The following is a 281,923-nucleotide window of genomic DNA, read 5'->3' as shown; positions in this document are numbered from 1 at the left end:
GGACCTCACAACCCATCACCCTGCAGAGCCGGCCCCCAGACTATGACAGCAGGACCTCAGGAACAAGACGCGCCCCCAGCCCTGTGGTCTCGCCCACAGAGATGAGCAAGGAGATCCTGCCCTCCCCGCTCTCGCTCTCAGCCGCTGCCGTGTCCCCTTCTCCTACCCTCTCCGAGGTCTTCAGCCTCCCGAGCCAGCCCCCGTCTGGGGACCTGTTCGGCCTAACGCCCACGGGGCGCAGCAGATCGCCGTCACCCTCGGTCCTTCAACAGCCCATCTCAAGCAAGCCTTTCACAACCAAGCCCGTCCACCTGTGGACTAAGCCCGATGTGGCGGACTGGCTGGAGAGCCTGAACCTAGGCGAGCACAAAGAGACCTTCATGGACAACGAGATCGATGGCAGCCACTTGCCAAACCTCCAGAAGGAAGATCTGATCGACCTCGGGGTGACTCGAGTCGGGCACAGGATGAACATAGAAAGGGCTCTGAAACAGCTGCTGGACAGATAAGGGCGGCTGCTCCTGACTTAGACTCCTTGTTATAAGTAGAGATGGGCCTATGCTGACAGTCTGGACGGCCACGCAAGTCTGTGAACACCAACCCACTCCGCGGGCTTGCCTCCTGGTACCCAAAGAAATGCTGGGCGTGTCTGTGACGCGGCCGGGCACAGGCCTTGCAGCCCCCTGGCTCTCTCTGTGGGTTTCTTGGGCTGTTTCTGTCCAACAGGGGACACGGGGAGGGGTTTTTTCTAACTTGGAAGGAGATTCACAGCTTGCAGGTGACCTCACTCTGCCAGGTCGGCTCTGCACAGGGCCTGGGATTGCAGGCAGACGCCAGTGTGCTCCAGATACCTCCTGAGACCTCCCAGCTCTGCTCTCCCGGCAGCACACGGCCCGTCTTCGGTCGGTGGCACTCAGTGCTCACTCGCTCCTTTCTTTCCTGCACTTTGCTGCGGTGAGATGGCCCAGATGTGTCTGTCCAGTGCCCTGCTTGGGCCTGAAAGGTAGAAACTTTTCTTGTAGCTCCTTCCCCGCCCCCTGCGACACGCGGCCACGGTTCCCTGGCCCCAAGGGTCTTGCCAGTGGCGGGAGTTTGAACAGGATCGTGCTCAGCTTTGCTTTCTTTATTTCTGCAAATCTATTAGCATAATTCCAAAGTGGCCACACAGATGTCACCTGGAGTTAGTCAAAGCACAAAGTCACGATTCTGAGGAGGAAGGGAGACCAAGCCATGGGAACCAGTGGTGCGCAGCCGCCTGGGTCCCACACCTCCATGGGGTGAGAGCAGCTATCCAGCAGGAGTGCCGTCCCCAGGCTGGGAGAAGGGGTTCTCTGCCTTTCAGATTTATTTTTCATTGAAAGTGTGTCGAGTTCTGCCAGGAGCAGAGCCGGTGAGCATCACTCTGATGGGAAGAACGGGTACAGGTGCATGTTGGCCGTGTGCTGGGAGCCGGGCTCCTTGCAGGGCTGGGCAGGGCATGGCCACCTCAGTGCAGAGCCCAGCCATGGGTGAGCCAGTGTCTGCTTAGATGGCCTCTTTGCTCTTGGAGGCCAGGGAGGACGGTACTTCAGGCTTTCCCCGCTTTCCCTCTGTCCAGGAACCCCACCAGCTTGTCTTAATAGTACCACAGGTTTTTATAAGAACTCCGAGGGTAGGGCAGGGCCCAGGGTGAGAGCAGAAGGTGGGCTGCAAGGTAAGGGTGCAGAGCAGATAAACGGAGGGAGAGCGGGGAGGTCCCTGGGCTGCCAGCCTCCCCCTGCCAGGCTTTGAGCCCCCTTCTCTCTCCTGGAGCTCCTCCCCCCGTGATAATACCTCTGACTGCCCAGGAGGTCACCGGGCAGGCTTCCGGCTCGCTCTCCCACTTTTGGGAGAAACTCGAAGGTTTTGGGCTTTTCTTATGATTTCAGAACTAGCCTGGCCCATCTCTAATTATAAACACGCTTTTGTTTCCTTTTTTCTTCACACTCACAATCAAGTGTCTCATTAGGTCTGGAACAGCTCTAGGACGAACACGTAACATTTAGCGATTTAAAATCTTTCTCTACTGCAAGTTTAATAGTTGTACAGATAGTTTATAAGCACAATATTTTAGGAAAACAGAAGTGGCTGGTCTCCCGGGCAGCCTTCGTGCTCAAAAGCTAAAGAGAATCAACTTTTGTGACTTGATGACACTATTTCTTTGTGGTAATCATCAGAGGACGGCCTTGTAATCAACCTGATTTGGATGCATCTGAACCAGCTGAGCTGTTATATTTCCTACCTTTGCTAGAACTTCATCATCGAAGGACAGTTAATCTCTTCAAACATGGTTACAATTCACAATGCAGCAGTTTCTCAGAACACGCACACGCGCGCACACGTGCACACATGCGCACACAACACACACTTTTCCAGCCACAAGCCCTGAATCAGAAACTGGGTTAGGGACCCTTCTCTGCTCCAAACCTCCTGCAGGTTCACCTCTGACCCAACCCAACCTGAAATCAGTGGAACATTAAGGCCCTTCAGTTCCATGTATTTCCTGTTTTCCATCTAGAGAAATGTCAACAAAAGGCACACAAGGCAGCCTGCCGAGGTTGCGCAGATCAGAAGCGTAGAGATGGTGGTCTGGCCGTCCTGTCTTCCATTTGGTGACACGGTCCTGCCAGCTCACGCTTTCCTTTCCTTTGCCATTTGCAACCACCTGTGCTTGGTGCCATGGGAAACGCTGACAGGGTGGGAGGGGAGGGAACCGCCGGTAGACTGGATCCCTACCCTGTGGCTGGCTGTAGGTTCACTGAACTCAGGAGGCCAAGCAGCAAGGGTGGGCCACACTCCCCCTCTTAACGACACATCGCGCCACGTGCGGCTCACCAGAAGCAAGACTGAGAGTAAAGAGCCTAGGGAACCACTTATTTTCACACTGTCCCACTATAGCCAAGTCACAGGGCCCGTCAGCACCTGCACTGACCAACGAGAGGCCCTATTGCCAAAATGCCCCCACTTGGTGATTCTGCTCCCAAAAGCAATAGCCCCTCGTTCCCCACTGTCCCCCTGCGGGACCACCAGGACCAGGCCCTACTCCTCGCCCTCCCTCACAGTGGAACAATGTCAAACTGCTCACAGGACCATGTGAATACTATCCAGGTTTTAAGATCAACTTTTGTTATATACTGTAATTTAAATAAATTGCATTTACACACCTAGTTTCTGTAATGTTGTGTACACAAACCAAAACCTCTCGAGATGTAAATTGGACCCTCCTCCAGGGTGTCTGCACACTTTCAGTTTATACACATACTATAAAAATGACTCGTGTGACTGCTGATTTGCCGAATTCTACATATCAAAGAGTAAATTATTTGTGGTACTTTAGTTAATAAAATGGTGATTTTTCTGAGTTATGAGCATCGCCCAGGTGACCTGGCGATGGCTTTTTTTGTGTGGGCCACAAATACCAATTTTTTTCCCATTGACCAATTTTTTTTTGTTTTTTAGAAACGAATCTGTTTCACACTACAGTTTGTATAATGTGTTCGCATTCTCTATGTTACTGTTACTTTTGTGCTTTTTTTTTTAGACTTTATTAAAAACAAAACAAAACAAAAAAAAACAAGCTCCTGTCATTTGCACTCTCTCCCAACCCTTAAATCTCTTGTATGGCAACCAAATTACTGTAAAAAATAAACATACTATTGCACTAAGGTCGTGGTCCTGATTGCAAACAGCGGGGACTGGCTCAAACACCGGCTGCCAAGCTCGCAACCTAATGCAGGTTATTCGGACACTGTAGCCACCTGACCTCTGAAACTGACCAGAGCGACTCTCCTCTCAGTGGGCTAGTCACCTGGGTTCCACTCCCTCACAGGGTCCTCGGCACGCAGATGGAAACGTGTGTTTCAGAACCGTGTAGGTGTCGACGTAGACTCCTGTGGGCACTGCCGTCACAGGGCTGAGGAGCCTTCCTTCTGTGCTGGACGGAAGCAGGGGTGTCGGGGGTGAGCCAGGTTTGCATCTCCTGGAGTAGAGGTGCCCCACACCCACAGCCTGCCTGCCTTGCTGTCAGAGGCCTGCAGAACAGGCAGCCACTCCGGCTGCCATAGAGCCGGCGACGTTTTGGTTAGCAAGCACGCACGAAGGCTTGGGGCAAAGAACTGAGCCGGGAAGACATGGGCTGCCCCTTCCGCTGCCAGGGAGAGTATTTCATAAACAGTGAACCTCTTCTTCAGCCTCATCAGTGAAAACCTGTCTTGGGTCCTGAAACTTTCTTCTATTTCGGCACATTCTCCAGTTTCTTTGTTCATGAAAAGTCCCATTCCATGTACCTGTCGGGGTCACCCTCCCATAGTCCTCCTGCCTCGGTGGTTTTCCCCAGAGCTTCACCACCACCCCCAACTTCAAAACGGTTTCCCTCCAGACCTCACCTAGATAAATGTACCTGTTTGTCTTATTAAGAAAAACATTATTGGAAGACTTTCTTGTACTTGGAGGCATTTTAATCACCAGTGAACTGGAATGTCTTTCCATATTTGTAGAAATCCACGTACACACACACGTGGGTGACAGTTCCAAGTGGCTGGGTGACCACAGCAGCTGCATGAACACAGGACTGCCCATGCTTGGCCGGGAACCAGGTAGTTTGCAAACTTGTTTCTGGGACTCCAGCAAATCTGATCACTTCCATTTCCAATCCAGGCTGTACTGGTGGTTCTGTTCCTTTACCATTCCTGTAACACGTTTCCACACGCCGCGTCTCTACCGTTTTATGTTTAAAATCACAGCAGTCACTGTCCGCTGCTTCTACTCGGGAAACTGTGTCGCTGGCAACTCTGAAACTTTCATACGAGCCTTCAAATAAACACAGAAACAAAAAAAACAAAAACGGAAAAAAAGTGTGTGCCTTGGGTGTTTTGAACCTGACCTGCATAAAACCATATTGTATCCAATGCTGTATATTTCATGGAAGGGTAAATATATCTGCAATGTACTGATGTAGCAGATACGATAGTCATGTGCCTTCTTTTCTGGACTGAGAAGCCCACTGCGATGCACAGCGTGAGGCCGAAAGCGACGTGAGAAATTAAATGTCGAGAGGACCTAGCCTTTTTCATCCTAAGACTGTGGGCCACACAGTCACTTAAGTTAAAAAATAAAAAGAACATTGAAATAAGACTGTGTTATCAATTAATTAAGAGTGCTCTCTACTATATTATCTTCAGTATTTTGATTTAGTTAAAATACAGATCCTGTTTGGGAATTTCCACGGAAAAGAGAAAGGTCAGCCTGGCAGGAGTCGGGGCTTTCAGGCCCACGTCCCCACCGCTGTGTTGCCCCCCAGTGGTCCTTGCTGGCAATGCTGACTGAGCTGGCAGTATTGATCATTTCCACATTTTGTTAAAAACAAAACGTTTGCTTTGAGTGATTGAGGCCACTCATCCCAGAAGAACTATTTCCAGTTTCCCTAAGTTAAAGGAGTGGCGACACAGAGTCTGTTTTTCCTGTAAGAAAAAACAAGTTAAGAAGTCCCATCAGTCCAATTCTCATCTGGGGTCGGGGAAGCCAGGGCCCGGGAATCCCAGGTTGTCTGTCTCCAGGCCATCACGCTCCATTTACTGAGCACTGGGTGGTGAGCTTCCCGAGCAGCCCTTGGCATCTCAGATGCATCCGGAGTGTAGCGAGCGTGTCAAGACAGCAGCTCTGCCCATGGGACTAGGACGGTCACAGCAACAGTGAATCTAGGGCAACTCAGCAGGTCTGCAGGCCCCCTCCCCCCCATCCTCCTAGGACACCTCAGCAAGCAGGCCGTGGCGTTTCCAGAGGCAGGGCAGATGCCATGTGCTGCTTACCCGCGTGTCTTTGGGCTCTTCTGCCAAACGGTGTGAAGGGAGCGAGGAACCGACTTTGCTCATGCTGCTCGGCAGTGCTGCCGGTCCAGTCTGCCGGGCTATGGACCCCTGCGTTTCCGCCAGTCATCTGAGATCAGGGTCCGGGAAGCCGGGGCTCAGGGGTCCCAGGTTGTCACAGAGCAAAGACTTGATATTTGCAACATGCCCCACGGCTCAGAGACGGGACGGGTGGCACCTGCTTAAGGACCACAGAGGCGATGATGCCCTTTACTGCTGAGGCTCAGAGGAACCAGATGCCGGCTCCTGTGACCTGCAGGTGGCTTGAACCCATGGCCCTACAGGCAGAGTCCTCGGCGAGGGGCCAGAGCGGCCTCCCGGGACACTCCCTCCCGCGCACCCGGCCACCCTGAGCCTCCCAACTCAGTTCTCGGTGGCCTCAGGAGCCAGGGCCCAGCCCTGCTGCAGCCGCAGCCTGACCTCGATGCCTGGCGCTTTCTCCCACAGCCTCCAGCCCCCTGCAGTCAACAGGGACCTCCTGGGTACAGAGGCCAGCGAGCGGCCCAGCCGGCTCCGAGGCGCTCGGCTCGGCCCAGGGCCCGCGGCAGAGCAGCTCCCTCCGGGTCGGGGCCGTGCTCTGGACAAGCCGAAAACAAGGCTCCGACTCCAAGCAGGAGCGTCTCCGGGGCGCACGAAGCTCCCCACAGACAGGCCTGGGAACCCGCTGGGGGGACGGGGGACCACGCGGCCGAAGCCGCAGCGCCCAGGCTCGCGGGAGAGCCCAGCCCCAGCCGCCGGGCACACGGGGACCGGCTTTGACCCGGTAGAGCGCGGGGTTCGCGGGGTTCGCGGGGGGGGGGGGGCACAGGCCTCGCCGCTGGCACTCGCCCCGCACCCACCGCCCGCGCTGCCCCTCTGCGCCCGCGCTCCAGCCCGGCTCCCCCGCACCCGGACCGGCACCGGCACCGTCGCCCCGCATCCCCCCTTCTCCGTGGCGCTTACGGGCACCTCGCCCTGGCTGGTTACCTTGCTCACGGGTTATCCCCACCCCCCGGGGTGCGCCTCCCGGGGCTGGGGCTGGAGCTGGGGCTGGGGGCACGTACCTCAGTCCCCGGCTTCTGGAACCAGGCGCCCTCGGGTGCGCGGCGCCCTCGCCGGCTCTGTGGGCCCCCGGGGAGCACCAGGGCCGCTGCCGGGGCTATGAGGGGTCAGAGGTCCGAAAACGGGGCGCGAAGTGCACAGGGTCCAGCCGGGCGTCCGCGGCGCCCACCCTGCCCACCAACGGCCCAGCAGCGCTGGACGGGCTCCCGCGGGGACCCAGCGCCCGCCTCCCAGCACCCCAGCTCCTCGCCTCGCCCGCGCCCGCCCGGCCGCCACTCAGGGTCACGTGCACCCAATGGGCCAATCAAGACCGGCAAAGCCCGCTGGTCACGCGTCCCAAATGGGCCAATTAAGGCTGGCAAAGCCCGCTGGTCACGCGTCCCAAATGGGCCAATCAAGGCGGGCAAAGCCCGCTTGTCACGCGTCCCAAATGGGCCAATCAAGGCTGGCAAAGCCCGCTTGTCACGCGTCCCAAATGGGCCAATTAAGGCTGGCAAAGCCCGCTGGTCACGCGTCCCAAATGGGCCAATCAAAGCTGGCAAAGCCCGCTTGTCACGCGTCCCAAATGGGCCAATCAAGGCTGGCAAAGCCCGCTGGTCACGCGTCCCAAATGGGCCAATCAAGGCTGGCAAAGCCCGCTTGTCACGCGTCCCAAATGGGACAATCAAGGCTGGCAAAACCCGCTGGTCACGCGTCCCAAATGGGCCAATCAAGACCGGCAAAGCCCGCTGGTCACGCGTCCCAAATGGGCCAATTAAGGCTGGCAAAGCCCGCTGGTCACGCGTCCCAAATGGGCCAATCAAGGCTGGCAAAGCCCGCTGGTCACGTGCCCTGTGTGGGCCAATCATGGCTGGTAAAGGAATGCCAGTCCCTGATTGGCCCAGCTGACATGGCTTTTGACCAATCGCCCAGGGCCAGGAGGCGAGCCGTGAACCAGCCCACCTGGGGCTTGGCTCCCCCCGGGCGTGTCGCGGGTTGCGCAGGGGCCGGCGGACGCTGGCGCTTCCCTAGTGCTCTCGCTGCGGGCACTGGGCAGGACGCGCCCGCTTTCCCTTCGGGTGCCCGCGGAGGGTGACTGTCCCCACGGGGCTGTGGGTCTCGGGGCCTCACTGCACATTAGGGGGGCACCGAGCAAGGTACCCAAGGCCCTGCCCCCGGCGTGTTTAGCATCTGGGGCTTCGCGGGGGACACCTCCCCCTTTTCTTTTAATTTTCTTTCTTTTAACGTTTGTATTGATTTCAGAGAACGGGAGGGAAACATCGACGACGAGTCCTTGGTCGGCTGCCTCCTGCACGCCCCAGCCCGGGCCTGTGCCCTGACCGGAGGGAACCTGACCTCCTGGGTCACGGGGCGACGCTCACCCGCTGAGCCACGCCCGGGGGGCGACGCCCGTTTCTGAACGACGGTCTTCTCTGCCGCCCTCTGTGCCCCCCAGGGCGCTGCCACCTGCCTCGGGCTCCCTCCTGTCCCCTTCTGCCCCGAGCCCTCGCCACGCAGCTGCTGCGCACGCTCCACGGAGCCGGGGGCTGACACCCTGGGTGGGGCGACAGCGCCCCCCACATCGGGGGGGGGCACGAAGGGCCGCGGCAGCGCCCCCCACGGGGCTCAGGGAGGGGGGCACGAAGGGCCGCGGCAGCGCCCCCCACGGGGCTCAGGGAGGGGGGCACGAAGGGCGGCGGCTTCGCCCCCCACGGGGCTCAGGGAGGGGGGCACGAAGGGCCGCGGCAGCGCCCAGGACAGCGCCTCGCGCCCGGCCCCGAGGGCGTGGCCTTCAGACCCCCACGCCGCTCCCTGCACACAGGCCTGAGGGCTGTCCACCAGGCCGCGTGGGAAGTAGTGGGGTTCAGGCTCCAGACACTCAGGCCACATCCCAGCTCGGGGGCTCCCTAGCTACCCGCCAGGGCCACTGCCTTGGCGCCGCTGGGAGCACCTGCCCTCCTACCCCCGGGGGCAGGGCCACTCAAATTACTTGTATTCGCAGATAATGGTTTGGCTACAGACCACGGAAGCCCCATCGAAAGCCACTTAAGCCATAGCCGTGTGGCTCCGTGGTTAGAGCCTCAGCTGCAGACTGAAGGGTCCCGGGTTCGGCTCTGGCCAAGAGCATGTACCCCGGTTGCAGGCTCCATCCCCGGAGGCAACCAGTTGGTGTGTCTCTCTTCCGACGTTCACCGTGCCCGAAGGAAAGGAATCCTTCAGCTGCACTGCGACCCCCAAACAGGCTCTGAGAATGGTAAGTCAGAAATGACTTTAAGAACAGCGTTTTCTATTTTGCTTGGAATCTGTGTCCAAAAAACTGGCACCTCTCCTAACGAAAGCACCTCCAAGGAGCACCGGGGGCTGTTCCAAGGGGACCCTTAGCTGCTCAGAGCTGACAGCGGTGTCGGGGAGCTGTGGGAACGGACGGTGCAGCTGCCCCCGCATAGAACAAAAGGACCAAGTGCCAAAGCAAATCAGCAGCACATGGATCAAAAAAAGTTTATTTTGAATGTTTAATTTAAAAAAATCATACCTATGAGGTGAGCTACAGAAAGTCAGACACAACTGCATAGAAACCCGACCAAGCAGTGAAGCGGAGGCTGCAGACATATCCTGGAAAGGAAATTTGCCGATGTCCCAACACCACGCTCTCCAGGCGCCCTGGAGACAGGCTGTGCCCCTGGGCTCTGCGGGGGCCACAGCTCCGCACACCGGGTCCACGGGGCTGCCGTGGGAGTGTCCTGGGTCGGAGCAGCACTCATTCACTTCCTGCTTTTCGCCACGTCAGCCATCAAATTTTACTGTCACTTAAGTTGATACTTTGGCAAACAGAGCTCACTCCCCTTACGGGAAGAGCTCCTGGCAGTTTAGGAGAGAAGGCACCTGCGTCCTGTAGCCAAGTGGCCGTTTCCACACAGCAGACACGTGTCCGAGTGACATGAGCCCAGCACAGGCCTTCGGGCTGGGCGTCCTGTGGGCCTGGAGCTAGAGCCCCAGGGACGGCAGTGTTTAAGGAGCTGGGAGACACTGCATCTCAGGGACAGGCGGGGCTCAGCAGCCCTCTTGGTGTCCAGGGCGTCAGGAGGTGAGGGACGGAGGGCAAGACAGGGAGACGCAAGACAAAAGACCAGGGGCATTACTAAACTCCGGTCCTGTGGGATTTCTCGGGCGACAGGTCCTTCCATCCGATGCTGAAGCTCATGTGCTTTCTAGAATTCCCTCAATTCACAGTGTCCACCAGCCCCTCCCTCCTCCAAACATGGAGACTCGAAAGGGACCCCTTCAGGGACAGTGACTCCTGCCTGACACCCACACAGCAGTGGTCAAAGCGCCGGCGGTGAAGTAGGTCTCATTTGTCCTGGGGTCTCCCGCTGACCGTGGGGCGAGGACAGCATGTACTCAGAGGAACTAAGGGCCCCAAAGTGGCTCCACGTGATAGTCAGTTTGGCAGAAAGGAAAACACCTCGAGTGCATAGAAACGATCCCAAGTCCTCCCAGGAACACGATTACAGTATATTAGCAATTTCTGCGGCATAAACTCTCAACAGCATCAGCAGAGTATTAAATATAAAGCAACATGGAGCCTCCCTCCCCCCGAGCCCCACGCAGGGCGTGGTGGCAGCCGGCCACGGTGGCGCCTACTGCCGCAGCTCCACGTAGTTGGCCGGGAAGAGCCCGTACCTGCCCTTGCACAGCCCGCGCCACCAGCCATCATCGATCATCTCGATGTTGGTGATGATGTCGTCAGGGTCGAAGGAGATTTCGTCATCGCCAGCTAGGGAAAGGCACAGAGAGGACAGTGAGAGGACGGTTCCCTGCTTGGCCGGAGGAAGCAGCCCAGTGGCCACTGGCCTGGAGGGTGGAGGGTGCCTTCCTGAGGGGCTGGGTCCTTGGTTTGGGGAAATTTGCACTGGGGTCATTAGGGGATATTGGGCACCCAGGTTACTACAATTTCAGACCTCAAATGCTCAGAGAAATACAGGGTAACAGATGTGTGCGTGTGTGTCTAGATGGAGAGGTGGAATTTCTGTAATTAAAGTTATTTCAAAGTAAGTTATTTTTTAAGGATTATACTATTTTTTAAGGATTGTACAAAAGTCAGATTTCTGAGATGAGTGCGCCAGCCAGGAGTGTAGCCGGGACCCGCCCCGCCCATGTGCCCCTTTCCTCACCAGCCTGGTAGTCATACAGGGCGATGGCCGTGATCCCCAGGTCGTTCTCATATTCATCATAGGTGTTTTCCTCTAAAAACAAACCGAGACAAGATCTGAGAGGACTAAATGGTCCCAGACATTCTCACCTTTTTTTTTTTTTAAGTATCTTTATTGATTTCAGAGAGAGGAAAGGAAAGGGAGTGAGATAGAAACATCAATGCTGAGAGTGTCACTGATCGACTGCCTCCTACACGCCCCTGACTGGGGATGGAGCCCGCAACCCGGGCATGTGCCCTGACTGGGAATCGAACCCCTATCGCCTGGATCCTGGGTCGATGCTCAACCGCTGAGCCACGCTCAGCTGGGAAACATTCTCACTTCTGAGGCTCGTGAAGGTGGGGAACTAGCCAGGCAGGAGACTCGCCACAGCACTGAGCACCCCCCGGGAAGGCAGACTGTGGGGCGCCAGGTGCCTCCAGCAGCAGATGGACCCCAGCATTGAAGGAGCAAAGCCCCCGACTCCCAACTCCCAACTCCAACACCACCAGGTACATATAATTTCCTTGCCAGCTTTGAGTAGAACTGTTCAATTTTAACATCCGGCCCTTTCACAAGGGCTGCATCGTGACAGGTAAGTGGAAGGGGAGACTAGGATCCCGGGCCTCATGTCACTCTCAGGGAGAAGGTGAGCACCTTGCTGACACCACTGTCTGCTACCCAAGGGAGTGACTGGACCTGTGATCAACCTGCACTCACAGACCAAAGGAAACGTCATCTTAAAATGAGACTGGTCTTAGTGTTCGTCCAGCTGAAGCATCTATGAGGATTTCAAAGCGTATGAATCACCTCTGCAGACCAGGGGGTTCACTGGCTTGAGCTGGGCTCTGGAAGACGCCCTGAGCTGCTACTTTAAGGGGATAGCAACAGAAGCCCCTCCTCCCTGCCCAGTGCCCCCAGCACAAGTGGAAAGCTTCCAGGAACTCTCCGGAAGGCTGCGCCAAGCCCCCAGGGGTCTAGAGCCCATGCTGGCAGGAGATGCAGGCGCTGCGGGCACAGGCAAGGGGCAAGCCTGTCATTGGGAAATGGAGACAACCTTCCCAGAGGAACAGAGGCAGAGTGAAACAAAAGAGGGCCCCTCCCCAGCCTAGCAGGCGCCCCCGTACCTCCTGGGTAGTGGCCCGGGGCCTCTGCGGGTTCGTAGACTGCCTCGGGGGCGTAGGCCAGGCCCTGCTGGCTGCCTGCCTCCCGGTAGTCGGTGGCCTCCCTGCTGTACACAGGCTCGGGCTCACTCACGGGGCCTCTGCAGCTCGGCTCAGCCTTGAATGAAGCTGCATCCTGGGGAGAGTCAATGGGACATCTCACGACCTGTCACTGACCTGGGTAACTGACACCTCACTGTCCCCAAGGCACTGAAAGAACAGGCAAGGGCCTGAGGGGCGGGACCTGCTGACACTCAACCTGGGGCCAATCATAGAGGGTGCTGTGGAGACCGGATGCACCTCCTCCTGAGTGACCCCCACACCCAGCGCCCAAGTCCTGCAGTAACTGAGACCACGGCCTGTCGGGAACTGATACCAGGTCACAGCCAGTCTTGCCTGGGCAGGTGTGTCAGTTCCTTTGCAGGTCTAGGACCTCCGGGGCCGCCAGGCCCTCAAGCCCGAGAGCAGCTTCACAATGTCACCCAGCCTGCGGCCCCGGGGCTGTCCTACCAACCCTCAGCGCGGTCAGGGAGGGACCAACGAGTCAGGAGCAAGTATAGGTCTTGGGGGAAATCCACACTGTGGTTCACACGAGTGCGACTCCTGAGCTCCGAGGGCAGTTCTCAACTGCTCAGTATCCGCAGTGGCTATGCGGATGGAGGATGGGGTTCAGGGCATGACCGGGGCGAAGAACTCCTAGGGACCCCACTGTGGGTGAGAGCGCCCGAGGCAGGTGGCTGTCCCTCAGAGACCAGGAGAGCATGTCCCTGGGATGTGCAGTGGGCCACAAGGCACCAGTGACAGGACTGAGGAGACAGGGCATTCAGGGGGGGCAGAGGGAGCGGAAACTGGAGGCCAGCGCAGCGAGGCGCGGAGGCCAGCAGGGAGCGTGGCCAGAGTTGGAGCAGTGGGGGGCAGGTAAGACAAACACAATCACATGACCAGGTGGCGTCAGGAGACCTCACTGGGGGACAGTGGGCCGGGTGAGGCGGGGACCCTGTCCACTGTGGCACCGAGCTGGGACGGGTGTCCCTGGGGAGTCAGACTCACCTGCAAACTGAATGATACACTAACCTCATAGATGGGGCTGGAAGGCTGCCTCTCCTGCACCGGCTGCGGAGTGGGGGACACTGGCGGGCTCTGCCTCTGGGCTCGGGCTTGCTCCTGCAACGGAAGCAGCAGTGGTCAGATGCTGCCAGGCCACGGGGTGACCCACAGGATTCTGGAAGCTCACACCGGAGCCTGACGCAGGCCTACTGCCAGAGGGAAGGTTTTAGGAGCAAGTCTGTGGTGAGCCCCGCGGTGGGGCGAGCACGCTCCAGAGGCCCTGAGGCCGCAGCTCCCGCCACCACACGACCCTGGCTTGTGTAAGGTGCGATCAGGAGGCGACAGGACTGTACCTCGTAGCTCCGAGCCTCGCCCACACTCAGGGCAGGTGACTCAGATGGTGAGAGGTGGGACTCTGGGCCGATGCTACAATGAACTGAGATTTTTGGGACTTTAAAATGGAGTGAATGTATTATGCATGTAATGGACGTGAATCTTTGGGGGCCAGATGGTGGACTGTGGTGGACAGAACAACAGCCTCTCAAAGACACTGACATCCAATCCCAGGTCCTGTGACTACGGTGTCACATGGCAAAAGTGTCACACGCAGACGTGGGGACGGTCTGAGGCGGGAGGCGTGTCACCCATCACAGGGCGATACAGGGGGAGGCAGGTGGTGACAGGCAGGCTAGGACACCCAACGAGAAAGCCAAGGCTGGCAGGGCCACGAGCAGAGTGTGGCGCCTCAGGAGGCTGGGAACGCCTGGGGAACAGGCTGTGCCCTGCCGCCCCAGCAGCAGCCGACTCCTGTCAGAGCCGTAACACGACAGAGGTGTATCGCTTCAGGTCACTGTGCGCGGTCATCGGACGCAGCAGCACTGGGCCAGTGCTGACGGCAGCAACGCTGATTCTTCTCCAGATCAGAGTTGAGGAGACGGGTTCGAGAGCAGGTGGGTGGCCCGCCTGGGGACACGCGCCAGGGAGCGTCCTTTACCAGGCTCCTCTCGTGGGCTGTGGTGGGGCTGCCCCACAAAGACACCCATCCCTGCGGCTGGGTCAGGCCTGCGCTAGCAGGACAGTCACAGACTCTTCACGTGGAACCGTAAGGGTCCACGACCTAGGGCAGGAGAGTGTTTTTTGTGTCGGGTTTTTTTGTTGTTGTTTTTTTTTTTTTTTTTTCACAATGAGAAAACCACAGCTTATCTCACGTGCAGGGACCTTAGTCCGACACTGCATTTCGCTCGCACAGACGTTTGCAGGTTCGGACATGCTCAGGGGCCTGAGAAGAGGCCCGCGTCTTGGACAGTGCGTGTAGATAAAGCCACCGTCTGCCCGGGCTCCCGACAGAGCACGGGAGGGGGACGACGTTCTCTGGAAGGGGCTGTGCCTGGGCGGGCCCCGCATGGGCCCAGGAGGCTCCTAGTTCACACCTGAATCCTCTCTGAGGGCCTACGGCGGCAGCTCTCCCGTCCCCGGGGTGCAGAGACCCCTCCGGAGCAGGGCCGGGAGCCCCGCCATGAGCGCCTGTGCGCGAGTCCCCGGGAAGCCCGGGCGTGCGGCCGGAGCTCCCGCACAGCCGCGCCACGTGCGGGCGGCGGACCGAGAACCAGGCCCGGAAGGGCAGGGAGGCGGGCGGGCGGGGCTGCACACAGGACACTCCGGGGAGGGGTTTGGGGACCGCGGCCCTACTCACGTCCAGCTGCCGGCGAGCCTCCTCCTGCTCCCGCCTCTCCTTGGCCATCCGCTGCGCCCTCTCGGCCTCCGCCCGCCGCCTGTCCTCCTGTTCCTTCTCCTTTGCCAGGTTTTCGAAGTTGGCTCTGATGTTGCTGGTCTTGGTGTTGGCTACGGCGGGGAGGGGAGGAGAGATTTCCCTCTGCCCTCAGACGCCACCAGCGCCCAGGACGGACAAAGCCCCGTGCAGGTTGACCGATCCCGCGGACACCAGGCAGCCCTGAACCGACTGACAAGGGAGCCGGCCCCCAGCTGCCGGCGTCCGGCCCCCCTCCCACGAACCAGCCTGCAGAGACGGGAACCACGAGCCTTGCACTTGGCATATTTTATATTCCACACATCACTGTGTCCCAACCACACGCTCCAGAGGGAAAACCCAATTCCCCAAGGCGTGCCCCCGAGCACCCATCTTCTCCTTTGCGGGTTGACAAGGGGAGGGTGTACACACGGCTGCCCACGGGAGGCTGGGGCCTCAAGGAGACACGTCTGCGACTCTGGGCTGCAAGCTGGGCTCCCTGACTTGCACAACTTTGGGATGGGTGTTTCCCCAAACACACACACCACCTCTCAAGTCAAGAAAAACAGCCCCAGGACTTGCTGTGGACGGGAAAATTCAGGTTTCAAGCAAAACCTGATGCAGAAAGGTCGTACCCACTCCTGCGAGCGTGACAATGTCCCAGTGTTATTTAGCACCCACGGTAACACTGGTGATGGTGTCACTGAGTGCAGTGTATAGCGAAACGAGGCTCAATATCTGGAGGTCAGCATAGCGCCGAGACCCAGAGTTTTCCAAATGACAATACGTGTTACAAATCGTCCCAAGCAGGAGACACCCTTGGGACACCACAAGGGCCCCGCCTGGGGCCATCGGAAGACCACCCGAAGGGCTCTGCACAGGCTCTGGGAGGCCCTTCCAAGGGTGTGGAGAGCCCATACCCTCCTCCAGCAACAGGCCGAGTGCAGACGCAGCTGCAAATAGGTGAGTGTCCCCGGTGAGGAGGCTCACAGGACGCAAGCCAACGCCACCTCCGGCTCCTCTCGTTTTGTAGTGATTTTTGCATAAACAGCATTACCAATATGAGATGGTTTTACCATTTTTAAATCAAGCAAACTTTAAATTCTTCTGTTTAAATTCAGAGCCAGCGCCTGGCCTGCGTGGCTCAGCAGTTGAGCATTGACCTGGATCTAGGAGATCAAGTTTCGATTCCCGGTCAGGGCGCTTGCCTGGGTTGTGGGCTCGATCCCCGGGGCGGGGGGGGCGTGCAGGAAGCAGCCGATCACTGACTCTCTCTCACCACTGACATTTCTCTCTCTCTCCCTCCCTCTCTCTTCCTCTCTCTGAAGTCAATAAAGATACATTTAAAAATTAACTAAATAAATAAACTCAAGCCCAGCAAAGATCTAGCCATCACGCACGTACACAGAAGCTCTCTGGGACCCTTGACTCCTACGCTCACCCAAGGGTGCTGAGAGCACGGGGCCTGAGAACTGCTGGCCATAGGCGGCCACAGTCAACACCACGGGGTGCTCTGCTTCCTGGTTTTAATTTACCACTTTACACCACGTGCAATGTTTCCCCAACTACACGGTGCTCTTTAGGGTGCAGCCCCTGGGACTGAACTGTCGCCCCACAGACCCTGGACAGCAGGCGGCCTTCCACACAGCAGTTACCTCCGAGAACAGACCGTGTGACCTGGTCCTGGGCCTCACTTGAGCAGAGGAGAGCAAATCCAGTCACTTGTGGCAGGGGTATCCTAGCCAAGGCTCAACGGCTCTCTGGTTCACTGCCTGGCTGGGGCTGCAGGACTGGCCACCCCCACCCTCCAGAACCTGGTCCCAGAGGGGAGGAGGCCTCTGTGGAACTGCCATTCGCCCAGCTCCACTTGGGAAAGCACCCCCCAAGCTGGCCCACTGCTAGGGAGCTGCCTTGGGCTGAGTCTGAAAGGTGCCCTGACGTCCATGCAGTATCCATCAGGGGGAATCAAATCTTCCCGGGGGCCATGCAGGACAGCGGTCACCCATGCTCCACCTGCTCCCACCCAGGTTCTCCCAACTGTGCCCTCCCCTCAGCATCCCCATGGGACACCACGGCGCTGGCTCACCTGCTTCAACAGGGATCGTCTTCTGGTAGGTGGAGGGCACCTTGGCAACATCCTCAAAGGTGGAGGCATTCTACCGAGACAGGACCGGGAAGTCAGAGGGCACGCTTCCCTCACACCGTGCAGCATGCACCCTGCGCCCACGCTGAAGAAAGCCCACCCCGGACCTTCCAAAGGACCAGCCAGGGAGCCCATGGGCTTCATATCTGCCTCTCTGTCTGCGAATTAACCGAGGTGTGGAAAAAGTCCGAGATACGCGTGCAGGTGATCACAAACGTCAGAGTCAGAACAAGAAATCCACCTCTGTGGGGGGTGAACAGGCGGGGGCCCCGCCGATCTCCAGGACCTGGACTACTCTGCAGGTGCTATGATGGGGACACACACACCTTCCAGACCCACCAAGTGGATGACACCAAGACCCGGGCAGTCACCACACCTCCCCTAAGCCTCAGGCTCCCAACTGCACACCAGGGACAGGGGGTGGGGGGAGAGGGAGGAGGCACAGGGAGAGAGACAACCTCGCTTGCAGGATTAACGAGGCTACACCACACAAGACAGCCCACACACTTCCTGCCACAGCATCACAGGGAGGCGGTTCTGTTCCCGCCACTGACAGAAACCAGTCACAGCCACGTGGGGCCCTTCACCTCCTGCCTGAGGCCCCCACTCTGTCTTGGCCAAGGCCACCTCCCAGGAACCACACGTTCCTCACACCGCCCAGGTCTCCCGTCCTACACCTCGCCAGGATGTTTTGGTCTCTTCCATCTGCAAAGACTCACTCCTTCGGCCCTGATCACCCAGACTACTCCAGGAAGTGGGCCAGAGCTGGCCGGCTCCGTGGCTCCCCGCCCCACATGGTCTGGGACCCTGTCAGCCAGCCTCTCCCATGAACTTCCCCTCAAGACCTCAAAAAATGTCCTCACCAGGACTGCAAGGGCCACACACCGTGTGCCCAGACGGGATGCCACCAGCAGCACTGCCAGGCCAAGGTGACCCACCCTCCTTCAAATGCAGCCCTTGGACCAGCACTGCCAGACCCTGTAGGCAATTCCGACTCCTCGCACCAGCCCACCTGCTGTGGCTCTGGGTCCCTGGCCACTCCGCAGGCCCCTGGAGGCCCAGCCCACCCCTAGTCCAGCTGCAGCCTCTCACCTACCTGCCCCACCCACGGTGGACTCACCTTATCGGCCCTGCCCCGACCAAGTGCTCAGCAGAGGCCGCCCCTTCACCTGGATGGTCCTACGCTTCCTCTTCACCCCACCAGGCCCACAGGCTTCACCACCCACCCTGCCCAAGTCCAGGCTTCCCTCCCAGGCCACCTTCCCCGGCCCAGCATCACTGCACCTCGCAAACCACAGAGCCACCTTCTACCTGGGGCCACAGCCTCGAGCTCCGCGCCCCCACCCACGTCCACACTGCAGCAGGGCCTTCTCAATGGGGTCCACCCAAGGCTCAAACTTCACAAAATGAATGGAAGGCCTGCAGGGCCCCGGGGATGGGTCCTACCAGCTCCTCACACCCACCACCTCGGCAGCGCCACCCTAAAGCCCCCCAGCTCCTCAGCATCGCACTGTCCTGTCCATCAGCTTCTTACCAGCAGGGTGACGACACCCCGCCGACTGAAACATCTGCCCTTCTGAAAACACAAGCCCGGCGCCCACCTGAGACCACGCCCGGGAGAGCGTCGACTCCAAGCACTCTGTGAGCCCCGAACCTGCCGGCAGAAGCGCTAGGCCCCGGGCTAGAAGCTCACCTTGTCCATGCGGTCCTTCTGCACCCCGTACTTCCCGCCGAATCCTCTGGAGTAGTCTGAAAGGTGCACAACACAAACTCTCAGGGCAAGGACAGGACGGGCGATGGCAGGGACGCGACAGGCCCAGAAACAGCTGGAAAACGCACCCGCGGGAAGAGGGGCGAGAAGCACCACAATGCGCCTTCCGCATACCACTCAGACGTGGGAGAGGAGAGGTGGGCATGCTCCCCAGGGCTCCGAGGGACAGTGGCCCAGGGGACGCGCCGGCCCGGCAATGAGCCCTCCGCCTGCCCGCCCTGTCCCCCAGCCCCACCGCTCTGCGAGCCTGGGAAAGGCTCAGCCGCAGGCTTCCTCTTGCTTTTTGAAAGGAAGTCCAAGGGCCAATTCTACCAGGGAAACACTATGTGACAGTCACACCATCCTGCGGTACTGACGCCACATGGAGCCACGGCCATCACCACGTGGTCGTGGGACCAGCCTGAGCGCGTCCGCCTGCCCTCCCCGTGTCACGTCTCTCCACGGTGCGGACAGCCCGGGGCGGCCTGCAACTCGGCCACGCGTCTCCTACAAGTCCAGGCTCTGAAACACAGGTCCCCATTCTGACGGCAATTAAGTGACCGCTTGAAGGGAAGGTGCGTCCGCCACTTGGACGACCAGGCTACACACCCAGAAACGTCCTGTCTCCTGCAGCCCTGTGTGCCCCCCGCTGGGCTCTATGAGAGGTCACAGAGGTGGTGCCATCCAAACACGAAACAGAAATGCCTCCCGCTCGGAACCAAACACACCACAGAAAAAACAATGAAACCGCCCGGAACGGGCCTGCACCAGGCCCTCGCTGCCGCGGACCAGACCCGCGGCTCCGTGGCCCGGAGGCAGTAAGGCGGCCTCCTCGATGGCCTCGGAGTCACGGTCAACAGCGAGACCTGCTGCAGGAGGCACTGGGAGATCAGGCAGCCCACTCGAAATCGGCCACGATATGGGGCTGGAATGACCACATTTCACACCAAAAAAATCCCAGAGGTGGTGGGGAGACGTGAATGGGAAAGAAGGGTGCCAGTTACTATCGATCCTGCATAAAACCCCATCGACAATGCCCAGGCGCCCCGACAAGTGACCCGTCACTCGGGGGCTGGGCCGGGAAGTCTGTGCTGGGCGTGGCTGCACTGCAGGGGCAGGAAGGGTGGGGTGTGGGCACGAGCACTGTGTCCTGCTGGGACTCGGGCTGGACCAGTCTCTAGGAGCAAGGGCAGGAATCTGACCCACGGCTGAGACGGCAGCTCTGCAGAGCACAGGGACCACAGAGCCAACCCCCGGGGTCCCTGTCACAGGTGGGCTCGTGAGGTTAATGGACGAACTTAACATCTGAACACTTCTGCCCAGATCTGAAATCGGGCTGGGAGCCGTGTTTGAAACAATCCATTAAGCTAGTCTACGCTGCGAGGTCTTTCTAGGGTCCTGCCCATGCAGAGAACACGCCTCTAGTTGTGCAGACAGTCTCGTCGCACACAGCCTCACACGGAATGTCACCAGCCCCACTCCCGGCTGCTGGGACGTCTGGGCGACACCGTGCCCCCAGGGACAGGTTTCGTTCTGATCAGAAAACACTCTGGGTAAAGAGTGTGTCCCTTCACAGGCTGCAGCACACGTATCACCAAGAGCTCACGGCCGGGGCACTCAGGGCCCTCTGGCTGCATGGAGAGCAGAACACAGCGCCCCAGCGACACTTCGGCAATGACCGTGTGGGACTGAAGGTCAACAGTGTGGGACAGAAGGTCAGCCACTTCAGTGGCCGAAGTCTTCTCAAAACTGGGGGAGGCAGACAACCCCAAACATCAAAGACCACCCCACTGCTGCAGAAACAGCACGAACATGCTGGGCACGGCGCGGCTCAGGTTCCTCGGCACAGCAGGGCAGGCACGGCAGGAGCCTGCGGAGGAGACCAGCCAAGCCCGGGCCCCGAGCCCGAGCGGGAGAGCACGGTACCTTTCTGGGAGTCGTGCAGCTCTGGCTTCTCCTGGTGGTCCCAGCCCAGCGCACACTTGTCCTGTCTGTCGGTCTGCACTCCAAACTTCCCTCCAAAGCCCTTCACGTAGTCTACAGGCACAACAGAAGGCCATGAGCTCGGGGCAGGGAGAGAGCATGTGTCCAGTGCACCGAACACAAACACCCGCCTGAGCCCGCCCTCCGCTCCCAGGGCCGTGGCCAAACTCTGGGTGACACAGAGGACCTCCTGTAGGAGTCGGGAAAACAACCTCACCTGTGACCTCTGTCTTGTAAATAAACAGACAGGGGCCACATGGGACACTCCTAGGCTTTGACACTGCCACGGCGTCACCATTTACACACACAGATGTGCCACATGACCGTCACCACACGCAACACCCCGGGAGTCAGAGCCTGCGGAGCGGACACGTGACTTCTATGCGGCAGCTGTGTGGACGCGCTGCTGTGAAGCTCAGTGTCTAACTGGGGGCGTCTCCTCTGAGGCTGCTGGCAGGCTGTGGGCCAGGTCTCAGGCCAGGTGACGGCTCGTCTCCACCCAGCCGAGCCCTGTCGCGCCAGTGCTGCTGGGGGCAGTGAGGTAAAGCTGGGGCACCTTTCTGGGACTCGTGCTTCTCGGTTTTGCCTTGATACTCGAAGCCGACGGCGCTTTTGTCCACCTTGTCTTTGTCAATGCCGTACTTGCCCCCGAAGCCTCTGGAGTAATCTAGAAACAAGAAAGTGCTGTTTGCTCACCAGCAATGACACCAAGGAGCACGCGTGGGGCTCAGCAGCCTCAGCAGACTTTACCACTCAATTAAACAGAAGTCGCTCAGGCTCACTGAACAATCAGGGAGCAACATGGGAGGTACTTCAGCTCCTACTTATGTGAGATACAAACAGGAGCAGCAGCGACACAGCAGGTTAACACCTGGGGCATCTCTCCTTCCTCCCTAAAGAGGGCATGAAACGACCGCTCAGTACAAAGCCCGAGATGGGACAGGCCACAGCGGCAGGCTCTGAAGGCTCGTGTTTCACCAACCAAGCGGGCAGGTGTGCGGGTGCGTCACCGAACAGGACACACTCAGAGCGCCTTCCTGCGAGCTCCCAGGTCAGTCTACTCAGAGCCACGTCACGAAACGGTTACTGCTACACAGAGCACGCTGCACCGCGGACGCACGAATGGGGCAGAGCACCAGGGTCAAATCCCTTCTGAGGGCTGGGGGCTGCCTCAGAGCCTGAGGCTCGCCCCAGCACGCTGGCCTGTGCTCCCCCACCTCCCGGAGGCAACAGTTACTGTTCTAGGGTCACAGGAGAAGTCTGGGCGGCACTGACCGGGACCTAACTGCACATCCTGGCCCGCAGTGCACACCCTGGGCCAAGGAGCACGGGTTCCAGGAGCGACGGTGCAGAGCGCAGGCAGTGGCTGCAACCCAGGGCTGAGGAACGGGCAGGTGGCAGGTGGGCGGACAGAGCACAGTGACCCGCAACAAACTGGAGGCTGGGTGGCACCTCAGGCCAGCTGGCCCGCTGGGTCCTGGACAAATGCTTGCTGGTGGGTTTCCCACGAATGGTTTTGTTTTTCTTTTAAAAAATAGGAGTGATTAGTTTTTAAATGCTGGAAATTATTTTAAAAATGTGAACGTGCAGGACAAGGACTCGAATGCTGAGCACGACCCAGCCAGCAGGAGCCCTGTGGGGACACGAGTCCTTCAGTCCCCACAAAACAGCCCCCAGGCACAGTTTGTAACTGACCGTCGACTGGCCTCAGGGGGAAGGGAACCAGCATGGTCCTCGGGACAGGCTGGCACAGCTACCACCGTTCTAGAGTCAGGGTCCCCCGACCAGCAGTTCCATTCCAAGGAACTTGTTCTTTGAGTACAGAACACGGGATGTAAGATGCAGGCGTGAAAACAGCCACTGCAGGCAATTCACAGCATCAAAGAACTGGAGAGAACCTGAGTTCTACACTCAAGAGGGGGCAGGTCAAACAGAAGATGGAACCATCCAACAGACGACTAAGCCATCGGTAAAAACAGGGTGAACCTGCTCCGCTGACCTGGAAGGAAAACGAGCTCACACTTAAGTCAAAACCTAGTGAGCACGGTGCCCCCGAGGGGGACCAGGAGGACACTCCCTGGTGTGCCTGTCCGAGTGCATGAGACGCAGGCAGAGCACCCCTCCACCACGCAGCATGGACGCACCTTTCTGGGATTCATGTTTCTCTGTCTTGCCCTGGTAGTCGAAGCCCACGGCGCTCTTGTCCACACGGTCTGCCTGCACACCGTACTTGCCACCGAAGCCACTCGAGTAGTCTGGGGAGAGAGGAGCCCGATGGCAGGAACACCATCACTGCAGTTCCACTAGGTTGGGGTCCAGCTCACAGGAGGCCACCCACTGTTCCACGAGTGACGCCAGGCCCCTCAACTGTGTGCACAGAAAGCTACGCAGGGGCCCCCGCCCCACACGTCCATGCCGGGCTGAACGGCTGGAGTGTTCACACTGGAAAGTCCCTGGTCACTCGATCACACACAGGAGGCAGGAGGAGCAAAAACCCCTCAAGAGCTCTGGAGAAGCAACATGCTTGTGTTTTAAAGAAAGGCTGAGGGGAGCAGGGCTAATACAGACGAGCCAGTGCCAGGCCGGGCATGGCACAGCAGCTGAGCATCGACCTGGGATCCAGAAGACTGCAGTTCGATTCCCAGTCAGGGCACAGGCCCGGGTTGTGGGCTTGATCCCCAGTCAGGGGCATGCGGGAGGCAGGTGATCACTGACTCACCATTGATGTTTCTCTCTCCCTCTCCCTTCCTCTCTGAAAACAATAAAGACATATTAAAAAAAAAAAGAGCCAGCACCGTGCTTAAGGCCTGTGTGCACAGCAACACCACTGGGGACAGGACAGGAGAGCTCTGTTCTCCAGCCCTGGGCGGGGGAGCCAGCATTTTGCCCACAAAGTCAGACAGTGACCTTCTGGGGGGCCACGCTACTCAGACGCAAGGCGTCATGGGAGCCGCACAGTGGCAGCAGGTGTCAGGGCCCCATGTGCTGCGCGGTGGGACCGCAGGGTCACACGATGCCGCGTGACCATCCCATGAAAGACGCTCCCCAGGAAGGGGCCTCAGGCGGCGAGTGCGCCTCTGCCTCACCTTTCTGGGAGGCATGCTTCTCAGTCTTCCCCTGGTACTCAAAGCCCACAGCCGACTGCAGGGAGAGAAAGGAAAATGCACTTTTAAATGCCTCCCAATGGTTACTGTGAATCCACAAGACCTAAAAAATTTTAAAATGCGAACACCACAGCTTCTGACCCATCACTCCCAAAGCCACACGCAGGCCCAGTTAACGCCCAGAGCACCGACGTTTTCCATCTGCACCCCACACAACACTCCAAGCCCGGCGAGCCACCGAGGCCAAGCTGCACCTCGGCGGCCTGTCCTCCCCAGGGCCACTGTTGTGAAGGAGTTCATGGGTTTCAGCCCCTCAGGGCCCCTCGAGAAGACCCTCCCGGGGCACACACTCCCCTTGCATTAACACTGACCACAGGAACAGACACTGGGGGTGTCCCCATGCACAGCCCCAAGAGACAGGCACTAGCTCCCTGTCTCAGACCACAACAACGGGCAGCCAGGCGAGGGTGTGGACCGATATCCCGCTCCAACACCCAGGCCCGCAGCGCAGCATCTAGACCCGAGCACAGCGCCAGGAATGACCTCCCAGTACCCTGTGGGCTCTGAATGCCACCTGTCACAAGTGAAATCCAGGCAGGGAGGGACAGAAACGGTCTCACTGGCACATTCCCGGACAAATCTAAGGTGCCCGGGTGCAGCCAGCCAGTCACCTCAGAACCACAGGGATGAGAGCCCCGCAGTCCCAGAGCCAGAGGCACCTCACGTAACCCCAAGGGGTGCAGAGGACACCACGTGGGTGTTGGCAGCGAGTGCTGATCTAGGGAGAGTTGTCCCCTCGCCCTCCCCCAGCCCTGCTTCCCACGACACACTCACCTGGTCAACTCTGTCCACCTGGACACCGAACTTGCCTCCAAAGCCCCGGACGGAGTCGACCTGCGAGCAGTGCTTGGAAAGCTTCGACTGATACTCGTGGCCGACGGCCGACTGCAACAGGAGCAGGAACGGTCTTAGACACCACCCATCGCCACGAGGGACCCTCCCCCGGGGGAGGTCTGAGCAGGACAGCCCCCGTCGCCGTGTGGGTGTTCCTGCCACGCGAGCCGACGGCCGGCCATGCGCTGCGGCAGAGGGGCTGCGGCCTGTGCGCCGCACTGGACTAATCCCCGGGGGTGAGAGTACCCCCCGAGCCGTCCGGGGACCCGTCACATCAGCCAGACGGTGGCTCTGGGCACCCGACAAGACGCTCATGCAAAGCTGTCACGGTGCCAGGCCAGGCACAGGGGAGGACTAGTCTCAGCCCCTGGGCTCTGTGGGAAGGACAGGACAGTGTGGCAGCAGCAGTGGCAGAGAGGAGCGAGGGGACAGGCAGCCCAGGCTCCTGGGTCGGGCTCACAGGGAAGCTTCTTGGGAGGGAGGCCAGAGTGGAGGCGCAAGGGGGCGGCATCGCCCAGCAGCAGGGGCCGCAGTGGCAGCGATGTGGCTGTCACCAAGCTCTTCCCCAACACGTCCTTTTTCCAACCCAGACCCGGGGACCCCACTTCTACTGAAGTTCTCTTTGCTCTAAGCCCCCCGATCCCGTGAGCACAGGCCCTGTGGGGCGGGAAAGGCTCCTGCCTCCTTGGTTCTCTCACTGCCCTCAGCACACGGGGGTTTTGCCCGCTGGCGCCAAGAAAGCCCCCAGACGCTATTTTGGTATATGTGCTCCCCAAGCAAGCACACGCCAGACCCTATTTTAGGACTGAGATGACTCTGCTCCCCACTGTCCCGGCCTCAGCACCGAGACGTCTCCAAGAGTGACAGCCACACGGTCCAAAGTCCCTGTCTCTTTCCTGCAGCTCACTCCTCATCCGACCCCAGCTTCGGCTAATTCTGGACATGGTTTGGGGAGCCCACAGGCGCCCCACACATCCGCTCTGTGGTGACAGTGCAGAGCACTGTGACACAGCTCAGAGGCTGAACCCGAGCCGCACACGAGGGACAGGCGTGGAATTTCAGAGCAGAACCCGACACCGGCATCCTCCTGCCACAGATGGGAGGCAGCCTCTGCAGGTCAGCCCAGCTCGCGCTGCTCAGGCCGGGGCCGCCTCCACCGGGAGCAGCAGAGCGTAAGGAGCTGCCCACTGGGGGAGGACCCCCGACAGCCCCCTCTGCCCTCTCTCCGCAGGGACGCCAGCCTCCCGAGCTGCCTGCGCCCTGTGCTGCCCACGCGAAGCATTCAGCCAACTCTGCCACCACCGTGAGCTGGCACTCGCCTGGCCCCGGTTCACACACAGGGCGTGCTCTCCCCTCCGCCGGGCGGGCAGGGACATCAGGCCACAGGCCGGGCCACCCTGGAAGGTCACCGAGTGCACGAAGGGTGTCGGTGTGCCTGTTGGCTGCATTTTCACCATGAACAGGGCCCCAGGTCTTGTTCGGGTCTCCACCCCATCCCTGTGTGGTACGATTTAAGGGGCACTGACCAGCGCCTGCAGCCCAGGTGCCTCTGGACCACTGTCCTGGTCCCAGAGCTGGGCTCCTGCAGCTCACCCACTCCAGCACCTCAGACACGAGAGCGTCCCAGCAGCGGGAGCACCTTGTGAGCAAGTCGGGTGACGCAGACTCTCAGCAAATCTCCTCCCCAACCGCTCGACTCAAAACTTAACCTGACGAACGGGTCTGAGTGACAGCTCTGCCACCCAGGTGAGATCAGAGCAGGCCAGGAACCCGGCACGCAGCCGCCGACCACTTACTTTGTCCATCCTGTCCTGCTCCACGCCAAACTTCCCTCCATAGCCGTGCGAGGCTTTGGGTCCTGTCTCCAGTTCCTTCTCCTTGAGGCTCTGGTGCTCCTGGTACACGTGCTCCCTCAGCTTGTGGATGCTTCAGGGGAGGGCAAAGCAGGGCAGGGCCATCAGACAGTGTGCACGCTCCCCCTAGGACGCACGGGACAGGACCCACCGACCCGGGGCCTCCCACCCTGCCCTCACGGTGCTCTCCTCGCGGTCCTGCCAGCGGGCCCAGGTGCGTGGCCACTTTAGGGAACCAGATCTGCACCCACACGGGTGTCCCTCACACCCCCGAAGGCAGCTCCCCTGAATGTGAACTCTCCTTATTTATTTCACATGGAGAAAAGCCTCTCAGCTTTACTAGGTAACTGGGTCAGGAAACCTAGCTCTGTGGGTCGCCCGGGCAGAGGAGGGAGCACAGTCGGGGCCCTTTCCCCAGGTATCCTGGGACACGGCTCGGAGCCCAGAGACACAACACACTCAGGTGGCCTCTCTTTGCCTGAAGTAATGCAGCTCTTTATATGCTCAAAGGTGCAACGGAAGACTTTCAGAGCGTACAGTCTAAGGGCCACTGTTTACTGAGACGCCAGGCACAGAGAAACAGATGGTCAGATGTGATCAAAAGCCACCCGCCAGGAAGCCCCTGCAGCTGTCCCTGTCGGGAGACCCCCGAGGGGCCCGAAGCTACCTCCCATAGGGCCTTTCTGCCCTGGGGACGCCAGGCCCACACCTCCAATACCTGGACAACCCCACAAGAGTGACTAAAACACGGCAGCTTAAACACAACTCAGGCCCTCAGCAGCAGGGGGAGGAAGTTATGGCTCCTAAAACCCTGGAGGGACCCAGGGCACCAACGGCTGTCCTGCTGCCCCACGCGGACTCTCTGAGATCCAGCAACCCAACCCGTCCTCCCCAACCTGCTTCCACGCCATGGGGAGCAGAAACGAGACAGGAACGGGTGACTCAGCCAATTCCGGAGTTGGCCTAACCGCACAGCCAAGGGCCCAGCACTGTGCCAGCCCCGAGCAGCCCCCAGGCCCAGTGCCTCTCACCACCCCAGCCCCTGAACACCCCAAAGCAGCTTCCGTGCTGCATGCGAAGTGCACAGCGAGGCTGGGATGACCCTGTGTCTGAGGCCGGACCGCCCACGCGGGTGACTCACTGGGTCCACCTCAGGCCAGAGCAGCCTCCTCATGCTGCAAGGGCCTCAGGGCCAACTGAGACGGCTCTCCCTCCACCGACTCAAGCAGGTCTCTGGGCAAGAGACGGTGCCCTCGGCGAGGGAAGGGGGCGTGCACACTGAACCTGGCGCAGCCACAATGGCGGTCTGGTGCTTTTTTTTTTAACCTTCACCCAAGGATATTTTCTCCACTGCTTTTCAGAGAGTGGGGAGGGGAGAGAAACATCGATGTGGGAGAGAAACATCCATCGGCTGCCTCCACCATGCACCCCGACCGGGGATCGAGCCTGCGACTGACGTACGTGCCCATGGCCAGGACCCTTCAGTTCAAGGGCCAACACTCCAACCACCGAGCCAAACCGGCCAGTCTGGTGCCTTTTACAAGTCCCTTCTACCTGCACCTCCTGAGGTGGCCGTTCAAGCCAGTGCCACGTCAGGAACAGGGACACACTGCTTGGTTCTCCTGAGCTTTGCATGAGAACTCGATGCTTCAGCTCACAGTCCTCAGTGGACAATGATAAAGTAATAAAATTTGTGAAAATGAAGGCGGCGTGCCAGGTCTCAGATGGTAGAAATACACGTCCCGGGTCAGAAACTTGCTCTCGTACCAGGGGCTCAGGCAAGTGTGAGCCCTGAGAGAAGCCACAGCAATGGACGGGGAGGCTCGAGCTGTGAGTGCGTATATGCACACACACACGTGTGCACACGCACAGCATGCACACAGGCACACACACGTCTCACACCCGTCTACTCTAGAATCATCGGGTCACAGGAGAAAACAAACCAGTCCAAGCACAGGTGGGTATCGCGGTCAACCAGGCAGGGGACTCCTTTTTGTCCCTCAGACCTCACTTCCCACCGAGGTTAAGAAAACTCTTACTTGCCCGGCCGGCGTGGCCCAGCGGCTGAGCATCGACCCAGAATCCAGGAGATCGCGGTTCCAGGCCCGGGCTGCGGGCTCCATCCCCAGTGAGGAGTGTGCAGGAGGCAGCCGATCAATGACAACTCTCATCACTGACGTTTCTCTCTCCCTCTCCCTTCCTCTCTCTGAAATCAATAAAGACGTATTTAAAAAAAAGAAAAGCAAGCTCTTACTTGATGTGCTCCTGGTGCCCAGACCCCTGCACGGTTTTGGCGCCCCATCTCTGCTCTTTCTCACTCACGTCGTTCTGAAAAAAACAACAAATGGCAAGTAAATCCCAAGGCCTGGGCTGTAAAACAGACTGACCGGGAACCACCCAAACAGAAACCTTGGGAAGTCACGTTCAGGAAAACGGACGTCAAGGTGGCCCGCGGGTGACTCACAACGAAATCGGGGTCGGTTTCCCAGTCGTCGGCGCCCCCGTCGTCCTGGGCGATGGACACGGCGTGGCCTGCCGAAGCCTTCCACATCTGCGGGGCAGCGCAGGGTCAGGGGGTGGGGGTCAGGGAGGCCACGCACACCCTCCGCCCAGAACTGCCACAGCCCTGAGACACCCGGAGGGCTGGGGCCAGGTGACCAGAGCTGCCCTGTCATCCCTGAGCCTGAATGACAGGGTGGAAACATTGTGACACAGGAGGACGCAACAGTGTAGCTCTCACGCTTGTCTGGGCACCAGGAATATACCAGGAATACCCTGGCTTCAGCCCCAGTGAGAAAACTGTCTGGAAAACCAGTCACCTGCCCACTTCCCTTCACGAGAAATCCAGCTCTGTCCCACTGTGTGTCGTGTTGTGACAGCTCGAGCCGCCCCACTGTGAATATACTGAATGTCACAGGGGTGAAATATCATATTACAGGCATCTTATCACAATTTAAAAAGAGAAAGCACCCGGTTTGATTTCAAGTATTACTGGAAAAGTAGCCGTGAATTTTTCTTTTTTTGTTTTGTTTGTTAATCCTCACATGAGGATATTTTTTCCATTGCTTTTCAGAGAGAGGGTGGAAGGGAGGAAGGAGGGTGGCAGAAGAGAGGGAGAGAGAAACATCGATGTGAGAGAGATACATCGATTGGCTGCCTCCCGACCGGGGCCGGGGATGGAGCCTGCAACCCACGTACGCGCCCTTGGCCAGGAAATCGAACCTGCAACCCTTCCCTTTGCAGGCCGACGCTCTAACCACTGAGCAGCACCGGCCAGGGGAGCAGTGAGTTTCTTAACACAGACTCCACAGGCCAGTGAGCACGTCAGGCGGGAAGTTATCAGAGGACTGCTCTGCCGTCTGTCTCCGAAATACATGCTGACGGTTCCTCTGCCAGGCAGCCTGTCCTTCCCCACGCGTGAACTCTAAGGTTTCATCTTGTTCGGAGAGCAGTGACACAGCTCCCCCTGAACAGAGCGATTCTGTCCGTAACCACACACGTATGCGAGAAGGGACTCATTTTCCGCAAAGGCTCTGATAAACCTCATGCAGGCCAGGCAGCGGCAGGCGAGCCGGTTTAAGTCAATCACCAGGAGCCCCACGGGGTGTCTGAAAGGAGGGCGTCCAGCTCAGACTCCAAGTGGCCCCTGGCGGGGGCTTCTGTGCTGAATGAAGGCAGGACAAAACCCCTCACAGCCTGACAACCTACTCCCACCCCACCTGCTCCAATGGGTCTCCGGTCCGAATTCAAGGTGGTACTGAGCGAGAATCAGGGCACCACTCTCAGATTTCCAGATGCGATTCCTGCCGCCGGCACTGGGCAGGGAGTCACCTGGGCAGGGAACCGGCAGCTGATGGTAGGGCAGGACCAACTAAGCCCTGTCTAGGCCGCTCTGCCTAGGTGTCCCAAAGCTCGAGACTCTCCCAGGTGTGACCAGCTACTGACAGCATTTTAGAGCAAACAGACTAAAACCTCTGCTTGGGAGGCACCCCACTGAGCCCACTGACAGAGGAAACAGCAGCTGCCCGAGTTCGATGATCTGCCTGCAGTGTCTGTCTCCCCAGGTCACCTCAGCCCTCCCCACAGGGGCCTGGATGGGGGCTGTCCACCTGCGGGGCGTCAGCTCCTCTACATAGTTCCAACTATTAAGGACAAGGTCGGACCAAAAGACCAGAGTCTCTGAGGAGGCCACGTCCCTGAGGCAAAGGTGAAAGCCGGTGACTCTGTCTCCTGTGTTTTCACTTATCAGGAAAACAGGAGCAGAGCCCAACCTTCACTGAGCTAGCTGGAAGCCAGACTCACTGTGGCAGGCGAGCAGGTCCCTGGCGGCCATTCCTCGTGGCCCCTCGCACCTCCCACGGAGCAGGGACAAGAGGCTGGACCGCTTCCTGTTCCTCCCCTCAAGGGTCTCTGCAACCCCCCCTTCAAAACCACAGGCCATACTTGGAACTTGACTTTACTTTTCTTAAATATATATATACATATATGTATACTTATATATATATATATGTTGTTGTTTTTTTAATTGATTTTAGAGAGAGGACGGGAAAGGCAGAGAGAGAGAGAAACACCAATGATGAGAGAGTCATTGGTCAGCTGTCTCCTGCACACCCCCGATTGGGGATCGAGCCCGCAACCCGGGCATGTGCCCTGACCAGGAACTGAACCTCGATCTCCTGGTTCATGGGTCAACTCTCAACCACTGAGCCACACTGGCCGACTTGACTTTATTTTTTAAACGAGGAAATTCGTGAATATGACTGTCCGACCTCTGCGAACCCAGTGGTAAAGCACCAGCACCCCCCCCTGTTCTCAAGATGGGGCTACCTGCCCGCCCAGGAGACAGGGCTTACTCGCCCACTCGGGACCGGCAGTACCCGCGCACAACATACACACCTTTCTTTCCGGTGGGAGATGGGTGGCTGCTCACAGAACTCTGTTTAAAAGGCAGTGATCCAACGAGGAATCCCCGGGCATCTGGAAACAAGTCCGTCTGTGACAAGATTACAGGGTAAAAGCTCAGAAGGGCCTCAGCTGACAGCCGCTCCGGGTAAACAGCTCCAAAACTCTCCCAGCGAAGGAATCTACACAGAAATCTCACAGCAGGGTGCGAAGGTTTGAATTTTACTAATAACCAAAGAGCTCGAGGCTTCTCAGACGCACTGAGAAGCTCCCAGAACTGTGTAGCTGTGTGTGTTCTTTGGGCAAACCGACAAGACCACCCCCTTGCCAGCACATGGCCTGTCTGCTATAACCCGGGAGGTTTCCATGTTCCCTTCACTCAAATGTATGGCATTGCTAAAAATAAAAAAAAAAAAACTATCCCTGCAAGCTTACAGAATACTAACGTGAAAAACTCCCTGCAGGGATCATGCGTGGCCAGGAGAAACCCAGCAGCATGACAGCTCCAGGGACGTAAGAGTGGGGTGTCTCGGGGCACAGAGAACTGGCTGCATTTCCAACATGCGGATCTGGTTACTGCGCAGAGATCAAGGCTCCGACTCCCCGGGGCCACTCTCCCCGCCTCTCCCACAAGCTAACGCACGGCCCTGGCTGGGCACCGCACTGCTGGGCCGTGCAGAGCAGGTAGAGCTCCCAGCTCCCAGCTCCCAGAACGAGCCGTCACAGGCAGCTTGTCATGAACCGGCCACTACTGGCCATCCCCACACTCAACTTCCTGCCCAGTTCCTGACCCACGACTCGCTCCTCCTCCCCCCACCCCCCAGTCCCTTCTGGAAACCCGGACTTGTGTGGGCTGCTCTGTGTGTCCTGGGCACAGCCGTGACTACTGTCACCAGCCAGCACCTACACTCGCCAGGAGCCACCAGTGACAGGCTCAGTTCTACAATAATTTATTGCCCTCTCGGTATTTTAAATTTAAAAATAAAAATCTCAAAAATAACTGAAAAATGAAAACCTTGCGTACTTTTTGGATCCAAAGACAACGCCTCCGGACCCCTACCTCACACTAACTGCAAAAATTCGCTCAAAAGTGTATCAAAGGCCTAAATGTCTGAGCTAAAACTATTAAACCCTTACAAGAAAACAAAGGCACAGATTTTCATAGCCTTGAATTTGACGAACAGGGGACACCGAAAGCACGAGCGAGCAGAGGAAAAGTAAACTGGACGCAACGTAAAACTCAGTGCGTCAAAGGACAGCGTCCAGGAAGTGAAGGCAACCAGCAGAACGGGAGAACCTACTTCCAAGTCAGTATCCAGGAGACATCCAGAACTCTTACCCCGCAATCAATAAAAAGGAGACTCAAACGCATTTAAAAACGACTAAACAGACACTGCGCTAAAGACATGCAAATGGCTAATAAGCTCCTGAAAAGATAGTATCCTTAGCCATGGGGAGATGCAAATCAAAACCACCGGAGCCACCACTGCGCACCTAACATTGGGGCGCAGGCAGAGCGAGTCTGGAAAGGGTGTGCACAAGTCAGAGCCCCCAGACTGCTGCTGGGAACGTAAAATAAATAACAGGTTGGCAGTTCCTCAAGGTTAACCCTGGGTGGACACCCAAGAGGAGTGAAAACTGACGTCCACACAAACACACGCACAGGGATGCTCAAGGCAGCAGTGTTCACAACAGGCCCGAGTGGAAACAACCCGCATGGCCGGGTTATGTAACAGACACATAACACGTGCTCCATCCACACGATGGAGTATTATTTGGCAATAAAAAGCAGCAAAGTCCCAACACACGCTACAACGTGGGTGACTTGAAAACATGCCACGCGTGAGAAGCCAGACACAAAAGGCCACATGTTACACAGCCCCATTTCTATGAAATGTCCAGAACTGGGAAATCATATAGAGACAGAAAGCAGATTGGCCTCATACTGGGAGGAAATAGGGGGAGGAGGAGCGTTACAGGGTTTCTTTTTTTAAAAAATATGTTTTTATTGATTTTAGAGAGAGGAAGGGAGAGGGAGAGATAGAAACATCGATGTGAGAGAAAAACATTGATGGGTTGCCTCCTATATGGGGCCTGACTGGGGGACCAACCCCACAACCTGGGCATGTGCCCTGACCAGGAATTGAACCAGTGACCTTTCTGTGCACAGGGCAATGTCCAACCAACTGAGCCACACTGGCCAGGGCCAGGGTTTCCTTTTGAGGTGATGAAATTAACCTAAAATTCACTGTGGTGATGATTATACCACTCTGTGAAAAGACTAAAAACTACTGAATTGTACTCTTCAAATGGGTGTAAAATTACATGGTATGTAAATTATATCTGGATAAAGTTGTTACCAAAAAGCACTGTTCAAATAGAAGGTAACACCTCCACCCACTATTAACACACAAATAGTAAACCCTCCTTGCAAATGTCACAGGTACAAATTAAGGGTGAAATAACCGCAAGGGTGAAGTAACCTCACAGGGTCATATAAACAGGGGAAAAGACCTCTACAGAGGAATGCTCTAAACGCAGAATTAGCTTTCCATTAACCTCACTATCGCCAGAGGAGCAGAAAATCTGAGAACCAGCATGCATTTGACCAGCCAGACAGCCCAGGGCCATTCCCTGCACCCCAGTCACTCAGGGGACACCCTCCCCTCCTGCCTGCCTTGGGCATATTTACTGTTTACTAAAAGCACCTGCCTGGGCCCTGACAAGACAGAAAGACAGGCCTCCACAGACAGCCCGGCTGCCCCAGGACATTGGGTCCCGCTCTGCACCGAAGGCCGACCTAGCACTCGGGACTCACTCAACCACTTTCTGAGCAAGTACCCAAGGCTGCGAGTAAAGGTCTGAATCTCAATTACGTCCATTCAGAAGTAATTTAAAGATAAGTCCACCGAAATCCTTCAACTGAAAGCCGGCTGTGGTGGGGTGTAACCTCCAGTTCCTGGGGAATCAACTTCCAAAGCCAAGTCCGAGGCCCCGGCTCTCCGGCCTGTTGGGGCGCCGCCGGCAGGGCCCCTCCTCGCTCCCGGCGGACCTGGGAGCAGTTTCCTAACCGGGGAGAGCGAAACGGGGCCGGGCCGGGCCGGGCCGTCGCCGCGCGGCGCCCGGAGGTGACTCACCGCGGTCGGCCGGGGAATGCGGGCGGGGAGGCGGGGCCCTCCCCGGCCCGGGCGGCGGGCGGCTGGGGTCGGCGGTCAGCACCCGGACGGCTGACCCCTGGCAAGGCACCGGGGACCCCCGAGCCGGGGCGCGTCCCCGGGAAGCATCTCCCCCAGGGCCCGGCACGGCCGCGGCGGGCTCCGGGCGCGTTCCCGGGGCCTCACCTGAGACCCTCCCCGGGCACCGAGCGCCCCTGGGACCCTCGGGCGATGGAAACAAACCACGGGGAGCCCCCGAAGCACCTTCCCGGCGACGCCGGCGCACGGCTGCCCGGCTGCTCCAGATTCGGAGCCGCCCGTCGCCGCGTCTCCACTGACCTGGTTCCAAACCTGCCCGGTCGGCGCCCCTCCCGGGGCGACCCGCCCCGCCACCGGGCCTGCCTCGGCCTCCCGGCCCCCCTAGGCCCGGGCCCGGCCCTGCCCCGACCCTCCCCGGAGGCCCCTTCCTACCTCCACCTCGCCGACCCCTCGGACCCCGGGCCCTCCGCCCCCGCCCCTCGGCCCCGCCCCCGGCCGCAGCCCCGCGCCCGGCCCCCGGCCCCGCCCTCCCCCGGGCCCCGGCCCTTCCCCCGCCCCCGGGACCCTGCCCTCCCCAGGACCCCTGCCCGTCCCCCGGCCCCTCCCCCGGCCCCGCCGCCCGCCCGCCGCCCGGGGAAGCCTGGCCCGCGCTCCCCCCGCGCCCGAAACCGCGAGCGGAAGAGCGGCGAGACCGCGGCGGCCGCAGCTTCCTTCCCGTCGCGGGCCGGCGGCGCCCCGAGAGGAAGCGGCCCGGCCCCGGGCCCCGAGGAAGCCGCGCTCGCTCACCGCCCCGCGCCCCGGCCCGGCCGCTGCTCCCGGCTCCCGGCGCGCCCGCCGCTCCCGGGCTCCCAGCTCCCGCTCCACTTCCGGTTCCGCGGGCGGGGGCGGGGGGCATCCGGGTCCCGGCGAGGCCCCGCCCCTCCCCTCCCGCACGCCCCGCCCCCCGGGTGGGCAGCCGCCCGAGCTGGGCGCCCGGCTCCCCGCAGCCTCCCTGGCCCACGTGGCGCGGGCGAGCTCGTGCGCCGGGTGCGGTCCTGCGGGGCAGCCCGGCGGCGAGCGCCCGGCGCGCAGAGCAGCGCCGCCCGTGCAGACCGCGCGAGCGGGGCCCCGGGTCACCGCGCGCCCGGCCGAGGAAGGCAGGGCCCGTCAGTGTCAGCGCTGGGACCCGCGCCTCACCCACAGGCGACTGTCACCGCCAGTTAGCAGAGAGTACTAGCACCTTCCCATCCGCGCATCTGCCCATCCGTTCACCCCCCACCCATCCCCCACCCCATCTGCCTAGCCCCCACCCATCCCCCACCCCATCTGCCTAGCCCCCACCCATCCCCCACCCCACCCACCCATCCCCCACCCCATCTGCCTATCCATCCACCCATCCCCCACCCCACCTGCCTATCCATCACCCATCCCCCACCACCCTCCATTCATCCGCCAACCCTCCCAGACAGTATAAGCATCCATTCATCCATCCATCCAGCGCATATGTGTCAGCCATAGGAGGTCAGTAGGACAAAAATGGACCTTGCCCTCAGGTGAGTGGAATCACAACATCACGTTTCTACCAGTTAATGATTCCACCACGACTTTGTGTCCCCGGGAGCTGTGAGATAACCCCCAAGGCTGGCCTGGCTTCCTGAGAAACATGAAAGGTGGGGTGAGGGAATGAGGCAGCACCCCAAGGCTTCCAGTCTCACACTGACCCCAAGAAATAGGAAAAGCCCCAAACAAGGCAGGAGACGGGCAAGTGCAGGTTCTAGGGAGAACACTTGGGGACCTGCGTGCTAAGCCCAGACAGACGGACCAGAGAGAAAACACAGGTCGTTCAGGGGGGTAGTTCCTCAGCCCTGGAGGGACAACCAGAAAACAAAAACCTAGGTGACCACAGCAGGGCCCACCCAACAGGGCCCTGAGGGGAGGGGACTGTCAGCCACCAGCTTTGTGTGTCCCCCAACCTGATGAGTGGGGAGGGACACACCACCCAGTAGGCTGAGGAGCCAGTGGGGCTGCCCCTGGGCCCCTTGTCCGCTGCCCACACCCCAGGCCCTGCCCCCCGCCAGCATTCTGGCATTCCATCCAAAACCAACTTCCAGCCCTGCTGTGTGTGTGGGGAGCCCTGCCCGTGCCACCAAGCATGTCCCCTCCCCTCTGCCACATGGGACTGGTGCGTGACTCGGGACTTGCCCTGAGTCATCAGAGAAGCAGGCTTCCTGGTTCCCAGGGGCCGTGAATCTGGCAGGAGGCGGCTCAGGTGCCACCCGGGAACCCAGAGAGCCCGAGAGCAGCAGGAGCAGAGCAGTGCACACATGCACTCCCAGGTCTCCCAGGGCTGCCTCCAGCCAGCCTTCCCTGGACTGTTGACAGGGGTCCACATTTCCATGTTGCTTCAGACCACAGGCCTGTCTCCTGTGTCTCTGGGCCTTTCAAGGCCTGGCTGCCCTTAGGATGGGCAAGACCATCTTAGCCTCCAGAGCAAGGGCAGGACCGCCTGGTCCTCCTCTGGATGACTCCTGACCCTACCCACACCCTGGCTTCTGTCACTAGGTTTCCACACAAAGACACAGCCTGCATTTGTTCACCTAGAGCGAGGGGCGGGTGGGGCGCCACAGGCGCAGCACGGGGGGGGGGGGGGGGGGGGGGGGGGGGGAGGGGTAGGCCACACGCTTGCTGGCAGTGGGAAAGGCTTCAGCACTTTATTGAAAGAAAGCAATAAATAACACTGTGATAAAAAGAGCTCAGAAGTGGGCTGTACACACTTTGTTACATAATCAGAGTTCACAAAGGGTTAGTACAAAAACATGGGCGACAGTGGCTGTACAGGTCGCTTGGGAGCAGAGCGAATGTGAAGACACCGTCGCCGTCCACAGCGGCTGCACAATAAATACCACACGATCGGCACGCAGCCCCAGCGGCTGTGCAATGGCCATTTAAACAGTGAAAGTGCCCTGGCCACGCAGACCGTCCAAATGGCTGCATGATAAACCCTAAAAACAACATGTTTACAAACAAATGTAAAACGATGATCTGAGTAAGAAAAATAAGGCCTTTATTAGTTGCTCGGCATTATTCTCAGGAGCCCGAGCGTCACCTCTGCACCAAGGTCTCTGCGATGACCTGCGGCCTCCGGGATTGGTCCTCGTGTGGGGGGGTGCCAGCGCCTTCCCACCCTCCGGGGCAGAGCTGGAGGCCGAGAGCTCCCGCCCGCTTTCTCTTGTCCAGCTATGAACTGCCCCAGCTGGGGGCTCTGCGTGGCTCTGAAGACAAGGTCTCCGAGTCCGCAGAGACGAGGCCCCGGGCCCGAGCTGGCGGAGATTCTCATAGTGTTCTGATCGTCCTCTCACAGCCCAAGTGTCAGGAACGCTGACATCTGACCCAGAGACGTTCGTGGGGCAGGAGGAGGCATTTCTTGCTAGAAAAGGGCAGCAAGGTCAGTCGATACCACGCAGCAGCTGCTGGAGAAGGGTCTGCCCATTTCACAATGATTGTTGTGCAGCCGGGCGTTCCGAATGGCCAACGCCCAGTGTCAGGACCACGTCACAGACGCAGGGAAAGCCTCTTCTCTGCCGTGGTTTATTATTAAAAAATTAAACAGTGATAATTACAGTAAATGCATAATTTACAAAAGCCCTACATCGTTCATAGGATTTATACACACGAACATTACAGTACATTCATCTGAGACTAAGACCAGACACAAGAACAGACTTGATTGGCCTGGACACACACGGAAAGGTAAGTAACTGTATAAATGGAGGCAGAAGTTTACATAAATATAAGAAACATTAAATTCTAAAATATTCTCTTCATGGTATCCATGAATTTCTCACTGATTAAAAACTCTGTAATAAAATATCTCGGTCCGTGTCACAGGTCCCGACAGTGGGGATTCCCCTGGGCTCTGGAACTCCGCCTCTGCAGGACTCGGGCGCTGCAGCATCACCTGTAGAAGTAGTGTGGGTACACTGCAACGACACAGAGGAGAGCGCCTGAGACCAGCCGCAGCCACAGGCAAAGGAGCACTGCCCTCCGCGCCCTCCCCCAGGTCCCCCCTCCCCTGCTCCTGCGCTGGAGCTGCTCCGAGAATTTGGATAGAACACCAAGGACTGCACGTATCCGTGAGAGAATTCCTTAACTGGCTTCATTTTGGTAAATGTCTAAAAGTCACCAATTTTAAAAAAAGATGACGAGCCCTGGCCTGTGGCTCAGCTGGTTGAGTGTCCTCCCGGGCACCAAAAGGTCACCAGTTTCGTTCCAGACAGGATTGAGGGCTCAATTCCCAGTAGGAGGCGTGCAGGAGGCAGCTGATGGATGTTTCTCTCTCTCTGTCTCCCTTCCTCTCTCTAAAAGCAAAACATATTTAAAGAAAATAAAAAGATGACGAAACCAATCAGATGTTCCAGCTGAGATGTGACAGCAGAACAGTGCAGAGCAGCACCGTCCATCCAGCCCTCAGAGTGGCGACAAGGGCTGACTCTGGGCCTGTGCCCACCTACCACCCACAAGGCAAGGCTGGGTCCCTCAGGAACTAATCTTGGTGATGGCCATGCAGTTTTGTTTTTAGAACCAGTCTCTGAATTGAAAGGCTATCAGCCCGACCTGGTTTGGCTTAGTGGTTAGAGCACCAGCCCATGGACTGAGAGGTCCTGGGTTCAATTTCAGCCAAGGGTACATACCTCAGTTGCAGGCTCCATCCCCATGCCTGGTTGGGGCACATGCGGGAGGCAACCAGTTGATGTGCCTCTCTCACATTGGTGTTTCTCTCTCTCTCTCTTCCCCTCTCTGAAAAGCAATGGGAAAAAATATCCTCAGATGAGGATTGAAAAAAATAAATAGAAAGGCAATCAGCGAGATCACCATGGCACAGCCTCCTGAAACACTGCTTCAGGGCTTGTCTCACTCAGGAATGTGCATTTATAACCACCAGATGGCACCAAGACTTGGGGACTACACTGGCACCCACACAGGTCAAACTGCAAAGGGACCAGCACCTGGTGCTCCACACGACGGGCAGCAGCCAGCGAAGACCCGAGTTCATGTTCCTACTGTGTCTGCCTCCTGCCTTCCCACCCCAACAAGGACATTAGCAGACACATAACATAAGCCAACGGTCCCAGGTGTAGACAGAGTGGGAGTACACACCGCCCTTAAAGACCGGGATACCCCACCTCCGTGGCCAACTGCAAACACAGCCCCAAAACCACCCCTGTGTGCCGAGGCTCCTGCATCTCCAGGTGTAGGTTCCTCAGTTAACTGAAACGGCTCTCCCGGCCCACAGCCGGGGCACAAGCTGCAGACGACGCTCCTCTCTACTCACCACGGAGGCTTCAGCAGGAGTAAGTCCTGACTGTGGCGGAGTCCAGCCTCTGTGCTCCTGACACGCTGCCTGCTCGCCCGAGGAAGCATGCAAACACAGCGTGCGGTTATGGTTAGTGTGGTCACACGAGGCACAGGCTCACACCTCACACCTGCCACAGCACCCACTCAGTCCAAGGGAGCCTTCCAGAGTGGGGCTCCATGAGCAGGAGAAAGAGAACCTGAGTGTCACTAAGTGCAGTGGCCCTAAGTGTGTCTTTGTCTCCCAAGCAGCCCTGGAGTCTCTGCAAGTTAATTCCTAAACAGAAACAATGCACCTAATACTATAAACCCAATCTCACCACGTACATCCTGCGTATACACAAGTACTTAACATAGGACCACTACTTAACATGGTAACTTTGTTTCTTCTTAAACAGTCTAGATGAACAGAACAACTGGACTTTCCTTTCAGCCCTAAACACTGTACCTATAAGAATGAAGGAGGTGAAACCCCAGCAGTGATTAGCTGCTACCAGCCCACTGAAGGGCAAGGCCAAGTCAAATGCACACCTGGCCTAACGGGAGGAGGGACACTTCCCAGCACGCGCTCATACCTGCCTGTGATGGACAGTCCATTCTCCCCTGGGGGGCCTCACAGGCAGTATAAGGGGCCCCAGGGATGTGGCTTCAGGGGGTGGCTAGAGGAAAATGACTTGTCTAAGAACCTGAACCCCAGCCTGTTTCTATGGGAAACATTGCACACCATGGACTATTTTGGCTAAGAAACACACTGCATGGCCCAGCAGATAAGCCCCAGTTCCTCCTTGCAAATCTGATTAAGAACTTTTCAAAATGTGTATCAGATACGTGCGGTTCCCAACTGCGTATTTTTTGTTTTACACCAGGAATGCACGTTACCAATATCCCGCCATGGTTCTGGGAAGGATGCTAGGACCGCTGGTACTACTGACAAGTTCTAAGAGCCCAGAGACGGCTGCACTTTACCTTACACTCCCTTATATAAAGAGTGATTATATACAATGATTAAAGCAGTCCATTTTACCAGACTTAAGTCTGTTATCATACAGGGTAGAAAGTTACCTTCCACATAAGACACTCCCTATACCTCTTCCTAGAAATAGTTTTAATTCATCTAAACTCTAACCTCAATACTGCTGCCAACCTTTAACAGGGACATGGGAGCTGTGATGAGGGAAATGGAGACAAAGTTGTGAGGAAATAAGACAGCACTCAGACTTTTAATAAGACGGAGGCAATAACGGAAATTATCTGCGCGCTCATTAAAAAAAAAATTCGACGTTTGAAAAAAGTTACCGGCTTTACCCTGATGAGCATGAGCTCTGCCAGAGATGCAGTTTCTGATAAAAATGTTGCCCTATAGCCCTGGCCGGGCAGCTCATTTGGTTGGAGTGTCGTCCAGCACATGGAAAGGTGGCAGTTTCGATCCCTGGTCGGGCACTTATGGGAGGCAACCGATGGCTGTTTCTAACCATCAATGTTTCTCTCTCTCCCCTGCTTTCCTCTCGCTACTACCCTGCAAGTCATCCTCACTAAAAGTGTCCGGTTTAGCAAAGGCTTTATTTACTAATTAATTTTTTCCCACAATCCTTTTATTAAGTTGTAAAAAAGCTGACCTGACTCAGATGTCATGAAAATTATCTCTTGACCAAATCACATGTAAATTTTTTTTAAGATCTAAATGAACTTTTTTTTTGCCTTTTTGTTTTTTAAATTTTATTATTGTTTAAAATATTACAGATGTCCCTTTTTCTCCCCAATGACCCGTTCCACCCCGTTCCTTCCCCCTCCCAAGTCCCTCTCCCCACCACTGTCCATGTCCTTGGGTTGTGCATATATGCACATAAATTCTTTGGTTACTCTCTACCCCTCCACCCACCCACCCTCTTCCGTCCCTCTGACATTCATCAGTCTCATCTATGCTTCCATGTCATTGAATCTATTCTGTTCATCAGTTTATTAAGTTCCTTAGACTCCACGTATAAGCGAGATCATGTGATATTTGCCTTTAGCTGCCTGGCTTATTTCACTCAGCATAATATTCTCCAGGTCCCTCCATGCTGTCCCAAAGGGTACAAGATTCTTCTTCTTTACAGCTGCGTAGTATCCACGGTGTGAATGTCCCACAGCTTTTTATCCACTCATCTACTGATGGGCACTGGGGCTATTTCCAGCAAAGGCTTTATTTATATAAATGTTATTTTCTCTGACTTTTACATAAGCAAGTGCAACAAAATTTCTAAGCCTACTTACGGGGAGGGCTAATAACATGAAAAATAGCAAAACCTACATTGGTGCTTTTTTAAGTCTACTAGGGCCTCCCTAGCAGAAATAAAATGGAGTCGTTTGTACAGGACGTGACTGCAATGACTGTGACACGAAGCCACCTTGTAAGAGCTTTGTGGAAAGTACTTGTCCAGCCCTCACAACAGGCTGATGAGGAAGACCCTGTCACCACGACCACATCACAGATGGGGACACTGAGGTGGAGTCACAGGCCCGATTTAAAACCACGGCAGCGGGGTCAGCTGCCATCCAGGGACAACTGCCCAGGCTCGAGTTCAGCCCCATCCTGTGACATGTAGTGACACGATGGACCCCAGTGGGGACAGAGGAAGAAAGGAAAGGCAGCACCCCAGAGGTGCAAACTGCTGTTTAAATGGACTCAGCCACTTTCCCAGAGTGGGGAGAGGTCCCAGGAGTGAGTGCTGTGGGCTGAGAGCCACTACCTGCCATTACCGATGGCGTTTGGCACTACCTGTTGCACCACATCTTCACGAGCGTGGATGTCCACCTAACGCGCTGAACACGCTCTGAGGACACGGTGCTCAGCTTCACTAGCTGGAAGAATATGCATATTCAACCAGACAAGAACGTAAATTTAAAAATCTCTACTATTGTTAAACTTTTATAAACAGGTGTTAGGATTAATTTTAAAACACTTGAGCCAGGGCATGCACAGTACGGAAGTGCCTCCTAACCTACTGCACAGGCCACTCTCCCCCACGCCCCACGCCCCAGCCAACAGGCGGCCATGCTGCCTGCGAGGGCGGGGCGCCGGGGGCCTCACGTACCATCCAGCTGCATCTTCTTGGGCGGCACAGAGGGCGAGGACAGGGAGGAGGTGACCCGGAAGTTTGCGGGGAGAGTCTCTGCTGACCCGGCAGCTAAGCCACGAACGTCCTTGGGTCTGAACTTTTTCCTCCACGAGGGTGCTCGCCTAAAGGTCTTATCATCCTGGTAGGTCAAAGGACAGAAACAGAATGACTGCAAAACAGAGGACAGAAAAATACAGCAGTTACCAGCCCTTTAAAATGACGGCTGGACTCGCTGCTGCACTTTCGCTCACGTGTCTAAACCCATTCTCGATGACTGTGATTCGTGGACCACGCTGGGGACCTCCGAGTGAGAGGAGGCATGGTGGCGCTCACACAAGGAACCCAACTGGGGAAACATTAGCAGGGTCCTGGCCACCTGGGTGATGTCCTCCTTTCATCACCATGTGTCTTGCAGAAGTCGCGTTCTCACTATATAAGAGAATAGGTTTTTATTTGTCTTAGAAACAGCTGTCAGGCTGTAATTCTGCCTTATGCTGTGATAGAGCCAGCAAGTGCTTCAAACTCAGGTTTCCTTAGGATCCAAAGGAGAGAATACATAACAGTGTGGAAATAAATGAGTCATGTTTTGTACAAGAAGATCTGAACATTTTGTGTTTTTCAAATGTACTTCTGAAGTAACCTCCTAATGCACAGGGCTCTGGGTTGGGGGTAGACAACCAGCCATCCCCAAAACACAACTTATAGACAGACTCCATTCCTAGGCCACAACCAATGTCTTACAAAAACCATTTTTGAGGGTTATCAAAGGTTGAATAACAACTGAAAATATTAGTTTTTTAATAACTTATTTGTTCATAACGTTTTTTGTTTCTTTTAATCCTCTCTCAAGGGTATCTTTTCCATTGCTTCTCGGGGGGGGGGGGGGACGAGACACTGATGTGAGAGAGACATCAACTGGTTTCCTCCTGCATGAGGTACGTGCCCTTGGCCAGAATTGAACCCAGGACCCTTCAATCTGCAGGCCGACACCCTAACCACAGGGCCAAACTGTCCAGGGCTGTTCATAAAGTTTTAAGAACAAACCTTAACTTGTAAAGTAAAAGTACTGCCACATTTAGAAGCCTAAGTGGCCCATACAAGTCTAATAAAATAACTTACATTCAATGCCAACTTAAAGGTCATCAGGCTGAAAACTTACTTCATTGAATCGTCGGTCAGTCCCCATGACCAAAAGGTTGTTGAACTCTCTTTCCAAGACAGAACGAGCCTGAAATCACAAAACAACACCTGACTTCAATCTCATCTGAAGGTGTCAGCAGAGCACAACTGTTTTTTCAACCAAGACTTTTAAAACCTTTGAGAAAACTGTGAGTGCCTTGAGCCACGATCATGTTCCCAGTCAGGGTTTCAACGAGGGGTCCATGGGCAGCTTCTGTGTGGGCTGGCGCAGGCGGGGGAGCAGGCCCACCGGTGAAGGGCAGAGTATCGGCAAAGGACATACAGAGGAGCAAAGAACATCCTGGTCCTCAAATGAACCCACGAGTCAGAAAGGACTAGGTCGGGCAGCTATGCACAGAAACAAAATGAATCTGCCTCCCTCAGGCACGAGGATTACTTCTCTCCATGTGAGAACTGGGCGTATGTGACTCTGACGAACGCAGGGACTGGAGTGAGAGTTTCCCATTACTTTGTTAGTTGCAAGACTCTCAAGCTTGTGACAGAAAACGTAAAGAGGACAACAAGGAAGGAGCCTTGCTGCTCGAACTGCTCCATTACTTAGGTACAGAAGATATCACGAGCGGCCGGGGGACTAGCTAAGTTCTGTCTCCATTCGAGTGACTCGCTGATGTCTCGGTCAGGAGCCGGGGACACCGATGCAGTGAGCCAGAGGGCGGACGTTACCTGGGTATTCTGCGTGGGAATCTGTAACAGGAGGGCCAGCACGTTGAAATCGAAGGTCTCGTCCAAGGCCATGAGTGCCCCGTGCACCCCACTCTCCAGGAGGTTGTTGGCATATTCTTTAAGGCCAATGGACAGGATCCAGCGAATCACACGGTCATTACTCCAAACAAGCACATCTGCAGGGAACAAAAGCAGTAACACACATGACCTCAGGAAGCTGTCTCCATCACACGTCCCCCAGAGCCTGGGACAAGGGGTCCTACGCAGGTTCTGGTCCTTTGGTGCCTGGCCTCAGACCTCAGCTCCCGGACCCAGGAAACACTGCCGAGGGCACAGACAGCCACCAGCTGCATTTAGACGGTGATGTCCTGACCCTTCCCCAGGCTCCAAAAACCTCCCATCAGAACTCCACCTTCAAGTGAGCCCAAGGGAGTGAGACTGCTATGTACATTTAACGTCTGGAGAGTAGAAAACAGTGAGGACCCAGGGATCGGGAACCAAAAGGACAGACAGGAACCTGAGTGCACCAGGTGCCCACATGGCTCACACAGACCCCAGAGTAATCCAAACCCTTTCCTCCCACCGCACTGCTCCCTCCGCCCTGGGAGCAGGACCACCCTGCTCTGTCTGTGGCTCTCAAGTCCTGGGTCTGTGGCCAGAGCAGCATTCCCACTTCAATCAGGCAAGCAGAGAGCGGGCTCTGTCACCCTTCCCGGCTGTGCTGACAGTACTGAGAAGTGACCCGTGTCCTCACAACAGGAAAGTGCTGAGTCGGAGGGAGAGCGCTCCCCTCAGGCACCAACTACAGACTGATGGTGCACAAGAGACCAGCGGGTTCTCTAGCTACAGTGGGGACCTTGAAAGCCCTCCCCCTGCCTCCCACCCTCCTCTGTAAGACGCCAGGCTCTCCCCTTCTCTCAGAGCCTCTCCTGATGGCTTTAAGTAGGAAATCGCCGAGGCTGCAAGCGCACTGGGAAGCAGGAAGGTGATGAATCAATCAGACGTAATGTACTAGCCTTTTACGTCATTCTGGCTTTCTTCTCTTTTCCTTTCCAGTTCTTTTCGGTCATAATTTAACCTTCGCAGGCACATAATTCCACACTGGAAACTGTTTCTATTTGTTAAAAAAAATGATAAAAATTAAAAAAAAGAGAGAGAGAGAAAGAAATGGCAGCAGTCAAAAGTCTCAGCAAGCAGCACAGCCTGGGCAGGCGCACCTGTGGAAGCTGTCCACCATCTTCAGCTGCCCCCGCAGGTCCTTCTTGGTGAGGTGGTCCAGCATGCGCGCATCCACCAGGCACTCCATGAAGTAGCTGCGGTACTGCGGGAGGCCCAGGCTCGGCAGCCACTCGTTGCCAATCCACTCGTGGTTCATGTCCCCGTATGCGAGAGTCTGCTTTCGATAATGGAGTGTAATCAGTTCAGGAAAATCCAGGGAAGAGGTCACGAGAGCAGTTTAAACAATCTCCCAACCGGGTGTCTGGTCTATGACAGACCCGGAAGGGTAAACTGAGGACAGCGTTCTTCTTAACATCAAATTACCTGTCCTTCTTTAACTACCTTTGAACTTGTTAAAAAAACTTATACAAAAGAAATTATACTAATAAATATCTATGGCTCGCTTTGTGTTTATAAATTGAATCCATTTACCAAACCACCACAGAGCTGTAACTGACTACGTACTATCTTTCTGGGATACGTCTTATGTATAACAACATAACACCAAAGAATGGCCACGACTCATGAACAAGTTTGAAGGATCCATCCAACTGCACTCATTAAATATACCTCCAGCGGTTTTAATTTTAACACCTTGTTTTCTAAATTTCCTTAATAAAACATCTGTTAATTTCAAAACCAGTTAAAGTGAATGAAACTAGTTTTGAAAGAAGAGATAAAAGAACTGATAGGACTCAAGGGAGAGACAGACACACACAGGCCCAGTCAGAAGATCCCAGCCTCCTCTCGTAGTTCGTAACTGAACAGGGAGCCAGCCTACTCACACACCTCCTCAGGAAGGATGTGAAGCCTCCACAATGCTACCGCCCCTGACCTAATGGGCATTTCACAGAACACTCCACAGTACAAGTGCACATGGAACGTTCTCCAAGGCAGACAACTCAACATGTAGACAGAAAATGAAGTTATACAAATTATGTTCTCTGACCTCAAGAGAATTAAATTAGAATGCAATAATGAAAAGGTATCTGGAAAACTCCTGGGTGTTTGGAAATCAGCATACTTCTAATACTCCATGTGTCAAAGTCATAAGAGAAATGAGAAAATACGCTGAACTGAATGAGTGAAGACAACAGATTCAAAAACTGTGGGACACAGCTAAAGCAGCACCTTGAGGGAAATTTATAGCATTAGATACTTACAATATAATCAAACAAAGATCAGAAATCAATAATCTAAGATTCTACCTTGAAAACCTTGAAAAAGAACAAATGAAAATACAGAAGAAAGAAGAAGGGGAGAAAATAAGAGAGCAGAAGCCAATGAAACAGAAACCAGAAACTACAATGAATCCAAATCTGGTTCTTCACAACTATCAGTAAAATTGTCTAGCCCTTCCCCAGGGCGACCCAGGAGAAAGAGAAGACATGTCACCAGTATCAAGAGTGAAAGGGGACCAGGTACAGATCCTACAGACACGAAAAGGAATGTAAGGGGAAACTGGGTAACTTTACGCAACTTAGATGGAATGGCAAGTTTCTTGAAAGACAAACTACAAAAGCCACTGAGTAAGAAACTTAAGACTTGTGTCTATGAGAACTCGAATTTGTAGGTACAAACCTTCTCTCACACACAATCTCTGCCCTAAATGGCTTCATGGGTGAATCTATCAAGCAACCATTTATGAAAAAATAGCAATTCTATAGAAACTATTCCAGAAAAGTGAAGAAATGCCAACTCATTCTACAGGGCCAGCACTGTCCTGACAGCAAAACTAAATGTATTACAAAAAAACTACAGACCAATATCCCTCAAAGACACAGATGCAAAACTCCTATGAAACACAGCACGTCAAATCAATAACATATTAAGAGAAGTCAACATGACAAGTAGGGGTTCTCTCAGGAGCTTAAGGCTGGGTCAACATCTGGGGGGGGGAAAAAAATCAGTGAAATTCACCCAATCAATGGACTGAAAAGAAAAACCACAGCATCATCCCAAAAGACACAGAAAGGCATCTGACAAAGCCTACCCTTCATCAAGGAGTCTCAGCATCCTCAGAATGGAGGGACGTGCCTCACTCTGACAACGGCATCTAACAAACACGCAGCACTGACATCCTCTTCAGTGGGGAAAGGCTAACTGCTCCCCCCAGGTCAGGACAGAGTAAGCATGTCTCATGCAGCGCTGTGCTGAGCTCCCAGCCAGTCACAGGCAAGGAAAAGAAATCAAAACATGTGACCGGTGAAGAAAAAGTCTTTACTTGTAGATGCCCCGATTACCACCACAGAAAATGAATCTACAAAACAGCCATCACAGCTAAAGTGAGTTGCAGGATACAAGCTCAATATGCAAAAATGAACTCGGTTTCTAAATACTAGAAACAAACCAGACACTGAGATTTTAAAAGTGTCATTTACAATGTCATCAAACACCACACACACTTTGGAGAGCTCTAATTGAAACGTGCGAGCCTCGTCCAAAGAGGAAAGGCGCACACTGCGTATGAGCATCCACGTCGAGGACACACCCTGGTCACATGCAGACATTCTGCACATTACAGGGTCCCAGGAAACAGCAGCTCTACCTACCACCATGTCCTGTCTTGAAAGTATGGGCTCTAGTCTAATCGATCATTTATACCAACCAAGTTGGGAGGAATGACAAACTCCAAGAAGACCAAATTCTAACAGAAAAAAAAAAAAATTTCACTATTTGCTCTAAACAAGCATGACTGAGAAAAACATCAAACTTCTTTGGGACATCATCACAATACCGTGCGTTTTCAGTCCTTCGAGCCTTGCTCTCAGCTCACAGGTACTTGGCAGCATAAACATCTGGTACTGTTTCTTGTCGCTGACTTGCATTCTTAAATTGATATAGAATGCAAAGAAATCTCTAAACAGAAAGCTCCCTGGAAGCAGAACCCTCCTTATTCCTGTCTACTCACTCTGTACTCGTCACAATTCCACGTAGCCAGCAACATGAGCTCCCTGTAGGCCCAGCTCATCCAGGGAGACCCATGTCTCCTGGACGGCCATCACAGGCTTCTGAGAAATGCCTGCGACAGGCTCTCATGGTCAGAACATGTGGGCGACAAGAGACAGCCACAGCATAGGGTCTGTTTTTCCCAGTTGGTATGGCCACACATTCAGTTCAGATTTGTGAACTACGTAAAACGCAGGGTGCTAGGAGGGGCTGTGGCTGTCCTGTCCACGGCTGCGTTCTGGGAAGCAGCAGTCTCACAGACACACACTGATGCTACCGGGCTGAATGAAGCATCATGGCTCTGACTGCACCCTGATGTGTTCTTCCCCCCGTTCCCAAGGGCATCTCAGACTTCCCTGGCTTCAGTGCAGGCCGCTGTGGAGGGCACTGAATGACTCCCGTGCCTGGCAGCACCTGGCGACCGCCTCACCTTCCTCTCACCTAGAAGCCGAGAGGCCCTCACTCACGCCCAAGACCGAATGCTGGCTAATTCTGGCATCATCTCATGGCTCCTCCTCACTTATCTTCCCATGGCAAAGAGCAAAGGTTCAGCCTGTTTAACCTTGGAGCCTCGGATGCAGGGTCTGCTTCGCAGTGTAAAAGACACTGGCATGTAAGTAATTATGAGATGTCCCCTTTTAATTCACTGATGGTCATCGCTGACCCTGTAAAGAGATACCTGACTGGGTTACATGTTAATGGGGACATTTACCTGGAGAAGCAGCAGAGAAACGCGGGAGGAGAGCTCAGAGAATCATGTTAGAGCTCCTCTCCTCTTTTGTTAAGAAAGGTGATATAACTGGCATGGCCAGCAAGGCTCAGCAGTTGAGCATCGACCTAGGATCCAGGAGATCACAGTTCAATTCCCGGTCAGGGCACATGCCCAGGTTCCAGGCTCGATCCCCAGTAGGGGACATGCAGGAGGCAGTTGATCAATGACTCTCTCATCATGGATGTTTCTCTCCCCCTCCCTCTCCCTTCCTCTCTCTGAAATTAATAAAAATATTTTTTTTAAAAGGTGATGTAACGGTCTTTTCTTTAAGAGAACAAATAGAGGGAAACAGGTGTTTCAACCATCAACTTGTAACCAGGAAAGTTTGAATTTAAAATGGTTTTCAGATCTTCAATTAATCTCGAGACCTGTACACAAGTCCTTCAACAAGCACCTCAGGAAAGACCACCTGTCCACACTGGGCAGCCTCTGCTGTGCTGCTGAAATATATAGCATGTCCCATGGCAATGCTGCGGACTCACAGGCAGGGAAGCCACTGTTTAATAAGGCTGTCAAACAGTCATGACAAAGCTTTTTGGAGCTGAAGAACTGGTGATCTGAAAATTCAGAAGTATGTTAAGCAAGAAAAGGCTGAATTTCCGAGGTTTCCACTAGGAGGAAAGCTTTTGGCTCACCAAGTATCAGGACAGTGCTCAGTAAAACACCAGCAGACTCAGAGGTGAGTCTCTGTACCTACTTGTGTTGGAAATTTATTAGAATACGCTTTTCTTCCCATCAGCAGATCAGATCTTACAGCTCAAGCTACCCCACTAAGGACTGAAATGCATAACCTCAGGAGCTGCTGGATACACAGAATGCAAAGCGACCTATGTCCATGAGCGTGAACCACTCCGGCTCCCTATGAGGAATGCTGAGAAATGTTCAAAATTGTCCATGAGACGTACTCTTTGCACTCCTGAACCCTACACTTTGCTGTGACTGATGCATTCAAATCATTAACAATATTCTGAATAAATTACAATGTTAAAAATGTCAAGAAAAGTAAATTACAAGTTTTCATACTCCAACTCTTTTTGTTGATGTAATACAGTGAAGAATAGATTATAGAGAGTCTCCAACCTGAGCCCAGCTTCCCTCCTCATCCTCCTGGGGTTACGTGGTTAGGGATGCAAGAGAACACACACACTATTAGTACCGGTGAGCTCGGGACAGGCGGGCCACGTGGCAGGCAGTGCAGCGACTCTGAGTGAGAAGTTCAGAAACCACAGGCACCATGCAGAACTCATGCAGGACCCTCACCCCACCTCACATGCAGGGAGCCAGCGTCCAGGCCAGCACACCCCCTAGGAGGGAACTCGGGCCGGACCCTCACAGTGGGCACTAAACCAAGGTCTCCCCCCAAGAGGAAAAGAATTCAATCTATTCTAAATAGAGCCCGTCTACCAGCTTGAGGTTCGTGGGAAAAATCTGTAAGAAGCTAAAACATAAATTCCACCGCACACATTTAACTGAGACCCAGAAGAAATGCTCATGGGAACTATGATGTGGAGTGACACGTCCGATCCCCGCTCTGAACTGGATGCCCGAGGGAGACGGGCTCGGGCGGGACTGACCGTTTGTGGCGTGGCTGTGAGCGTCTCCATCTCTTCGTGCGTTAACCAGACATTTCCTGTGGTCTAGGGTGACCCAGTGACCAAGCACATCCGGGAAAAGGGAAGCAGTGACAAAGGAAAGGTGGCAGACATGTGAGCCACAGGCACTTAAAAGGCAGGTGGGGGCAAAGATCGTTCGTTTTGCCTTCACTTCAGACACCCACACAGAAAATGACAGACATGTTAGCACCAGCCCATGCCCCCTTAAAGAGTAACCACACTTTATTGACACTGTGCTATCAACCGCACAAGAGCAGGCCACGACTTCCAGGTGCACCTGCCATGCTTACCACCTGTGATATGTACGGAGAGAAAACCACCTCGCCCAGGGGGACCAAAGAGGCAGGCAGCAGGGCTGAGTGTGTTCCTGTCACCACTGGCCTGAGAGCAGGCCCTGGGCCCCCACACTCCTCGGGGAGCAGCTGCAGCCTGGTCTCCCCAGGTGTGCAGGCTTCCCTAGGTGAGGTGTGCCCTTCACTGTTCACTCAGAAGCTGCCTCTGTCACGGGTTTATGAAAACACTGGGAAACCACCAGCCCCTTCCTTTCTAGAAAGGCTGCTCTGAGGGGAGCTGCGACAACCCTACCAGGACAAGAGCGTCTGCACAGTAGGTGAGACAAGGTGCTGTGCACCACCACCACCCTTCCCTACGAAACAAACAAAACCCACACACACGCTCCTGACCCTCACGTGCAGAGCAGCTGCGAGTCCAAATCGGGCCCTGGCCGGCCACTCAGACAAGTGTGTCTATGAGGCTCCGAGGGGCTCGAGCAGAGGTCTTCTCTGCAGAGAAGACTCAGAGCAGAGAGGCCGGAGTCAATGACAGAGCCTGCACTGACCTCCTGGTTACCATGCATGTGTACATTAGATGCATTTTTAAATTTCTCAGCCAGGACCCTTCTAAAGGACGTCCGGGTCTCCCGCATGGATGGAAACTGTCTGAGCGGATGGTGCTGGTGCACACCTGCTGGCTACGGCTGCTAAGACCTGGCGCCCATGGCTCCAGCCCCCAGTGGAAAGCACTGGCAGGCCGAGTAAGTCAGTAGAGAAAAACATTGGTTATAATGCAACTGGGGAGGCTAAGCTTTTTTCCCTTCACTTTTCATAACTTTATATTTAAATGTGATCGCTACTTTTCTGCATTTTCCCTACTTCTGTATTGCAGTGCTACTGTAGCCAGTCTGTGGTAAGAGTACTTAACAAAGTATCTTCCAACCACCCAGGCAGATTAAAGCCTTACTGTTTCTGAATCCTAACGTGTTAAATGGGACACTAGGCGTGTTTCCAAGGAACTGGAGGACAATGGACACGTACCGTCCGGGACGTGGGCGGGGCCGAAGGGCTGGTCAGGGACATGATCTCCTGGATGGCCAACCGCAGCTTCAGCCGGTGCAGGGGGTTGCTGATGCCGATCTCCCGCTGGATCTCTGTGTCCGACAGGGCCGACATGATGGCTCCACTCTTCACGTTCGCTCGACATGCGGCCACGTACCAGGCTGGCATCCCCACCCAGAGCTAGGGACAGGAGGCATCAAGGCCGGGTCAGGTCAAGCTCAGAGTAAGGCACGAATCGCACGCTCGCACGTGCAACACCCTCAACCCAGGATGAGAAGCAGCTGTACCTCCAGCCAGACGACCACCGTGGGCCCATCCCATTGTGCGAAAGGCAAACCTTGTCTCCGGGCTTCCTCGAGCAACTCGTGCCTGCAAATGACAAGACACTCAAAGATACAAAGTCCCTATTACACGCACAGGGAAACCACACTAACAGAGCCTGCTCTCTGTAACTTCTCCAAAGCGTGAGCGTGCACATCCCGCCACTCCCTGTAATCTCCTCCAGCGCCCCCTACAGAGAACGCCTGAAGGATGCAGCACTGAGACGCCACCACTTCTATGGAACCATCTCGAGAGTCAAGAACCATCACCAATCTAACAAACCAGCACGGTCTTCCTATCTGAAGCGGGGTGTTCAAGGGAAACACAGCCACACTCCCCTGCCGAGCACGGAGGAGACACGCGCAGGACAAGGAAGCAATAGCTGGTCTGAACAAGGGAGGCAGCCTGGGCAGCCTCACAGACGTTCAGCTCTGACAACAGGGCAAACAGTGCAGGTTCCCGACACTAATGGCGGCTGACGCAGCAAGCACATGACAGACCGGACGGAGGCTGTTTCTAGTCTATGCTGTTTAGCTAACTAGGTGTTTGCAAAACTGTGACACTGGTCACCCTGTGGTTTAGCCCTCAGGCTTCACATCCAGAAAATTTACATCCCAACAGCTTCCATCCGAACACACAGTGAAGACAGGAACCTAGGCACAGACGCAAGACAACTGCCACAGGGCAGCAGCAGGGAAGGGCCCTGGGACCCTGTGAGATTGGAAGTACTCCACAGGCCTGATTTTAAAATCCCCAAACTGTTAAGTCTACCATATTCACATCTTTAAAAATTATTTTGTTGCCCTGGCCAGTGTGGTTCAGTAGGTTGGAGTGTCGGTTCGTGAACCAGGAAGTCATGGGTTGGATTTGTGGTCTGAGCACATACCCAGGTTGCGGGTTCGATCCCCAGTCAGGGTATATACAGGAAGGCAACTGATCAATGTCTCTCTCTCTCTCTCTCTCTTCCTTTCTCTCTACAGAGATCTGTCTACAGATGACAGTTATGTAAGAGAAAACCACACAGGTTCTGCACCTTGTTTTACTCCTGTGTTGTCCATCAGCAAGGCTGCCTAGAAGACACTTTCTTGTTTAACATGAAAAGCCTGGGGGAGAAGATGGGACTGTGTGAGGGAGCAGGTCCATTTACCCCCCGGGCCTGGCCATCCCTGAGTCATTTTCTATCAGCTACTCTCCTGTAACAATTCCTGTGGACACATCACTGAGGCTTTTCCTTCCAGATGCCTATCAGACCTTCGAGATACTTAAACAGCATTAGACTCTTCTTGTGATTGTGAAGTCTACATATAACTGAAGCCCAAAACATTTCACATGAAATTTCAAATTAGCATTCCTGAAGTCAACCCTAGGTTTCCTGGGAATAGTAAGTACTGTCATTATCTGAGAATAATTACACCAGAGAATGTAACAAAGGTCTTAAGAACTCAAGTAGTGTATTTTGAAGAAAGACAAATTTTCCCAATTAAAATAAGCAAAGCTACTCATAAATGAAACAGACACTGAGACCACTGGCACTGCACTCTGCTGGACGCACGACAGTGCTGGGGGGGCCTCGCTGGGTGGAATGAAGCATCGCTGTGCAGAATGAAATGCTACCCTCCGTATCCTAAGGACAAACTCTCCTCAGAGACAGAGGCTACATGTCATGTAAAGACCATGCAAGCCCTGTGGGCTGCATAAGCGCCTCCTGGCAGGCGGACGGGAAAGGACGGCACCGGACAGCACCGTCAGTGCTGAGCCTTGACCCGATGCCCAGCAGGGGCAGGGCCCTCACATGCCAACTCTGAAGAGTTCTGACTAGCTGCTGAATCCCTGGCACTTTGCAGAGACATCATTTTCAAAACAAAGTCACTGCTCACTGTAAACAGGAAGCGAGGGGTAAAACCGTGCTCTAATTCCATAGTTCAGACTGGTGGACACCATCCCAACTTGACCTGTAGTGGTTGTTCTGGTTTATAAAAAGCCTTTCCTACCTCTGATACACTCCTGCATTCCCAGACCTCAGGCCCAGGTGCTGACGACACTGGGCCAAGGCACTGGGGGTGGACAAAGCAGCTGAGCGCTGTGGGAAGTCAGCAAGAAGGTCCAGGAGACCCCAGCTAGGTGGCTGGCCTGGGTGTCCATTGGCTTCCTGGCTCCCCTCCGTCAGGCCAGCCCATGATCTAGAAGAGCAAACCTGGAGCCTGGCCCAGGGCTATCCCCCCTTTCCTCTTGGGAGTGGGTGGGTGGACGTGACTGCTCCCAGACCCTGCTCAGGGGAGAGAATGAGACAGCACACCTGGGCACCAGGCCTGGGGATGCCACAGGCATCTCCACTCCTGCCCTTCTGCCACATGGCTACATGAACACTCATTCTATCTCGCTTGACCCAGGAACTGAGTTTCTTTCACCTGCTGCTGAGAACAGCCCAATGAAGGGAGCCAATTTCATTAATCCCTGATGGACTTGGAAGAAATGGCTACACAGAACCCAGCAACCTACCCACTGACCACGCTCTGAAAATCACCAGAACCACCCATCCCCCCCACCTTACAACCTCAGAACTACATTCAAGAGGCCTGGATCCTTAGAACAGACCCAACCTCAGAACCACACAGACAGGCCTGGATCCTCAGAACAGTCCCAACTTCAGATCTACGGACCTCAGATCTACAGACAACAGGCCTCCATCCTCAGAAACAGTCAATTGTACAAGGACAAGGTCAGTTTTCCAGTAAACAAGAATTAGTGTGGCCACTAGCTGCAGAGCCTAAAAGAGAGAGAACTAACGTGCCGGCCCCTACCTGTCCCAGCGTTTCTCACTTCTAACTCTGTCCTGAAGAATCTGAGCTCTAAGTTCCCATCCTGAGGACCACCACTGGTCCCAATCCCACAGCCCCAAACCCCCATCTAGGAGCAGCCAGGACTCCTTGGCTTTGCCCCAATTTCCCTCCCTACTGTAAGACGGGCACAGTCTGCTGTGCTGTCCCTCTGACGACCTGTGGCCTCACTTACAGGGAGCTGCCTCCGTGGAGTAGAAAGGATAAGCACCGGGACCACCATGGTCAGGGCCACAGTGCGGGAGCTACTGAGCTGGGGCCTGATCTTCTCCCTCGGGGACCACTTCTAGACCCAGTTCTAGGCCTATTTCCCGATGCGTCTTACGTGTAGCTGTGTAGACGTGTGTTTACTAACACCCACATGCTCTATGAGGTGCGCAGCAACTTTGCTGACGCCCCAGAGCTGGTCTGAGCGGGGTGGGTTAAGATTCAGATGCGAGGCCCAGCCTCACTGAACCCCAGCACGTCCCCACTAGACAAATTCCGGAGGGGACTAGGAATCCACGCAGAGTCCTTTTAAAATTTCATGGTTTAGCAAACGCTTCAAGTCAACCCTTAAAAGATAACACGTACACGTAGCTAGATGATACAGTTAACAAATGAATGTTAGGTAAAAATCAGGCACAACCAAAAACTACTCAGTGAGCTGAACAAGTAACAAAGCGCTTACTTCTTCTGAAGTCTGCGATTTTTCTCAGCCTGTCCTCCCAACTTGCCGAGTCCCAGGGCATCTGGAGATGAGTTTTCTGTCTCTGAAGTACCAGCTACGAGGAAGCAGAGTGATCAAGAGAGTGAGAGAAAAATCAACACTGCAAGTGAAGTGTTTTCAGCAACAGGTGGACAGGGTTTGCAGGTAGAGGGAAGAAATGTACAGGCTGCTTCTGATGTCACCGCTTAGACCCACAAGCAGAGTGTCACCATGGCTCTCTGGTTTGTGAGCAGCACGGAGAAAACGTGTGTCCCTGGTCCACACCCCTGGGGACCACCCAGCTAGTACGGCGGACCCCCTCACAGAAGGGCAGGGCACACGGCAGGCACACAGCTGGCAGTCTGCTGGGGACACCGACCTTGCCCCAGTGCCTCCCTGCCCATGTGCCCAGGGCGCGTCTTTTCCTTCTTGCCAAACAAGCGACCGATGGAGGACTTGATGCCCTTCTTCTTGGGGGCTTTGTGGAGAGAGTCCTGGCTGCTGTTGCTGCTGCTAGGGTTGCTCACCGGGCCATCCTGGGAGCCTGTTGAACTTTGGGGACAGAAAATAACCTTTAACAAGTGGCATCACAAAAGACACAGCTCTGTTCACGAGAACTAGAAATCTCCACGTTTTTAATACTCGTTCTCAAACTTCACAAACAGCCTCCTCCAGAACACCCACTTTACAGAACCCACGTGCGCAGGAAACTGGGCTCCCAGTGACCCCGGCAGAGCAGTGTCTGGGAGGCGGAGGGTTGGGAGCCTCCTTTCAGGAAGGCGGAGCTCCACACCCCTGGCCATGGAGAGCACAGCCCACCCCACACCAGGTCCCCTCTCAGTGAGTGAAACTATGGCTGCCCCGACTGCGACTGTCCCCAGCATGGAGTAAGAGTAGCCAACTTTGAAACTGAGTGGCTGGTCCCAAGGGCAGACATGAGGATCAGGAAGGACCACATGGAGACCCCACAGCTCCAAGACACAGGGACACCAAGAGCCACTGACTGCCCCACAGTGAGGTGACCCCCAGAAACAAGCCATGTGTGGGGCAAAAATGCTCCCATAAAGATAGAAAGTTAATTCTCAAAACAGCAGACCTGTAGAGTCTGAAGAAACGCATTTCCTAAAACGGCTGATCTAGTCTAACTCCTCTTTCTGAAGAGCCTCTGCCAAGCAGCCTGCTCCTGCTGCCACACCGCAGCTCCCAGGGCACCCCAGCATCCTAAGAACACCGGGTACATAAACGCAACTGAATTGCCCAGTATTTCTTTAAAACCACTGTTCTTTTTTATCAAGAAAAGATCAATAGCTTTCTTAACACTGAAAAATCACAGACAACCATCTTTCTACAGATGACTGGCTCCGCCCTGCCCCTTCCTGAAAGACAACAGGTTTCTGCAGGTGACTGGCTCCGCCCCGCCACTTCCTTCCTGAAACACAACAGGTTTCTGCAGGTGACTGGCTCCGCCCCACCGCTTCCTTCCTGAAACACAACAGGTTTCTACAGGTGACTGGCTCCGCCCCTTCCTTCCTTCCTGAAACACAACAGGTTTCTACAGGTGACTGGCTCCGCCCCTTCCTTCCTTCCTGAAACACAACAGGTTTCTACAGGTGACTGGCTCCGCCCCGCCCCTTCCTTCCTGAAACACAACAGGTTTCTACAGGTGACTGGCTCCGCCCCACCGCTTCCTTCCTGAAACACAACAGGTTTCTACAGGTGACTGGCTCCGCCCCTTCCTTCCTTCCTGAAACACAACAGGTTTCTGCAGGTGACTGGCTCCGCCCCGCCCCTTCCTTCCTGAAACACAACAGGTTTCTACAGGTGACTGGCTCCGCCCCGCCCCTTCCTTCCTGAAAGACAACGGGTTTCTACAGGTGACTGGCTCCGCCCCGCCCTTTCCTTCCAGACAGACAGACAGCCTGTTTCTACGGTGACTGGCTCTGTCCTGCTCCTTACTTCCTGAGGTCCCTGATGTCCTCGTGGCTGACCGTGTGCAGGGCGCCTTTGTGCAGCCTGTCCAAGCGCAAAGATCTCGGGGAGGGAGGGGGGGACGTTTCACACTTTATTGTTGTCTTGTCATCTCGTACCTCTTCTTGGGAAGCCGGCAACTGAGGGGTGGAGATAAGTAAAATTAATTAACATCAGGCTTGATAAAAAACACACACAATCACACAGGCTTTAGATTACAATCATAAGCTTATCTGAAAATCTATCAACTGTGGTTTCTGCCGAGTACGAGCCTAATGCCGCTTTAAGGGACAGTCTTCTTCACAAGACACGGCCACAGAGCACCGTGCGCAGTCAGGGCCCGGCCCCAGCTGCCTGCACAAGGAGGAGTGTGGGCCTGGCAGGGTGCAGGGGTGCTCCTGTTCCCAAGCCTAAATGCAGCCTGAGGGCCTGCCCTACCTGGGATCCTGGGACACCACGGGGAGTGCCACTGACAAGGTGGCAGAGGCCTGAACCACGTCATCAGGGACTAGGTGGCATTTCCCCTCCCAGTAGGGAACTGCAGGGAACGTGCGGATCTGATACCATTCAACAGAAATGCCAACAAGGGCAGAGTCCTCTCAGGTAAAACTGTCCAGACCTTTTTGTTTTGAGGAAAAAGAAATAGCTTGTACCATGACCCAGTATCATGATTCAAATCACTAGAGTCTATACCAACAGGTAAGAAAGTGAACTGGTGGCTAACCCCACCCCAACATGCATGTCTGGCTCGTGTTTCTCAATGTTAGACTGGGAGTCGTCACTGAAATACCTCATGCATTTGAGAACAGTGTGCTCACTCAGCTTAGGTAAAGTAACCCTAGGGTTTCACTGACAGGTGGTCTCCGCAGTTACAAGTCTTCTCGGTTTGTGGGGAATGGGAATACAGGAAGCAGGGTGGTGGCAACAATGTGGGTAGCAAATGACCCTCAAGGCTCGCTCACACATTTGAGTTCTGTGGCCAGGGCAGGGCTGGGCTTTGCCAGCCGGGCCTGGCACGCATTTATGCGCACAATGAAATCTGAGCAGCCACCACGTGCCTTTTTATTTTTTTAAACGACACTGTGTACTCCCCATAGTGACTCAGTGACAACCAAGCGGATTCGTGGGTGCAGAACCAACCTCAACTCATTCAAGACATAACCGCCAGCAGCAGCTGGACAATTCTGCATCCTTTCCTGATTTCCAGCCATCATCAGACAACAGGTGACAATGGCCAAAATGATCACTGTGAAACTTAGGGGTAGATTTCAAAGGCAGGTTAAACAATGATCTGTGAAAACCCAACAACAAAGAACAGGATGGGGAGTGACCCATGGGGCTAGACTGACTTTGAACTCCATGGAGACCAAAGACTACCTGAGCAAAGGACACCCCTCACCCAAAGCCCAGCTAACAGGACAAGCCCCTCGCAGAGGATGTCCTCAGGCTCACCCCGTCTGGCCTGGCCAGCCCTCTCCCTCTGTGCTCCTATAGGAAAGTGCACCCCAAGCAGGACTAGAGTCTATGTGCCATTTCACTCAACTGCAAGGGGAGGCTCCATGGAGCTGGGCGTCATCTCAGCATACCCCGGGATACTGGGGAGGAAGAGGGCAGTATGAACACACTGTCCAAGTGTGCGCAGCGCTGGGCACTCCACACGCCCCTGGTTGCATCCTCACCACCACCCCAGAGCTGGCCCTCAAAGGAGCCAGTCAGCGAACCCAAGTTCCCACAAGCAGAGCCCAGGATGTCCCACCAGAGAGATCAGCACACTCCTTCCTTTATTGAAAGTCTCACTGGCAAGAAAAATGCAAGCACAAGCCAGCAGGACAGAGGGAGGGTGTGCTCTCCCTGCCACTGGTACAGGCTCATTAACAGTGGCCTGCGGGCAGAGAGGCACAGTCTACAGCTACCCAAAAGTGTGATGTCTGTCACTGTCTTCACTTCACAGGACAGCAAAGCAGGGTACTAACCACTCAGCGACAGAGCTACGACTTCACCCCAAGAGCTCACTAAATCGCCACACTGCTCTGTCAGTTCAAGACCAGACAGGTGTGAGAAGGGGGCACAGATTAGACCCAAGCATGACAGTCACGAGGAAGACACTTTGGTTCCTTCCTCTGATAACAGAAGGCCCAGCTCATAGTCATCTATACAGAGGAGAGGCCCTAACCTCCCTGTTGGGGCCGCTGCAGAAGAGCTAAGAGGCCCTGGAGAAAAGGCAGGCCGGAGGGTAGAGTGGCTAAGTGTCCAGGCTTTGAAACCAGACAGGTCCGTACGCCATTGCTGCCTGACTGTGTGACCCTGGGCACAGTGCATCACCTCTCTAAGCCTCAGTTTCCAAGTCTGTAAAATGGGGTTAACAACAGTAACCTGTATCTCCCAGGGGTGTGTGTGAGGATCGATAACAGCGCGTGGCATACAGTAGGAGCTTACTAAATGCTGTCAGCTCTGATTATTGAAATTGGTTTTTCCCAAACCTAAAATCCATGGCTCTGCTTCAATAACTTGTCCATTATAAACTTGAATGCAGTGACTGGAAGGCAACCCGGTAGAGGAAGGCCAACGCTTATGCTCGTCCATGCTCTGTGAAACCACCAAGGACCTATTTCTAACAGAACAGTCAGCACCCGTGAGGCTCGGTGAATCTCAGCACTTCCGTTAAAACGTCAATATCTGTCACTGCCATCCCTCAGCATTCATTCGTGTACAGCGACAGGTCCTCTTCACAGGGAAACAAGCACATGAAATTATGAAAAATTTACCTTTCTACGGTGTTTCCTTAAGTCACTAGGCTGAGGGATGCATGCAAAGGAAGGAAGAGAAAGCAGATTTACTGCACACGCTGACGTTAAAAACCCAACCACCAGTACACACAGGCAGATACGTAAGAAGGGATGACGGGAAGTGTAAGTGAGCTGTGAACTAGGAAAAATGGAACTGGAATTAGGACATTTTTTCACCAAAAATTTAAAGGTAAGTTATTTGAGATTTACTAGACAAACACTACAAATTATTCCTCAGGGAAATAAAGTGCTATTACCACACACAAGGTTAATTAAAACAAGGCATTCGTGTAACTAAGAGCCCTGACATTGTCTGTTATCAGCCAAACTCCTCCATCGCTTGTCTTCCTCTGTGAAAAACGAGTCCTACTTCAGGCTGTCTCATCGCCGAGGAAGCTACTGCAATACCTGCTACAAAACTAACCAACCTACTATTAGTGAATCACCTGTTGGACGTTCATGTAAAACCCTGGACTAAAACTAATTTAGAACTGCTTAAAAGTAAGCTTACTGATTTCAGCAGGGAACCCTCTGAAAGTACTAAGAATGAAAGCGTTACGGCAGGTGGGATGCTAACATCCCGTAACTCGTATTTTAATTAGGAAACGCTCTGTTGAAGGCATTAACTGTGCATGTGCAGTCAGCGATAACACGGACGGTCTTGAACTCAGCCTCACAAGCACAGACTGTGTTGCTTGGGTTACGGTTCCACTGACCCTACCCTTGGTGGATTACTTCTCACCTGTAGGGGAACGTTTCATGTGTGAGTTACACACACCCTACGGTTCTGAGTGAAACCGCTCTGGTGCATCTATCACGCCTGTCTCTACACTTGTGATGCAGCAGCACACTGAAACATATCTGACCGTGGGGAAAACACCATTTAATGAGAAATGAAGGAAAAGCAGAAAGCCCACCAATGAGCTGAGCTTGCCCAGTGGCCCGCATGCCAAGGTCACCTGAGCTTGGGGGAGGGGAGGGGAGGGGAGGGGAGGGGAGGGGAGGGGAGGGGAGGGGAGGGGAGGGGAGGGGAGGGGAGGGGAGGGGAGGGGAGGGGAGGGGAGGGGAGGGGAGGCGGGTGCTCAGGGACAAGGGACTGAGGCCTGGATAAACAGTGATTAAACAGACAAAAGAACAACACAGGAGATCAAAGCCCAACGCAGCAGACACAGGGCCAGCCAGCAGCAGGACTACACAGAGGGAAATACCTGGACTGCTCTCACGAGTTCTCTGAGAGAAAATGAACCGGGAGCCGTAAGTGGAATTGTCAGAGTTTAAAATACTAATTAGCTAATAATTAAGTTATAAAGAGTGTGCCACGTGCCACTGAAATGGCACAGAGCTGATACAACCATCCGCTGACTGGCAGTGCAGCTGGAGGCAGATGTGGACAACGATGGGAAAGCTCCGGTGCGGCTGCACAGCCCATGGCCGTCAATGTGTGACGGGAGGCAGTGCTCACGAAACCTAAACTAGAGGTGAGAGCCAGTGTTGCTTTGTCACCAAGACTGTATGGTCACTGCATTTGCAGGTGCCTCCTAGGAAGCTGCAAAACAACTGGGTTTGAATTGCCGTGCTCCTGGTTTCCCAGGCAGGGCTGGTGCTGGGCAGGTGCTGGGCAGGTGCCGAGTGAGTGACTAAAGGGACTGGTCCGGCTGCTTTGCTGTTCTGTTTTCTGACTGCAGGCCCTCACCTTCCAGTCGGGCATCCCTAATGAAAAGGAAGGTGGCACCGGCTCTCGGAACACTTTTCTATGAGCTACGAGGCTGCCTGGATTGACTTTTGTTAAACTGCCTATTCCTAGAAAACTGAATTGTTCCCCTGGAAGCTGCCCATGCCCAAAGTTACACAATAAAAACTTCTCATGAGTTCATGACCACAGGTTAAATTGGTCATCCAAGTATTAAAATTAATTTGTCACTGTGCTACTGTCAAATGATTCAATACTAGCTGGTTTCCAAAACCTTGGACCTCCAAGCAGAACAAACGCAAAGTAAAATACCTGATTTTCTTCTAGGTAAAAGAGAAAGCGTACTCAGTGTCCAAGACCGAACTTGGGGGTTGTTTGGAGCGCAGCAGAGAAAAGGCAAGTACTCACCAGGGTCATGATGCCCAGCCTATCCACTTCCCGAGCTGGACTGTGCGGGATGCGTCTCGGGGTGGACCGACCGCTGTTTGGGGGGGAGGAGCCCGCGAGTGAGGATGCAGGATATGGGGGAATGGAGCTCATTGATCTAAAACGACCAAGGTTGTCCAGGCTCCCGCTGCCGACGCGGCTCTCGATCTCCTCGGCCCGCTGCTCCGTGCTCTCCTTTTCTTCCTGTATCAGCCTAAGGAACAAAACAGGCCATGCCTCCTCCAGCAGCACACACGATGCTGGATAGAAACCAGAGCTCCACGCTGCATCATGCCGCGTAAGCTCCAACAGCGGCGGCTCAGACAAGGGACACTTCAGCAGAAAGGCCCCACTTTTGATCTTTCCAATAGGCCCAATTTCAGAACCAGTGAATCTCCCACTGAGCTGCTTCTGATTGGTCGTATCTGATTTCTCTGTGGGGCCGGGCAGCAGCTCTCACTGCAGCCCAGTGGAATGTATGAACCTCACAGCTCTTAGGTTCCCTGTTCCTAGAGCAAAGCTGCACGGTGACCCATCACGTTTCCCACTGGAAATGGGGAACTGTGACACAGCCAGAGTGAATCCACAGAGCAAGTCAAGTTTCTAAACCCTTAAGTCTCTAGACTGGATGGAACGTTGAATGGGTTTTTAAGGCTGAATTAGAGCAGAAGTGCTCCTCAATGGAATCTAGATTCCCATCAACCAGGCTGCATCCCCCTGGAGCTCCTGAGTAGTGCTGGCAGGTGGCTAAGACTGTTAGTGTTTGACTATGCAAACTATCACTCTAATGTCAAAACACAGGATCCTATAGCACCCTCTCCAATGGAAGGTCTACTTGCACATCCTGGAATTATGTTTTGTTGTTGATAAAGAAGCCAGTGGATAGAATTTACCATTTATATCAGACCCCTCACGTAAAAAGAAAAACACTTTATCTCAGAGCACAGTGTGAGAACCGGAGCCAGAGCATGGAACCTGCCCATTCCCCACACTGATGGGAGAGCCCTTCCAGCTCACCAGGAGCCGGCTCACAAAGTGAGCCCACAGCTCCCTCACCTGGGCTCTCACCTTAGCTCTTTCCTTCTGCTGTGTTAGCTGCACATAAAAAAGACCTGGGTGGCCACTCTGTCTGAATCCACGGCAGGCTCAGGCACGTGGTTCTCTTCACGTGACCTCGGGACCAACCAGGGGTGCAGCTGGGTCGGGTCTGACAGAGGGCAGGCCTCAGGGCACCTTGGTACCTGGTCATACCGATGCACCCAACACCTAAGGCCTCCTAAGCTGGGAAACTCTTTGGATCCTACCCCACAGCTGACTCATTCTTTGTGCATTTACTACTAGAACAGCCAGGAGGGTTTCTAAGGAAAACACCTTTAAAATACTGAGGAAACTAAAAGAATTCCAACACACACCCTTTGACCATGCACTGTCCTACAATGAATCAATCTTCATGCTGCGTTAATTTAACACAGTGAAATGCAAGTATAAAGGGGATCTGCCAACCCCCCACCTCAGCTTTCCTGTTCCAGGCGGCCGTGACACACCTGAAAACAGAGGCTCCCAAGGACACACATCCACCCTCTTCAGGGCTGGATGACACACCAGCAACGGGAGGAACCCCACCCCGGCAGCGTCCCGGGTAGGCAGAGCCCCGCTACAGTGCACTCCAGCTGTGTCCTCAGCTTTCGGGGGACAGAAATGAATGCCTCTCACCCTTCTACAGCACCTTACACAAACGTACCAACACCACAACTGTGGAGAGAAGGCCCTGGCTACCTGAACTCCATAATCAAGGGCAATTTCAGAACTTAAAGTTCTTCAAACAGAATGGACGTGAGTTTTGTTATTCTAGACCATTTAGACGACACCCACTGTGTGCACACCAGCCTTCTCCAAGTGGAATACGATTCCCCAGGACACACACGTCTCCGCGCCATGCACGACCTCACGCCCGACCTCGGGTACCTGATCTCCTTGTTGATGGCATCCAGCTGCTCCTGGAGCATCATGGCCAGCGTCTGGGCGTCAGCCTGCCCGCTGGGTGACAGCAGCGCAGATGAGCTGAAGAGAGTGTCCCTGTCGTCCTCGCCATCAGAAAGGTCAACGTCGCTCTCGAAGGCCTGTGCTACGTTTGCCAGGACACTGGCTTGCTGGGCACGTTCCCAATCCTGCTCATTGAGAGTCTGTACCTACAAACGAGAAATCACATCTCAGCACAGATGCAAGATTATAGCCACATTCAGAGCAACTTAAATCTGTGAAGTTTTAAAAAATTTCTAAATCAAGCCCAAAAGACCCTGGAACAATAAGCCATGCTACAAGCTGCTGGCGTTGATCGAGCAGCGTTTAAGAACCAGGGGAAGACTGATCTGAGAGGCGCCCTGGGAGACTGTCTTTCACAGAGGAAGGTGTGTCTGTGACATCTCTTACAGAGGTGGGCAGGCATCTGTTTGCTTTTCACTCGCGGCTGTAGCCCTAGGTCTGTGATGATGCCTGACCCAGACTGGAAGTCTGATGAGTGTGGGTGCCCAAAATATAAAAAAAGTATGTAAAAACACCTACTGTTACATGAGAAAAGTACGAAGGTACTTAAACTCCCATATGTGAATTCTTCTCACCAGAAGATAAATACTGTTGGCCCTGAACAACATGGGGTTAGGGGCGCCAACCCCTGCCTCCTGTGCAGTCAAAAACCCAGAAGCCATATCGATAACACAGTCAACTGACAATTATTCGGATGTTATGTTACACACTGCACTCTTACAATAAAGTAAACTAGAAAAGAAATGCTATTAAGAAAACCATAAGGAACATCACACTCACAGTGCTGTATGTACTTATAGGTACCATAAGTCGTAAGTAAGTGGTCTGTTTACAAGTTGAAAAAAATCCACAGATAAGGTGACTTGCACAATTCAAAGCCGCGTATTCATTTATTCTTAATTACAACTTCAAATCTACTAATCAAGATTGTGTTATGATTAAGAGATGATACTTTACCAGAATTTCCACTCTTTAAAAATAAGCACACCTTAAAATAAACTTATAGCTAGAAAAAGGAAAGTGGCGGGAGGGAAAGAGAGAACGTGACCTATTAACACTCTAACTCCAAAAGAGTCTCAGAACCCCGAGATGAACAGGTGACTTGTGTGGCAGGTGACCCCAGGATAGAACAGGGGCCTTGCCTTGGAAGGCTCGTCCCGCAGCGCTGCCACACGGCCTTTCTGGGGGCGCCGCAACACCACGCTGCCACCGTAGGAGTCCATGGGGCCATCTGCCACGGGGAACCTGAAGTCTGGGACGCTGCCCAAGTGGGGTCGGCTGAAACATGAAGAAAAAAAGGCATTATTAAAAGAAATGAACCAACCGTTGGTCAAGCCAGACCTGGGAATCTGGGAAATAAGTAATTTCACGGCAAGGCCTCCAGGAGGGCACATCCTTCACTCATTCCAATGCCCGCTCCCTACCAGCCTTTCTTCCTTCAGCCCCTCCGGGAGGGAAACCACGACACCCAGGAAAATCAATGGGACCCTGTGAACATGAAAACGTGCTGGAGACAGCTGCATCTCAGAACCGTCCCTCAGATCAGGCTGCATAGTCCTGCACTGGCTCCTGACCTCCAACTGCTGACTTTCTCATTTGCCAACATTCAGGATGAGGCCCACCAGTCCCTCCGCCCCCATAGGTGAAGCTGCCTCAGTGCACCCTGGAGGACCCACTGCAGGGGCCCTTGAAGCACAGCTGGCGCCAACAGGAGCTGGATTTGGCAGCTTGATTCCATGTTTTCAGATCAAAAGCACAGACCTGTGTGCAACCAGATTAACAGACACTCCACACCATCAGCTGGAGAACTCTCCAGAGCAGAGGCTGGGCCTGGGCACCCAAGACGGAGATGCTGAAGGAGCCACAGGCTATTCCCCTAAGAGGAGGCCTCAGGGGAACTGTCAGCAGAGGGGAAGGAGCTCGCTGCCCAAAGGTCCTGCCTAACCGGGCACAGCACCCACGCCACCCTCAGGCTACCCTCTCCTGCTGCACAAGGTCACAAAACAGGACTGACCCCGTGAAGCCACACCCAGCAAGCCAAGAGCTCACAGGCCTGCTTCTCCCCTTCCCAGCCAACGTCCCCACAGGCGCTCCGTGAGGCCTGTTCTCAGGGAAGCCCATTCCCATTTCCAGCTCATCTGACAGGAAGTCTGCAGGTCTGCCTCCCTGAAGCCTCTCCTGCCCACTGTCCCTGACCACATAGCCACGTGAGTGTGGCTGACCCCTCCTGCAGCCTCCACATGGCTGGAGAGCTCTCTCTTGTCCCCTTTCACTTTTAGTATCACACTATGGACTGGCAAACAGGCCAAAACTTCTCCATAGTCACAACTAACCCAATTCAGCCACCCTTTCAAGCTCCACACTGGCTCCCCCTTCATTACTCAAGCGTCCATGATGGCTGCATCCCAGCATTCACCCACCCACAAATGCCCCAGGTCTCCCCCCACACAGACACCAGCCTTCACCACTGAGGACCTTTCTCAGCAGACCCAGCACCCCTCCCACTGACGGGCCCCACAGGCCCCTCTGCAGGACACATACTCTTTTTCCTGAAATTCCACCCTCCCTCAGCCTCAGAGACACAAAAAGCCTCTGCTTCTGCCTCTCTGTGACTCTGTCCTCACGGAATCAGCCTCTTTTTCTAGCAGCTCAGCAGGGACAATCACGCATACTGCAGACTTCCCAAGACCCTGGACTTGCAAACGCAGGACATCCAGACAGGCTCCAAGCTCACTCCTGAGCCACATTTCCAGCAGGAGCCTGTTTCCTGTGGACTAACGAACATCAGGTCACCCACGTCCACAGCTCCTACTGAAGCTGAAATCTCCATGGACGACCAGTTTCCCCAAACAACAGGAGGAACTGTAAATGCCTCAAGGAGAAAACACCTGTCATGACGACAGGGAGGAAAGAGTCAGGATGCCGGCACCAAGTCAGACTCACACAGAGGCCAGGAGATCTTGCCCACGGCAACCACCTCAGAGTCACGTGTCCAAAGATTTAAAAATGACGACGTCACTAACCTTAAGGTGGTAAAAAGAACAAGTATGCACCAACCAAGTGGATGTCAGACCATCCCTCCTGGTATAGTCCCTCCTGGTGACCTCACTGTCCTCGTGCCTATTCATGACTATCACTCCCGGTTATCCAGGGCTCTAGCTGCGGCCTGGGCCAGACCACGAGCTGCAGCCAGCAACGCTGCCCACATGGCAGGGATGTGCCCTGTGCACACAGGATGGGCTGGAACTAGCTCATAAAGAGGGGGTTGTACCTGTGGTGAAGGGAGGCACCTCTCAGCCTCATCTGGGTCAGCTCTGCCCTCAGGGCTTCAATGTTCAGGGCCAGCTGATCCTACAAAACAGAAAGTGATACACATGGCAGTGGCCTTGGGATCCAAACTCATAGCATCAGATGTGCTAAAATGTCAGACATAACCACAAGTAACTGAGCATCCTAAGTACCAAACACGTTAATTCTGAGGACATTTCCTCCAGAGACCCAAAGGAAACACGCACTCAGACCACCCAGCTAACTTCAGAAACTCCAGCAAGTAAAAAGGCATGTCTCAGTCACTGGAGACCTTTCAGAGGGGAAACACCAGGTCATGGACAACGCTCGATCCCATGAGGAGCAGAACTTCCTGTGGGGGGGGGGGGGGGGAGGGTTCACTTTCTCCCGCACTCGCCTCCCGTTTGTGTGCTCGGCCTCTTTTCTATACACGAGAATACAGTAAGTACAACTGACAAAAAGTGTTGCAGTCGCTCAGGAAGCTCTGGCTCGGGCTGTCCTGCCTAGCCCCTGCACTGGCCACACGTGGCACTGAGCCCTCGAATGGGGCCAGTGCAGGCTGAGATGTGCTATAACTCACACACACTGGATTTCAAGCTTAATATGAAAAAAACTATGTAAAGGAGCTCACTGACTTTTGTATTACGTGGCAAAGTAACATTTCAACTATACTGGGTTAAATATAATTAGCTTCACCTCTTTCTTTCTACTGTTTTAGATGTGGCTGCAAGGATGTTTCAGATCACATGTGGCTCAGTGTCTTCTTGCTGGCTGGCCCTGTTCTAGAGGAATGTTTAGGTTCATGTCTTAGCTTTCCTGTGAAGCCGGAAAGGAAGCACAGTTCTGAACCATGCACACTGTCAGACTCAAGCCCACGGGAGCAGTGGGCTCGCCACAGAGAGCACTGCACTCAGAGCCCTCCCAATACTGGCAGTGATCACAGCAACAGCAGACTCTACTCAGTTCTGCTCTCGGGGGAGGTCTACGTGATTTAAAGGTGTACCTTATCGTGCTGGGTTTCTTCTAACTGCTTTTTTGCATCTTCAACTTCTCGTACTAGAGAATTCTGAAAAAGACAGACAGGGCTTTAGTGCTGGCTCTTGGACATGTGCCACACAACACCGTGCAGCCACCTTTCTGTTTAAAACAGCGCAGTCCCTCGGGGGCGGGGGGGATGAAGCTGAGCAGCACCGCGCTCTCAGAGGGAAGCACTGGAGCGGGGCCGAGTCACCGAACAGCTTCTCTGAGGTGAGGTGACTCTGCTTCCCCAACCACCTCTCCAAATGCTTGTGCAGTTTGTTTTAATCAGTCCCACTGGTTGGCAGTAGCCTACAGGCCTTGTGATTCCCTGGTTACTAGGGGAAGCTGACCCAGGTGCAAATGCACAGTTCAGCTCCCAGATAAAAACATTCCTACTGAAGAGCTGGCCCACTGACTGAGGACGCACGTAACCAGCCACCCACGCGGCTCCAGCCATGCACGTCACAGTGGGTTTTATATAAAATAAATGCGTCCCACCATCTGGTCTCTTTCAAATAAGCAGGGCCAAGTGCCAACCCAAACGAAGACTGCAGGCCTCCTCCTAGGTACTGGTGCCATCAGAACAGCTATTATGGAATCTGAGCCCCGCTGTCGCCCATGGAGCTTCTCTGACACAGGCTCTAGGACGCACCTCCTCTCTGGTTCAGCTAAAGGTTTCCATGATGGCAGCAGCAAGCGCCGGGCCCAGACATTTTCCAAACCAAGTGAAAAGAGAGCAGGCAGAAGTTGGAATAAGACGTTGAGACAGAAACTAACTTCCAATGCAAGAGCAATGAAGGGGTGAGGGCTGGGCCCCAAATAGATTCTCACGCAGGGGCCTACTGTAAACTAGGGCCTGTCGGCCAAATCCAGCCCACGGCCTCTTCCTGCCAGCGAAGTTCTACTGCAACACAGCCGCACCGACTCATTCACAGGGTCTCTACGGCTGCTTTCACATTCACTGGTTAACAAAAAATTACTTACTCATTAACAATGAGCAAAAGCCTAAAACATTTTCTACCTGCTCCTTTAAAGGAACAGTTTCCCGCCTCCGTCCTAGGGAACAGGATGGTGCACACTGTCCTGGGTATGGAAAGGGCACGAGGAGAGGGGCCGCGGACTCAGCAGTGGGGCCGCCGGCACATCCTGAGGAGCGCCTTCTACCGTGGCGGCTGCAGCCACGTCGCGCCTCTCGGGCAGCTCAGGGGTGGGAAGCCTCTGGGCATCTGACCTTCTCCTCCAGAGCGGCCATCCTCTCCTTAAGGTGAAGTTGCAACCTCTCGTTGGATTCGGAGAGAAGCCTGTCGACAGTGTCGGACAAGCGTTTATTATGCTCTTCATTCATTTTCTCCCTCTGCCGGGCCTAAAACAGGAGACAGAAATTCAGCAACTTCTGGCAAAAGTAGGACCATTATTTTAAAAAGTGCCAGGGACCAAAGGTGTGGGTGACGCATGCTGTCCCCCCAGGCTGTCCTCCCCTACAGCCGCCCACAGGATGACACGATCATCAGGACCCCTCACAGGGGTAGAGACAGGCAGAGATGCGCCTGTAAGATCGCCCATCAGGCGGAGCATGTGTGGCCTCAGAACGCCACAATCATCACTGTCAGGCTGACTTACAGGCAGAAAAGGGGGGGTATTTTTTATGGGGATCCACTTATCTACACCTTCTGGAGGACTGTCCCCACGTGTGAAAAGCTGGGGTCTGGACTCAGGGGGGAAAGAATTTAATCCACAAAGCGAAAGGTAAAAAAGTTCATTCTCGAGAAAAGTCAGTGGGAATAGACTTCCTCTTGTTTTTCTTGATAGTCCTATATCTCTTGAGCATTTTGTAATAAAAATTTATATTAAAATTTAAAAATAGTTACCTCAATTTTAAAATATAATAGCAAAGTTGGTTAAGTTTATAGTTTATAAAACTACCACCCATTTCATGGTTCAAGAGGCCTGTTTTCACCCCATATCTTGCATGTACACAAGCTAAGTACAGGGACAGGAGGGGTCAACAGGCTGCCCAAGTGGGGAGGGGTGTGATGTGGCCGAAGCAGTGCACTGGGGCTCCTCCACCTGGGAGGGCAGCGTGGCCAGGGGCCGAGATGCGAGCTTGAGCCATGCTGCCCAGGTAAAAGCAAACCCACGAGGCCTTGTCACAGGGCTGTGCTTCAGTTTCCTCATCTATGGAACATGGGTGCTAGCGCCTCCCTTTTCTCTACGGCCATTGAAAGGTTTAAATAAAAAGCACTAGAAGTCGTGCCTAACGGGGCAACCACCCTGGAGGAGATCCCACACACCACACAGTAAGGTGTTGGCAACTGAATACTTTTAAAGTAAAACAACTTAAAAGTTTACTTTGAATTGCCTTAGTTATAAGCAGATTCCCATCTCAATACTTGTCCTTCAAAACTCTATAAGCCTGTTCTGAAAATAATGGAGTATATCCCTATATAGGCAAAAATCTAATTCTCCAAGAGGTGCAAGTGCACAAGCCTGTGTGTGTGCCTGCGTGTGCCTGTGTCAATGTACACGTACACGTGTGTGGCTATGTGTAATGCACATGTGTATATCCTGGGAGGCGGGGGACTGCCCAGCACGAAGTCCCTTGATCACACTTCATGGACACTGATGTCTGATGAGCAGCAGTCCATGGCCAGGAATACAGGTTTCTGGTGAAAACTGAATCTGACGGCCTTGAACTGATGTCATAAGCAGGACCTGGGACAGCGCTTGCTGCTCTCGGATGTGTCATGCTGACATCTGACCAACTCTTCAGGAACTCTCGGGACTGACCAGACACCCACCTCCCCCACCATGCTCATGGCTCCTTCTACCACAGCTTAGCCACAGCCGTTCTCTGCCCAGGAGCATCCATCTCTACACGTACCTTTACGTTTAGGGTAATAACTCGGTATTTTGGGACAGAGGCCAGGACTGTGACCTGAATTTGAGGCTTAGGTGTCATATCCTAAGCAAGTAGACTCTGCCCTAGTCCAGTTTCAGGGGACCCCCCTCAGGCGTGTTTGAGAGGCACGCATAGGTCTATCCCCCTGGTGCCTGGAGCAGTTCCGAAGAGGTTCGTCAGAGCCGCAGCAGCCTCCTTGGGCGTGGGGACCCAACTGCCCCTGAAAGGACTGCCTGCGGGCACCAGTTTCTTTCCTGCCACCAGCATGACATAAAGTTGTCTGTGTGGCGGGTGCATCTCCCACAGACATGGCGCAGATGCAGCCACAAGGCAAACACACATGGCAGGAGTGGAGCAAAAGATAGAGTCAGGAGAAGAAGAACTGAGACCCCGCTGCCCAGAGCATCCCTGGGCCCCACTAGGCGCTGGAGCCGGTGTCTGCTGGGCCACGTACCCGCTGCAGCTCCTGGTTCTTCTCCTCCAGCTGTGCCTCCATCTGGAGTAGCCGCTCTTCAATGTTGCCGTGTCTCTCCTCGGCCTGCAGGCAACAACACTGTGAGTTCACCTACCAGTGACATGATTCTGGGGACCACATGCTGCGAACTAACTAAAGCAGTAGCGACAAGCACACCATGCTCGTGCGGACGTTTCCATCCCACTCGGTGGAAGCGTCTCCTCACGTCTACCACACACCGTGAGTGGCGGTACGTGTCAGCCAGGGAGGCAGCTGCCCCTCATGTGGGTGGCCCTGGGCGTGGCTGGGTGGTGACGGGCTCTGTGAGGAACACACGCCTCCCCACCCCGTGCCCAGGCTCAGGCTTTCTCACATCTCCCCGTCCTGAGCCTGCGTGGCGAGTGCACATGGCGAGCAGAGCAGCGAGCACAACCCAATAGCACATGGCTACCTTCCTAAGCTGGGAAGTGAGTTCACACAGTTTAGCCTCCTTAGCAGCAGAGCTTCCAGAAGACAAAGGGTCGGACTACGAGACCGACCAGGGACAGGAGAGAGGACGGGAAAAGAGAAACCGAGACTGTAAACGCAGATCACACGGAAAGAGAGAGCTTCTGACGGCTGTCAGCAAGGAACGCGCTCTATGGAAGGTCTGTAATCACCAGTGTCCCCTGACCAGCCCCACGCTGGCCTCACAACAGCACCCTGACTGTCCTGCCCCTTCCTTACCATCCCTCAGGGCCAGCTCACACGCTTGAGCGAGTGAGACAAAACCATGGGCAGGCACCCCCCACAGGCTCCCGGGCTGCTGGTACCACAGACCAAGGTCCCTCGGAGCCCCAGGAGGGCTGGTTGCTATGGCTATGGCCACCCTCCTCCTGTGTACACCGCCCGGCCCGAGCACCCATGACAGCACTCTGAAATTGTCTTCTCACCTGCCTGCTTCCCTGGGGTGGGGACGACTGTGAGGATAGGGACTATGTCTTGCACATGCCTAGCCAATATTTGTTGAACAAACAAATGAATAAATTACTTTTAAGTTTGTTTACAAATTTACTTTGTCTTTAGAAGACAACGGTCCTCTCCTGCTTCTGAGAAACCCTTCCTCCCTGCACACAAAGCTTCCATCCAAGGCTGAGCCGCTGACTTAACCCCGAAAAAGTGACTCTTACTTAGATACCCACACTGGGGACAAACAGTACATGGCTGACAAACTGGAGGGAAATTAACATCGGGATAAAGGGGGGGGGGAATAACATCTGACATTTAAGGAGTGTTCCAATCTCAAACAAAACAGTACTAAACCCAGCCTGGCTATTTCAGAGACTTTGGCATGCCAAAGTGAGACCAGTGAATAAGGTCCACGAACAAAGCACCCTCCCCATCAAAGTCCTGTGTATAAGGAGAAGGGAGCCAGGGCAGCACCTTGGAGAGCGCAGCCACCCGCTGGGCCAGCTCGGCCTCCACTTCAGGGAGCGTCTCTGCCTTTCGCAGGGTCTGCTGCAGCTTCTGCTCCGCCAGCTCCAGGCGCTCCTGCAACTGGCGGTTCTTATCCTCAGTCTGCAGAGAGAGCAGAGCAGTGGGTGGGAAAGGGTCTTCTAGTCATTCAGTTTTGGGGTTTTTTTTTTTAAAAAAAGTTTATTGATCTTTAGAGACAAAGGAAGGGGGAGGGAGGGAGGGAGGGAGACACATCGATGTGAAAATGTAACATTGATCAGCTGCCTCCTGCACGCCCCCTACTGGGGATCAAGCCGCCAACCCGGGCCTGTGCCCAGACCCAGAAGAGAACCAGCAACCTTTCAATGCACAGGATGACGCCCAATCAACCGAGCCACCGGGCCAGGGCAGCCACTGTGTTTTTAATAAACTAAAATGAAATCTGAATGCTAATATCTAAGTTAGCCCTGAAGAAGCTCCACTGTTTTGGCAGCTGCTGCAATACAACCCTCTTCCTCCTGTGAGAAATTCATAGCCACTTTCTCAGGCTTGACTTCAATTGCAAAACACCTCTGGCCAGAATACTTGCTTTTTCTGAGTATCATTAAAGAAATCTTCCAGTCTGGCCAGTGTGGCCCAGCAGTTGAGCATCGACCTAGGACGCAGGAGGTCAAGGCTCAGTTCTGGTTGGGGCACATGCCTGGGGTTGCAGGCTCAATCCCTAGTAGGGGGCGTGCAGGACGCAGCCAATCAATGACTCCCTCATCACTGATGTTTCTCTCTCTCTCCCTCTCCCTTCCTCTCTCTCTGAAATAAACAAAAATATATTTTTTAAAAGTCTTCCAAAAAATAAGTTTCTGCACATTAAAGCAACATGCTTACCCTTCTCCAGTGGTGACCAAGGAGGACCAGGCCCCTCTCTCCTGACAGCTGGCCACCCCAGCACACAGCCAAAGCATGGCTCCATCTCCTCTGACAGGGAGGCCTCCTAAGAGGATGCCTATGAAATTCCTCTCAAGTTATTTTTGTAAGTGTAGGATTATTCTTTTAAATAATCCCCTTACTCTAAAAAAAATTTCAATGTAGAAAATTTAGACAAAAGAACGTTTTTTAGAAAGAAAATTCAGAACTCATCTCTAAGTTCAAGGTCCTGGGAAGTGAGCATCTGTCTATCCGGCTTTCTTCCCTTTGTCTGTGTGCACATACGGGAGGGCAAAGGTAGGTTTACAGCTGTACTACAAACTAGCAGTACAACAATTAATAAATAATAACCAAGAATAAACTCTGCAGCTGTAAACCTGTTAGCCACATACACTATATTATGCTTTCAGACTCTCAGAAAATGCTGAGACCTGCCTTTCAAACTCATTACTGTGAATGCCACACATGCCCTTGAACAGCACTGCACACTATGGTTTATAATAGCTTCCTGTATTTCGTTTTTTATTTTTATTGGGGCGCTAAGGATACACTTTATAACACACTGCAGAAACTCTATTTTCAAGAAGCGGATCTGGTTTTCTGGTGAACTCTGACTACCTGAGACTCCAGAGGAGCAGGAGCAAATGTGTCTGCGGAGCCACAAGGGGTGCAGATGCCCCCTGCTGGCTGCCTTGCTGAACCTGCCCCGTCACTCACTGCCCTGAAGTTCTTTGTCACTCTCTGTTTCTTTGGTAAAATGCTAACAAAGAACAGATTAACGTTCAATTATAACAAAACAAAAGAAAGAATCAAGGCATGTAACTCCATGAAACGGTAAAACCAAATCCTACATAATCAAAACTGTGAATTGAAATAACCCACACTTTTCAAACATAGTAAGTCTAAGATCACAAAAACTTTGTACTTGGACTTGACACCAACATGAAAGTCACTGGAGAAAGGTCCTTAACGTCTTTAGTGACTATGGGAAAAGCCGGACCAAGTTCCGTAGGACCCACTACCTGCCGGTGCATGGAGTCCTTGTTGGCGATCTCGGTCTCAAGCTTGTCGTTGAGGTCATGCACGGAGGTGGCCTCACGCTGCGCCGCGAGGTAGCGCTCCTCCAGGGTGTTGACTCTCTCCTCCATGTCCTCCTTCTGGGCCACGGCCTGTGGTGGGGTTTCAGGGGGAAAGGTGTGTGATAGACGCATAATACACTTAAGGAGGAAAGCTGGGCTAAACCCTAACTTTCAAATCAAATAGAAAATTAGTGCCCCCAAAATTAAACTGATAGAGATGCCGGTTTCCTGAAAGTGAGTGAAAACGTGCCTACCTCACACATCATAAACCTTCACCTGTAAGACTCGCCAACACTCCTGTCTTAACACAAGTTCTGGCCACTCGATGAGCCAAGCTTATCCCTTCCTACGTAGTATTTCAAAAAAATGTACAATAAAGCATCCCAATATTGCATGAATTGCAGGAGGTGGAGGTACAAGCGGGTTCACACAGGACACGATATGGCCCCTCCATGGGCACGGTGGTGAGACACCACTGGCATTTTCTTGGGTACAAGTTGGATGAAATTGCATCTAATTACCACGAAATTAAGGAGATGACATCAATGAATGGAAACAGAAGTCAAAGTGTTAAGTCAATTGGATCAGCCTTCTAAAGCCTAATTCTTTGAAAAAAATGGCCTTACACAGTATTAAACCCTGAAATGAAGGCCGAACTTCCTGCTGGTACAGCTCCTGTCCCCACACAGAAATTCATTTTAGGTCCCTCCTTGTTGACTAAGTAATTAATGTTAGCAAAATCTTAATAGTAAAAGTGACATGTCTTGCCTGGCTGAGCGTGGCTCAGTGGTTGAGCATCAACCCAGGATCCAAGCGATTGGGGTTCCATTCCCGGTCAGGGCACATGCCCAGGCTGTGGGCTCAATCCCCAGTCGGGGGCATGCAGGAGGCAGCCAATCAATGACTCTCTCATCATTGATGTTTCTATCTCTCTCTCCCTCTCCTTTCCTCTCTATGAAATCAATAAAGGTATATTTTAAAAAAATTAATATTAAAGATATATTAAAAAAAAAAGTGACATGTCTTAAAAAAAGAATTTCAGCACAGCCGGTGTGGCTCAGCGGTTGAGCGTCGACCTAGGATACAGGCGATCGAGGTTCGGTTCCCAGTCAGGGCTCATGCCCGGTTGCGGGCTTGATCAATGACTCTCTCATCATTGATGTTTCTGTCTCTCTCTCTCGCTCTCCTTTCCTCTCTCTGAAATCAATAAAGATATATTTAAAAAAAAAAAAATCTTAAAATTCTCTGCACATTACAATCTGCCACATAATGTCCTGTAGCCAAAAAACAATGTAACTAAACAGGTTAACAGGTTACGCTCTACCTACTATTCAAGGGTCTGAAAGGCTCTTCCTGAGAGGTCCTGGCTGAGATGGCCTCCCGTGGAGAAGAGGTGTTTGTTATCTTTACAAAGAACAGATTAAACTGAAGGGGGGAGGGAGAAAGTATCCAGAGAAAGTATCCAGCCCTCACTGGTTTTTATAATGACAATTAGTTCTCATAAATTCTTACACACACGGAAGGAACCGTCTGCCAGACATGAATGTATTTCTAAGCAATGTTACAACACAATCCCGGTGACCCCAATGGGAGTAGCCTCGCTGTCCGTCTGATCCCCCCTGGCATTCAGTACCATCTATTCCTTCAGGGCAGGACGTCCTGCTAGAAGACGGCCAGCTCTCCCTGCACAGTCCGCAGACGGCATGGACATCACTGTGAGTGGACTAGCAGCACAACAGACACCAACGCTCACTCACGTGTACGTACGCATCTGAGTACAATGAAGACTAAATTCGGACCGCCCAGGTCTTGTGGAAATGAGGCCCCACAGCCAGGGTGTTACAGTCATGCAGCAGCATGGCCTGGAGGGCAACCTCACATCCCTTTCACCACCGCCAGTGACCAGCCAGACAGAGTCTCCTCCACTTTTTGAGGCCAAGGAAATAGAAGGTCACCTATCAGTCTCACAGCACTGCTCTGTTTCACCACCACGTACACAATGATCCAAAGGTCAAAAGCAACTGGGAGAGGGAGGGACAAAATCAGCAAAACAATCAAACTTTCAAAACACCCCGACCATTCAGCTCAATGGCAACCCCATGGTTCCCAGGACAGCTCACCTCCCGCACATCTCGCTGCAGCTTCGTGTTCACCTCCTCAGACTTGATGAGGTCTTTCCGTGCGGTGTCCAGGTCCTCCTCCAGCTCCGCCACATGGGCAGAGAGGGCGGCCAGGCGCTCCTTCATCTGGCTCTGCTCCCGTGACTGCCTGTCTATGACCTCCTGCAGCTCCATCACCTTAGCAAGGTCTTCCTCGTGGCTTAAGGAACCATCGGAAGATCTCTGATGGGGAGAAAGAAACTCTTAAGTCGCTTTGTCTGATGAGCTGGGAAACAGGTAGAATGAGAATTAACGTGTGCAGCCTGCAGGATTGAGCAGCCTCCATGAGCACACGAGGTCTACACTTTGCTTGCTGTGCTATGGTCACAGCGTTCCATGCCTCCTGCACACACACCGTGGACAGATAGAATCAAGACCCAGAAGGAGACCCAGAGAGAGCGGAGGACTTGCCTTTCCGTTCGTGCTTGGCACATTTTCTTGTTCGTGGTTTATGTCAAGCACCCCATCAGTCAGTGTTTTTTTCTGATTATTCTGTTCTTTAAGAATCATTAGCTAAAACCAAAACATGGAATATGAGAGTAAAGAAGTAAGTAAACATAGCAAAACTCCTTTTGAAAAAACACAACTATAAACTATAAATATGGTATAAAAACATATAAGTGGTGATGTCAACCCTCCTGACTACAACTAGGTTATTAAAGCCACTCATTACCTACAGGATAGATGGTACTTAAGAGATCCTGCAGCCTGAGCATTGACCTAGGATCCAGGAGATCGAGGTTCGATTCCGAGTCAGGGCACATGCCCAAGCTGGCAGCTCAATCCCCAGCTGAGGGCGTGGAGAAGGCAGCCAGTCAATGACTCTCTCATCATTGATGTTTCTCTCTCCCCCTCTCCCTTCCTCTCTCTGAAATCAATAAAGATATATTTAAAAAAAAGAGATCCCGCAACTCAGAAAGGAAAGTCTCACTCAGCAGTTGGTACACTGACCCGAGCCGGTACAGTCCTCAATCAGAGACAAATAGCATCTGATAGCCACTATTACCATCTTCATAACATTTTTACAACTGAGAGATAAAAATGAAAAACCCTCCATCCAAAGCCTGTTAGGCATCCAGCTTACCTCTTTGTGTGTGGCACCCAACTCCTCTTCCAATAAGCTGCACCTTTCCAGGGCCACGCGGAGGCGCTCCCGCACCTGGGTAAGAGGTGAGTGTGCATGTGCATGTTTATTTGATGCTTAATGAATTATTCTCATATACCATTATGGCAACAGAACACAGCAGAATACTTTAATGTCCTTTACTGATGTTAATGTCAAGTTGCGTGTTAACAGCGTAACAGCTGTACATTTTAGGAACACCTTCCCTTAAATTATATTCTTCAATCCTTAATAACCAACATACAAAATATAAATTTTAAGCCATTTACGCCAATTAATACTTTTTAACTATACAGAGCTCTGTCTCCCCACAGGAAAAATTGTAAGCTGCTACAAGCAAACTAAAGTTGTACCCACACACAACGCCCACCTAGCACCACAGCGTGTGCTCAATCAAGAACTACCGCGCGGCTGACGGTACCTTCTCATCCAGAGCTTTGTGGTGCTCGAATAACGACTTGAGTGCTTTGAGGACCTCCACCTCGCTGGACACGCCTGCCGGGGACTGCGCCTGCCTCTTCACCACAGTCATGCGGAGGGACCGCTCGTGCCTGGAGACCAGGCATTCCAGGTGCTCCAGCAGCAGCTGGGAAGAGAGGCCGGCATCAAGCACGGTTCGAGAGCATTCTCGATATCGTATGTGCATCTGGGGCAAATAACTCCCTCACTCTCACGCTACAGCGAGCCTGACTCTCTTCAGTTCTGTCTAAAGTCAGAGAGGCCCCCCTCACATGCATGGAAGTACTAGTCCTTCTCGTCATAAATTTCAAGCGAGGGGAGAACACTGAGCTGATTGACCGCAGTCATTGGCAGGAGACGCTGAAATGTGTCTTCTAAAAGCCAGGCAGAGCGGGGCGGTCATCTCTGAGTGGAAAGCCAGCAGCACTGCTCCCGACAGTGACTCAGAGGTGGGTGTCAGCGCAGCGCGAGGCCTTCTACTCACCCTGGTGTTGTTTCTTTCTGCTTTCAGCTCAGCAATCTCTTCCTCCCTCTCCAGGAGCTGCTCCCTGCATACGTTCAGTTCTTTAGTAAGTGCCGCAAACTCCTAGAAAACGGGGAAAAAGAGAGAGATCTTTGAGGACAGACTACTTTTAAGCTCTCCAGCACTTACACAAAGGCAACCCTGGCCCTGGGACAGAAGGGACCTGTGACACCCCAGAGAGAGGGGTCAGACCACAAGCCAGAGACCACACAGACACCTTCACTCAGGCCACCTGTCAGGTGGTTCAATGGAGCGAAATTCCTCTGAGAGTGTATGAGTGTGTGAGTGTGTGGGTATGTGTTTGAGTGGAGGGGGGGTGTGTATGAGTGTGTGTGGTGCATGTGGTGTGCCTGTGTGTGTCACAGCTCCACATGCACTAGCTACAAAGAATCAGTTACCGAACTCGTATCTTAGAAACAGAAAGGGTCCCCTCACTGATACGCACGAGTCTACATCCTCATCATCTCACTCTCATCACCAGGAACAGGCTGGTGTCTTTTTCATTCAGACCCCTTAAGTTTTTCCAAAGAGCCCCAAACTGTCATTGCTCACCTATTAAGAGAATATACTCAATTCCTATCGTTTTGGTAAAGCACAAGTGTTTCTCACAATAGATTCAACAGCTAAAAACATTCCATGATGCACCGCACTGACTTAGGTAGAAAACAAACTTACAGGACTTGACAATTATTTTTACTCCTTGAAGAAAAACCTTTCCTCTTTGGTCAAAAGAATCCAACTGAAAAAGTATCAGAGCAAATTTAAACTTAGGAGTTTAGATAAACACTAGACAGGAAATTCCAAAGTGTGAGATTCCCAAGGCATGTCCAGTGTGCACTCTGTTTGCATCATTACTGCAGAAAACACCACTGTAGCCGAACAACCCCAAATACCACCCCAGGAATCTAACTGCCAGCATCTCAGTGTTTTCCTTCTCAGAAAACCCGTCTGTTTAAAAGACTCTGTATGCCCAGCTCACTGCTAGTTTAAAGTGACATTCTCCTTACTAGGGTTGAAGTTGGCAGTGATTTTGGAAACTATCTCTGGAACATTTTCATTTTAAAATATGAGTGATACAGATTTGTATTTGTTTGACATTATCTAGGTCTGAGAAGACAGAAAATAACATTTAACCATTAAAGTAAGTTCAGGAACTTAGTTTCACATAGTACTCAAAAATGTTGCTGTTGTTATTTCCAAACAGAGGCTGAGATCTGGTTAATAGGTTCAGATGACACAAACCGGACACTGCTGATCAACATCCGCCAATTTAAAGTCCCATGGATCAGACGTGACATTTAGTTCCAAGTTCCCTCGGCCCGCACCCCAACAGCCCCAGCGACGGGCGCTCTGGGCAGCAGCACTGCGCCCCCCCCCACGGTCGGACCGTCCTGCCCTTCCCTGGGCCGCCCCATGTTCATTTCAACATCTTTTACCCTCTATCACCTCCGTCAGTAGCTCCGATTCATTTTCAAATTACTTTTCACTGTTTCCGCTGACTAGAGGCAGAAGGTGTATGTCCTCTTAGCATAGGGGCATGGGGTGTAATAAAGAAATGGAAACAGGGTCTAAGTTTTGGCAAACTAAGACGTCCTTCAGCAGGTGGACAAATAAACTGGAACGCTGTTCAGCACTACAGAGACGTGCTGTGGAGCCAGGAAGTGGCACTGTACCTGCCATATAAGCAAAGACTGAACTGCTTCTTCTGTTTAACAGGCTCTCCTGTTGATAATTTTAGTCATGTTGCTGTGTATCATCATCTATTTGGGCCACCAGCCTCGGAGCCCCCTTTGGTGGCTGGGAAGTGGCTGCCTGGAAGAGCTGAAAGAACAGCCCCAGCCCCTCCTGCATCTGGGGACAGCACAGGACGCCCCAGGCCCACCAATCACATGCTCACTGGGAGCCCAGACTTTGAGTGGAAGTCACAGGCAGCACCCAGAGGTGGCCACTGAATCCATGACGTAGGCCAGTGATGAGGGCAGTGTAGGTATGTTTACAGGTGAGCGGCTTCACCCTTCGTGACAGGCCCAGGTTCGTGGCCTCCAGGCCACATTCTCCCACCCTCCCAGAGATGCTGCAAACCAGCTTTCTGCTCGGTTCACCCAGGCGCTTTGACACTGACACGCTTACTCGACTTGTTTCTTGTATTTTCCCAATGTAGAACCTCATTCCTCTCAACAAAAAGTACGTGTGCATATTAAAAACACCGCCGGGTTCAGATAATACCACGCACTGTGCACACACTGGGTGGAGCAGGGACTTACTGTGCACGTCACTGCCTCCACACTGGGGTTTCTCATCCCCCCCATTTTCTCCCACTATCAGTTGGAGTCAGCTTTGGGAACCACAAGAAAAGCTCTCCTCGCCATAACCAGACCTCCCACGCACTCCGTAATGCCAGAACAGTGGCGACCATGGACGGTGCCTATGATGCCAGCCACTCCCGAGGGCTTCGCAAGCTCCCGATGTCCGCCCCACCCCCGTGGCCCTGGGGCAGCTCTCACAGAGAGGACCCAGGCCCAGAGCCTCCACAAATTGTAAAATAAATGCAATGTAGAAAATTCTTGCCATTTCCCTATATGACTCCTTGCCCCTCACTAGACCTCCATTCTTACCCTGGGCAGGAATTACATCCCATGCAAATGCCCAGGACAGTTTCCTGTCGAGTGGCTGAGGCGCTGACGTGCCCCTACGAGAGAACTGTGCCAGGAGCGGAGGGACCTCGAGATGAGCACAGGGCTTGCTCCGGTGCCCAGCAGCCTGCACAATCTCCCTGCCCCTCTAGCCACTCCTCCGGTCTCTTGCAGGTGAATGCTGACCTTTCCCTGCACTTGCAGAAAGGAACTGTGCTGGGGCTAAAGACATCTATGGGATCACAGCACTAAAAGGGGTGTTCAACAGCCTCCAGTTTTCCGGGCTTCCCAACTACCCTCCCAGGAACCCCTCAAAGCCAAGGATTCATCTCGAGAGGCTCTGGGCAGTTCATCTCTCCCTGCAGAGCTGCCAATAGAGACGCGCTGGGAGCGGGCATCTCCTCACAAAGCTCCAAGCATCAGGGCCCAGACCCTTTTGTTCTCCAGAGGAGCAGCCTGAGGCTCCAGGGTTACCTGGTAGCAACCCCAGGACAGCCCCACCCGGGCTGAGCCCCAAGCCTCCATACCCTGCAATGCTGACGCCCTGTGCAACCCCCGTCAGAGACGGGACCAAGGGCAGCCCTTGGCCAACGGGACATGCAAGCTGCCAACTGACCTGCTATGTTCTGAAGCCACAACTCTTTCTTAGTGGCTGTTCCAGTGATGGGTCCAGTCATGACGAAAAAGAGGTGACAGATGGAAGTAACCATGTGACACGTGTCCTGTGAAGCACACTAACCCCCATGTTACATGCTGGGGGAAAGTTTCAGGGAAAAGTAACAGAGAAAGGAAAAAAGAGAAACTAGAAATGTCCTGGATTAATCATGTGAGGAGCTGAAAGAAGTGCTTAAGAAAGAATTAGACGTCTAGGGAACAGGTGATGTGTACAATTCCAGGCACTAGAGAAACCACCCAGAGGTGTCAGGGGATCATTCAAGTCACCCCACGGTGCTGTGTGTGCCAGGTGCTGTGCAGAGCCCCAGGGACAGTGGCACGGAGCAGCAGGCGGGCACTGGGGACACACAGAGGACCTCGCTCTGACTTGGGCTCCCAGTCCAGGCCAAGTGAAAACCAAGTGCAGTTGCCCCGACAAAAAAGAACCTGCTCAAAGGTAGAGAGTGGAGGGCTGAGTGGGACATCAAGATCCTCGGCTAGAGAACCCAGACCTGCGTTTTCAGGGCCACCCCAGGCTTCTGAGGGCCACTGTTGGGCCCCATCCACCCCGGCGAAGCACTCTCCCACTTACCACCTATGGGACTCTGGGGGAGCTCCCAGACTGCCGTGACTCAACTTATTCATGTTATTTATAAAAGGGGGTACACAGCAGTACTCTGCTTTCTAGTACTGTTTGCAGAATGAAGTGTGCTTTACAGTACTGTGAGGCTTCAGTGAGATAATTCATAGAGGCAAAGGAGCCCTGGCCAGTTTGCTCAATGGTTAGTGTGTCAGCCCCCAGACTGAAGGGTCCCGAGTTCAATTCTGGTCAAGGACAGTATCTGAGTTGCAGGATCGATCCCCAACCCTAGTTGGGGAGGCAACCGATCGATGTGCTCTCTCACATCAGTGTTTTCTCTCGTCCCCTCCCCCTCTCTCTGAAAAGCAGTGGGAAAAATATCCTTGGGTGGGGATTAAAAAAAAAAAAAAGAGGCACAGAAGTGATACACGTTGGCTATTACCTCATTTAACCCCCCAAACACCCATGTAGCCAGCCCTTGGCCAGTGCCTAACCCCTGGCAGACACAAAATGAGTATTTGCTAAAAAAAAATAAGTACTGTAGCTACTGTCAATGGACTGAAGAGAGCACCGAAGGCTGAGATGAGGTGAGGGACACAGGGAAAGGTGGTGCAAGTCCTGCCGATGACCTGAACAGACTGCTTTCCTGGCCAACTTACCCACCCTCACCCAGGGGTTCCTGGGGGGAGAAGGTGCAGTGGGATCTATCTACAGACAGGCTGACACACGAGATACGCACACCTATATGCCTGCCCCTGCCTTTACACTACTCACCGACATCAGCCTGCCGGCTTAGGGACGGTGGTGCACTTACTACCCTTGTGAGATGCCTCCCCTGGCAGGAAGTGTGGGAGGTCAGATGATGCGTAGCTGTCAGCGTGTGCCCTGGGTAGGGGGACAGAGCATCTTCAGCCCTCACAGCAAGTGGATTTCACACTTAGTCTCGAATAAAGCCCTTTATATTTTATTTGCATGGCAATCAGTACCATGTCAGGCCATCCAAATTAATAATAGAGTATCAAAATAATCTCCTGCCACGTCTGTTTCCATTTTAGGGTACACAGACTACCATGACCATACCTGCCACTCACGGTTTCCCCATAAGTTACATTTAGGGTGGAAGGAAGCGCCTACACTAGCTGCTGCTTCCGTCGGTCTTAAACAGCACGCACCTTTATTGTGTGCACGAAGGTGGGAGGGAACAGGATTTATTTGCTGCCAGGCCTTGATTTTCCTCAGCTAGTGCTCCAGCTCCTTGACCTCCAGCACACAGCCGCCTACTCGGCCCCACTGGCCTGGTCTGGAGCAATGCACAAGAAGCTGGCCTGCGGGAAGGCTCCTCCAGGACACTGCTGACTATGGCATTCTTCCTTCTACCACATTCCTCCTGAACTTTCTCTTACCCTCTTCTGTTTAAAATCTCTTTCTCCTCAGGGGTCAGCTTGGCCCCGTCTTGAGGCCCCAGGGCAGTGCCTAGTGGGACTCACACCACTGTGGGTGCAGTGTGCCATCAATGAGCATGATGCAGGTCTTTACTCGGGGCTTGGTGATGACCAGTTTGGTGCTGGACGCACTGCAGACAACATCAGTAATCCCTGTTTTGTGAGTACAGTGCTCGGGGCCCCAGGAGAAGCTGCAGAGTTCAGCCTCGCTGCTCGGGACGTCGAGGTGTCTCCCCTGTGTGGACTGTGTGTGCATGACAGGGCATCCCAGCTCCCACTTCCACTTTCTGTGGCGGGGCTTTCTCTTGTGCCCGCTCATGAAGCTTGGACCGTTTGTCCTGGGAGATGCCCATGGCTCAGTGTCGGCTGCAAAGACAGCTGCCCTAGCTGCTTACAGCACCTTAAGATGTCAACAGATCAACGGCTCAGAAATGCCATTAGTCTCAAGTAGAACTTGAAAGTTTACATACAGGAATCAACAGCTTCAGCATGCTACTGCGTGAAATCCACTTTTATATCACTATTGGCAAAAGTTTAAAACTACATAGACAGCAGAGACAATCAGCCATTTGCAAAGCAGAAAAACTTGGAAGTGAAAGACAGGCTCCCAGCTCCCAAACTTATTTTCAGAGCAAAATGAAATTTCCTCCTCGGAATAGGAATGAGACTCTGGAGCCAGGAGTGAGGACTCCACGGGTGGACCTTCCCTGCCAAGGGAGCCACAGTCCAAGTCTGCGGAATTCAGCCAAGAGCTTACTTCTAACTACAGGGAAAACCTACAAGTGGAAACATCTTGTCCACATCTCTGTAACAGGCAAAACCCAGGACCATCTCGTGCAAACTGGGCACAGGGTCATCCCACCTCCAAGAGGCGGGGGCAGGGTAGGGAGGGGCGAGACTTCTGAGCACAACTAGTTCTCTCGTTCTGACTTCTGAATCATATAAATGTGCTATGTATCTGAAAAATATTAACTCCAAAAAAAAATGCAAACCCTAAAGCTAAGGATAAGCAAACACGTGAACCTACCCGAGCATCAAATCTGTGTGGTTATGCTACTTCACATTGCTAACACCCATTATTCCAACTACACTTGGCCCTTGAACAACGGGGGGCCCTTAGGGGCACCCCCCCCCACACACAGTCAAAAATCTGCCTGTGTATAACTTTTGACCCCTCCAAAACTTAACTACTCATAGCCTACTCAACCGGAAGCCTTATCGAGCACATAAAGTCGATTAACATGTATTTTGTGTGTTATATTATATACTGCATGCTTACAATAAAGTAAACTAGAGAAAATAAAATATCACTAAGAAAGTCATGAGAAAACACACTTTAGTACTGTATATGTTTACTGAAAAAACCTGCATATACGTGGATCTGCACAGTTCAAATCCATGTTGTTCAAGGGTCAATTTGCACATATTCTTTTTTTCAAACTGATTTCAGAGAGAGGCAGGGACAGACAGAGAGAAAGATCGATCGGTTGCCTCCCGTACATGCCTCGACCGGAGATCGAACCCGCAACCTAGGTACATGCTGACTAGGAACTGAGCTCACAACCTTTTGGTGCACAGGACGATGTTCCAACCAACTGAGCCACCTGGCCGGGGCTGGGCTGCATATAGTCTTAAGATGTATTTATTCTAAGACCAAAAAGAATTGCAAAAAAACTCCACAACTTCACTCAGTGAAATGATTATAACAATAAGGTACTAAAAATCTAAAGCTATTTTATGTGTATCACAGGGTAAAGAAAATAATGCTAATATCATTAGAAATCAAAACTGTCACTCAGACACATAAGATAAATTCAGGGTGAATCTAGATTTAACTCGTAAGGCACGGCCTTGTTATGAACACTGTCTAGCCCTATCCCCGGAACACCAGGCGAACCCAGACACTGGTCTCTGAATCTCACTCCCCACCAAGAGGAGCAAGGGCTCCGCAGACCTACAAAGTGGGCCTGGGACAAACTTTTGTGCCAGAAGACAATGGCACATTCAAAGACTAATATGGGCTTGGCCAAGGACCCAGAAGCCAATCTGAGGGGGACAATATGAGCACCCAAAGAACACTGATAACTGACTGAGTAACCCCAGGTCCAAGTGTCCACAGCAACTGAGGGAGAGGAAAGGGGATGCTCTTCTCACAGAGCTCACCCAGGAGGCAGGACCGGCGGCTGGAAAGTCAGAAAGGACACGGCAGAAGCACGATGGACGCTGAAGCTACTGGGAGTGCCCTGGTGACGAGGAAAGTCACGGGCTCAGGCCACCTGTGCCCTCCTCACAGTCCGGAGGAGGTGCAGAGAGTCAAACAGGGTCTGCAATCACCACCTTAGCCCAGTGACTCACCCCCGATCACAAGAAGGGGACCACTGGAAACTGTGTACCCAAGAAGTGATGCCTAAACAGGGGAAATGAGGTCAGGCTGGGAGGCAAAAGTGAGACGCTAAACCCTGCAGAATGGTAACTACACATTATTTACACTGAAATGGCTTCTAGCTGGCACGTATCACTCTTATAATTTTCTAACCAATGAACAGTGTCACTACGGGAAGTTGTTACAGTGGGCAACACTATGCATCGTTTCCTCCAGATACGACTGTTCTCTGAGCAGAAGTGAAACTGCTGGGTCAGAAGGTGAGCGTATTTGAGGATCTTTACACACAGGGCAACTTGGTTCCCCAAGAGCTAGTCAGCAGATTCCTCAGCGTGGCAGCACAGAGAGCCGGGTGCACAGATGCTGAAGGAACAACACATCTGCATGCAAGTGAGGAACTGTCGCAGCCCAGCATGGGTGCAGGGGGCACTGGAGTCACTAATGGATAAGAGGTCCAGACCTCATGGGCGGACCTCAGAGGCGGGAGGGACAGGGACGGGATGCGCCACAAGACGCAGAAACAAGCAGGAGGCGGGAGTGCAGAAAAGGGGCAAAGCTGTGTCCCTGGTGTCTGACCACTAACTAGGAAGAAAACCGTACCATTCACAGCAGCAGGGGCTGAGGTAGGGAGAAGATGGTCTGGGCCAATGTTGAATTTAAGGAGCCCGAGGTGCACCCAAAGGGAGATCTACAACATGGCACTCAGGCAAGGCAAGGTGGCTGCGAGACAGAGCAGTGAGAGGGAAGGAGCTCAGTGGGTCACTGAAACCACAAATAAACCATCCCCCAGTCCTGCCCACAGATGAGAAAACAGCCACTGCTTCAGCAGTTACACTGTCCACATACTTAGTTTGCTCAGACTGAACTATAAAGCCTCCCATTCTTCCACAACTAAAACAGCATCTGGGCCGTGAAGCCTCACTGCAACAGTGAGTGGTCAGCACCTAGAACAGCGCCTGCCACACACAGGCACTCAATGAACACCGAGTACATGGACGTATATGTCACACACATAACCATCACATGAACACTTTGTTAAAATATCATGTATTTCTGAACGTCAGATAAAAAGGGGCACTGCTCTGTGCTTCAAAGGATGGGCGAGGTTAAGGGGTTTTTAATTCCTGCCGAAAGCAGTTTCATAGCTCAACCCACGCACTGAGGGATCGCCCTGGCCCTGGCCTCTGTGGCTCAGGCGCCACCCCGCACACCAAAGGGTCGTGGGGTCAATGTCTGGTCAAGGGCATGTATCTGGGTGGCAGGTTCCATCCCTGGCCCGAGTTGGGCACGTGCAGGAGGCAGCCAGTCGGTGTCTCTCTCACATGGATGTTTCTCTCCCCAGCCCCACTCTCTCTAAAAAAAGGAAGAAGAAAATCAATGGAAAGATACCCCCAGGTGAAGATTAGGCAAAAAAAAGGGACCACTCCTGTGTCCATCTTGCCTCCACCCCCAGCCCATTCTCTAAGCAGAACCAGCAAGACCTAAAGAATCCCACCAGCCCTGTCAGTCCCCCCGCCCGGCCCTCTACAGCAAACATGGCCAACCCCACTCCTCGCCAGGCAAGGCTCTCCCTGCCCTTCCCTGCCCACCTGGCCACCCTCACCTGCTGCACTTCTCCCTCCGTTGCAGGAGCGATGGCCTCACTTCCAAGGCAGGAGCCGCGGCCAAGTTCGTCCTGGCCCCGGGCCTTAGCCCCTGCAGTCACAGCGCTGAGAAAGTGCTCACGGCTTGCTTTTCTCAGCCTCTGGATCTTAGCCCAAAAGTGACCTTCCAAAGGCCTTTTCCAGATCATTCCTGGATCACAGTGTGCCACAGACAGCCCGCCTCACACACCCTTGGCCATGTCCTTCCTTTTAACTATGTCATCTGTCAGTGTGCACTTCACACCTGCCCTTCTCTTGAGAAGGGGTACGCTATGTCGGCTTTCGGTACACAGGGACCCTACCACAGTTGCCCGGGAGCACGGTACTCGGAACCTGAAATGGCACATACCTCAGAGGGCTCAACAACGATGGAAGGCTCTGACTCTTGCGGACGATTAAAGGTGTTGATACAGAGGAAAATAAGGCAGGGCTGCTTTCAAAAAGATGGCACGTTGTGCAAAAGAGAGAAATCCCAATGGTCCAGTGCAGCTTTGAAAGGACGCACTTAACTGTTTCATAAACCAGACACCATGGAAACAAGCAGATTCTCCTTTCTCAGTTCCATATACCAGAGTTCTCTGCAAGAGATGTCTTTTAAAAATCTCACTTGCTTCTCTCAAACAAGCTTGATCTGACTGATATACACAGAACACTGCATTTCCATCAACACTCATTACTGTCAGGTGCCAAGGAACGGTCACAAAAATGAATACAGGCGAGGCCATCAGGCAAGCGCACACATCTCCAAGGACTGAAGTGTGCAGCCTGTTTAGGAACTGCAGTGATTGACAGTTATGTCCCCTCAAAAGCCACCCCCCCTCCCCCAACGTGATAGTATGAGGAGGTAGAGACTTCAGAAGGTGATTGGGTCATGAGTGGACAGAGCTCCTTTGCCCATCACCATGTGAGGACAGTGAGAAGTTGGGCACCTATGCACCAGGAAGCAGGCCCACACCCAGCACTGAATCTGCCAGCACTGTGACTTTAGACATCCCAGCCTCCAGACCCATGAGAAATAAATTCTGTTATTTGTAAGACAGCTAGTCTATGGTATTGTTACAGTAGCCTGAAAAGACTAAGACAGGTATCTTCACAAAATTAAGCTAGAAATCAACACAAAGGTAACTAGAAAATCCCCCAAACACTGGGAAGTGCGGTAGTATACTTTCTAAAAACTTTATGACTACAAAAAGATACTACAGTGAAAAAATGCTTTAAATATTTTTAAAAAAAATTTTTTTTTGAGAGAGAGAAAGGGAGAGGAAGAGAGAGAGAAACATCGATGAGAGAGAAACATCAACATTGATCAGCTCCCTCCTGCACACCCCGTTGGGGATCGAGCCCACAACCTGGGCATGTGCCCTGACCGGTAATCGAACCAGTGACCTCCTGGTGCATGGGTCGAAGTTCAACCACTGAGCCACACCAACAGGCAATTTTTAAATATTTTTACCTAAAAGAATAAAAATTTGGCTAATCAAAACTTGTGGAATGCAACTAAAGGTATGCTCAGAGGAAAACTTATAGTCAAATACATCTTTGGAAAAGAAAGGCTAAAAAATATATGGGGCATCTATCTCAAGAAACTGAAAAAAAGAACAGCAAATAAAAAGTAGATGGAAGGAAAAAACAAAAATTAATGAACTAGAAAGCAAATATTAAACAGGAAAAAAATCAATAAAGTCAAAACGTGGTTCTTTGAAAGGACTCATAAAAGTGATAAACCCCTGGCGGGACTGGTAAGAAAAAGAAATAAAGCACAATGACCAATTCAAATAACTGTAAAGGGGACATCACAACAGACCTCACAGATAATGATATTACGAGCCACCTCACACTCATTAACGTTCAGGTGGCCTGAACAAATTCCTGGAAAAAAAAAAAAGCCTACCCAAATAGACACAAGAAACAGAAACTTTAAAAAAAAAATCCTATTTCCACGTAAGAAACTGAATCTGAAATTAAAAAACAACCACCAACCACCCTACACTAGCTTCTTCCAAAGTCTAAGGAAGAAAAACACCAGCCTCACAAGACCTCTTCCTGGAACCCACAGGAACACCTTCTACCTTGTTCTGAGAGACCAGCATAACTCTGCCCAAACCCAACAAACAATGTCCAGTATGTGCCAAAGCACTGAGCTCTAACATCCGTACAGATATTATTGCCAGAGACGCTCAGTGCGGAAAAGTGCTGGATGCTAAAGACCCATCCCATTCCACAGTTTCTCGGTCAATTACAACTCATTTGCAACGCGGCACTAATCTTTTTGTTTGGCTCATTACAAGGTATGTTTCTTACACTCTCAATTAGCTTTTCAATGAGTATATAACAAAGTAAGAACTTTGAGGCTAGAAACTTTTTTAAAAATTAAGTAAGTTAATTCCTAGTTAATTATAACAGGTATAAAACTTATTGGGCAAGTAGATGACTTACATGTATGAAAACACCACAACGACTTCTCTGAACTCCACCATCCACCAGGCTTTCATATGCTCTCTTCTATTTAATTACAATTAAATCATCCTCACTTAGTGCCAAGCTGGAAACACTTTCAAATAAACACTTTCAACAAGGACAATTCAAAAAAGTAAACATACAGACCAACCTTTCATGAGTATAGATGCAATAATTTTAAAAAAATATTAACAACAACAACAAAAAATCCAGTGAAAGAAGAATACGTTGAGGTCAGGGTGGGATTGTTCCAGAATTGAGGAATTTTTCGAAAAAGTTAAGCCATCACATAAAAGAAAAAATCACCTGGTACAAACTGACAGTCACCAGATGGAAGGAGGGGTGGGGGCCAGGTGAAAAAGGGGAAGGGATTAAGATGTACAAATCACCAGTTATAAAAACAGTCAAAAGGCACAGCATAGGCAATCTAGTCCATAACGTTGTGATAACTATGCTGAGGGCCAAGTGGATAGTAGACTTAGGGGAGGTATCCCTTTGTAAGTTACATAAATATCTAACCACTATGCTGTAGACCTGGAACTAGTAATATTGAATGTCAACTGCAATTGAAAATCTTTTAAGAATTAAAAACAAAAAAGTTAACATAACTTAACTCATGATTTTAAAAGAACTGTTAGCAAACTAAGAATAGGGGATTTCCATATTTTGATAAAAATGCCTACAAAGAAGCTACCTCAAATATCATATATTGCGGTGACAGGACGGAGACCTCCCACCACTTCCATACAGCACTGTCCTGGAAATCTTAGCCAGTACAAGAAAAACAAAACTGGTCGTAGCACCGAGAAAGAAAGCAGTGTAATTTGCAAACACAATTGTGTATGCATAGAAAATACAAGAATTATTATTAGAAATAAGTAGATGTAGCAAGTGGATACACAAAAATCAATTCTATCCCTACATACCAGCAATACACAATTATATAGTTTAATTTATAAAGACATAATTTCTAATGGCATCAAAGATATCAAATACCTATGGATAAATTAAACATGTATTAAACATATATGGGAAACTGTAAAATACTAACACAAGTTAAAGAAGGTCTAAATAAATGGAAGATTATATTGCGTTCATGGCTCATAAGACCAATATTAAAAAGGTGCCATGGCCTAGAAGGTTTGGCTCAGTGATTAGAGCACTGGCCTGCAGACTGAAGGGTCCCGGATTCGATTCTGGCCCAGGGCATGTATCTCGGTTGCAGGTTTGATCCTGGCCACTGACCAGTCAGGGCACAAGCAGGAGGCAACCAATCGATGTGTCTCTTTCATATCAATGTTTCTCTCCCTCCCCCCCTCTGAAAAGCAATGGGAAAAATATCCTCAGGTGAGGGTTAAAAAATATTAAGATGTCATTACTCCCCATAATGGTCTACAGATTAAATGCAATCTCAATTAAAATCCCAGCACATTTTCTGGGAGAGACTGCCAAGCAGATCCTAAAGTGTATCTGAAAATACAAAGGGTCAGGATTAGCTATATAATCATGAATCAGAGCAAAGGTAAAGAACTTAAATTACCAGATATCCATACTGACTAACCTACAGTAATTTAGACAGTGAGCATTTGTGCAAAGATAACCAAAAGATCAAGTGCACCCATACATTTATGGTCCCTTGATTTATGACAGAGGCAATGCTGCAGTGCATGGGGAAGGATGGCTTTCTTAATAAATGACTCGGGCAGGCTGGATATCCATATATTTAAGGGGGGGAAAGGATCTTGGCCCCATCTCACACCATAAACAAAAATCAGTTTCAGCTGGATTACACAACTAAATGTGAAGGACTAAACAAGAAAGCTTTCACAGGAAATACCTTCATGAACTTCCTATCTTTCAATAAACAAAGAGCATCCCCTGGGCTACATTAAAATGGAAACTTCTGCTGATCAAAAACCAGCACTGAGGGAGTGAAGAGGCAACCATAAGAGAGTAAAGGTCTGCCTCACATGTATGTACTTGATACAGAAGAACTCCTTCAGATCGACAGGAACAAGACAGGCAATCGAAAAATTGTCAAAAGACAATCACCTCATAAGAGAAGATACCCGACAGCCGATAACGCGCAGGAGGCTCTGCCCCTGCCCGGTGACTGGTTGTCAGGGCACAGCGCGTTCATGGATGAAACCACGTAATAGAGCACCACTGATGGGTCAGATGGGGCAGGCGTGTGGTGGTACAAACTGGCAACACCACCACGAGGACAGTGTCTACTGACGCTGATCAAATGCACACCATCACTCGGCAATGTCACTCCTTTAAACACACCCAACTGGAGTGCATACATATCTGCACCCAAAAAACAAGCAAGGATACTCAGAGCAGCATTTGCAAAAATTAGAAAGAATAAGTTACGGTAGGCCTGGCTGGTGTGGCTCAATCGGTTGGAGCAGCATCCTCTGCACCAGAAGATCAAGGGTTCCATTCCTCGTCAGGGCACGTACCTAGGTTGTGGGATCCATCCCCAGTCCGGGCACATACGGGAGACATCCATCCGATCAATCTCCCTCTCATGTTGATGTTTCTCTCCCTCCCTCCCTCCCTAACATCCATTAACAAAATAAATAAGTTATGACCTATTCATTCATACACTGGGTTACTCGACAGCAGATGAGAATGAACAAAGCTGCATAAGACAATATGCATGGATCTTAGCAACATAATGTTGAATGAAAGAAATCAAGAAACAAAATATATGTATTACTTTACTTCATTTATATAAAGTACAGAACACGCCAAAGTAATCATTGCCACAAGTGAAAACTGTGGTTTTCTACCAATATTTGTTTTATGTATTGGGATTCTGAATACAAGTTTTCTTGAAGAATTCTGTGGTTAAAAAAATTTCAAAACCATTGGAACAAATAAAGTCCTTGCAAAAAAAAAAAAGGTGGTGGGCTTTGGGGGACAGTTATTGGGGGTGGGTAGGAGGAGCACTGGAAAGCTTAGTAATGTTCTGTTTCTTGATCTAGTGGTGGTTACGGGAGTGTGTTCATTTTGTGAAAAATTCAGAGATGTACACTTATGATTTGTAAATTTTCCAGATGTACATTATAATTTAAATTTTTAGAGTCTATATGGTTGCTTCCCTACACAACATGCCAGGAGTACAAATGCACCTACCTAACTCATATGTCTCCTGTCTGGTTCCACTATGAGCCACCAAACGAGACAAATGCCAGGAAAGGGGACCGTCCAAAACACATCTACTGTGTCTCTGAAATGCTGGACTCGGGCGCTCAGGCAGTGAGGTGACCACATGACAGCATCACCTTCTCAAATCAATGAGGCATTTCCAGGTTACCACACTGAGCAGCAGCCAGAAACAGATCACTGAGCAACCGTCTTGCCCACTGGCGCGACAACCCCCGCTGGTGGGAAGGCCCCTACCATGTGAGACTGCGCTGTACAACACTCCTGGTCCCTTCCCTGCTGTGTCCTTGGGCTCCTTCTCTCCAATAACTCCCTCCCCAAATGTGTAAGTATCTGACATGCACTTTGGTATAAGGACCTTAAATTACATGAAATCAAACACAATCACACACACACAAACCACACAACTGAAAAGATTCACAAATACACTAAAATCCTGGCAAAATGTAATCTCACCAATCCTTTTAAGCTTCTGGTAATAAAACCTGACCTAAACAAACTTGGTAATTTAGAGGACTGGAATGAGAAAAAAACATAACGATTCTCTAATCCGAAAAAAAGGGACCATTACAGCACTAACATTAAATTATTGCTGCTAAAAAAGAAATCCAAATGTTGGGCTTATCAATCTTTCAGGAGAGCTGACGAAAGCCAAGAAGCACATTAAGGCCAGTAATTATTCATCTGCTAATTCAGCGCTGCAGACCCACCGTGGGAGCACCAGTGTGCGCGCTCAGGGCACCTGGAAGCACCATCTAGGTGGCTATTATGAATAAAACGGCACCCAGACGGCTCCTAACACCCAGGGAGCCTGCCTATCTCCCAGGAGGCCCTCTGCCTTTCACCTCACATTCCAGTTGACATTTTCTCCCTTCACCTATCATTAAATCCTCACTCAGCTCCATAATACAAGGGTTTGAAACACTGGTCCAAACGAAACACTTAAACGAGCCACTGCAGTGTGATTCTGAGCTTTACAATTCTCGTCTGCCAAGAAGAGAGTTCCAAAGGAACCCATGTCTAGTCTTTTATTTCCTAGAACAAATTTCATTCACAAAACACAGGTGTCCTGACAAAGGTGGACGGTAAAAGTATTTATCCTGTGAAACCAATCCTGTTTGTCCACCCAATTTCATAAGGAAATTGGAAATACAGGATATAATCCATGGGGAACACACATTTAGCAAGAAACAGCTGAGGACACAAGATCTAAAGGCACCACACAAGCCCTGGCCAGTTTGGCTCAGTGGTTAGACCATCGGCCTGTGGACTAAAAGGGTCTCGGGCCCAATTCCAGCCAAGGGCACGCACCTCGGTTGCAGGCTCAATCCCTGGCCCCAGTCAGGGCTCGTGAAGGAGGCAACCAGTTGTGTCTCTCTCACATCGATGTCTCCTGTCTTTGTCTCTCTCTCTCTCTCCCCCTTCCACTGTCTCTAAAAAGCAATGGAAAAAATGTCCTCGGGAGAAGATTTAAAAAAACCAAAAATAAACCGCGCCACACAGCTTGGCTGTTTTGAGGCCCTTTTCAAACGCTCTGGAGCACGACACCACGTCCAGGCGGTTCCTCCTGCCCCAAAGGAAGGAACAAGTGGTGAGGTGTTTTCACCTGACCTCAGAAGAGCACAGAGTCTGTCCTTCCAGAGAAGTTTAATCCTCAGGAACCGGATCTCTATCTGCCTTTCAAATACCAGAACCACATCAGCTCACAGCTGGTTACGCAAAATACTCGTCTAAAAATACCAGCGCCATCCAGACCACACGATGGAAAAGACGCCACTGGGTGGAAACACATCTGCAAAACCTGGGTGGGGAAAGGGCCCGTACCTGTGGAAGCGCAGTGTTGAGCTGCCTCTGCAAGGAGTCTCGCTCGTGACCGACCTCGTGTAACTTCCCCTGGGTTAATGCCAGCGTCTCCTGGGTCTCTCTCAGCGTCTCCAGGAGGCGGTCCTTCTCCTCCAGCATGGACACCATCAACTGTTCGAAATGCGAATCTGCGTCCGGCTGGGACGGCGAGCCGGACCCATGGCTCCCGCTTCCTCCCGGGGGCCCTTCTGCTTCACTGATGGTTGGCATCACCTCGCACATCATCTGGAAAGAAGAGACCCGGACTGCAGTCAGCACCTGTGGGAAACGGCTCCCACGGAGCCCCCACTTCAGAGCTGCCGGTGGTTAATAAATGAAAAGCCCACAGCCTGGCTCCCAGGTCCGAATGCTGCTCTCTGCACATCATAAACGGGGCACACACAGCCGGGCAAACCGGGGCCACGAGGCGAAGACATCAACAGCAGCCCGCAGAGAACACAAAGAGCAAGCCCTCGCTGTTTTGTTTGCAAAGCGGTACTTTCTACATGTTGAAAACAAGTGTGCTTCTGTAACCTATTTTTTTCTTCTTCTTCTTCCCATTTCCCGGCAGGGGAGAGAAAGTGGACACGCGCCCGCCACCCGGCCCGTCTGGGGGACAGCGCAGCGGGGCGCCCAGCCGGGAAGCCCGCGGGGTTCCAGGCGCAGAGACTCCGGGGCGCCCGCCGGTTCTGGGGCGCGCTCCGGGCCCGGCTCCCGCCAGGGCGGGGAGAGGTGCTCCCCAATGGCTGCAAGGGTTGGTCCGACAACCTGCCTTACGTAAGTTAACAGGCAAAAAAAAAAAAAAATCCACAATGGAAACACGGCAGGGCGATAGCGCCGCGCGGGCGAGGGAGGAAAAGTGGAAGGTGAGACCCGGGAGGCTATTGGGTGTCCCGGCGCCCAGGCCGGCGCGGGGAGGGGCCGCGCCCAGGCTGCCGGGGGCTCGGGCTCGGACCCCGGGGGGCAGCCGCCGAGCCGCGCGCCCGACGCGGACCCCGACTGGCCCCGCGCGCGCCCGCTCGCCCGCCCCGCACCGGGCGCTGCGGCCCCGGCCCAGGGCGCACAGGCGCTGCCCCGGGAGCGCGGCCCGCGCCCGGGCTCCCCGCGCCCACAGGTGGTCGCCTAACGCGCTCGCGGCCGGGGTCGCCGGGGCGCGGGGGCAGCGCGCGGGGCCAGGCGCTCGTCCCGGCGGGCGGGGGCGGGGCGCGTCCCCCCGGGGTCCCGCTGGGGCTCGGCCCCGGACCCCGCGCCCCCCGCAGCGCGCCCGCCCCCCGGCGCTGACGGGACTGGGCCCCGCGCCGCCCCGCGCTGCCTCAGTGTCCCGCTCCCTTACCTTGCTCGCCGGCGGGAGCGGGCGAGGAGGCTCCGCGGCGGCTCGCGGGCGGCCGCTCGCTCCGGGCGAGCTCCGGGCCCGACGAAGGCAGCCCGCGCCCGCGCCCGCCCCGCGCCCGCCGCCCCGGGCCCGCCGCCCCCAGTCACTAAGGCCGGCCCGCGGCCGGACTCTGGCGGAGCTCGGGAGGAGCGGGCCCGGCTGCGCGTCGCCGGCGTCAACGTGCCCGACGTCGGGCGCGTCGGCGTAGCGTCAGCGGCGAGCGCCGCTGGCCCGCCCCGCCCCGGGGAGGGGCGTCTGGGGAGCGCCGCGGGGCCGAGTGCGCAAGCGCCGCCTCCTGAGGCGGGGCGGCCTGCGCCTCCCGGGCGCCGATTGGATGCGCGCTGTCGGAGCCCCGCCCCCAGGGCCCCGCCCAGGTCGGGGTCGCCGGGGCCGAGCCGCCCGCTGGGGGCTCGGGTCCGGCGTCGCCGCAGCCTCGCCCCCCCGGGCTGCCCCCAGCCTCCCACCGCGCGAGGACCCGAGTCCCCCCAGCGCGGGCTCCGCGTCCGGCTGGGGGACACGCCCCCGCGTCCCGGCCCACACCTGGCGGGCGCGCGGGCGGAAGTCACCTGGGGGCTGCAGGTGGAGCGCGGCGCGGCTCCCGGAGCGCGCTGGGAACCGGCCCCCGCGGGACTGGAGGGTCGGGCTCCTCCTGCGGGGCGGGGCGGCGCCTCCGGCAGGCCCGGTGCGCGCGGGGCGCGGGGCCCGGGGCCCGGTCTGCGGGACGGGAGGGCGCGGAGCCACTCCCGCGCCTCTGACCGCGGGGACGGACGCCGCGGGCCACCGGGCGGGGCCTGGCCCGCGAGGCCCGCGTTGGGCGGAGGTCGTCGGCGTCCGTCTCAAACGTTGTCTTCCTCGCTCGCAGCCCCAGCCCCAGGCCCCGCGCCCCGACCCTCGGAGCCCCAGCCCGCCAGGCCCGCGCCCCTGCCCGCGGGCACAGAAGGGCCCGCGGGCACAGAGGGGCCCGCGCCCCTGGATGCGCGGGGCAGGCCCCCCTCGGGGCTCGACTCCTGGGCACGAACTCTGCCCAGGCCAGGGTGTCTGTGCTGGACTGACCAGGAGTCCCCCAAGTCCGAGTGAGCGCCCTGGGGCCCGTGAGCCCTGCCGAGGCCGCCCCCCGGGCGCCCCTGTGGGTGGAGAGCAGGTGCCGCCCCCGCTGGCTGTCCTAGCTCCCGGGGCCCGGGACCACACCTCTTCTTCACGTATGCATTCATTCATTCAGTATTTATTCAGTGGCCACATATAAAAGCTCAATAAATATTTACTTATTTATTCAGTAAATAAGTATTTATTTATTTATTGAATATAAACACGTAGGAAAGTTTCCAGCTCTCCTTGGAGGTACCAGCTTAACTCATCCAGCCCATATTTGCACCCTGCGCATAAAGGACCTGTCTCCTAAGAAATCGGGAAAATACCCAAATTTAGTTCAGCTGGGCGGGGTGCCTATTTTAGGAATAGGAGCCTATGAGCCAGGCGTGGCCTAGGTTTGGGGAACTCAGAGCTAAGACATCATTTCCCCCCAGTTTGCAACCCTGGGGGGGAGGGGGAGAGAAGGGAAACAGACAGGATTGCAAAGTCTGTCCTATAAACCGTGTGTGACCGCTGCTGGGCGACCACAGAAGGAGGACCCAACTCCCCCGCCAGCATCATGGGGGCTCACAGAGGAGGTAACATCGGAGCTGGGTCTCGAAGGATGAGCAGTTTTCCAAGCCAAGGAGGGAGAAGCCCCTTGGGTAGAGCTCCAGGAAACTGAGATCCCAGATTTCACTCATTTTCATTCATTCATTCATTTCGTCCCCCCAGAGTACAAATTCAGTAAGAGGAAATTGTAAACAACCTAAAGGGCCAACGTAAAGAGATTGGTTCGCCTGGCGGGTGTGGCTCAGTTGGTTGGGTGCTGACCCATCGACCTAAGAGGTCACCAGTTCCATTCCAGTTGGGACACATGCCCGGGTTGCAGTTCCAGTCCCCAGGAGGGCATGTGGAGGAGGCAGCCAATCGATGTTTCTCTCCCTCTCCCTCCCTCTCTCTCTTAAAATCAATAAAAACATTTTTTTCGCCCGGCCCGGTGTGGCTCACCGGTTGAGCGTCGACCTAGGATCCAGGAGATCGGGGTTCGATTCCTGGCCAGGGCACATGCCCGGATTGCTGGCTGCAGCCGATCAATGACTCTGTCATCATTGATGCTTCTCTCTCCCCCTCTCCTTTCCTCTCTCTGAAATCAATGAAGATATATTTAAAAAATAAAATAAAAATTAAAAAATAAAAACATTTTTTAAAAAAAGAGATTGGTTAAATCATTGCCCTTCCAAACAACAGAAAGTGAGATGACATTCTCAGTCATATTTTGATAACTATCTAATCACAGGCAAAATTCTATATCCTGTCTGTGGTGGTAGTTACAAGACTAAACACGTTTTGTCAAATCTCATACAACTGTATGCTGATATGTAAAGTATGCCCTAATTTTTAATAGTGGGGAAAAACCTTTTTTAAAAATAAGCAAGTTACAAACAAGTACTTGCAGCGTGAGCCCAAATTCGAAAAAGAAAGGCTGGGTTTAGATGAAGTATGTGTGATGTACAATTCATCTCGCACACAAAAGGCTCTGTAATGTTATTTAGTCAACTGATAGAATTTTAACAAAATTAGTTTTATGTGAATGAAATATTTTTGAAAAGTGACATCAAATTTCAAGTCCCAAATTGGTAGAAGAAAAGCGTACATGGCCATGTGTGAAAATATCGTTCCTGTATGCAATTCGTGTTGTACATTTCTCTGAATATACATCATGTTTTCCTGCAAAGGGACACCTCAAAATCCTGGCAGTGCTTGTCTGAGAGGGGCTGTGGGTAGTTTTTGTGTCTTTCTTTGTGCTAGTCTGTACTTTCTAGATACTTTATAGTGAGTGTGCATCACTTTTTAAAAATATATATCTTTATTGATTTCAGAGAGAAGAAAGGAGAGGGAGAGAGAGAAAGAAACATCAATGATGAGAGTAATTGATCGGCTGCCTCCTGCACACCCCTGACCAGGGATCGAGCCCGCAACCCGGGCCTGTGCCCTGACCGGGAATTGAGCTGCGATCTCCTGGATCCTAGGTCGATGCTCAACCGCTGAGCCACGCCCAGGCGGGCGAGTGTGCATCACTTTTATCACTGGGGGGGAAACCCCCCAAAATGTTACGTGACTAAAACCTAGGCGAGAACAAACCATGGGGAACTGCTCAGGAAGCTCAATGACAGTGCAGTTATCTGTGCCACCCAACTAAACTTTCCCGGAAGTATTCATCTGAACAGCGTTGCAGAGGTTCGGTGGCATCCTTATGGGACTCAGGGTAACAATGAACATGGAGAATGCTTTGGCTCCAATACTTCTGTTAAAGTTTCGGTAAAGAAAATTAGGTAATACAGGTGGGGAGGGGGTAGAGCGTTTATTACTATGTCCAGGGTTCTGTCTCCACAAATGTGCCACTGGCCTTGGCTCTGGATAATGTATTTAGTTATCAACCTTGGGCATGGCCTGGGCTGCCTCTCCTCTCTAGATATGCAAGCAACCCAAGGAGGAGGGTTTCTGTGAGTTCAGAGTGTGTCTGGTAGAGATCTGGGTGCATCTCAAACCCATTGAGAATATGTAAGAACCGAATGAATGGTGGCGTGACCAGCAGCTGTCAGGTCTGGGATGGGAGAGCTGTGCAGGTGGGTGGTGGGCCAGGTGACCCTCCCTTTAGAAGGTAGACACCAAGCCCAGAGAGACAAAAGAGACTTGCCCACAGGCACCCAGCCAGTTTGGGGCAGAGAAGGGACTGGCCCCTCCAGCGAACCGGGGGCTCTTGGTTCCTGAGTCCACCCTGCTTGGGTTTTCCACGTCCCCCCCGCTAAGGTTGCCCCTCTAGCCTCACTCAGTCCGTATCCTTTTACAGGTGGCGCTGAGACTGAGATTAGATAACCTGTCTGATGCCCATGATGTGGTCGAAGCTGCAGCTGGGATACCCAAGAATGGCCCAGAGCCAGTGTTCCTGATGCCACATCAAAGGGTGTCCCCAGCCCTGGCTAGTGTGGCTCAGTGGTCGGAGCATTGGCCTGTGAACCAAAGGGTCACGGGTTCGATTCTGGTCAAGGGCACATACCTGAGTTGCAGATTCAATCCCCGGCCCCGTTTGGGGCATATGCGGGAGGCAACGAATCGATGAGTCTCTTTCACATCGATGTCTCTCTCTCTCCTCCACCCTCCCTCCCTTCCATTCTCTCTAAAAATCAATGGAAAAAATATCCTCGGGTTGGATTAACAACAACTAAAAATGGTGTCCCCAGACCCCAAGGCTGGAGACAAAACCCCTTGACCGGTGTGGGCCCACCAAGGTACTGGCCCCCACACCCACCGAGGTCTGCGCTGCCTCTCAGCCGCCCGGTCTGAAATGTGCCCCGTTGTCCCAGCGCGGCGCCCGGCACGGGGAGTCCCCAGCTCTGAGAGCACCTCACCGCCTCCCACACAGGGAATGAAGATTTCTGTCCCTTCACCTATATAATTAGGTTTTAAAAGCAAGTCATAGTCTTCCTGCAACTTGCTTTTCTGGACTTGAGTTTATCAGGTGGTGTCATTAATAAAATTACCCAGCTATTGTCCGGAGAAGGGCCCGTGGGCAGTTGGAACTCAGAGAGCTGGGTCCTCCCTCAACCTTGACCTCAGGGGAGCCGTGTAACCCATACTAAGCCTCGATCTCCTCATCTGTCAGACCGGGATAATAAACACTAACTAGCACCCTGGGATGTTGAAAAGCGAGGCGACCGCCCTGGCACCTCCCTCCCTCCACCCCCTGCTGGCTTCCTGCCTGGTCTAGTCACCATTTCCCTCTTTCAAAGTCACTTTCAGACAGTGGTAACAAATGGAGACTCTGGAGCCAGGTGGCCTGGTTCAAATCGTGGCTCTGCTTCTTTTGGCCATGGCTGTGTGCCCTTAGGGAAGTTGGTTGACCTCTCTGGGCCTCAGTTTCCTCATTCCTAAGGCAAGGATCCTAGTACAGTACCGTCTCATAGGCTGGCCCTGAGGGTTAAGTTCCAGTGTGGGAGCCCTATTATCACCAGTGGAGGGAGTCCCTTTCATCGAGCCCCCCCCCCCCAGTGCTTCTGACCGGCTGGGGAGGGTGGGGCCTTGTTCTCATCAATGTCACCGAAGGGGAGGGTGCAGGGCCTTCTGAGGTTTTCCCCTCGGCTACGACAGAGCAGCATTGCCCCGGCAGGTGTGGCTCAGTGGTTAGAGGGTCGGCCTGCACACGGAAGGGTCGCAGGTTTGATTCCCGGTCAAGGGCACTTAGAGTCAAGGGCATGTACATCCCTGGGTTGCAGGTTGCAGGCTCGATCTCACATCGATGTCTCTCTCTCTCTCTCTCTCTCTCTCCCCCCTCCCTCCCTCCCTTCCACTCTCTCTAAAATTCAATGGAAAAAAAATATCCTCGGGTAAAGATTAAGGAAAAAAAAAAAAAAAGACAGAGCATCGTGGGGAGAAGTGCTGCGGCCTCCGTCCTATTCCTCCTATGTCCCTGGAGCACGTGTGGCCGGGAGCTGTTCATCTGAGGCCACAGGGAGGGACACTGTCCGTCCCGTTTCCAGGAAGGAGTTCCTTCCTCCCCCCCCATTTCTCAGGAAGGTCACGTTTTCCCTAATCCCAGAGAGCGCGGGAAAAAGGGAGAAGTATTATAATCCTGTAATACCCAAAAGATGAGCAGAGTGGTTAGACTTCTATGTAATTTACAGTGATCCCCCATGAGTCTCGCACCTGGCACCACCCCCACTTACTACGACATTAGCGACTCGATTCCCTGTGCTGAACGTCGCATCCCCGAGACTCCTTTGTAACTAAGTAGCATTATCTTTAAATTTTTAAAGTGATTTTTATTTGGCATTTATCTCTTATAATTCTTTGGAGAATTAAACTTACCAACCGACATGAAGAGGTTACTGGTTGGAAGGGATGCATTGGTCAAAAGCGAGGGCAGGAAACGCTGTCCCGTGGAGCTGGGGGAGAAGGGTGACATTTGGGGAACTGGGACCAGAGCCACGTGGGACGGAACCAGCCGCCGTGGGACCGGTCACCCTCCCTGCGGCTGTGGCATGTTGGAAGCGCCCGCTCTCAGCCCCGCCTCTGCCGATGGTGAGTCGTCCTTGCAAGTAAAACAAGCGCCGGTGAGTTTCTACACACGCGTGCCTCCCACGGCCTGTGCGCGTGTTCCCGGGACAGGCGCAGCTCTTCCCTGGCAACCCCGACGCGCGACTCGGCGTGGAGCTTCTAGGCTTGGGAGCAGCTCCATGCCTTACGCGTTATCGGAATCCACCCCGTAATGCTTGCTGTCATTTTCCAGTGGGTTTTGTTTTTGTGGTTTTTTTAATTCTCTCAACGTTGTATTATTATTATTTTTTTTAGTTTCCATAACCCAGCATGCTAACAAGCTTTACTTTCTTTTCGCTGCAGGATGACTTATCGGTACTTTAAAACTTCCTTTTTAAAAACAACACATTTTATGGAGGGAAATAGCTCGTTAAAAAGATACACGGGCCCCGCCAGCGTGGCTCAGTGGTTGAGCGTAGACCCATGAACCAGAAGGTCACGGTTCGATTCCCGGCCGGGCCATATGCCCGGGTTGTGGGCTCCATCCCCAGTAGGGGGCGTGCAGGAGGCAGCCGATCAATGACTCTCTCATCGTTGGTGTTTCTATGTCTCTCTCTCTCTCTCTCTCGGATATCGATAAAAATATATTTTTAAAAAATGGATACATGGGTACCCAAGCTACCATTTTTCTTTGTTTTAGTATTTATGAATGCCAAACTTGGAAGAGCAGGCCCTCCTCCTGGAAATGTGGTCTTCTAAAATATAAAAGCATTCCTCCTATCTCAAAAATAATTAAACGTACTGTTGAAAACCAGACGATTTTTGGAATAGGCCCCTGAGCGAGCTTGAAAAACGAGTTAGGATGTGTTTTGACTGGACCGAAGGAACATTCTAGAATCCACCTAAAAACACTTGGCAGAACAACTGGCCCGAGGCTACAGGGTTGTTCCACCTCGGAGGGGGACAGAGGTGCCAGGGAGAGCGCCAGAGTCTCGCAGGGGCCCAGAATCACCGGCGCGAAGCCAGCGGGACTCTGCGCGGCTGCACAGCAACTGAACAATCTGAGCAGCCGGTCGGCGCCCGGGAAGCACCCTGCAAGCTGAGAACGGATGTCTCAGCAGGGCCAGCCTTCGGAACGCCCATCCGGCCCTGAAGGTGAGGGAGCCCCATCCCTCGCAGACGGTGTCCGTGCGCGAGCACGCCTGTCTCCGGGACACGGGGGACAGCCACGAAACACACCACGGAACATAGAGAGTGAGAACAAACCCCAGCTGCCGGCCCCCTGGTCGGCGTGGCTCAGTGGTTAGAGCATCGTCCTGCGCACCAAAGGGTCTCGGGTTCGACCCCCGGTCTAGGGCACGTACCTGGGTTGCAGGTTCGATCCCGGCCCCAGTTGGGACACGTGCGGGAGGCAACCGATCGATGTGTCTCTCTCACGTTCATGTTGCTCTCTCTCTCCCTCCCCCCCTTTCTCTAAAAATCAATTAAAATAGAAAAACATAAAAGCCTCCGAACCGTATTATGGTCCCCTGTTTTTTAAAAGCGTGCAAATATCGCGTTCTGAAAAACCCCAAATAATTAGGGCTTGGGGCGTTCCGATTTCTCATTCCCAAGCCTCGAAGATTAATATCTGTTAGGCCTGGGAGCCGCGGCTGCTGGCACACGGAGGAAAGAAGGTCATGCTGAGCGGCTGTGCCAACCGGCCCCCGCCCCCACGCCGGGCCTGCAGCGTGGAACAGTCAATGGGTGTGTTGTTTGAGCACCTTTAGTTGACTGATCTTGGCACCCAGGCAACAGCAGTACCACCAGGAAGGTTTTTTTTCTTTCTTCCTGACATGTCCTTCAACTCACTTTAACTTTCACAGAAGTTGTGATAACTGCTGGATGTTGCAATTTTTCAACGTGTATACGGTGAACGTTTTAACCTATTTTCATTCATTTGTTCAGCAGACATTGTAACTTTGAGCCACTTTATGCCAGGCACCGGGCCAGGCACGGAAAATACATCAATAAATCGAGAGCTCGTTGTCTAGGCAGAGAAATGGACCAACAGGCAGGATATTTGCATCTGGTTTGGAAATGGTGTGAGCTGCGGCCGGCGACGGCTCTTTGTAGGGCTCCATCAACTGGACCCCCCGCGTCGAGAAGTGGAGTTGAGGGTCCCCGTGGCCGTGAGCTCCTCCCGGCCTCCTGCTCCCCCTGTTCTCTGGGAAAGGAGCCGAGCTCCTGGGGAGAAGCCAGAGGGAGGCAGGCAGGCGTGCACTCGGGGTCGACGAACGGATGGAGCCACTTGAGGAGCTAAGAGTCCTACAAGCACTTGGATCTTGGCCTTGGAGCTGCTGGTTGTCCTTCTTTGCTGCTAAGACCAACTTAGTTTGGAATCAAAGTTTTATCACTTCATGTAAAAAAAAAAAAAATGGTAGAAGCTGGGAAACTTTTTGTTTGAGATTGAAATGTGTATCAATGTGCTCGGGCAGCTCTAACAAAGTCCCGCAGACGGGCGGCTTACATGAGACATTTACTGTCTCCGACTCCTGGAGGCTGGGGTCCGACGTCCGGGTGCGGGCCGGGCCGGCTCCTCCTGAGGCCTCTCTCCCGGGCGTGTAGACGGCGTCTTCTGTGTCCTCACGTGGTCGTCCCTCTGTGTGCGCCTGTGTCCCAACCTCCTCTTCTTATGGGGACATCAGTTCTATGGGATTAGGGCCCACTCTAGTGACCTCGTGAAAGACCCTGCCTGAGCCCTGGCAGGTGTGGCTACATGTCAGAGTGTCCCTCTCACCGGTCCCCCGCACAGAAGGGTCACCGGTTCCATTCCCGGGCAAGGGCATGCGCTTGGGTTGCAGGTTCCATCCCCAGCCCCGGGCAGGGTGCGTGCGGGAGGCAGCCAATCGATCGACATGTCTCTCTCACATCGATGTTTCTCTCAATCTCTCTCTCCCTCCCCCCTCCCCCCACTCTCTCTAAACATCAATGGAAAAAATATCGTCCAGTGAGGATTAATAATAAATAAATATCCCATCTCCAAATCCGGTCACATTCTGAGGTCCTGGGGGTTAGGGCTCCAGCCTATGACCTATGACCCTGGGGGACGCAGTGCAGCCCATTGCTGCCTCTCTCGTGGCCTCGGCTGCTGTGGTGCAGACACGCCAGTGGTCTCCCCCTTCAGTGTTAGCTCCCGACCTCACTGCCATTTCCAAGGTGTGCCGGCTCTAGCCTAAGCTGGACGGCAGGGCGGGCCTAAGGCTCACGGTCCCAGCACCTTCTCCTGGTCCTGGGATGACGGGTGACGCTCCCAGCTTGGCCGGCACTGATGCGAACCCTGCCACTGCCCCTCCAGCCCAGCCTTCTCAGAACCGGCTGGCTGTGACTCAGGAGGAAGGAGAAATGGGGCCTGTTTCGTGCGCTGTGAGCATGGGGGTGGGGATTTTGAAATTTGCACTGAAATATTGAGCTCTGAGCAATGCTTCCCTTGAGCCGGGGCCAGCGCAGAGCAGGGCTGTCAAGGAGCTCCCAGCCCCCGAAAGGTCACATCTCGTAGCCACCAACGCCGAACCAGAGGCGGCTCTGACCAGAATACTGAAGAACCCACGGTTGTGCCTCGAGGTGCTTCCACCACGGATTTCCAAGAACTGATCCCCAGAGAGGAGCCAGGCAGCCTCCGCGCCCGGGCTCTGGGCAGCGGCGGGCGGGGGCCGAGTGTTTGAGCCTCGCAGCTCACGGAGAGGCCTGTCCACTTAGCCCACGGCGCTGCCGAGCTCGGCCTTTTTACATCAGGCAGAGTGGGAACAGGCCCCGGCTCTTTCGGGGGACCTCTGGGAGTTTCCACCGTGGGAAGCTGGAGAGCAGATCCCCTCCCTGGGGACCAGAACAGGCCCTTCCCCAGGTCTGGGTGCAGAGAAGGTCCCAGCAGGTGTGGGGAAGGGGCCAGGGAGCAGTCTGTCCCTCTGTCTCTCTGTCTCAGTCTCCGTCAAGGAGCAGGTGCTCGGTCATCACCACAGAGCCTCCTGGCGGCCCAGTCCAGGTGACAAGCCAGCGACAGGGACAGCGTTTGCACGATGCTCTCAGCCACCACAGGGAAGGTCCCCACCCAGCCATTCCACCTGGAGTGACTGTCTTCCCAGCCCCGCTGGGCACCTCCCTGCCACCCAGCCCACCCCGCAGGCTCCTCTGGACCAGGGAAGAGGGGCCGGCCTCCCTGGCGGGACCTGATTCTCAGCCGCAGTGATTTCTGGAGGCCGACGGGAGAGAAGAAACAGGACGGGCAGATCCCCGGAGGAGATTAGCCCTACGCGAGGAATTACCCAACGTTCCTTAATTATAGGGCGGACGGGGGCAGAGGAAAGGGCTGGGAGGAGAGCGGGACGGTAGCCAACTGCACTGGACAGGGGGGAGGCCGAGGGGGGGGCCGAGTGGGTCGGGGTGGCAGGCGCTCGGCCACATGGTAGCCACCTGCAGGGGAAGCTCCAGCAGCCGCACAAGACCCCTCCTCATCACACTAGGCCGCGGGGAGGCAAGGCCCCGTCCCACACGGGCCTCAACTTGACCAGGAATCGAACCCACAACCCTCCGGTGTGCAGGCCGACGCTCTAGCCACTGAGCCACACCAGCCAGGGCTCACCTCTCCTCTTTTGCGTGAATGAACTATTTCATAAAAAAACGTGTTTTAAAGGGCAAGGGACTCGGGAATCATGTTCTGCACACTCCAACCCGTGGCTCGGGTAGGTCTCCAAAGCTCTCTGAGCCTCAGTTTCCTCACCGGTCACACGGGGTAGATGACGATGCCACCTTACAGAAGGGGACCATTGGCAGCGCCTGGCTGAGGCCAATGCCCAGGATGGGACCCCGGCGGGGAGAGTGGCATCCAGACCCGCAGCTCGTCCCTGTGGCAGCTCAGGTCCTTTCGGTAAGACAGGAAAAGTGGGCTCTTTTTGTTGCATAACTTAATTCCTTTCTACAATAGAACATACGCCTTCTGGTAAATACCTTAAATTCGGACAGGGGCCGGCCACAGTGCCTTGGCTCAAAGTCCACAGTGCTCACTGCACTACGGGCCCCATCCCTGCTGGTGGCTGAGGAACAGGCGCCCTCGGCCCCTGGCCCATCTCTCACAGGCGTTGTCAGCTCTGGACACCAGAAGGTGAGTGGTGCCCTGCGGCCCGGCCCACGGGCCCCTTCCTCCCTCACTGGGCCTTCTGGGACTACTCCAAGTAACGGACAGCTTCTGGGGCAGGGGAGGCCATGGGACCGCTCTCATCACCCCCTGACCCCTGTCCCTCCCCCTCCACCTCAGCGCAAACAGAAGCCCTGCGCAGGGAGAGCCTGCCCACAGCAACGCTGGCTGAGTCAGATGACATCTTCCCTGGCTCCCAACACACTTGGAACAAAACCCACAGCTCACTGGGCTCCACTCCTACCGGCCTTCTCTGTGGCCCTCAAACCTGCTGGGCTGGTTCCCGCCCCAGGGCCTTTGCACTTGCTGCCCCTCCTTGCCCAGAACACTCTGACCTGGCTCTTCACGTCTCTCAGTCACTGAGTTCTCACGGCATAAAGTCACCTCTTGCTGGAGCTCACCCTGCCAGGTGGCCCCTTCCGTCTGGCCTGCGGCCCCTGCTCCCTCTGCACCGGACCAGGACCGCCTTACCCTGCCCTCACTGGCCTTGGCTCTGGTGGGGAGGGGAGAAGCCAGGAGCCTCAGGCAGTGGAGCAATGAGCTTGGTCCTGGGAGGGGAAGGAGGGAGCCAGAGAATCAGGCGACTCCAGTTCAGCTACTGCAAGTCTACGTGGGTGACCGGATGGGAAGGTGCCACCTCAGGCCCAGGGAGAGCAGGGCAGTCTTCCTGGAAGAAGTCACGCTGGCCCGGCTGGCGTGGCTCAGAGACTGAGCATCGGCCTATGAACCAGGAGATCGTGATTCGATTCCCCGTCAGGGCACAGGCCCGGGTTGCGGGCTCGATCCCCAGTGGGGGGCATGCAGGAGGCAGCCGATCGATGACTCTCATCATTGATGTTTCTCTCTCCCTCTCCCCCTCCCTTCCTCTCTCTGAAATCAATAAAAAATAAAAAGAAGCAACGTCGAAGGAGGGTCAGGAAGAAGGAGACTCGGTCCTGTGCGGGGAGTGAGGGAAGGGGTCCGGGTGAGGGCCGAGGCAGGCAAGAGGGACTTGGGAGGCAAGTGCTCACTGAAGAGGTGGGGAGTCCTCTCGGCCCTTTATTCCCTCTTCCCAAAGATCTGGGGGGACTCCTTTGGCTCTGCCTGAGGGAAGGGAAACCCCAGGAGGGAGAAGGTGGCTCCTCCTACCAGCTCCTTCTCTCCGTTCTCTGGGGCGCCCCAGGAGGCGGAGGGGCCCCCTTGCTCCCTTTCCCACGGCCCGCAGCAGGCTGCTCCCGCCCAGGGGCGCCGGCTCAGCTCCAGGGGAGCGTGGGACGCTGCGGGCTCCCCCGGGTCGGGCCCTGCAGCAACCTGCCTGCCCGGGGTTAACGAGCGCAGTGGCTCGTGAGAAAGACGATGAAGACGTCTAACAAAACCGAAGACCGCAGCCAAGCAGACCAGAACACCTCACCGCCGGCCTTCCCCAGGGCTCCCGGCGGAGCAGAGCCCACGGAGACAGGCGGAGGGGAAGGGGAGCGAGTCCCGACGCGGGGAACTCAGTGCTGGGAGGACAGAGCGCAATCGCGGCCACCCCGAGGTCTAGAAGGACCTGGCTTGGAGCTGGCACCTGCCTTTCAACCCCTGGTGCTCAGGCCCCTGTCCTATCCTCCCCGGAGCAGATCGCAGGCCTGACCAGGGTGGTTTCCACAGTCCCCTTGAAAGCAGCAGCCGATGACATTCCAGCACTTTGGATGACGAGTGGCAGTAGTCTGTGCAAAGCCATGTGCTCGGCGAGGCCCCGTGTCTCCACAGCCAGGCCACCCTGGTCTGCGTATGTGCTGCCGGTTCCCCATTTTCTGTGTGACCCTGGGCAGGCAGCTTGCCCTCTCTGGTCTCCTCCTTGCAGGGGTGACAGTGGTCCCGGGGGTGCTATCAGTGCTGCAGTGCTCGGCACGCCCACAGGTGGCCGCAGTCCATACCTGGGAAGGGCGCTCAACAGTCCCCAGCTGAGGTCAGGCATTTCTGCCTTCTCTGGGCACAGGGTGGTGGCCGCCAGGGGCAGATGCTCTACAGCTGCCAGGGCCATGGGTGCAGATGCCCACAGAGGTTGTGTGCCCTGCGGGCCCAGCGTGGGAATTTAAGAAGGCGCCCCGCTACTGTGGCCGAGAATCAGAGGGAGACCTTGGGGGCCAGGGCTCTTGCCAGACAAAAGCAGAGATGAAGGATGGGAAGTGAAAGCAGCAGATGGGAGCAGATAGCGTCTGTCCCCCCAAACCCCCCACCCCCTGTGGGCGCCACTGGGCCAGCTCTGCTCTGTGCACTGGATCCTGAACTGCAGTCGTCATTGTTACTGCTCAGTCTTCCTCACTCTCTCCATGCTCAGGAGGAACAGGTGTGTGTGTCCCAGTGGCTCCATGTGTGGCCTTGCCATGGGGATGGAGAGTGAAGGGGATCAGTATCGAGGCGAACAGGTGCCCCTTTTCCAACACTGGGGACTTGCGACAGATCCAACGCCCCGCCCAAGCCAGGAGGCCAGACCCCCATCACTGTTCACGTCACATGGGCATTGTATGCTACACGTGGGTACTGTCCTGGGAGCTGGCAGTGCCCCTTCACAGGGAATGTCCCCTATCGTCACCTGCCTGCTCTACCTTCAGGTCTCAGCTGAGATGCCTCTTCTCTGCAAGTCACGTGCCTGCACCATGTGCTCTGTGGAGCACGTTTACTCTACATGATCTATCAGAGCCCAGATGCTATAGAGTCAACTCCTTCTAATGGCATATCTCCTCCATCTGACAGTTATCTCCATGAGGGGAAGGACTGGGACTGTATTGTCATGATCTCCTACCCACCTGGCAGAGGACCTGGCACATCATGAGCATGCAATAAATAATGGATGAGTGGATGGCACTGTTGGGGTTGGATAAATGGTGGATGGATGAATGGATAGATGATGGATGGATGGATGAATGGATGGATGGACGGATGGACGGATGGTGGATGGATGGACGGGTGGAAGATGGATGGATGATGGATGGTGGATGGATGGATGGATGGTGGGTGGATGGATGGTGGATGGATGGTGGATGGATGATGGATGGATGGTGGATGGTTGATGGATGGATGGATGGACGATGGATAGGAGGTTGGTTGGGTGATATAGTATAAACAAAGGTGCCATGAGGGCGGCGGGGGAGTCAGGGTTAACAGAAGGAGGATTATTAGAGGAGTCGAGAGGGCAGCACTCTGGTGATAGTTGCAACTTAATGAGCTTTTCCTCTTTGCCAAGCCCCAGTCTGGGTACATGTGTCACATGCCTTCATCCTCATGCCAGCCCTTGGAATGAGTTATCTTCCCCTTTCCTAGACCTTGTTTCATTGGTAATTATTACTTTAATAAAAATTTAAATAAGGAACACTTGCTTGACACAGCATTTAAAAGGTGCAGTAAAAGTTCACTTTCCCCACTGCCGAGGCCCAGGCTGTTGTAGACACAGCAGCAGCTCAGTAAAACGTATCGAGTTGAGTATTTTACGTGAAGAAACGGAAGCTCAGATTGCTTTGGGAACTCGCCCCACGTCTCACCGTCACCTACGTCAGGTGTGTAATCAGGTTCCTCTCAACAGAGAGGGAGTGTGGTGCGGGGTGCGGGTGTGGGCGGGTAGGTGGGGGTTGTAGACAAAGGCTCAGTGGCAGGAAAGTCATGGTGCGTCCTGGGGATGGGGTGGAGGGTCGTGTCAGAAAACACGGTGAAGCTGGAGTTGGCACCAGGCCTTGAATGCTGGGCTGAGGAGGGAGCGACCATCCAGGCAGAGGAAAAGGGCAGATGTCATCTTTTTGGGGCTTGGAAGGCAGGAGGCCAGGGCGAGACGAGAAAGCTGATGTTGCAGTGGGGCCACCCAGAGCAGAGCCAGACGCACTCCCTAGGCCTCAGCTGGGACGCCTGCCGCTGCTCCCCGGCCACCCTCTCACCGCCGGGCTCAGGGAAAGAACACGGTCCACGGCTCCTCGCTGGGCCCCGGGGCGGGAAGGGGAGCTGGTTCCCCACGAGGGGGGCGGCTCAGGCGGGGGCCGGGCGGGAGCGGCGCCCTCCCGAAGCTCCCAGCTGCCCGCCTGGGGGTGTGCACCGCCCGCTGACGTTAGGTAGCAGTGAGGTAAGGGACTTGGCTCTAACAGCACTGAGTCACATGATGAGAAAGCCGGTCCCTTTTCCAATGTCCATCCATCCTGAACAAACCGAGGTTCAGTCTCACGGTTAAGCAGGCGAATGATGACTAATGTTTTTCCTTTTTTTAAAAACAAGAAGAGCAGCCCTCAGGCTCAGAGCCTTGAAGAGCAGCCGAATCTATCGGTAGTTTCGGAATATTACCTTTTCACTGTGTTCGTTGCTACAGTCGTCTTCTACTTGCTCCAAGCGATGCTGTATGCATTTCAGTCGGTACGAGGTTGGTGGGAAGTTTCTGCGATCCCCGAGTCACAGTGGCTTCAATGCGAGATGGTTTCTGTCACACAGATGCAGCCCTGAGGTGAGCCTTCAGGGGCTGGTAGAGGCCCCACCATCCAGGCTCCTTCCACCTGTTGCTTTACCCCTCGTGGTCCAATATCGCTGCCAGTGCTCCAGCCACCATGCTTGCATCCCGGCCAAAAGGAAGGAAGGGGATGCTGCAGTGCTCATTTCCCTCCCTTTAGGGATACCTCTGGGATGTTCCAAATGTCATTTCGGTTCACATGCAGAACTTCATGGAATGGCCACCTCTGGCTGTGAGGGAAGTCGGAAAACAGCCTGGATTCTGGGCAGCCATCCACTCACCCCAAAATCAGGGATCTCACGTAAAACAGGAAGGTGTGAACAGGTACTGGGGACCCTAGTAAGTCTGCCGGGAACCGCTTTTCTTTCCTGATGGAGACATCAAGTTTTGTTTTTTAATCTACAGTTAAGTGAGGAAAGAGCATCACTTTAAAGAAAAGCTAAGTCATAAAAGAACAGGTGGAACCTGGCTGGCCCTGGGCTCAGCGAGGTTCAGGAAGCAGGCGGTGAATGCAGAAGATAACCTAAGGACCTGGGTGGAGTGGGGGCAGGTTCCATGCTTAGGGTGAGATCTCAGGCCCTGTGGGGAGAGCGGCCCGGAGCAGGAGAGATCAGAGGCAGGAGCCCCAGGGGAGCAAGTACTTGCTCCAGAAAAGAGACAGAAAGGGTCCGAGCCAGGCCGGGGAGCTGGGTGGCTGGAGAGCAGGGAGGCCGGGAGAGCAGGTGGGCCACCTGCCTGCTGAAAGGGACGCAGGGCTGGGCTCCCAGGAAAGCCCACCAGGCCCGGCGAGGAGGGACCTGGGGCATCAGCATCGGTTTGTTTGCTTTGGAAGTAGGAGCGCGGGTGGGGGAGCTGCCATGGGGTTTAGTTAGTTATTTTAAAATTTTATTATTTTTTTTTTAACCCTTACTTGAGGATATTTTTCCATTGCTTTTCAGAGAGAGTGGAAGGGGGACAGAGAGACACATCGAGTGGCTGCCTCCCCCTGGGGACGGAGCCTGCACCCGAGGTACCTGCCCTTGGCTGGAACTGAACCCCGGACCCTTCAGGACGCAGGCCGACCCTGTAACCGCTGAGCCACACTAGCCAGGGCAGCCATGGGGTTTAAGAATAAGAAAGATTTGGAGCACAGGTGGTGAAGTGGAGACGGGATAGGTCAGCGGTCACCAGGTCAGAAGTGGCTGAGAGGCACGAAGGGGTCAGCTGAGCCACGCCCACGGGTGGCCCTGAATAAGTACTTGGACAGAGCACTGCCCAGGGCGGGGCAGGGGGAGGGCTCCCGTGCTGGTGCTGACGTCGTCCGCATTGTCTCACTGTATCCTCACAGCGCAGTAAACCTGTCACCCTCTGTCCCCCGGATGGCGAGAGGAAGCTGCTCTCCATTGTCTTGGGCTTGCGACCAGCAGAGCAGAGCCATGTGGGGACTGAGCTTCCTGCACTGGTGCCCTGGTGCCCAGAACAGTGCCTGCCCGTGCAGGATGGCCCCTGAGAAGGAGGGAGGGAGGGAGGGAGGGAGGGGGGGGGAATGAGTGAGGGAATGAGTGAGTGAGGGAATGAATGAGTGAGGGAATGAATGAGGGAGGGAATGAATGAGGGAATGAATGAGTGAGGGAATGAGTGAGTGAGTGAGGGAATGAATGAGGGAGGGAATGAGTGAGTGAGGATGAATGAGTGAGTGAGGGAATGAATGAGGGAGGGAATGAATGAGGGAGGGAATGAGTGAGTGAGGGAATGAGTGAGTGAGGGAATGAATGAGTGAGGGAATGAATGAGGGAGGGAATGAATGAGGGAATGAGTGAGTGAGGGAATGAGTGAGTGAGGGAATGAGTGAGTGAGGGAATGAATGAGGGAGGGAATGAATGAGGGAGGGAATGAGTGAGTGAGGGAATGAGTGAGTGAGTGAGGGAATGAATGAGTGAGGGAATGAATGAGTGAGGGAATGAGTGAGGGAATGAGTGAGTGAGGGAATGAGTGAGTGAGGGAATGAGTGAGGGAATGAATGAGGGAGGGAATGAATGAGGGAATGAGTGAGTGAGGGAATGAGTGAGTGAGGGAATGAATGAGTGAGGGAATGAGTGAGTGAGTGAGGGAATGAGTGAGTGAGGGAATGAGTGAGTGAGGGAATGAATGAGGGAGGGAATGAATGAGGGAATGAGTGAGTGAGGGAATGAATGAGTGAGGGAATGAGTGAGTGAGGGAATGAGTGAGTGAGGGAATGAATGAGTGAGGGAATGAGTGAGTGAGGGAATGAGTGAGTGAGGGAATGAGTGAGTGAGGGAATGAATGAGTGAGGGAATGAGTGAGTGAGGGAATGAGTGAGTGAGGGAATGAGTGAGTGAGGGAATGAGTGAGTGAGGGAATGAGTGAGTGAGGGAATGAGTGAGTGAGGGAATGAGTGAGTGAGGGAATGAATGAGTGAGGGAATGAGTGAGTGAGGGAATGAGTGAGTGAGGGAATGAGTGAGTGAGGGAATGAATGAGTGAGGGAATGAATGAGTGAGCGAGCCAGCGAGGGAACAGAAGGGTCCTTCTCCGGCCTCTGCGCTCAAACCTTCCCTAGCGAGCGAGCCTCACGGAACCCCCCTTCCTCCGGGAGGCAGCTCCCAGTGGGGAGCATCTGATTTTCCCAAAATAAGAGGGTGTGGGGACCGGAAGCGTGGCTCTCTGTGCTCCACCCTGGCGGCTCCAGGCAGGAAGCCAACGGACACATTTATTTCCAGCACCGGCCCTGCTTCGAGCAGAGTATTTTGGGAGCAAACGCGCCTTATTTTAGTTTTTGGGGTTGCTCGGTGCTGGGCAGACTCCGGGCCATTCACGCAGCTGGAGACCGCCCGCCCGCCTGCCCGCCCGCCCGCCGGTGGTGAGCCGGACAGCCTCCCCTGGGAGCCGGACAGCCTGCGGACTGGGGTGGGCTCCTCCCGCGCCCCAGCTGGGCCACGTTCTGCGCCTGCCGGGTCCATCTGGGAGCAAGAAGGTTCTGCAGGGCAGGCCAGCTCCCAGCCCCCACGCCCCACCTGGGGCCAGTCACCAAACTCTGAAAGTTAAAGTACAACCCCTAGGAATCTGCTTGTTTTGTTTTCTCATTTTCCGATGAACAAGCACATTTTACTGGTTGAGCCATGCATGTAGTCATCTCAATGCCCTGCTTAAAATATATCGCTGACCCCTTTTGTCTAGAAGATAAAATCGAGGCCTTTCCTTCCGCCCCAGGCTTTGAACACTCTCCTGAACCTGTCTGGAACCAGCCCCACTGATCAGCTTCCTGCCTCCCGAACAAGCCCTCTACGTTCATGCCTCCTGGCCTTTGCACTTGCTGTTTTCTGAGCTTAAACTGCTCACCATCTGGTGAACTCCTACTTATCCTATGAAACCCAATTCAAAAGGCCCCTCTCTGAAACACAGTTATGTGTCCTGGGAATTGCATGGGCCTTGGAGTCAGGAGACTTGGGTTCCAGTCCTCGCCCCACCTGTGATCCGGCAAATTACTTCACCTCCCAGGACTCCAGTCTCTTCACTTGTCATTGTCCTGAATGTCAGGTACCACATCCTACTCATCCCCAAGTCCTGTCCTTCCTCCCCATTGCCTAAGACAGTTACTACCCCATGATGGTAATAAGACAGCCACTAACTTCCCTGGTGTTTCAAGTTCTGCTCTAGGAAAGGTGGGGCACCCCCAGCTTTACTCATAGGAAATGCAGGGGTGGGGGTTCCACACCAGTGAGCGGTGAGTGCTCACAGGCAGGGCCACATTCCTCGGGTGGGTTGGCACTGGGTGCACAGTCACAGGGCTCCCAGCTGCGGAACTTAGTAGGTGGGCAGTCACAGGGCACCCAGCTGTGGAACTCAGTGGGTGAGCAGTCACAGGGTGCCCAGCTGCGGAACTCAGAGGGTGAGCAGTCACAGGGTGCCCAGCTGCGGAACTCAGTGGGTGAGCAGTCACAGGGCGCCCAGCTGCCGGGCTCAGTGGGTGCACAATCGCAGGGCGCCCAGCTGCGGGGCTCGGCGGGTGTCAGAGGCAGCCCAGTTCCTCCTCCTGGGGAGGCGGTGAGCGCCACGCTCCGCCTGCCTGCGCCCAGGCGGAGGTGGGGGCGGGGGTGGGGGTGGTGGGAGGAAGGTGAATCACGCCCCCGTTTGTTTTACAAATTGGATGACGGAGCCTCTCAGATTAACCAGAAAACAAAACCAAAACCAAAACCCAAGTCCACCACTGACTCATGCCCAGACTGGAGGAGGGCCAGCTTCAGTCCAGGGCTCAGCTCCGGGCATCTGATTTGCCCCGAAGGTGACCACCCGCCTCCTCAGGAACACCCTCCCCGTTCTCTGAGCTCTGCATTGGCAGTGGGGGCAGTTGTCACCTGGGGGCCGGAACCCCACAAGACCACGAGGAGTCTCTGGAGCACTCTCCCCCCTGCCCCCAAGGCCTGGGCTCCCCTCCCCCGCCCCGGCTCCCAGTCCAGACCCGAAGGCCAGGTCGAGCCGGCAGTTCGAGTCCCTCAGTTGGTGAGGAAATGGTCCTCCTGCCCCCTCACTGCTGGGGCGACCTCAGGGCTCCGCCCAGGACTGAATCAGACTCCCCGTGGGTGGGCCTGGGCTTGGGCAGTTTGAATGCATTTCCAGAAGATTCTTCCTTGGGGCAGGTGCTCCACTCTCCTCTCCCTGGCCAGCAGGCACCCACACTCCCGAAGCTCTTACTCCAGCCCTGACGAGGCATCTCCTTGCCCAAGGGAACCTTCCCGTGCAAGCCCTGAGGGCGTCATCAGGACCCAGCATCCTTTTGTGGGCTGCCGCTGCCCCGGCCACTGGGTCCACTTCTCAGGGCACCACCACCTGCCCCAACCTCTCAGCACTGCCCCCTCTTTCTTCCCCATCTGCATGCCAGGCCCCAAGTACCCTGGAACCCGGTCCTGCTCGCCCTCCGCCTCCGCGCACTGTCCCGAGCCCCCTCCATTGTCCCGCCCTGGCCCATTCAGGCAGCCCGAGCGGGGTCCCCCTCTCCCTTCTCCAGGTCTCAGGCAGCCAGAGCAGCAAATCCGATCACACCGCCTCCCACCGGCACCTCCTCATGAGCAGAGCAAGCGACTCAGCCGCTCAGTGATGTTCCTCTTGGCTCTGCTGTCCGCTACGCCAGTGTCACTGTGATGGTGTGACAGCCCTGGGAACAAAGTAGAGGCCGATGGGTCCTTACTTGTGTCCCTACCCTCTGCTGTGGGAGCGAGTCACAGAGCCCTCACGGCACCTGGGAAGGAGGTGCCAGGACGTGCCATCTTGTAGATGGGTTCAATCGCCCAACGTCACCTCAAGCAGCTGCCGAGTAGCAGAGCTGCTGGCAGAGGAGAGAAAGCAGCTGTGCAGGCTGCTGGGCACACCTCCTGGGCATCGCTGTGCTGCGGACTAGTGCTGATCCCGAGGGGCCTGGGTGGCCTGGGAGCCCTTGGAGCCGGTCCCTCCAGCCGGAAACCCCCTGGAAGCAGGAACACTGACCCAGACTTAGCGATGAGCAAGGTTTTACTCACAACGTTACTTCGATCCACACAAACAGGCCAGATGGCGGCTTATGCTCCCAGCCCTCGTAAACTCAGAACATCAATAAAATGACAAATTAGAGAGATGCCTGCAAATAGGATACAGTTTAGATGAATAGCATAATTAAACGGTTAATTTAATGGGAGGTATTTAATTGCTGTAAAACAGACATAAAATGTACCCCTTTCAGCCATGTTTAAACATCACTGAGCTGGCTCACAATGCTGTACAACCATCGCCACCCTCCAGCCCCGAGCTCTGCCGTCTCCGAGCAGCTGCTCCAGCCAGCAGCACATGCAGTTTGGTGGGACAAAGTTGTCACCTCGTGTCTACACCGTCATCAGGAGGCCTTGTGCCCCCTGGAGTCTGGGGTGACACAAACGGCCGATGGTTTTCTATTTAACCCAAACCAGGAAAGCTGCACCCACGTCACGTGGCTCTCTCAACCAGGACCCCACTCACCCAGAGTCAGCTTCTGTTCCTGGTGACAATGTGGGGGGTACACACGTGTGTCTCTGGTCAGTGTCTTAATTTAGTCAGACTTAAACACTGAGGGCTTCTTTGATAAGGGATTTCCATTGCAGATCTTCCCTGTAAGAGACAAGTTCTGCCTTTGTATCTGCAGATGGAGGCTGGGCACTTTCTCAGGAGCACGTGACCCCAGCATGTCTGCTGTCCAGTTCCAGACACAACCCACACAGCAACCCCAGGGTTAGCAAGCGGTCCGAGCGATGACTCAGAAGGGTTATCATGGAAATAAAAATGCAAGACAGAAAAATGTGCAGAGAGCTTGCAGCTCTAAAAATACATTCCGGGGTCTGGGGATGGGGGATGGGTTAGAAGGGCTGGGATGGGCAGGAAAGAGCAGAGCCTGGTGTCCAGCAAGGGGGTGAGGCTCACAGGGGGAGGGGGGGCGCGCAACAGCAGGAGAGGGGTGGGAAGGAGATGCCTGAGAGGTAGTCTGGCCTAGAGGAGCGGGTGCTGTTATACATTGGACAGGTAGCCCCGGGCAGGAGGCGGCTCAGGTCTGCACTTTAGGTGACTGGGCAGGTGGTGGTCCCAGGCACAGAACTGGGCAGGGATGGCATGGGGGATGCTGAGCTTGAGGTCTGTGGCAGGTACAATGCCTGCCCCCCAAGGTGCCCACGTCCTAGCTCCCACAACCTGTTATGTTCTCCTGCATGGCAAAAGGCGTACTCCTGGCAGCGGACAATATGGGTCGGGGTGCCTTAGGGAAAGATGCAGGAGGAATCAGGGACCTGGGGTGAGCGAGGCCAAGGGCCCCTGCTCCCTCAGGGACCCAGAGGGCTGTGGACGGGTGCTGGGAGGGGGTGTGCGGGAATGGCCAGTGGAAGGAAACAAAGAGCATTTCGAGGAGAGTGGTTGAGGGAAGTGTCAGATGCCCGGGGTTGAGCCTGAGCAGGTCTGCAATGGGCTTGCAGCCTGCAACCTCAGCAAGTGCTGGGAGGACAGGCTAGGTGAGGGCTCCCATGAGTGACCAGTGACCCTGGAGGTGGGGTGACCGACAGAGTCTGTGTGTGTCCAGGGAGCAGGCCGCTGCTGTGTGGAGGGGCAGAAGAGTGTGAACTGGGAAGACTCAGGAGGGGCGGGCTGAAGACCAGGGAGTTGACCCTTCGTTCCAGGAAGCGGTAGATCAAATTCCCCTTCGTTGGCCTGAAATCTGAGAAATGCAGGTCTTCCCCTTCTCAGGGGAAAAGGGCAGAGAGAACGAAACTCAGCCTTAACATCAGCTTTCAAGGCAACCACGTGATTCACCAGCACCTTTATTAGAAACGTGCATTTTTGTGACTGCAAAAAATGTGGTTTTTGTCAATTGCTACAAGAAATCCTTGTCCAGAACTTGTAGCAGCTCCCTACTTAGGGTGGGTGAATGTTGAGGACACGGCTCTGACTGGACACCAGTCACATCTGTCCCAGGAGGGGCTATGGAAAGACCCTGAATACTCGCCTGGGAGCAGCCTTCATCACCGGTGCATAAATGCTGTGTGGCAATCGGTTCATGCGTGGGGATGAGAAGTGACCCTCCAGAACCGGAGGCCCAAGTATCCTGAGACCATGAAAAGCAGCAGAACAGCCTGAGATCCCCCCAAGGGGAATGTCACTGCTCATTGTGAAGGCACCTAAGAAGCAAGTAGCCACAGATTTGAAAAATAGTTATTTCTCTAAGGCCCTGTGTAAGGAGATGGAACCCCAGAGGCAGAGCCCAAGGGCGATGCTGGGTCGGATTCGAAGCACATGCTCTTTAGGGGCAGAGCACCCACCAGTGTGGGTGACCACACACATCAGAGAAAATGTGGCAAACACAGTATAATAACTGACGTCAGAAAAGCCCATCTGTGCTTTTCTACACAGTGTATATATTTTCTCATATGTTTCCTTCTTTACAAAGCTGGGGACACTGGGCCTCGAGGACAGGCTGCTTGTCCTGTTCAGCCTCACTCCTGGGCTCGGTGAGTCCCGTGAGAACCTCTTGACCACGAAGGGGCTGGCTTAACAAAGCTGCTTCCATCAGGCCTGGAGCCCAGCTTCAGGGGGCAATTTCTTGTGCAAGTTCATCCTGCTCTACAGCTCTGACCTAGGAGGGGCCCTAGCTGTGGGGCAGTTTCACGTCACCCACCACGTGCCCTAATCTCACCCACACGAAGCTCTGATTTGAGTTGTAAGACTCAGCAAAGGTGATGGGTGATCAAGTGCTTCCTGCCTGTGATGCTGGTACTGGAGGGGCCTGCAAGCAGGCCTGTGATGGGCTGGCTAACACCTGTGTCCTGGGCAGTTTTGGGGGTGAACGGGGCAGGGCCACTTCTGTTCTGTGTGCTGCTGTGGCTCCAGCTCCAGGCATATGAAGTATCTGTTGAAGGTGTGGGGGCCCAAAGGCTGGATCCGAGCTTAGGGGGGACAGTGTGTCTAGGACCTCAGCAACTGCCAAGGCGATGCACGATATCCCACCACATGCAGCTTTGCCAAGGTCATAGCTGGAAGGCCTTCTGGTGCCTCTGGAGGGAGGCAGGGCCTAAGCGAGCCAGTGCTGCCCTCTGCAGGTCCAGGTTTGCTGGGGGTGACACTCCCCTCTTTAGAGGCTGGGTCAGCTGGGAGGAAATGCAGTCACTCACAGGCGGAGCCCAGAACCCCAGAACCGCTGCAACGGAGATCGCGGCTGAGACGCGGCTCTTGAGAATGTGTGATGCAAAATCACAATAGAGACAGAAAATTATCTGCAATGGAGGTTTCTGCTGGGAAGGCATCTGCTCAATAGAAGCAGGAGGATGGCTTTTTAAAATGACAGGATTCCCAGCCCCTGGCCAATTGTTAACAGAAAGCTAGTGACTTTGACACAAAATAGTAACCACGGAACCACAGGGGTCATAGTCTGGGCACCCAGAAGGTACCCGCCCAAGTTCAGACTCTGGGGGTGCTGTGGTCCCTGGGGGAGAGCAGGGGGTCAGGAGGAGACTCCTGACGTGGGGGTGTCCAAGTCCCAGGACATGAGGGACAGTGTGCTGCCGGTGCTCTCGTTCTCGCGCTGGAGGCCCCGGGCCTGCTGGTCCTCCTCGACGAGGTCCGCCACCAGGTTGAGCCGGCAGGCCCGCAGCGCCTCCACCAAGTGGGCTGCGGCCGCGTTCTCCCCCGAGGAGCTCTTCCAGACACGCAGCGACTCCCGCACCTGTTCTGTCAGGTTCCGGGGATACTTCACCTCGATGGCGTCGATCTTGGAGTCAGACACTTTGAGCTGACGGGCCAGTCGTCTCCAGTCCTTCCCCACGTGGTCACATATGATGTCAAACGCTGCACAGAGGTCTAGGGGAGGGAAGGACAAGATGACTGACCAGAGGCTTTGGGGTGCTCCTCAGGAGACAGATAACCTGATGGGCTTCTCATGCTGACCCAAGTGCTGGGCACACAGAGGTCCTCCTGCAAAGGCCGAAGTCACCCGGTCGCAGAGGGGCCGGGAGGTCAGAGGCCCAATAGTAGCTTCTGATCCTCCCCAGCCAACGCTGCCTCAGAACACTACCCAGGAGGTATAGCCTGCTGGCGACCCCATGGCTGGGGCGGGCTGTAGTGAGGCTATCTGCTTAGGACAGGGGAGCCGGAGGAAGGGGCTGGGAGTTGTCCGAAGGAAGGAAATGGGGTTACTTCTCTATCCCAACTGGAACTGTGGTCCTGAAAGGACATATCCATGTCAAACCCCTGGAACCACCAATGTTAACTTGTTTAGAAAAGGGCCTCTGCAGGTGTGATAGAGTTGAAGCCCTTGAGATGAGGTCATCCTAGATTATGCAGGACACTAAACCCAGTGACGAATGTCCTGATAAGACATACACAGAAGAGGCCACGTGACCATGGAGGCAGAGACTGGAGTGATGCAGCTACAGCCAAGGATGCCTGGAGCCCCAGAAGCTGGATGAGGCAGGAAGGATCCTCCTCCAAAGCCTTAGGAGGGAGCGTGGCCCTGAGACACCTTGATTTCTGATTTTAGCTCCCAACTGTAAGAGTCCATTTCTGTTCCTTTAAGCCACCAAGTCTGTGGGGATTTGCATGGCGGCCCCAGATTGACCACCAGTCTCTAGTCCCTGGCTACCATGCTCTGAAGTGCTGAAGTTACTGCTGAGGTCAGTGAGCCGGGCACTATAGAAAACATAAGACTGTTCTGGAATGGGGAGGGAAAGGGGAGGAGGGAATGCTGCATGGACGGCTCCTACAAACTCTCATCTCCAGCTACAAGCCCGAGACACTTGTGTTATGATGACCGTTTGTACAAATAAGGAAAACGAGCACAGAGAAGGCCAGTGTTTTTCCCAGGTGACACAGCTAGACCACGGCACAGCCGGGATGCACGGCCCTGTGGGTCTGAATCATTAGGCTAAATCACCTTCTGCAAGAGTCACAAAGAATCACCCCTTATCAATCCCTGCACCGGCTCTCAACCTTCTAGTGCACTACCTACCCTCCAACATACAGTAACTACACACACAAAACACACACATAAACCTAAACTGCTATCTACAGCATGTGATCTGCCTTCTAAACATACCAGATCAGCGTTCTCCCTCACCAAATATCCTTGAAAATAGTTTTCCGATGTTCCAGTTTGTTTGCCTAGCACTGCGTGTGTGCATACATATAAATATATAAAACCTCAATTTGCCTACTCTTAGGCGGAGCTGTGCTGTCAGCCCGCCATCAGTGTCCCATTTATACCCTCTTTGGGTTCAATGATAGAATGACGGAGTCCAGGCTACAGCCCGAAGCCTGTGAGGGGTGCCCCAGGCTCTGAGAACACGGCCTTTGGCTGAGAAACTCCACTTAACTCCAGCCTCACTTTTACTCCTGGAAACCTCTGCAAGCCACAGGCGCAGGGGGCAGAGGGGGTGCCTGAGAGCGGGGTAGGCCCCGCTACACAGCGGACTCGATCAGAGGGGCAGTTTAGCGCCTAATACCCGCCGCCCGGAGGCCACAGTGCCCGGCTTCGGCCGCAGCTCCCAGCTCCGTCGGTGCCTGGCCAAGCAGTAGGGGCACAGCCCTGAGCCGACCCCGCCCCTGCAAAAGGGGGACGGCGGCAGGCGATGCACCAGGGACGGGCTTACTGTGAGCACTCACAGGTGACGCGCTGGCATCAGCGAGGGCAGGCCTGCCGGGCGCGCCCGTCGTTGCTGCTCGCCGTCGGCGGGCAGCGGCTCCGCCTGGGCACCGAGCCCCGGCAGCGGGCAGGCTGTCCCCGACCCTTCCCCACCCAGCGGACGGCGACGCCTCTTCCTTCCCCGGGTTTTCTCATTTCCCCGGACCGAGCGGGAGGGCGGACACAGCACTGCGCTTGGGGGGGGGGGGGTCCGCGCGCCGCACCCTAGGCTGAGTCCACTGTCCCGAGCTGTGCTTCCCCCGCGGGTGCCCGGAATCCCCGGCGGGTCAGAGGAAACCGCGCAAACGCCGACCTGGCCCCGCTCGGGCGCCCGGCAAACGCGCAACAACGCGCGGGCTGGGCGGGCGAATGGGCCCCGCGCCCCCGGCCCCCTCCCCCTCCTTCAGGCTGTGCCCCTCCCTCCGCCCGTTCCCCATCCCCCCGGCCCCCCGTTTCCCACCCCCTCCGCCCCTCCCCCGGCCGTACCCCATTCCCCGGCCCCTCCCTCGCCGTTCCCCCTCCCCCGTTCCCCATCCCCCGCTCCCCCCGCCCCTCCCTCGCCGTTCCCCCTCCCCCGCCCCTCCCCGCCCCCATTCCCCGGCCCCCTCCCCTCGCCGTTCCCCCTCCCCCGCTCCCCCGGCCCCTCCCTCGCCGTTCCCCCTCCCCCGCCCCTCCCCTCCCCTCCCCCGCCCGGCCCCGGCCCGCGCCCACCTCGCTCCTCCGGCGCCGCCCGCCCCGCCGCGCCGCCCTCGTAGTCGTCCAGCAGCCGCAGCAGGTCCCGGCGCCGCAGGGAGGCCAGCAGCTCGCGCAGCAGCTCGGGGCGCTCGCCGTCCAGCTCGCTCTGCTCGAGCAGCACGGAGAAGAGCTCGACGCCGCTGCGCGCGCGCTCCAGCTTCCTCTTGCTGACGCGGCCCTGGCACAGGAACTTGAGCTGCGCCAGCTCGTCGCTCGACAGCCCGCTGGACACGGCGTGCAGCAGCACCAGGAACCGGTCCATGGCGGGCGCGCCCCGCCCCGGCCGCCCGCCCGCCCGCCTGCGCCCGGCTCTCCTCCGCGGGCTCCCTGGGCCCCGGCCCGCGCCGCCACCCCCGCCGCCGGAGGCCCAGCGGCACCGGCTCCCGGCTCCTTCCGCGTTTCGAGAGGACTCCGGGGACCGCGCAGGCGCCCGAGCGGAGCCGTTTCCGCCTGGGGCCTGCGTCGGCCTCTGCGCCTGCGCCGTTCGGCAGGAAACCTGGGGCCTCGGGGTCCCGGGGCCGGCTGCGGGCGGGAGCGGGGGCGCCCCCTGCGGGAAGGGCCGTGCGGCCGCGGTAACAGGGGCGGCGGCTTGTTGGCACGCGCGGCGCCGCGTGTCCTCCGTGCCCCCGACGCCCGCGAGCGGGAGGCCGCGCGGGGTCACTCGGGGCGCACTTAGTGCCCTCTGACCTCGGGGCCGGACCGGGGCGCGCTGCTCCAGCGCCCTGGGCCGACTGGGTGCCGGCGGCGGTGCTGCGGCGCGCGGGACGCTGGGAAGGTCCCGGGCCGGGGCTTAGTCTTCAGGACGGTTCACAGGAGGAGGGTCGGAAGGGGAAAGGGCGGGGCGCCCGAGGTCCCCGCACCCCGGCGGGGCGGTGGGGGGGTGGGTCCAGGGGCAGCAGGGGCCCAGCAGGTCTGCAGCGGGTTCTAGGAGCAGCAGGGGCCCAGCAGGTCTGCAGCGGGTTCCAGGGGGCCCAGCAGGTCTGCAGCGGGTTCCAGGGGGCCCAGCAGGTCTGCAGCGGGTTCTAGGAGCAGCAGGGGCCCAGCAGGTCTGCAGCGGGTTCCAGGGGGCCCAGCAGGTCTGCAGCGGGCTCCAGGGGGCCCAGCAGGTCTGCAGCGGGTTCCAGGGGCAGCAGGGGCCCAGCAGGTCTGCAGCGGGTTCCAGGGGGCCCAGCAGGTCTGCAGCGGGTTCCAGGGGCAGCAGGGGCCCAGCAGGTCTGCAGCGGGTTCCAGGGGGCCCAGCAGGTCTGCAGCGGGCTCCAGGGGGCCCAGCAGGTCTGCAGCGGGTTCCAGGGGCAGCAGGGGCCCAGCAGGTCTGCAGCGGGTTCCAGGGGGCCCAGCAGGTCTGCAGCGGGTTCCAGGGGCAGCAGGGGCCCAGCAGGTCTGCAGCGGGTTCCAGGGGGCCCAGCAGGTCTGCAGCGGGCTCCAGGGGGCCCAGCAGGTCTGCAGCGGGTTCCAGGGGCAGCAGGGGCCCAGCAGGTCTGCAGCGGGTTCCAGGGGGCCCAGCAGGTCTGCAGCAGGTTCCAGGAGCCCCAGGGGGTCCAGCAGGTCAGCAGCAGGTTCCAGGGGGCCCAGCAGGTCTGCAGCAGGTTCCAGGAGCCCCAGGGGGTCCAGCAGGTCAGCAGCAGGTTCCAGGGGCAGCAGGGGCCCAGCAGGTCAGCAGCAGGTTCTAGGAGCAACAGAGGGACCAGCAGGTCAGCAGCAGGTCTGCAGCGGGTTCCAGGGGGCCCAGCAGGTCTGCAGCGGGTTCCAGGGGGCCCAGCAGGTCAGCAGCGGGTTCCAGGGGGCCCAGCAGGTCAGCAGCAGGTTCCAGGGGGCCCAGCAGGTCTGCAGCAGGTTCCAGGGGGCCCAGCAGGTCAGCAGCAGGTTCCAGGGGGCCCAGCAGGTCAGCAGCAGGTTCCAGGGGGCCCAGCAGGTCTGCAGCGGGTTCCAGGGGGCCCAGCAGGTCTGCAGCAGGTTCCAGGGGGTCCAGCAGGTCAGCAGCAGGTCTGCAGCGGGTTCCAGGGGGCCCAGCAGGTCAGCAGCAGGTTCCAGGGGCAGCAGGGGCCCAGCAGGTCTGCAGCACGGCTGGGGCAGGTCAGGGCGGCAGGGGCAGGTCAGGGCGGGCGCAGATTAGGAAGGGCCTCACAGGCCAGGACGGCCGGCTTCTCCCCCTGAGATGGAGCCCCTGCAGAGTGTGAGGAGCAAAGGCATCTGAGTCACACACACACACTTTTAATTGAGAGAGAACTCATATCCCGTGTAACTTACACTTTTGAAGTGTACTGTGGGCGAAAAGGGGCCACATGCTAAACTGGACAAGCTCAGGAAAGGCCTGCAGGCGGCCTTGCAAACTCAGAGACCTAAAGTAACCACAAGGATGGTCTGAAATGAACACTTTTTTACTAAAAGCTTATGGTGGGCAGTTCTGTCCTAGGCTAGAATCTTCCCTGACAAAGGTTAATTTTCACCTTAACTGAGCCTGTCTTTTGTCTTTTGCATCTATGATAACATATCGTTGGGATGTCAAAGTGATTTTCCTTTTTCCAGACCCTTCAAAGCCCGGGCCTTGCTCTGTGGAGACCACAAATCCTCTCATGGTTATTGAGTGAATTGTTGACTGTTAACTCTCCTGCACCCACCTGAGAAACAAGCGTGTCCATCATTTGACTTTCTATCCGGTCCCAGAGGTTTCCCCGCTTTGCTTTCTCCCGCCTCGCTAACCTGTCACCCATGGATTTCATTTAACCCACTTACGTCTCCTCTTTTGATTGTAACGCATAAAACAAGGTGCAAAACTACCAATCTCAAATCCGTTGAGATTCTGCTTCTCGGCAGGTGTCGACAGTTTGGCTCAAATAAACTCACACAAAAAAAGTCTTCACAGGCTTGAATGTTTTCTTACGTTAACATGATGATTCACCAGTTTTTCGTATATTCGTAAGATTGTCCAGCCCTCAACATTAGCTAATTTTAGGACATTTTCAATACCCCCAGTGGGAACCTGGCACCCATTAGCAGCCGCTTCCTTCTCGCCTCCTCCCCCCCAAACTGGGACTCACACCACTCGCCCCCCGCAAATGTTCAAGCCTCCACATTTGCGGCAGAGGGAAAGAGAAGGGCTCAGCCTTCTTTAGATTTGGGGGCTGGACATACACGAGAGGAACTGAGGGTGCTGCTGGGGTCTGAAGGATGGACTGTCCCTTGACTGACCTGGGAAGGCACAAGTGGCTGCGTTTGGGGGAGGACCTTCTAGAGATGTTGACTGGGAAGTGGGGTGCAGAGACCTGGGCAGAGATGCGAATTGGGGAGTATTCTGCAGATAGATGGTGTTTGTAATGGTTAATTTTATGTCGGCTTGACTGGGCTGGAGGCTGCCCTGTAGCTGGTAAACCATGTTTCTGGGCGTGTCTGTGAGGGTTCTGGGAGAGATGAGCACTTGAATCTGTAGACTGAGTCAGGCAGATGGGCCTCCCCGGGGGCGGGGGCACCATCCAGTCTGCCGAGGGTCCAAACAGAACAAAAAGGCAGGGCCCTCTCCGCTCTTACTGCCCTGAGACAGCGGTGCGCCTGGGTCTTGGATTTTGGGCTCAGCCTGGGACTCGCACCACTTGCGCCCCGCAATGTTCAAGCCTCCTGACTCGGACTGAACACACCACTGGCTTTCCTGGTCCCCCAGCTTGCAGACGGCAGGTGGAGGGACTTCCCGGCTCCCGTACCCCCCGAGCCAGTTCGTACAGCAACCCCCCCGTGCAGGTCTCTGTATTTCCCATCGGTTCTGTTTCTCTGGGACACCTGGACTCAAATAGTATTTCGAGTCACCTGTAGAGGGAGGGCAGGAGGGAAAGGGGACCAGTGGCTGAGCACTGGGGGTCCCTCCGTGTAACTTGTCCGCAGAAATGTCCAATCAAGTCCTCTGCCCATATTTTTAAAAAATATGTTTTTATTGATTTTAGAGAGAGAGAGAGGAAGGCAGAGGGAGAGAGAAACATCGATCGGCTGACTCCTGCACGTCCCTTACTGGGGACCGGGCCGGAAACCTGGGCATGTGCCCCGACTGGAAATTGAGCCGGGGAACAGCCCTCAACCGACCGAGCCACACCGGCGGCCAGGCCTGCCCATTTTCACTTGGGTTGCTTGCCTTCTTGGGGCTGAGTTGAAGGGGTCACTTACATATTCCAGATATGAACCCCACATCAGGTAAGTGATATGCAAATGTTTCCTGCCATTGCGTGAAATGCCGTTTCACGCTGTTGTGTCCTTTGGCGCACAGAAGTTTTAGCTTTTGATGAGGTCCAGTGTACAGGTTTTTCTTCCACGTTAGCGTGTTTTAAGGAGAAATAAAGGCATGTTTCACTGGTGTCCTGGATGCAAATCGGTCATTTGTGCGGCTGAGCAGCAGAGTTGTTTACCTCCCTGTTTCTGTCTCCACCCCTCAGCTCTTTTGTTTCCCCCTTTTTGGGTCTGTTTTGGACTCTCTCATTCATGAGGATTCTGAGCTTTGCTTGGGGGTAGTTTTTTTCCCTAAAGAAAAAGCCTCCTTGCTGGGGGGGAAGGGGTATGTGGCGGCCAGAATAACACCGCGCCCCCAAGATGTCCACATCCAAACCCCAGGCCTGGGAGTAGGTTAGTTCTCACGGCAGGGGCGGTTCTGCAGGTGTGATGAAGATTAAGGATTTCGAGAGGGGGGTTTATCCTGGATTATTCCGGGGGGCCCAATCTAACTAGAGAGGTGGCGGCTTGAGAAGGAAGGACGCCCCGCCATCGCTGGCTCGGAGATTGCGGGAGGGCCGGCCCCGTGAGACCTGGCCAGACGTCTCACCTGTGGAACTAGGGGTTAATCAGCGTGCGTTGTTCGAAGCCACTACATTCGTGGTCATTTGCCCGGAGAGCAGACAGGTAGGCGGCGCTGCCCCCCAGCTGGGCCCTTTCCTCCGCGTGCAGAGCCTCAGGCGGGCGGCAGAGGGCGGCAGCCACCAACAAGCCAAACCAGGGTCGGCGTTTGTGGCGGAGCCTGGACTTCCGTCAGGACCCTGGCTACGGCTGGGTGCGGAGGGGTGACCGGGAGGGAGCCCCCAGGGAGGCTTCCGAGGTGCCACGACACCCTGCTTCTGAGTCCTGGCTACAGAGGTGTGTGTGTGGGGGGCCATGTGGTTGTGCACTTAAGGTGCGTGCAGTTTTTGGTCGCATGTCTATAAAAATGGGGGGGTAGGGGTACAGGGGAAGGGAAGGGGAGAGTGAGAATGGATCACAGTGGATAAATAACGGCAGGGCTGAGGAAATCAGGCCTCAGTTTCACAAGGCTGCCTTTCCCACGTGCGCCCCAGGGTCCTGGCCGCGGGGCTCACGCCGCCCGAGGAGGGCTGGCTGAGGTTCCTGTGCCGCCCAGTCAGTGCCCGGGGGGGCTCCTCTTCCAAAGGCTGTGGGAGGGTGGGCTGTGTGCTGCGGGCAGAGGCATCAGACCTTACCTTCCCGGCACCCCGACCCCCTCCACCAGCACCCCTGCCAGCCCATTCCAAGGTCCACTCAGCTCAAAGGCAGAAAAGCTCGGTTGTCAGTCTGTCTGCCTGTCATCCACGTACCCATTCACCCATCTACCCACCCACCCGCTTATCCATCACCCATCCGTCTACCCACCTGTCTGCCCGTCTGTCCGTCCATCCGTCTATCCCAGCTCACAGGGCTGTGCTGCCCGCTGATGTTTGTTGCTAACAAACGTCCCTTCTTTCATGAAATGATGGTGGCTCTAGGTGGTGGTTGAAAAACAGGTGTCCCACTTACCCAAATGAAAACACTGGCGACTGTGGGCCAGTCCCCGAAAGGCTGGGGGGAAAGTTTAGCTCCATGAAACCCCCAGTGCTACTCTGTTGGGTTGGTGGGGTCAGGGGTCAGGATTTGGGGCTCATGGAAGAGGCTGTTGGGAAGGTGTGACAACTCCCATCCTGACACACATGTGCACACACACATGCATACAAGCACATACAAACATGCACATATGTGCATGCACAAACCCTGACACGTGCACACGCAGAGGCACACACAAACGCACATGCGCACGCAAGCGCCTGCACACACGTGTACACGGACACATGCATGCACACACATGCACACACAAGCCCCTGCACACACGTGCACACAGACACATGCATGCACACACATGCACACACATACCCACAGAGAGAGGAAGTCTCAGGAACACCTAGAGCATGTCATGTGTCCATCACCAAAGGAAACGGTGCCTCTAAGTCCGGCCCAAATTCACAGCTCAGCCACGGGGCTCAGGACATAGGAGACACCTCGGGAGCTCCCTTGGGCAGATGTCACGGGGCAGCGTTCAGTGAGGAAAGTGTCACCCACCCACATTTACTCAGGAGAATGTCGAGCCACCGCCCTCCGGATCTGTGCACAGTCACTTAAAAAAAATGGTTTCCGTGAAAGGATTTTTGGTAATCACCTGGTTTTTAATACAAGATTCATATACAAAACCCCCGTTTCCAATGACTTCCTGTACACGAGAACACAAGCATCCCGATCGCGCGATTTCAGCAAACAAAGGACATCGCGGCGGCCTGCGGGCCCTGGCGGAGTTGGCAGCTGGAGGAGCGAGGAGCGTCAGCCCCGCGCCGCCCGGGCTGGAGCCGAGCGCGTGCCTCCCGCCTCCCCGCGCAGAGACCGCTCTCCCTGCGCCCCTGGGCGCCCGAGGAGCTCGGGGGAGCCTCCAGCCAGTCTACCTGCAAATCCGGTCCCCGCCACCCGCGAGACCTGTCTGCACGAGCTTTTAAAATCCTAACTGTCCAACAGGAACATTCCTGGGAGTAAAAATGTAGAGAAGTGTTACCAAAATAGAGGCCTTTATTCATAAAAATCTTTGGTAGTAACAGTATCTTAAATTCCTCTCAACGATATCTGGTTAACTAGTAAAAGAAATTCCTTCCACCTTGAGCTACAGGAAAACCCCCTCAAATCCACCGTAGAGTCGATTGAAAAAAAACTCAATAAATATCCTACAGCTGTCGACAGACCCCCTGGGAGCCGTAGGACTTCCCGAGACCCTGTCCCCCCAGAGATGCCTCCGAGTGACCTCTCGCTGCCTGTGGTCCTGTCCCGGGTTTGCCGCCCCCCCAGGAAAATGACAGCTGTGAGGTCGGCTCGCTGGGGTGGGCAGGTGTGTAGCTGACGGTGGGGACCCCGAACGGGCTGGTTGCCGGCTCCCTCGGGCCCTGCGCCCGCTGGCTCTCCGGGAGTAAGCCGGCCGCTCCCACGCCCGCTGACCCACGGGCCGGCCACCTGTCCTGGCCAGAGCGCCCGACTCGGAACCACGGGCAAGCGGCGAACACTGGCCCGCTCTCCCGACCTAGAGGCGGGCGGTCTCGGGGGCCGGGCCTCAAACGGCTCGCTCCTCGACCAAGTCTCTGGTCTCTTTCCACGCGGCACCAGCAGGTGCCCGGTGCCTGGCAGGCCATCAGCACCTGTCAGGGCACCAGAAGGATTGAGGAAGGTGTGTCGGGGACCCCTCTGCTCCCCGCCGCCCCAGAGGAGACGCCGGGGCCAGACCCGTGGCTGCAAAGCGCAGGCCCCAGCTGCGCAATCGCCCCAGCCCAGCAATCACTGATTAACCTTGAATAGAAAAGATAAAAAAATTCCCTGCATAATGGTTTTGTGCAAAAACAAGGGGAAGAAAAAAAAAAAAACAAAAGAAAAAAGATTAAAAAAAATGTTGTCCTATCAGAAGGTGGCCGTCAAGGTTTGCCGCAAACGCAGGAGCCACCAGGCCTGGTGGGGGTGGGGCGCCGCTGCCCGGAGAGGTGGCGGGGCGCTACAGGGCCCCCCCGCGGTACTCGGGGCCGTCCTGGCCGGCTCCGGGGCTGTGGTTGTTGCACGGCGCGTCCTTCCTCGGGGCCCTCTCCATCCACGTGTCCAGCAGCTGCTGCTTTCCCTGCTCCTCCCGCATGAACAGCTCGACCATGAGCACCTTCTGCTTGTGGACCTGCTGGCTGATGTCCTTGGGGATGTCCGGGATGACCCAGTCCACGAAGTCGCTCATGAACATGACCAGGTTCTGGAGGGAGAGTCGGCGGGTGGGCGTGGGGAGGAGGGCCCCGGGGAAGGCTCCCCACCTCTGCCCACCCAGCAGCGCCACCCCCCTGCCAGTGACCCCGTGGGCACCACCTTTGAGCTCCTGGCCCTGGTTTTCCAGAAGGTATCACCAAGGCAGGAAACCAGCCGGCAGCCCCTTGGGGCGTGCTTGCCAGCCTTCTTTTTAATAAATGTTTATTTATTGATTTTGAGAGAGAGAGAAAAGGGGGGGAAACATCGATTTGTTCCATTGTTTATGCATTCATTGGTTGAATTCTTTCTTTTTTAAAAATATTTTTAAATTGACTTTTAGAGAGAGAGGAAGGGAGAGGGGGAGAGAGAGAAACATCAACCTGAGAGCGAAACCCTGAACGGCTGCCCCCTGCATGCCCCCCACTGGGGATCCAGCCCGCAATGGGGCACGTGTCCTGACGGCCGGGAAGCGAACCTGCGGCCTTCTGAGGCATGGGACGACACCCAACCAACTGAGCCGCACCGGCCAGGGCCATGGGTTCAATTCTTGTATGTGCCTTGACCGGGCATCGAACCCTCAACCTTGGCATATTGGGACGACGCTCTAACCCACTGAGCCACCCGGCCAGGGCGGCCACCCTTCTTGAAAGGCTCTGAGCTCTGTAAATAGGAACCGTCTCTGAAGGATTCTGGATTCCGTGGCTGGGAGGCTTCAGACATGACCCGCTGGTCACGCATCACCAAGTAAGACAAGTACCAGGCTTTAAAGAAATTAGGAAAATAAAATAAAAACAGCACACACATGGGTGGAACTTAAACTGACGGATGACTCCGTGGGCACGTCCCCAGGTCTCCAGGCGCTGAGCCCTGAGGCCGGCCAGCTCCGGCCTCTCTCACCCTGTCTCACGTGAATTCTCAGACTCCTGGGTGCAGGGGCCCGACGTACCTGGAAGACAATGACGAAGGCCAGCCGCGCCGCCAGGACCGCCCAGAAGTCCTTGGAGATGTCGTACTTGTGTTCCGACCACGGGGGCTCCCGGTAGTCTTTGTACCTGCAAATGCCGCAGGAGTCGGGGGCTGCCAGAGGCCCTTGGGGTTCTGCCAGCGCCCTGGGCGCCTGAGCACCAGGGGAGCAGCAGTGGGGGCAGCCCAGTCATCCCGGGGGGCAGGGAGTCCCTCTCGTGTTGGAGGAGGTGGCCAGGGACCACTGTGGGCTGACGGGGCCCAGGGGCTTTGAGGAAATGAGGGCCCAGAAAGTCCCTGCCGTGGGCACACAGAGCGGGCTCTGCGACCATCAGGTGAAACCCTTTTATCCAAAAGAAGCCCCACCCGAAGCCCCGGTAGATCACACAGAGCAAGCGGGCTTCCCTGGCTGAAGTGGGTGGGGTGCCCTAAGCCTGGCTCCCCCTAACCTCCCCCCAGCCCCCACTGTCCACAAAATCCAGGCGGGGTCCCCTGAAACCCAGCTCGAAAACCACCTGCCCGGTCCGTCCCCTTTGTGGGGAAGCAAATGGAAATACAAAACATTTTCTCAAGGTGGCCTGCGTAGGAGGCTAAACGTACAAGTGGGGTGGTCGGGGCCTGTCAGGCAACTGCCCCTCGGGGCCCAGCGCCTGGGCACCTCCTCTCTCTCCCAGCTGCGGCCTCCTGGCTGTTACCCCCTTACCTCTGCCTGATACCTGTCCGCCCCCTTCCCGGTTATCAAGTTCAGATGTTGCCTATTGACTTCCTGCTGGGAGAGACCAGCTCCTCACAGCCCCCCCCCCCCCCCAGGCCCTGCCTCTGTCCCTCATTCCGAGATGATCTTTATTTATTGTCTGTCCACCGTTCCACCAGTGGGCGTGACGGGCACCTCCTGAGCTTCGGTTCTCTCCGTTCCCTTCCTCTTTCACAGAGGTCCAGAGATGCCCAGGACAGAGCCCGAGGTCCCGTCTCCACCTAGGCCCATCCAGCTGCTCCCTGAATTCAGAGGGCTCTGCACTGGAAACGCGCTGAGAAAAACCCCACAGTTTCCAGGTGAGGGACCCCCGCTGGTCCCTGAAAAGCTGATGTTAGAGACCAGGAGGGGTGGCTCCTGGCTCTGTGAGCACAGCAGCCTGGCCTGCACCCAGAACCAGGAACTGCCTTGCTGTGTACCCCTGCGCCATCACCTGGCCTCTCTGGCCTCTGTCTGGCTTTCCCTCACTTATTCCCATCATGGGCATTTATCGAGCAGCTACTACGTGCCAGACCCCCATCCAGGGTGCAGATTCAGCAGGGAACACAACAGACAGGGCCCCTCACCCACAGAGCTTTACGTCTGGAATGAGCTAGACGGGAAGGCTGAGCTGCCAACCCCAGAGATAGGACTGGGCTGGGAACACAGTCTGGTGCCAGCTGCTGAGCGACATGAAAGTTGCACAACCCGAACTCCGATGGGAACAGGCAGCCTGTGCTCTCCCAGCATCAGAAGCCACACACGTTTCTCCTCCCTCTTCTTTCTGTGCTCAAGGCCTGCTGCACCGGGACACTGGGAAATGTGTTTGGGTCACCTGGCAAACTCCTATGCATCCCTCAAAGCCCACTTACAGGCCTGTCCAGGTGCCACCCCCTGCACTGACCTCCATCAGAGATGATCTTATTTTTTCCTGGCTTGGCTCTCCTCAGCCACCTGCTAGCTGCCCCGGGGAGGGTAGTAATGATCATGTCCTCTGTGGGGATGGCTGCGAGCCTCGCATGAGACAGGCCTGTTTTAGTGCAGGCACAGGTGGCAGCCAGCAGCATGGCAGCTCTCGGCTCTGCTACGCCGCCTCTCTCACACCCACAGCCCCGGGCTGGGCTGGGCGCCACGCCTCCCGCTGCCAGCTCCTCCAGGAGGTGGGTTGACATGGGTGCGGCCGGTGCAGGCGTGGGGCTCCCAGCACCTGCAGCCCATGATCACGGCCAGGAGACAGGGTGGACCTGGCTAAACTCGAATTCCCAGGAGTGCAGCGGTCTGGCCCACGGGGTTCCGCCTCCATGGGGGGAGAGCAACAAGACACTTAAAAATACGGGCCTTCGCCCTGTCTTCTTGTCTTCAGCCCCGAGCGGCCAGGACACCCCCACTGATGCATGGGACGGGGGGCCGCTTCCTTAACCAAGGCCTGTGACCCGCTTCCTGATCCTCAAACCCAAGGCTGACCCCACAGACACCAGCACTGGCACCTCTGAGGGGAGGTCCTAATGAAAGGACCACAGACCCCCCCTTCTTTCCTCTTAATCACTCTGCCTCTAAAATTCCCGTTTAGTTAAGTAGGTCAAGCCCGAGGGTGTCCTTGGCACGAATGTTCAGTGTGAAGGTGTCGGTGCTCCTGAGTGACGGGGCTCGGGCTCCGCCCGCCTGGCCCCTGGGACACCTGCCTGCGGTAGGACCAGGCAGGGGGTGGAATGGGTCGCCCTGCTCTTTCTCGGGTTTATGTGCCCACCTGTGTGTGTTGAAACAGGGTCCCCTCCCTGACACAGAGCACACGGGGCACCACGTCACTGTTCCCTGATCACTCAGGGCCACCAGGAGTGTCTGCTGTTGCAACGGCACCAGCCACACCTGCAGAGTCCAGTGGACTCGGTCCTGGGCTTTTCCTGACTACTGGCAAGAGACATTCCTGCCACTGGGGCAGCGGAGGGGAGGGTACAAAGCAGGAGCTCCTGGGGGGCCGTTCTGCCACCCAGGAGATGATGCCAGCACGGAGGAAACAAAGTTGGGAGGCAGCACCTGGAGAAGGCCCGATGGCAAACTCTGGCGCCTGGATCCAGCCGTGCCTGAAGCTGTCCTGGACTTCGTAGTTAAAGGAATTAAGGGATTTTTTTTTTCCTGAAGCAAGATTGAGCTGCTCTGTGACTTGCCCCTGAAAGAATCCTGGCTCGAACCTGCTTCTCCCCAAAACCCAGCCAACAGGGCTCTTCACAGAGAGGGGCGAGCAGCCGTACCTGCAGATGTGCACCTCGTAGCCCAGGTCCAGGGGGTCGTTGGGGGCTGTGCCATCCTGGAAGTCGCTGACGTTGAAGGAGGAGAGGGTATGGTTGACGAAGCCGTGCATGGTCCCGTTCTTGCTGTACATGTAGAGGTACACCAGGCGGGGGATGAAGTCGGACGTGAAGGAGATCACAAACGCCTGGGCGGGCACAACGGGGGTGAGCGTGGGTCCTGCGTGCTGGGCCCGGCCACGCGACACACCCTGCCCGGAGTTAGCAATGTGATCGAGACGCCCAGTGAACAAATGAAGGAGGGTTGGGGGCGCTCCTGTCAGCCCCCCTGGCGGCCGGAGGAGCGGGAAGGCGTGGGATGAATGCTGGCAGCCTCTTACTGGCTGTGTGGCCTCGGGCAAGTCACCTAACCTCTCTGTGCCTCTATTTTCTTTTTGCCACACAGGGCTGACAGCACCCACTGTATAATCCTCAGACCTTGTTTCCAAATTTTTAAAAGATTTTTTATTGACTTTTAGAGAGAGAGAGAGGGAGAGAGAGTTTAGGGAAACATCTATCGGCTGCCTCCTGTGCACCCCCTACTGGGGACCAAACCAAGCACATGTTCTTGGCTGGGAATCGAACCTGCGACCCTCTGGTGCCCAGGCTGGCGCTCTAACCACTTAGGCACACTAGCCAGGGCACTTTTTTTTTTTTTTTTTAAAAAAACACACACCAGCAGAATAATTGCCTATGAGGAATCTCTCTCAATGTCTCTCCGTCTCTCTCGCTCTCGTTTGTTCTCAGGACCCTGGGGAGAGAGTGGACTTAGGGGTCAAGGTGGGCATGCTGGAGACTTTCACTCAAGGTGGCAGAAAAAAGTTGAGGAGAATTTGTGATTCCCGCCCAGAGCCCCCCACAACGTCTCAACACGACCAAGGGACACTAACAAAGAGGAGACGCTGCCACCAGCCTGCAGCCGCACCCAGGTTGGAGGCAGAGGGTGCCCAGCTGCCCGGCAGCTCTGCCAGGGCCTCCCTTTGCCCGACGGATGTCACTTACGTTGATGATGACGGCAAGCTTCCCGACGCCTCTGAGAATGTTGTACCAGATTCCTGGGGCGGGGCGGGAGAAGCACAGGGTTAGAGAGGCTCCCGCAGCTGGTCTCGGGCCTCCGGCTGGCAGGCCGGTCTGGGGGCCCTCGGACACCTGCTGACGCCCGAGCCTGCGCGTGGCTCCTGCAGCTCCATCAGCTGTTTGTAAGCAAATCGTAGCTTCTAAACGAGGTGCTTAAAACCAGCTGGCCCTTAAGTGTCCCGAACAAGCCCCCGGGAACCTGTTTATATACTAACTGGTTTAGACAATGCCTTTTTTCTAGAAAGACAAAGGTTTGATTCAGGTGTAGCTCCCGCCCATATGAGCCCACGGCATGGAAACTTGGCCCAAGCCCATGAGGTTTGGTGCCTAGCACTATTAGACAGCTCTTTTTTTCTGTCTCTATATATACATACTTTTAAAAATATGTTTTTATTGATTTCAGAGAGAGGAAGGGAGAGGGAAAGAGAGAGAGAAACATCAATGATGAGTCACTGATTGGCTGCCTCCTACATGCCCCCTGCTGGGGATCGAGCCCACAACCCGGGCATGTGCCCTGACCGGGAACTGAACTGCGATCTCCTGGATCCTAGGTTGACACGCAACCCCTGAGCCACACCGGCCGGGCACCTGTCCTTGTATTTTGGGACCAGCCTGAAGTAGTGACGGGGTCGGAGAGCAAAGCCAGGGCCCCCAGTGGGTGAGGCTGGGTCACGTCCTGGGTATAATGACCGTTTCCCATAGCACCTGGTCCCAGGTGGGCAGAGGATCGCCGCCCTGCACCTGGAGCAGCTTGAGCTCCTCCATGGGCCCAGGAAGGAGGCACCTTATCCAGGGGCGCAGAGCAGGCCCTGCCAGTTAGGGCCTCCACACTGTGACTCCTGGGAAGGGGCCCAGCACCCCCTGCCTGATCCCCACCCCACCCTAACCCAGTCCTGTTGGGCCAGGAACCCTGTTGCTGAGCCAGATTTGAGACGGACGATAACTGGTGCTTCTTGGAAAGGGCGGGAGAGGCCTGAGGCCCGTTAGTGTCATTGTCATTACTGAAGAATGGGGGGGGGGGGGGTGGAGTTTCTCTACCAGGGGTGGAGGCTGCTTCAGGCTGGGAGAACAGTGAGCTCCTGGGGCGCCTCCTAGCCCTGTTTTGGGGGTGCATGCTGATGGTCTGCAGAGACATGAGTTCAGGTCCCTGTGGCCCCGAAGCTAGAAACCATGGGCTTGGAGGCAGCACCGAGGCCAGCGTGTGAGATGCTGAGCTCTCTTGCCCCCCAGCCCGGCCTGTGACAATTCTGTGACAGCAGCGACTGACCATGCCTCCATCAGCAGTCCCTGCACCCATGGGAGCTGTGACCTAATCCAGGTACAAGCTGGCTGTGGCTCCTGAGAGCAGGAACAGGGTCACAGGCACGTGGCTCCGTGGCCGTGAGAGCATTTTCCCATGGGTACCATTCACTCGTTCATGCAGCCCACCTGTGGGCCCAAGTCTGAGATCTCCAAGCTGGGGTGCTGGGCACGGGTGAGCCCGGGGAAGGCTGAGGTCTCCGGGTAGCGGGCTCCCGCGGGGGGCAGCCCCTGAGCTCAGCACAAGGAGACAGGTCTGTGGCTGGGCCAGTGACTGGCCCAATGAGCCAAGAAACGTGGCAGCAGGGAGCAGGTGGGCCAGCCTGAGCTTTCCAGAAGTTGGGAGCTAAGCCCGTCCTACAGGTGCCACAGTGTCTTCATGTGGTGGCCGGTGGTCCTCTGTGAGACCCCCACACCAGAATCATGGGGTCGTGCTTAAGGGCACCAGGGCACCAGACCAGCCTGTCTCGGGGTCTGACTCTCCCCCAGGCGCTTGGCCGCACTCCACAGCGGGAACCACCGCTCTGCGTGCTGATCCCCAGGAGCCAGGAAGATGCTCTCGGGGAAAATCTCTGGGTTTCCTTAACGAAACCTCGCAGGGCAAAGCTGCCTTCTTCTGGGCACCTCTGTCACTCTAGAGGCCCTAAGCCCCATTTCCAAGAACACGACAGGGAGGTGTTTAGTCACCCCTGACCACATGCAGCGCCGGAGCTGAATACAGGCAGGAGTTTGTTACCCGGAGGCTCTGCAGAAAGAGGCTGAGAGCAGGAAGCGCGTTCATCTGGTGTCAGAGGTCAGGGCTGGAAGCTGAAGCCGGTTCCCACGCACAGGGCTGGGTCCCCTGCGGCGATCGCCACGCCCCCTCTCCATGCCCAGGCAGGGCAATCGGGGCGCCGTGCCTTTGTGGCAGAGCTTGTCCCGGCCACCCCACCCCATGGGTGCAGGTCGCAGGGGCCACTGGGGCCCTCTGTCCCCTCTGGGCCCCGCATGGATCACAGGGAGAATACAAAAGCCTCTTCAAGGAAAGCTTACAGCAAAGCAAACCGGTGAAAGGAAGCAGATTATGTCTTCAACCAACCGTACAGGAACCGGGAAGCGAGAGGCTGATCTGCCAGGACCAGAAAAAACCCAGCAGCTGCGAGCCAAGCCCCCGCAGGCCCGCGGCCAAGCCTCGCTTGCGGTGGGAACACTGGCCGCAGTGGACCGTGGAGGCCGGAGGCTGCCCCAGGCTCCTCTCCCCCTGGTGGGTTTAGAGTTTTAGGATGTTGCCGCAGGGGACAGCGAGGGCTTTGCCAAACAACGGGCGCCAAGGCAAACACACGCCTGCCTGCCGGGGACTCGCCTGGGGCCTCCGGGCACCTGAGAATCGGGCCTTTGTAAGAAATGAGGGCCGGGGAGGCCATGCTCGCCCCTTTACTGCAACTGCATGGGCTCCGGATTTCCCAGGGACTCTCCGGGGCGCCTGGCAGGCCACCCACTGCCCGTTGAGGCCTCTGGTGCCATCGGAGCTTCTCAAGGATCCGCTCCTCGTGGATGTGTGCAGAGCCGGTGACACAGCTCTGTCACCCCCCTGGCCTCGGTCTGCCATCTGGAAAGTGGGACCCAGGATCTGCCCAACCTTCCTCAAGAGGCTCCTCGGAGGCCCCGACCACAGGTCACCCGGGAGAAGTTCAAGTCCAGGCCCACTCGCCAGGGTCGCCCGCGGAGCAGGCGCAGCGCGTAACGGGCCTGCTGCGGAGTCTCAGTCTCCAGAGGGGCCCTGCAAACGCGGCCTGGGTTTGGGTGGCCCGTAGCGAAGACTGGCTTCTTACATTTTAACGTGTGAGATGAGAATGTGTGAGACCTGGCTGCTTGGACACGAGGACATGGCCTCCCGGTCCACGGAGACTGACCGTTGACTCCCGGGGGCTTTCACAGGCTCGGGTGCTGAGCTCGGACCGTGTCGGGGGGGCCACGGACGGGGCAGAACCAGGGGCCAGAAGGGACTCGGAGCGCCAGCTAGTTCAAGGGCCTCAGCGGCCGCTGCAAATCGCACGCAGAACCTTACAGGGAAGGGGCAGGGAGGGCGTCTGCGCTGAGACGGAGGGAAGCTAAGGTGTCAGAACGAGGGTGGTGGCCGCCACACTTGAGTCCTGGCTCCCACGTCCCTCCCCATGGAAAGCCAGGGTCTCCAGGCTCCTCTCAAAGCTGGGCCCCAGGTCCCCCCACGGATCCCACAGCTCGAATGTGGGGTTGCTCCTGAACCAGACGAAATCACCGACACGCGACCATGTCCGAGCCGGGGAGATGGAGATTTCCCACAGTTCACCCCAAGAGACCACCCTTGTGACGGAAGCTGGAGTCCCAGCCATCTCGGAGGTGGATGGTGGGGGTGGCGGGTCTGGCCACCATCGGGGGGTGGGCCGGCCAGCAGAGGCCCAGGCTCAGACCAAGGACAGGGATGGGATGGCCGGGGGGCAGTTCCAAAGAGGACAGAGGAGCTCCTGGCGGGGCTGATGGAGGCCCTGCATCGTGGCAACACCATATCTGGGCTACGAGACGGTGAAATGGGTAACTGACACCCTACGTGGGAAAGGCCCGGGGTGTCCTGTCACACTGCTACCCAGTCTCTATTCTGGTAAAAGGACAACATCTCCAGCATGCAATTCATTCCAAGAATTAGCACTGAAGTTCTGTCCCCGATATGACTGTTACATAACAGATATAATGAAAATATTTTTGTAATTCTCTAACTCAAGATAAAATCACAACACTTTTTTTTTTCTCCCATCATGAAAACTGGGTCCCAGTTTAAGCGGACTGACTTTAACACCTTGCTGACAGGTCACGATGGAAAAGTAGCCGGCAGCATGGGTGAGTCTGGCTTGAAACAGCCAGCCGGCAAGGTATTAAGATAAGACGGCAGGGTGCTTGTCGGTGCGGGCTGCCTCTGGCCGGGGTGCACGGGGCTCTGAGACCCACCACCCGATGTCCCCACATCCCTCACCACCCCTGGACAGGCAGGCACCCACACTGGCTTAAATGCCTCTGGTGACGGGGAGCTCACTACTTCACAAGAACCATTAGAAAGTTATTTCTTGTGCTGACATTAGATGTGTGAGCCCCCAAGGCCCAGCCTCTTGTTCACACGGGTGAGGAGCCCCTTAAAGACTTAAGGTTAAAGCGCTTGGGCTGCCCCTCAGCCCCGACCCCTACAGGCAATGGTCTTCCTTCATCAGGGGAAGGGGGGGGTCCTCCCTCCTTTCCTTTCTTTCTTGTGAACATGAAATGATTAAATGATACCCTACATAGGAAGCCCTTGTTAAGCAAGTAACATGAGCTTCCCCGTCGGTCTAGCTCTGTGCTCTGGGGGGTGGTGCGCACAGATGTCCTGGTTGGGGAGGGGATGCTGAGGGTCACCAAAGGGAAGGACAGCGCTTGAACCTGGGGCCGTGGATGCTGAGACATATCCGCGACTAACTCTTGCCCAAATATTCTCATGGCCAATACATCTCAGGAGTCGGGAGGTGGGAGTGGGGGTGGGGGTGAAAGAGCCTTGGGGTCTTGCATCACCCCCGCCCAGAGTCTCCTTCCAGGAAAGGTGCAGCGAGGAGCCGTGGGGGCCCCGTGCCTGGCCCCACTTTGCTGGCTCTGGCTCTTGCTTCCCCAACCCCGGCACGTGCTCTGACCCGCCCCGTGGGTCACTCACCGATGTCTTTGGCTCTGACGGCCACCGGCCTGCGCAGCTCCGTGACAAACTTCTTGGCATCCAGGCGGATCTCGATGATGTTATTCAGCAACGCGAACAGGGGGGCCAGGGGGAAGGACGCCACAAACAAGGTGACGAAGCCAAACTGGATGACTGTAGAGAGAGGGGACTGTCAGCACGCCCCACGCCGCCTCCTACATGGGGGTCCACTGCCCCACGAGCCCTGAGCTGACCGACTTGGTCTGGCTGGTGCCCTGCCTCAACCCTAACCCTAACCCTAAAACCCTAAAACCCTAAAACCCTAAAACCCTAACCTAACCCTAAAACCCTAAAACCCTAACCTAACCCTAACCCTAAAACCCTAACCCTAAAACCCTAACTCCAACCCCTCCCATGGGCTCCCTGCACACACGGAAGACGGTGACCGGGGAGTGTGGCTCTTGAACAATGGGAGTGAATCCACTTATCACACATTTAATCTTATGTCAACATTAGAAATTTTTAATAAAAAAGTAATACAAAGTAATACTGAATGTAAACTGTAATTGAAAAGCAAAGGAAATCATTACTAACGGGAAAAGGGCCCGTGAGTGCCAAGGCCCAGCCTCGGTCATCGTGCCTGGGCTGGGAGGGACCTCGAATAGGGCCCTAAGCTCCCATCAGCCACAGGGTCCTGGACGTGGGGGGCCTGCCAGCACATCCAGGGCCCCTTCCACCAGGCCCCGGGGAGCCAGGCAGGGACCACCACTGTCCAGGACGACAGGGCCCCTGCCTCAGGACCCTCCCTCTCACTCCTCATGAGCAGGCCGCCTGCCTCTGCGGCGTCTGCCGGGGGCGCTGCAGCCAGCACAGGGCTGGCGACCGGAGGGGACAGGGAAAGGTTGCTGAGCAGACCGAGTGGGGCTGCTGGTCCAGGAACTGCACACAGGACCCGGCCAAGGTGCCCCGTGCCAGGCGGTAAACAAGGAAGGGACAGAATGTCACCATGGGCCTGGGCAGCTGAGTGTGGCCATTGTCAGCTCAGCGGGGTGGGGTGGGGGCTCCATGTGGACGCTGGTCCTGTCTGAAGGCTCTGGGGGTGATGGGGCCCTAGGACAAGCTCAGCACGCAGGCTCAGTGTGCAGGCCGGTGAGGGGGCTGCTGCTGAGGCCGGGGCCATGGGTGCCCCCACTCCTGTTGCACTGATGGGCCAGGAATGGGGGTGGGAGGGAAGCTGGAGCCTCGATGGGGCTGGGGCAGGGATGGCCATTCTCGGCTGGGCCTTCGCTTCCTGTGTGCAGGCCCCTGTATGCCCCGGGTGCCAGCCTAGGGGGCCTCGAGGGGAAGAGGGGCAGCGGGTGCAGAGTGCCCCCTGGGTGAACAGGACAGAGGTCTGGAAGACTCACACAGAGGGCCCCGGATGGGGCGCCCCTGGCCACTGCAGGAGCTTAGTTTAAATGCTGGTTCTCTGGCCCATCTCTGGTCTGAGCCAGGCAAGACCTGGGACTGTGGATTTTAAAACAAACCCCTGGGCCCAGCCGGGCATGGCTCAGCGGTTGGGCATCGACCTGGGATCCAGGTGATCAGGGTTCGATTCCTGTTCAGGGCACACGCCCGGGTTGCGGGTTCGATCCCCAGCAGGGGGCATGCAGGAGGCAGCCGATCAGTGACTCTCTCATCATTGATGTTTCTCTCCCTCTCCTTCCTCTCTCTGAAATCAATAAAGATCTATTTAAAATAAATAAATAAATAAAAATAAAACAAACCCCTGGGCAAACGCAGCCGGGCGCTGTTCCGCGTGGGGAGGTGGTGAGGGGCAGGGCGACCTTGGGTGGAGGCTTCTGTTTTATTGTGAGCCTTCCCCGTGCTCCCGTTGGCCCAGCTGGTCCATATAAGTCCTCCCAGCTTCCCAGTGAGGCGTGGGGCACGGGTGGGCCGCCCCCTGGGTGGGCAGGAGGAGCCTGTCCCAAGATCTAATTTCATCAAACCCAGGGGGGAACATGGGACTCAACCTCCAGCCATCACAGAAATGAAAATCTGGGGAAACCTCCGTCTCAGCCCACCGCAGGCTGCCTCTCCCCTCCCCTCCCACGCGGGCAGCAGGGAAGGCCCTGCTCCCGGCCCCAGGCTGAGCTGAACGGCCCACCTGCCTCTGGTTCAGCCTGGATTTTTATCCAAGCGGAAAACGGAGAACCTCATCCAAACGCAACACTATCCCTTTGTTTGAAGCCTCAGAACTCTGTCCCTTCCGAGTCAATGGCCCGGGGCTCCCCGCGCGATCGTCTGGGGAGCTGGGAGCCGCGTTCATGGACCAGCCGGGCCAACGGGCGCACAGGGAAGGCTCGCCGGCCACGAAGCAGACGCCCCCACCGAGGTCACCCTGCCCTCCCCGCCTCCCGCCCGCAGCAGCGCCTGGCTCCGTCTGTCCAGGGGTTTGTTTTATTTTATTTATTTTTAATCCTCACTTGAGGATATTTTTTTCCCCATTAACGTTTAGAGAGAGTGGAAGGAAGGGAGAGAGAGCGAGAGAGAGAAACATCGATGTGAGAGACACACTGATTGGTTGCCTCCCACAGGCGCCCCCGGTGGGGCCAGGGATGGAACCTACTACCCACGTGCATGCCCTCGACCGGGCATCAATCCCTCTGACTTTCAGTGCTCCGGCCAATGCTCTGACCCTGAGCCACGCAGGCGGGGTGGGAACCAGCATTTAAAATAAGCCGTCCATGGCGGCCAGGGCGCACCCCCCCCCCCGGGGACCCCTCTCTCCCTCATCCGTTCGTCCAGCAACACGCACTGAGCGCCCACTGTGTACCTGGACCTGTTCTGGGTGCAGGGGGGACTCTAGAAAGGAACGAGGGGAGCTGACAGCCAGCGGGTGATGGGAACCGTGAAGCAGGGGAGGGCAGCTGGGCAGCTGGGCAGCTGTGCAAGGCGGGGCTCCCCCCTCCCAGCAGTGTGCTCAGGGAGACCCCCCCGGGGTGGACATTCAGAGCCAACTCCTGGGGAAGGGACAGAGGGAGTCATGCAGGTATTAGGGGGAGAGCATTCCCGGCACTGCCAGCGCGAGCGGCCACCTGTGTCTGGGTGACAGAGGGGAGGCCTGTGTGGCCGGAGCGGAGGGAGGAGGTGGGGGAGGGGAGACGGGCAGGGAGGCTCCGGGTGGCTGCCGGTGGCCGCACCTGGCCTCCCCCATCGGCCCCGCTCCGCCCGAGAGCTCCGTGCCGCCCGGGCATCCTCCGGGCCCTGGCGGCCTGCGGGACAGTGCGGGCGACCAGGCCCCGGGGGGAGGGCCGCCCCGGCCGCCCGCCCCGCAGCCCGCGCTCACTCATCTCCATGTACTCCGGGGTGAGGCCCGCGAAGGGCTCCAGCGTGAAGTCCGCCTCGTACCGCTGCCTCCTCTTCAGGTGCTCGCTCTGGTCGGCGGGGCTCTGGCGCTTCAGCCGCAGGTAGCGGATGAACTTCTTCATCTTCCTGAAAACGCCACGGCCCGGCCCTCAGTCAGGCTGCGGGGCGGGAGCCGGGGGCAAGGGTCCGCGCCGGGCGCCGGGCCTCAGACTCCCGGGGCCGTCCCTGGGCCGGGCTGCTCTGCCCGCGGCCCCCTTTGCCCTTTCCCCAGACGCAGCGTCAAGGGCCATCGTTTTGTTTGCGACATAAGGAAACAGAGGCCCCGGAAGGGCGATGACGGCCCAAGATCACAGGGAGGCCCTGGCCGGTGTGGCTCAGGTCAGAGCGTCGCCCTGTGCACCGAGGTGTCTCGGGTTCGATGCCTGGTCAAGGGCACGCACCTGGGCTGCCGGTTCGATCCCCGGCCCTGGTCGGGCACGTGTGGGAGGCAACCAATCGATGTCTCTCTCTCTGCCTCTCCCCCTCCCTCCCACTCTGAGAAGCAATAGAAAAAATATCCTCGGGCGAAGGTTAACAATAAATAAGAAGATCAATAAAATCACGGGGAGCCCTGAGGGTGCTGGGGGTCTGGCTGCACCTAAGGGACCCTGGGAGAGAGGAAGCCAGTCCCAGGGCCTTGAAGAGGGACCCGGCCGCGGTTCCTGAAGGATGCTGGGAACGGAGGCCCAGCTTCCACCCGCAACCTCAGCACCCGTGGGTGCCCCGCATCCCCAGCCCGTCTGGGAGCCGAGTCACAGGCACCCTCCCCTCCGCTACTGCCCTGTCCTCCCCTCTGTCTGCGCCATGTCCCTGTGTCCCCCCGCCCTCCCCCTAACCCCAGACCCCGCGCCCGGCGCCCACCGCCCCTGGCCCCGCGGCACTCACGGGATGCCGATCTCGAAGAGGTTGTTCTGGATGAGCTGCTTGCCCAGCATGATGATGCTGAGCTGGATGCAGAGCTCCATCAGGCAGCCCCCCGGGGCGCACTGCGGGGAGGGCAGCTGTGAGACCCCGCCCCGCCCCGCCCCGCCCGGGACACGGAGGGAACCGCAGCCCCCAGGGAGGGGAGCTCGGCCCTCGCGGGTGGGCCCGATCCCGTCCTCCGCAAAGCCGGGTCCGCGTCCTAACCCCGGAACCTCCGAATGGGGCCTTATTTGGAAACAGGGTCTCTGCAGACGTGACCACATTAAGATGAGGTCACACGGGAGCAGAGTGGGCTCCCGTCCAGTGACTGGTGTCCTTATAAGAAGAGAGACGGACACACCGAGAGGCCGAGCGAAGCCGGAGGCAGAGTCCCAGTGACGCATCCGCATGCGAGGGAGCCTAAGGCTCGCCTGCGGCCCCCAGAAGCTGGGGGAGAGGCCTGGGGGAGCCCGCCCTCCACCTTCGGAAGGACACAGCCCTGCTGACACCTTGATTTTGGACACCTGGCCTCCAGAACCGTGAGAGAATCCCTTTCTGCTGTGCTGAGTCTCCCCGTCTGTGGTACTTCGGCCCCCGGGGAGCCTGTGCCCCCGGCCTGTGGGCTTGGGGCCGGGACCAGGCTCGGGGAGGGAGCACAGGCCAGGGCCAGGCGGGCAGCGCTGGGGCTGGTCTCGGGCTCCCCCTCCTCGCCCACGGCCAGTGCCCTGCCCCTTGCACCTGCTGCCTGCCCACAGGCCCTGCACGGCCCCGCAGGCCGGGGTCCACATAGTTGGGGCGCCACATGGTGAGCCGGCCAGCCACCTCTTCGAGGCCTAATGCCCTGTCCTTAGGGGCTTGTGTGGCCTCAGGCTGGGGGCCAGGCAGGTGTGACGGGTGAGAAGCTTAACTCATCGGAGCAAACAGAACTCAGGGGACACTGGGTGACCCCCTGAGTACAGATGACCCTTCTCTGAGTCCCTGGTAAATCTTTTTATAAGTTTACTTTGCAGAGTCATCATGTCATTAAGAAGATGGTGATGTCCTTGGCTTTATTCTATTCTACAAAGGCACGTCCCCAACTCCTCCAAACACCGAAGAGTTCGACGGGGCGCCAGTGACGTGAAGGGCGCGTCACAGCCGAGAGCAATGCTGGGCTCTTCCCAAACACCCGACGCTGTGGGTGAGGCCCGGGTCGGGACGTTCGGAGGCTGGCACTCAAGGGGTCGCACCTCTAGGCTGCGCCCCGGGCAACTAGATCGCCCTGTACCTGATGTCCACCCCAACCTTCTCTACCCTGTTTCGCAGGGTCTTTATCAGGGAGACACCCCCCATTTTCCCAGAAGCCCAGTTATTCTGGGAGTTGAGCTGCTGACCATTTCCCCTGAGACCAGGGTCCCCGGCAGGCTCTGAAGCCTCCGCTTGGCCTTTACATTTCAGTGTTAAGTAAGGAGAAGGTAGCTGAGTTTAGTTTTTCCCTCATCTTAACCAAAGAGAAAAACATTCACGACCTCATAGAAAAAGGGAAAAAATATCGGTGTCGTTTCGTTTCACCAAATATGAAGAGGCTCCTTTTAGGGGAATCCTGTACGGATACCCCTAATGCTGTCAGAGCCAGGCCGCCACCTGGGGGGAGAGGGGCCCCCAGGGGAAGGAGGGAAACTGCCGCCTGATAGGGAACCCGCCCCGTGTGCCCAGGGGACAGGAGGGGAATCGGAGCGGAGGGGGCACCGGGGGACGCGAGCATCTCCTTACCTCTTCCATGCGGAACGACCGGAAGATGTACACGTAATCGCCCGGGCGCCCCACGAACCTGTCATGGTTGGGAGGCAGTTAGAGAGCAGGGACCCGGCTTGGGGACCCCAGAGGGAGAGGGGAGCAGAGCGGAGATTCCCGAAGTCACGGCCCCGAGTGTAGACAGAGGCTTCTCCCCGCCTGTTCCATTGGCTAAAAAACAACCCCTGGGGTTTCTGCTGGTCCAGTGCTTGTGTGGCTCCCACACCCACGCGGGGTAAGAAATGTAACAGGACATCAAGTGGCTGGGGGGACAGAAGGAGGGACCCCAGGAGGGGACTAAGGTCAGGCTGCCACCCGCCAGGGCAGGGCCACAGAACCCCAGGGCCCTGGGTCAGGCGGGGTGGGGTGGTTCCTGGACCCCTTGTTGGGGCTCTGGGGCCCCCGGGTGGGAGGAGAGTCCAGGGTCTTGTAAATTACATGATGCCTTGGGAGGGGCTCTGGGGTCAGACCTGCCAGCCCCAGGGGTGGTAGGGAGTCTCGGGGGGGGGGCACAGGCCTCTCCGAGCCCAGGATGACTCCAAGGGTCAGGCATGGGGTTCACCCTGTCACCAGCCTGGGGCATCGAGCTGGGCAACAGCCACACTTCGCGCACCTTCTCCACAGCCCTCGCCCTCAAGTCATTCCGACCCACTGTGGAAGAACCTGGAGCTCACTGGGGTCCTTGTTATCTGGGGTGCTTGTTATCTGGGGTCCTTGTTATCTGGGGTCCCCACTGCCGAGGGCCCTGCTATCTAGGGTTCCTTCTGTCTGGGGTCCCCACTGCCCAGGGTCCCTGCCCCCTGGGCTCTCTATTATCCAGGGTTCCTGCTCCCTGGGGTCCCTGCTGTCCAGGGTGCCTGCTGTTTGGGGTCCCTGCTGACCGCGGCCCTACAGGAACCAGCACCCGGCGGCAGTGAGAACCACGCTGACTGCTCTGTCCTGGGCCAAGGTGGCCCCACGGATAGGACACAGGGAGGGGAGCCCCACGGCACCGGGAGGGCCCGGGGGGAACAGGCTGCGAGGGTCCTACCGGCCCTTGAAGAAAGCCACGTAGAAGATGGGGGTGTAGGAATTGACGAACTTCAGCAGGAAGGCCTTGAAGATGAGCCTCTCCTCGAAGCTCTTCTCGGTCTTCGGGACCTCTGGAAGGGCGAGAGCGGGCCGCTGAGACGCCGGGCTGGCCGCGCCCTCGGCCCGGCGGGCTGCTCGGAGGCGGCGGCGCCTCAGGCCCGCGGCAGGAGGGAGGCCCGGCCCGGGCGCCGTGCTCACCGATCCTCGTGAGCCAGCGGGCGATGCAGCCGTAGACCTCGTCCAGCAGGATGATGACCACCAGGTTGAGGATGACCGCCGTGGCCGTGACCGTGACCCGGATGTTGGACCGCACGGAGGGCGAGGAGTTCATGGCCAAGGCGGCGGCGGTGGAGATCCTGTAGATGATCACGCCGAGGACAATGGCGAAGGTCACCGCGATCTGCAGAGGCGGAGGGGATGCCCGCTGGGCCGCCCGGTCTCACCGGCCCGCTCCCTGTGCCTCAGCCCAGCCCTTCCCCCACCCCAGGCTTCCCGTCACCCCCCACGCGTGGGGGCTTCGTGGCGTTAACTCCACAGACACGGGCGAGGGACTAGCTTCTGTTCAACAGAAGAGACGGAAGATCAGAGAGGTCAGGGAACCAGCCGGGTCACACAGCACACACGCTGGGATTCACCAGCCCGGCTGGGCGATGGATGGCAGGCTGACCACCGGGAGGGGGCTTCCCCCCAACCCGGTGACTGTGCGGACGCAGGGACACTCCTGGGTGGAGCACAGTTTAAGGGGGGCGGGTGGGGGACGGGTGGCCTGATCCCGGGTGGGCGCTGCTGCAGGCCTGGCTGGGACAGTTAGATCGAACCCCTTTTCTCAACCTCTCTGGAGCCACCAACACCCTCTGGCTTGTCCCCAGGAGTGAGCCCCTTATCCTGCCAAACCCGCTGCTGGACTGGAATGTCCCATAAAGCTCGGGTCGGGGGCGGCCTGAGACCGGGGTGGGGGCTGGCTGCGGTTATGTCTGTTCCGTGTGGAGCTGCCTGTCTGGCTTCCTTTGCCTGTTCCTTGAAGACCCTCATTCGGCCAGAAGACCCTGTCCTCGCCCTGTCCTGCCCTAGGGCTGAGGCCACCTGCAAATCCGACCGCAAGGGGACACCGAGAGACGCAGGCTCCACGCTCCTCCCGCTCCCCCCTGCATGCCCCGTGTCCTTGCACATTTACTCCCATCAGGGAGCGGAGGGGGCCCCGGCTCCCTAGGACGGTCCTGAGAGGCTCTGAGACAGTCCTGGGGCTCTCGGGGTACACTGGGCATCTGTAGCTGGGTTCACCTCTCAGGGACACCGCAGTCAGCAGGGTCTCCTAGCAAAGCTCTTATTTTGAACTTCAGGCCGTGACTCTGCTTCTGCTGGTGACTAACGGGTGACCACACCCTGCCCAAGAAACGGCTTCGCCCCCCCCCCCCCCCCCGATGGAGGGGCCGCCCTGTAGGAGGTACAGGTACACTCCCCGCCGGGCCTGGGAACAGGGCTTTCCTCGGAACATCCCAGGCTCCTGCCAAGAGGCCCCTCCCGGGAAGGCCCCGCCCTGGCCTCGGAGATGCCCTTGTGCCAGCGCGCAGAGGGGCAGAGAAGGCGGCGGGGCCTGCAGGGTGACTCAGCACGGCTCCCCTCCCAGGGAAGCGTTGGCACATCCCTGCGACAGGGAGCCCGATGCAGCCTCCCTGCCTGGGTACCTGGGTACAGTTCCCCTCTGGGAGGAAAGGGCCTCCAGGGCCGGGGTCTGGCTGGTGTGGTCACTCCAGTGCCTCTAGGACAGGGAACACGGGGCACATCGCGACATGCAGCCAAAATCTATTCAGTGAATGGAGCTCCTGAGGGCTCGACAAAACTCACTGATGCAACCGATGGGGCCACCAGGACATCAAGGACCAGTTCGCTCCCTGCCCACCATCCCGCCTGGGCTGGGGAGTGACATGCGCCCACGTCCCTTTCCCTGCAGCTACAGGGGGCACAGGAAATGGTCTGACCAGTGAGACACAAGCAGAGGTTGCGGGCAGGTCTCTGGAAAGCTCCTTCCCCTTGGCCCTAACCCTGCCCCCTGCCTGGAGAGCAGAGGCGATGTTGGCGGTGGAGCAGCCCCGTTGTGACTGAGAGGAGGCACAGGGTGGGTGAGGCGGTCACTGAAGCCAGTGTCCTGTGGCTTTGTGGAGCTGCCAGCCCAGCCCTACGCTGCCCACTGCCTCACTCCTTATGTGAGGAACTTAAAGCTCCCCAAAAGGCCGTCCAAGGAAGTGACATGTAGCCAAGGGCTCCTTGCTGGGGTGCGGAAGGGCCCAGCCAGCCTCCCTGCCTCCTGCCACCTCCTCGCGGGTCCTTCTGCAAGGTCACTGCCGCTACTCTGCCTGGCGCCTCGGTCTCCTGCTTCCCGCACCCCCTCCCCTGCGAGGTGAGCCCTGGGGAGGCTCTGGGGCGGGACCATGCCACCCTCAGGTTATCCCAGCACCGAGCCCAGAGCCTGTTCAGAGGGGACACTCGTGTGCCTTTGGGGCATGTGCTCCTGGGCCTTCTCAGTTTCAACTTAAATAATGTCTGTGAAATCTGGTTGGAATTGCGAGTTATATGAACGTGCCACCGTCACAATGAAAGGTGGGCATCGGGGGCCCCGGGAACTCATCTCACCGACCCCAGGGCATGTGGAGCCCCCCTGGGGACCACTGGGGAACTCTGGCTCCTTCCCATTCCAGGGGCGCCATCCCACGAGAGGACACCTGCCGCGGTGACGGCCGATCCCGGTGCAGGGAGAGGCTCCCTGAGGTCCTCCCGCCTCCACCTTCTGGAACTTACCATGAAGATGATGGACACCAAGTTGGTGAAGTAGGCTGGGAACCGGTCTCTCCAGGTCAGCTTCACCTTGTCGGTCTACAACATGGAACAGCGCTGGTCACTGTGGGAGCCGTCATGGTGGGGAGGTGTGTGTGTGTGCATGTGTGCGTGTGCATTTGCACACGTGTATGTGCTGTGTGCGTGCATGTGCGTTGTGCATGTGTCCACGTGTGTGCTGTGCATGTGTGTTGTGCATGTGTGTGTGCGAGTGTATGCGTGTTGTGCATGTGTGTGTGCATGCCCGTGTGCGTTGTGCATGTGTGTATATGTATTGTGCATGTGTGTGCGTGTATATGTATGGTGCGTGTGCGTGTATATGTATGGTGCATGTGTGTGCATGCGAGTGTATGCGTGTTGTGCATGTGTGTGCGCTTAGGTGCACACAAACTCAGACAACAGAAATACTTGGAAACACCTTAAAAAACCACATCTGCAAGTGATGCGCGGATGCAAACATCTAGTGTTCACAGAAACAGCGGGGGTCTCATGACCTAGGAAATGATGTCCTGTCACAACAGGAGCCACAGTCCTTTAAAATGGGCCCCTTCTAGTAATAGTAGTAATAATAATAATATAATAACAACATCGTCAAACACTTTTCCAAGTCAGGCAGAGCCCCGTCGGGGGACGCCGCGGGGGCGCCCACCCCTCGCTGGCCGCTGGGCGCGAGGACGGAGGCGCCGGCCCCGGGGTGAGACGACAAGTCCAGGCGCCGCCTGCTGCGCGGCCACAGCGGGCCGCGGCGACACGCTCAGGAGGAACCTAAGCAGAAGCCTGTCCCTAACCTGGGGTGTTTCAGGAATCGGGTGGGATTTTAAATGGCAAAATGCCAGCGCTGGGTCCAAGACCGCCGCCGGGGACAGGACGCAGCAGGCCCCTCGCTCCGGGGCGGGCGACATGCATGTTAACGGGGAGACGGAGAACCGGCGGCAGGCGTGGTGACAAGCGCGCTCGCGGCCCCCCCACGGCCCCACCTAGCCATGCAGTGGCATCTCCACACGCGTCACAGCCCGGGGGTGCGGCAGGGAGGCGGAGAAACACAACGTGAATGTTAAAAAAACAAAAACCAACACAAAAGTCAGAGTTTGTCGGGGGGACGCAACGGACATTGGTCCTCACAGACAGTCAGACTCGCACGGCCCCGACACAGAAAGGTACCAATTTCACCCCCGCCATGGCTGTCTTAACCCTCTGCTTCCATTTGTTGGTAGACTCTTCTGGAATATTCCGGTGCTTCTGGGGGGGGGGAACAAGAGAGCACCACGGGTGAGGCGAGACCGCGCCCAGGCCCCCGCCTCCCATCCAGCTGCTGGGCGTCGCAAACCAGGGACAGCTGGCAGGGACCCCGTCCTAACGGGAGGCTGTGACTCGGGGGCCGGCAAGGTCACGGACCGAGACCCCCCACGGAGGCCCCGCGGGCTCCGAGATGCCCGGCTCCCGCGCCGGCCACGTCACCCGCACGGCTCGCCGATGCAGACGCCGAGGGTGCTGAGCACCTGGTGCCAACAAGGAGGCCACCCGGAGCCGCGAGTTAATGTGCCGATTCATGGTTTTTTCCTAAACGAATCTGGTGCCACAGCTGGGGGGAAATTAGGACCGGAAAGGAGTCGCTGGGAGCCAGTGAAATAGAGAAAATAGGGTGTGGCCCCCAGAGGCCCAGGGGGCCTGGGGTCCCGTCACAGCTGCAGAAATGACCCCACCCCTTGCTGTTCTCAGGTGATCAAAGGTCTCTGGTCAAAGCCGAGAGGCAGAGTGAGTGGGGGTCTGACGGGCACTCCAGGGCCCCCCAGACCCACCGTCGGGGCTGGTTAAGTCCCTCCACTTAAGCGGACGTGACATGTGCCACACGGCAGCATTTATTTCCCCTCAGGAAGGGACGTAACACCCGTCCGTGCCCACGCTAAGAGGTGCCACTGCGAAGCCACGGGATGCACTGTCCTGGGGCTGCCGCCCTGAGCGAGCAGTGGGGCTTTGGGGGCATGGTCCCCGCGCCTCTCCCTCAGGAGGGACGACAGGGCCTGGGGGGCAGAGGAGCCCCTCAAGGCCACGGCGGCTGCGCAGAAGGGAGCGTGCACGGGGCTCATGCCTCCTCATCGGTGAAACTGGAGCCAGCCTCCTGATTGGGGGTGACGGCTCGTGCTTCTGTGGTTCTTTCCTCTGCACCCCGAGTCCCGCTCAGACTTGAAGTGTGTGTGCCCACACAAGTGCACCCTCTCTGTGGCCGCAGGAGCGCTAAGCTGGATCCCTGCTGCCACGGACACTGGGGCCCACGAGGGGCCTCTACCCCCTAGATGGGATGCTGGCGACTGCGAGCCCCCGGCCACTAGGAACCAGTAAACTCTGTCCATGCGAACAGTGACAAGGAGAGGTAAACTCAGGGGACTGTCCTAATCGGACCCGGAGGCTGACCATGCAAACGGGACAGCAGGCCCTGGAGCTGGGACGAGCATCCTTCAACTGTCCCGTCCCTCGGGCGCGGATGCGAACGTCCCGGCATAGTCAGGCGCTGACAGGGGCCCCGGGGCTCTGCGCTGGTCCCAGGCCATGTGAAAGCACCTCCTTTAAAAACAGCCACGCCCTGCCAGAGGCTTGTGAGGACTCAGGCTGCGCACTAAGACCGGATGACAGGTTTGGGGGAAAAAGGGGAATTTACTATGAAAAGGCGATGGCCTCGAGAGCATCACAGAACCAACACTCCTCTGCCTCGTTCTCACGGCCTGTGAGGGAAACAAGGAACTGGCCATGTGCTCAGGGGCCGGGCTGGGCAAGCCCTTCGCCGTCACTCTTCAGCACAGAACACGGGGGCGAGACGAGGGTCCGTGTACCCCAAACAAGTCGCAAAGCTAGAGGGTCTCTGTGCTGAATGCTGGCTGAAGCTTGAGCTCACATTCAGGAGAGATCAAGAAGATAGATCTGGAGTAGGTTTGACGAACTACAGCCTATGGCCAAATCTGGCCCCCAGATTGTTTTTATAAATAAAGTTTTATTGGAACACAGCCGGGCCCATTTATTTACCTGTTGTCTCTGGCTGCTTTCAAGCTTCAGTGGCAGAATTAAGTAGTTGCCACAGAGGCCTGTAGAGCCTCTAAATATTATCTGGCCCCTGTCTGGGGGACCGGCTTCCAGTCTACACTGTGGATGGACACACAGAGCTTGCTGAGCCCCGGTCTATACTGTGGATGGACACACAGAGCTTGCTGAGCCCCGGTCTACACTGTGGATGGACACACAGAGCTTGCTGAGCCCCGGTCTACACTGTGGATGGACACACAGAGCTTGCAGAGCCCCAGTCTACACTGTGGATGGACACACAGAGCTTGCTGAGTCCTGGTCTACACTGTGGATGGACACACAGAGCTTGCAGAGCCCCAGTCTACACTGTAGATGGACACACAGAGCTTGCTGAGCCCCGGTCTACACTGTAGGTGGACACACAGAGCTTCCTGAGCCCCGGTCTACACTGTAGGTGGACACACAGAGCTTCCTGAGCCCCGGTCTACACTGTGGATGGACACACAGAGCTTGCAGAGCCCCGGTCTACACTCCTGATGAACACACAATGTTGGACTCTTGGGAAAACCACGAGCACTGGCCACCATACCTCTTTGTTCTTGGATTCTTTCCTAAGTGACTTCTCCAGAACTCTAGCTTCATACTCGGCCCTGGGGTGGTCCTGTGAAAGAAACCAGGTTGGCCTCGTTAATGGTGACTGAGAGATCCTCGCCGTGAGCACGCATGCGAGGTTCCGTCCACACATTTGCCCGGGCGCCCTCTGGGGCCAGTTCACAGCGGGCTGTTTGTACCGTGTCCGATTCAGAACCCGCTGCGCGGCCCGTCCGGGATTCCCCCCTTCGTTGGGACCCCAGCCCGTCGGGAAGCCGCAGAGCCTGGCTCCGTGTGCCCGAGGCAGCGAGGCCTGTGCCCGGCGGCCCCCTCCTCGCTGTGAACACCCCGCTGTGAACTGGCCCCAAGGCCAAGGGCGGGCTATGGGGGCGTGGGGGGGGAGAGACGCGGCCGGTGTCAGCAAGCGCAGGCAGCCCGGGGGCAGGCTCGGGGAGCCCAGGGCAGCTCAGCGAGGGGCGCGGGAACCGAGGAGGGTCAGAGAGGCCCAGGTGCGGGAAGCCGAGCCCCGCCCGCGGAAAGAGGCGAGAGACAGATGAAGCGCCAGAGAAGGTCCCTCTTCCCGGGAGACAGGCTGCGGGGAGACAGGGCGACAAAAGGTTCCAAACCTTGACGGCCTCCTTCAGGGAACCGGAAACGTAGAAACAAAAACAGAAAGACTCCGTCACTTGCGTTGTTTTCAAAGGAACAGGCCACACCCTCTAAAGACCATTTTCTTATGAGCCGGGACGCGGGGGATGGACCCGGGTGGACGAGCAGCCCGCAGGGGCCGAGGCTAACGGCCGCTTGCCGCTTTAGGGTGACCGTTCACGCTGCCCCTTCTGTAGCTCGGTTGGTTTTGGAAAGTACCGGGCAAGAGCTGGACGGACTGTCTCAGTCTCGGCTAAAGGGGGCACACGGGCCGAGAGACGGGGCACAGGCCGAGAGACGGGGCACAGGCCGAGAGACGGGGCACACAGGCCGAGAGGTGGGGCACACAGGCCGAGAGGTGGGGCACAGGCCGAGAGGTGGGACACAGGCCGAGAGGTGGGACACAGGCCGAGAGGTGGGGCACACAGGCCGAGAGGTGGGGCACACAGGCCGAGAGGTGGGACACAGGCCGAGAGGTGGGACACAGGCCGAGAGGTGGGGCACACAGGCCGAGAGGTGGGACACAGGCCGAGAGGTGGGGCACACAGGCCGAGAGACGGGGCACAGGCCGAGAGGTGGGACACAGGCCGAGAGGCGGGGCACACAGGCCGAGAGGCGGGGCACACAGGCCGAGAGGCGGGGCACACAGGCCGAGAGGCGGGGCACACAGGCCGAGAGGTGGGGCACACAGGCCGAGAGACGGGGCACACAGGCCGAGAGGTGGGGCACAGGCCGAGAGGTGGGGCACACAGGCCGAGAGGTGGGGCACACAGGCCGAGAGGTGGGACACAGGCCGAGAGGTGGGGCACAGGCCGAGAGGTGGGGCACAGGCCGAGAGGTGGGGCACAGGCCGAGAGGTGGGGCACACAGGCCGAGAGGTGGGGCACAGGCTCCTGCTCCTGGTGCCAGCACCCGGGGCTCAGACTCCGTGGAGAGGCTGCCTTTATGCCGCGGATGATTCGCTCCCCAAAGGGTCCCTGGTGAGCTACGGGGGTGTGTGTGAAGGGGACACTCACCCTGGGGACCTCATTTATTCCCCTTGGACCTTGTGCCCAAGGGCTCCAATCGCCACCCCAAAGTCAAGTGCCCGAGGGGTCAGGGGAAGGGATGATGGGACTGTCCCCCCAACTTTCCCCGGCCACAGGGACATCATGAAGGCCTTCTAAATCTTTTTCTAAAGCAAGACGACTCCTGCTTTTGTTGCAGCTGGATCCTCCCAACGGAAACGGCAACAAGGAAAGACCCTGCCCAGGTGGCTGGCTGACCCCGGCTCCGCCACGGGGGACCGAGCGGCTCCCGCGCCTGGCTCACCCCTAAAGGGCTGCGTGCCAGCGCACGGCCTGCATTTGTTCTGGTGTTGCCACGTGCGAGACGGGGTAACATGGAAGAGGGTTGAACCCACAGGTGGCTGGCTAGCAGGTTACGGGTCGTGGGGAACTTCCTGCCCTAAGAGCTTCACACCCACTGCCCCTCTGGGACCCCCTCCAACCCTCTCGAGTGAGGGTCACAGTCCGCACTTGAGTAGGGCCACGGAGGCACAGAGAGGTTAGGCAACTTGGCCCACGTCACACAGCGAGGGCAGTGCCAAATCCGCACGGCACCCGGCGGCCTGGCCCCACCACTAAGTGCTGTGCCCCTCCCCACAGACTCCGGTCCCCTGGGCCCCCAGCAGCACTGTGAGCGCGGAGCCCGCAGGGGGCTGCGCTCGATCTGGCTGAAGAGTGGCCAGCGGACGCGGTGTCAGGAGGGAGCACGTGTGTGGGAGATGCAACAGGAATGCTGAAAAAGCGGCAGATTTTCACATCCCAGTGAAAACGCACAGGGCCCTCTCTCTTAAAAAACAAGCTCGGCAGTTTATAAAATTCAGTGGCGACCAGCACAGCCGCACCTTACGGCCCTGCCCTGTGCCCGGCCAGCCGAGGGGACCCCTTTCCTTTGCCATTCCCACTCGCCCGGGGGAGTTCCGGCTGGAGCTGCCCATGTGGGCGGCAGCGGCCCCGCTTCTCCGAGGAACCCCGGGGAGAGCCCCCAGCCGTCCCGGGGGCCACTGGCCCTGAGCGGCCTCTCTTGGGAAAGGGACGCCGCGGGCGTCTGGCTCTCCCTCCATCAGGAAGGGCTCTGCCCCGCTTCTCCGTCACGCCCAATTACTGGCTCCCAGAAGCGTGGTTTTGGCACCCGGGGCAAAGGCCCACAGCCGCTCTCGGGGACTTGGCCTCATGGGCGGTGGCGGTTCCCTCCCAGGCCCGCCCGGCCTCCCCCGGCCTCGATGAGGTCAGCGTGGTGAGCCGCCCGACCGCGCTGGCGGGTGGCACATCCCTGGGAGCGTGGGGATCAGAAACACCGACAGACATCACACGGCTGCCTGGTAACCGGGTGACTCAAACACGGGCGGAATGAGAGCAGGCGGGGCAGCCGCGCCTGGGCCGGGGCTGGGGCTCCCTGTGAGTTCCGGAGCGACGGGAGGGGGACCCGGCGCCACCCACTCACCTCCTCCTCTTCGAAGCCGGTGAGGTCCCAGCGGTAGTTGAGCCGCATCTGTTTCCGCTTCCAGTGCTCCATGAAGGTGGCGGCTGGGGGCAGGGGGGAAAGCGGAAAGTCAGGGGCCCAGCCGGCCCCCAAACACCAGATGACATAAAAGCTTTCTCCGCTTCTGCACCATTTGGTGAGTGAGGGAGACGTGGTGCTGGGCCCAGCGCGTGGCAGGAATTAACCCCTTCAGCCCTCCCAGCCACCCCGAGGCAGAGCCGACCCCTTTTCCATTTTACAGATGCAGACACTGAGGCACGTGGCGATCAAGTCCTAGCCAAGGTTACTCATCCAGCCAGGCAGAGGCCAGGCAGGCTGGTCCCAGAGCCTGGGCTCTTAACCAGCCTGCTCCATTGATCTTGGTGGGGCCCCCAGGCCACAGGTGGAGTTCCTGTGGCCAGAAAGCGTGAGGGGCGGGCCAAGGCCACTCGCTGAAGCCTCAAGCCCACGCACGTGGCCCTGCGGCTGAGCTGCACTCTCGGGCGCCACATCCTGCTGCGTGTGTTTCCAACACACTGAACACAGTTCAAATGCCGCCTCCTCCAGGAAGACTCTGACCCTTCTCCTAGGTTTCAGGAAGAAACTAGCTCCTCCTGGGACCGCTCCTGCTCACGGTGTCCACACTGCACTCCACCACGACCCCTGTCCCACGTCAAGGGGCCCTTCTGGTGTGTGAGGCGGGGCGGGGCTTGGTTCACTCTGGGCTTTCTCAGACTGTGGGCCTGGGAGCCTCGGTATCAGAATCCCCCGGGGAGCTTTGCTAAAAATGCAGATTCCTGGGCCCCATGGGCTATGTCCGGAACAAGCCGTGCGGGTCGCCCTTGAGCACGAGGTGTGTGGAAACACTGACCTGTCCATCGCCTGTCTTCCTTCCACCCATCCCCGCATCAAATGAGCTGGCCGCATCCATCTCACGCCCGGGCCCTGTCTCGACCTGTCCACACTTCTTTCCACCCGGGCCTGACTCCAACGTCCCTAATTCTGGCTGCCTCCTCCGCTGGCTACGGAACCCCTCCCCTGAACGCGGCTGCTGTGACCTTGGCATGACCTTGCAGCTCCACCGGATGCCCTTGGCTCAGCCTCCCAGCTGTCTTTTGTGCCAGGTGGATCATCAGAGCCCCTCAGACCTGATGCTGGAGCCCCAGAGGCCACAGGGGCTCGGCTCCGACCGGTCTGGGTGCCTCTGCAGCTGCGCACAGACCAGCCCCAGCTCCCTAGGGAGGTCCGAGCTCCTAGGGGCCGGGGTCTGGTCTCCCAAACCTGTGGGCTCTGGGTGCAGGCCGGGCTCAATCACTCAGACTCCGTCGGGGCAGGGCGACACCCTCTTTAAAATGCAACACAACCCCCTGAGAGTAGAGACCAGCTTCACGCACAGCGGTCCCCAACAGTCATATGTTTGCTCCACGACCCACCCATTTTTTGAGCGGAGACGGAGCCGCAGGAGCAGACTCCATCCTGCCTGCAGTGCTCCGTGGGGACGGGGCTCAGGCACAAAGCTCCCGAGCCCTTCACTGTCTCACCGAGTCACCGGGCGCCCCCCTTATTTGTCCTGCGGACACAAGGTAGCTCATGAACCCGCCACTGGCCTTTTCAATTCCAGCAGGAAATCACAGCGTGGCCCTCCCTATGTCCCCACCCCGCTCAGGGCGACTCGGCCGTGTCACCCGTCCAGGCCCCTCGGACCCCGGGGAGGGGGTTTCCATCCTGCCTCTGCCATTTCATCAAAGCTGGGACCACCTTCCTCCGGCTTCTTAGAGCCGGGCTCAAGTCAAATAATTTCCTTTGTTCTGCACGACACTGACAAGCAGTTAAAACCCATGATTACGCCATGATTTCAGAAAATTGATCCCGGAGAAAGGCCAAACGGGGACTCAGAGTTGCTTCATGTGACACTGAATTTGCGGCTCTGAAATGTCAACCATTCCAGGCAGCAGGGAGCTGAGGTCTCTGGGACCAGAGCGCCAGCCCGAGAGAGTCGGGCCCCACTGCGCGTGGACGCGAGATCAGGACAGCAGGCTGGGGCCATCCCGGCGACACAGCCCGCTCCCCTCCCACAGGAACAGGCTTGGGGCTGCTCCGTCCCTCTGCGAGCGGAAATATTAACAGCTCGAGGACGGAGAAAGGAAGGAAGGACACAGTGGGTGACGAAACACCCGTAGGAAGACGGTCCCCGAGAGGGTAATGAAAAAATAATTGAGCACGGGATTAAAAAACCAGCAACTCAAGATCTCTGCTAATTATGCTCGAAAAGGAGTGTGAAAGGCCCGGGGACAGAGGGACTGTCCCCCCCTCTACCCTGCGCAGGGGCGGCCGGCACATGCCTCTCAGCCCAGCAGGCTCTTTCCCGCTGCTTCTGCTTTGACTTCCAATAATCTCCTTTTTCCTAAAGTAAGAGCTTCACGGGAGCGGTTGGCTTTTTGGTTATTTCCCCCTGTGGGAATGTGCAGACCGAACTTGCCCTTGACTGCGTGACGGGCAGGTGCATTTGTGTCTCCCGGGGGGAAGCGGAGCTGGAGCAGGCGGGGGGCAGACAGTGGGGGGCAGACGGCAAAACAGGTTTGCCCTTTCCCTCCTGGGGGTTGTGGGGGTGCGGGTGGAGCCATCTGTTTCTCCCCCGAGGATGGGCTGTTGGTAAGGGCTGGCCAACACCTCTGAGGGTGTGAAGCGGCACTGCTTAGCACATAGTAGGTGCTCAGTAAAGGAGTGTGAAGCAAGCAAGCTGGCCGCATGGTGCGAGCTGAACGGCTGGCTGGCTGGCTGGGCACCATCTCTACCCGAGTGCCCCTCACTGCCCGCTCTAGGTGAGTCTCTGCTCCCCCAGGAGGGCACAGAACAGGGCTCGGAGGACATCTGGATGGACAGCCGTGACGGGACATGGATCTGTCACATCTGTTATGAATCTGTTAGCTGTGTGATCTTGGGCAAGTCACCTAACCTCTCTGGGCTTCAGTGTCCTCATCAGAGACACTAACAGAGCCTCCCTCTGCTGTGCGCTGTTGTGGGGTCACTGGGATACGCTGCGCAGAGCCTCCGCCAGGGCAACCAGGGGGCAGCTTCCTGTGCCCAGGTCCGAGGAGGAGTGGACCGTGAGCTGACCGGCGCTAAGGTGTTGAGGAGGGCGAGGCAGGCTGGGGAGGCGGAGCAGCAGGCTATGGGAGGGTATCAGGGGGATGGTCCCCGATGGACAGAGGATCCAGAGAGGCGGGGGTGGGGTAGGGTGGCAGTGGAGGGGGCACAGGTCAGGGACACGGGGACTCGGATCCTGGACCTGACATTTCAATCCTCGCCTTGGCCACTCGGGAGTTCAGTGACCCCGGGCAACCCAGGAGCCTCTCAGGGGCCCCGGCTTCCTCACCTGTGAAATGGGCACAAGCAACCCATAGGGATGCTGCAAGGATCTGATGAGACATGCGCCCCGGGGTCGGCTCAGGGAGGAATGCGGAGCCCCAGGCACTCCCTGCTCTACAGCAGCTGCTTCCTGGGCCAAGAGACCCCGGTCCCAGGGGAGATGTTTCTGAGAGCAAAGCGCCCTCCCCGGCTTTTCCTAAGGGGCTCCAGGCTGGGTCGGAATAGGTCGTTCGTGTCTGCGACACAGCGAGACCCTGGGAACCGCAGATAAAGCGGGGGCGGGGATGCTTCCACAACCTCCCTGCGCGTTTATCCCCGGCACACGCTGTGGACAGCCCCAGGAAGGAAAGCAGCCCCCCCGCCCCCTGCTGTGCTCACCCCAGAGGGCCATGAAGATGGAGAAGAAGACAGTGGCCGGGTTGTCGAACAGGTGGCTGGCGCGGGCCGTGGCGCAGGCCGAGCTCATCTTCCAGTAGCTGCAGGTCTTGTCGCACAGCGGGCACATGGTGATGTTGTGTCTCTGGTCGCACATCTCCATGCTGGGGGGGGGGGGGGGAGCCGCTGAGCGTCGGGCAGGGCTGTGCGGGGACCCCGCCAGTCCACGAGGGCCGGACGCCTCCCGGGAGCCAGGCCGGGGTGGGGAGCGTGCCGGGCCCGAGCCGGGGGACACAGAGAGCCTTGGTCCCTGCCGCGGCGGACACAGGGCAGGCAGCCCAGCCCGCTTCAGCCGGTGGCACGCCCCTCCTCGCCACCCTGGGCATGCGACACGTGCTCTCATATGGGGCCCCACGCTCAGAAGGGCCCCGGGCTCTTGCTTGGCTGTTCTGACCTTAAAATTCTTAATGATTGTCCCGGCCGGTGTGGCTAAGTGGTTAGAGCGTCGGCCTGCACACCACAAGGGGTCTCGGGTTCGATTTCCGGTCAAGGGCACGAGGACCTGGGTTGCAGGTTCGTTTCCCAGGCCCCGGTAGGGTGCGTGCAGGAGGCAACCAACTGATGTGTCTCTCTCACATCGATGTCTCTCTCTCTCTTTCTTCCCCTTCCTGCCTCCCTTCCACTCTCTCTAAAAATCAGTGGGGAAACATATCCCCCGGTGAGCATTAACAAAACAAAGTGAAAATAAATCCTTAATGATTTTTGAACAACAGCCCTGCAGCTTCTGTAGCCAGCCCGGGTGTGACCCACCAGACCTGCCACGTGGCCAGAGAAGGGCAGGTGAGCGTTTAGACCAGAGAAGAAAAGTCACCTGCTCAGGGCCACACAGCGGAGGGGAATCTGAGCCCTGGTCTCTGTATCCACAAATCCTGTGCCCTGCACGGCTCATCTGCTGCTCAGAGGCCACAGGAGGGCTCCCCGCTGAGACTAGGAGACCTGGGCGCCGTGCCCCTGGCCAGGTCTTTAACCTTCTGGGAGATTAGGGGAGGGGCAGAACAAGGCCCTGCCAGCCCTGGCCCGCCCGGCCTCCTCCCCACGGACTTGGACAAGATGCGGGGCTCGCAGGGACCAGGCAGGAGTGCTCGCTCCCAGGGCTTAGACGGTTAGTCCGGGAGCAGCCGGGGGTGGGGGCGGTTTGCTCTGTTTCTAATTTCTGATGCATTTCATGCACAGAATCATGGCAGGCCCGCAGCCTGGGTGTCTGACGTCTGCGGGGTGGCTCCGGGGGCTCCTCTTCTCATCACGGCCGGCATTCCGGCCGCTTCGTCCTCTCGGTTGCTCACCGAGGGCTTACTGACGAGCTGCGCAGGGCAGTGCGGGCCCAGCTCTGTGTGGGGCACGAGGGGGCAAAGGCGGACGGTGGCCGAGCCTGCTGCCTCGGGGCGCCTGGGGAATTGTGCGGTGGGCGTGCACGAGGCGAGTGTGCGTGTGCGCCCAAGGGGTGCGCGGTGCGTGTGCGTGCATGTGTGCACGTGAGGGGCCGGTGCCTGCAGCAGGCGGGGCAGGTGCAGCCAGCTAGCTCTGGATTGGTCTCTGCTCCACCACCGGGGACCTATGTGCCCTCAGGCAGGGGACTCAGACTCCCTGGGCCTCAGTTTCCCCATCTGCAGCATGGGGGTGCGGAGAGGGAAGCGCGCCCACGTGCCTGCGCTGTTGTCAGGAAGGCCCCACAGAGCGGAGGAGCCCTGGAATAGCGCTGGCACGCGCAGGCCACGCTCCGGCTCCGGGCAACCAGGCGCCAGGCGGGGAACACCAGGCGCCAGGCGGCCGCAGTGGTTTTGAAAGGAGGCCCGGGACCCGCCTTGGGGGGTCCGTCCCTTGCCCCTCCCGGGGCTTCCTGTCTCCTGGGGGCCTCTCCCAGAAGGAACCGGGGTGTGCGGGGCAGGACGCCCCAGGGAGGGCCGGGCCTTGCCTCTCTGCCCGCCGTGAGCCCCCGGGGCCGCCACAGTCCTCCCTGCCAGCACCAATGCCAGCCAGACGAACAGCCTTTTTCTGCCAGTTTTAAATCCTCTGCCTCCCCCTTCTCCCCCTTCAGCCAAAATCAAAACAAGGAATGGGATGGCTCGTTCTCTGGAGGGCGTGGAGGGGCAGATCAGACTCCCAGGGGAGCACCCCTAGTCGTAGGCAGAGGCTGAAGTCCCCGGAAAGTGCCGCCTGCCTCTCTGACCCTGGCGGCGCTGGCCTGGCCAGGGCATTGCAGTGCCCTGCCGGGGAATGCACGCCCGCCTGGGAACAGCCTCAGCTGGCTCTGCGTCCCCGGGGGGGGAGGTGAAGTCCCCAGCGGCCTCCCAGGGGGACCACGAGGGCTCCCTACCTTCCACTGGCCACGTCCCTTGGGGTTTTAGAGTTAAATCCCCACCACATCAAGGCCACTGTCATCTTCGGCACAGTCACTCCTAAGCATAGTGACCTCACGTCACATTAGCAAACAAAGGGACAAGCTTTCTCCTGCCTGTGCCCAAAATAAGCCAGATTCCTGCAATGCTGGACGCTGGGCGGGTGGAGTATTTGGGGTGTTACTCATGTGTGAAAACATAATTTGCACAGAGGTTTACCGGATATGGCCTCTGCGCTGTGGGCCCCAACAAGCCGGTCTCCTCGCCAGGTAAAGGCTCACACGCTCTCTCCCGAGCGGACAGAGGGGCACTTTCCAGGCCGCAGCTCGGCTTTAGAGCCGCGGGGCTGTGTCGTAGGAAACGGAGCCCAGCAGATGTCCTAGAGAGACCGGGGGCTCCCGGGAGGCAGGGCCAGCGGGCGTCCGCCCTCGTAAGCGAGGGTCCCCCGCTACGCACAGTGGCCTATAGTCTTCACACGCAACACGGTGTCTCTGGGTCAGTGTTGGCAGGTCTAGGGGACAACTGGAAAGGAAGGGAGGCGTCTATGCACGCGGTGGGACGGGGTTCCCTGAGCTCGTACGACGTGACTCGTGTTCTGGCTGTCACTGGGGGACTCACCCCACCGCGCACAGGCCGGGCTGTCTCTGGGGCTCGGCCCCCGTCCCTGGGCTCCCGCGCCCGCCCGAACCCGTGGTGGGCGGCACGCAGCAGGAGCGTGGGCTCTGCGCCCGAGGCCTGGGCTGCGGTTCCCGCCACACTTCCCGAGCCCCCGGGTCGAGGCAGAGAGAGACCCGGCCGGTGGGTCCCCACATTTCCTAACCTCACAAGGAGATAGTGAATTTCCCTGTCGCATAATTACTGAGAACAGGGGAAAGGAAACTTCAGAGGGAAACAGGAGCTGGTGTTTGTTTTCTGTGCGCTTTTTTTTGGTTATTTTGTTAATTCTCACCTGAGGATATTTTCCCCATTGATTTTTAGAGAGAGAGACATCGACGTCAGAGAGGCACATCAATTGGCTGCCTCCCGAACGCACCCCAACCGGGGCCTGGAATCGAACCTGCAACCCAGGGGGGTGCCCTTGACGGGAAATCGAACCCAAGACCCTCTGCTGCACCGTCCGACACTCTAACCACTGAGCCACGCCAGCCAGGGCTGTTTTCTGTCTGCTCTCGCCACTAAAATGTCTCCCAGGGTGTCCACGCCCGAAAAAGACACCTCGTCTTCAGCCTGCGATGAAGCCCCTTGCGCTGGGCCCCTCCTCCTGACGGCGTGTGGCCCGCACGCCCCGTCTGGGGTGGAGTGTGTGTCGGGAGGGCTGGGGCCCGCGTCCCCAGGAGGCCTGCCGCGGGGCGCAGGCGTGTGCTGTGTCCTGGGACAGGCCCGCCTACCTGGGGATGTTGTCATCGACGGTGGCGCATCCGTAGAGGAAGACGATGACCCCGACCACGGACGCAGGGATGAGCATCTGGGTGTACACGCCCAGCCAGGCGAAGTACAGGCCGATCTTCTCCCCAAAGTACTTCCTGCAGAACCAAACAGAGACAGGCGCATCTCATCCTGCACCAGACATGTCCCGTCCCCTCCCCTGCAGGGAACAGATTGGGGCTACAGGTTCTCTGGACCAAGAAGTAGAGAGTGAGCGGGGCTCGGAGCCAGGCTGCCAGGTTTGGGGGTGCTCTCTGCTTTTCCTATGTCCGCCCCCTCTCTTCTCTGCCCCAGGAAGGTGGTCTGCGATGCATATGCTGGGGGGCTCGATGGAGGGCCCCGGGAGGCTGCCAGCTTCCTTCCACGTCCTGATCAGCCGAGAACTGGAACTTACTCAGGCCTGGAGGCACCAGGAGAGGCCATTGCTCCCCTTATTAAGCGTCTCTGACACCGTGATGGGTCTAAACGAATTTTCACGGGCTGAGCGCTGGTCCCCAGGGGACACACACTGCTTCATCTGGTCCACCCGCCTTCCCGGCCTCGGGACAGAGGTCCTCTGGGACAGGACACCCTTTGAGGCAGCTCTTCTCTGCCTCTCAACACAGCGACGCAAGAACCTGGCCAGTCCCCGAGCTGAGTGAGGCCAGGCTGCGCGTTCAGGACCCGGCGAGCGTTTCGAAAGGGCCCGCCCTCCAGCGAGTTCGCATGAACCGCGTAAACTGAGGCTGCTGGTCCTGCCAGGAGACCGTGGGCCCTCGACACAGCTCTTCAAGTTCCAACAGGTTCCCAGGTACCGAGCAGCCGGTGCAGTTGGGACACACGGGGACATTTACCCAACGGGCATCTGGCTCGGGACTTGCCTCCCCCAGCCGCCCGGGGAGCCCGGCCTGCTCCCTCTCACCTGACCAGGTCGATGGGCTGGTACTTGTAGAAGACGCCATAGCTCGCCCACTCTTCGTACAGGAGCTGGGAGAGAGAAAGCGGTGAGCGGCTGGAGAAAGTACAACGCCCCCAGGTTTCTTCCCAGAACCCGGGGCCGATGCTCTCAGCTCATAGGTGCATCATTCATTCATTCAACAAACACTTGCTGAGAGTCGGCCAGGTGTCGGGCACCGTGCTGGGCACCGTGCTTTCAGAGGTGAAATCGGCACACACAGCCCTGAGACCCGAGCCCCCATTCTGGTGGGGGAGATGGACACGGAAAAACTGGGTCACAGCGTTCAGGTCCGGTCAGGGTCCTGAAGAAGCCACCTCGGTGGGAGCTGAGCTGGCGCTGACGGCCAGCGATGGGGCGGAGACTCCCTGGGCAGGAATGAGCTACATGTTCGGGTGACGGTGGGGGTGGGAAAGACGTGGAATCCTCGCCCTTCCTGATCTGATCTGGAATTGATCTAAGACCCCTGACACTGTGAGGCTTTTCCATTGACGTTTCCCGGTTGTCCTTGTCACACACGGAACCATCGGGATAAAGGACAGAACCCACCAGGCTCTGGAGCAAAGAAATGCAAGTGGCAAGATTAAAAAAAAAAAATCTCATGGGATGCATAGGGCTCGGCGTTGATCTCCTGAGATGGGCTGTCTGATTAACACACTTAGTAAAATAAATGAAGTCTGCACACACCCCATTACCCCCGGGCTGTAGGCAGGGCCGGTAATGAGCGCGACAGATCGGACGCCTTGTGTGAACACGCACAGGGTGTCCCAGGGAAACGCCGTGTCAGGGCTGCTGCCTGCAAGAACGAAATCCCACGTCCTGGGGTAACTAGCGCTCGCCCGGCCTTAACTCCGAGCCCGAGGTCACAGGGCTGGCTGCAGGGGAGCTGGGACCCACCGGGGGCCTTCCGTGCCTCGCTCACCTGTCTCGCCCGGGTCCTCTGGTCTCTGTACACTGCAGCTGGCCTTGTGCCCTTTCCCCTTTTCTTAATATTTAAATTAAAAAAAAATTTGGGGGGGAGGTCTCCTATACTCAATTAAAAAATTTTTGGGGGTTTCCTATGCTCAGGTTTTGCTGTGGCCCCATGAGAACATGCCCCATCTTATATCATCACCCCAAACACTCTATACTATGGACTGAATGTTTGTGTCCCCAAAACTCATGTTGGAGCCCTAACCCCCGATGGGACTGTATTTGGAGATGGGGTTTTTGGGAAGTAATCAAGGTTAAAGGAGGTATAAAAATGGGTTTTGGATGTGATAGCACTGGTGTCCCTATAAGAAGGGTGTCCCTATAGGAAGGGACACTGGAGCTTCCCTTCTCCACACACACGCAGGGAGGAAAGGCCATGTGGGGACACAGCAAGGAGGCGGCCGTCTGCATGCCCGGAAGCGAGCTCTCCCCTGAACGCCCCCGGCCGGCCCCTGGATCCTCGGCTTCCAGCCTCCGGAGCTGCGAGAATCAATGTGGGCTGTCTAAGCCCCAGCCACACAGCTCCGTGACCCCAGCCTGAGCCGGCACATTCTCCGTTTCTAGGCACAAACGTATAAAACTATGTAAGAGGCTCACTGGGTGGGAGCAGCTTCCTCAGACCAGGGAGTCGGGGTCCCTGGCAATGGCCCTCCAGCCAGTTGCCCCCCTTCTGGGCTGCTCCCGCCGCTCTGAGAGGGAACACCCGCCTCAGCGGGCCCCACGCCTCCCAAAGCAGGGAGGGAAATAACTTCGGCGTCTCAATAAATTACAAGCGAGCTGGCTGTCAGCGTCCCGGGTTAGCCTGCTCTGATCTTTACGGGGCGGCTGCCTCCAGACCTGCGGTCCTGCGAGTGGTACAAACAGGACGCATCCAGCACGACGCCGAGTCCCGAGGCCAGAACAGCAAGGCCTGCTGCTGGGGTGGGGGCGGGGGGCTCTGCAGCGGGAACTGGGACGCACGGCCGCCCCGCTGTGCCCCTGCGGGGGGGGGGCCTCCGGGGCAGACCTCTCTGAGCCCCTCGCGGGCGGTCCTGCGCAGACTCTGACCACTGAGTCCCGCGTGGGTGAGCTGGGTCCGGCCCTCCCGTCCGAGCCTCGGTGGGCAGCCAGGGATCCCTGCTCTGGGCCCCATGGTCACCTTTATACTGAAGGACCCTGTCCTTCCCACGGTCACAGAAGGAACCCAGACGGGCTAATGCACATGAGGGGGCTCCGTGGAAGGCAGAGGGCTGGGGCTCCCTGTCTCACTGAGCCTGGTTATGCAGAAAGTGACGCAAAGCCCACGGTTTTACCCTGTAAACAGGGAGGCCTAAGCGGGCAAACTTTGATGAGACCGCACAGCCCCTCCGGTCCGGGCAGTTCCTCCCCCAGCTGAAATCGAGTCACTGATTTATACCACAGACAGGCAGGAGGTGCCCGGGGGGGGGGGGAGATCCTGGGAGGGAGAGAGGGAAGGAAGACAGGACAGGCCAGGGACGCACAGGGGAGAAGCCACGAGAGCCTCTCGAAGGCATGGCCATGTCACACTAGTCACCGTGTTCCCAAACCTGCCCGGGGCACTGGCCCACAGCTGGCTGGCCACCCTCCACCTAGAGCTGCGACAAATGGGGGCACACCCCGATTCCTACACAAGCCGCTTTGCCCTGGTGGAGTTTTCTTCCTGCCAAGGAGAGACCATCAATCACCCCGCAGCCGTCAAGGTAGAGAAACCTGACTTAAGATTTCCCTGTTACTGTTGGCAGGACTCCGCCGTGCACCCCGGCCTCCTGAGCAGGGTGGGAGGTGCCGGGGCCCTGGGTGGGGAGCCGGCGGCTCCAGTCACAGTGACCTAGAGCCTCCCGGCACCCAGGCCTTGGAGGGGTCTCGGCTCAACCTGCCAGCACTCTTCCCTCCCGCCCAGACCCCCCACCTGGGCCCGCACACGCTGGGCACGGATGCAGTTCTTAATGGCTGTGTAGGTACTTGCCCCTTGCCATGTCCCCCCAGAACGGAGGCCCCAGGGAGACCAGGTTTGTCTGGTCTGTGTCATCCCCAACATCCCGAACAAGGCCCAGGGCAGATAACAGGTTTCCAGTAAGTAACTGCTGGGTGGATGGATGGATGGATGGATGGATGGATGGATGGATGGATGGATAAAGGGAGGGAGGGAGGGAGAATGGGTCAGGGCCTGTGGCTCTCAGCCCGGCCCAGGATGCAGCCACCCTAATCCCCGTCTAAAGGAGGCGGCGGTGCGGGGGGGGGAGCTGCAGCCACCCACAGTTACGGCCGCGCCTGCCTCTGGCTGTGTCCCTGCCCCTCCAGCTCAGCACAGGACAATGGCCTTGGCTTACCCGTTTCCATCCTGTCCCCGAGGTCAGGGACCCAGGGCTCCTGTTATGGACAGGAGGCCACAGATCTTGTCATTGGAGAGGCCAAATAGTCAGAACCAGGTCCCTTAAGGTGGAGTTACCATGGGAAAGCGAGTTCTCTAGGTTCTGAATTAGGACCCAAACACCTGTCCAGGGCTCCCTCCCTCCTTCCGTTTTCCCTTATTCCATCCATCCATTCATTGTCCATTTGTCCATCCATCCACCCATCCATCCATCCATCCATCCATCCATCCATCCATCCACCCATCCATCCATCCACCCATCCATCCACCCATCCATCCATCCACCCATCCATCCACCCATCCATCCATCCACCCATCCATCCATCCACCCATCCATCCACACACCCATCTACCCATCCGTCCACCCACCCATCCATCCATCCACCCATCCATCCATCCACCCATCCATCCATCCATCCATCCATCCATCCATCCATCCATCCATCCATCCATCCATCCATCCACATAACCATCTACCCATCCATCCACCCATCCATCCACCCATCCATCCATCCATCCACCCATCCATCCATCCATCCATCCACCCACCCATCCACCCACCCATCCACCCACCCATCCATCCATCCATCCATCCATCCATCCATCCATCCATCCATCCATCCATCCATCCATCCATCCATCCACATAACCATCTACCCATCCATCCACCCATCCATCCACCCATCCATCCATCCACCCATCCATCCATCCATCCATCCACCCACCCATCCACCCATCCATCCATCCATCCATCCATCCATCCATCCATCCACACACCCATCTACCCATCCGTCCACGCACCCATCCATCCACCCGTCCATCCATCCACCCATCCATCCACACACCCGTCTACCCATCCGTCCACGCACCCATCCATCCATCCACACACCCATCTACCCATCCGTCCACGCACCCATCCATCCATCCATCCATCCATCCACCCATCCATCCACACACCCATCTACCCATCCGTCCACGCACCCATCCATCCACCCGTCCACCCATCCATCTACCCACCCACCCATCCACACACCCATCTAATACTCCCTGGCTACCGCCGTGGGCCAGGCCTTGCGTTCGTTGCTGGGCCATAAAATTAAAAGGGGTTGGGTGGAGGGTGGGCAGCACTCCATGCATAGAGCACGGGCGGGTCTGGGTACACGCGGGGCCGTGTTTGCCGGGCTGGCACCCAGCAGTGTCCAGCGAATAGTTCCTGAAAAAAGCAACTGAACGAGAGAGTCTTGGCACAGAAGCAACCCTCTCCCGGGGTGTCTTCAGATCAGCGAGGCAGCCGGGGTGGCTGGAGCGCGGCGAGGAGGGCGGGGGACGGGGTGGGGGGGCCTGTGACCTGGAGGACAGGGTTGGGCCAGGAGGGGTGGCCGGTTCAAAAGGGTGAGAGAGAGGGGAAGGGGCTGGCCTCAGAGGCGAGGCTGGCCAGGCGGGGCCGGGAGGGGTGGGGGAGTTCGGCAAGTCATGGGGTCTCAGACGAATGCCAGATGTTCCACTAAAAATAACCAAATATGTAATTTTGCGCTAACTCAGATAGCATCTTCAGCTGGATTCCTGGGCGGGCAAGTTGGATCAAGTACCAGAGGTTTAAAAACACGGATGGGGGGCTGGGGGGAGGCGGGAACAGGGAACATTCCAGACCCAGAGGTTCCCGGCCCCTGTGATCTGGGACAAGGCTGCCATTGTGAGGTTCTCAGGGGAGCATCTCTACCCACCACCGTGGGAGGACCCGCTCTCGGGGCGAGAGGCAGGACAAGGGGCCCAAAGGGTCGGGGGCCCAGGGAGGGCTGCTCCCGAGGGGCGGGAGGCCTGAGCTTGTCGGGGAACGGAGAGGGGCGACAGGGAGCAAGGAGCGAGGCTGGTATCTGGGTGTGGGCACGTGGGCAGGAAGGCAGGGCAGAACCTTCCGGAGCGCGGAGGGGACCGGGAGAGCCGGCGGGGGTGGGAAGATGTTTACGGGGAGTGGGGGGTGGATGAACAGAGCTTCCTGGAGAGCGGGGGGGGGGGGGGGGGCTGGAATCAGGAACCAAACTGGGGAACCAAAGTGTGTCCACGAAACTAACTTGTCCGCTAGGAAGGGTTCCAGGCCAAGTAAGTCTGAGAAGCACTGGGTCGAACACCACTCAGCAGGTTTCCCCAGGGTGCTGCTGGGGGCCGTGGCTGTCCACGCAGCTGGCCACAGCGGCCCCCAAACTTATCTGCCCGGAGCGGGGCAGGGGCGGGCCGATGCCGGCAAACACAGCCGGAGGTGGACTGTCCCGGGTAGGACACGGGTTCTCCCCCCAGCCGGGCCGGGGAGCCTTGAGGAGCACAGCCTTTCCCACGCTCACCAGAGCCTGCCCCCGACGTTGCCGAGAATCAGAACGAGCAAAGGGCCAGCCAAGTGGGGTTCACCGGCGCTCCCCCAAACGCCGGAGCAGGAGCCTGCACCGCAGACGCCCACTGCGCGGCCTGCCCTGCCCCGGCCCTCCCGCGGCCCTGGGGTCCCTCCGGACCTGCCGGAGCCCCCCCCACTCGTGTCCACTTACTTTCCTGTCGTTGAACTCCACGTTCTCACCCTCATAGTCTCCCTGCGGGAAAAGGGAAAAGGGACATTGTCATCCGAGGGCGCTCTCAGGTGGCTCCCTCCCTTACGTTTCCAATCAAACTCCCCAAGCACGCAGACACCATTAACATCGACCTGGGGCGAAACTTCACACAGAGCAGAGGGGGACCAGGCCTCCCTCCTGACACCAAGTGCTCCGTGTGTCCTGTGAGCTCTGCCCTCCCCCCGACCCAGAGGCAAAGTCCCAGAAAGGACTGCGGTTAGGTCCCTGGAGGTGGCTTGTGGGGCTGGGGAGTCTATCAATAGGGGGAACACACGGTCCACTCTGCAGGACGGTGCCAGTGTCCTGTCTCCAGTGCCCTGTTCTGGTGGGGCCCCTGTCACTCTCAGGTGCCCCAGGAGGGGCAATAAATGATGTGGTCGCTGCATGCAGAGATCAGGGAGCCCAAATCTCCCATTTTACAGATGGAAACATTGAGGCTCATCGACTTTCCTGAGGACAGAAACCTGAAACTGATCAGACCTGGGACTCGGATCCCAGCTCCAAGTGCAATGGCAGGGGAAGGTCTAAAAGTCAAAAGTGAGTCCCATGTACCAGCGATGACACCAGTGACTAAGCAGGAGCCACCAGAGAGGGGCTCTGTGAGGGTCCAGCAGGGGTGGAGGGAGGGGCTGGTCCTGAGCATCGCCTGGCAGATAAAGCTCGGAGGCCTCCTGGAGGTCTGCCCACTGCTCGTTCCACTCACCAGCTCCTTCCACGACCCCGCCGGCCCCGCCAGCCACCTCCGGGTGGGGGGACTGGACCACAGGCAAGCCACCCGACGCCCTGGCCTTGGAATGGAGACGCTCCGAGAGCAGCGGGACCAGCTTCCCCAGAGTCTCCAAGGACCTCCCCTGCCCTGTAGCTCTTCTCATGGCTGAGACGGCCACATGGGTGCCGCAGCACCTCGTCTACCCAGAGGTCAGTTTGCTGGTGACCCCAAGGGGGTAGATGCTGACCAGGGAGGAAGCCCGAAAGCTGCCGAGCGGCCAGTGGACACACTGATTACGGAGCCCTCCTGGGGGTCTCGCTCAGAGCACATGCCGCTCCGGCAGGTGTCCTCTGGCTGACAGATGTTCTCACTGAACGAATGAATGAATGAATGAGTGAATGAATGAACGCAGTGAGCCAGGCATTGGAAGGGGGTGGCATCCGATGCTGTGGGCCATGCATGGAGGGAAGAGCATGACAGGCAGAAGGAACAGCATGCGTGAAGGCACAAATGTGGGAACGCCGGTCGACCTCAAATCCCTACAGTGAGTGACAGGGGACAGGCACAGGTCAGTGTTCTGGGGGGATGCCCCCCAGGTTCCAGCTCCCTCTCTCTGTTTGTCCAGCCACTGCTGCCGAAAACCCTTTCGTTTCTGCGTCCCCTGACACCCACACTGGCCCTGGCAACGGGACAGGGCGGGACACTGAGGCTCAGAGACAGCAAGGGGCTATTTCCACTGAAGACCCCAGGGAGTGTGGCCGGGACTGGTGTCTGGGTCTCTGGCCACCCAGGTCCACCCTCTCTCTCCTGCTTCTTGGCGCCTCGTCTTCGCAGCAATGCACATTTGGAAAGTTCGAGATCCTCTGTCCGGGGTTCCCACACTGCTCAGGCCCCACGGCCCATTCCCAGTGCCCCGCTGAACTCTAACCCCTGTTTCCATAGATACAATGAGAAGGAATCATCTCGCTCTCTCCACCCCGAGCCAAGACAGCGTGGGCCGGGGCCACGGGCTATATTTGTCAGGGGGATCCCAGGGGGATTTGGAGATTCAGTTCAGGAGGCTGGCCACTCGCTCGGCAGAGATAGAAACACGCAGAGCCCGGGCCATTGCCAGAACCCGGGGGGGGGGGGGGGCACCGAGCCAGAGCCAGGGAAGACAGGCAGTGGACCGGTGGCCCCGAGGTTCACACAGAGCCAGGGCAGAGTTTCTGCCACCAACGTTTCTGGTAGAATTGTTCTGCAGGAAAAGATGGGCCTGCGACTTCTCAGTCCCTGCTCGGGGGAACAGAGGAGGCCTGTGCGAGGCTGACATTTAAGGGAGAGCCAAAGCAGGAAGCCGAGACCGCAGGATAATGAGAGCTCCCTGGGGTGTGTGGCCCCCGGGGATCTGGCGAGGGTGACGCAGAGATAAACTGTGTTCTCAAGGTCACTTACATCGTGCAGGGGGTAGGCCGCCGAGTAAACGCCATTGGCCAGCAGGCTCGTGATGCCTTAAAAATAAAGGCAGAGAGAGGATTATGGACCAGGCCCGTCCCTGCCGCTCCGAGTTCAGACGGAGCCATCCCAGGACTGTCTCAATCACTGAGAATTTTCTGAAAGCTAACCGCACCTGGCCGCACAGAGCCCAGCCACCTTCCTGGGGCATCCTCCCCGCGTCCGACTAGACGTCAAGAACATGCTCTATTGGCAGAATTAGGAAGACACAGAGGAAACCCCGAGAGGAAGTTATGTCTGGCAGGAAGGAAGGATCCCCAAACCTGCCACTCACCAGCTACCCCGCCTGCTGGAGGGCAAGCCTGAGGATCAGAAGGATGGATTTTTGAGTGGTTAGAAAAAGCTGAATCATGAGAAAAATATGGATGGGAAGGAAAATTGATGGTGTCAGAAACACACATACAATTTGGAATTAGATTGCAGGTTGATTGGAACAGCTGAGGAGGAGGCCTGCAGCCCACGGGGGGCAGAGGCACTTACCGTATTTACCACATTTTCGCCGTTTACTTAAAAGGGCAGAGTCCTTCTTTCTTCCCTCTCCTTGCCCTGTTTATACATCGGCTATTAGTTACATGCAAGTGGGCCTGAACCCATCAAAACTGCATTTGGGGGAGAGAGCGCCCTGTGGTCCAGTGTTCCTGGGGCAGTGGGATGAGAGCCAGGCCTTAATTTGCAGACCCCAGTCCCTGCACTGAATGCATTGTAACAGTAACCACACCTGCACAGCCTGGACTCCAGAGGTGTGGACTTGGGCACCCAGCCCTGGAAGGAAGCACTGAGAGGGGAAGGCAGAGCCTGGCTATGTGTGGGGACGGGGATGCGGGCAGGGAGTGGGAGTCCTGGGACTCTGGTCCGGCTCCACACACATCTTTGGGATCTAGTGCTGTTGAGGGGTTTCCATGGATCCCCTTGCTGGTCACAGAACTACCTGCCTGGCCCAAGAGGCCTTCTAGGTAATACGTGGGTCAGATTTGTCAGTGGCCTGGCCGGCCCACCTCTGCAACTGTGAGGCTGGTGGGAAGGGGACTCCCTGAAGTCCACTTAAAAACTGACCATGTCCTCGATCAGTGACCCGGAGTGGTCAGAGTACCTGAGGGCTGCTTGGAAATCCAGACCAGAGAGAAGTGGGAGCACATGGCTAAAATCACACACAAGTGAGTTCGTCTGCGACAAGAAAAGGCCGCGGGGCGTGGCCCAGGCCGCTGGCTCCGCACTGTTCCTAGGACGCTCTCGCCACGGACCTGCCTGTGCACAGTGGCTCACCCCTCGCTTCCTTCGGGTCTGGGCCTCCTAACCCCCCAGCACTCCCCTGCACCCCCGGCAACGGGGTATCTGATTATTTCCTGTCTATTGCCCTCCCCCAGAACACAGACCCCTGGGGGCAGGGAGCACCTGGCATGGGCCTGGCAGGTGACAGCCTCATCACGTGCTGAGTGGCTAGTCTGGAGGCCAGTAGGGCTTTCAGACAAGACGCCAATGGGAAATGGGGTGCAGAGAAGGCGGTTGATCAGCTGACACCAGCCCCACCGGAGAGATGGCGGGAACACTCAGAGCCCCCACCCCAGGGAGCACCTGCACCTAGTGGCCCCAGACTCCGGGCACTTGCACAGCGACCACAGGAGTTTCCTCCTTTGGGAAGGGGCCCTACAGGGAGCCTGAGCTCTGAGACGCAGCAGGGGGTCTAGACCCACGTTTCCTCCCCCACTGGTGACCTGGGCCATTCTGGAGGCTCTTGCTCTGTCGAAGGTCGGCCGGGCCTATGGGGACAGTTTTCCTGGGCTCCTTTGACCCCTAGATGAGGCCCCACTCCCTCTGGCTTCGGACACGGGCTTAGAGATGTCAGGCCTAGAAAGGCGTCCTTGTGACCAGCCATCGGTCAAACCGGCCAGAGGACACGCAGCCGCCTGGCCCTAGAGGGTTTGTTCTCTCCGCCCTGTGTCCCTGGCTGTCACCTGCCCAGCATTTTTTTTCTCCCGCCCTCCCTTTCCCTCCACGGCATCCTCCCTGGGCGCGCAGCAGGCGAGCCAGGACTCTCGCTCCTGGACGCACAGGCTCCGGCTCCTAGACCCTCGGCCGCAGCCTCGCAGCCTTAGAGGCGTGTCCAGCGAGATCCACTGCAGGTTGGCACGGCCCTCGGCAGGCCTCACACAGCCCAGGGGAAGGGGAGCCGCTAGAAAAGCCTCCCTTTGCTCTGAATGCTCCAGGTTAGTAAGCTGAGCCGGAAGCTGGGGGCAGGGGACCCGCGCGCGGCCGATCCGGCCACATGCTCCGAGGGGTTGGGTTCTGTACAAGGGCCCGAGGAGCCCAGGTGGACGGTTCTGCAGCAGGTCCGGGAACCAGCGCGTGTGCTGAAGGGAGTGCCATCCAGTGAGGCCTGGGGGGCTGCCTGGGCCTGGTGGGGGGCTGCCCGGGCCATCGCCCCGCTGGAGCCCTAACTACTTCCCGCTGGACTGTGAGGGTCAAGACACGGTTAAGACACCTGGTTGCCCGCAGTGTCCAGCAGCCAGGAGCGCTGGGCTGGGCTGTAAAACCGCCCCCGGCTCCGGCCCGGCCGTGAAACTGTCACTCGGCCTAAATCACAACCCTCCAACCACTCCCCAGCCGCCCCCCCCACAGAGACGCTCCCGAGGCGCGGTTACTGCTGGGAAACCAGCGCTGATGTCAAGCCCCAGAAATGCCCTTACCCATGCTGTACTTGGCCTTCGCACAGGTTGTTCTTTTCAGAATCTCGTAGACCTAGGGCGGAGGCAAGGGGGGGACAGTTACTCGGCCGCGGCGGCGGCAGGAGCCCGTGTGATCGCCTGCCAAGGCCTGCGGTGACCTCCCCCCCCACAGGGGACTTTTCTGAGGCTGCTGGGTCAGCAGGGCCGGGGGGAGGGGGTTCGTGTTCCCAGGGATAAGTCGGCATTTCAAAGGGGGCCCATCTTTTACTGCCCTTCAGGCAGCACCCCTCCTCCGTGTTGTGCTGGCGTCGGGCTCAGCAGTTGTCCCGTGCACCCTGTGTGACGTTACCGGCTCTCCGGCTGAGAGGTGAGTCAGAATTCAGAGACCAGAGGCCCAGCCAATAGGACCACTCCCGGTGTAGCCAGGAATGTTCCAGAAACCCGGTGTGGGCAGGTCTCAGGATTCCATTCTACGCTGTGAGGAGGCCGCGGAGCACAGGGCGCCCGACAGAAGCTCCCCTGAAGGGTCCCACCCCACCCCAGCTCCGTGCCCCATTTACTAACAAAGCATTTCGCTTGGTGGCCTTAGGAGCGCCGGCTGGGGAGTCTGCCTGCCTGGGTCTGAGACCAGCTGTGTGATCTTGGGCAGACTACCTCACCACCCCGTCTGCAAAATGGGATGAAAATAATCCACCCTACGCCACAGACGTGGGGCAGAGCACACCAAGCCCCCCGCAGCCCCACGTGATCCACTCGCTCGGGCACGGCCAACGGCCTTCCCGTGGCCCCCCCAGGCCCGACTGTCTGTCCCACTAACCCCGGCCTCCTGGCTGTTCCTCTCACTCACCAACCCCTCTCCCAGAGCCTTAGGGCCTCCACTCTGGCTGTTCCTTCTGCCAGAAGCGCTTGTCCTGAGATCTAAACTAGAGGGACCACAGAGCACCCACCGTCCCTGCCACTCTGCTTTCTGTTCTCTCATCCGGGAGTGCATTCCTCCACCTGCCCTATTGCCTTCCCCGCCCACCAGTCTTGGGCACATGCCAGGCGCTGAATAACTGCCCACTGAATGAATGAATAAATGAATGAATGAATTATGGCCCACTCAGTTGGCTCCCTCCCCACATCCTCCAAATCAGATTGGTGGCCTCTTCCTGACCACTTTGATTCTCCAGTAACCTGCCATCACTGCCCCCATTCACAACCACCACCGTGACTCTGCCCTCCAGCCTGTCACGGGCAGTTATCTCTGTAGGACAGATCTGACCTTGCTCTACAACCTTCTATGGCTCCCTAGTGCCCAAAGGCTAAAGGTCTAAGTCCCAAGACCAGCACATCAGCTCCTTCCCTGCTGTTCCTGACTCCTATCCACCTACAATGACCTCACCCCAAGGCCAGATATTATTGGGACTCAAAAACCATGGAGTCTGACTAACCAAGGGCAAAGTTTTGAATCACCAAAGGGTTTATCTGGAGCACAGGCAGTTTACAAACTGGCCTTCAGGGTCTCTGGGAGAGAGTGACCCCACCCCACAGGTAAATGGAATCATGGTGGTTCCGTGAATACTTATGCCCTGTCAGATTCGCTTTCTGCGACTTGGGGATCAGGGACTAAACTCAGTTTTATAGCAGATCCCCAATGAAAAGAGAAGTAGAGCTTTGGATTCGCATGTCCCCCCTCCCCCACCTCGGCCATCTCCCTGACAGCAGAAGCTAATTTACAAATTTGAACCTGCCCTTCGCTCTGGGGAGTATTCTGGCAGCCCCAGATAATGTAAGAAGTTGGGGTGCCCATACATATTGAAACACGGGCACGTGACTCAGCTAAAGCCCCGTCTCATCGGGGTGTAGGAAAGGGAAACGATTTAGGTTAAAACTGGGGGTTCTGCTTGGCAGGCGTGGCTCAGCGGTTGGGCATCAACCTATGAACCAGGAGATCACAGTGTGATTCCCAGTCAGGGCACAGGCCTGGGTTTCGGGCTCCATCCCCAGTGGGGGGCGTGCAGGAGGCAGCTGATCAATGACTCTCTCATCATTGATGTTTCTGTCTCTCTCTCTCCTTTCCTCTCTCTGAAATCAATAAAGATATATTCAAAAAAATAAAAAATAAATAACAAACAAAACAAAAAAAGTGGGTGTTTCTCTCAAGCAGTGGGCATCCCAGAGTTACCTCTGGGCACGTCTGCCCCAAGCTACAGCGGGGAGCTGATGTTTTGCATAGAGGAGCCCCTCTTTCTTTATAATTATGAGATTTAATTGCTAAAACTAATCAGTAACGCAGTTAATAATGGAAATCACAGCAGTGGCTCTATGTCCAGGTGGCCCCCGAGGAGGCTCGTGGCAGCTCTTCGAGCAGGAAGCCAGGATCACCCTTGTTCCCATGGTGGCTGGGTGACTCCCGAAGTCACGAGGCTGGGAGGGACAGGAGGGTGGGTGGGACCCGGATCTGCCTGTCCTGGCGGCGGCCGGAGCCCCCACGCTGATGTGCCCCGCAGCACCGCCTCCCGCCTGCCCACCGTCCAGTCTCGGACGTGGTGCGAGGGGCAGTTCTCCGCCCAAGGTCAGGCCCTGCCCCTCTCCCCGCCAGGCTGGGCTTTCTGGGCGGGGAGAGAGCAGAGCTGGCGGCTTGGCTGCCAGCTTAATTTCTTGTTTAGATAAAACTTGGGTCCTGAGCCACGCATGGCCCGGCCTGGCTGGCAGACAAGTTGGCGGCCGCTGGGTAAACATTAAACCAATACCTTGAATAGGGCAGCGTGGCCTGGTCAGGTTTCAAACCTCGGTTTGCTCGTCTGGCAGAGCCTGAGCTATCTACCCCAGGCCACCCGGCTCTGCTGCCACCTCCCATCACTCCCGCCTGCCCGCCGGCTGGGCACCCTCCGGGCCTCGGGCCCACCGTTAGGAACATGCGGATTCCTCCCAGGGTGGGTGGCAAGGGGCTGGCAGCTGTGCTGGGAACAGCCAGACAGACCCCGGGAAGCCAGCGGGAAGTCACCCGAGGGGTCTGGAATCCCTCTCCCTCCTTCCTGCCGCTCCCGCCCCCCCCCCCTCGCCGGGCATCCCCTGGGCCCCCCAAAGCTCTCTCGGGTTTTATTCTAATTATTTCTGTCACAGGCAATTAGAGCCCCTTCCACCCGGAGCAGTTTCTCAGAAATGAAATGATCATCCCTCTCCCCAGGGCCGCCTTTCGGAGAGGGAGCGGTTCCCGCGTGAGACACTTACTATTGTGCTCCGGGTTTTGCTGTCAAAAAAGGAATCCTTGTCAGACAGGTCGAATCTGGGGAAATATGAGGAAGAGAGACGCACGGTTCACTGGAGCCGGGACCGCACCGTCCCGCGAGCTCCGACCGCGGCGCCCGCGAAGCCGTCCGCAGCCCAGGTGCGGCCAGACCCCGGGCGCTGGGAACAGCGCGTGTCTCCCCCACCTTCCCACAACCCCACATTCTCCAAGAGCCTGGGAGACCCTCAGGGGCGGGAAGTGACCCCGGAGACAAGAGTGCTCAGAGCTTTCCGCGGAGGACTGGCTTTCTCTTGGGGACGTCCTGAGAGGGCAGTTTGGTCTCCACCTCAACGCTGCTGGGGGGGGGGGGGGGACGGTATCGCTCCACCGGCCTGCGGTGCTTCCAGCACCTAAGATAATCCCCCTGCAACTCCTCGGGTCTGGTCCTGAGGCCTTGGGCCACCTTAAGGTTGCCTAATGCTTCTGAGGGCATGGGGATGTCTGCGGGTGGGTGACCCACTCCCCAAGGTAGATCCGGGAGGGCGGCTGGGGGAGCTCCATCCCCACGGAACCTCCAGATGAGCCTGGGCTGGGGGTGCCAGGGGGTCAGCAGGGCAGAGCGAGGGGGGCCGGGCCGGGGGGCCTGGAGGTAGAGTCTCCCGCTAATGCCCAGGAGCTCTGCCCTGGAGCTGGGGGGAGAAGCTGGGCTGGGATCACGCCTCCCCTGTTTCGTATTTCTTATCCTGGGACATACGCGGAGTGAAGCCCGTGACCTCTGCTCCATGACGAACGTATTTGCCAGCGGAAGCCCCGGTTCTGGGCGGAGGCACAGGTCTCCACGGCCCATGAGAGCAGGGCTGTCGGGGAGCCCTCCCGCCCCCCGCGGCTCGCCATCCAAGTCCCACTGCGTTCCCAGAGACCAAGCTTTCTATTCCCACCACTGCCCAGGCTCTCGCTCTGCCCTGCGAGGGCCCACGAGGCCTTGCAGCCGCCACTGCCCCAGGTGGCTATGCCCCACTGCCCCAGGGAGCAGGGGAGGAGGGAAGGCTCCAGAACAGGTCCGGCCCTGCCAGGCAACCTGCTGGCTGCTGCATCCCTGGGGCCCAGGACCCCAGCTGGGGCCGCTCTTCAGTTCCTGCCTCCCCAGCTGGGCAGCCTGCAGGAGGCCGCTCACCAGCCCCGCTCCTTGGACACATCCCAAAGGGGACAAGAGGGATGGAGCCGGGCAGGCTTGGGGGCTGTGATCCAAGGCCCACGCCTGCCCTCACTTGTGCCCTCGCTGGTGTCCCTAAGTGTCACCAGGCAGAACATCAAGACTCTTTGCCCCTTAGTTCCTCAGTGAAATGTGACCTCAGAAGGCATTTCAGGGCCTCAAGACCTCCAAGCTCTGAGAACAGGCTCCAGGGGCCAAAATTCCCACTTCTTTAAGGGATGGGGAACTTTGTCTGTGGAGGACTTTGTCCCACAACCTGCATTTCTCGGGTCATGGGCGATGACAGGGGAGGTCGCTGCCCAGCGGGCCCTGCAGGGAGGGGCTGGAGATACTTACAGGTGCTGCTTCTCCCTGGAGAAGGGGTAGGAGAGTCTCTTCATGGACTGGGGCCTGTGCTCCGCCACCCGGGGCTGGATGGGGTCTGTGATCTTCTGGAGCACGGAGTTGATTTTTTTCAGGAGGCCCCGGGGCTCGTTGATGTGGTACAGCTGCGGGTGAGACGGGGAGTCGGGGGGGGGGGTGTCATCTGCTGAGCTATCCCACCCCCCAAGATGGCATGTCCTGGGAACGCACCCCGGGGCCCGTCAGGGTGCTCCCTCCACGCCTGGGACCAGATAAATCTGGAAAGTTGCAGTCTGAGAAGAAGTCGGGCAAAAGAGAGACTACAATACCTTCCAGAAAACATCCCTGGACTTTATTTTTGTTTCAAAACAGGTGATCCAATGGATCCCAGGGGATCTGAGACGCCTGGACGGCTTCCTCCCGGCCACCCCCCCCTCCTGCCCTCACCCAGGAAGCCCCGGGCCTGGCTAAGCTTTGGGAGTGCACCGTCGGATGGCATCTGAGCCACACGGTTTCCAGAGACTAGAAAGAAAACCCCCAGCCGCTGGGAAATGGCGCTGCAATGAGCGATGAGCTGGTGGAGGCTTGGTGAGCATGGCACACCTGAGCGGGAAGGTTACTTGTGTGTGTATCACCGCACGTCTGCGCTCCCTGCCTGGGCCACCCCTGGGTGTGGGCTGGGGTCTCCGTGGAGGCGAGAGGCTCACGGGCTCTGGTAACAACGCAGAGCCTCTGGCCAGCATCTGACTGTGGCCCCTGCGCAGCCCTCGGCCCAGAGACCTGCCCCAGGGCAGACGCGTCCCCACCAACCTTCTTGGTCGGCATCTTCAGCTTCAGAAACTCCGCCTCTCTGCACAGCACGTTCCAGGGCGCGTGGATCTTCACAAACCCCACGCCGTGGATCTTAGTCTGGAGGGGAGAGGGGTTCTCAGTCAGCGTGGGACCAGGCAGCCCGTCACCTCACCCGCCCCTCTGGACAGGGCTCTGAGTCCCCTCCTGGCAGGTGGCTCAGGCGGCTGCGTCTCGCGGAACGGAGGGGAGCCAGGAGGGCCCTTCACAGAGGGGGGCACGGAGGCTGGGAGAGACCGAGTCAGGGCCTGGGCTGCGCAGAATGAAAACCAGAGCTGCCCTGTGGCCCAGCAATCCCACTTCTGGGAACATGGCCGAAGGAAGTGGGATCTGGAGCCTGGAGACACATCCACCCTCCCATGTTCACTGCAATGCTATTTGCAACAGCTGAGATGAGGAAGCAGCTAAGTGCCCACCGACAGAGGACTGGGTCAAGAAAATCCGTGCACGAAATATTATACAGCCACGAAAAAGAACGAGATCCTTCCATCTGCAACGCCACAGATGAACCTGGAGGATGCTATGCTCAGTGAGACGAGCCAGACAGAGGAAGGCAAATCCTGTATGATCTCACTTATATGTGGAATCTAAAAAAAAAGCCTATTTTCTAGAAACAGAGTAGAATGGCAGTTGCCAGGAGGTGGGGGAAGGGGAGCTGGAGAAAGGCTGGTCAAAGGGTACGAACGCTCAGTTATATAAAAATTGAGCTGGGGAGATCTAATGGACAAGCGCACCCGAAAGCTGATGAAAGCACATCTCACCTGTTCCACACACACACACACACACACACACACACACAGTTACCTTCATCTTGGAAATCGTCCCGTGACGTATATGTATGTCAAACCATCACACGGTACACTTTAAATATACACAATTATATTTCCAAATGATTCCCGGATAACGCTGGGGGCTAGGGCCTAGCGTCTCACAGCCAGAAAGCGTGGGGCCACATGCCCAGCAGGCGGTGCGGCCGGGAGTCCGAGGTCAGCCACGGACGAGATCCGCGACGTCCCAAAGGGTCTACGTCTCCTTTTCTCCCGACTCCCCCTTGAATTTCGTGCTCAGGAGAGTCCCTTTACCAGCGAAGAGCGTCCGCAGAGCACTGCCATGTTTCCTCATCAAAGACACGTGCAACCTACAAAGACCTTCCCATTGCCCCGAGGTTACTGGGGTGCCCCGCGGCACCGATGTCATCACACGGCGGCCCATGGCTGGGGGACTCAGGCCAGGTGGACACTGGGCGAGGCCACGGGACTCAGAGGCCCTGGGATCAGGTGGCCTGGGCATGAGTCCTGCCCTGCCCTGCCCTGTCCTGCCACATGTGGTCTCCAGCAAGTAACTCCACCTCTCTGAGGCCCTGTATCCTCACCTGCAAACCTGGGCAACACAGGACTTGCGTCATAGTTGGGGGAGGCCCCGGTGCTCAGCCTCGCGGCCGGCAGGAGAGGTCAGACAACGAGGGGCTGTTTCCTCTGCTCCGGGCCCCCTGTGCCCAGAAACGAGGCAGCTGAGACCATGCCTGCTATGTGGATGGACACCTTTGTCCAAGAAGGTTAAAACAGCTTCCCAGCCCTGGGAAGCCCTGGAGGGCACTAAGCCCCTGGCCCCGGTGACTCCCGGGCACCCTCGAGCAGGGAGAAATGGCCGTGAACAGCCCACGTGCGGGTCGAGCCGTCTCGGGCCATCGCAGGCCAGGTTTATTTCTGTGCACTGCTCATCCGCACGCAGACCCAAAATACCTCCTCTCGAGTCCGTGGAGACTTCTCTCAACGGCGGTCAGGGAGCTGGTGCCACGGCCGCCTCCTTGGGAAAACGCGCTCCTCTGTTGACGTGAGCAACGGGGTCTCTCCCAGGGAAACATCTGGCGGACTTGGGAAAGGGGTCATGGGACCAGCTCAGCAGGAACACATGGGGGATGTTTCAAAACACGGTGCCCAGCTTGACTGCAGCCTGCCCCAGTAGGAAGAAGGTGGGGGGCGCCAGGGCCCCCTTTCCAGTCAGAGGCCCCAGAGCAGTGAGAGCTGTCCCGACTTGGGCCCCTCATGCTGGGGAGTCTGGAGGCCACGGATGGGCCAGGGCCAGGGCCATGGTGCAGGGATTCTGCAAGGGGACAGAGTCAGGGTTCCCACAGGGCCCCCAACTAAATTAAGACACTGGCAAGAGACACACGTGTGTAATGAGATGTGAGCCCTTGGCCTTGGGTTGTGAAAGGATTAGATGGACGACAAACCAGAAAGGTTCTGCCAAGGACAGGAAGCTACTAAAGCACGACACGGCCAACTTGGAAATGGACTTAACAGAACTTCCAGAAACAAAGTGTCACAACGAGAATGAAACACTCCACAGACATGTTGGAAAATACTCAACCCCTCCAAGAAAAGGAAGACACGTGGGGTGGAGCAGGGGGATGCCGGTAACCAGGCTCTCCAGAGAGAAAAAATAAACCCCGGCCTTGGTCTGCAGTTGTAGCATCTGCCCATTTCCGTGGTGTAAATACTCCCGCCATGGCCTACCGCAAGCCGCCAAAGGGTTAGAAACCAGTTGGCAGGCTCCTGATGAGCCAGAAAGAGCCAGAGTGGCATGGACTCCATCACAACGTCCACCTGGGACCTGGGTGGGGCTGTGCAACTGCCTTGGAGGGTTTTTAAAGACTTGGCTTTCAAAAGAATGTCCACTGTCCTAGGAGGTCTTGCTCAGTGGTTAGAGTGCCGGCCCGTGTGGGAGGCAACTAATGTGTGTGTCTCTCTCTCCCTCCCTTCCACTCTCTCTGAAAGGCAATGGAAGAAATATTCTCCAGTGAGGATTAAAAAAAAAAAATTAAAAAGCCTGGCCGGCCGTGGCTCAGCGGTTGAGCATGGACCTAGGATCCAGGAGATCGCAGTTCTATTCCCAGTCAGGACACATGCCCGGGTTGCCGGCTACATCCCCAAACGGGGGCGTGCAGGAGGCAACCGATCAATGACTCTCCCTTGTCATTGATGTTTCTATCTCTCTCTCTCCCTCTCCCTTCCTCTCTCTGAAATCAATACATAATTTTTAAAAATATTTAAAAATAAAAAGAATGTCTAGGATACACTTTAAGAAAAGTGTGTTTCCACAAACCAAGGCAGGCCCAAAGGAAGTCAGGTGGGTGTGCGAAAGCATCAGCAGAAGACTCAAAAGACATAAAACCTTTAGTGCAAAGAAATGAATGTGTAATAGTGGAATTATGAATGGAGAAAAGACGGCTTCGGGACTAGACTAGAGGTCCCTAACATCCCGCTAAGGGAGAGGCCTACCAGGGAGGCACTAAGCCTGGAAATAAGGGGGGGCTGGAAACTGCATGGTTTGGGGCAAAGAACATAAGGTTAGGAGCCAGGCCCCAGGTTCGAGAGCCAGTTCTGCCCCTGTTAGGCCCTGTGGGTCAGTTTCCCTGCTTCAGTCCTGAGCCTCAGTTCCTTTCTTTCCATCTGTAACGGGATCAATTCCTGGACCACCTACTCATGGTGGGGTTAGGGGGCTCACACGGGGTGGGGTGGGGTTTGCTTCCAAGCTGACAAGTCCCCTCAAAAATGTTTGTCACTCATTTGTTTTTATGTATCGCAATGTTGGGATTAGACCTCAGGTTCCTCAAAGTTGAGGACCCCCACCCCCAATGCTGGGGGCTGTGAGGAAGGGCTGCCAGGAGGGGCTGTCCCCACCCCTCCAGTGCCGAGGGCCCAGCTCTGTGGCCACCACAGTGAGCCGAGCCCCAAAGCCGCCTGGGACACCTGCCCACGCCCACAAGGCCTCAGCTGGAAACTGCAAGAATCATGTCCCCTCCCTGGGACCATGACTACAGTGGCCCTACCCCTGTCACCTGGCGGTGTCTCCACCTGCAGGGAGACCCTTCCCCCCAGATCTCCTTCTGGTTCCCAACAGGCAGGAGGAAGGGTGGGAGCTGAAGTCCCCTGTGACCGTGAGCACAGCCGTCTGTGCCCCGGGGCTGGAGGCGAGGGGTGGTAACTCCCTCAGCCCTCTCCCACCACTTCCCGAGAAAGGAAGTACCGTCATCTCCATTTTACAGATGGGAAAACTGAGGTCCAGCAGGGGAAGCCCCATGCCCGAGGCTGCTCAGCCAGGAAGCGGCCAAGGGGCTCTGAGCCCGCGTGGGGGGCTCCGAGTCGGCGTCTTCACCGGCCCGTGACCTACCCTCTCCCGGGCTTGGTCTGGAAGCTGCCTCCATTCTCCCTCGCTCGTTTCTCAAAAGGACAGTAATGAGGATGGGACACAGATGTCGCCGAGGGACGGACCACACCGGCTCCGCGGGAGGAACCCGAGCCAGCCGGCCAGCCGGGCGCACGGCGGGGCCCCGACGGCAGCGGGAACGCCGCCGGCAGACCTCCCAGGGCTCCAAGGTCCGCGGCCCTCGCGGTGCTGCCAGAGCCGGGGTCAGGTTCAACCTCGGGGCAGCGCGGGCCCCGCCACCCCCGGCACACACGGCCGGAGAGCAGTGTGTGGCCTCCTCGGCAGCGGCCCACGGACATGAATAATGTCCCGCAGGCTTTGAGGCCCGACTGGAAAAATGCTGATGGGCTTCAGTTGAGAGGAAACATGTTGTCCGTTTGATGGGAATCCTGGACGCTGACCCCACTGCTGTGGGAGGGGGAGATGGAGATGGGGGGGGCACTTTCCTTCAGAAGGAAGGCGGGGCCTCCTGCTTCAAGGACCCTTTTTCTTCCAGTCATTTCCTATCATAGGTGCCGTCCTGGGGGCCTCTTAGGCCCCTCATGTGTGGAATCTTTAAGGGTTGTCCTCTGGGTCAAGGTGCCAAAGGGTCCCCCAGGGTCTCCCTCTTCCAGGCATCTGGGGGGGCAGTTTTTGAATTGGGGTTCTCTGAGCACACAGTGTCTGGGTGGGGGGGAGGGTGGGGAACCCATGGTCACAATCTGTGGGCCAGCCTTCATCTGTCCCATACGTGGGGGTTATGACAGAGTGTCCCCGAGTCTCCAGCTGCCGGCACGGGTCTTAGACCCCCACCCTCCCACCCACGGGCTCTCTGCTCAGCGCACCAGCGCTGGGGGGCTGCCTCTGGTGCCCATGGTGGATGCGGAGCGTGGACACCAGGCCCCTTCCCTGAGGGTGCTCTGCCAGCACGGGGGAGAAGGCCTGGCACGCACGCTCCTCACGCTTCAACTGTCACCCAGGGGCGGCAGCCTCCCCACGCCCCAGGACCCGGTCAGAAACTCAGTCCTGGGCCCACCCTGCTGCATCAGAGCCCGCATTCTGACAGGCCACACGGGGGTCCTGTGCACATCCTGGCCCTGATGCCAAGGCTGGACCCCGCCCCTCAGGCCACCTGCCTTGCTCTGCCCCCAGCCATGACCACACCTCCCCGCCCAGGGCCAGTACCCCTGTGTGAGCCACCCCGCTCCTGGGGCCGCTACTCCAGTGCAGCCTCAGCTGCTGCGCTGGTGAGTGGTGGTGAGTGGTGTCTCCAGAAAGAGACGCCCGTGTCCTAACCCCTGTACCTGAATGGGACCTTATTTGGGAAGAGGGTCTTTGCAGCTATACCCAGGTTAAGATAAAGTCATACTGGATGGTGGTAGGCCCTCAATCCAACAACCAGTGACCCTGTAAGAAGAGGCCCTGTGAAGACAGAGGCAGAGACTGACATGTCTCAGCCACAGCCAAGGGATGCCTGGAGCCCCAGGAGCTGGAAGAGGGAGGAAGGAGCCTCCCCTAGACCCTCAGGAGAGAGCGAGGCCCTGCCAGCGCCTCGATCACAGACTCCTGGCCTCATGAACTGGGAGAGAATACATTTGCGTTGTCTTAAGCCCCCCAGCTTGGGGTCATTTCTTACGGCCCACCCTGCTCAGGAGCAGCATGGCGTAGCACCCGGGGGCCTCGGGGAACAAAGGCAGGTCGCGTCGGCGCTGCTAGCGACCTCCACGGGGCCACGGGAGACTGGGCGAAACAGACAGTGCAGGAGGAGCGGCCATCGCACTCAGGTGGCCTTGTTTATTTGTCCTGTTTCCCCACCCCATCCCCAGCCTTTAAAACAGGGCCTCTCGATATTAGCCCGCAGAGGACATTTAGCAAAGTCTGGGGACATTCTGGGTTGCATGTGTTGGGGGTATTACTGGCCAGAGAGAGGCCAGAGATGCTGCTACATATGAGCTGCCAGCAGCTGAGGGTAGAAACCTGCTCAACGCAACGGTCCCTACTCTCTGGGTATCAGTGAGTGTTTGAGGACCCAGTGGATTCCATGGACTTCTCTCCCCAGGAAGGTGCACCTAAGCCCCCAATTTTTTTTTCAAATTGGGTAAGATTGCGTAGCTGGGCTCTCTCGGAGGCTATCCTGTTCCCCAAACTACAAAGCCTCTCAGTCCTTGTAATCGGAGCGCACCCCGGGGACTGATTCATTAAGGGCGTCCCTCCCTTGAAGTAAACTCGCCAGTGGCTGTCTGCTAATCGCGCTGGCAGGGCCCACACACACCTCAGAGGCTGTGTGAGCCCGAGCAGCCTTCAGACAGATTCTGGTCCCGCCCGTGTCGGAGACAGCAGGTGGGAGCATCAGGCGAAGGCCTTTCCCAGCCACCTCGGGCCTGATGGCCTCTGGTGAGAGCTCTGGATTACAGGGGTCCTTATAAAACGCGTTCATCGTGGAGAGACTCCACCGGGAGATGGTCCGCACTCGACCTCAGTCGCTTTGAAAACTCGAACCGTCTAGTCTATACCACCATAGTGTTTTCATTTAGAAATGGTCCAGTCAGCTCTGGCAGGTTTGGCTCAGCGGTTAGAACGTCCGCCCAAGGACCACAGGGTCACGAGTTTGATTCCCGGTCAAGGCGATGTACCTCAGTTGCTGGTTCTCCATCCCCGGTAGGAGTGTGTGCGAGAGACAACCAGCCAATGTGTCTCTCTCATGTTGACATTTCTCTCTCCCTCCCACTCTCTCTAGAAATCAACGGAAAAAAGTATCCTCAGGTGAGGATTGAGAAAAGAAAAATAAAGGCCCAATCAGTGGCTGAAAAGCCTCTTTTAGTCACGGAGCCAAATTATAAATGACATTTGTGGGCCCTTTATTGGGGAAACCAGGCCTTTTCTTTGTAGACAGTAACCAATGTCTTTATGTTTGCTTTTCACAAAGTTTTTAAAAACACCTGGCTCTTTCCTCTTTTCCTTCATGGGCACTGCGGCTCCCACTCCCCAGGAACCACAATCTCTGATATATTATATCCATCAGTAAGAACTTGCCATGGGCCAGGCTCGGAGTTAATCACTTTGCACCTGACTCACGATTACCCAGTGATATAAACACCATGGTTATCTCCACTTGACACACAGGGAAACTGAGGCCTAAGCAGTGGAACACGTCTTGCAAAGGACAGGTAGAGGGTCTGGGATCCGGCCAGGGTCAGTGTGAATCACCAGACCTTGCGGGCCCTGTCAAGTCTGAGACTTCATAGTTGTAGTGAGGACAGATTGGCGGCCGCAAGAAATCCCTCGGTGGACAGACAAGCCCGCACCGCGCACCACGCTGAGCCCAAGCTCGAGGCTCTGCACTCCTGGCTCCCGTGAGAGCCTCTCCTGCCTCTGACGGAGCCGTCTGCTCCTCCAGTGAGAACGTGACATGTTGAAGTTGGCTTTGCATAGTGGCAGCATTGTTTCCACAAAGAGCCGCGGGGCTGGCCGGACGGAACAACACAGAAAGTCAGCAGGAAACCTGCTCTGTCGAGTGGCCCCAGCGCAGGTCTCAGACAACTCGGGAGGGCCAGCGCACACCTGTCCTGCAGCTGCTGCCCGGTGTCAGGGACAGAGGGCTCTGCAACCCTGTCGGGACCAAATCTTTGCTGCCTCATCATCAAAGCATTTTAAGGCCCCTCGCATGCCCTTGCAACTCCAACATCCCTGCAGCGGAAGCCACCCACACCTGGCAGGCAGCCCAGCCTCCAAAGGTGAACATAGCCCGGAGAGATGCTCCACGCTGAACACACAGGCCCTCGACTGGGCGGGATAGAAGGAGGTCCCCTGTGCATTTTTACTGCTTTTAGGGGATGTCCCCCGGGCTTGTCATGAAACATTGACCCCTAAAAGCATTGTTATTGCTGGACGCAAAGCATTCGTTATTGATTATGCTTCTCACCGATGAAATAGCAAGTTGACATCAGCTTTCATCTGGCACACTCACAGGTGACCAGTAGCTTCCTAAGTTAACCTGCTCTGTTCTTAACGAGCTGTACAGACTTTTCCTGATTCTCTGTTAACCCTCACGGTGACAGCTCTGAGGGCTAGGGGCCTATCTCCAGTTTCAGGAAAGGCAGGGCCCGTGCACAGAGAGGTTAAAGGGTTGATGGGGGAGCACCAGCAAGCCCAGAGCTGCTAAGGCCCCTCTCTGCATCGCTGTGCCTCTCGCCACCAGGCAGCCCGGCCTGCTTGCCAGGTGGGCTCACCTTTTGCTCTCCCGCAAATCTTCCCCTTAGGAAGGTTCTCAGGATTTGCCAGGGAGCAGGGGCTCCAGAAAAGTGTCAGAGTCGCAAGATTTCAGAGCACCAGGCCCCCAGGCATCAGTCAGGATGGCCTCCCGATTTGGAGAAACTGAGCCTCCAAGCAGGGCCAAGGCTGACCCCCAGGAAGACACCCAGGAGAGCTCCATCCTCTGTTCCTTGCCTGGGACACATCTCCCCAGGGAAGGCACTGACCAGAGCAGGAAAAAAGGCGTCCACCCTAAAGGTCATCGCTCGAAGGTCAGCCCTGCCCCAGAGCAGATGTGGCCGGGGGGGGGGGTAGCTTGGGGCTCCCCAAAGCCATCCGGCAGCAATTTCTACCCAACCTTAACAAACAAGAGTGGCGGCCCCATCCACCTTCGCTGAGAACAGGTTTAAAGCTCAGAGGACACGCCCGGAACTTCTTACTAAGGACCAAGGCACGGCCCCGCCCGAAGGCCCCGCCCACGCCCCGCCCACCTCCACCGCCTCCAGCCGCTACGCCCCGCCCATGCCTAGCCCCGCCCAGTCAGCACGCCCCGCCCACACTGAGCCCCGCCCACACACCACGCCCAGCGGACACGCCACGCCCACACCGAGCCCCGCCCACACACCACGCCCAGTCGACGCGCCCCGCCCACCTGCACCACGCCCAGATGTCACGCCCCGCCCACCTGCGCCCCGCCCACCGCGCCCACCCCGCGCCCACCCCGCGTCCCCCCCGGCGGGCCAGCTACCTCCTCGTCGCGCTCCAGCTCCAGCCCGGCCTCCAGCAGGTTCCCCTCGTACTCCTCCCTGCGGAACCGCTTGTCGTCCTCGTGGAAGTCCAGCGGGGGCTCCGGGCCGCCCGCCCCCTCGGGGCTGCCCTTCCCGGGCAGGGGCCGGTCCTGGCGGCCGCGGGCGCCCAGCGCGGCGTCGTTCTGCAGCACCCTCCTGGCCAGGGTCCTGCTGCCCGAGGGCCTCTTGTGGTGGTAGACCAGCACGTAGTCCACCTTGCGCTTGCCGTCGCGGAAGTACAGCCCGTACTTGCACCTGGCGTCGGGGTCCACGGACAGCGAGTTCAGCAGCTGCGGGGGGGAGGGGGGAGACCCACTCGCGCGCGGCCCTCCGAGGGAGCACGTGGCAAAGCGAACCACGTCCTTCTCTCGGCCCCCAGTCAGTCACTCAACAGACAGCGGGCGGGCAGGGGCTGGGTCAGCCGCCTTCAGGCCACTGACCCTCGAGGAGACACTCCTGCTAAGGACACATTAAGCCCCCAGGCAGGCCACCTGCCCTCGGAAGGCCTCCTGGTTCCAGGACCCAGAGCCGGGTGGCCCAGAGGGACCAGATGGTTTGCAAAGGCAACCGGGGTCGCCCCCCAGGAGTGCCCCTCACGCAGGGTCGCAGGCAGAGCAGAGGCCCAGCCGGTGAGGGTTCCCGAGGTCACAGCCCTGAATCCCGCCTGCGCACCCAGGGCGCTCCATCCCTCCACAGTCACTGGGACTTGTCTGTACTCAGGGCGCTCCGTGGAGGGGCAGTGGCCGAGCCCCAGGCCCCGCAGGCTCAAGGTCTGGGCTTGGACCCTCTCCACCTACGAGGCCTCGGGGGAGGTTCTCTACCCGCTCTGGGTCTCAGTGTCCATCTCTGTAAAATGGGAGGGTAGTATCCGCTGTCCACTGGCGGCCAAGGGGGTTATCTGAGCTACGGAACCGCCTGTGCCGGGCAGACTCTCCATCTAATTCCTGGGGCAGGCGCCTGGGGGCCATCCCGTCACCCTGCCCTTGATCTCGGTGCCAGCGGCAGAGGCTCATTCTCCTCAGTATCTCAGGAATGTCAGAGAAGTGCAGAGTCACCGTGCGCTGGCGGCTAATCACGGTTTCTCTTCTTGCTGCGGAGTGGACGGAAGAGCCAGACCCGAAGGCTGCCCGGGGAAACCGCCGACCGGCGCTCAGGGAATGAACCGCCGCTGGGCGGGGCGAGAACGCGGGCCGTGGTCAGACCACGGTGGACAGGCGACCTCGGGCGGGCAGGGCGTGAGCGCACACTGCCTGCTGCCAGCATCCTGGGCGCTCCAGACTCTGCGTCTGCACAGGTGCTCATCCCTGGTTTCCAGATGGGCACTGCCATCTTCAGAGCTGAGCTGGGCTTGGCTGTTCATTCCCGTGTCCTGCCCCCACCACCTTCCCCAGCTTCCTGTCCCCCGGCCCCCCAACCCGGGGCCTACGCTGGAGCCAGGACATGTTCATCCCCTTGCGAGCGCTGTGCTCCCTAGCTGCATGCCCCCCCATACTTCCAGGCATGGGACAAATCCCCTGTCCTCCGTGATCTGGGGGTCCCTGACCACTCCCGCCTGTGCAGGTCTCGTGTGCTGGGACTGCCTTGGAACCTTCCACTCAGGAGCTCTTAACTCACAGGGGCCTCTAAGCAGGGTGGCAGGATCCCTGAGGCCAGGGCCGGCAGCTGCCCCCAAATCACCTCCATCCAGAACCTGCTACGCACACAGTGTGCTCGGCACCTGGTGTGGGCCCATCAATGCCCCTGGCTGGCTGGAATAATCACTACCACTGAACAAAGTGGGCAAACAGACCCTCAGAGAATGGGGGAGAAATTCAGAGGGACCCATCGAGCCAGAGAGCCGGGAAATAAACCTAGGGACAGCCCCAAACTCCCACCAACTCAAGACAGGAAGAGGTGCCAGGACGCTGGAGGACTCTGTCCACTGAGGCTGGACCCACAGGCCTGATGGTCTGGGGAGCACAAAAACATCCCCAAACATCTCGTCCCACCTGGGGAGTGGCAGCCCAGAGCCTGACCCCGTGGGCGCCCTCCTGCCTGAGTTCAGAGACCAGCTCTACCGCTACGGCCCAGGCCACAGCCTAATCTCTTTGTCCCCTGGATGCTTCCGAGGGAGTAACAAGACCTCCTTCGTCTGATATGACTTCCCTTAAAGGGCCGTTCGTTGCAAGGATTAAACGCGTTAATATATGTAAAGCGTTTACAACAGGTCCTCGCAGACGGTGAACCCGCAACAGAAGTTCGCTTTAAATGGGAAGTGGGACACAGAACAAAGACAGAACTCGGGTAGGACAGGGAAAAACAATCTCATGGTCACGGCAGACCACAAGTGGAAGATGGTGGTGCCACCAAATCTAGATTTTAAAAAGTCATGAAAGGGAGCCAGATGAGCTGCCAGGACACGCAGGAGGCAGCACCAAGCATTGGTGTGAGTCCCAGATCCTGACCCCAGGCCTGGCCCTGTCACTGATTTGTAACCCTGGGCAGTTGCTCTGTCTTCATCTTGGCTTAACTTTATAAAGTGGGGACAATCCTACCCGAGTAAGGGTGAAGCTTCCTTCCTCCTACACTCGTGGGCGGGGAGGCCCCCGGGGTCTGGGGAGCAATTCTGAGCTGGGCTTAGAGGGGAGCTGGGGAGGCGGCCACACTGTGACGACCACAGAAGCTGCCGTGGTGGCCGTGTGGCTCTACGGGCCCTTCCGTGGAGCAGACTGAACTTGCAGCGGAAAGATGTGGGTGGACTGTGCGCATAACCTCCCACTTCAGAGGCTGGGGGAGGCTTCAGGGTGTTCTTTCCTGTCCCTAAGGAGGCGGCAGGTGACTGTGGGGTAACGTGGTTGAATGGGTGGTTGTAGAATGAATGACAGAGGCTTGCGTTTTGTGCACCGTTACTGGTGGGGACCCCCAGGTGAAGGATACAGAAGCTGAGACCCAACGGGGCCAGCAACTTAAACACGACACCCCCTAGCGCCGAGCCTCAGCTGTCTCATCGGTGAGACTGGGACTAAACATCTCCACATGGGTCGCACGATTCTTGTGAAGACAAGGTACGATTGATGGGAGATCTGAAAGTATTTTGAAGATCAATCCCCGGAATATTTGGGGGGAAGTGCTCCCGGAAGGAGCTTCCCCAAGGAAGACAGAAAAATGATGGAAGAGAAATGGCTCCCTGAGGTTCCAGGGGGAGATGTCCAGGGACAAAGGCCCTGTCCCAAGCACCACAAGCAGTGAGAGGAAAGGCCAACTCTGGGCCACAGCTGCCTCTTCAAACTCCCTCCCCAAACCCGGGGAAAAGGGCAGAAGAGGGGCCTGGAGCCCTTTGTCCACACCTGGGATACTCCTGGGACCCGATGCATTCATTTATTTGGCTTCTGACCTGGAGTTGGGGCTCCAGGAGCTGAATGACACATTCGTGTGAAACAGCCAGAGTCTCAAGGACCAAAGTCTCCATGACCATTCCACTCCTACACTCCCTTTTTTTTTTTCTTTTCTGAAAATGGAGAAAATGAAACCAGTGGCCTGCCACATTTCTTTTGGTTCTGAATTTCAGATCCAAGGGGGGAGCCTCACTCTGAAACGTCATTATAATCCAAAAATTTTAAAAATTAAATCACTAGTACTATGTGTCAATTTCTGATGATGGGGCGAATTCTGTAATCTATAAGCAGATCACCTCCAACTGCAGATAAGCAGGGAAGAGCTCTTATCTCCCGGGCAGGCAGACGGATTCCAGCGTCAGGTGCCTCTCTGGGGTGTCTGGGCTTGTTGGGCCCACAGATGGGGCCACCGACAGCCGCCAGTGTGAAGGAGGAAAGAGGGAACCCTCGGAGAGGATCACAGAGAGCACTTCATGAAATAAACAGCGCCCAGCGTGGCCTCTCGCTTTTGAGTCACTTTACACCTCTCTGTAAAAGCAATGTAGTGCCTTTTAGCCTTGAATTTGGGGATGAGAGAGAGGCAAGGCACAGAGTCATGGGCAGGACAGGCGGCCCGCACGGGCCAAGCTTATTCTGCCCGCCGATTTAAATTCCATCCACACCGCATGCGTGGGAATCAGATAGGCACTTTCTGAAAAGCAGCCCACGCCCTCCGGCCTCTGCTTGCACAGAGCCTCTGTCACTGGGTGACTCAGGAGAGCAACTAAGCAACAATTAGTGGCCTCGGCTGTGCCAGGGATGCCCTGGGAGGTTCTCCGGTCACGCTGCCTGCCCGGCACAGACGGGCCCCAGCTCCCAGAGCTGCTGCTTCCGGCCGGTCCGGGGCCACCTCTCCTGCAGTCGGTGCCCGGTTCACAGCCCTCAAGCCCACCGTACCGGGAACGTGCCCATGGCAAGAGTTGTGTGCAAACTAAGAGTCAGCAGTCTCTCTGGGCTTGTTGCAGGCTTCCAGACTCGGAAGACCTTGAGGGAAGGGCCAGGCTGCCTGTCTGCAGACTTTGGGTCCCTCACTAGGGTTTGGGGGAGACAGTTTCTGGATCCAGATAAGCAAGGGGGCGGGTCCCTGAATTAAGACTCCAGAGCCAGGGGCCACTGGGTTAAGGGCTACATTTCTTGTTTCAAGTCAAGTTGGGTCTACCCCTGGAATGCCCATTTCTCTCCCTGTCCTGAATGCCACCACTAGCTCACGCCTCCTACCTGGTGTCCTACATGCCCACCTCTGGGCCTTTGCATATTCTAGCTCTTATCTGACATCCCAGTACAGCTAAAACCAGCTCTGTCTCCAGAATGCCCGTTCCTCAGGAGGCCACCTTCCTAGCTCTTCCCAGCTCTCTCCTCCGAGCCCCCAGGGTGACTGGGAACAGATCACCAGTCCCCGCTTGGCCTCTGTTTCCCCATCTGTAGTAACAGCACCCGCCCCCTACAGTTGTGAGAGTTAAATGAACTGATAGGCAGCATCTGGCGCAGTGCTATGAAGTGTCCCTTGCCACTGTCCTGGGTAACGCTCCATCACTGCTCCTTAAGCCCAGATGGGCGGGGCTTCCCTGTCTCCATCCTCATGGGGCCGCCCAGGGCCCAGCACACAGCAGGCACACCGAGTTTGCTGCAACGACGATTCCAAAGCTCTCAAGGCCCATGGTTTTTATCGCAGGCAGACCCTTCCCCACACTGTCTGCACCTCTGCCCAAGCCCAGCTACAGAGGAGCCTGGAGGTGACTGCAAGGAGCCCCGGCTGTGACCCAGGGGCTGCAAGGCCTTCCAGTCCCTGCCCTGCAGGGAAACCACATGGCAGGCACCTCCCTAGATGCCGGCGTCCAGCCCTGAGGCTACAGGCAGGCCAGGGCGATCCCAGGCTTGGTCAGGGCAAAGCTACCTGGCTGGGGCACTGGCATCCCCTGGGGAGGGGCCTTGGCCCTGGGGGGAGGGGAGTCTGTTGGGTGCAGATGGAGCAGCCCCAGGGTTCCCCTAGCTAAGGGCACCCATCTCAGACCTTCCCTCTTTGGGCAAACTTTGTTCTAACGTTAAGCCAAATCCCTCAGGGGCGAATTCTGCCCTTCACGGATCCCTTGACTGCTGGGTCTGGACCTGAGAAGGGGGGGGGGTGCAGCAGGGACCCCACAGAGGTCCCCAACCACGTGGCCGGCTCAGCGCTGGCCCACGCGGCCGGGCTACCACCGAATCGGGTGCGGGTGCTGCGTGGGAACAGGGACCCGCGTGGGAAGAAGTCCCGCAGGCCGGAGCCCGCCTGCTGCCCGGGGCGCTGGGAGTTCCCGTTCCCGGCAGCGCGCCCTGGGGACTCGGCGCGCCCGGGGCGGGCGAGGGACACGCCGGCGGCTCCAACGCCAGGGGGACGCAGCTGTCGCCGGAGAGTGGCGGTGCCGCGGGGCCTGGAGGCTGCCACCCTGCTCCAGCGGGGCAGCTACCCCCGCCCCACCCCACCCCACCCGCCCCACCCCCACCCGGGCTGCCCCGACCGGCACCAGCAGGGAGGGAATGTGCCCCCAGGGCCGCCCCGGCCGCGCTCTCCGGCTTGGGCCCCGGGCCCTGGGGTGAAGCGACTGCGAGCCTGGGCTGGAGCGAGGGGCGCCGCGCCCCGGACCCGCGTCCCGCGTGCACGAGTGGGCGCCACGAGCGCCCCCTCCCCGGGCGCGGCGCAGGTGCGCGCCCCCCCCCCCCCCCCGCCGCACTCACCGTGCCCTCGGCGGGCAGGTAGCCGATGTCCTCGATGGCGCAGATGTTGATGATGTGGACGCTGCGGTCCTCGGCCGGGAGCGTGGAGTACCTCTCGTTGACCCGCATCGCGGCTGCCTGCGCGCCGGCACCGCCGGGCGCGCCCTCCGGGTCCGCGGCCCCGGCGGCCTCTGCAAGCGGACACGCAGCGTTCGCGGGGCGCAGGGCCGGCCCCCCGCGCCGCGCCCCGGCCCGCGCCCCCCGCCCCCCGCGCGCGCGGCTCCCTTTCCCCAAAGAGCGGCGTGAGCGCGCGGCCCGCTCGGCCCGGGCGGCGGCCGCGGTCAGACTTTCCGTAGAAATTTAAACACAGGAAGAAAGTATTGCTTCCTGCGGGCCCCCTCCGAGGGCTATTTTTATCCGGGGAAAGCGCCCCTCGGGGGGTGGCCGAGGCGTCCTAACTTGGGAGGAAACTCCGGGCGGCCCCCACCTTAAAGAAAAGTCTCCAAAAGCCGCGCTCGGGCGCCCGTCGCCGCGCTGGGGAGAGAGCTTCTGAGCGCGAGGTCAGGAATGCGCTCCTGCCTCTCCCCTCCGCCCGCCGGCTCCCGCCTCACTCAGCCTCACCTCCTCCGGGGAGCCTCCCCTGCTTTCCGCGGGCCCGCCCTCCCCAGCGCCCGGCCCCGGCCCCTGCGGTCTCCCCCAGGGCAACACCCCCTGAGGTGGCCTGCAGCCCCTATTTATGGACCGCGTCGTATTCTGTGGCCGGGAACTAGCGGAGTCCCTTATCCAGCCCATCTCATTTAACCCCCACAGCCTGGCCCTCGTTTTGCAGAAGGGGACGGGGGGCTGGAAGGCCAAGGGAGGGGTGGGGTTCATGCCCAGCCGCCTGCACTCCCTGCACGACTCTCTACTGCCTCCTTGAGGGAGGGACAGCGACTCTGATGGCTCTCCTCCCAGGGGCGTCGGGCGCCTGGCACACAGTAGGTGCTCCTCGGGACAGGTTTTTCATCCTATATCCCTGCAGGAGGCCAGAGGTCTCCAGGGTTAGCCCCCAGGTTTAGTCCCCAGGGGTCACACTGGCAACCCTGCCCAGAGAGAATTAAGTCCCCCTTTCCTCTGCCTCCCTGCATCCTGTCCATTGGTCGTGTGCGTGCGCACGGGACAACGCCACCTCCTCCAGGAAGCTGTCCTGGATTGCCCCTCACCCAAGCACAGGCCCAAGAACCTGCCTGTACCTCAGCTGCAGCACTTCCTTTCTTCACTCCACCTCACTTTACAAGGGTTCATACAGTTGACGCTCACTATCTGCTGGATGCATGGCCACTGGGGAACACCGAGGGTTGACAGAAGAGGTTATAAAGCTGCCTTCCAAGGTCACCATGTCAATAGCATGCCACAGTTCCAAGGGAGGATTCTGGGATCAGACAGGACGGGGTGGGGGAGATGGCATGCTCTGGCACTTTCCAGCCCTGCAACCTTGGGCCAGCCTCCCCTGCCCCACAGAGCGCCTGTCTTCTCCCGTGAGCCCTCAGGAGCCCGTGAAGCTGCTGCTCGGTGCCAGGCACGGGGGAGGCTGGGCAGTGGTCGGCACTGTCACGACCTTCCCTTCCCACCCCTTCCCCTCATTTAGGCTCAAATTTGTGAATTTCTTGGACTTGGAGAGGTGTGGGGAGGTTGCTCTGCCCTTGGGCTGGCCTTGCCAGAGGATGCTAAGTGGCCCTAAAGGACCCTTTGTCTGCACCTTGGACAGGGATGACAGGTTTGGAGAAGTGCGCCAGGCTGGCCAAGTCCCTGCCGGAAACAGCCCTCCGCGGCCTCTGCCCAGCCAGGGAGACCTCGCCCCTAAAAGTTCTCGTTTTTTTAGAGCCGGGAAGAATCTCACACACACACACACACACACACACACACACAGGATTATGTAACTTCATCCGCTTCTTGTTAGTAAACAACCAAGATTGTGTAACCCTATCGCCCTCCTTCTAAATTTATTTTCAAGTACAAAGGGTCTCGCCGAAGTCTGCGAGGTATAATTTGTGAAACAGTAAATACACGATTCGTCAATCCCGGGGACGCTGGCACTCCCCAAAGTTTTGGAAGTTGATGTTTGACTTCTGACCCTGAGAGGGTGCTGAGCCCTTTTGGGGAGCTACAGGGTGGGGGAGAGTCTCTTCGGCATGGCAGCTCCCTCCTTCCTCCCCTCCTTCCTCCTGGGACAGTGCCCCCTATGGCTTTGACCAAGAAGCTGTGTTTCAACTCTCATGTCCACGATTCACGCCTTAGCCAGATGTTCAAGACGTCCGCTTGTCCGTGAAGAGTCTTCTCTTGGCCACAGCTCAGCAGATTCCCTAGCTCTGCCCCTCTCCCTGCATCTCTCGTCCTCCCGCCCCACCCCATCTTCCCAGGTGCGTGGCCTGGAGGGCAGATGCGGTGGCCCCGTGCAGAGCTGGGGAATGAACGGCCAGCGAGGATCAATTCTGTCCCCAGGCCACTTACGGTCTGGGCTTAGGGCTCTTGGATCTTGGATGTCAGAGACCAACAAGAAGTAAAAGCATCCCACCAAGATCGGGGAGGGGCAACGGGATTCTTCTAGGCTGAGACACCTTCCCAGTTAGAGGACTCCGAAGGGCCCCTCTCGCGGTGGTGATTTTGGCCGCGTCACGCGGGCCACCTTGTTGGGATTCTGTCTCTACTCTGAGTTGCTAACCGCTTACAAACAGGCCCTCCAGATAAACTGTTGCGTCAATTTTGCATTTTCTGTGTTTTGACCCAGTGATTCTCATCATTAAAAACCCAAAGGGATACCCCGGCTGGGGTGGCTCAGGGGTTGAATGTCAACCCATGAACCAGGAGGTCGCGGTTCGATTCCCGGTCAGGGCACGTGCCCGGGTTGTGGGCTCGACCCTCAGCAGGGGCCGCGCAGGAGGCAGCCGACTGATGTTTCTCTCATCGATGTCTCTCCTTCTCCCTTCCCTTCTCTTTAAAAATCAATAAAAATGTATTTTTTTAAAAACACACACAAAAAACCCAAAGGGACAGATTTCACCAGCAGGATTAATTCATGTGCCGGGAATTATGTGAATTAGTAAAGACCAGCCTCACTAGTCCAAACAATGCATTTGATTATGGGACGTTTTAGGCTTCACAGCTCACCCTGGCCTGTCACTGTGTTGCCCTTTCGTGTCACTGTGATGTCACCCACCCTCGGGCACTTATGTCTTTGCTGACATTTTAATACCAGGAGTATAGGCACAAAGTGACAAGGGACACAGGAGGTGGCTGAGAGAGCGCTGGGGGAGTTAGAGGCTCAAAGGGTGCCCTTTCCAACAGCGTTTTATTTTCAACATCAGTCTCGCCTCCTGGGCTGCAGAACCAGGCCTCTGGCTCGCCCGGCCCGGCGGTCCAGGCCGGGGTTACGGCAGGGTGGTCTCTTCTAACCTGGTGATCATGGGGGTCTTCTTGATGGGGGTTGCACCTCCCTCTACCAGTGTGACAACGAAAAATGCCCCCAGACACTCACCGGTCCCCTGCGGGCCATGGCTCCCGGCTGCATTCTCAGGGGAGATTGAGGGGGGCGGCCGATCTTATCGCCCCGCATTTCTCAGATGAGAATGCGGAGGGCTGGAGAGGTGAAGTGTTTGGATTACATCACGGCCCAGAGGCAGGGCTCATTCCATGAATTCAACACCCGCTCTCACAGAATCCGAGAGCTCTCAGGTGGCAGGCTTGGTTTGTTCTCACAAAATACACAGACACCCCTGGGGCCGCTCTGGCCGGCGGAGGGGCTGGAGGCTGCTCTCCCTGGGCCCAGCCACCCCTGCCCTGCCCTGCCCGGGGCAGGGCTCTCCCCAGTGCAGATCTCCATAGTACTCGGAGGCGCTAAATAAATGCCGTTGACTCATGGACAGCCAGCGGGTGGGGAAGGAGCCTGGAAGAAGTGAGCAGCGCATGACTCAGGGCTATTGTGAGCGCCAACGGCCACCAGCCCACCGGCCACCCGCCCCACTCCTGCTGGCTCTGTGCCCCCTTAGAGTCTCCAGTGGGCAATGCCCAATAGGTAGATGACCTAACGCGCTAAAAGGGACTTGGGGTGTAATTATCCCGGGGAAGACGTGCCTGGGGGGAGGAGGTTATAACAGAGAGACGGTGGGCGGGAGACGGGGTCACTGTCATTTCCTTCCCTTGATGAGGTCAGAATCCCCAGCACAGGCCTGGAGCTGCAGCTGGCAGGAGACTCCGCGGCACGGAAACCGCCGGCCCAGCGCTCTGGAATGCGGCCAAAGCATGAAGTCCTGTCTGGGGGATTTTCCCCCCACAGGATCCATGGCTGTTGTTTCTATCTCAGCGTTTTCAGAGGCTGCCTTCTGAAAGTAATCCCTGAGAACTCCACAAACACGCCCGGGGTGGGTTAGAGCCTGCCAGCCAGCTCACACCCGCCACCTCCTCCAGGAAGCCTTTCTGGTCGGCCTCACTTGCATTACTCATGTCAGTTCCGCTGGCCCCACTCCAGGCGCTCGGGCTCCAGGCCCCCCCCATCCTGCCACGCTGCAGACGCCCCCGTTGTGTTCACTCATTGAACAAACCTGGTACCGAGCTTACTGTGGCCGGCACCGTGCCAAGCTCTCTACAAATCCTAACTCGCCTTCTTACGTCCTTAAGGTGATGACCACTGTCTGCAAGTGGCTTCACACGGATGTCCCACCCAGCCACCCTGGTGGGGGCCCTTTCTTTGGACATGTGGGGAGCAGTCCAGATCGAGTCTCCAACAGCTCCCTCCTCCCCAGCACGGCGGGAGTCCCGGCCCCGATCCCCATGAAGGCGGCCGCCTCTCCTAAGGAACCCTGTCATCCAGGGGATGGGGACTGGGGACGCACAGGGACAGGGGATGGGGCAGCCTCCCCTGCCCGGCAGGTCGTGGAAACTCCGCGTCATGGGCCCTGGCTCCAAGCTTCTCAAAGGGAAAGCCTTGGCCGCTGGTTTAGTTCTGTGTCCCGGGGCCGGGAGAGTAGATGAGCTTCAGGTTGTCCTGCTCTGAGGCGCAGCAACTGTCTCCCCTCGAGGCCCCATGAGGACCAAGGGCGCCGTGTCATGTACAGAAAGCATCTCCTCCCCCGGAGCTTCGCCCAGGGCACAGGGGCGGCGGGCCTTCTCTGGGGTGCGCTGTCCCCCAGATCCACGGGGCCTCTGACATTCAAGGACCCCGGCTGCAGGCCCGAGGCCTAGACCGCGAGCCGGGATGGAGCCGGGGCCCTGCTCTACTGAGAGTGGTGACCCACTGAAGCCGTTCCCAGCACACAGCCCAGGCCCTGCACCCTCCACGTGTGTGTGAGTGTGTGTGTGTGTGTGTGCGCACGCTCACCCAAGAATGCTGGGGGGTGTGAGCCCACCGCACCTGCATCATTGCCCCCCTGGGGTCAGTGACCATGCATAGCCCTTAGTTTCCCTAGAGACCCATCTCCAGAGAGGCTGGACCCTGATGTCACAGACACTGGCACAGGCACTGGCTGGCACCCACTTGGCCCAGTGCAGCCTCACACAGCTGCCCTGAAGATCCAGTAAAGCCAGGGCCCCTGGACAGACAACGAGGTTTGGGTATCTCCATGAGAAGATGCCAACCCTTTCCCGGGAGACCCTGGGTCTGGGGTAAAAGATCTGGCTTTTCGTGGGACCGTGAGTGGCCGTTCCCTGGACACCTTGGCGTCCGTCTGGTTGTGTCTACATGCTTGTGTGACTCGGTGCCCGCTTCTGTTTTGTGTCAGGGTTTCTCCTGGGGGGACACTGTGTCCTGTGTTCCCAGGGCCTGCCTGCTGGGCACCCAGCCAAAGCTATAGCCCGATGTCTTCGGGACACACGAATGAGCCAATGAACCAGGGGCTCACCGGCAAGTCAACGGAGTGCCCTGACCCAATGCTGGGTCAGAACCTCGCACCTCCATCAGGTGCCACCCCCCAGCCCCAGCCCCCAAGGGAATGAATCTCTCCATGTGCTCACGGAGGGCCTCTCGGACCCCGCGCCACAGCACCGCCTGCCCGGGACACGCAGTGAGCCACGCAGGTAACTGAGAGGTTCCCGGAGCCACGTGATGGATTAAGAACAATTGGGTGAAATTACCAGAATGTTTCACGTAGCCTACGGTATAAAAATACACATAATCAGCACGTAATCAGCATAAAAAGTATTCCTGGGGAACTGGGACTCCTTTCTCCCCGGTGAGCACTTGGAGCCTGGGGTGGGTTTTCCTAGCAGCACATCCCGGCTCGGGCGGGGCTCGAGGCCACATGTTGCTTGGGGACCGCGGGCCGGACGGGCCAGGTTAGCCGCGGGGCCTTGTATTAGTTCCAAAGGGGAGCCCATCGGATGGCTTTTATCTTCTGCCGCATATTTTGCTGTGTTTTCTAAGATCTGAACACAGATTAGTTTATCTTCGGGAAGAGAGAGAACATTGTTGAAGGCACTGGCTCACCCTGTACCCTGCAGACTTGCGTGAGACCCTTTTAAGGAAAAATGGCCAATGTGTTGGAGTTTTATGGGCACAGCACCAACTTAGAGACGACCACCCCTGCCTAAGGGCCCGCTGGAGGCCTGTTCATGAACTATCTGGATGCGACAGTTACACAGCTGTTCTCAGGCTCTCAGTGGAGGGGGGAGCGAGCTCTCTGCTTCCCAACCGAAGGAGGTGCACCTGGGCCCCTAGGGGGTCCCCCAAGGGTCCTCCCTGTTGTGCTCAGAACCTGTGTCCGCCTCACCACGTGCACGCCATGTGCACACCACGTGCACACCGCGTCCAGCTGTCGGCCACGGCCCATCAAGTGCGGGGGAGGGGCGCCCGACCCAGCCGCCTCCCCTGGACTCCTGGACGCCGGGGTTAGGCCCATGCTCAAGCAGGTGGGTCCCGGGGAAGGACATGTGTCGGGCTCTTGCCCACCCCCCACCCCGGCTACTCTGATAGCACCGTGGTGGCTGGTTGGGGGCTCCATTCATTCACTCACCCATGATTTATCCACTCGCTGGGCAGCTCACTCACTGACTCGGTCACTCGCTGACCTGCTCGCAAGGCGGCCATTCCTTCATTAGCCCGCTCATTCCCTCGCGCCTTCCTGCCCGCCCTCAGGGGCCGCGCACTCCCCGCATCATTCACCGCTCGCTCCCACGCTCATTCCCGCACTGCCCGCAGGGTCCTCAGCCCCCTTCCCAGCTCCTTGCCTCCGTGGACTTTGTCACCTTCCACCTCCAGCCTAACTCAGGTCCTTATCCTGCTTGTCATCTGCCCCCCTTCGATGCCAGCTCCAGGCTATTTTGTCGTTTTTTATGCGTGAAAATGATGCCAGAAGTGAGCCACAGGGACCCAGGAGAAAGGCACAGGATTAGGCCAGAGAGTCAACAGGGTTGGGCCCCAACACATTTTCTCTGTAAGAAGCAAAACGCTTGGAGCAGGGAGAGGAATCTCTATCTTTGCAGGAGACACTGATGACCTACAGCCAACCAACCCCTCTGCTCACGTAGACACAACCCCAAGGCTCGCGTCCTATGGAGTTCAGAAGTACACACACACTCACACTCACACACACTCACACAGTCACACTCACACACACACTCTCACATACTCACACTCACACAGTCACACACACACGCTCACACTCACACACACACTCACGCTCACACTCGCTCACACTCACACACTCACAGTCACTCACTCACACACATGCTCACACTCACACACTCACACGCTCACACTCACTCACACTCACACTCACACACTCACACACACTCACACGCTCACACTCACACTCACACACTCACACTCACACACTCACACACACTCACACACACACTCACACACACATGCTCACACTCACACTCACACACACTCACACTCACACACACTCACACACACTCACACGCTCACACTCACACACACATGCTCACACTCACACACTCACACACACTCACACTCACACACACTCACACACACACTCACACACACTCACACGCTCACACTCACACTCACACACTCACACACACTCACACTCACACACACTCACACACACACTCACACACACTCACACGCTCACACTCACTCACACACATGCTCACACTCACACACTCACACGCTCACACTCACTCACACTCACACACTCACACTCACACACACTCACACACTCACACACTCACACACTCACACTCACACACACTCACACACTCACACACACACTCACACACACACTCACACACACACACACTCACACACTGGCTCACCCACAAAGGGTTAAAAATGGACCCAACGTGGGACCTTGTCGGTCACATGTGTATAATTAGTGGTCCCGAAGTCCATCCAGAAGCTCACCCTGCTGACTACGCCCGTCACTGGGGTCCCAGGTCTGCGAGGGCCACCGGCCGCCGCCGGGCCCCGCCTCTGCATCCAGCTGCTGGCTTCCCAGAGCCGCCCGAGAGCCGGCTTCCCTGCTGCCGCTGCGGAGCTGCAGGTCTGAAACTGGACTTTCTAGAAAACCACACGTCTCCATTTTACCCCTGACCTTCCACCCGCCCCTAAGCAGCAAGAGGACAGGGGAGGAGCTGCTCGGTTTTTATTCCCGGATTTGGTTCTCAGCACCTTGAGGCGGCCTTAACCGCGGCCGCCCCCTCGGGCCTCCCCGAGACCAGCGCGGTGCCCCAGAGCCTCCTGTCTGCAGGACGGCGGCTCCTTCCAGCCCAGCCCAGCCCCAGCCCCGCGGGGACGGAGGGGACGCCCAGCCCAGCCTTTGTCCGGAGCATGGCAGTGCCCGGCTCCTCCCAGGAGGGAAGGAGAAACTCTGGCCGTGCCCGGAGGTGGACAGGGCCTTGTGTGAGCAGGTCCCTGTGAACAGTTTCCAGGGGAGCCGTCCTCCCATCCAGGGGCACGGACAGGCCAGCCAGCCTTTGTTAACGTGCCTTGGAGAAGACACGGCACGTGGCTGGTCCTTGGAGCTGGCCAGGTCTCTGCAGCACCAGCGACATTTGGGGCCCGCTTTCCGGAAGGAGACGGGTGGCAGCCTTCCCTTCCTGCTGCTCTGGGTCACCGCCCACAGCCTGTTTACCTTGGGGACCAGACAAAGGGGACTGTTTTCCCTTAAATGACCTCTGGCTGGGGCCTTGGGCATCCCCTCCCCAAGGCGCAGACAGTTGCCGATGGCCTCACAGGAGTTAATTCCCCCCCACTCCCCTGATCAAATATCGCCTTTCTGGAGAGCTCTCCTGGCCCTCGCCCCGCCCCGCCCCTCTCCCAGCACTTGTTACCTGACCTTTATTTTCCCTGCCCTGGGAACCCGGGGACCTTTGTCTGCCTTCTCTGCTGTGCTCTCAGCGCCCAGCAGAGCCCGGCTGCCGCAGGTCGCAGAAGAACTTGTCGGGAGCACACGAAAGCGTGTACTTTGCCAGTGTCCACGGATTCTAGCACCGTGAGGCGCAAAAACATTTCCAAGCTGACGGGGCCTCTGGAGGCAGTTCTGGAGGCCACAGGCCCAGCTGCCGCCAAGGCCCCGGTGACAAGCCTCGTGGGCCTCTAACTATGCCCTTCTCCGGGGAGGGAGCGGGGCTGGGCTCTCCAGGCAGGAGGTGCCCCCCACTCTGCCAGGCAATGGGCATAACTACTGAGGCCCCACTGTGTGCTGCCACTGAGCCCTGAGCCACGGACACCAGGGAGAGGCAGGCCTGCCTGCCCGGGGTTCACAGAAAACCGAGCAGCTGTGGCAGTGTGGACGGACCCCAGAAAGGAAGGTCACGTAGGTTCCAGAAGGTTCTCCAGAGGGAGTGGCTTCCCCGCTGAGCCGGGAAGGATCAGCAGGGACCAGGAAGACAAAGAGGGGGGGACGGCTGCCCCAAGGGAGAAGGCCTGGAGGCCAGGGCACCTGGGCCTGGCGGAGGCACAGGCGGGGACGGGCCGCCGGGAGGGGCGGTGGGTGCCCCCATCACAGGGTGCCCCTGAGGTGACACAGCTGGCACAGTGCCCAGGGCTTACAACGGCTGCATGGGAGCAGGGCAGAGGGATAGGAGGTGCCCGGGGTGACCAACGTGGGCAGCACCTGTCATCACTCGGGACACCAGAGGCAACCTGCCCCCGCCTTGTCACCCTGCCTTTCTTCTCTTGCGCCCTCCCCCTGGCATGTTGTTCATAAGCGTGGGCAGGCGTTTCCCCTCTGGACTAACAGTGTTCGTGGGCCCAGGGCTGTCTGGGTCCCTGTGATGCTGGCGCCTCCTCCCACCAAGTGCCAGGGGCCTGTGGGGACCTCCGGTCTGCTGAGCGTGGACCGTCACGGCGACGGGCCGGCCTGCACCCTGCACCCGGGAGCACGTTGAACTCCACAGAAGAGAAGCCTTCTCCCCGCCAGGACAGGGGGAAGCCACGGTTGGCTGCCCTGCCCCCGCCCCTGCCCCTTCAATCGCCAAGGGGAGGAAGACACAGCCTGCCTTTGGCCCCGATACAGCAGCTGCTCGATAGACGGGCGTGGACTTCAAGAAGCCTCTATCGGGATAGAACTTTCCAGAGAACCCAGTGGCAGCACCAGGCAGCGGCCTCCTCTTTCCGGGCCCCTCCCTGCATGCCCGCGGTGTGTCCTTGGACCCATTACGTAGGATCCGGGGTCCCCGTTTCCTCATTGGTCCCCATCACAGACAGGCTGTTGGGATGGATGCACGGGTCCTGCATGGAACGCCAGCTCAGCACCCGGACACCGGGGACCCCCTGCGATGACATGAGGAGCTCAGCATCTGGCCGCCGGCTGGTCACAGCCGTTTATCATGACAATTATCCCAGATGCAGAGGGGGGTGCACAGGAGCACAGCCATCTGGGCCAGGGACCCCCACACCCGGCCTCTCAGCCACCCCTCGCTCCCACGGTGGACATTCATTCATTCGTCCACCGGACGCCTCCGAGCGCCGGGCACAGAGCACCTGCTGAGACTCGGAGCGGACGCGGCGGCCCGGTCCCTGTTCCCACGGGGCCCACCTCTCGGCGGGGGAGGCAGAGAGCAAACGGGCAAACAGGAATATCAGAGGGTGGTGGCAGCGAGGGGCAGGCAGTGCAGGACGGCAGGCTACGGGTGTGGGTGGGACCCAGAACGCGAGTTTTAGTCAAGGGCCCCCGCGCCGGAGCTGGTACAGACCCTGACAGCAGGCAAGGCAAGGCTGCCTCCGGTGACCACTGACCCCAAGAGGTCCCAGCCCCCGAGACAGAGACCTCGCTGCCTCAGGGAGGGGGCAGCCGAGTGCCCGGGGGCAGCTCTGCTCGTCTCGGGGGAGCCCGCTCTGCAAACCGGCCCCGCTTCCGCGATTCACACCCGGACCCGAGAAGTAAAACATCGAAGATTCAGTGTCCGCGGAATCTTACAGCTCCCCGGGTCTCGTCCCCACCCAGCCGAGCAGCCCCAGCTCTCTGCCCTTGGTGATGCCACAAATCACTCTCAACCATATCTATTTAAAGCCCTTTGTCCCAAAACATGGACAGTGTGCAAACTAAGCGAGGCCTTGGGGTTAGCAGCTTGCGAGTGTGGGCGCCGGGGCTTGGAGAGGACCTCCAAGGCCCACCTCCCCTCCGCCCGCCGCTCCTGTTCTGCTGGAACTGCCCCAAGCGCCTCTACTGTGGCCCCAAGCTTTTCACTGGCATAGGCAACAAATGTCCTGGGGAAAGGCAAACTCCTGGTCTAATTCACACTAAGGTGTAAATGACGTTCTTTCCCCTAAATTACTTGGATAGGTGAACAAGGCCGCCAGCATTGGGCCCACGAACATCTGGAGACGGGGAAAGTGGAGAAAGGGAAAGAACTTCCCACAGATGCGGGAAAGGGAAGCAGGAAGTGGTTTGGGGGGGCACAAGGAAAACCTTTCTTTCCTGCTGGTCTGGCCTGGACTGACGCAGCCCTTCACTGCCCACTGACCTGACTTCGGAGGTCAGCATCTGTCTGATCCCCGGGGGCCATTTTAAAGCTCCCCTCAGTCCAGGGCAACCATCTGAAAGATCTCTCCAGAGCCAAAATAGGACCAAGAACAAAGGGGGAAAATGGTTAAGCTTGACGGAGGGCCACGCCCCCGGGAACTGAGAAAGCTGTTGCTCAGATAAGCACCTGGGCCCTGGAGTTTTCCTTTTCACCTGTGTGGCCACTGGACAGCCAGCTGGGGTGGGGGCGGAGGAGAGGCATGGGCCCCTCCCCACGGACGGGGCCCCTCCCGGCGGACGGGGCCTGGGTGTGAGTGCGCAGAGGGTGAGCGGTCACCGTGCTCCAGCTCCAGGGGCACCGGCTGCGAGTCTCCCGCCCTGAGCCAGACCTATGCCTGCGGCGGGGCCTCCAACTCATCAACATGCTACGTGCAGGGCCCTGACGGCAGCAGGAAGGAACCGCCCGATATGTCACGTCCTTCCCTCCGTGAGCCAGGAACGTGCGGCCCGGCTCGAGCCCTCTCTGCGGCCATCACAAAACCACCTGCAAGCTAGGAAAAGTGACCTCAGCAGTGGACTCCTCCGGGCCACTTCCCAAGCGTGGGGCTTCTGTCCCGATGAAGGAAGGGGAACCAAAGGAGGGAGGGGGAGAGAGAACTGAGCAAGCGAGGGAAGTGAGGGAAACAGACGGAGCAAGGCTCCTGGGGACAGAGAAGACCCGCATCGCAGAGCAAAGACGGGCGAGGAGCCCGAGGGGCCGGTCGGGACCCTCCAAGTCGCATCTCGGTGCTGGTGGTGGCCTGATTGTGATTTATCAGAAAACGACCGAAACGGGGAGAGGAAGACCTGATATGCCTGGGTCGTATTTCTCTGGAACAAACGGGGTTCTGGGCTGGGGTGGGGGGCACGGGACGTGGGCTCTTCAGAGACTCGCAGGCGCTCTCCGGTGAACGCATTTCTCCTTATCACGGGTAAGGAGACACCGGGAAGAGAGTGGGCGAGGCGCCTGGGGACGGCTGGGCTTCCCTGCAAAGGGGAATGGATGCCTGTGCCCAAGACTCATTACCATAAACTCAGTCTTATCTGGAAGAGAAGCGGGGATCACTCAGCGAAAAGGCCGCCTTGGCCGCAAGGCCGCTGGTCGGCTGCCCGCGGAGGAGCTGGGCGGGCCCTGGTGGGATCAGAGGACCTGGGCCCAGGAGCCCGGATCACTTTCCCAGCGACGCTCCTGCCCCTCCGGCTCCCCTCCTGCCTTCGTTCCACAACACGCTAGGCCTGGGACAGTGCCTGCCCCAGGGAAGCGCAGGGTCTCGGCCGGTGTTTATAAAATGAGGGTCCAGGCAGCCCTGCCTCACTCGGGAGCTTTAAAGAGCACAGATGGGGCTTCACAGTCAGAGACTTTCAGCACCCCCAGGGCCCCGAGGGCGGCCAGGTGGGCAAGATTCAGCTCATTAGGTCTTCAGGGTCTCCTAGAGGACGGGCTCCCTGGGGAAGGTTCCCTGGAGCACCCCCCCCACCTTTCACAGACCTTTGCAAGTGTGTCAGGGCTGTGGTGCCTTCGCACAGCAAAAGGCTCTTGTCCCAACTCTGTCCCTGTATTTGGGCCTCACTGCTGCTTTTTTTTTATTTTTATTTTTTATCATCTAAGGATATGTTTGTTTTTTTAAAAATTAATTTTAGAGAGAGAAAAAGGGAGAGAGGGAGAAAGCAAAAACCATTCATGTGAAAGAGAGACATCGTTCCATTGCCTCCGGTACACGCCCCGACCCGAGATGGAGCCCACAACCTGAGTATGTGCCCCGACAGGGAATCAGCCCCGCAACCTGTTGGTGCACTAGACGCTCCGACCAGCTGGGCCGCCCGGCCAGGCCAGCCCACTGCATCTACGTCATTAGATAGAAAGTCACTTCTCTGTTTTCCAAGTACCCGTGGCTGTGTCCCAGTGGCTCATCCTCACTTGAGGTCTACGGAGGACACGGCACAGGCACCATTAGACCCACTTTGCAGTAGAGGAACCTCAGGCCCTGACAGGTACGGGGCTCACTCAAGAGCATGCAGTTGGAAGCAGCAGCAGCAGAAGTAAGAGCCCTCCCCTACCCCAGACCCCCTAATCAAGCCTTCCTTCCACTGTTGGTCTGAAATTGCAACTCTCCCAGCCACACTCTGTGTCCACCCCTCTGAGGCATGAGAGAGTCTGCAGGAGGCAGTTGTTAAGGCCCATAACAGGAGCTCTGCTTCCAGCCACAACAGAGTGGTGACTGGGTAGGGTGCTCTTTCCGTCAAGAGAAACTATAGGAGCTGGACAAAAACAAAAACAAAAACAGAAAAACCTAGGCATGGGAATGTCTTGGAGGACAGCCAGGACAGACAGGACTTGAGGGCTAAGATCCCAGAGAGAAAGAAACCACAGAAACATGAGCCTAGCATCCTGCTTCGTGGATTTCGGCAGTCTCTGGATGCTAGGGAAGCAAGAATTGGAGTTGAGGGTCCACCAAGGAGGTGTGTATGTGTGTGTGTGGGGGGGGAGTCCAGGTAAATCCTCCAGCTTTTAACCAAGAACCCTAAAGTTACATTTCAGAAAGAGACCAGCCTTCCCCAAATCCTGAGGTCTAGACTCAAATCATCTCCATGCCTGATAGAAGCAAGCTGATCCATCCATATCCTGCCTGCCAAAGAAACCACAGTCCTCTCTGGAGAAAGCAAACGTCATCCAAAATCCACCCTCACCCCCCATTTTTCACACACAATATCCAGAGTCAGTGAAAAATTACCACGAGTGCTGGGAAGCTGGGTCAAAGAATGAAAAATTAAGCAAAACAAACAATAGAAATAGACTGACAGTAGATACAGATACTGAAGGTTATTGGACACATGCATTCATATGTGAAAGAAAATAAATGAAAATATGGAAAATTTCACCAAAGAACTGGAGCCTGCAAATAACACTGAATGGAAATTGTAAAATAAAAAGTGGGAATCCAAAGGATGAGCAGAAGAGCAGGTTAGCATGGAGGAGGTCAGTAAACTAGAACACAGTTTAGTAGAAAATATTCTACTTGAAGCACAGAGGGAGAAAGTAAAAGTACATAAAACATAAAAGACCAAGGGAGACATACAAATTTGGGTGAATATGCCTAACGTGTGTGCTGCAGGAGTTCCAGAGAAAGAGGAGAGAGAAAGGGGTCAGAAGCAATATTTGGAAAGAGTTTGATCAAGAGTCTTCCACAACTGATGAAAGATACCAGGCCACGTTTAATTTTGGATATGAGGAGCTCTGTAAGCTCAAGTGGACACATACAAAGAAAACCACAGGTAGGCACATCACAGTGAAACCGGTGAAAACGAAGACAAGGAGAGAGAATCTTAAAAGCAGCCAGGGTGTGGGGGTGGAGGGGGAGAAGACACTATTTTCAAAAGATCAACAATCATGCTGACACTTTCACAGAAACAATGGAAGCCAAAGACAATAGAATGGCTTATTTAAATTTCTGGAAGGAAACAATGGCCAATTTAGGATTCTATACCTAGAGAAAGTATCTTTCAAAAATGAAAGGGTAACTATGAGGGCAAATCCAAATGACTATTGATTATTTAGAATGGCAATAATGCCTTATGGGGGTTAAAACAGAAATAGAAATAATACATGACAAATGGTAAGAGGGGTCAATAAAGTGAAAACATATAAGGTTTTGGCATTGTCAAAAGTGAAAGGTAAAAGCACTATTTTAAGACATACTCTAAAAAGCAAAGGGTGCATTTGAATAGAATGATAAAGGAATGTATAACCAATCAGACGACAGCTGAGAAATTGGGATAAAAACTTTGATTAATGGAAAAGAAGTTAAAAATGTCCAAAGAAACAAATGAGACAAATAAAAACAAAGAGTAAGATGGTGGGTGTAAACCCAGCTATATAGATAATTATATTAAATATAAATGGGCTAAATACTCCAACACAAAAGTATCAGTCTAGATTTTTAAAAGCTTTATATTATTAACAGAAGACAGTCTTTAATATAAAGACTCAAAATGAGGACAAGTTGGGGGATGGAAGAACTATATACCCAGTGAACACAAGCTATGGCGTAGCTATCCTAATATCAAATAAGGTGGATTTCAAAGGATGACATTTCCCAGAGGTAAAAAGGGATGTTTTATAACTATATCAATTCAACAGAAAGACATAACAATTCTAAATTATATTTACCTCAAAAAGCATGAAGCAAAATTGGACAGAACTAAGATATATAATCATCATAATTGTGTATTTTAACTGTTAAAATTGAACAAAGCTCTTCCAGTAAATGGTAGAATTGCAGGCAAAAGAAATCAACTGAAATGACAGACAATAAGTTCTTCTCGGGTGCACGCACACCATTTGCCACAGCGGCCTGTGCTGGACCATAAAGCACGTTTCGAAGGACCGAATGCTGTGCTCTGACCACGAGGAAACAAATAACAACCAATAACAAAAAACAGTGATAAAAATTCCCAAGCATTTGGAAATTAACTGTAACCCTTTTGAATAATCACAGGTCTAAGAAGAATTCACTATGAAAATATGAAGGCATTTTGACCTGCCTAAAATAAAAATATGGTGTTTTATACCATATTATGTTGTTATATGCAGATAAACCTGTGCTTGAAGAATTAGATGCGCTCACTAACAGGAAGAAAGGCCGAGAATCAGTCCCCTAAGTGCTCGTATTGAGAGGCAAGAAAAACACAACAGCAAGTCAAACCCAAAGTAGAAGGGAGTAAATTATTTTTTTAAAAAGGGGCGTCAGTGATTTAGAGAACAGATATATCAGGCAGGAGGAGGAATGAGCAAAACTGAAAGCTAGTTCTTTTTGGAAAGACTCATCGTGTTGATAAAGCTCTATCAAGACTCAGGCCCGCCCTTAGTAAGAGCAGGCCCCGTGCCCTGTATCTAATGCTTAAGTTGGAAATCAAGCCAACAAGCGTAAAGATTCTTCCATGCCCCTGTTCTGAGAAATATACCTTCAGACAACAGAGAAGGTAAGGTTCAATTTTTAAAAAATTTATTATTATTATTTTTAATCTTCACCCAAGGACATGATTAGAGAGAGAGAGAGAAACGTCGATCGGTTGCCTTCTATATGCACCCCAACAGGGGACTGAACCCCCGACCCAAGTATGTGCCCTGTCCCAGAATCAAACCAGCAACCTTTTGGTGTGCAGGTTGATGCGCCAACTGACTGAGCCATACCGGTCGGGCAGTAAGGCTGCAAATTTAGAGGCTTCAAACTCCTTGGAGATCTGTGCCTGAAGCTGGGGAGAGGGGGAGACGGTGCCTGCCCCCCACTCTTGCCACCCAGGCACCATCTAGTACCACGAGGGACCTGCACGTTCCTGCTCTGACCACAGCCCACACACAGTGGCCCTCAGCTGCCCACGGGGCCTGTGCAGCGTGCCCTGATCTGCCCTCGAGAGGAGACAGCGGTCCAGGGCGGGGGGCCATTAGGCTCTGGATGGGGGCTGGGCATCTGGGTACCGGTCTTTGCAGCCCGAGTGTCCGAATGCGGTCTCAGAATTAACAGTGTATTACGTGCAAGGACAGGTAGACGGGCAAAGGGAGCAAAGCAGAGAGATCAGCGACAGACCTACACGTCCACCGTTATTTCGTTTACTGCAAAGTCACCACTGGAGGAGGGGTCATCTTTGGACTCAATCAATGTGTGGACCCCCCCGGGGAGAAAGGTGAGCCCTGACCTCCCAGTTGACACCATGCACAAGGCGAATTCCAGATGTGGAAAGTAAAACAGCAGAGCCCCCAGAAGATATCACAGGAGTTGACCCTCCTGACCTCTTAGCAGGACACAGAAAACACCGACCACAAAGGAGAAGATCCATGCACTGAACCCTGTTCAGGTTCAGAACAAAAGTCGTCACTCAGCAAATGCAAAGGGGAGTCACGGAGTGGAGAAGACAGGGCAATACATACACCTCCAAGGACTTGCATCCAAAAAATATATATGTAAAAAAAAACCTCTTACAAAGGAATAAAAAAAGACAAACCCAACCTTAAAAGGTGCTTGTATCAGCCCTTCCCCGGAGAGGCCCTCCCAAGGGCCTGTGTGTGTATGACACGGTGGTGGCCACCACTTGTGCGCAGAGAGCAAGCGACAACCTCCTCAAGCGTCCACAGTACACTCCATGGGTCATCGGCTCAGCGCAAAGCCAAACGGAGCGGAGAATCCCGAGCCTCTGGATTGCACGTGGGGTCCTGGACATCTCCCACGGGACGTCTCCCGCGCCACAGATACAAGTTTCAATGAGCCCGACAGCTTTGGGGAACCTGGCGGTAACGACTGAAGCTGAGCAATTCCGCTCCTCGGTGGGAGCCCAGTGGCGGGTGCGCGGACTTAACTGGCAGACAGTTCAAGAGTGTTCTCGGCAGCATCTTCCTCGGAGCCCCTGACTGGCACCGGCTCGGGTGCCCATCCGGAGAGCTGGGTGCACTCACAGGATGGGACGCTCCAGAGCGTGACCATGAGCAGCTGTTAACGTTCAACAACGTGGGCACGTCGCGCGGATGCAATGCTGAGCAAAAGCCAGATGCCACCACGTTCCAAGGCAGGTGGACTGACCACGTGGTGGTGGGTGGGCAGGTGGGGGCGGGGGCGTTGTGAGGGGGCTTCTGGGCAGCCGACGATACTCTCAGCTGCTCCGGGTGGTGCTTACCAGGCGAATCCACCTTGTACAAATTCATCAACTATGAGCTTCGGATCTGTGCACTTTTACCGCCCGCTTTACTTCAATAAAAAATGTTTCCCTCAAGATAACACCATGCGGAAGACACTGGTGGGTTCCTGGAGCACAGAGTCCAGTTAACGCTGTCGGTCACCAGCCGGGTACGAGGTCTCTATCCTCCAAGGAACTTCCAAACGTCCCCTCTCTGAAGTTTCCCCCAGCCCTGCATATCCCCATTTTACAGACCAGGAGACGGAGGTCACAGATGTGAAAGGACCTGCCCAAGGTCACACAGTTAGCGATGGTGGGTCAGGATTCGAACCCGGGACCCTCTCCCTTTCTAAAGTGAACCACCCTCGAGGGGGGACAGTGCCGAGAGCCTCGGGCACGTGTTGATTTAAGCAGTAACCATCTGTGAGGCACCCATAGGGGCATGGTTCTTAGGTTCCAGAGGAAAGTAGAGAAGGTGGGGAGTGGGGCCACCTGCTGAGAGAGAAGACTCAGGTGCACATGGTGGGAACGTTCCCCAGGCAAGGTGCCAACGTGGGCACCTGACACCTTGTGGGAGCTGGGCCCAGGGAGCAGCACCGGGGAGGGGGAGGGTCAGAGAAGGTTCTGCAAGGAGAAGGCTCAGGGCTGACTAAGGACCAGAGGAGGGGGCTCCATGCGAGGGCCAAGCAGGGCCCGCGGCCCTGAATTTGGAGTGGGGGTGGCCTGCAGTTGAACGGGGAGCTGCCCCCACTCTGGGAGGAGCTGGGCCCTGCCCCGCCCCCTGGCCTGTGCCGTCCAGCTTCTCTATGTCAATAGTCGCACAATTCAGACCCACCTACTGCAGGTACAGAAAGACCTGTGTTATCACAGCTGCCGGGCCGAGGGCAGGCTGTCATCCTGTCACTTGCCCCAAGCAGGTTACTGCAGGTTTCCACGTTAAGGGACCAGGGCCAGGAGGAAATCGCCAGGCGACCCTCCAGTGATTTTCCCGGGAGGCAGTGCGTCCTCTGCAGAGATGGGGGGATCCCTCCTGAAACGCCCAGGTGCCGTAGCTGCGGCCAAACACTGAGAGGACGTGTACGCGCAGAAGAGCAGTGGGCATGTGGCTCACTCATCCGCTCCCTCCCTCCCTGGAAGACTTACCCCATCTGTTACCTTTTAGCATTTGTCTAGTGAGCTAAATTCAAGACTAATATTTATAAAATCCGCCCCCAGCGCCCATACCAGTGCCTGGAACATTGTAGGGCTCAGTGAATGAACCAACTACAGCGTATTCGGTGCTGACTCTATAACGGGCATTACACTTTGGTCATCTTCGAGAAAAGCTTTAGGCAGGGACTCTTATCCCCATTTGACAGATGAGGAAACTGAGGCAGAGAGACAAAATCACTTGGCCAAGGTCACCCAGCCGTAAACAGTCGACTTGGGGCTTGAAACTGCAGAGCAGAGGCCCCAGGACAGACGGGCCCAGGATGCCCAGATGCCCGCTGTCCTGCTGGGCCTCGTGGGAAGCAGCGGAAGGGCAGGCGGGGGCGGGGGGGGGGAGGCTGAGGTTCCTGATCCGATTTCACGCCAGGTCACGGCTCACTTTGCTGAGCTGGGCTTTTGGCTCCTTGCCGGACCTTGAGTTTCCACCTCCCAGGTATCGCAGCCAACTCCCAGCATAAGCCACCGAAATCAATCAGAGGCCGTCGCCGGCGGCGATTGCTGGGAAAGCGCCGCGGTTCAGGAAGAAAACACATCCTGCTGGGCCGGGAAGCGCGGGCCGGGTGTTCACAAGGCACACACACAGGCCCGAGAAACAAGGCACGGCCCTGCCATTCGAGAAGAACCAGTTTCCCCGGCAAACCCGGTGCCCAGAATCCTGCCTGGCCGCCTTCCCGAGTGGCAGCGGGGCCACCAGGTGGGATCGTTTCCCGACGGGCAGAAGCCAAGGGCCGAGCCGGAGGCCTCCAGCGGGCGCCCAACAGCACCTAGCGGCTGGGACGGCAACTGCGGCCCTGCTGTGCCCGCCTCTGGGGACGGGGGGGGGGGGGGGGGGGGGGCAGGGGAAGGGAAGGGGGGGACAGGAGGGGGGGGAGATGTGCCGAGAACACCGAAGACAAAGTGCATTTCATCCCTCCCGCTTCCTGACGTGCAATCTCACCTCTAATCAATAAGCCGCACCCCGCTCATTGCCTAACCTCAAAGGCCTGACGAAACGCAGCGGAGGTGGCGTCTCCAACCCTTTCTGAAGCGAGGTGGGGAAGAAATGAATATAAACGAATCCTTAAAAGCACTATCCTGCATGAACCTTCAACTCTATTCAACCTTAAAAGCCGCTAAAACAGCTAATAAATTGATACCGTTTAGAGGCGCAAGATGGGTTATTAAATAGAAAAATGTTTACTATGCTTCAAAAATTCAAATCCACAAGTTCACCCATCGGGTAAATGTTTAGCTGGAAGTTCAGGGGCAAAGCTAAACAGTTGGAGTAAAGTGGAATTAAGCCTTACGATTTTGTTTTACTTTGAGTATAGATGGAAGGCAAAAATAATATCTCATAAAACGGAAAGTTTCTATTTTCACCAAAATATTTGGAAAAGTGATTTTATTTTTCATTTGGATACTTCGATTCAATGTAACTTTCTCGAGGGGCGTTTCAGAGGAGTCCTGAGCTGGAGTGTATCTGGCTTTGGTTATTATTTAAAACATTCATTCCACGAAGATATAATTTGTTTCAAAAAGTGTCAGACCAGCCAGAAAGGGCCTGTAAAGCGGCGCTTTTAAAATCCGATGACTCCAGGGGAAATTCCATTCCCTCTCTCATCTGACCAGGTCTCAGGCCCCGGCCTCACGCCTCGGGGACTGCGCCCGCCGGTCAAGCCCTTCATTCCTGAGTTTCCTTCTGGGCCTTTCTTATGATAGTGATCTTACGATGGTAATCGCCAAACTTATTTTAAAGAGTGTCACAGGGAAGGACAAATGTCGAGGAAAGGTCATCATAATTCAAAACTGTACAGAAGTTTTCGCCTTTTGTGTCTGTTTTCAGTTGAGAGGAAAGTCCTCAGAGACCCAGGCCGTAACCAGCAGCTATTCTTCAGAGTCCGTCTTCGGTCTTCTTCTTCCTCTGCCCCAACCGTGGAAAAAGTTCTCTCCTCGGTGATCCTGTCTCCTCCCTGCTCTGTCCAGTCTTGGCCTCACACATGGCAGCTTCCTCTCCCATCATTTCAAAGGTTCTTAGGTCTTTGATGTGTTTCAATCTATTGGGGCCATTATGCTGATTTTCTCCTAGAATTAATTATTATTATTATTTTTAGAATAGTTTTAGCTTTACAGAAAAACTGAGGAGACAGGACGGAGAGAGTCTCCATACCCCCAGCACCCAGTTTCCCGCTGCTAACGTCTTACATCATGCGGTGCGCTGGTTACAATGAATGAGCCGATACCGATACATTGTTATTCAAGTCTGTACTTCATCAGGTTTTCTTAGTTGTTATTCTTTGTAACTTTCTTAGTTGTTACTTTCTTAGTTGTTACTTATCCTTTGTAACTTTCTTAGTTGTTACTTTCTTAGTTGTTACTTATCCTTTCTCTGTCCCAGGGCTCCATCCAGGACACCACATAATATCGTTTTTCTCTTTGATGTCCTAGTGGCCTCCTCTCTGGCCAGCGGAGCCCCCGTGACCGTCTGACCCACCCAGGAAGCTGTGAGCACTTCTTGGCCTTGTGGCCCAACCAGATGCCTCCGGCTTCTTTGGGTCCTTGCTCACCCGGGGACCTGGACTCTGCCATGTCCCACAGCATCCCGGGCGGGCTCATCTGTAAACTGCCACATCCCCGGAAAAGCCAGAAATGAGAACTCATCACATTGTGTTTCTCTCTTTATGTCTGAGCCGCTCTGGTGAGATTCTCAGCCAGGGAGGGTCTGCTCGGCTCTCTGGGGCACAGAGGCCCCTGCGCGCATTGTTAAAGGGTCCGGAGACAGAGTCCTGGGTGGACGTCAGGTGACAGCCAGCTACTGTGAGTGCCACCCTGACATTTTGCCAGCTGACACTTGAATCAGTAAAAGGAAAACCCATCAACTGCTCCACCAGGGACCACATAGGCTGCCACGTCATTTAAAAAAAAACAGAAAGTGGGCAAAGCAGCCGGGACCCCGCCTTCTGCCCCCAGGTACCCCTGTGCTCCCTGCGTGGCCACGTGACTCACTCAACCAGGGGGTGCTGGTGATCCAGGGGCTGAACCCCCTGTCCCTCTCCTGCTCCTGGCTTCCTAACCGCGTCACCTAAGGTAACATCACATATCCCAGACATGGGAAGGCCGGAGGGCAGAGCGAGCTGCATTCCTCCCCCTCGAGGCCGGTTCCCAAGTGAGCGAGAACCCACATCTTCACCGTGGCTGTCACACAGGCGGAGTCACCTTCCCACGGGGCCCGTGGCCCTCGGCTCTGCTGCTTGGCTCCGCTGGTGGGGAGAGCTGGGGAGTCGGGCACACGGCTCCCCCGTGGGCAGGGTCACGAGTCTTCGCCTGTGTCTGCAACGCTCCCATTGCCCTGAGCGAGCGGCCCTGCCGCGCCCCGGCCCCGAAACCAGCCATTTCTCGGAGAAGCCAGGTTCCCCGTAGTGAACAGCGGCCTCTGGAAGCGAAGATCTAGGTAAAGGGTGTGCTCACTGCTTCTGGTTTGTTGGAAATTTCATAAAAACGGGGATTGAAACCCTAGGCAGGGAGCGGCCGGAGCCTCGGGGGGTCCCACGTTCCTTTCTCGTGACATGAAGACGCTGCAGGGTATGAGCTGCTCCAGCGTCCCCACCGCCGGGTCCCGTCTCACGTCGGCGAAACCCGTCTCCCACTAACGCGCGGAGTCCCCGCGCGCAGCTCTGTCCCGCGGCGGACGGCACAGCGGCCACGACCACAGAACGCCCGCAGGGAGCCCTCCCGCGAACGGCGACCGCGGCCATGCTGTCACCGAGCGCCCCCTTCCTCTCACGAGAGCGACTGCGGCATTTCCCCGTGACTCAGCCAGGCTGCCGGCCTCGCCGCGCGCACTCGGTCCCCACGTGAGGCCGACCGGCCGGGGAGCACTGAAACTTCTGACTCAGTTACACGTGTAGACGCAGAAGCCCAGCGGTCAGATCCCGAGCGGAAAGAGCAGAGAGGTCGCGGAGCAGCCCCCGCGGGCAGTACAGGCGCCGAGGCTGGCACCGGGCGCCCTTGGCTCGCGCTCCTGTTCCCAGCTGCCACGTGGCCCTCACACGACCCATGTTTTCCACAGTCCGGCAGAAACGTGACGTGAGGGCCAGTGTTGCTTGTGATTTGAAGGGCACCTGGGGTGGGCACCCTTCCTCCCAAAGCCCGCGCGTGGGGCCAGCCCAGCACAGAGCTCCAGGGAGTCCGGGCTGGGAGGCAAAGGAAAGCCCACCCACGTGGACGTGTTCTCCGGCTCGGGTCCCCGGCACCAGGTCCCGCCCGGCTCCTGGGACCTCTCCACCGACAGCCCCTTCAGCTGTGCTGTTTAGAAAGTTCGTTCTCGGTTTAATTAAACACTTGCTGACGGCTCCTTTATAATGTTTGCCGGCTCTCCTGCGCCCTGCCTTCCTGGGCCACGGGGAGCCCGGGCAGCCGGCTCCCAGCCCGTCCTTCCGACGGCCTCATCTCTCTCTCACGGGGGCTCTGCCACGGCCACTGGCCCGGCTCCGTGGAACGTGGCTCTGCATCCTCTCGTGTTCGTGTTCTGCCTTCAGAACATGCTCCTGAGGTCAAAGCCCTTCCACCGGCTCCGAGCGGCCACACGGACGGCCGCTCTCCCGCAGCACGAGGAACATCGAGGCTTTCTCTGTGGGTGGGAACCCGAGGCCGCCACGAAAGGAGCTCTGTGACCGAGACAAGTTCTTAACTGCCTCAGTTTCCCCCTCTGCCCGTGGAAGTCACTGTGCCCCTCCAGGGCTGCTGTGAGCGCCCACTCAGGGCGCGGGACGGTTCCCGCGAGCCCAGCCCTGGGAAGCGCTCGGCCAGCGCCAGCTGCTGAGTGTGCTGCCTGGCGTGTGCTGCCCAGCGGCCTTGGACACATGCTCTGGGAGTATTTTTTCAGGTCTTCAAACCTGTCCCCAGACACCTGCTCCCGCCTGGGTACCAGGCAGCTCTGCGGGGGCACAGCCTAGGCTGGCTGGGAAGTGGACCCCGTTTCCCTTCCCACTGACCCTTGGTGCTCACAGGGACAGGGAAGAGGCTCAGCCCCTGGGCTCTGGCCCCGCCGGCCCCGGCTCAGCAGTGTCAGGAGCCGGACACTGGGCCCCTGGGAGCAGAGGAAGGTGTGGCCACGAGATCCTGCTGTCCTGCCCCTTCCTGGTCTGGGATGAGGCGAGGACAATGCATTTGCCAGTTCAGCAAATATTGACCGAGCCGCCCGCTGCTCCCCTGGGCCCGGCCCCCCCACGGCTGACGCTCTCCTGGCTCCATTTTACCTCTTTAAAAATTTACCCTGGGAGATGCAAAGCCCCCGTGCTTTACACCACGGCGTGCGCCGAAACGCGAACTTTCCTGCTAGTTTGGGACGAGTGCCCGCTGCCCACCTCAAGGTGGCCCCTGTCCAGCCTCAGCAGCCCCCGTCCGACGGCGAGGCCGCCGCTCGTGGCTGGCACAGAATGAACTTGGGGGGGGGGGATCAATGCGGAGTCACTGTTTCTCTCTCAGTGAATAATTTATGGCGGGCTGGACGCTGCACTGACCGGGAGAGCAGGAGGGCGGCTCCCGCTCCCGGCCCGGCCCTGCCCGGCCCTGCCCGGCCCGGCCCGGCGGTGCCCAGCGACCTTGAGGCCTGCGTGCGCCCGTGCGCCCCCCCTGCCCCAACCCTGGGCACCGGGAACTGCTCTCTGCCCTCCGAGCTCCCGCGACGCCATTCCTGCCCCTCCCAGGCGGCACGTGCCACTCTCTACCTCGGCTTCCTCACGACTTGGCCGCTTGTCTTATTTTCCAGACCAGGCGATGCCCGTTTTCTATAAAGGACCAGACAGTAAATGTTTTAGGCACCGGGTCCCCGGACAGGGCTGAGGGGAGGCTGAGGGGGGTGAGTTGGCTCTGAGCTCAGAGCTGACACCGGGCGCATGCCACCCGCGTCTCCCCCGCAGGAAGGGCGCTGGGCCGGAGAGTGGGGACCGAAGGAGACGGCAGGGAGGGACCGGCTCACATCTGCGCACAGAGAAAGGTCTGCACCGTGCCGCGGCCTCCACCCGGGGCCTCCGTTCGTCTCTTCTGTAACAATTCGGTCTCCCTCCCTCTCTCCACGGGGAGCCTGCACCCCTTTCTCTCTGAAAGCACAGGAGCCGACGCCCACTCCCAGGCCAGCAGAGCAGCTGAGACAGCGCAGGGCCCGGGACTGCTCCTCCCTTGTCCAGAAAGGAGCCCGCAGGTCATGGCTCCTCTCGGGAACCGCACGTGGACCAGAGCGGGGAAGGCCCCTGGATGCCTCCCTCCCGCCCCCACCCGGCAGGTTCTGTGGGTCAGACCCTCAAATACGCCCAGACCCACCCCCTGTCCACGTCCATGGGCCTGTCTCCGTCCTCTGGTCCTCAGATGGCCCAGGCTTTTCGCAGCCCAAGCGGCTCTGCGGGGCTCCCCACCCCGCCCCTTCCTGATGCCTGGCCCAGCAGCTCCAGGACCCGACCTCAGCCCTGTATTTCTGCCCCTGTGCATGGACTACAGTCAGAACTGCCCCTGCCTGTCCCTGCCTGCCACATCTGAGTGGCTCTCCCTGGGGCCCCCGAGGCCGTGCGGGGCGCCCATCACACACTAGCCCTCAGTACGCGCCGTGGGGTGAACCGACGAGTAAGGGGTGGACAGGGGGCGAGGGGTGAGCGGCGCAGACGGTGCTGCTCGGGCTCCCTGGGAGTCTAAGGTGCTTCCATGGGCAGAAAGGAAGCGTCAGACCCCAAGGAGCCCCGAGTCCGAAGCATCCCGGGCTGCAATGCGGGGGGCCCGGGCCCGAGTCGGCCGGGCAGCCTGGCCAGTGCCGGGGCCCGCGGCTGCCCCACGGATACCTGTGCTGAGGGCCACGCCCAGGACACCGATGGTGTTTGGAGCGTCTCCAGCTCACCTCCCCGGGCTGTGCTCCCCCTCCCGCCTTAAACAGGGGACCCGAGATCCCTCCCCCTGTCCCTCCGCCGGTCTCTGGCCTCCTGGAGTCCCCCCCGCCCCTGCTCTCAAGGGCGCACCTCAACGGGGCCTCTCTCCTCTGCACCTCCTGTCCTGGGTTCCTTCCCACTGGACTAGTGGCTGCGGTCAGCTGGATAGTGTCCCTAAAGGTGTCCACGTCCTAACCTCTGGGACCTGTGAATGGCCCGTTACGTGGCACAGGCCCTTTGCAAATGTGACCACCTTAAGGCTCTTGCAATGGGGATATTCTTGGATTATCTGGGCCCTAAACGCCATCTCACGTGTCCTTGTAAGAGGGAGGCAGAGGGACATCTGACCACAGATGAGGCAGAGGCGGGAGGGATGTGACCACAAGCCGGGAAACGGGGAGTCTCCCGGGGAGCACGGCCCTGCTGACACCTTGGTTCTGAATTTCTGGTGCCAGATCGAGAGGGTAAATGTCTGCTCTCTCAGGCCATCAGTTCGTGGTCGTTTGTTCCGGTGGCCACAGGGAGCCACTACGTGGTCCCAGCAGGGCACCGGGACGCTCTCGGAGGCCTGTGCCATGACCCTCGACCTTCACAGCTTTGACCCTACTGGGCCGTGTCACAAATCGCTGATGTGGTGGGGACTGTTTGCTGGGATGGAGGCGGCTGCAGGGGGAGCCCTCCCTGAGTGCTCAGAGGGTCCTTGGCTGTAGGAAGCCCTGACACAGGGCGTTGGGCCCTGAGCCCGGAAGGGGCTGCTGGTGCAGCGGGTGGTCCCTCTTCCTCCCTTCAACTGGAGGCTGGCCCCCACCCCCAGGCCCTGCTCATGGCCTTGTCCCCTGAGCCAGGGGTCTGCATGCTAGGGGGGCAGAGGAGGGGAGGGGAGGGGGAGGGAGGGGAGGGGACAGCAAGTGCAAAGGTCCTGGGGTGCAAACACACCAGGTGCGACTGCTGGACCTCTTGAAGGGAGCTGTTCTCTATGGGGGGGGCCCAGCACACTGTGTGAAACTCCTCCACCCAGCTTCCACTCCCTGGATTTTGCTGTCAGCACTTTGGTTCCTTGAGGAGCCACCACTGTCCCCTCTCAGCCCACACGGTTTAGGGACAGTAGACTCTCCCCGAGCTCCAGGAGTGGCCATGGGGTCTGCTTCTGGTCAGTCACAGCTTAGCATTCCCCAGGCCATGGTGACTCCTCTAGGGATGGTCACGGACCTAAGTCAGGGCAACCAGAGCTGACCTTGGAGCTCTTGCTGTGGGTCCCGGTGCTCTCAGTCCACTGGGGCTGCAAAGGGTGGAGGCAGGAGGTGTGCTGAGGGTGGACCCAGCCCAAAGAGGAGCAGAGCCAAGAGATGGAGAAAGATGGAAGCTTGCAGACACTGAGCCCCTGGATCCAGCTATGCCTGAAGCTGATGCAGGGCTTTCGGTCACTTACAACCTAAATGTTCCTGACCAGTATGGATGGGTGACCCTGAACCCCCTGCATTCTCTCTCGTTCAGTCTCCATGTGGTGAACTCCCCATATTTAAAGCACAAACTTGAACCGCAGGCCGGTTTCCTGCCTGGTCTTCCTCTCAGCAGCACACAGGCCAGACGGCCTGGGAGAGAGACACACACACTCCTATGCAGATTCTAGAAGCCAAGTTCTACATGAATTCGTTAACACAGTCTTTATTATTGTAAGCCATCTAGTGATGGTTTAAATATTTGGCATTTCTTAAAATAAACGGAGGTCTTTGCAGATGGGTCGTCTTGCAGTCTGGGCGCGAGGCCGTGACTCCAAACCCAGCGCAGAACAAAGGCCGACCTCCACGCGCCTGACAGTGGCAGTGACCGGGCCTCCTTGGTACCCGTCCGACCTCAGCCCTGGAGGTAAACAAAGGGGCCCTTGCCCCCTCCTCACGGGTCCTGCGGTCACCCACACTTGGGGGAGGTGCCCTTTGCCTCCTCCCCGTGGGCCTTTGTCGCATATGTTAGCAATGGGAGGACGGGGTATGAAGCAATCCACCCGGCCGGCTGGAATCCAGCCCCACGCTGCTCAGCCCCCAAGGGACTGGCTCTGCCACCTCCTGGTGCACGGAAGACCCAGGACTGGGGAGCCTCGGACACCTCTCCCCTCAACTCCGAATGTCCCATGTGTTTCCTGGGGCTGTTGTGACAAATCCCAGAAACTTACTGGCTTAAAATAACACACATTTATCGTCTTATGGTTCTGAAAGCCAGAGTCCACAGTGGGCTAAAAGCAAGGCATCGGCAGGGCCCCGCTGCTCCTGGAAGCTCTGCGGCCGAGATCATGGCCCGGCCTCCTCTGGCTCCTCGAGGCACCTGTGTTCCTTGGCTCGTGGCCCGTCCCCCATCTTCAAAGCCGGTGACCGGTGACGCCTCACGGGAACCCCTGCTCCCACTCACGTCTGCCTCTGAGCCCTCTGTCACATGTTATTTTTTTTTCTCTCTTACCCAAGGATGTTTTTACCATTGATTTTTGGAGAGAGTGGAAGGGAGGGAGAGGGAGAGAGAGAGAAACATCGATGTGCAAGAGACACATCGACGGGTTGCCTCCCGCATGCACCCGCCTGGGGCTGAACCTGCAACCCAGGTGCCTGCCCTTGACCAGGAATTGAACCTGCGACCCTTCAGTGAGTGGGCCGGCGCTCTAACCACTGAGCCACACCGGCCAGGACGCCTCTGCCACACTTAAGGGCCCCGTGGTTCCACTGGACCCACCCGAATCGTCCTGGGTGATCTCCCCACGCCAAGGCCAGCTGATCAGCTGCCTTCATGCCACCCGCAGCCTCGATCCCCCCTTGACATGCACAGTAAACATTCACAGGTGCCAGGGATCAGCACGTGGGCACCTATGGGGGCCTCGTTCCGCCTGCCACACCCACCAAGTGTGCACCCACCAAAAGTGGGGAAAAGACTTGAGCAGAAGATGTGTAGGGCCCTTTGTCCATTCACTCACTCACTCATTCATTCAACAAATACGCAGTGCCCCCCAAAACGTACACTCCCTTTAACAGCTGCTAACTCACTCAAGTTTTGCTCCTTTTCAGGCTTAACTGACTTGAAATAATGGGTGAAGCCAGGCCAAGCGTTGAACAAAGAAAACATATCCTAAAGGGCCACTGCACTTTTTTTTATGGGGACACATAAAAGATCAAGTTTATGGTACAAAAGCGGGAACCGCCGACGCATTGAGGGTGCACAAACACCGCAGGAAATGATTCCTGACGTCAGCTACTCCGTTGCTTCGTGTTATCAGCAGGGCCTGGGCCAGACGGTCGTCAGTGTGAAAACAGGTGTTAATAAAAAAAAATTATTCATTTCTGTAGATTCTTTTAAAAGTTGAAAATGAACTGTGTGCTAATAAACAGCGACTTTAGAGTCATTCAAACTGTGGATACCTTTTGGGGGGATACCCTGCATTCATTGAGGACCTACTGGGTGCCAGGCCCTATGGGTCCTGGGCGATACAGCAACGGAGAGGCCAGGCCAAGTTCCCACCCTCCTGGGTCCTTTAGCTAAAACAGAGAAGTGAAATGACCCCTCTCCGAATCCGTCCCGAGGGCAAGCTGCTGTTTCCTGCCGTGTCCACCCCACCCCCGCCCCCTCGGGCATCCTCGGGCCAGCCTGGGAAGCCCTGTTTTTCTCGGGGAGTCAGTTCTGCCTGGGAAGGAACTGCCAGAGGGCGGGGAGAGGGGCGAGGAGGGCGGCCTGGTTCTGAGGAAAAGCAGCGGTTTCTCAGGTGGGGTTGGTGAGAACGCCGGGGCACGCCTGGCCTCCGCGTCTCCTGTTTGTCCTGACACTCCGGTCTGCGGGGGGAACAAGCTCTCAGGAGACGGCAGCTGAGATTTAAAATCCCGGGACGGCTCCTTCAGCTCTGGCTCACACGCTCCTGCAGGCTGGGGTGCCCGCGCGGGAAAGCGAGGGCCCCGCGGCCTGGGGGCGGCGGCAGGGCCCGGGTCAGGGTTCCACGGACTCTCCCTGCGCGTCTCTGGAGCCTCCCGGGCCGGAGCCCGGCTCCCGGGGCCTCGCCCGCCCAGCCCCCGGCCGAAGCTTCATCCACGCGTGGGAAACGCCGAGGGGCGGGCGGGTGGGCTGAGTGGGAGCGTTAAAAATAATGAGGCGCTTTAAATGAACACAGGTTCTGGCGAGAGTGTGAACCGAGCGTGGGTTTATTTTAAAATATACTTTCTTTCCCATCCTGTCTCTGTTTAATCTCTTCTGATAGAGCTAAAAAAAACCCTAAAAAAACAAAAAACCTTACTCTACAGAGCTTAAAAGGGGACGCCGGGGAGGGGCAGCTAAAATACAGCTCGAAACAGCAGCCTCACCGGCCACAGCTGTCTGCGTGACGGGGCCGAGCGAACATTCGTTGGATCGCCGAGCAAACCGACACCTGAAATTCTCCGTGAAGCCCAGAGTCTGGGCGCCTGCGTGGGATCGGCACGTACGAAAGTTCCATCATTTCTCTTACTCTTTCCCCAGATTGATATTTTTTTTTATTTTCTAGATAATTCTATGGCTGCACAATGGGAACAACACTAACTTTGGAGTCAGGGAGATCGGGGTTCGAATCCCGCCCTCCCTCGGCAGCCGCGTGAGCTTGGGCACGTCTTCCTACTTCTCTGAGGAATAAACGCCAATCCCCACAGGTGCGTCCCTGCGCTGAGACCTGACAGGTCTGCAAAGGAAGCGCCGAGCGCCGCGCCCGGCTCCCAGTGACCGCGTGACAGTCGTCACCGCTGGCAGTGATTGTGCTGTGACAGTGTGGCCACCCAGCCAATTTTCCAATAAAGACAGCTTTTAGCTTCTTCAAACAGTCAAGTCCTTCAGCGCACAGAGAATCATTCCATTCTGTGCCTCGTCCCGATTTGGGGTGACAACTCCCGCTCAGGTCCTGCTTTCTGACCTGTAGCTGGACCTCCGGAGACTGGGGGAGACTCAAGGAGATGCCTGGGGGGCTTGGCTCAGGTCCCTGGGGTTGGGGGAAGGTGGACCGGGGTCTGGGTTGTGCTTCAAAAGTGTCTCTGGCGAGAGGCTGGCTGGAGAGTCCTGGGCAGTGGGGAGGGGGCTGCCCCCATTCACTACAGGGATGTAGGGGGCGGACGGGGCAATGGTGTCCGAGAGGCTCCTATGGACCAGAAGTGACCTCGGGAGGGAGCCAGACAGGAGCGAAGAGACCCTGTGTGTTACTACCAGCGGCAGATGCCTGGGGGGTTCGAGTGGGACATTTTCGTTACATCTGGGTCTAAAAACCCCTCAGAAGTATCCTCAAAAGAGCCAACTTCAAGCATCTACCCGGCCAGATATACAAGCCCACAGAGCTAGTGCCTCCTGGCCCTGCGGCCTCCACCCCCTCGGCCTGCCCGGCAGGGTCCGAGGGCTGGAGACCCGGGAGGAGAGGGAGGAGGGGCCCGGTAGGGAAATGGGGCAAGGGCAGTGAGCCCCCCTCCCAGCCGAGGCCGCACCTGAAGCTGCTGGGCTGGAGCAGCGAGAAATGATGCTGCCACGTGAACTCTCACCCGGGACTGGGCGTTTTAATTCTTCATAGAGAAACCAGTGCTTTTGTGAGTAAACACAACTGGGAAAGCATTTATTATGACAGTGACCAGAAAGTCCTGGGGCCTGCCCTAGAGTTACCCAGGGGCCGGGAAGACCAGCTCCAGACAGTGGTAGGCGGGTCAGCTGGCTCTCGGAAACAAACAAATCAGACCTGATTTATAGTGTTTGCCGATTATGTGGTGTAAATATTCCCACCGTGGCCGAATTCAGGCTACTAGTGTGACGTCACCAATGCAGCACTGGGAAGAGATATACACAGATGGCTCTTATGATTGGGTGTGAGCTAATGTGAACCTGTGTGAGCCAATGTGAGTCCTAAGAGCTGGTGTGAGCTGGTGTGAACTAGTGTGAGCTGCTGAGAGCTTCTGAGAGCTGGTGAGAGCTGGTGTGAACTAGTGAGAGCTGGTGAGAGCTGGTGTGAACTAGTGAGAGCTGGTGAGAGCTGGTGTGAACTAGTGAGAGCTGGTGTGAACTAGTGTGAGCTGGTGAGAGCTGGTGAGAGCTGGTGTGAACTAGTGTGAGCTGGTGAGAGCTGGTGTGAGCTGGCGAGAGCTGGTGAGAGCTGGTGTGAATTAGTGTGAGCTGGTGAGAGCTGGTGTGAGCTGTTTAGAGCCGGTGTGAGCTGGTGAGAGCTGGTGTGAATTAGTGTGAGCCGGTGAGAGCTGGTGTGAGCTGGTAAGAGCTGGTGTGAACCAGTGTGAGCTGCTGAGAGCTGGTGAGAGCTGCAGAGAGCTGGCTTCAGCACACCCTGATTGCAGTGGGGAAAGAATGGCACCGTTCTCGCTGTGCCCTCGGGAGTCCTGCTCCTTTAATGTAACAGTGTCCCCGCTTTCCTTTCCTCCAGAACACTCCCATCCCTCATGCTTTGTGCACATGCAGGGGGTTTTCCTTCTCTCTCTGCACCCCAAGGTGCGTGAGAACAGGCGCACTTTCCTGGTGTCTGTCTAGGGAAACAGGCGTGAGGAAAACAACACGGATCCTTGTCCATAGCAGGTGGCGTTCTAGTGGGAAGGAGGGCCGGGGGCAGGAAAGGGGAATGAGGTAGGATGGTAGAGCGAGAGGTGGTGATAAGGCAGGGACGGGGGCTCCAGGGCAGAGGCTGCCGGCTGGGATGGGTGCCTGGGAAATGGCCTGATTTCTACCAGAACAAGCAGAAGCCCTGTGTCGCCGGCTCTGGCCGTTTCTCCTTTGCCCACAACGTCCAGGGTGCAAGTCACCTTGAGGCTCACAGCCCCGCCGTGGGGGCCTGGCCGGGCTTCAATCCCTTCAATCCCTCCGCAGGCCCGACAGCCTGGGCAGAAAACTGTGCGGGAAGACCCCTGAGGCTGCCCCTGCCCCCGACAAGTTCCTAGGCGGGAGCGGCCCCGTGGGGCCTGACAATGTTCTGCTTTCGCTTGCGTGATGTCCCATCCTTATCACCCTGGACCTGCCCCATCCTTTGACAGAAATCAAATCACTGAAGTGGGACAGAAGGAAGGGGCTCGACTCCCTCATTCTCACTTTGCCTCCAAATCTGGGGGAAAGGCACAAATGACCACAACTTTCTGTCTCTCTTTTTGCTCCCACAGGACTCTCCTCAACTGCATCTTTAGTTTTGCTAAAATGCACGTTGGAAAAGTCAGGGACAAATGGGTGGATGGACAATTGGATGGATGGATGGATGGATGGATGGATGGATGGATGGATGGATGGATGGACAAATGGATGGATGGATGGATGGATGGATGGATGGATGGATGGATGGATGGATGGACGGATGGACAAACGGATGGATGGATGGGTGGGTGGGTGGGTGGATGAATGAATGGATATGATATACTTATGAACAAACGGTTGGATGGGTGGATAACCATCCCCAGTGAAAACATCTCCAGTGGGCAGGAACTCTGTGGGTGGCTGTGTGCTCGGAGCCCTCTGCCGAAGCTCTGGGCAGCGCGGACACCGCAGCAATGAGTCAGCTCTACGCTCTGCTGGTCATTGGGAAGAGCTAAGAATATATCTCTGAGGCTTTTATCGATGAGGGAAATGGTGGGCTTCTTTAAATATTTATGCTTCTAAAGTGCTAACGTTTGGAAACACCTAAAAAATGCTCCCAACTGTGATGTATGGCCTTCAAATGCCTGCTCAAGGCCATCCAGCTCTATGGAAAGGGGGAAATTTAATTATTTGAAAATGAGTGGCAGACATTTCCCCGGCACCAGAAGGAAATGTGAGAAAAGTCCTGGTGCTTGTACCCTGGTGTGTGGGCAGCTGGCACAAGCCAGGGTGGTGGCTGCTGGGGCTGCCAGAGCCCATGGGTGCTCCTCTGAGACCTGTAAGGTCAGACGGAGGCCGGGTGGGTCCCAAAAGTGTCACCCATCTTACAAGGCAATGAATATGCCAACACCTGCGTACTCCCAAAGGTCAATTCCCACTCCCACCCCCTCAACTGCTGTGCCCCAGCCAGACCCTTTGCCTTTCAGTCCCTCCGTCCTGCTCTCTCCCCTTCAGGCCTTTGCATGTACTGTTCCCTCTGCTTGGAACACCCTTCCTGTACCCTTCAGCCTGACTAACTCCTAATCATCCTGTAGGTTGTCAGCAGAAAGGTCACTGCCTCCAGGAAGCCCTCCTGAAATCCCCCCAATACATTACATCAGCCTCTCCTTCCACTCTTCTCTGGCACTGGGCATTTCCCTGTACATTCGATCTGCACTCGCAGAGTGCCTGCTGTGTACAGGCCAGTGCCAAGCCCCTGGGAGTGTGGCAGTGAGCTGATGTCCTCGTGGAGGTCAGAGTAATACCCACTATAAATGCAGAGCGGGATGCTGGGAAGACCCTCCAACAACAACCAAACAGCCTGGGGGCCCGGGGGACGGGTTGGCACACCCAGGTGAGTGGTCGGAAAGGGGTCTGGGGATATGCAGTGCGGAGTGAGCTGTGTGGCCCTTGGGGGAGCGTGTCCCAGACAGGAGTGACAGCAAGGACCAGGGCCTGAGGTTGGAGGGTGAGGAGGCCTGTGGGCCCCTCCCACCTGCTTCTGTTGTTGCTTGGGTGTCTGTCTGTCTATCTCTCTCATGACAGTGCAGTCCCCTCCAGGTCCCTGCTGCCCTGTCCTGTGGCTGCCCTGGTTGCTGGCCCCTCACCTGCATCTGGGGTCCCTCGGGCCTTTGCTGAGAGTTTCTCCAATTCCCCTCCCCTGCTGCCACGGAGCCGGTCCCCTGGGAGGGTCGAGAAACTCAGCCTAGAGAAGGAAGCCACTTGCCGTGGTCAGACATTAGCAGCAGCAGCTGCAGGAGGGCCCAGGTGGTGCCTGCAGAGGCCCCAAATGTGTGTCTCCCCCACCTCGGACCCGGAGGGGCAACCCCGGGTAAGTGGATGCAAAGATGCTAGGTTAGTGCTGAGCACAGGGGTGCCCCGGCTGCGTGGCTAAGACGAAAGCTCCCTGTGTGGCTGATCTGTGTCCCCTCAAAAGTCCTATGTTGGATCCCTGACCCCCAGCACCTCCGAATGTGACTGTATTTGGAGACAGAACCTTTAAAGAGGTGATTAAGGAAAAATGAGGTCACTGGGGTGGGTTCTCACCCAGCGTGACTGGGTCGTAAAAGAAGGGGAGGTCAGGACACGGACACACACAGAGGGACAACCATGCGGGGACACGGAGAAGACAGTCGTCTACACGCCCGGGAGAGAGGCCTCAGGAGGACCAGTCCTGCGACACCTGGATCAACTCCGGCCTCCAGGACTGGGGACGGTAAATGTCTGTGACTCAAGCCGCCATCCATGGGACTGTGTTACAGCTGCTACAGCAAAGTAATTCATTTCCCTCTAAGGGAAAAACGGACATGAAACGCAGTGCCAAAGAGGTGGGCAAACACCATAGCTTCTTAAAACAGCCAACTGCTTGTCAATAGCATGGCAGTGCCATAAAGACCGACACACAGGCCACCGGACAGAAGAGAGCCCAGGAAAACCCTCGAGTGCAGGGTCACATGATCTTCAACAGGGAGCTAAGACCATCCGGTGGCCTTTTCGCCAAATGGGTTGGGAGACCTGGTCATCCACATGCAAGAGGGGGGACCTGGACCCCTACCTCACACCACATACGAAAATCAACACAACATGGATCCAGGACCTAAATGTAAGACTTGAACCTATAAAACTCCAAGAAGAAAACATCCGGGAAGAGCTTCAGGACATAGGATTTGGGGATGATTTCTTGAATATGCCACCGAAACACGGGCCACAAGGGTGAAAATAAACCAGTGGGGCCGCGTCAAGCAAAACCTGCGCATCGAAGGAAACCGTCGACAGAGCGCAAGGCAACCCACGCAGAGAGAAAACATTTGCAAGCCATTTGTGTGACCAGGAGTTAACACGCAGATTGTATTAAAAAAAAACCAAAAAACGCCTACAACTCAAAAACAACCCCCCCCCCAAAATCTGATTAAAAAGTGGGCAAAGGACCTGACTAGACGTTTCTCCAAAGGAGAGATACAAACAGCGAACAAACAAACGTAAGACGCTCAACATCACCCATCATCCGCGAGACGCAAGTCAAAACACCCACGAGAGACCCCCTGGCGCCCATTACAACGGCTACAATTAAAAAAACAGAGCATAGCAAGTGCTGGCGACCACGTGGAGAAGGCGGAGCCTCGGGCGCCGCTGGTGGGGGTGCCAAACGGGGCAGCCGCTGCGGAGGACAGTGTGGAGGTTCCTCGGGGACCTAAAGACAGAACTGCCGTCTGATCCAGAGGCCCTGCGTGCGGGTAAATATCCAGACAATCGAGAGCAGGCCCCTGAGGAGATGTCTGCACACCCAGGTCTGCCCATCATCACTCGCGGTAGCCGCGAAGTGAAGCAACCCCAGGGCCCATCGACCGAAGAGCGGACAAAGCGCGTGGCCATCCGCACGGGGAATATTGTTCAGCCCTCAGCAGGAAGGGGCTCTGACGCCCGCTGCGACGTGGGTGGACCTTGAGGACACTGTGCCGAGGAAAGGAGCCCGACGCAGAAGGACACGTCCTGCGTGGTCCCGCCTCCAGAGGATCTAAAGCAGACTGTAGAAACAAAACAGAGGATGGTGGTGCCCGGAGCTGGGGCGGGGGGGGGGGGGTGTTGCTATTCGGTGGGGACCGAGTTTCCGTTTTGCAAGATGCAGAAGTTGCAGAGACCGGCGGCAGGCAGTCCACTCGGCCGCACCGCACACTTCAAATGGTCCAGACAGCGCATCTGATGTTGTGCTTTTTACCGCAATAAAAAGAAAGCGCTAAGGGCTCCTTGGAGGATCAGAGTGTGTGGGAAGGGGCGGTGCGTGGGCGTCGGGACAGGGCGCGGGCTGAGGAGAGGCGGGCGGGAAGGGAGCCGCGCGCCGGGTCAAATTCCCAGGCGGCAGGTGGACACGGCGGAGCCCAGCCCAGGCCATCCCTGGACGTGGCCAGTTCGCTGAACAGAGCCGGGGGCAGACAGGTTTGGGTTCCTACAGGGAAGACACGGGCAGGTGGGAGCCGCGAGGGGTGAAATGCGATGGGAGGGAGAGGGCAAGGCTGGCGGCTGGGGCGGGTGCTCGGCTCAGGAGCCGTGTGGGTACCGGGTGGGACGCGAGCTCCTGGAGCGCCCGCCCTGTGCTGGTCGGTGTGCACAGGTGGGAAGTCAGCCGACAGGTGGCGATGACGGGGGACAGGTGGGCCAGCCCAGGGGCCAGGGCTCGGCTCCACCTGTTTCAGGCTCAAAGGGCTCTCTTCCCGGGAACATCATCTTTGGTTTCTTAACTGGCGGCCGTGGCAGCCAAGATCTACTAGAAGTTCCCTCTGAAGTTTGCTGGGAGTTTGCGTGTGGCCTTCAACGGCCGAGGTTTCACGGGGGCTCGGGTGCCTGGCACGGGGAGGGGACCCCGCCCTGGGGCTGCCTCGGATCCCGGAGAAGACAAAATCTTGCCCTGAGTCTCTGCTCCCCAACCCCACATCGGCACAAACCGTTTGACAGGCTGTAAGGCGGAAACGGATTTATCACTCGGTCCACAACTGTTTCCAATGTTTAAAAAATGGGTTGCTTGCCGTTAAAAGAGAAACAGTCCCGGAGGGGCAGCCCCGTCAGGTAACTATTATTAAAAGCAATCAAAACGCACGCGCTCCCGGGCGGACGAGGCTCGGTGCACGCGCTGAGCAAGGGGCAGAAAGCGCCCCGTGTGCTCAGAGGAGCCGCTCTCGCAGGGCGCAGCCTCCCTGCTGTTACTCACGGGAACTTTCCGTTTTGAATTCTTTGGAACTGGCAGACACATCTGATTGGCCCACTCGTTGTGAATCGTGCACAGGAAGTAAAACGGGGGGGGGGGGCATGGTTTTATTTATAGAAAGCTCATTTTTGCTACTTATCAAAAAATAAACATAGCCCACCTCACACTAAAAATATGCATCTGAAGATCAACAATGAGGCCATGCTTGGCCGACTCGGCAGAGACGTGGAGATTTCAGACCACGGGCATTTCTCAGGCGCTCCTCGAATGAGCCGGGACACGATGCCAACAAGCTTTTTTTCCGTTAACATTTTAAGCAACATGCCACCTCCTCCCCAGTTCTGAAACTGGCCACAAAAAGCCTCCTGCTCTGATACATTAGTTCAAGCTGTGTGACCTCTGCCAAGTCACTTGACCTCTCTGAGCCACAGTTTCTTTGTAGAATGGGGACAGTGGAGTCTACCTTTCAGGAATGCTATGAGGGGTAAACGAGACCATAAACCCAAAATAAAGTTCTGAAAGCAAGAGAGCTGCTCAGTGACCAGGAGCGAACACCGTAAGGCACTCACGGTTGGAATTCCGACACCAATTCTAATTCCACGGGTCAGGGCTGGCCCACACGCTGGTGGAGTCAGCCCCACGTGGGGCCACCGTGTTGAATGTCTAGCAGCCACGAAAGGACGTTTGCCGAGACTAAAAGAAACCAGGGCGGCGCGACTGGACAGTCCTAGGGCTCCGTGGTCTATTTTAAAGGCAGAGCCACGGAGGGGCCGGTGGTCACAAGCCGCGCAGTGTCTCGACGTGTCTTATCGCCTGCTTCCACCTGCTCGGGCCTGGAGCGCTGCGCGGCGCACGGTCCCGCCGTGTGGATTGAACCCCGAGCCCGCCGCCCCCTAACGGCCGGACGGGGGCTGTTTTCTCCCTGTGAGTGGGGAGGGAACAGCTCCCTCGTCAGGTTCAATGACCGGTGCTGAGATGACCCACATAAAGCGCACACCCAGCCTCCGGTGTGTGGTCACACAGTCGGTCTCAGCCGACACAGCTACTGACGGCGACGGCATTTCAGAATCTTTCTCTCTCTCCACTTGAATGTGTTTCACTCACCACTGGAACCCCCACACCCAGCGCAAATCACACGCTCAACAAACACTGGCCTGCAAGGCAGGAGCGTGCACTGCCCTCGCGGAGAGGAAGCCTCGCGAGGGGGGAGAACGCCGTGTGGCGACTAGCCCGCTGGAGGACCTGGGCTGCAGGACACTGTTGGGCTCCTGGTGAGCTCCTGGGATGGAGCAGGGGGAGAATGGCTCCTTGTGGGGTGTCCACAGGTAGAACTCACCCCTCACTGTGAGCACTTAGGCTGTTCCCAATGTTTTACTGTTCTGTCGGAAACATTCATGGCCTACCTCCTGCTCAATCAATTCCTTAGAATATGTTTCTAGAATGGAATGATGGGATCATGTGTGAACATCTGTTTTATTCACTTCATCATCCATCCATCCATCATCCATCCATCCATCCACCTACTCACCACCCATCCATCCATCCATCTATCCACTCACCATCCATCCATCATCCATCCATCCATCTACGCACCACCCATCCATCATCCATCCATCCATCATCTATCCATCTACTCACCATCCATCCATCCATCATCCATCCATCCATCATCTATCCATCTACTCACCATCCATCCATCCATCATCCATCCATCCATCATCTATCCATCTACTCACCATCCATCCATCCATCATCCATCCATCCATCATCTATCCATCTACTCACCATCCATCCATCCATCCATCCACTTACCATCCATCCATCATCCATTCATCCATCTATCTACTCACCATCCATCCATCATCCATCCATCCACCATCCATTCACCATCCATCCATCATCCATCATCCATCTACTCACCATCCATCCATCATCCATCATCCATCTACTCACCATCCATCCATCATCCATTCATCCATCTATCTACTCACCATCCATCCATCATCCATTCATCCATCTATCTACTCACCATCCATCCATCATCCATCATCCATCTATCTACTCACCATCCATCCATCATCCATCCATCCATCTACTCACCATCCATCCATCATCCACCCATCCACCACCAATTCACCATCCGTAATCTACCCATCTACCCATCCACCATCAATTCACCATCCATTCATCCATCCATCTTGTGCTCAGAAAATCTTCCCGCAAAATCACATAAATACCAATCTTATTTTCTTCTAGAATATCTTTGATATTTTTTTACACTTAAAAACTTAATGCATCCAGAATTCATTTTGGTACATTTTGGGTGTCAGACAGGAACCCAGCTTTGTTTTTCTTCAGTGGTTGGTGGTTATTCCCACCAACAGAGAGCTCCAACCTCTCTCGGGACTCAGCTTCATCCAGATTTTCCCTAACACTCTGTCCTGACTGGTAGCTTCCAGTCAGAATTTGAAAATAGTTTGAACACCCCTCCCAAAGCTGAGTGTCTTATTAGAATTACATTTCACTTATAGATCATCTTAGAATTTGTGTCTTTACAACACTGACCTCATTCATGCTTGAAGAGTGACCCTGGCTTATTTCACTCAGCATAATATTCTCCAGGTCCATCCACACTGTCCCAAAGGGTACGAGCTTCTTCTTCTTTATAGCTGCGTAGTATCCATGGTGTGAATGTCCCACAGCTTTTTATCCACTCATCTACTGATGGGCACTTGGGCTGGTTCCAGATCTTAGCTATTGTAAACTGTGCTGCTATGAACATGGGGGTGCATATATTCTTTCTGATGAGTGTTTCAGGATTCTTAGGATACATTCCTAGGAGTGGAATCACTGGGTCAAAAGGCAGCTCCATTTTTAATTTTTTGAGGACCCTCCACACTGTTTTCCACAGTGGCCGCCCCAGTCTGCATTCCCACCAGCAGTGCACCAGGGCTCCCCTTTCCCCACACCCTCGCCAGCACATGTCGTTTGTTGATTTGTTGATGGAGCCATTCTGACAGGTGCGAGGTGACACCTCATTGTGGTTTTAATTTGCATCTCTGATGATTAGCGACGTGGAGCATTTTCACATGTATCTCTTGGCCATCCGTATGTCCTCTTTGGAGAAGTGTCTATTCAAGTCCTTTGCCCATTTCTTAATTGGGTTGTTTGTCTTCCTCTTGCTGAGTAGTATGAGTTCTTTGTACACTTTGGAAATTAGCCCCTTATCAGATGCATCCTTGGCAAATATGTTTTCCCAGACTATGGGGTTCCTTTGTGTTTTGAGGCTGTTTTCTTTTGCTGTGCAGAAGCCTTTTAGTTTGATGTAGTCCCATATGTTTATTTTTTCCTTTGTTTCTCTTGCCCTAGGAGATGGATCAGTGAAAAGTCCACTACGTGGGGTGTCTATGTTTTCTTCCAGGATTTTTATGGTTTCACAACTTACATTTAAGTCTTTTGTCCATTCTGAGTTTCTTTTTGTGTATGGCGAAAGCTGGTGGTTGAGTTTCATTTTTTTGCATGTAGCTGTCCAATTTTCCCAGCACCACTTATTGAAGAGACCGTCCTTACTCCACTGGATGCTCTGCCTCCTCTGTCAAATTGGAGAGCATTTTAAGTAAAGCCGGTGACAGCTGCTCATGTAAGAAATATTTAAACCTGGAAAGAATCCTTGTGATTTTATGAGTCAAACTGTCAACAATCGCCAGTATAGGATAGTTAATGATTAATAATTAATGCGACATAAATACTAATGAGAGGTTTTGTAGTTTATATTCTGGTGTATTGGCCGCGTCCCGAGTGGTCCGGAAAAGGGGAAGTTATCTTGACCTTTTTTAAAGGCACGTTGCCACAGGTGTAAAAGACAATAGACAAGCTTAGCTAGGGTGACGCCTGGCTGCCGTGAGGGAGGAGTCTAGTCTAGGACATCACTATCGGCCATAAACTGCTTTAGTTTACAAAGTTCTAGTTTTCTACTATCCTTTGAGGTGGTTTCAGGTCTCCAAGTCAACAAGGCCGTCCCGCGGCCTTGCCTGAGCTTATCAGGTTAGTCCTGGGCCCCTCTGCGGTCAGACGCCTCCCTTTCTGGCCTAAATTCAGTCCGTTGAGATTTTGCTCCCCTGTGTATGTCGACGGTTTGGCTAAAATAACCTCAAATACAGGCTGGATGCCGCCTGTCGGGTGGCTGCGCAGGGTTCTCTTTGTTCTCTGCTGGTTTGATTAGATGCTCCTGACTCGGTTTCCAGCTCCTCCAGAATTTAGGGAGGCGCGTATCCTGTGCCCACCTCTCGGGATACTGCCAGTCTCTGGAGACGGTGCCCGCCGCTCGCGACACTGGCCTCTGCTTGTGATACTGGCTGCTTTTCGCGAGAGTATCGCCTCTTAGGATACTGCCCCCCTCTCCCAACGGCGCCCGCCTCTCCCGACGGCGCCCGCTTCCCACTATAGCGCCCGCCTCTCCCCATAGTGCCCGCCTCTCGCTATAGCGCCCGCCTCTCCCCATAGTGCCCGCCTCTCGCTATAGCGCCCGCCTCTCCCCATAGTGCCCGCCTCTCGCTATAGCGCCCGCCTCTCCCCATAGTGCCCGCCTCTCGCTATAGCGCCCGCTTCTCCCGACGGCGCCCGCCTCTCCCCATAGTGCCCGCCTCTCCCGACGGCGCCCGCCTCCCACTATAGCGCCCGCCTCTCACTATAGCGCCCGCCTCCCACTATAGCGCCCGCCTCTCCCGACGGCGCCCGCCTCTCCCCATAGTGCCCGCCTCTCCCGACGGCGCCCGCCTCCCACTATAGTGCCCGCCTCTCACTATAGCGCCCGCCTCTCACTATAGTGCCCGCCTCTCCCCACAGCGCCCGCCTCTCCCCACAGCGCCCGCCTCTCCCCATAGCGCCCGCCTCTCCCGATGGCGCCCGCCTCTCAGATACTGGCTGCCTCCCGCCAGGTGGATGGAGCGGATTGGGAGGGTCTCTTACAGAGACGTCTAAGGCAAGAGGAGAAGGGGACAGGGACGGGGGGGGGGGGGCTCCAGGCAGGGGCTGCTGTGTGACGCCCCGGTGGCCGCCGCCTGGGGGTGGCTGGAGAGAGCCCTGGCTGACCCTGTGGCTCCGCCTGCCGTGGGCCTGGGCTCGCTCCGGGCCCTCTCTGCCCCTGCCCTTCGCTTCCTTCATTTCCCCCTTCACCCTGATGTTATTTTACGCTGTTCTCTTATATTTTTCCCACATGCGTAAGTGGACTGTCATCTTTTATTTCGGAGATGCGAGGACGAAGCAGGGTATTTTTAAAAAAACCAGCAGTAAGTGTGAAGTGTGAAGCAGCCGAGGTGTGCCCTGGGGCCACCCACACTGTCCCCGAGGGCACGGCCGATTTGCTCGGAATTAACTAACAGGGCGGGTCCCCTGGCCGGAGAACAGAGCAGAGAGGACAGCACACCCTCAGCTCTGCAGGTGGCTGCACCCCCCCCCCCCCCGGGGGCGCCGTTGCGCGAGGTGCGCCGGTTGTTCCTCCTTCAGGCCTCCTGCTGGCGGCCTCTCGGCATGTGGGCATCATGTGGGCATCATGGGGTCCCTGCATTTTCCACACTAACTGCCCTCTAACGACAGCTACCCCCACTCAGCTGAAGGGGCGGCGTCCCTCCTCTCTTCGAGGGCGGCAGGAAAGAGGTGGCACTAGGCTGACCTTCCAGCTTGGTGTCCAGTGTAGCCTCTGAAGGGACCGTCACAGTGACCATCCTTACGCACCAACCTCCTCCTTAGCTTAGGGAGGCGGGGAGAGAGCACGGGACACCCAAGGTCAGCACACAGGCACTCTAGTCCCAGCTCTGCCACCAAGTGCTGTGTGACCCCAGGAATATCCCTCAACCTCTCTGTGCCTCTGCTTCCTTCTGCTACCTGAAGGTTGGACCTGGAGCTCTCAAATTCAGGGGCCCCCAGGGGACACACGGGACATACGTTAGCCTCCGTAGGGCAGAAAAGCACCCGTTCTGGTGAATATTTATTATGATCGATGACAATTATTTTAAAATTTCCCTTTGAAATGGAAGCTGCAGAGCCTCTGCATGTCCACGAGGCGGTCAGTTGAGGTCAAGACTCCATTTATCACACTTGTAACCACTCTGGAACTTTGGCCAAACGAGTGTTTGTTTGAAACTGTATCCTTTGTCAGATACTGTTTAATTTATAACCACACTGTGCCGGCCGCGTAAGGAGCGCTGCGGTTACAATGTTAGGTCAGGGAGAGCCCGCGTGCCACGGTTACCCGGTGCATTCACTGCAGGGCGCTTTCCTAAGCTGACGGCTGTCATCTAAAACCATCTATGGCCTGTCATAAACCTCCAGATCTGCCAGCACCGAGGGTCAAGAGAGGAACCGGTAACTACAGGGCGGAGCCTGCCCGCGCCCGCAGCCCGGCGAGGTCGGGTCACGGGGCGCGGCGCCCTGAGAGCGCGTGCCTGGCGCAAGGCCTGAGCGGGCACCGCCCCCCGGGGGGCCTCCCCAACCCACAACCAGGGGCTCATTGTGACAAAAACGTTCCAGTTAAGGCCATCCTGCAAAAGCACCGCACAGTCCTCCCCCGAACGGTCTGGGTCATCAAAGACAAAGACGGTCAGAAGCTGTCACCGCCCAGGGGGGCCTCAGGACACAGCACGGAGCGTAACTCGGGCCCTGGATGGGGTCCCGGGACAGGAAAGGACATTAGGCAAAAGCCAAGGAAACGGGCCAGAGGACAGACGTTAGTTGATACAATGTGTCCACGTCGGTTCATTGCCTGTGACAATGTCTCACACGGAGGTAAGACGTTAACGACGGGAAACCTGCTGTGGGTCTTTGGGAACTTTCTGTCCTAACTTTGTAATAATTCTGTAAATCTGAAACTGTCTGAAAGGAAAAAAGTTTATTTAAACAAAAACAGAGTAACGATGGCGACAATGATCCCGTTGGAACCGGCCGGGAGCGAGCCCCGTCACCTGCCCGCCGGGTCCCCTGGCCGCGGGAGCTCCCGCAGAGCGGCCTGAACCCCCAGAACCCACTCTCGGAGGTCCTTCGGCACAAACAAGTCGCCAAAAGTACAAAACCAACAGGCTGGTTCTTACAACGCGTCGTGGGAGATGACGGAAGTAGCCTGGAGCTATGTTTTAGGTGACAACCCGAAACCGGTCATACTGAGGACCGATTTTAATTTATAAATAACCTACATCTGTTTATAGAGATAGGTGGCCCACAATCGTTATCTGGAGCGCTGTCTGCCTCCCTGCTGTCCGTCTATCCGTCCACCCTCCTATGTAGGAGCTGGAAACCTTTCTACACTAGACCCATATCCGTTCTTCACCGAAAATCGTGTCTTTCTCATGGAGCCCAAAGATGAAACACGACGGCGTTTCATAATACTACCGACCGAATGAGCGAGTATTAAAGGATGTGCCACACGTAAGGGCTTGCGACGGTCTCCCTCCATCTACCTGCCCGCCCGGCCGGCCCCGCCACGCCGGGCCCTGTGCTCCGGCGAGAGCAGCGAGTCCCTGGGGGAGGCCGATGTGCAGGGCGCGGTTCACAGAGACCCGACCTGCTGCGTGCTTTCAAGGAAGGACAGCTGAGCCCCAGGTCAGCAGCTCGGGGATGAGGCGACGGGTCTCCCAGGACGGACTGGCCTCGGCACACAGCGCCAGAGTGTGCCAGAGTCAGGGACCTTCCACATTCAAGTCACAGCACAAACCGGCACAGGCTGTAAACCCCCGAGAGGAAGGTCTGCGGCTACCCTGTGGCTCCAGCTCCTGACCCTGCGACTGGCCCAGAAGGGGAGCAAGTTGGACTGGATGGGGCGCCACACGGCGGGGGCACAAGACATTACTCAGTTTGTCCCGTCACAGCACAGAGAACACATTATATGTGGGAAGACCTCGAAGGACATTGTCGAGAAAGTGAAAAGACGACCTAAAGGGGGCGAGGGAATACTCGCAAATCGCATCACCGCCAAGGGTTTAATACCCAGAATATATAAAGAGCTCCTACAATCCAACAACAAAAAGGCGACCCATAAAAACAGGCAAAGGAATTAAACTGATGTACAAAGAAGAGATGCGAGCGGCCAGGGAGCCGTGCAAAGGTGCCCAACATCCGCGGCCAGCGGGCACATGTAGGTCAAAACCGCAGTGAGATACCACGTCGCCCCCACCAGGGCGGCCGCGATCGAAATAACCACACACGCGACTGCGTAGCAAGCGTCGGTCAGGACGGGGAGGCGCCGGGACCCCCGCACCCGCGGAGCCGGGTGGCGGGTGCAGACGGGCTCAAACTGACACGTGCGCAGGCGCTCGTCGCGGCCTGTGAGCCGTCGCGGAAAGTGACTCGGGCCCACTGCGGGCGGAACAGGCCAAGCGGGGCCTCTACGCACAGCGGGCCCCGGCCTCGGGAAATAAGGGCGTCCAGACGCGCTGCACGGCCGGACCTTGGAAACACGGGAAGGGCAACAGGCCGGGCACGAAAGGGCAGACACGGCGTGATTCCACCCACGCGAAGTTTCTACAGCAGCCAAGTTCACAGAGACAGGAGAGGAGGTTACCGGGCGGCGGGAGGGGAGGGGAATGCAGTCATTGCTTAATGGGCCCAAAGTTTCTCCTTGTGGTGACAAAAAAGAAGTTTTCGAGACAGATGGTGGCGACGGTGTCATAACACTGCGAGTAGGCTCGACGCCCCCGAACGGTACACTTAGAAATGATTAAAATGGTTTGCTATATATTTAACCTCAATTTTAAAAAAAATCCAAAAACATAAAACGAAAAGGCAGCCCCTCCCCTACCCCCACCAGACCTGCGTCCTGTGCAACCCAGAAACCTCAGCGCTGTCCCTGAGGCCTCTCTCACCCTCACACCCACATCCAGCCGTGCCCACCACCCGCCGGCCCTGACCCCCACCTCTCCCCGCCCCGTGGGTGCAGCCTCTCGCACCCGGGTTACGGCGAGCGGAGCCTCGGCCCCTGCCCGCTCAGCCTGTCCTCTGCGGGGCAGCCAGAGGATTCCGCCTAAACTGAAGTCAGCTCCCGCCCCGCCCTGCTCCAGGCCCCTCCAGCGGCTCCTGTGTCGCCCAAGTCCCTGCAGTGACCAAAGGCCCGTCGCAATCTGACTGCCCCCCCCCCCCGCTCCCTCCTTTCTCCCCAAACTGCCTCCAGGAACCCACCTGGCATGTTGCAGGCGCTCTGGGTAAGAGGCTTTGCACTGGCTGTTCCCTCTGCCCGGATGCTCTTCCCCTCTTGCTGCCCGTGGGCGAGGGCACCCCGACCACCCTGCTTGGGCTCGCCCTGCTCCTGCTCAGTGCTTCTTCCTGACACGCAGCACTGAGCCAGCACACGAGGTGTTTAATTAGGTACTTTTGATGGTCAAGAAAGCTTCGGGAGGGCCACGCCTTTGTCTGCCCTGTCCCCTGCTGTGTCCCAAGCCCTGAGGACACAGTGCCCGGCACCCAGCCAGCCCATAACTGTCCCACGAACGGGCGAAGGAAAGACTCAGGAGAGAGGCTCTCCCGTCCCCGTCGCCGTCCCCACCGAGAGGGTAAATTAACGGCTGCTTGGGCTTCGGAGCCTGCCTCTGCCACTTGGCAGCTGTTTGACCTTCAGTTACTATGGCTCGGGGCCTCAGTCTCCTCACCCACGCATGGGGAACACCGCACAGAGTGAGCGAGGACCGCCCGGGATGACACGGGACGACACGCGTCCGCTCAGCGGGTCAGCTGTCTGCCCCCCCCCCCGCCGGCTTCCCTCCCTCCCTCCAAGCCCAGCGCCATCCCCATCCCTGTAGAGACGCACAGAGGACAGCCCAGCAGGGTTCTGTGGGGTGGGCAGGAGCGTGTTAGCCTCCACCTGCCCTTGCAGGAGGCACAGACCTGGGCTTATGAACAAAGACTTGGGCCTCTTACTAAGCAGTGAGGGAGCTGGCGGGGAAACCGGGGCGGGAGGCGGTTGGTGAAACAGTCGATGGCCCTGATGGCCCTGGGGGGGGGGGGTGAGAATGAGCTGGACCCAGGACACGTCGCAAGGCCTCAGGGACTTCGCATCTGGGGCTCAGGGCCCCACTGATTTCAAGGCCCCCTGAGAGCAGGACGGTTTGGCCTGGCCCTCGGGTGACTTCTCAGGCCCTGCCCTCCCCTCCGGCGCCCAGCTCCCGCCTCCCAGCCCCGGCTCTTCCTCCTGGGCTGATAATCGGATGAGCGCCCAGGGTCCCGTCTAGAAAGAAGCCCAACTGGGCGGTTTAAGCAGCGGACCCCGGGAGAGGTTTCTCCTCGAAATCCGAAAAGAAAAGACGGGGGTGGGCTGGGGAGCGGAGAGGGAGAGGCATCCTGAGCACAGGGCGTCCCAGGCTATAGTTAGGGCTCCAGCCCGAGGTGGCATCTGAGGGCAGGGCACAGAGTCCAACGGGGAGGAACCGGCCTCGGAATTAAATAAACCGAGGGCGGCCGCAGCCCCCGGTTCCCCATCCCGCTCGCTCCCAGGTTTATTAAGTAACCTCTGAACTGGGAGGGGAAACCGTCCAGGAAGCACTGCCTGGGCCATTTATTTTAAAATTATTGGTATAAAAATATCCAGGGTCGTGATTGATGTGCAGGGAGAGGCCCGGGAAGCGAGGGAGTCCCCCTCCCAGCCGGCCCAGCCTCCTTGGTCCCCCCCCTCGCCTGCAGTTTCCATTATAACTTCAAGTCCGAGTAGTTACTTTATATCGCAAATAAATCTCCAGAATAGCACGGAAATATTGTGTGTATTAATAGCGCCTGTAAAAACATCCGAAATCCTTCCATCCGCTCGCGGGGGGGACACAGCGGGCTGAGGGGTGGGGGTGAGGGGGTGGGGGTGAGGGGTGGGGGGTGGGGGTGAAGGGGTGCCCTCCAGGGACCGGGACACCTCCAGGAGGTCGCCCCCAGCCCCAGCCCCTGCCCAGCCTCCGCCCGACTGCCTTCCTTCCATCTGTGGGTGTCCCTGGGACCTGCGGCTGACAAAGTGCCCCCCACACCCGGTCCCCGCCAAGGAGCCTGGGGTTCCTGTCTCCGCCTCTCCCGAGCCCCTCAGCCGCGGGAAAGCCGCAGTCCCCGGGCGCGCTCAGGGCCCCTGGCCCCCACCCTCCCGCGGGGCCCTGGAGACTCACTGGGTGCAGGGTCCTCCTCGGGGTTCAGCCCCTCGAGGCCGATGTCGCCCTCCAGCATGGCTCGGCTCCGGGGCGCCGCGGCGCGCGGGCTCCAGGAGAGGGGGGCTTGGTCTTCGGGGGGCTCTGAAGGCCGGGGTCCCAGCCCCGCCGGCCCGGGACAGCACCCCGCCTCCCGTGCGGACGCAGGACGCGAAGCCGCGCGCGCCCCGGAGGCAACCTCGGCCTCCCGGCGGCCCACTCCTCCCCTGCGCTTGGCGGGGGTCCCCGCCGGCCTCCCGCCCCTGGGGGCCACCTGCGGGCGCCGCCCTCGCCCCGCCCCGCGGCCCCGCCGAGCGCAGCGCGCGGGACGCTGGAGCCGGAGCAGCCGCGCCCCCCGCGCCCCGCGCGCCCCGCCTCCCCCGCGGGCGGCTCCACGGCCCGCGGCCTCTTATCAGCCGCGGCAGCCGGGGGCCCAGAGCAGCCCCGCGGGGAAGGGCGCCCCCAGCCAGGCCCCCGGGGGAGGGCGCCCCTGGGCGAGGGCGGGGGAGCGCGCACAGCTCCACGTGGGGCGAGTCCCTGGGTGGCCCGTCCAGGGAGCGCGCTCGGACCCCACCCCCGGGCCAGGGAGGCTGCGGGTCACAGGGCAAGTGCCGGCCTGACGGTGAACCCCAGCCGAGGACGAGCTTGGACTCTGGGTGAAGAGAGAACTGACCCCCGGACAGGAGAAATCCTGTTACAGAAGGGAGGCCGAGAAACCCCGCGGGGGCGGGGGGCAGGCAGGGGCTTCTGACCCACATCCTGCCCCCCAGCGCTGGGCTGGGGTCCCAGGTGCCACCCTCCAGCCTGTACACGGTCAGAAGGCCAGGTCTGGACAGTTCAGCGTCTGCCAGAGACGCGGGCACCAGGCGAGCGCGGGGGAGAGCCACGGGGAGGCCCCTCCTGCGTCTGTCCAAACCTCACACCCAGGACACCGCAAACTAACCGGGTAAATGCTGAGCAGAACTGCCTTAAACAGGTGGCTGGTGTAAGGGGCTCCCAGCCCCAGCACAGCACCGGCAGGACAGGGGCCGCCCGCGTTGGCATTTCGAAAGGTCATCTCACACTTTCTGCACAGCAAGGAAGAGCCAGGCGGGTGCTGGGAGCCCTCCTGCGCCGGGGACCCCCGAGTCACCTGCCAAGGCAACACTCCACAAGCCACCAGCCTCTGGTGAAGACAGACCGAGCCACCCCGTGGGGACAGGAGACAGGCCACATCCACATGAAAGGAGCCTGCATCGTGGCGGGGGGTGCCGGCCCCTCCAATCCGCCCGGGCCTGCTGGGATTGGCGCCGCGTGCCCTGCTCTGGGCGGAAACTCCTGGTAGCAGCGAAACCACAGGGAAATGTCTCCGGCCCAGCCCAGGCCTCCCTGTCCCCCACCCAACGTGCTACAAGCAGAGGATCCCAGTGCCCTTGCTCCCAGCAGCCCGGGAGGAAGGTGACCTGCCAGTGTCGTCAGGACTCATCCCCTTTCAGGGGGACTGAGAGACCGGGAGCCGGGCGCCAGCGGGGCCTCTTGTCCCCGCGGAGGAGGGCTCACCTGTGGGCTCAGAGCGGCCCTTGCGGGGCCACGGGAGTGCCACACAGCTCTCCCACCTGACCCCAACCCCTGCCCTGTGGGAATCGAGATAAAAACTCACTTTCTTGGAAGGGCCTGGTGGCCGCCGTGATACATGGCAATAGTTCAGTTGTGTAAATACACAGAGAAAATTTTAGAATTCTAACCCCTGGAATGATGAACTGTAAACCGAAAAGGCTCAGGGGGAAATGTAAACAGGGCCGGGCTATTTTTAACGCCCATTGTTTACCTTTTTGGGCCAGGGATGGGCCATTGTGCGCTGGGCCAGCTTAAAAATGCACATTATTTAGTGCATTCTTATTAGCAGAGGTATGTTAAACAGCCGTGAATAGATGTGGCCCGCTCCGACTGGAGCCATTTTCCCTTTTCGTTTTCTCGGCCCGATCGCGCTGCTCTGGTGAAACCCCCGGCGTGGGACGCGTGCAAGGGCCGGTGGTAGACGGAGGCCGGCTGAGCGATCGTTCCCTCTCTCCAGTTTGAAAGGATATTTCAGTAAATTCCCAAACCGGCTCGTTTTTACCAAGACTGGTTTCGGCTGCTATTTTGGTCAGTGTTGCCGGGCGAGAGGGATGCCAGGCCGGGGAGAGTCGGGGCTCCCACGTGGCCCGAGCGGGGACAGTGCCCTGGGAGGAGATGGAGCCCCGCGAGGCGGGCAGGAGCGGCCTGCCTGTGCCAGGGGATGTTTATGTCGAAAGCAGACTGGGGCAAGCGGACTGGCGCGGGGAGGTGACACGCCTGTCATCGCAGCCACAGCCATCATTACGGACACAGCAATCACGCCACACGATGCTTATAATCATGGTTTCCCTTTTGGGGAGGCGGGCGGGGGGGAGAGACGGCAGCTCCCGGCGAGGCGGGGGCCAGCGCTCGCCCCAAGGTCAGGTTTAAAATAGGCCTCGCGGGGTGAGGCCCGGCCCGCTGGGGGCACAGGCTCAGCCCTCCTGGACCCCGGGGCCTCCTGGAGACTGTGAACTTGCACGTGACTTGGGGCCACCACCAGTAGCACCCGAGTGTCTATGGCTCCCCGCTGCTGCTCAGGGGCGTGTCAGGGGCCAGAACTGACTGGACAAGCTGAGTGTCGCGGAGCCGAAAAGGCTCCCTCGGCACCACCTGCAGCAGCCCAGCCCGGAGTGTCACCTGCCCCCTGCCCCCACCGTCACTGGTCCTCTGCACAGGAACAGGTCATGGGTCATTTCTGTACTGATTTCTCGTAGTCTCCGGAGGGCTGTTTTCAATTCACCGGGGTTCCCTGAGCACCTGTCGTGGGGAGGCCCCGGCTCAGGGTTGGGGTGGGGGGGACCGAGCAGGGCGAGGCCCCAGCCCGGAGCGGAGCCGGCAGGCGGGAGATAAGCCAGGTGGTGGAGGAATTAAGGCCGGGGCCTCGCAGGGAAACCAAGCGGCTGGAACCGTGTCCCGGACAAGCTCCTCGGACCTTGGTTTGTGCATCTGAGGAAAGGGCCTTGGCTGGAGTCGCCTCTCAGGGGGTTGTGAAGCTGCGAAGAGAACCAGCTTCCAGCCCAGAACCTGGCTCTCATCAGCACTGGACTGGAGGGTGTCACTGCTGCTGTGTGTGTCATATTCCCTTCACCAGGCAGGGCCCGGCTGGGACGCTGAGATTCGGGGAGCAGCTTGGAGCCGGCAGTGGCCCCTGACCTGGGGGCCGCAGAGAGGTGGGGGTTTCTCTGGGTTGAGGGTGGCCCGTGGGCGAGGCGGGGTGCCGCCTGGCTTCCCCGAGGAGCCTGTTTGTTTAACAAGCACTTGGCCAGCACTCACTCTGCTTGGTTAGAAAACCCACTCTCTGCAGGGTGTGCTGGTATCATTCCCACTTTACAGATGAGGAAACTGAGGCTCAGAGAGGGGAAATCACTTGCCCGAGGTCACACAGCAGCCAGTGTGAGAGCTGGACTCAACCCCAGGCAGCCTGGCTCCAGAGTCGGCAAACAAACTGAGCCTGTGCTCAGGTCCAAACCCAGCCTTTCCCAGCACCCGCCATCCACGCCCCATGTCTCTGACTGGAGCCCGAGCTGGGAGCCTCCAGGGCTATGATTTACTTCATAGTTTTCTTTAATTTAGCTCACTTTTTAAAAAAAATCCTCACTCAAGGATACATGTGGTTTTTTAACTGATTTTTTAGAGAGAGAAACATTGATCAGTTGCCTCCGGTATGTGCCCCGACCAGGGATCAAACCTACAACCTTTTGGTGTCTCTGATGACGCTCCAACCAACTGAGCCACCCGGTCAGGGCTCCAGCTCCCTTTTCCAACTTTTTTGGGCGATTTTTATTTTTCAATTGTGGTAAAACATACATGGCATAAAACTTGCCATTTTGATGATTTTTGGGCGACTGCTCTGGGGGCACTGAAGTTCATTCACGTCGGTGGGAAGCCTCGTTGACCACAGCACCGTCCTCTTCCCAAACCCAAGCTCTGTCCCCATGAAATCCCCCCCCCCCCATCCCACTGTCTGTCTCTATGAATCTCACGCCCCCAGAGACCCTCCTCTGAGCGGGGTCACACGGGACGCGTCCTGCTGGGTCCGGTGTCTTTCATGCAGCCCAGTGCTCTCAGGTTCATCCACATGGTTGTGGGATTCAGAATTTTCTTTTTTAAAAAACGAAAAAGCTCATCAAACTTGATTTGTAAAGAACCCAGCGTTGCTATTGGAAATGGAACGTTGGACTCACTGGCCACGCAGACAAGGCAATGGTTGAATAGAGTAAAAAAATGCAGCGACGTTCGCTTCGGCCTGGGCACCCTGCTGGGGGCCGGCCGGGAGCCTGACGGTGCCGCTGAGCGGGGACCGACCCGGCCTCCCGACCCCAGGCCGAGACTTTCTCCCCAACATGCTCCAAAGTCCACAAGACAACCGGAGACCTACTGCATTCCCAGCCGGGGCGGCGCCCCCTGCAGCCCGAGGCCTGGCGACGCCTGGAACCGGCCCCCTTTGCACTGAAGCGGGCGCGGGGAGCCCCAGGGCTGGGGTGCCGCATCGGGGGGACGCCCCAAATCGCGACGGTCACTTCTGTGCACTACCCAGGTTCTGCGAGGCGACACTGGCCCCGTCGCGTCGGCCGCCTGCCCTCTCAGGAGCCGAGGCCTGGGGTTAAACGCTCGCGCTCGACGGGCTCCTGACGTGACCACAGCCAGGCGAGGCGGGAGCTACTGTTCCCGCTGCCCAGGGACCGGACGGCGCGCCCAAGCCCGCGCAGCCTCTAGGTGGCAGGACCAGGAGTCGAATCCAAGTGCAACGGATTCTAGAACTTTCCAGTCAGTTCCAGGACCGCCCCCACCGCCCCAACCAAGCCGGGGGGTGAGCGCGGTGGGCCCAGCGCCGCAGCTGCAGGGGCGGCAGGAAGGCGCTGGGAACGATGGGAAGGGCCCCACTGCGTCCTCTGGACCTGCCGGGTCCCAAATCCGGGCTGGCGCCGCTGGGCATCCCCCGCCCGGCCCGGCCGAGCGCCTGCAGGGTGCACTCTGCGCCCGCAGCCTCCGGGAGTGGCTGGCGACTCGCCGCCCGTGGACCCGCGAGGCTGCCCCGGTGGCCCGCGCTTTCGGAATTGAAGGGGAGCTAATGAATGGCGCAAATATTTACGCTCAAAGCCCCACCGGAGGAAACACTGCTGGGTTTCTTCAGAGTGAGTAACACAGCCGCCGAGGCTCTGGCAGCAAAGCCTGACGCTGCCCGAGGGCGGTAGGAGGCTACGGAAAGTCTCAGGTGTTCAGCACACCCGGGGCTTGTCCCCAAGCTCCATTCCGCAGAGACGGCGGGCTTCCTTCTGCGGTCGGGACGAGGTGCCGCCCGGGAGGATCGCCGCTCACGGGCCTGTTTAGCAGGGAGACAGCGGCCGGCAGTGGGCCCGGGCGGGCCTCTGTCAGGCGCCCCATCGGAGGCCGCTTCAGACCTGCCACCCGGCCCAGGGCCTTGCCTGGCTAAGGGCCATCGGGCGGCTGGGTGCCAGGCCCGCCAAGAGCAGGAGGCCGCCTCGGTGGCCCAAATGCCTCACTCGCCCTCGTCTGCAGTGTGGGTGGGCGGTGACAGGCCCCAGGGAGAGCGAGCTCGGGTCGGGTTGCTGCTGGGGACACAGCTGCCCAGCTCCGCGGCCGGGGCCCTCCAGTGTCCCCGCGAGAGTGTCCCCCGGGGAGCAAGTGCAGCGGCTCCGAGGGAAGGCTGTGCTGCGTTCCCAGGCGTGGGAGGGAACCCGAGAGGCACAGCAGAACCCGACCCGTTTATCTCCAAAGCGCCGGGAGCCGCCAGGACGCTGCGCCCACGGGGTCTGGGCGTGGGGCGCACAAAGCGCAGTCATCTCGGGGGACGGCCGGCCCGACGGGGAGTAGGCGTCCATTGTCCTTCAAAAGCAGAGGGTAAGTCACATCCCCAGGCCACCCTGTTGCCCCATTTATGATGCATCTGATGGCAAAACCTCGCACTCAGAGCATCGGCCCAGGGCCCCGGGGGCTGGCCTGCCGCTGGGGTCCCCGTGTGGCCTAGTGCAGGGGCAACGGGTCCTGCGGGGGGGGGGGGGACTTGCCCGTCCCCTCCCGGCTCTCCCAGGCCGCCTTCATCGCTGCCTCACGGGGCCTTCCTTCCATCACGACCTTTTCCAGATGGGCCGCCAGACTGAGCGTCTGTGGCTCACAGCCAGGGATTCTGACCCATGGAAATCACAACTTGCTCTCACACCCCAAATCCGCTGGTCTCCGGCACCTTCCTTCCGAGCCACTGGTGTGGTCTTGTTTCGGGGACACGAGGTCGTATAACGGCTCTCGTTTCCTCCTAGACTTGGCCACTGGGGTGCTCAGAGACGACATGGGAGGTGCGTCAGGGCCAAGAGCACAGGCCGTCCCCCGGGCCAGGAGGCCACTGACGGGCACCCACCGGCCCCTTGTCAGCTCGGCGATCTTGGGCAAGCGCCTTTTCCTTTCTGTGACTCAGTTTCCTTGTCTGTGAAATGGGAATCCATTACTGTGCCTCCCGCCAGCACTGGCTCGGACAGCAAGTGAGCAGAACCGCGGAGACACCGCGTGTCTTGCCCAAGGCAGCCGTTCAGAGGGTGCCGATGGTTACGTTTCACCCCCTTACGTGCAGAACCCTGCTTTCCTGTGCCTCGTCCAAGCTTCCGAGGGATTTCACTGCTGGAGGAATGTTAAGGAGCTTAGTAAGCTAAGCGGCGCCCTTTAGGCCAGGTGGCCTCGCAGAGCACCTGCTCCGGCAGGAGATCAGGCGACATCTGCGCCCCAGAGCAGCCCCTGGAATCGCCAAGTCAGAGAACTGAGTGTTTTTCATCTTTCGAGTCTTTAAGGACCGACAGGAAATACTGAGGAGCGCGGACAGCTTCAGGCCGTAAATGTCTGTGAGCGGCTCACATAGCCCCGGCACAGGTCCGGATGCGGAGGGGACAGGGCTCTGAAAAGTCTTTGCCGCTTTGGAAATTATATTCTTACACGAGACGAGAACAAGCAAATGATCCTGCTGGGGAGCGAGGGGGGGCTGGAGAAAAGGGAAGCAGGGCGAGGGGACTGAGAATGACCAGATGCCACAGACCCGGGTCAGGGGAGGGACGTTTGCACCAAGGTCTGAGTAAATCGGGAGGGAGGCCTGTAGGTGGCCGGGGAAGGACATTCCAGGCCCAGAACAGCTGAGCAAAGGCCCTGGGGGCAGCTGGCCATTACTTTTACAACAGGCTGAATTGCCCCAGGAATGCAGACGGGAGGAAGGATGTAGACTCCGCCTGGATTTACAAACAGATCTTCGGGCACCACCCAGGTAACTATTGATACAGTGTATTTACACAGAAGTATCTTATCACGGGGCAGTGTGAAAGTGACCAGAAAATCCAAGTGGCCACGAACTGTTTTACAGCACCGGGAGGGTGACACATAGGGTGTTAATCACGCACTTTACAGTTTCCAGTGGGAGGGAAAATACAGATGGTTGTGCATTGGAAGGAGCCCTCGTGGTTTGCCAAGACTGAAACATGTATCCAACTGTTTTGCCAGGACTGAAACATGTATCCAAATGTTTTGCCAGGACTGAAACATGTATCCAAATGTTTTGCCAGGACTGAAACATGTATCCAAATGTTTTGCCAGGACTGAAACATATGTATCCAAATGACTATGTACCCACCTTAAAAAAAAAAAAATGAGGCACACACGGCTCCCTCTGTGCATCTGACACCTAGATAACGCCGGCATTTCCAAACACAGCCGAGGAGTCAAACACCCCAGCGCTTTCCCTGAACTTGCCCGTACTTTTCCTTCCAGTGGAATCATTTACCCGAAGCATAGGAGATGGGGACCAGCCATCCCATTTTATAGATGAGACACCGAGGCTCAGAGGGAGGAGGAGAAGCCCAGGTCCCTGGTTAATCGATGGCACCAGGACGAGAAATTGTCCTAAACCCACCTCACAGGCTGCCAATTGCTACCCCCTTCTCCAATATTTATTCTTTACCTTTTTCTTAGTAAAACAACACCTAGTTTTCAGCTGCAATGACTACTCAGAAAAAACACAGCATTCCTGGCCATCCTTGCAGCTTGGTGTGGCCATGGGACTAAGTTCAGGGCAGTGGAAATGAGTGAGGGTGTGTGGGCACCTTTCTGGGAGGGAGGGTACCTTCTTTGCCTTCTGTCATTCCTGGACTGGAATGCATATGTTATGGCTTGAGCTCAAGCAGCCACTTTGGGCCATGAGGCAATGCCTTTGCCGAGCATGGCAGAGCAGTCTGAGAGAAGGACCCTGGGTCTCTGATGATTTTTGGGAATCCTTCTGCCAGCCCTGGAATCCTGAAATGCCCACCTCTAGACTTCTCTTACATGAGAGAAAATTACTCCGACCTTTTTAAAGATAGCTTTTTTGTCCCTTGCTGCTGAACCAACACAGGCCTTCCCTGAGTGTCCGCTCCCTGCAATGTGGCTATTTACTCAACCCCTTCATGATGATAGAGATGAAGGAACAGCCCCAGAGAGGGGGCGTGAACTGTCTGAGGTCACAGAGTCCTCTTACATAAACATTTCTCTCCAGACCTGTGTGAAATAAGTGCGAAAGCAAATAGCCCTGGCCTCCAGTGTGCAGGCCAAGACCAGGGCCTGGAGAACATTTCCCAACAGGATGTTCACACGACAACTAACCGATGGGGCCGGTGACACTTTGAAAGCCGTGGCCTCTGTGGCCGCTGTCAGCCCAGCCCTGCCCCACCCTCCCCGAGGACACACTGCAGGGCCCGGGTGTGCGACCCCCTGGCTCTGAGGAAACAATTCCCCAGAGGGTCAGACAGTTGAGTTCACTGGTCCATCGAGCTCTGATGGAGCTTCTGATGTGTAGCGTCACCCGTCCCGGGTTCCCCTCGGGGCCGAGAGGTTCCCAAGGCCTCCTCCCCTCCCTCTTCCTATTTGTCTGCATCTCCTGCCTCCTCACAGGGACCCCGGCTCTGATGGCTGAGAGAGAGAGCGCTCGCCCCCACGTTCCTGCCACGGGGCCTGGCAAAGCTCCGCGCCGCCTCCTCCCCTGACCTTGAGGTCCCTCAGTGGCATTTCACAACGTATCCTCCGGGCAAGGAGAGGCCAGTTCTCCCTACAGGCGGATACTTAGGGCCTCCTTCCGAAGAGGAAATAGAGGCGGCAGCCAGAGAGGCCCTTCCCAGCTCCCCGCCAGACCGTGAGCACCACCAGGGAAAATGCTGCCCACGCAGCCTGGTCTTCCAGGATCCTCTGCGGTGGGGACAGACCCATTTTGCAGAAGAGGAAGCTGAGAGCTGGGAGGCTGGTTTGTCCCGGGTCACAGCAGCTAGGCTGTCCCAGCACCAGGATCTAGCCCTGCCTCAGATCAGAGCCTGAGTCTCCCTATTGCCCTTTCCAGCCCTTACCCTGGGAGGAAGTCATCACCCCAGGCCCTGAAAGGGAAACCTGGACCTCAGGTGACAGCTGGAGGAAGAGAGTGGCTTCTCACTGCCAGCCGTGTACCCCCATTCCTTGCTCGGGACCCCCTCACAGTCCCTGCATGGTCCTTTGCTGACCCATGACTGTCCAGCATCCCACAGTCAAGCCCGTTTCCATTGAGCCTGGAGTCACAGAAGAGGCTTAGGCTAACCTGATTTATACTAGGGTGTGATTGACTGATACATGTCTGTTTCCCTTTAGAGATGCCGGCATTATAATCAAGGGCTCTGAGAACCTAGAGCTTAGTGACAAGGGAATGAAGGCGGAAGGATGCAGCTTCCAACAGCATAACAAGGGTGGTAGTGTTTTTTCAGGAGGTGGCATCCAGCCCTATGCTGACAGAAGGAAGGTAGTTAAGTCCAGGTCAGATGTCCATGGGCTGTGCAGTTTGCATAGGAGTGTCACTCACTATGCAGCTTGTGGACGCAAATCCCAGCCAGGAAGTGCTCCTGGGAGAGGTGGCGCCTGAACCTGGAGATGTCCGTGCTTGTCCCCTCCCGATGCAGATGAGTGAACACTGCACCCCAGCCCCCCCGAAGGGACCCCAGCGGGCTGCTGTCCTGCCTGCCTTCACCCTCTCAATTAAACAGCTTATGTCTTTGGTCTAAGACGGCCTTTCCCAGAATCCCGAGCCCCCCCCCCACATGTGCATCAGGCTGGTCCCTGCCACCTGGAGAGGGAGGGACTCTGCCTTATGGTGACAATGACAGAGCGATGCCACCACACCGCTGACGGACTGGCCGAGGGCCACGGAGGAGGAAACGGCAGTGCAGGGATCTCAAAAGTTTGGCAAAACTTTGTTGCTATTTGAGGGCTTCTCTGTAAACACTCGATTGCTCAATGCGCATCCCTCCTTCCTCGGCCCTGACTCTCAGGCGCTCTCAGAACAAACCAAAAATAAAAGTCAGCCCTTTTCCAGCTAATTCATTCATCCTTGCAAATCCTCGCCGGGTCCCCCCGTCCTCGGAACTCGTCTCCCAGAGGAGGCAGAGGCCCCAGAGACAGAGGTCATCCTGGGGTGCTCCGGCCTTGGCAAGGGAGTCTCTGGGAAGGCAGCTGCCCCATGGACTCTGACCTCTAACCTCTGACCTTTGAGGGGGTACACAGAGTGGGGGACACTGAGGACCACCTCCTGTCCCCTCTGTCCTATGGGAGAGGATGCCCCAGCTCCTGTCCTGGATTCCCTTTGGAGGGCCAGGGGTGGGGGGTCAGCTTCCTCCCTCGTTCACCCCTAGAAGGAGGGAGGCACCCACTCCCTCATTCACCCCCAGATGGGGGGATGGCACCCACTCACTCATCCACCCCTAGATGGAGGGATGGCACCCACTCACTCACTCACCCCTAGAAGGAGGGAGGCACTCATTCACCCCTAGGTGGAGGGATGGCACCCACTCCCTCATTCACCTCCAGATGGGGGGATGGCACCCACTCACTCATCCACCCCTAGAAGGAGGGAGGCACCCACCCACTCATCCACCCCTAGGTGGAGGGATGGCACCCATCCATTCTCTCGTCAAAGGACGGAGGGTGGGGCTGGTCAGGTCTTGGACTCAGTGGCTGGATTCCTGTGAGACTAGAGAAGGGCTCTGTTTTCAGAAATGCCCTCTGCCCTGCCCCAAAGCGTCCCCAGCTGGTCCCTGATGCCAGGAGGGCCCTCAGAGTGCCCCCCTTTCCGATCACAGTCCCCTCTGGAAGGATGGAAAGCTGGGTGCTAACAGCCGGGAGGCGGAGCCTTGTGCTCTCCCTGAGCTCGTGGTCCTTGCCCACCTGGGGGGCTGGGAGAGGCCTCGCCCGCCTCACCAGGGGCACGGACACTGCTCACTGTGTGTCGCTCGGAGCAGGATCTGCTGTGGTCCTGGAGGCTGGGCCCAGAGCTGGGGAGCAGCTGCCCAGGCCCCAAGTGAGGAGAAGGGCGGGCGGGGACCAGCCCCATCTCTGCAGTCTCAATCGCCCCTTCACGGCGTCCCTCCTGCTGCACAGGAGGCTCTGGAGAGAGGCCGTCACTCAGCCCTGAGGCCACCAGCTGTGTGACTCCCCGGGGATGACTTCCTCTCTCTGGGCCTCAGCTTTACTCTTAGTTGAAATGGGATCATAGCAGCACTTACAGGCGCCAGGCCCGGTACTTAGAGCCCTTAATGCAGCGCACGTGTTTCTCCACCCAGAGTCCTTTGGAGTGGACGCTATTATTAGCCCCATTTTACTGATGAGTAAACCAAGGCACAGAGATGTGCAGTAACCTCCTCTAGACAGCCCCGCTGGGGAACAGGAGCTGGGGTCGAACTCAGGGTCTGGCCCCAAAGCTGCCGCGGCATCGGGCCGACCTCCTGGGGCCCCGCGCGGCGCAAACGTATCACTGCCCGAGGCTCACCGGACGTCCCAACAGCGCTCAACACCCGCAGAACGGCGGTTCTCAATGGAGGGAGATGGCGTGTGCCTTCCAGGGACACCGGGCAATGTCTGGGGACATTTTTGGGTCGTCACAACAGAGGGTAGGGTACCGCTGGCCTCTTGTGGGTGGGGGCCAGGTTTGCAGCTAAACCCCTGGGGTGCACAGGACGGCCCCGCGGGACTGGAATGGCCCAGCCCTGAACGTCAGCAGCACCCGGGGTGAGAAGCCTGGGCTGCGGCCTAGAAGGCGCCTTCATTAATGTACCACCCATGGGCCTGCCCACCCTGGGCGCTTTCCCCAGCCGGGCCGGGCTGGGCACCGCCGGGCGCCGCGTTCCCCGGGTCCTCCCTGCACCCTCCCAGGGGCACCGAGGGCAGCCTGGGCTGGGCTGGCGGCGATGGGTCGGCGCTCCCCTGGCCTCCACCGCATGGACCCCACCCGCTCCTTACTTGCCAGCAGAGGGTCCAGCACCGTCTCCTCCATTCGCGCACCTCCTGTGCCCCGGCCTCGGGTGGGCGCCGGGTTCCCGCAGCAGGTGGGGTGGGCGCCGGTCCGCGCGACGCCTCTGTGTGGGAATCCTCGCGAGGTGGCCGAGGCGGCTCCCGAGCGAGCGGGGTTTGCGGAGTGAGTCAGCGGGCGAGAGGCTTCGCAGGCAGGTGTTGCCCATGAGCTAATCATTAACGCGCAGCTCTGACGCTTCCCGGGGTCCCGCGTGGCATCTGCCAGCCTTAGCCGTTAGCCGTGGTCCTGCGGGACCCACCCCACCGGGGCTCAGCTCGGCCTGGTTATCTGCAGAGGGGGAGGGCCAGTGCCCGGGACCCTCCCTCCCGCTGGCCACAGGGCTTCCGCTCTGGAAGGGCGGGTGGTTGAAGGAGCGGGGTCCCCTTTCCCAGCCAGCACTAACCCCCTGACCGGCGACGGGCCCTCAGGTCACCCTGCCGTCCTTTCCTAAGCACCTCTTCCGTTCCCCACACTGTGCCAGCTCCGGGATGGGCATCATCTCCTGGAAGACTCTCGCCAGCCTGCGAAAGAGGGCGTGTGTGTCTCCGGGCCACGGGCGATGGGGGCGAGGCCCGGGCAGGTGGCTGTCCAGGGACAGGCCTGTGAGCAGCAGGGGAGGAAAGAGCGGGTCATCGCCTCTCTGGGGGGCCCCGTTTCGCACCTGGCAAGGGAGCCCCGTGGCGCGCAGGGCTGAGGGAAGGGCACGCAGAGACGCGCCGAGCACCGGTCTCCGCGCAGGGCGGGCGCTCGGTGAACGCTGCTGCTTCCCAGGGGCGTCTCCAGGCCAGGGTCCTGGCTGCTCTGCTCACAGCAGGCGCTGGGTGACCGGTTATGTCCGGGGACTTGGCCGAAGCCACAGGGCAGGACGGAGCCTCAAGGCAGGAGGGTCTGACTCCCGATGACCTGCCTTAAACAGAGATGCATGCGGCCCGGGATATCGTTCACCGTCTGGGAAAGTGACCCGCCTTCCTTTAGCGGGGGTCTGACAGCAGCCGTCCCGGGAGTGGCCGCAGGGCTCCGTCCACGTGGGCTCCAGGCCAGCTGAGCTCCCGACATGTCACCGCCGGTGCAGATGACAGCAGAGCCCTGGCTGCGGTGACAGAGCGGCTGCTTGGCATTCACGCGTGTGGCTCTCCTGATTGGAGGGGGGCCTGAGGGCGTGGACAGGAGTGGCAGGTGGGTGAGGGAACGGAGGGAGGCCTCCCCCGGCAGGGTTGGGGGAGGCTCTGAGGGGCAGGGGACTTTGGGGGGTGGCAGGGGGCTTTTGGGGGTGGCAGGGCAGAAAAGCTGAGGGCTGATTGCTGTTGGCCTCCCCAGAAGTCAATTCTGGGCTCAAGCATTTCGTTCTCAAGCTGGTCCCGGCTCCCTCGGCCACTGCGGACCCAGCCCACGTGGCCTCACGTGAATGGAGAGAGGCGAACCGGAGGCTGTCCTTGGAGAGATGCAGCGACGCGGCCAACTCATTCGCTCGCTCCCCCACTTGGCCGTTCACTCATTCGGCGCTTACTCACTCTCCCCTCCAGAAAGCATGCCCCGAGCACCTGGACGACAGAAAGGATGCTCTGGGGTAGACAGCAGAGGTGAAAGTAGCGGGTTCCTGGCCTCGAGCAGTGCCTGGGGCACAGGGCGCAAAGGGCTCGGCGGGCGGGGCGTGCTCGAGAGGCCCACGCCACGGGTGGGACTGCGCCCCCGCGTCCGTCCTGTGCCACCCGGGCCTCATCCCGGGCGCTAAGCGTGGTCTCGGCTGACGGCACCCGTCCCGCCGAATCCCCTGGGTGAGCGTGTTCTTGGCTGCGGGTTGGGGTAGTCCCCGGGCTGGGTGCAAATGCCAGCAAGTTGAAGCTCTGTTTAGGCTTTAAAGCCTCCTAATGGGTTTTCAACATTTACACTTGTCTTATTAACACCAATTGCTGAGACCCGGCCCTGGCAACCGTGCCGGTCATTTTATAAATACTGTCAGCGCGGAAGGTCACCCGCAGTTCTCAGCAGCGCCAACATTCAGGTTTGCAAAATAAAGTTTGAAATACCTTCCCTGGGCAGAAAAAGGTACCTTGCAAATAGAGCTGCGAGGTTTGCCCTTTCAGGGGTGCCTGTTTTCGCTCAGGCCCTGCAATAAAACTTTAGGGGCTCCCCGACCCTTTAAATCACGCGTGTGAACGTTTACAGCCGGGATGTGCCAGGACGCGGGAGGCCCGGGGGCGAGACGGGGTCGCCGCTCAGGCCTGTGTTTGAAGCGTGATGGATGTTGTTTCTGCGAGGACGTGGCAACTGGCTGTGGGCAGAGTTATGGGCGCTGGGAACGGGGAGCCGGGGAGCCCTGCGCCTCTCCCTGTGCCCCTGGAGCGCAGCTCGCGGGGCATAAACAGAAATGTAATATGGCCTTATATGGTCACAGAGCCGAGTCATCACTCGCGAGGCCTCTCTGCCTTCGACTGTGTGAGAAAGGACCAGGCGGCGGAATGCGGGGGCTGCCTGGGCGGGCCCTGCGGGGGCTCCAGGACCCCCATTTGGATGCAGCCCCTGGGGCCTGGTGCTGACAGGCTGCTTATGCCCGGTCAGGGCTGTTGTCCCCGAATCTGGGGCCCCTGGAGAACCCCTGTTTCTTTGCAGTTTCTGTGGAGTCACCCAGGTCTTAAACAGAAGAACCAGTTGTCTGGAAGCGGAGCGGGATGGAGGAATGGGAGGCACCCCCACATTTCAGGGAGGTCAAGAAATGCACCAAACACGGGCGGGAAAGCAAAGCGAGGGGTCCACTGTGGCCACAGTCCCTGGGAGGCCAGGCTTTGGGCTCAGCGCCTGCCACGGGCCCTGACAGAGAAGTGAGGTGGCTCCGGGGCTCATGGAGGAGGGTGGACTGTGGACCATCGGCTTCCATTGGAGGGAGGTTGGCTGGGGTCCTGGGGCTTGAACCCAAGCCCATGACAGCTACACAGAGGACGCCCCTCTCCTCCCAGACAGCCCCGTGAAGTCCTCTTCAGAGCCAGTAGCCTGAGCCTCCTGGCCCAGGGACAGAGCACTCATCCTACCCATCTGGGGGGGGGGCTGGCCTCGTGGGAAGGGTGGCCATCCCCGGAGGGCGTCCTCTCAGTCCCACTCTCCATGCCCGGGCGTCCCTCCCGGGGCTGATCTGAGCTGGACCGGACACTGAGTCACAAGGAAGTGAAAACACAAAGGGGCTGTGACTCAGCGGGTGGCCCAGAGTGGGCAGGAAGCCCCCGTGCACAACCTGGGGGTGGGGTGGGGCCAGGCTGACATTGGAGGACCCTGGGCTGGGGGGCACCAGGCAGGGCCACACAGGCCATGCGGTGGAGTCTGGCATTTTTCAGCTGAAAAGGTGAGTTCTGGGGAGGAAGGTGGCCAGGTCTTGAGCGGCCCTCCAGTGTCACTCTGGGTGCTGCCCGGCTCCCGTCTGCGGGACAGTGCCAGGAGTGCAAAGGTGCCCGGGCAGCCCGTTTCCTGTCCTGGTACCTGCTGCCTCGAACAGGTGAAACTCGGGAAAGAGGCCACCTGGGGTCCCCTGTAGCTCGAGGGGCCATGCCGTGGGCAGGTTTTACTCCCCTACACACAGGTGTCCTCACCTGTTGAATGGAGATGTGATGGGACATCTTCAAGCCCAAGCGAGTGAGAGGCCTTAGGACACGGCTTGTGCAGGGCCGCCCGGTGGGCGGCGGGGCCGGGGGTGCTCTTAGCGCAGACCCCTGCGCCCCCGGCCGCCGCATCCAGAAACCAGCCAGGCGGCCTTGGGGACGGCAAAGGGGGCGGAGGGTAGTTTTCCGTGGGCTTCCCACTGGCCCTTCTATAAATCTCATTTTCTCCTCAGATGTTGACACCAACCTGGCCCATCTGGCCGGTGAGAAAGGTGACACCTGAAGAAGCTAAGCGACTTGGCTGAAGCCACGAGGGCCTGGATCCGGGTCTCCGGGGCCGGCCTCAGCGTCAGGACCCTGGGGGTGTCTGAGCTGGGGAAGCCAAGGCCACCCCCCCAACCCCCGCGACCAGGCTGGGCTCCTTCTGGGTGAGGAGACGAGGCTGGGTCTCCAGAAACATCTTTGGAAAGTTTAACAAATTCCCCTCATTAAACGATTAAGGGGGGGGGACAGGTGCGATGTGAGCATCTGATCTGAGAGTTGTTCCTCCTTCAAAAACCCTTCCGATAGCTGAGAAGAGTGGATTGTGTTCTGCCCATTAACCTTGAGCCCCAGTAACCGCTTTCTGGCACATTACGCGGTTATTTTGCATTGTCGGCAAGAACGCCCGGGGCGGCGGGGTTGGCGGGGTTGGCGGGGTTGGCAGGGTTGGCGGGGTTGGCGGGCGTCCCTCAGGTGTGTTCGTTTGGATCGCAGTGTCTTGTACAGAGAGGCCCGAGAGAACCAGAAGAGTGGTGTCCCCCCCACACCTTCCGCGGCCTGTCCTGCGGGCTGGATTCCTGGGGACATGCACAGGAGGCCTTATTTGGGATTACTGAGCTCCATGGATTTTACGGGCATTGAACCCTTGCTCTCAGGGCCGCGTCTGAGCTTTGGTTTCTGCGGTGGGTGATGGGGGTCTCGTGGGTGGGAGGCTGCGAGTGCCAGGGAGATGCTGGCAAGCCCGGCCACCTTGGGCTGGACTCTGGTCCTTGAGGCCTCAGTATCCTCACCTGCAAGCTAGGGACCATAATGTCCAATACCAGGCGCCACCGTCCTGGGTGCTGCCTTGGTCTTTCTCCGGGCAGCCTGGCCAGATCCTGGCTCCATCACTGACCCCTCCTGCCTCCGTTTCCCCATCTGTAAAGTAGGGTTAATGATAAGGTGCCCCCTTCCTGGGGCGGCTGCGCAGAGGAGTCTGTGGGTATAAGTGCTCAGAGCAGTGGCCGGGGGACGCCTGGGTCAATCAGCCTTGCTGGCCCCCGGGAGGGCTGTGGCGAGGACCGAGGGGCCCGATTGGGAAGGACACAGAGGTGCCTTCCCCAGGCGGGTCCCCCTCTTCACCACACCCCAAGCCGTCCCAAGAGCCAGAGGTGGCTGGAGCTGGCCTCCCTCCAAGTAGGCCGCTGCGGTGCCCGGTGCCAGCCGTGCCTGCAGCCGGCCGGGCCCTCGCCTGTGATGCCAGCGTCCAGGAATGCTCGGCCACAGCCTTCAGGCTCCTCTCCGGGAGCTCATGCATTGCAGCCGAAAAGATAAATAAATGCCGTCAGCTGCGCTCCGGCCGCCTGCCCCGCGGGTGCGGCATCTGCAGGCCCAGGGAGCCACCGGCACACGATGGTGCCGCACAACAGAGCTGACTGCTCCTGTTAAAAATGGGGTGTGAAGGGAGCCCGGCGGGGGGCGGGCCCGGGCACTGGCCTGACCCCACCTGACCCTGGTCTGGTGGGTCTGGGCTCCTACAGGCCCTGGATCATCCCCTCCGTCCTGCACCACCCAGAGCCCTTCGTCTCTCCCTCCTCTCTCCTCTCCTGTCTCTGTCTCTCTGTCTCTCTGTCTCTGTCTCTCTCTCTGTCTCTCTGTCTCTGTATCTCTGTCTCTCTGTCTCTGTCTCTCTGTCTCTGTATCTCTCTCTGTCTCTATCTCTGTCTCTCTGTCTCTGTATCTCTCTCTGTCTCTATCTCTGTCTCTCTGTCTCTGTATCTCTCTCTGTCTCTATCTCTGTCTCTCTGTCTTTGCCTCTCTGTCTCTCTGTCCCTGTCTCTCTGTCTCTTATCTCTGTCCCTGTCTCTCTGTCTCTCTGTCCCTGTCTCTCTGTCTCTCTGTCTCCCTGTCTCTGTCTCTCTGTTCCTATCTTTGTCTCTCTCCCCGGTCCACTCTCGGCTACACCGAGACTCCCGGAGGCCTGGGCGCAGCAGGCTCCGCGGCCCTCCCCTTGGCCACTGGCCGCGACAGCTGGTGCAGAGAGAACAGGAGACTGGGGGAAGTTGAAACACCTCCCGACGGTCCGCAGGGGTTTGGATAAAGGCAGATTTGAATTAAAATGAGCCCCGACTAGGTTGAGAAGCCTTGACGTTAGAAAGAAAAAAAGGGGAGACGTTAAATTAAATCTGTGCCCCTAATTTTACCTCATTAACCAAGAACGCATCATTCCGGGGGCTTTGACCTAGATGGGATCCAAGGGAGCTCGTATTCGAGAAAAGCCAGTGACAGAGCCCAGGCCCAGGGCTCCAGGAGACGGAGGGAAGAACTCCTGTGTCAGAGTGGTGACCCCACAGTCACGCAGAGCCCGAGCTTGGGACCCCGCGGTCACATGGAGCCCGCACTTGAGGGGCTCAGGGTTGGGCAACGCTCTGACAGTTCTTAATTGTATCTTTGAACTCGCGTTTGGAGGAGGAGGCGCGGGCTCAGGGGGCGGGCGGAGGCGCTGGGAGCCAGGTGCCGCGAGTTTCGAGTACACGCGAACGCCCGAGCTCCGAGGCACCGCGACGTGGGGTTCAGCAGAGTATGGGGGCGCCTCCAAACGGAGCAAGTGGACCTCCCAGCCCCCGGGGGGCGCAGTCTCAGAGAAGGCACCGCCCTGCGAGGAGCCACCCCCTCCCCGTCCTTCCCACCCGGGTCCTGTGTCATCGGGACCCTGGCGATGGGAAAGAAAGGGGAAGAAGTGACAGAACGCGGCGGAGACAGGTGTGCGATGTCCCCGCTGCTCTCGTAACAACAGAAGCGCACCTGCATGTCCCTTCTCAGGGACGCGGGCCCACGGCGCCTTGCTATCCCTGCCCGGGTTGTCCTCTAAGGACCTGCCTCCCGCTCTGCTCCAGGAGGGGTTTGGTTGCTTGAGTCACCTGGGAGTCCCCGGAGGACGCCTGGCCCTCGGCCGCGGGGCTGCTGTCCTTTAGCAAGTCTGGCCTGACCTCGCCTTGGCCTCGCCGGGCTGCACAGGAGAGCTGCCCCCGGGGCCGGGCCCGTGCAGGCGTCCTGCACCCGCAGAGCAGCACTTGGCTTGCCCCAGGCCCTTCCCACCATTGACGCGACAGGCCACTGAGGCCCGCACCCTTGGGGGACAAGGAATCCCCCTCCCGAGTCCCAGGTCAGTGGGGGGGCAGAAACGCTCTGGTGCCCCACAGAGTCACCCCTCGCCAGCCGGCGCCCTGAGGAGCTGGCCTACCCGGGTGGCACGTGGCCCCGTGGCCTTGCCCTGGCTTCCAGTCGGGTTGACCAAGAGAAAGCCTGGCAGGGGACCAAGAGGTTGAGGGATTTGCCGCCGGGTCCTTCCCTGCAGTGGCCGAGTTCCTCTACCTGAGGGGCAGTGCCATCGGTGGCCTGTCCTGCAGCCAAAGCTTCAGCCTGTTTGGTGACGCCCTCCCCTGACCCCTTCATTCTGGAGACAGATGGGCTGCCAGCCCCGGGGACCCTGGGCACTCTCCATCATTAGTTTCTCTTTTCTCTGTTCACACCTTGAAAACTGATCCAATTCATTAAATGCTCGGACCCCCTTCTGAGGGTGTCATCTCTCCTCATTCAAGCTTTTCTGGGGAGGCCTCAGCCCTCGAAGAGGCCGCTCTGCTCCGGGCCGGGCGGTGCAGGCTATGAATGGGCTCTTTCTCTGTTTAAAATTGTCCTGCGTTGCGGCCACTCCCTGTCCTGAGGACACACCAGCCTCCCTCCGCTCTGTTCAGTGAGTCAGCCCTGTAGCTGGGGGGGGCCGCATGCCGGCCCTCTGTCCCTGCCCTCCAGCAGGGCGGTCTTGGAGGTTCCAGCCCCTCCCTGTCCCGGTCTTTGCTCCCTAGGTACACCTGGTGACTCAGGGCCCCCTGACAAGCAGGCCCGGACGTGAACCTGTGTCCTCCTGTTTGACTCCAGGTGGGGCTCAGATCTACAGGGAGAGCCCAGGGCTTGGAGACGGGGTGAGGGGCAGGGCTGGGGGACAGCTCTCCTTACCCTCCGCTCACAGACATGGAGAGGGGCAAGTCAGGGGGCCTTTCCCCACCCCGATTGCCCAAAGGGCAGTGTGTGCGGGGTGCTCGCTGAGGTTCTTTCTCAGCTCAGAATCCCTGCTCAGCCCACCGTGAGGGGACCTGCAGCCCCGCCCGGGGGCCCGCCCTGGCTGCGGATTGGAATCACCTGGAGAGTTTTTAGAAGTAGAGGTGCCAGTGCCGTCCAAGGTCATACAGAACCAGGCTCACAAGGGATTTCAAGGAAACACCCGAGGGCCTGGGCATGTGGCCTGGGTGGGGCCGGTCAGCTCTGGCAGGACCGTAGGATGGGCCAAGACGGGGCAGCCGCCCTGTGCCAGGAACACCTGAGTCACCTGGGATGGTTTTACTCAGAAGCACAAGGTGAGGCCTGCGGTGTTTCCATGAACTGTAACACTTGGGGCGTCCGGGACTGGGGTTTCCAAATGTTCTGACATGTTCTGGAATGGGCTGTGTGCCTGGATGGGACCACAGACCACTTTCGGTTTTCACCTGTTTTGTTTTTATAGCTGCAGAAAATGCGGAAATGCTGGAATTGATGGGTTGGGAACCCCTTGTCCATGTTGCGGGGCTCTGCCTTAGGTGGTTGCAAGCCATTTCTGCATCCACTCACCCACCAATCTTACCATCCATCCATCCATCCATCCATGCACCCATCCACCCACCCATTTGTCTATCCACCTATCCACCTACCTGCCCACCCACATATCCATCCATCTGTCCATCCTACCTCTGCCCATCCATCTATCCATCCAACTTTCCTCCCTCCCTCCCATCCAGTAAGTAGTTGCTGAGCACCTGCCATCTCTACTCTCCCTGAGTGGGGTCCGCTGGGAAGTGGGTCTCTCCCGATTGAGGCCCCTCGGCGCCTCCTACAGTCATGGGCAGTAACCCAGCCTCACCGGGAGGCCCAGCTCTCTAAGTTGTGCTCAGTCCAGGTTCAATACGTTAAGGCAGGTGAGTGGAGCCAGCTTGATTCCAGGTAGGAGATGACCCCTGAGGTCGGGGGGAAGGAGGCGGGGTTGCACTGAGGAAGGTGGCTCCGTTTTGCGCCAGGGGCTCCTGCCCTCTAGCCCAGGAGCAGGAAGCCCCACAGAGAGCAGGCAGGGGTCCTAAGAGTGTATTATTCCCCTGGGGCCTGGGGGTACAGTCTTCTCCCGGCCCCAGGCCCCTCTGACCAGAGGAGGCCAGACCCAAAGCCCTGCCCCCAGCACCTGGCTGGTGCTGACCTGGGCCACCCAAGCCCTGGAGGGCGGCAGCCTGTCACGAAGCTCCACTGTGAGTGCTCATTCTGATCACTGGGCCTCTGCCTCAGTTTCCCTCAGCGACCCAGCCCCTTCTTCAAGGGTGCCCTATGGGGAGCAAGGTTCTTGAGTCTTTTGGTGACAAGCCCAGAGCTGTGAGATCAGGACAGTGAGAGGAGCCCGGAGTGGCCTCGGAGGACGTCCCTGAGCCTCTCGGCGGGAGTCTTCCGCTGCTGCTCCTCTCCAGGGCCCAGCCTGGAGCGGGTCCCAGCACCGGCTTCCGGGCCTGGCCTGGGTCAGTCCCTGTAACAGCCTCCCCGGGGGACCTGCACTGCGGGAGGGGCGGCGTGGGAACCGGTGGGCAGCCGCAGGGCCTGTTCCGATGCAGACCCCCTTTCCCTCTGGCCTGGCCCCCGGGGGAGGAGGGAGGGAAGCCTGGCAGAGCAATGTTCTGTCCCCAACGTTTTCCGCGTGTGCCATGGGATCAGCCAGTCCCCACAGCCACTCAGGCCCCCCAGGCCCCACGCAGTAGGAATTCCACACTCAGAGTTATTCTCTAACAGGGTCCCTTCAGGGCTCTGCCTCCCGCCTGCCAGGCCGGGGTCACCTGACCTCCACAGGGTCTCAGCGGTGATGAGCTTGTGCTGTGTCCTTGGGGCCAGCAGTGGCCTGTCCTTATAGGCTCAGGGCTCATCCTCAGCACCTTGGACCTCTGGGACCCTCCAGCCTGCTGATCGGTCCCCATACTCCAACACCGGCCTATGGGGGTCTCTATGGGTCACCAGCAGGCGATGCCTAGAGGAATATTTGGCTGCCAAACCTGGGAGTGGGAGCGCTATTGGCATCTAGCAGGTGAAGGCCAGGGAGGCTGCTCAGCACCCTGCAGGACGCAGGACAGCCCTCTCCCCGTCCCTGCAGCAAAAAATGTTCTGGCCTCAAACATCAGTAGCGCTCAGTGAGTAGCAAAAACCTCAGTGGTGGGTTGATCTTGGGGTCCCTGTGGTCCCCGTGGTCCTGGCACTCACTCTGGCCCCTCTGGGCCGAGGGCACTGGCCCACAGTTTGTTTTTAACTGATTTCAGAGAGAGGAAGGGAGAGGGAGAGAGACAGAAACATCAATGAGAGAGTCATCCATCGGCTGCCTCCTGCATGCCTCCTACTGGGGACCAAGCCCACAACCCAGGCATGTGGCCTGTCTGGGAATTGAACCTGTGACCTTGTGGTTCCCAGGTCGACACTCAACCACTGAGCCACACTAGCTGGGCTGACCCACTGTTTTCCTGTCTTCCCAAAGATTTGCTGTGGGCCCCGAGCTGCACTGTTGGAACACAAAGGAGAGTGAAACCAAAACACGGGCAGGGACAGGACGTGCCAGGAGGGACAGAGCCGAGCACAGGGTAGTTCCAGCTCAGCGTGATCCCTGCTCCCAGGGGGTGATGGGGCAGCTTCCCCAGCAAGGCGTTGGATCTGCCCCATGGCCATGGCTTTGGGGTGGACCAGGACAAACCGGCCAAAGGGCATCGCACATGCAAAGGGCCTGAGGAGTGACCCCTTGAGGGGTTAACACCACCTGTCTGAGCTGAGAAGACAGGAAGAGGGAAAGCCCTCCCCCCCCCCCCCCCCCGCCAGGGTCTTGGGATCAGGCCCAGCCTGGGAGCCCGCGACTGCTCCATTAGACACCCTCGGCCCTCCTGGGTGTCCCGGGTCCCCAGTCCACATCCATCCTGTCTTGTCGCTTCACTGACTTGGGGAAAGAATGCTGACAGCAGCCAGGCCATGAGCACGGGCTCAGGAAGTGAAAGAAAGGGCAAATGCTGGGATCAGTGCCCCGGCGGTGCGCAGAGGACCCCCCCATTCCCGCACGGCGGCCGGAAGCCCGGCCCGGGCCGCGTGCACTAACAAGCCTTGGAGTCGGCCCAGCTCCCAGGACTGAGTGACAGGGTCACAGCACGCGGGACGCGGCACAGCGGCCGACCCTGGCGGTCAGGAGTCTGTGCCCAGCCACGTGTCCCCGCGGCCCCAGCAGGCGGGCACCGGGAGGCCGGGCACTGGTCCTCGCAGGTCTGCGCACTTTCTCTGCCCCTGCCGCACGGCGGGTCCTCACACTTGGCGACGAACTTCCCGGCGGAGATAATATCCTAGCAACCTCGGAGCCGACGGCCGGAGGGAGCCGCGGGGCTGTTCACACTGCGCCGCGGTTCAGACAGCTTCCCAAAGCCTGTCCCGGGCGCGGGGCTAGGAGCCGGCGGCTGACTTCCGAGGGCTGTGAACTCCAGGCTTTCGACAGCCCCTGGCGCTGGGAGGCTGCCGGGCGGGCAGTCTGGGCCCCGGGGCTGCGGGCGCCAGCTCACGGCTGCTGGTCCCTCGCGGGAAGCATGCGTGTCTGGGGTGGGGCCGGGACGCCCGGGGCGGGTGAGGAGTGAAGGGCTCCGTGGGCAAGAGGAGGGCGTGTGCTTTTACTAACGACCACGGTTGACATCGTGGCGACTGTTCCTTTACTGTTATTGGTATTTGGAGAGATCCAGGCCTAGTGCAGAAAAAACACCCCATAAATAAATAAAAAAGGAAAGAACGAGCTCCCAGAAGAGGCTCCCGGGCCACCACCAGCACGAGCCTCTCAGGGGCGGCTGGTGGCCCTCGGACTCCCCTTTCCCGCCTGGCCTGGCAGACGGGCGGCGTTCGAGATGGTCCCTGAGTAGCTAGGACGAGCCCGAGACGAGCTTAGATGGACCTGTACCACGAGCCAGCGCTAAAGCACCGTCATTTTAAGCCACTCCGATCCGGGGGCTGCTTTGTTACTGCGGCACAGCCTACCCTGCACCGACTCGTCCAAGTTCTTGTGGATTTGTAAAAGCATTTTATTCGTCGAGGAGATTAGCTCTTAATCTACGGCACGAATGACAAGGGGGTTATAGTTATTTCTTGGCACTGGGCTGTCTTTGCCATTCGAAGATTAAAGTTTTTGCAAAGTCTGGTTTAACCATGTTTCTCTCGTGGATTTGCGTGTGTGCGTAGGAAGGCCTTGACTTCTCCAAAAAGTTTTTCGTTTTTTTTTTTAATTCTTTCTGTTTTCTTTTCATTTTATGGCTTTATGGAGGGATCACTCATATACCATAAGATCTGCCCGTTTAAAGTGTATACTCAGAGTTGTACAAAGTAACCACAACCGAATTTTAGTGTATTTTCACCATCTCGAGGAGAAACCTGGCCCCAATTAGTGGTCATCTCCTGTCCCTACCCGCCCCGGCCGGGCAAGGGCCGGTCTGCCGGCCGGTCCCGGGCCGAGTGTCGGGTCAGATGCCGTCGTGTGGCCCGAGCTGTCCCCCGACCGGTGTCCTCCGCCCGGCGCAGCTCCGAGCCTCACGCAGGCTGCAGCGGGAGGGGCGCTCGCGTCCTCTCCGTGGCTGAGGGTCCCGCTTCCTCGGCTGAGGGACGTTTGGGTTGCTTCTGATCCGGGGCTGCCGTGAATAGCGTGTTATCTGTTAATCGCCTGTCGACACTCCTCCATTTGTGTTTTCTTACCGGCGTCTGTGTGGGAGCACGTGCGACCCCTTTCGTCTTAATTTCGCTCATTTTCCTGCATTTTCCCTCCAAAGAGCTTGCTCGGCCACCCCTTTCCTGGAACAGGCCACTCGGAGGCTCACTCGGCCTCGCCTGGCCCGAGGTCCTTTGCCCCCCCCCCCCCCCATCTTATCCCTGCATCGGCTCTCGCGGCCCCACTCACTCCCCGGCCGCGGTGCGGGGAATGCGCCGGAAGGGGCGAGGGCGCCCAGCTGTTGCAAGGGTCTGGGGGCCAGACCGTGGCCGACCCCAGGAAGCGGGGAGTGGGAGGGCTGAGCAGTGGGGGGAGTCTGAGAGCTGCTGGGATCGGCGGGACCCGGGGGTCAGGGCACACATTTCCCCGCTTCTCGCTCTAACACTCCTCCCAGGGGCACAGGAATCGGGCAGAGCTACGAGGCCCACGGCGGGCTTGAAATGTTTATTCACAAGCTATCAACTCTGCCTTACACCTCTTGTCTGGTCTCTGCAAAACCCTGCGTGAGAAAGGAGACCCGGCTCAGAGGCCGCAGTGAGGGCTATTAAGCAGCCGGAGGGGCCAGGCCCCCAGCTGGCCCTGCTCCTGCCCCGGTGGGGCCTGGACCAGCCGCGCGGACCCAGGGGCTGACCTGGGAGGGCTGGTGGCCAGAGCCCACCTTCCCCAGGATGCTAAAAGAAAGGAAAATCTAGAAAAACCCAGTTCTCTCCAGGTGCGTTTTGTGTTGTCTAGTTTTCTGTTTGTTTAGTTTTTTTTGGTGTTTTTTTTTGCATTGTCTCTTTTTGAAAATAGAGTGTTTTGGTGAGAGGGGACCCCAAAGACCACCTTAGTCCCCTGGCCTTCAAGCTGCTCAGCACAGGGGGGACACGGGGGAGCCAGCGGAGGTCTCCCCAGTGCCTGCAAGCCCAGGTTCATCTGCGTCCCACACATCCCTGCCCCCTGAAGGCAGGCACAGCATCTCGGGCAGGGGTCCCGTCCCCGGTGTGAAGGTTTTACTCGTCTAAATTCAGCCACGAGGTCGAGCCCATCCCATGCCAATGCCTCCTGAGACTCTGAGGCCCTGAGAGCCGGAGCAGCGGGGGGGGGGGGGGGCTCCAGCCGCCGGGACGCAGGGGTCTCCTACAGGCCCCGGGCCCCAGGCCAGCGCCAGCTTCCTCCAGCCCGCTCTTGGCTCCACTGCCCCTTGGTCACTGGGCGCAGCGGGTCTGACCCAGCCAGCGTCTGGGCATCGGGGAGAAGGCGCGCCAAGCGTCGGGCAGCCAGGCGCAGAAGCAAGTACAGATCAGAGAAGAGAGGTCCCGAGTACGGGGCGCTGGGACCCACGGGCACACGTGCGTGGCCATCTCCTGGGCGCCGCCCTGTGCCGGCGCCCACAGCTGCAGCTCGGGGTCTGCGGCGGCTGGGAGGCCGGGAAAGATGGTGGGTGAAGGGCCCGCGAGCCCCGCGAGGTGGGCAGCGACAGTTCCCCTCAGGTCACACCCACACGCACCCCGAAACCCCGAGGGAGCCACAGGGTGAGCGCGACCCCACCGTGGCGCCCGCCCCCCTCCCAGGCGTGGGGAGCAGTGTGTGTCCGCGGCCAGCTCCTAAATCCCTTAATCTTCTTATTCCTCATGGGAAGGCTCCAGGCATTCTTTCATATAAGAAAAGAAAGAAACCTGACAAGTTCCTTAAACAGCATTCTCTCTTTTAACCCCTGATTGCCGGTAGGATTGTTTCCCGCTGGGGCCACTGACGGGCCCTCCCGGGTGTTGAGGATGTGAGGCTGGGGCGACGGAGCGCAGGTGCCTGTGACTAGAGCCCCGGCACACGCCTGGCCCCTGGTGTGGGGACAGAGGACAATGTGGGGACCGAGGGCAGAAGGTGCCTCCGATGGGCACCCGCTGGGAGGCGGCTCTCAGGGCCCCACCTTAGTCACGCTGATGCGGAAGGTCAGGTGCGGGAGCTGAGCCCCCGGAGGCTCTAGCCGGTGCCCCCGGGGATCTGACTCAGTCTGTCCCCGGCCTGGCACTGGGGAAGCCGGGCTGCAGGGGACCAGGGGGCAAGACAGATACAGCCCGGTCCCTGGGAAAGTTGGCCACCTGGAGGGGAGGGTAAGAGATGGGCCCCAGTGGGAAACGTCACCCCAGGACCGAGGCAGCGACGTGCGGACGCTGCGAGCCCGGCTGCTTTCACTGGGCCTGGTGGTTTCCCGGGTCCTCGCTCAGTGCTCTGAGCTCCTTGGGGCCGGGGAGGAGCTCGGAGACCCAGCCCCCCTGCCTCCTGCCACCCGCCCCCAGGTGAGCATGGGGACAGGAAACCTCAGATGCATCTCGGATGTGCCAGCCGTGAGCTGAGCCGCGGGGGGGGCCTCCACCTCCGTCTTGTCCACGGGTCCAGGAGGCCAGGCAGCTGCCAGCAATCGGCCTTTTACAAATGACCGCGTTGGGACTTGGTTAGAAAGCGATGTTGGGTAGAAGCTCCAGGCCCTGCTTGTCCTTTCTATTTATTTCCTCCTGAAACTGGGCCCCTGGGCTGGGCAGCCGGCTTGTGGGATGTGGGGGACCATCTTCCCACCAGATGGGGCGCTGGGACTTTAACCAAAGCCAGGCTGTGTTCCTGGGGCCCTGGGAGCCCAGAGACAAAGCTAGAGGAGGGCCACACCTCCATGATGTCCCCTGGAGGGGGCACATCCCCTCCCTACCCGGCTCCTTTCCTTCTAGGATCCAGCCTGCCCTGCGGGGCCCTTGAGTCCCACAGACCTGGGCCAGGCAGGATGTCCCAGCTGACCCCCCCCCCCCGTTGTTTTCCTGTGTTGGGAGGACCATGGGGGATCGGCAGTGGGACAGGCGGCCTCCTGGAGCCTGGAGACCCCAGGATTGGGGGAAATCTGCGGCAGGAGCATCTTCCCGCCCCGCTCTTCCCAGGGGTGTGGATGGGCCACAGGTTCCAGCCAGTGGAGAGGTGTGACCCCCCCACTGGTGGAAGGAGGAAGGCATTTATCATCACAGAAGGATCTGGCCGCTGGTGTGTTTATCGAGAGGAAGGAAATGAATGCTTTTCATCTCTTCCTGGCGGCGTCTGGCCGATCTGCCAGCCGGGATTTTAAATAGCATGTTGCGCGTCTATCAGGACCTGTTTTGTGTCTCTGCGGAGCCCTGGGCTCATCGCTCCCTGGTGTCGCGCTTTATTGCTCCTTCCTCTGTTAAGTAAACTCTGTCATACGTTTACTTCTTGCTGGAGCTGAGTTTAGAAGTCTGTCCCGGCAACATGGGCCAGCAGGCAAGGCTCTGTCCTTGGCTGGTGTCCACAGTGGACTACCCAGGACATCTGGGCCTGAGGGGTGCAGCTGGGAGGCCCCTAACCTTCCAGATTTCCATGCCAGGGAATAAGTAGTAGAGTCTCACCTGCCAACTGGCATGGAGATCGCTAGAGCGGGATTGCCCAAACCAGCAGCCCACGCCAGTCTGTTCACTGCTGGCCAACAGGCTCATGCAGCTGAGAGTGCCGTCCAAATGAGCTGCTATGGCATCTGCACCCCCAGTCTCCCCCAAGGCAAAGTGACCCAGGGGTGAGACCATAGGGCAAGCAACCTTCCTTCCATCCATCCATTTGTCCATCTATCCATCCATCTACCTGTCCATCCACCCATTTATCTATTCTTCCATCCATCCATCATCCACTCATCCATCCATCCATTCTTCCATCCATCCATCATCCATCATCCACTCATCCACTCATCCATCCATCATCCATCCATCCATCCATCCATCCATCCATCCATCCATCCATCATCCATCCATTCATCATCCACTCATCCATCCATCCATCATCCATCCATCCATCCATCCATCCATCATCCATCCATCCATCCATCCATCCATCATCCACTCATCCATCCATCCATCCATCCATCATCCATCCATCCATCATCCACCTATCATCCACCCATCCATCCACCCATCATCCATCCATCCATCCACCCATCATCCATCTGTCCATCCACCCATCATCCATCCATCCATCATCCATCCATCCACTCATCCATCCATCCATCCATCCATCCATCCACCCATCATCCATCATCCATCCACCCATCATCCATCCATCCATCATCCATCCATTCATCATCCACTCATCCATCCATCATCCATCCATCCATCATCCATCCATCCATCCATCCATCCATCCATCCATCCATCCATCATCCACTCATCCATCCATCCATCCATCATCCATCCATCCATCATCCACCTATCATCCATCCATCATCCATCCATCCACCCACCCATCATCCATCCACCCATCCATCCACCCATCATCCATCCATCCATCCACCCATCATCCATCTGTCCATCCACCCATCATCCATCCATCCATCATCCATCCATCCACTCATCCATCCATCCATCCACCCATCATCCATCCACCCATCCATCCACCCATCATCCATCCATCCATCCACCCATCATCCATCTGTCCATCCACCCATCATCCATCCATCCATCATCCATCCATCCACTCATCCATCCATCCACCCATCATCCATCATCCATCCACCCATCATCCATCCATCCATCTATCCATCCATTCATCATCCATCCATCCATCCATCATCCATCCACCCATCCATCCATTCATCCATCATCCATCCATCCATCCATCCATCCATCCATCCATCATCCATCCATCCATCATCCATCCATCCATCCATCCATCATCCATCCATCCATCCATCCATCCATCCATCCATCCATCCATCCATCCACCCATCATCCATCCACCATCCATCATCCACTCATCCATCCATTATCCATCAATCAATCCATCCACCCATCCATCCATCCACTCATGGAGGCACTATCATTTCAGATGTCTCCATGGGCTGGACACCTCACAGGCCCAAGGGAACGATGCCCCAGGGCCCCTCTTGGCTGTGGGGAGAGGGGGCCTCAGTCTCAGATGGTGATAAGGGGTTGGGGTAGCTGTGGGGCAGCCCCAGGCTGTGCCTGGGAGGGAGGGTGTGCGCATTCTGCTGCAGCTCTCAGGAACCATGGCTTTGATGGGTTTCTTCCCTGCTCTCTCCAGAGCTTAAGACCAGTAGGGCTCAGGGCACCCAGAGCCCTTTGGGGTCTCAGGCCAGGCTCCCCACTAAGCCTGAGGGCCTCTTGTGGGGAAAGTGTCAGGCCTGGGTCCGCCTTTTGTCACCCACCTCTCTGACTCCCACGGGCCATGCCCAGCAGCCTCGGGTCCCCTGGGCCTTCTGGTGGCCA

General features: G+C 57.3%; 4 protein-coding genes and 1 pseudogene across 5 annotated transcripts; 1 reads left to right on the top strand and 4 right to left on the bottom strand.

Moving 5' to 3' along the window:
* LOC148092121 (SH3 and multiple ankyrin repeat domains protein 2 pseudogene) overlaps window positions 1-2,739 on the top strand; it is a 2,854-nt pseudogene extending 115 nt beyond the window's left edge.
* Window positions 2,740-9,387: 6,648 nt separating this feature from the next.
* On the bottom strand, window positions 9,388-32,297 carry CTTN (cortactin). The gene is made up of 16 exons (XM_016217104.2): window positions 31,673-32,297; window positions 29,241-29,327; window positions 29,031-29,104; window positions 26,720-26,849; window positions 24,864-24,974; window positions 24,012-24,066; window positions 23,070-23,180; window positions 21,482-21,592; window positions 20,869-20,979; window positions 18,886-18,941; window positions 17,136-17,205; window positions 14,996-15,144; window positions 13,330-13,419; window positions 12,220-12,391; window positions 11,075-11,146; window positions 9,388-10,677 (listed from the first exon to the last, which is right to left on the bottom strand). Exons 2-16 carry the CDS (start codon window positions 29,325-29,327, stop codon window positions 10,541-10,543), a joined length of 1,536 nt encoding a protein of 511 aa, XP_016072590.1. The 5' UTR covers window positions 31,673-32,297; the 3' UTR covers window positions 9,388-10,540.
* Window positions 32,298-38,724: 6,427 nt separating this feature from the next.
* Window positions 38,725-99,400, bottom strand: PPFIA1 (PPFI scaffold protein A1). The gene is made up of 27 exons (XM_087822067.1): window positions 99,310-99,400; window positions 97,959-98,222; window positions 81,130-81,231; window positions 80,608-80,772; window positions 80,148-80,222; window positions 79,475-79,576; window positions 79,025-79,246; window positions 76,848-76,994; window positions 74,893-75,027; window positions 73,471-73,554; window positions 71,349-71,480; window positions 70,101-70,163; window positions 69,081-69,160; window positions 66,952-67,087; window positions 65,732-65,955; window positions 63,749-63,980; window positions 58,853-59,004; window positions 57,276-57,448; window positions 56,879-56,972; window positions 53,338-53,419; window positions 53,030-53,230; window positions 46,382-46,557; window positions 46,181-46,278; window positions 45,165-45,340; window positions 44,461-44,529; window positions 43,278-43,440; window positions 38,725-38,831 (listed from the first exon to the last, which is right to left on the bottom strand). Exons 2-27 carry the CDS (start codon window positions 98,220-98,222, stop codon window positions 38,806-38,808), a joined length of 3,573 nt encoding a protein of 1,190 aa, XP_087678193.1. The 5' UTR covers window positions 99,310-99,400; the 3' UTR covers window positions 38,725-38,805.
* Window positions 99,401-122,339: 22,939 nt separating this feature from the next.
* On the bottom strand, window positions 122,340-127,242 carry FADD (Fas associated via death domain). Its single transcript, XM_087822064.1, has 2 exons — window positions 126,939-127,242; window positions 122,340-124,408 (listed from the first exon to the last, which is right to left on the bottom strand). The coding sequence occupies exons 1-2, from the start codon at window positions 127,222-127,224 to the stop codon at window positions 124,053-124,055; spliced, it is 642 nt and encodes a 213-aa protein (XP_087678190.1). The 5' UTR covers window positions 127,225-127,242; the 3' UTR covers window positions 122,340-124,052.
* Window positions 127,243-134,299: 7,057 nt separating this feature from the next.
* On the bottom strand, window positions 134,300-202,158 carry ANO1 (anoctamin 1). Of its 2 annotated transcripts, XM_087822065.1 has the most exons (26): window positions 202,012-202,158; window positions 195,847-196,176; window positions 186,621-186,719; window positions 185,805-185,956; window positions 184,258-184,312; window positions 181,063-181,114; window positions 178,859-178,924; window positions 178,319-178,374; window positions 176,116-176,157; window positions 170,203-170,267; window positions 169,265-169,399; window positions 165,484-165,644; window positions 161,719-161,801; window positions 159,210-159,221; window positions 158,582-158,653; window positions 154,942-155,016; window positions 152,344-152,545; window positions 152,105-152,216; window positions 151,054-151,111; window positions 149,284-149,384; window positions 148,340-148,485; window positions 145,033-145,185; window positions 139,971-140,023; window positions 138,933-139,117; window positions 135,934-136,039; window positions 134,300-134,997 (listed from the first exon to the last, which is right to left on the bottom strand). In XM_087822065.1, exons 1-26 carry the CDS (start codon window positions 202,117-202,119, stop codon window positions 134,755-134,757), a joined length of 2,922 nt encoding a protein of 973 aa, XP_087678191.1. In that variant the 5' UTR covers window positions 202,120-202,158; the 3' UTR covers window positions 134,300-134,754. The 2 variants fall into 2 exon arrangements, with proteins under 2 accessions (XP_087678191.1, XP_087678192.1); XM_087822066.1 differs by lacking the exon at window positions 178,859-178,924 and having other exon boundaries at window positions 202,012-202,139.
* Between the last annotated feature and the right edge of the window lie 79,765 nt (window positions 202,159-281,923).

The sequence above is a fragment of the Miniopterus natalensis genome, chromosome 11 (assembly GCF_054644295.1).
Source record: "Miniopterus natalensis isolate mMinNat1 chromosome 11, mMinNat1.hap1, whole genome shotgun sequence".
Taxonomy (NCBI): domain Eukaryota; kingdom Metazoa; phylum Chordata; class Mammalia; order Chiroptera; family Miniopteridae; genus Miniopterus; species Miniopterus natalensis.
The sequence above is the reverse complement of the archived record's forward strand: the minus strand, read 5'-3'. Positions and strand labels throughout refer to the sequence as shown.

What these genes read in the sequence shown, in the direction of transcription:
- CTTN (XM_016217104.2), bottom strand. Translation starts at nt 29,327, where the DNA reads ATGTGGAAGGCTTCGGCAGGCCACGCCGTGTCCATCGCCCAGGACGAC. An exon ending in GCTGCACGACTCCCAGAAAG is followed by an intron (nt 18,942 to 20,868) that starts GTACCGTGCTCT and finishes TGCACCTTTCAG; the next exon opens with ACTACTCCAGAGGATTCGGC. An exon ending in AGAAGGACCGCATGGACAAG is followed by an intron (nt 17,206 to 18,885) that starts GTGAGCTTCTAG and finishes CTGTCTCGGTAG; the next exon opens with AATGCCTCCACCTTTGAGGA.
- PPFIA1 (XM_087822067.1), bottom strand. Translation starts at nt 98,222, where the DNA reads ATGATGTGCGAGGTGATGCCAACCATCAGTGAAGCAGAAGGGCCCCCG. An exon ending in CAGAAAGAAACAACACCAGG is followed by an intron (nt 80,773 to 81,129) that starts GTGAGTAGAAGG and finishes CTCTCTTCCCAG; the next exon opens with CTGCTGCTGGAGCACCTGGA. An exon ending in AATCGCAGACTTCAGAAGAA is followed by an intron (nt 53,420 to 56,878) that starts GTAAGCGCTTTG and finishes TGTCATTTGCAG; the next exon opens with GCACGAGTTGCTCGAGGAAG.
- FADD (XM_087822064.1), bottom strand. Translation starts at nt 127,224, where the DNA reads ATGGACCGGTTCCTGGTGCTGCTGCACGCCGTGTCCAGCGGGCTGTCG. An exon ending in GGCGGCGCCGGAGGAGCGAG is followed by an intron (nt 124,409 to 126,938) that starts GTGGGCGCGGGC and finishes TCCCTCCCCTAG; the next exon opens with ACCTCTGTGCAGCGTTTGAC.
- ANO1 (XM_087822065.1), bottom strand. Translation starts at nt 202,119, where the DNA reads ATGCGGGTCAACGAGAGGTACTCCACGCTCCCGGCCGAGGACCGCAGC. An exon ending in CTCTTCGAGATCGGCATCCC is followed by an intron (nt 148,486 to 149,283) that starts GTGAGTGCCGCG and finishes TGGCGTTTTCAG; the next exon opens with GAAGATGAAGAAGTTCATCC. An exon ending in CCTTCGTCATTGTCTTCCAG is followed by an intron (nt 134,998 to 135,933) that starts GTACGTCGGGCC and finishes CTCTCCCTCCAG; the next exon opens with AACCTGGTCATGTTCATGAG.